Genomic DNA, 288,358 nt, shown 5'->3' on the forward strand with positions numbered 1-288,358 from the left:
CATAACTTTCCGAAAATTATTTCTTTTTTTAAATTAGCGTTTAAACACTTTTGCATCAACCAAAATGGAATGAAAAACTAAATTTGGTTTTAAAAAAATCTAAAAATTCTAAATATTTGAAAAAAGTACTAACTTACAATTCAGAAATTGTTTGGTCATTAGCAAGGTAATTAATAGGAATAATTTATTTTATCAAAATTTCTCATCTTATCACAAAATTTGCCTTTAGGCCGATGGCTTATGACTTTCTGTGCAAATACTATTTTAATTTAACAAATCTTTCAAAAGAACAGATAATGTGGCTCTTAAAAGTAGCATTTGAGTAGCAAAACTTTTAACCGTTATATTGGTCAAAATTTCGCCCACTCCCCTTTTTAGAGGTGATATATCCGAAGTTGTTGAAAATATTGTAGGTTTCTTCAAGCAAAATGTGCTTTTGCAACAAAATAAGCATATACCGTCACGGTTACATTTAGTTGTTGTACTAAATATTTAAAAAATATGCCATTTTTACAAAGTGAAAAATTCGAACAATAGCTCAAAAGTTATAAGAGTTATCTTTTGCCGGCATTTTGGTTACCGAAGACAGCTGGGGCCTAGTCAAAGCAAAGGTGAGAAAGCGAATGAGGCAATAGAGTTTTATAAAATTCAAAGACCACTGAGATTTTGAAACTTTATTAAAAATAGTTTAAATGTATCTGAAGGATGAAATGTAAATATCTAAATACAAGAGGTTTCTCAAAAAATAATTTAGGCACTGAGTAACTTCTATGAATAGTAATGAAGCTTTGAAAGAATAATTTCATCACAGTCCTACTTTCTCTCCTTCTGGCTTTTTATTTCTGGTTTTTCTCTTGTAAAGTAACCTCGAAACAAGAATCACAGTCTGAAAATAGAGCAATAACATAAATGCAATTTTTAAAAGGATATATTTATGGAAAAAAATCCAAGAGTTTTTTGTTTATACCATTTGAAAGTGTTGCAAATCTTTCGTGGGACATTTTAAAAATTTTATAAATAATTTTATAAATTTATTTTTAATGTACCTGAAAATAGTGAACTAATATTTATATTATTAAAAAAAAAATTTCATCAGCCACTTTATTTTGTATTGCTTTTTAAAAATTTATTTCTACAGTTTACTCGTTGTATAATAATAAGAGGTGTGATGGCACACTAGTTAAGACACTAAGCTATATGTTTATGGTACCAAAGTTCTATCCCAGGTGATGGCCTCAAATCGTTGGGTATCACCACATGACGTTGGTATTTAAATTGTTAAAGCTTAACCTCAAAGACTTCTCCCCTGGGGAGCAATTTTAGTTACATAATAAAGGATCTTTTTTGGAATTATGTTTTATTCATTTTTCTTGTAGAGGAAAAATGCCCAAAATATGCTAATTTTTCCCCTGCTAGATCGGTCTTATATTTCAGGTGAATAGCTTTGACAGTGTACCTGTTTATTTAATTGTAACTTACAACTGTGTTCCATAATTTAGAAGACCTTAATGTAAGTATAATTTAGTGAATTACTAAATTATGGCTTCACTCAAAATTTCTTTAATTTTAAAATAAATTAAATACTCATGATATATATATATATATATATATATACAGTGGTGGCCAAAAGTGTGGACACTTTTTGAAAGTTTCATGTTTTTCAACTTTGTGTGCTTGTAGAATATATTAATTTTCACTTTAATACAAAGGTTTAGATATCAAATTGAAGGTAATTTGATGTAGAATTTAATAATAAAGGCAGTATTACAGTATCTATATTACAAAAAAAATTATGCAACTATTAGTAAGATCTATCTTAGATTTGCATTTTTTTAAAGTGATACTTACACAATCAATACTTAGTAGGATAAACCTTATTTTTTAAGACAGCTTCACAGCGTCTTTTCATCGAGTGAACGAGTGTTTGGAGTTCATCTTTCGTAACCACATGGTGCCAAGAATCAATTATAGCTTCAATAAGTTGTCTTTTATTGGATGGACGTTTTTTTCGTACAAGAATTTTCAAACGTCGCCACAAATTTTCAATTGGATTGAGATCAGGGCTGCTTCCTGGCCATGGTAATATATCTATGCCTTTATTTTGAAACCATGTTTTGCATACTTTTGCTGTGTGGCATGGAGCTGAATCCTGCTGAAAAATAAGTGGTGCGTTGTTGGGGAAGTTCTGGTGTACAAAAGTCCTGTTTACGTTATGAAAAAACGAAATCAGTGGAAAATAAAGTCAAATCAGGCCGAAAAAAATGCACAAGTGCTACTGCCGATAGAAAAATTATACGGCTATGCCTACAAGATAGAAAAATTTCATCAGATGCCATAAGATGTGAAATGAATGCAGCGGGTATTGCAGTAAGTTCAAGAACAATAAGAAGAAGGTTATCAGGATTTGGACTACAAGCTAGAATTCCAAGGAAAAAACCATATTTAAATCAAAAGCAACGCGAGAAACGAGTTTAGTGGGCAAAAGAACACATTAAATGGTCAGAAAATCAATGGAAGCAAGTAATCTGGAGCGATGAGAGTAAAATATCGCTCTTTGGTAGTAATGGTAGAAAATACGTGAGACGTAGAATAGGTGAAGCACTTCATCTTGATTGCATTGAAGCAACTACAAAAAACTCAACAAATGTGATGATTTGGGCATGTATGTCTGCAGATGGTGTGGGCCGAATTCATGTGATTGATGGCATCCTGAATGCCAAAAAAATACATCGAAACTGTCCTGAAGCCAAAATTGATACCTTCCATCAGGGATGTCTTCCCAAACAACGCACCATTTATTTTTCAGCAGGATTCAGCTCCATGCCACACAGCAAAATTATGCAAAGCATGGTTTCAAAATAAAGGCATAGATATATTACCATGGCCAGGAAGCAGCCCTGATCTCAATCCAATTGAAAATTTGTGGCGACGTTTGAAAATTCCTGTACGAAAAAAACGTCCATCCAATAAAAGACAACTTATTGAAGCTATAATCGATTCTTGGCACCATGTGGTTACGAAAGATAAACTCCAAACACTCGTTCACTCGATGAAAAGACGCTGTGAAGCTGTCTTAAAAAATAAGGGTTATCCTACTAAGTATTGATTGTGTAAGTATCACTTTAAAAAAATGCAAATCTAAGATAGATCTTACTATTAGTTGCATAACTTTTTTTGTAATATAAATATTGTAATACTGTATTTATTATTAAATTCTACATTAAATTACCTTCAATTTGATATATAAACGTTTGTATTTAAGTGAAAATTAATATATTCTACAAGCACACAAAGTTGAAGAACATGAAACTTTCAAAAAGTGTCCACACTTTTGGCCACCACTGTATATGTAATTTGTGCTAATATGGTTCATAATTGCCGGAATTCCCAACGTTAAATCTCTTCTTCAAATAATATTATCACGTTATAATTAAAATGCTACTACACAAAGTTAAAATACAAAATTTCCATTTTGATGTATTATTTTTCTTATTATTATAAACAGTTAGGATATAATTTTCTTCATTAAGCATTTTCCAGTATTTTTATTGTTTCAGATGAAGTAAGATTCAATAAAAATATACTTTCAAACACATAAAATTTTCATAAAAACTAACGAGTCAATTTGTAACTTCTCAACCCTCATTTATACAGAGAATCACGATACATTTCCTTACAAATCAGGAATTTTGATGCCTGAAAACCATTAGAAAGCTTTAGCTTGCATTCAGAATTCGTATGTATTCTTTATGGTATTTTAAATTATTAATTATTTGAAATTGTTTATTTTTTCTTTTAAGAAAGAGCTCTTTTTTCATTCAGCGTATTCCATTTCCATTTATTAGTTAAACATACACTTACTGCTTCTAAAATTTATAGTTTAATTGAATTTATTATAAAAACAAAGTTACGAGTTAGGCTGTAATTTTCGAACAAGAATTTCTTTTTTTTAACACTCTTATTATTATTTTTTTTTTCAAAAAATTTTATTAATTACTAAATAGAAGTTCCTGGTTTTCTGAGCAAAACTTAGCGATTCATACATTTCCATTTTCTTCTTCTTTATTTGCTTTTCAAATAGATGGTTATTTTCATGTTGCAAAATTGAAAAAAAATTTGTTTTAAATAATTGCTTATTCATTAAAAGTTTCAAATTTATCGATGCATAATTTCAGAATTGAAGCCGATCCATTGTTCCAATAGCTTTCATAAACTTTCGATAGCAAACTTTCATTGAAATTATTTAAACGTTAATTAACTATAATAAATTCATGCAAATGTTTCTACATTTTAAAGTTTTGTTTTGAAATATTATTTCATTCAAAATTAAATGCATGCAACAGTTTAACTTTTCTCATGGTCCACTCATTAATTGCATGGTTCAAGAACTTATATCATGAGAATTTATTTGATGAAAGGCAATTATATAACTTTCTTTAAAAAAGGCTGTTCTATGTTATTTGTATATATATATATATATATATATATATATATATATATATATATATATATATATATATATATATATATATATATATATATATATATATATATATATATATATATATACAGGCAAATTAGAAACATTAACGAGTTAAATTCCAGGTATTAATATTAATCCCCATTATACTACTTCCTTTGAACTCTTATTTCCTCAAGCAATCCACTAGGTTTTAATGTTTTTAATCTTTTTTCCTCGTTAATTATTTGTCAGGCTTTAATAATATTTTTCTGTTTACTTAACTTAAATATTATTTCCTGACCCCTAAAATACATTTTTGATAAGGATTCTAAAAATATGCAGATTGAAGGCGGAGATTACGGAAGTCTTAGACTGGAACTTAACGTATTGTATGGACAGAAAAATGGTTTTTCAACACTTTCCTAATTTTCATTAAGTCCATTTAATATTCCATATAATAAAATAAAAACATACCACTGCAGATTGTCCGATGACAACTACAAAAGTTGCATATTCATAACCGACGCTATCAATTAAAAAGCCACCAATTGAAGGTCCAAAAAAGGCACTGGAAGAAAAAAACAGATGCATTTTTTTATTTATTATAACTTTCAAACAAAATAATAAAATATTGATAAATAACTTCATAACTAAATTTTTCAAACTTTATTTGACTGACAATTATGAGTTTAAGTACTGATATACTGATAGCAAAATCATTTCATTTCTAGCTTGTTTTCGGGAAAGCTAAAATATCCGTGACTTACATAACTTATTAATCAATGCATGATATGTATAACTATAATGTGTCTTGGTATAATAACTGCACCCATAGAAACATGCTTTACTACCTATTTTTTCTCATGTCCGGATAAGGCTTCCAGCGGGAATTTTATTATGTGACGGTAAATCGAAATTGGTACCTTGAACCCGATGATAAAAAAATCTACTGTTTTTGAAAGATGGGAAAACCAAGAGAGTATTGGGTAATATAAAGAAATGGGAATTTTAATAATAAACAAACTCGCCTGTTTGCAAATTCCAATTAAGATATTTAAAAATATAACAGCTGTGATATAAGTAATTAGCTTATAAACTGTTTAATATGCTTAAGAGACCTCTACCCTCGCCATCTTGGGTTTTAGGTAAAAACTTTAATTTGTGTTTTCTTGATATTTTTTGTACCTAACAAACGTTTGATTATATAGTTTTAATAGACAGTATATTACCTTTTAAAAAAGGTAGAAATTAAGAAAGCCGCTTTATAAGATTAGGAGAAATAGATCTTGACAATTTTTTGAATTTCTCTGAATTTTTCCTCAACACTTTAAAGCAATAAAATGATGCATTTTGAGTAATTTAAAACTGCACGCTTTTAGAATTTTTATCATCTAATTTTATTACAGTTTAAACTGAGGAAAACCAATTTGGATGACACTAATAATTATTTTACCGCTAATTGCATAGAAGCAAAGATACTTATCAAAAATTTAAAAACTAGCAATTGTATACTATTTAACTACCCACCTAAAACAGTTGGTTGCAGAATTGTATTAGCATAATTTTGTCACAAAAAATTTATAATGAATCTAAATAGCCGCAATTGTTATGTTTCAAATTGTGATTGGGAGCAGCTTTAAGTTTTAATATATTGGAAGATACTACCAAATAAATTAAATATCCATCATCAGTTTATTTGTGAAAATTAAATGATAAAGATTAAAAGTATATTTAGAATTTTCCCTCCCTTTCGATAGTTGAGCTCGGTCAGGCGGGAGAGGGAGGGCCTCTTAATATACGTAATTTACTAAAATAAATATGCTATATTTTATTAAAAAATTACTTTTTAAATTCAATAATTTTTATTAGCATAAATTTTTAATAAAAATATCAGCTAATGGGAGATTTTAATATTGAGAGAAAAAGATAAGTTACAGTGTCACATTTGTACAAATTTTTATCACAAGATAATTAAATGAATAAATAACCTGGTCATAAAGCATGTTAAAAAATAAGAAGTAAAGAAAACATAGTATCAGAATATAATCTTTTGCTAGTATTTTAGAAGCTGCTTTATTTTTCGATATATAGTAGCACCTCTGTCGGGTCACAAAGTCCTCCAAGTTTCCATAACAAATCAATAACTCTGGGGGTACTGAATCGGAGATTGATTATTTGCTGATTCAAGTCAAAATTGCGATCTGTGGATGAATGGATACGCCCTCTAAACCGGGCTATGACTTATGTATGTGGATAAAGACGTATATTTGGCCATATATGGTTCTACTAAAAAAAGAAAAAAACCCACCCTCTGCCTTAAATTCGCTTGGTTTCACCAAGCGAATTTAAGGCAGACTTATGTATGTGGATAAAGACGTATATTTGGCCATATATGGTTCTACTAAAAAAGAAAAAAACCCACCCTCTGCCTTAAATTAGCTTGGTTTCACCAAGCAGGCTTGCTGATATTAGCAAGTGGCATTAGAAATGGGCCGGGATAGCCTGGTCGGTAAGGCACTGAGCCCATGTCCAAGAGTTCGTGGGTTAGATCTCAGGCCGGCCGAGAACTCCCCGTGTAGTAAAATGGTGACTGGTGCACGTTAAATCTGTTGAGTCACAAAGTTCTCCATGTTCTCATAACAAATCAATACCTCTGGGGGTTGAACATTAGTAGTCATAAACCCAAAATTGGGCCGACTGTTCAACGACGGATATAAAAAAAAATAATAAAACTGGCATTAGAAGCAGCAACATACTTTATAGAGATATTAGTTTCAAGTTAATGCTGTCTCTTCAAGCTTTCTCCATTTGACTCGATCTAATGCAGTAAGATTGCATTGTCGCAAGTTAGATAGATATCAATTTTTGTGTGAAGCTCAGCAAGTATACTTTTTTTCATCATGAAGACTTCCTTTGATGATGATTCTACATCATAATGCTAAGCCTACAGGTAGCACAAGGCAATTGCTAAAGGCTCTGAAGTGGCAAGGGAGGAGTGTTACCGCTGGAGGGTTATCAACAACCACCACTGACTAAAATGTGATGCGAGCTCTGCATTCTGAACTCAGGCACAAACAAAAACATTTACTTTTGAAGTCCCGATCAGACATCGGATAATTGAAAACTTCATCATGACATCGAACATTGCACGCTTCGCCATCTTCATGACCCTGTTCCTGTCCGGTGCAAAGATTCCAATGGTTCCACAACTCGTTTGAGTCCTGGCTTGGATCTCTCAGACTTCTTGCAACAACACTTAAACTCTCAAGACAATTGACGAATTCTAGAAGTTAGCCCGGAGACTTCATAGAACATCCCAGAAAAATGCTCTTGTGACACCTTCGATGCCTGGAAATCTCGATGGAAGTGATTAATGAATGCGAAGGAACATATTTTAAGACTTTTTAATGTATTATACCAGTTAGATCATTGTATGTTTTAAAACGAAATTACTTTACGAACAAACCATGTACACTGCTTGGACAATATCTAATTCAAAAAGCAAAGTTCTTAAATTCATCTAAGTTACTTACCCAAAGCAGGAAACGGAGAATAGAATTCCAGAAACTAAACCATATGTTCCAACATTATCTGGAAAGCCCCGCTCACTAAAATTTTTAAAAAAAATTTAGTTTATGTAAAATCATGTTTTAATCACACAAAAAAAGAATAAAATATTGCTTATAATTAGAAGTTGTGATAAATGTATACTTCATGTTTCAGAAGATGTGCCGTAATGTGTGCCTTCCTCAGTAGTAATATTGGTCTTGAATGTGTAACATTCATGGAAAAACAATGCATGCAAAATGGTATTGAATGATTTTTATTTATTTCTCTTGTACAGTGCACAAAATGAAAAACAGACCACCCTTAATAACTTTTGCTCAAGTGAATTCCTTAAGTTCAAACACATCAGTTTTTTATTTTAATTTATTACATTTACCTAATTACCCTCGTTTATGAATACCATTTTCGATCGAGTGTGCGAATTTTCAATGCCAAATCGATAAAAAATCAATCAGTTATTGTGCAAAATACACGGAGATAGCATTTTGGACTTCTTTAATTTTAAAGTTTTTGCCACGTAATAAATGTTGCTATGATAGGAATAAATGGAAATCCGATGGTGTAATATCGCGTAAGTATGGTATATAGGGCAAGACATCCATTCTGAATCTTTCATAACTATTGTCTTCTTGATTGGTACGAACTGGAAGGATAAAAATAAAACAAATTGAAATTAAGGAAATAACCTTAGCATTTGCAAAACGTCTTATATACAGTGCCTAATAATAACAATAATTATAAATAAATAAAAACGGACTACCCTGAATAACTTTTGATCATCTAATGACAATATCCTCTCGTTCTAACATTCAATTTTAAAAGTTCAAGGGGGTGACCTGAAATGTGCTTATTAATTAGTGCAGACAATATTTGAAACTACGAAACCAAACCCAAATACACACTTTCTCGGAATAAACATACATTTTTTTCGACGGATTCGGATCCCTAAGATAAAGGGGGGAAACTGCGATCTAGGAAATATGGTGCCAATAGTTTGGTCAGGAGTGCGGTCCAAAGTTTGTACCCCTTAATGTTAAATCTACTTCTTATGTATTTCACCATATCTCGAGAAATTTTTAAATGAATTAAAAAGTTTTTACTCCTAATCATAAAATTCGTTTACCCAAACATGCAAGATATATGTTTAAGCATATATTTATAATTTTTCATTATTTTACATAATAATAGTAGGAAAACTTTTGAATTTATGGTATACAAATTTTACATAATTTTAAAGAATGCAATTTTAAAAGGCAAAATACGAAGTTCGAACAAAATCGGTTGAGTAGTTTCTGAAAAATCGAATTTAAAAAGTCGTATTTTTAAAATTCTATTTTTCAGGAACTATTCGACCAAATATTATATTTTTCCAAGTAAAAGTACATTCTTTAAAATGATGTAAAAAATTATGTAAATTACAATTCAAAAAATTTTCGACTATTATTAAATAAAATGAAAAAAAAATCATAAATATTTAATAAAAGTTATTTTTTTCATGAAATTTTCTATGGATGAATGAATTTTATAATAGCGTGCAAAATCTTTCAATTGCTTCCGAGCTTTGGATTGCTCTCCTGACCAAACTATTGGGACCATATTTTACAGATTGCTGCTACTCCTCATATTTTGGGGTCGAAAATCCGAATCCACCGAAAAAAAGGTATGTTTATTCAGAGAGTGTGCGTTTTTGTGTCTGATTTTATAATTTAAAATATCGTCTGCACTAATTAATTATCATATTCGAGGTAACCCTTTTGAACCATTTAGATTGAGTCCTAGAACGTGAAGATCCAATCAAAAGTTATTTAGAGTGGTCTGTTTCTTTCTTTTTCTATTTTTTTATTTTTTATTTTACGCAGTTTTCACTGAGATAGTTTGAAACCTCAATTATTGGTTCCGGATATAGCGTTAGCAAAAACTGTCATTTTTTAACTCATTTTCCAATGGATTTTCTACCTGTAATACCCTGTTATTTTAGCCAAGTTTTTTTTTCGAAACTAGTTTGATATTTAAAAGCAAACTTCTTTCTGTTATTAATATAAATTGAGACTTACACAGTATGTTTCATTCCATGAGTAAAGGAACACACAATTTCACCAGCCATTCCAATACCTATTAAGACTTGGGATACTATCACAAGTGATAATTGTCTGAAATCGAAAATGAGAAATATTTTAGCAAAGTGAATTTTTTATTTCAACATTTAGTCGGTAGTTCGTTTACATGCATCAAAACTAGTTCGAGCCAGTTTTAGAAACTTTTGATTAATAACAAATATAGACATTTGAATTTCGGTAAATTTTTTGTTCACGCAGAGAAAGAATTTCGGATAAAATTACCTTACTTGTATGGTTATGTCATTTCCAGTAAAAAAAAAGTAGTTCTGGTTTTAAAAGTCAAAATATACGGTATTTGAACCATTCATTTGGTAATTTTTAAGTTAATATGGTATTGGTTTACTGAAAATTCTGGTATTACTCATAATACCTTTTTTTATTATTAAAATCGCCTTAGGAAAGTAAAAAATAGACATAGAACTTAAGCAACACAGTTTTAAAAAAGATAGTTTTAAAATTAATCACATCATTCAAGAAAAGCATAAGAAAAGTAAGTAACAGAAGCAAATTTTACTGGCCAGATTATATGTGAAATTCATTTTGAATTTTTTTTATTAATGCGAGTACAATGGAAAATATTATAAATTTACAATGAAAGTAACTTATAATGGATCGGATATTAAAAAAAAATACACACACACACATATACACACACACACACACACACACACATATATATATATATATATATATATATATATATATATATATATATATTCAATTATATATACTCCTCCTAATTAAGTTCATAAGCATGAAATCAGGAAAGTGTGAAATAGGAGGGGAGCATTTTCGATAGTGATAAACAGGAGTGGTGTCGTGACTTTATTTTATGCAATGCGTCAATAACCAGTTAAATATGTAATTTTTGAGCTTGATAAATGAAGTTTTCTGAAAACAAATTTATTAAAAAAAAAGGAAAAAATACGCGGGTATATGAACTATAAAACAGAAAGGTGATAAACTTCATATGCAAGTTATCTAAAAGTTAAAAATTTGGGTCCAGCAAATAAATAAAATTTAAACTATTCTAAAACTGAACTATCAATCATTTCATAGTATTTAATAGTAAAATGAACAGTGATAAAAAGAAAAAAAAATCATGCATGACTTTCTTACACTCCTCACTATAGATTCAGAATTAGTAAACTTTAATATCGGATACTATTTTACTATCTGAGCGGAAATATTTCTTAAACGATATAATTAATTCATGTTAATGTAGAAAGAAAAATTAAACTTACGTATGGATATTGAAAAAAGGTAAAGGACCAATGATGATGAAAGCAACAATAAATGCCAAAGCTCCAAAAATTGTTAGGCACTGGGCATTAGGCTAAAAGAAAATTTTATTTTTATAGTGGTTAATTTTTTTAATTGCATAGTGGAATATTTTCCTCTTTAAGTCAAAATAATAATGCATTTTTTCCATGATGATTAAAACATGAAAAAATTTGATTAAATCACTTAAAAATGTGATTACACAAAATTTCTGAAATTTAAAAAAAAAATAAAAGTTGTTAAAAAACCTTCAGCTGACCATGCTTTCCATCTCTGATAGACGCATTTCTTTTTGGATTCATAAATTCTATAAGTTTAAAATTTCAACATATTTTTTACATTCTATAAATTAAAGAAGCTAATTTGTTGGTCATTCTCAAAATCTCTTTAATGGGGTTCGAGTATTCCTGTTACAATAAAACAGGTAAACATTTCAAAAATTAATAATATTTACGATTAAATTTGCACTGTAATAAAATGAACAAGAAAGTATTTAAAATAAGATCCTCTTAAATGATTTTTACGTTTAATTTACTTCTGTAACAGTTTAATGAACAACTGGAAATGAAAAAAATGGCTAACAGATCTGTAAATATTACATTAAATTTACGTGTTACGTTTTTTATTAAAGATTACCTTAGAGAAAATATTTTAAACTTTAAACTATATTTCTCTTATTAGGTAGGTCGGAACTTTATTTACGTCGCACAAGAGCAGCATAATGGGCTATTGGCGACGGTCTGGGAAACATCCGTGAGGATGATCTGAAGACATGTCATAGCAATATTGATCCTCTGCAGAAGGGATGGCACCTCTCCTTTGGTAGCCCGACGAACTGCTCGCAAAATTAATCGAGTTTAACCAGGACCGATACCGCCCCCCCCCTATGGTCCCTACGCAGACTGATCAAAGTGATTATCCACCCGCTTACTGACCGCAAGCAGTGATACTTGACTTCGGTGGTCTACTGGGAAGCGTGTCTTTACGATCAGTCCACTGCGGAACATTTCTCTAATTAAGAGAATATATATATATAAGCAAAAAAATATGTTATAAAAATTTACCTATTGCCATAAAAAAACAATAATGAGATTGTTTGAAAACTTAAATACATTGATATAGACCTTTTATTCACTTAAATAAATATCAATTTGGAATAGTGTATGAAAATATTTCTCCGGCTTTATGCGAAATCAAAATTTAAAATGTTGGAAATCACATTTTTGAATTTATTGAAAGTAAACAATTTCAAGTTATACAATTTTGGAAATCACGTTTTTAAATTTATTGAAAAATATTCCATTTTATATATTAAAATAAATCTATACCCATACCTGTAAAATAACTCTTTGATTGCCTTTTTAAGAGGGAAGTTAATATCACAGTTCACCGATTAAATAAGTTCTTTATATATCTTGACATTCCATTTTTATTGCATTAAAAACAAACATTTAATAAACACATTTAATAAACACATTTAATAAATTGCAGTATACTTATTGAATACACTATCACAATATTACTGCGATGTAGTGCAAGAAAAACTTATTTCAAGTTTAAAAGGCGAAAAACTAAGTTACTAATTTTTTTTTTATTCAATGCATAATCCCATTATAAAGTACTTCAATAGGTACATTTCTTAGCAATAATTTTCGTCCCGCAGTGGACTGATCATTAAAACACGGTTCCCTACAGATCACGGGTGGGTGACCACTTGGATCAGTCTGCGTAAGGACCGAGGGGGTGCGGTATTGGTCCTCGTTAAATTGTTCTACAGTAAAGTGCTCGACTTCGCGTGCAGGTCGTCGAGTACGGTGCCATTCTCCTCTGTAGAGGATCAAAATTGTGATGGCATGTCTTCGGATCATCCACGGGGATGCTTCCCAGACCTAAGCCAATAGCCCATTGCTCAGCTCTAGTGCGACGTAAAGGAATTACAATTAGTAGTAATTTTCTGTATATTTCTGAAAAATAACACATGGGTTGTTTTTTCGAGCATTTCTACAAAAGTAAATTGTCTTTTGATAAATCTTGACATCGCTTATTATTGCAATGAATTTGCAGAATTGTAAATAAGTTCGATTAAACCCCTACACCCAACAGTGGCCAAGCATCTCACCCTGTTTTTCAGAAATCTATTTTATAAGAGCCGTGATAGGAACGCCACGTAGTTTTGACCCCAGTTAGATGGCGTAGACAGTGTCTGATATGGTATCCCTGTTTCTAAACTTCCATATCACAGCCAACGAGAAAGCTATCAGCCATGTCAGATTAGCGTGCAGCTTGTGCACACGCCGGTTGTTTAGTGGCTGTCAGGATCGAACTCACTGCCTCAATTCTCCACCTTTACCGACTGCGCCGCCGAAGCTCTCAATTCGATTAAACATAAATAAAATAAATTTTATATTTCAGTTAGAACACTGAAAATTTAATTAATATTTTTAATAAGAACATTTCTAATTTGTCAAGGAAAACTTTACTTACCACTCTTTCAGCAAATAAACCCCAAATAGGAGCGATAACTGCATCAACTACTCCTTCGATTAGAAATATGCATCCCACTATAGTTGGACTGAAGTTAAACTGTTAATAAAAGTTTTCGCCAAATTATAACAAAATAAATGACATACTTATTCAGTGCTCAAATAGGCTGATTAAAAAATCCAGCTCTTTTTAAATGTCGCCAGTATTTTGCAATGCTCTAGACTAGTTAGAAAAGTCTTCAGTGCTTTCCAATCTACATGTTATTTTCAGGCTTTTCATAATCAGCCAATATCCATTTAAGCTAGTTAAGAATTGCGCAAAAACTACTCTGAGTGATTTTGCTAAGATTTACTGTACTAAACATTTAATAAAGTTATTTAGAAGTCTTCAATATTGTTAAGAATTATTACAAATTGTCTAATATAAACTAGGCCAATTTAGTAGCGAATGATATTTTTTCTAACTAGCCTAAATGTATGTAGGCACACATACATAAAGCTTAAAAAGTGACAAGCTGATTAAAAAATTCTAGTATGATGTAATTATAGGCATTACATGTTTCCTACCTTTTAAACTTCCATTATTCTATAAATTTATAATAATTTTTAATTATCCCTAATCCTGTTCTAATTAAATGAACCAACTAATTAATTTGTGCCCATTTCATGAAAGCGAATATGAATATTTCTATGACTTTCTTTCAATAATAAATGTAACGTCTAACTTTTTCAATATAACACATTGGTATATAAGTGTATAACTAATTATAATTCAACGTCTCTACAAAACGATTATAAAGATCTTTTCCTTAATAAGTGTATATAATTATTCAACGTCGTGACAAAACGAATATCAAAATCTATTTTTTGATTTTACTTTAAGAAAAAACATTTTGTGCCTTCATCGTATGCAAAGTAACTTACATAGATTTAAAAATGTAGACGTTACATTTATTGTTAAAAGAAAAAATTTATATTCGCTTCTTATGAAATGGGATAAAAATCAATTAATATATCAAATAAAGGAAATTTAAAAGCTTGGAAATATGCAGTGCCTATAATGGCGTCACCTGACGACTGTTTGCCAAGAGCTGGATATTCAATTAGGGTAAGACATATTCAATTTCAATACTCACTTGTCGAATATGAGGCTCTAGAGTTGCTTCGTTAAATCCTAACATGGCAAAGCATAACATAATTACTAGGATATCTATTTGGAAATCGATATCTTTTATTAAATCTCTGGCTCTAATTGATTGTGGAGGAACATCATCTGAAAAGAAATTCAGAATTTAGTTTTTGAATGGTCTCTTTTTAAGATTTGCTGAAAATAAATTAATTAAATTTCCACTTCGTTAACCTAGCAATCAAAACTACTGAATTTGCATGAAAACATACAGGCATTTTTCGTTTCGAAGTTTGACCATTTTTTGTTAGTAAAAAGTACGTTGTTCAAATATTTTTTTTTACTTATTTTACATGCAATATAATTTTTTTCATAATTTAATTATACAACGTGGGAAAAAAGTTCTTGGGTTTCGCAGTTAGATTCCTTTATTTTCTGAGTAATCTTTATATGTAAAAGAAAAGTTACTGCCCCAGCCGTTACCTCCGCTGTTTCAGAAAAATTTCGCCTCATGTGCTTCTCTCCCTTTTAAAGCAAAGAGTAAGTGAAGGAAAAATATAAAATTTCGCACATATTTAGTAAAATATTAATTATTTAAAATAATTCATATTTAGTTCAATTAGAAAAATATTCTAATTATTTAATATAATTAATAATATATATCATCTATAATATTATATATGATAATATTATTAATAAATATAATTATTTATATTAGTAAATATAAATAATTATATTTATTAATAAATATTATAAAATATTTATATAATTATAGTAATATGTATAAGCATTAGTTTTCATAACATTCTGATATGAAAATGTTATCTATGTGAATGTTATTTTATAAGTAATTTTATGTGAAAGTTAAAAAATAAAAAAAATTTGTGAAGCTTAATCCAGTGTCACGAAAACTATAAGCAGAAGCGTAACGATTTCTTACAGTGACGTAATCAATTCGAATCAGTTTTGGAGTGATTAACAGATTTTTCGTTATAAAAAGAAGCAGTAATCTATGTAAAAAATAAAAAAAAAATTTGCATTTACTTGAAAATAAAAAATCTACGCTTTTTATTTTAAATTTCAAATTAATTTTAAAGTTTTTCTGTATTTTGAAAAAAGTCATTTCTACAATCCCAAAAGCTTACAAAAAAACCTTTTTTTTTCGGAATTAATAGAAAGATGACAGAGCCAGTCTGTTTTCAGCGAAAAAATTTATTATTTTAAGTATGTCAGTAAAAAGTAAGTCCATGTTAATATTTATGTAAATAATAACATGGACTTACTTTTAATAAGCAAATATTATGTAAGATTTACGTAAATATTATGTATGTCAGTAAAATTGAGTCCATGATAATATTTATGCAAATAAATTTAGAGAAATTTTTAAAATAGTTCCTTGCATTCTTCTATCTTTCTATTTAGTATGAACTGATTTTCAGTATTTCACAAAATGAAATCTTTTTCTCTGAGCTAAAATACAGCAGTTCAGTAGTTAAAAATGAAAAATTCGTAACACCTACGCGAATATTAAAGGTTAATTACTATAAAATTTATTAATTTTTTTAAGGATTTTTTAAATACAGGCGTTAAATTTGAGCGTGAAGAATGAATATCAATGAACTCCAATATTTCGGTCTTTTTCCACGTAATCGATAATCCTGGTCACTGGGAATCGAAGAGATGACATAAGCAAACGAAACGAGTTCTGATTCGAGTTCACAAATTCCAAAAATTCCAAAAAGAACTGAGCAAGCAATTCCAAGGATTGACGAAGGATAGCGATCGTAGTCTCTATTGTTAAATAAAATAGTGAAGAAATAAAAGTCGAAGTTTTAGTATTAAACAAGACTAAGTGAAATGCGATAGTGAAACGATTTGAAAGAATTGCGCAGTTAGTTTTTATTAGGAGCATAGCCTCTAATAAAAAAACTAGAGTATAAATTCAGATTCATTGAATAAAGCTAAGGAGTAATGAACAAGAGAAATAATCTGAAAAGATATTGAACAGGTGCTCATTGTGAATCCCCTAATACAAAGTGTCAAAACTAGGATATTGAAAAAGACAAAAGGAGAAATGAGCGAGTGATAGTGAGCAAGACGAGAAATCACAACAGCTCAAGATTTAAAAAAAATAAAAATGTCTTTGAGTGTTTGATTGTAGTGTTTTCGGAAATAACAGAAGTCTGTAATTGGTTGAGTTCTGTACCACGAAGCGAGTGAATATGCTCTGATTAACTTTCAAATTGAATTGTGACGTTGCAAATATTGACTAGAAATTGTCAACAAAGTCCCCTTTCTAGTCCACCAATTTAATTTATATTACTTTAAGCGATAAAATATAAAAATTGAAGAGAATTAGTTTCAACCAATTTCTTTAAATTTCTAGCTCTTGCGAAATAAAAATTTAAAAATACGAAATCTTTGAGTGAGCTGAATATGCAAAAAGTGTAGTTAAGATTAAAGGGCATTAGTTTTTGATCACATTCTGTCCTAAACTATTGGATCACTAATTTTCCGATTGTGTATTTTGAGAGTATAATATTCAAAGCCTCCAAAAAATGCATGTTTATTTAAAGAAAGTGCGTTTTATGTCTGATTTCGTAACTTAAAATTTCGCTTGCGCAAATTAATTAACATATGCAGAGATGATTGTTCTCCTGATTTTTCGCTAACCGCGATCCGGAAGTTTTCGGAAATCCAAGTTCCAGATGTTTCAAGAAATCATCGATCACATTTATGTATAAAAATTCATGTATATTATATTTAAAAATATTAGAACTGGAATTTATGCTTGGAAACTTTTTCATTTGCAAATATTTTTTTAATAGAATAATAAATGTGGTTATAGAGATAAAAATGAACTTATACATAATTATTCATTTAAATAATGCTGTATATAACTTATTTAGAATTTCATGTCTTGACGTTAATTTTTTGAAATGGGTCATACTCAAAAAAAATGTTCAGAATTAGGCTCACAAATCACCCCTGCATATTTAAGGTCAGATCATTAAGAGAGAGTCCGTGAAAATCTATTCATTATATTAATAATTATTAATTTGTTTACTTTTTGCGCTTTGTAAAACTATGAGAATGGTAAAAATAAGTTAAACAAATGTCTATCATTTAAGTAAAACGTTGTTCATAATACTACAATTTTAAGTTGTATTAGGTATGAATTTAAAACAGCTATGAACAATTCTCATAACTCTCATATGTTTTAAGAATTTATTAAAATATACTTTACCGACGTCTTTGAAGAGGAAAATATTTACAACTGTTCCTGTTAAAAGTAGACCACCAACAACTAAAAAAGGAAGACTGAAACCTCCAACCTGAAAATACATTTTAATAATTTTTTATAATTTATTTTTAAATTTTATATAAAACTCATTAAGATATATACATTTTTTAAAATTATTTTGGATCCATCAGGTTTTTTTATGTTAAAAGAAATTATACTGCTTAGCCTCTTTATAATTAAAAAAAATTGCGTCGTAATTACAAAGCAAATCCAATTTCCGTATTGAATTTTTGACAGCATTACTTTTTAAGATTCCTCTTCGATGATAATTTTTTTTTAACTATAAAATTATATATCTCAACAAAAGGTACTATTTAATAATCACTACCTAAATTAAAAAAATAACTACATGAAATTGATGTATATTTTAGATATTTATTTTAATTTGTTTCACTCATATAAAAATGTATTTTGAATTTTAATACATATTTTATTTAAGAAAAAGTTATAAAAAATTTACATTTATATTTATAAATTTTAAAAAGTTATACCAAACATTGCTGAAGAAATATTAAAGTATGAATATATTTTTTCAAATTTAAAAATTAATGATTCTAAATTCTAATAATTTCAGTTACTTCAAAACTCGGATAAATCAACTTCATAAAATATCTCATGGAAGGTATGCGAGCATTATTGAATTCTAGTCAAATTTTACAACAGCAAGAAAGATTTGAAAAACATATGCAAATTTTGAAGCATTCCAAAAAGTACTCTCAATTAGACATTGGCAAACACACATCAGAGAGAAGGAAAATACCAATTTTAAATGAATCACATTTAAATAATATAAACTTTTTAACACAACTTAATCCTTTGATGCAGAATTTGTATTAAACATATTTTTCATACTTTTTTCCTTATTTTGTATTAAATTAGGTAAAAATAAGAGAAAAATATTATATGTAGCATTTTAATAATTTGTGGTTAGGAAATACAGCATAAGACTCCGTTCTCTTTTTTCGGCATTTAAGGCAAAATCTTACTAACATGGCTCACTTCCAGGCAATAATTTTTCAAATTCACGCTTATTTATAGTTATTTAGGTTTAATATGAGAGCTGTTTTTAAATTAAGGTTCGTTTTGTTGAGTACGCTAATAGATGACGCTTACGTCACAACGAGTAGTTGCTGCGTGTCTCAGCATTCCTCGGCATTCCTTGTGTACGTACCCTGTACTGTCAGTTCTGTGTCTTTAAAATGCTCAAATTAAAAAAATCACCAGCCGCGTATGAGATACTGTCAGTGATGCGTTTTTTGTCGGCAAAAAGCCTGTCTGCTGCATACATTCACCGACAGATTTCTGAAGCTTACGAAGCTTTCTACTGACATGCTGACAGAAATCTCTATGACAATGACTCTCTCCACAGCTCAGTTTTATTGACTCTTTCGGCTGGGAAGTTTTGGACCACCCCTCATCAGCCCAGACCTTGCGCTAAGTGATTTTCATCTTTTCCGATGTTCTAAGTATCGCTTACTAGTACAACGATTACGAAGACGGGAAAACGGTCGTAACCTCTTGGATATCGCAGCAGGCGGCAAGTTACTATGAAGAGGGTATTCTAAATCTAGTTGAAGGGTATGACAAGTGTTTAAGTAAACTTGGCAACCATTTTGAAAAAAAAAAGAAACGTATGTAGAATCAAAAAATAAATTTGCTTTATGAAAATTTTCTTCCATTTGGTTTTTTTTTTTTTTTTTTCAAACGGCCATTATTTAAAAAAATAGCCTTCGTATAAACAGTTATTCATCATTGAAATTTACAAAATAAATTATTGATAAACAAAAAAAAAATTTTTCAAACTACTTATTTTGGAATTAATGTTTCAGTTTAAATATAATTCCGTCAATCTTACCGATGTTTTAGTTTTAGTAACTATTAGATAACTTATACGTATTAATTCAAACAGTAGAGAATTCGAGGATAACAATGATATGAATTCAAAAATGCATGGTTAGCATTTTAAAGCTACCAGAGCATTCATTATATCATCGGTCATCAAAACATTTGCTAAACAAAGAATTTACTTGAAGGTAGTAATTTAAAAAAAAAATCGAAAATGTGTGAAATTAGATCTGATTCTATTAAAGTTATAACTCCGACTATCCGAAAATATCAGTTTCAGACATGTACAGTTAGTTATAGATTCAAAAGATTAACCTGAAATGTGCTAACTGATTAGGGTTAACTATAAAGGAATTAGAAACATCATTAAGCTAAGGAATCAGATTCATTAAACTAAGGAATCAGACACAGTAAACGTACTTTTCTGAATAAACATACCTTCTTTTCAATGGATTTGTACTTATGACTTTCAAAATATGGGGAGTAGCATCAATCTTAAAAACATTGTCCTAATAGTTTTCCCCAATTTTAGCACAAATTTAATTCCGATAATCTAACAGACTTTTTTTACTAACTATTGGACTGTTTTCTTTTAATTAAATAAAACCAAAATATATTTTTGCTTATAATTAGAGTGTTAAAAGGTATATATAAAGAAAAACGTAGTGTCCTTTCTGCGTCAAAGAATTAATGGGAATATGTGGAATGAAATATATTACCTGAAACAGCATGCCACCAATAACTGGTCCAATAGCAAGTCCAAAGGAAAAAGCTGTTTCTATGATTGCCTATTATGGGGAAAAAGAGAAGAAATTATAAGCTATTTTTAAGGAATTATTTATTTTCTTAAAAATTTTACTTTAATAGCAAATATAGTCAATTTATTTTTGTTCTAAAGTAGCTTGGAGGAAAAAACAAATAATTTTTAACTGTCCTGCTTTCATGTCAATTAAATTAATTCAAAAAATATTAAGGGCATATTAATGGGTTAAAAGCAGTGTTAAAATTTTGACGTCGAAAATAGATTTTTGACTCATAATCCTGGAAACTTTAAAGCTTTGGTTGAAACCATCAAAAACCTAGAATAATAGTCACGACGATTTAAGACGAACTAGATCGAATGTAAGAGATCAACTCGAACACGAACCCGGACTCGTGTTCATTAACTAGAAGAAGCCTTAGAGATCACGCTCATGATAAATAATATCTCATAAAATTTATTCTACTTTCAAACTAAACGAACATAAAAAGAAATTAATTTTGTTTAGTTAATAAGAAATTTAAAACTATAATGTGTATAAATTGAAGAACATTATATGCTTTAAATTTATGCATTTTATTTGGTTTTTCACTCCAAAAAAGTTTTAACTATATCTTTGTGAATTTCGGCCTTCATCTGAAATAAAAATTGGACTTGGCGGGTTTGATAAATATTCTACTGATTTCGAGCTCTGATTAAAAAAAAGCTCGACTACTCAAATAGTGGGCCCGAAATCCTCTCTAATGCTTATTTTATTTTTATTTAATAACCGTCATTGAACAGTCGACCCAATTTTGGAGTTTACGGCTTCTAATGTTCAACTCAACTTGTAATTTCAACACGATCCAGTAGATAAGGGAACTCTTGAATCAAGTATTAGGAGAAATTTTTCCTTCGTGGAGGACTTTTTGATGGAAATAATCCGCATTTGCGTTACACGGAGAGGAAAACCGCAGAAACTTCTTACGGTTAGACTGACGGTAAGGGGTCTCTCACCCTTGACCTGTCTACCATTGAGGATATTTTACGTCAACACTGCAGTCAGTGCAAGCCGGGTGCGTAATACGTATCGACCATCCATCGCTGGGATTCGAACCCGGTTCACTTCATTGAGAGGTGAACGTTTTTTTCCCTGAGCCACCACGGCTCCTCTAATGCTTGATTAAAAAATCTCATTGGCTTCAAAAATCGGCACTAATAAACTAAATAAATAAATTTAAAGTCGACCTATTTCACGAGGTCAAAAATAGGCACTCATTCTCAGGACTCGATAAACGTAAAAGAGGAAAACAAAAGGAATTTGAAAGAATTGCTAAATTCGTAAAGTTATCTACGAAAATTAAGAAATAAAATTGAAAGACAAAATTAGAAAAACCGGATAAGCTGAGAATGAAATAGAATATAAAAAATAAATAAAAGAGAAAATAAAACCCGAAAAACTGCTGAGCGGGGCAAATAATGCAAAATATATTTTCTCGCCCTCTGGTGAGGAAATATTGTCGCTAACATAACACTGCGGCTCTTCTAATTATGTTTTTCCCCTTTATTTATTTTCCATTATTAGTTTCATTTTTGGCTACCGAAGTTTTTCTAGTTATGTTTTTAAATTCTATTTTCCATTTTTCGTTTTCTGTTTTAAATTTCTTTTGTTTTCTTCATTCATGTCTGGTAAGAGTGCTTCAAACATGTCGACTTTTATTACCATCTTTCTATATTTTAAAGTAAATCAAACTTTTATTATTAAATGCTTAATACTTAAAGCGATGATAAAACTATTATATGAATACAAAAAACTTTTTTTAAAAATTGTTTTATTTGGTTTATTTTTAAATTAGTAATCTAAATAGTAAAGGAAAATCCCCGAAACAGAGGGCTATCTTAAAATAGTATGTGTATTCTAAAAAAGCTTCCTTCTCTTCCAAATCTAGTGTGGGGGGGGGAATTCGATGTACAACTGCTCTGGAATTACATGATTAAAACTTATGCAAATGACGCAATTTTTATCAAAACAAAATATTTCTTCACAGTGGTAAGCGGAAAAGGCTTAAAGTTTAATTCTGTTCTGAATAACAGTGCTTTTAAAAATGCTAAAATTTTGAAGTAAAAGCATATTTTTAGGTCAATATTGTATATTTTTCTGATCACTAGAGCTGAACTTAACACTATTTTTCGAAGCTCTGTCGCCAAGGAAAATAAAAAAAATCCATAGTTTAAGTGTTTTGCACTTGAAGCAATGCGATGATTTTATACTATATATATAATCTTGCCGTGAAGAATCTGGGCTTCAAAACTGACAAATAGCTTAAATATTTAAAAAGTTACAAAACTTATTTAAAAATTGCGACATTTTCCCGCTTAGAATATCAAAATCGCTGCCTTATTCTCAGTTTTCGCAAATTTTTATAAGCAAAGGTAATGCAGCTTTGGAGTAGGTTTCTAAATATTAAAAAAATTAAATAACAAGTGCTTTTCATTTTCACAAAACTGTGGCTTTTCTCCATATTGACGTTTTGCGTCATTTTCAAAATATGCGTTGACAGCACTGGGTTTTAGATGGGACCTAACAGTAATGATTATCTGTTGCAAATTCACAGCAGCTGTAAGAATAGCATATTATTCGCAAAGAAGCATCATTTCATAATACGGCGGAGCCTTCGAAAATCAATTTTTTTTTTTCTGTTTGTCAGGGGCGAAGTCAAAGGAGGTATGCGAGAGCTTTACCCTCCTTTTGTTTTATAACATTATTCAGGGTAATTGCATTGCGGGAAAACCCTGATTCTTAAGCGATAACATAGTCGTGAGTAACTGCTTTTTTTTTTTCTCTTTTTTTTTAAGGAATGTAATGAAGAGTGTTGAGCTAGAACGTTTGTACAGATAAATAACGCCTTCTCTTATAAAAGATAAAAAAAATAATAATAAAGCGGGGAGAGGTTGTAGAAAACATTACTTTACATCATTCATGAAATCAGCAAATCTGCTTTATAAAAAACATTTTAATCTGATATTTTTAGAAGTTTTGAAGATCACCAGATCCAGTTTCTGAAAATTGTTTTACGTGAGAAAAATAATGTAGCATTCTTTTAAGAAAGAAGTATTTCAAAGCGAATTAATTTATCTCTAACATTTCTGCATTTGTAGAAGCAATTTGTAAGGCAAATAATTACAGACTTTAATTCTGGAGGAATAATTCCCCCATACAAAAATTCCCAGAATCGTCAAAAATGTTAAGTTTCATTATCAATCATATTATTATAAGCATTCCTAGACTCCAAAAAAACTATGATTTTCTTCCAAGCACTTATAAAAATGTTTTCTTTTATACTTAAAATCTCATCAACGTATCTCTTTATCTTATAAACATAGCTTTTAAACGAAATTCTTAGTTTTTGTACAAATTTTCCGTTAAAAAAATTGTTAAAATTTTTTTTTTTTTCAATTTGGATAGTGTGACGATAAGCATATCACACAGAAAGCCATTGCGTGTCCTTTTTGGCACGCGTGCTGTGAGTTGGCAACCCCAAAACAAATCGATCGAGTCATTCTTAATATACACAGGCGATCAAATAAATAAATGTTTTAAGATAAATGTTTTTAAAAAAGCTTTGTTATTGTAATCAGTATACCTTGTTTATTTTAAACATTAAAAAAGGCATCTATATGCATGCCTTCTTCATCCAAAATATCTATATATTCTCATTACTCAAAATATCTAATATGTTTGTCCGCTGCCATTTAAATTATCTAATATGCTTGTCTTCTGTCATTTGGATTTTCTAGTATGTAATCTTCCTTTATCCAAAATGTGTAATAATTATGAAAGCTAAATTAACATAATAGTAAGCAAATTTCGCATTTCCTCCCACGATATACACCGCTCTGGCGGTTACGTTAAGTTGCAAGCGCTCTTAAATATTTTATTCGTAGAATTTAAAGAAGTTGTAATTCATTGCAATAATTGTAATTTAAGATCGAAATTGAAATCAAAATTATTATGTAACAATTGAATTATCGTCTGCTTAATAATTGGGATTCATGATTCAAATTGAAATTGGAATTTAAACTACAATGTAATAATTAAATTTTTATCTATTTAATATTTGTAGTTAATGATTCAAATTGAAATTATTACATAATAATTGAATTATCATCTACTTAACAATTGTAACTCATGATTGAAAGTGAAATTGTAATTTTAATTATTTAGTAATAATTGAATTATGATTTATGAAATAATAATAATTCATGAATTTATTAATACTTTTTATTTTCTGCAAAGTTTGCTTAGCTGTACAATTTTTTTTCTAGTACTTTTTATTAGTTACTTATTCAATGGGTTCCTACTTAAGCTTTATATATACTCTTTATTTTTCAAAGCAAAATAAATTTATTAGAACTCTTCAAGTATAGAATTTGTGGTAGTGAACTCAAATATGAAGGTTTTTGGGGAAAAAAACATTATAAAGATATCGTATTTGTTAAGAATTTTTATTAAATACATTTGAAGAATTAAGTAGAGGAATGGTTTATGTCCACCAAAGCTGATTCTGAGGGGGAAAAGAATTTGAGCGCAGACAGAAGTGTTTTTTTATTCCATGGTATGGCCCATCTCCACTATTTAATAACTCTCGGGAAGAACCGACTTTTCACGTTATTGATTTGTCAAATGTTAATAATCCTCCAAATGCAACAGATGGTGTTCCAACCGTCATTTTTGTGAAAAATAGACATAAACCATTCTTCTTCCCTTTTAGTCTCCATTTAAAAACCATTTCAAGAGGTTATCAAATGAGGAAATATAATTATACTGCAATGTTTAATAATCTTACCATAGCACGACCAATTATATCAGGTAGTTCGCACCCCAATGTTGTATAGGAAGCTGTCAAAAAGGCTGATGCTCCTAATGCATCAACTGCCCGCACAAGCATAGATAAGGCAATGAAACTGTTCCCTGAAGGGGCGTAATGCATGAAACTAAAACAAAATATATTAAATAAGCATCAAAAAAGTTACTTATGATCCTTTATCCAAAAAATGGACAAGGGTGATAGCGTCAGAAATACAGTCGTGACAGCAGCACCACCCTTTAATGCTGTAAATTAAGGTAAAAAGACTGTACCGCAGCTTGCGTATAACTTATAAACCATGTCATATAACATCATTTAAAGTGAATATAAAATCGAGCTAAGGTAGATGCATCTGAACAGAACAACATGAAGTTTTACAACATGCAGTATAACAATTTTTAGTGGAGGAAAAAGAGCGCAATGCGAACATTTATCCTCGAATTGAAAGCTGTTTATAGCAGACACTGTCAAGTACAAATGAATGTGAACAAATGGAAAATGAATAAGATTTCGTGAAGGATGTACATCAATATCGAATCCGCCTAGATCAAGGAGAAGCCCATGTATAAATTGCTGCTAATTATTATAGGTCATTATTATATATTATTATCATTATAGGTCAAGGAGGTACGGCTAGTGATATCTGTTCGACTATTTGTCTGAATAAAGGAAAAAATTTGAGTAATGACCACACAAAAAAATCATATTTATTCAAGTCTTTCTTAGCTCGGCTTTGCTTTCTTTTGGAATGCTTTCATGCTAAATGCTTAATCAGTTACAAGCAGGTCGTGATGTACATAACTTATCTTTTTAATGTCCAGAATAATATCATTGCTATCACTACTGCTGTCATTTTTATCGGTATCACATAAGTATATTTTTCATTTGAGCATCCTTTGCATAAATACACTTTTATATTTTCACAATGAGCACTTTTATTAACTTTAATGAAAAACTATCTGCCAATAACTTATTAGATAGGAATTTATTTCAAAACAACATCTTCAACCGGCAGTTAACCGCAAAGACTTAAGGGGGAGTTTTTAAACAACTTAGACTAAGTAATTCTGAGTAGTTAGCAATTTTAAGCTTACGACTATCATTGTTTAACTCAGTAGCCTTGTAACTTTGAACCCAACCCGGAAAACAAGGGAACTACTGGATCGGGACGAACTAGCCATCGTTGGGGACTTTTTGATGGAGCTAACCCGCATTTGCATTACATAATGAAATAAACCACAAAAATCTTTCACAGTGTGAGTCGGGAGCAGAATTTCTGCAAACCAGCTACCGCTGGTATTCGAACCCGTGTCACCTAATAGGGAGGCGAAAACTCTATCCCCCGTGAAAACTAATCTGAAAAGTCCATCATATATATCTTCTTTATAACTAGATACATAAAATGTTGAAAATGTAGAAAAATGAGCAAAATTAGCCCAGATATATCAATTTATTGTTTTTTGTTCTCACTCACCTAAAAAGAATGACACAAACACCGGACACAAACATTCCTACTTTCATCATGAAACCAGGTTTTAGGACAACAATCTGAAAATAAAGGGATAAAATTTAGTAACTAATAAAATTTTAAATTTTTTAAAAATAAAATTTAGTATCTAAAAAAATTTAATATTCACAAAAATAAATTTAGTAAGTTAGTAACTAGTGTGACTTAAAAGTATTTAATTAAAAAGAAATGATTTGAAGCATTCATAATTAAATTTCTTTTCGAAAAAAAAGATGTAGATTACTTACAATTTTGCCATAAATAGGAGCTGATATAGACATCATAAGTTGATAAACACCAAACACTAATCCATAAGCACTGGCAGTACAATGCTTCCTTTCTGCCTGGAAATAAGAATAAGTTAGCAACAATACACAACTCAAAATACAATACTCTTATTTTACTAAAACAATTTCCAGCGATCGTCAAAAATTTTACAGGAAAGACAAAAAGGAAAATTACCATGAACAAAGCGTATGAAATTGGGCAAATGCTTTTAAAAAGGGTTCGCTAGCAATATTATCTAGAAAATCTTTGTACTGTTATGTAAAATAAATGAAGCATTTTATTCCTTTGGGGATTAGGGTGGGGTCACTTTGAACCTAACTGGACATTTTATAGTATGCTTAAATTATTTTTAACCGACCGGCCAGTGTAGGGGGCAGGGAACTGTCCTTGCATTAGAAAGGTTCTGGGTTCGAATCCCGGGCAAGGCATGGATGCTTCTTTCTCTCTATCTGTGTTCTATATCCTTTGTGAATGTGATCCGCCCTATAAGCGGGCTGCGGTAGTGTGACGTGGGCGACGCTGTATATATATATATATATATATATATATATATATATATATATATATATATATATATATATATATATATATATATATATATATATATATATATATATATATATATATATATATATATAGCATAATAAATAAGTAGGAAAGGGAGCGAAAAAAAGCAATAAGTTTTATTTACTGCGCATAAGCTACAGGCAAATAGGACTCATAAAGTATGTTCAAAAGTAGAGAAAACATGGAAAAATTACAGAACAATGAAAAAAGGGAAAAAGAAAAAATGATAATTATGAAAATAACAAAAATCCGGAAAAAATATCCGAAAAAAGGAAGAAGAAAAAATTGCAGACTCAGAATTTTTTTTTCAACACTTTTTATATTAATTAGAGCAAATTATGTCATTAATGTCATTTTATACTTTTAACACATCAATATGCTAAAGATAATAATAGTTTATTCAAAACATTTTTCAAACATCAACCATTTTCACACATAACTTAACTTAATAATTACACTGAGAAAAAAGTACGGCCAAAACTACAAGAAGTGGTAAAATTTACCGTGTTTCTGGATCTATGGGACCACTAAAAAGCTGGGTAATTTTCACATAAGTGCTTTGGTAATGATTTTGGTAAAATTAACATTCAAATAAGATTTTATAATATGTGATAAAATTTAGTAAATGTGTAAAAATTTGTAATTTTATCATGATACATTAGATTATCATGATACATTAATTTTATCATGATACATTAATTTTATCATGATACAATTTTGTATTTTTTACGAAATGTGAGGTGATAAAAACTATAATTTAACAAACCAGAATTTAGGATAAACCGTTACTCAATAAATGGAAAAATTGCTAAATGAATAGAGGCATTTAGATTTACTTCCAGAATAATTTTTTTCTTGGCAAAAATGTCATCACCATGCGATATGGTAATTTTACCAGAATATCTTTCTCCTTGTAACATTGATTTAAGTTGGAAAGCAATAAAAAAGTATTTAAAGGAATGTATGTAAAGAATTAAGCAGTGATTTAAAGAAATTTTATTGGTATTTCCAGTATTTTTATTTATTTTATTTAATTAATTTATTTCATAAAGTTTGAACTCGCATTTTTCCTAATATAGTTTGCATACCTTTAATCATTAAAAGATGAACGCAGTATAATAAAAAAATCCAATAAGCAAATATGTATGTCTTATGAATGCTTGACAAAAATTAACTATTAATAGTATGCATATGAGGCATTGCAAATAAGTATTCAAAGGAGGAAGAAAACTATTTAAATCTAACAAATCACTAGTGAAGAGTGCAGGGTTAAAAACAACAAAAAGTGTTTGATAAAATAGAGCCTATTACTTGAGACTTCTCCAAGTTTTTAAAGCTTATCAAACTGGTTTTGATGTTTTTTTCTTACCCCCCTCTCTAACAAGTCATTTGACAGATTTCGACAACTGTTATAGTTCTGCTTTACTTAAATATTGATTTACGACCCTTAATGTATATACATTTTTTGCTTAATTTTCTTACCAACTGCATTGAAAATTAGAAACAACTCTATACACTATTTAAATTTAATTTCAATATTATCATTTAATAAATGAATTTTGCCAGTGGGAATAAAGATATTTCCCTTCAAAATTCACTTCCAATTTTTTTTAATAAATCATTTGCACAAAGTAGCATCTAATTCCAAATTTTTAGCTGATTTCATTGGTTTTCTAAGTTGATTCCATTAAATTATATTCCTTTTCTGCCTTAGTAATGCTTACGCTCTTTTCATTCTCACTAACATGTTGTATTTTTTAATTTTTTTTTTTTTTTTGTAAACGCTTCCTTTAAACAGAAATAGAAGCTATAACGGTCAAACTACCGCAATAACAATAATAATAATAATGAAAATGGATGAAACAATGAAAATTAAACCTTTCAGATTTCTTTAGCAAAACCAAAGCAAACAACTCTGCCAACTTGAGACATTTATTTGTTCTTCATGTAAAATGATCAATTCTAACAAAAAAAGAAACCGAAGTGTCACAAATCAATCGAGTTGAATTTTTTTTTCTTGCAAATAATAATATTTTAGATTAGGAGATAGTATATAAAATTTATTTTGTTAACTTCAAAGTAATAATCAATTCATTAAAAACTGTAATTTTGGCCTTAAATAAGTCGCCAATTTCTATTCTTCCAGAAACGAAGTGCTTTGCTGGCTGTTAAGGGTTGTTTTAAGGCTTCATTTTAATCAGTTACTTTATTCTCAGCATATAAAAAAGCTCAAACTTAAAGATAAATAAATAAAATAAAAACTCTATCTTTTATGTAATAAACTCTTAAAGCACTTCCTTAATTCTGCATTTTGCAAGCAAATTTCAGATAACAATTTAATAGCTGAATTAGAGCTATAACGAGAAATCGTTTAAAATTTTTATCTGAATCTATATTTAATTAATATGGTTTTAGGTATCTTTAAATTGAGTTTTCCAATTTGTTATTCGGTATTACTCACTTGGCGATTTACTATTTTACAAATGTTTTAGTCCAAGCTCATATTTTCAAAAATTTATAGCTCCACTATCAAAACGAAATTTTTAAAAAAAAACATCTATTGTTTCTTTACATAAGAGACTAAGTTTTTGAGAAAAAAAATTCAGCCTAATGTGGGATTGGCACTTTAGGAGATTTCCTTGTATGTAGTCATTTATTATAAAAATTATAAAAAGTGATTTTTACTTTGAGAGCATTACCCATATCTGAATTAAGACAACATAATGTTAAAATTAAGAAAAGACCAAAATAAAAAATAATACAAGCGAGTATTTTAAAAGAGATTTTTTTTAGAATTTATAAGGTTAAGAAATAATATATATATATATATATATATATATATATATATATATATATATATATATATATATATATATATATATATATATATATATATATATATATATATATATATATATATATATATATATATATATATATATATATATATATATATATATAAGAAAAGATTGTGATTGACACTTCAGCTGATTTCTTTATAAGTGGTAATAAATTATAAAAAGTATTTCTTTTAATTTGAAAACATCAGAGATAGCTGCATTACGACAACATGATATTGAAATTAAGAAAATAAATAAAATAAAATCTCTGAGCGAAAGTTGAAAATAAAAGGAATTTTTAGTTAACTTTGTTTAACAGAGATATTTGGATGAAAGAGGATCGGATAATCGATGTTCTACACTATAAAAATCAACTCTTATAAAACATTTCAAAACAGTTTTTTCTAGTTTAGCTGGTAAAAATAATTTTCACGATATCTCACATTTTCTAATATTGATGGCAAATACTTTTTTATGAATAGCTTTTTTTTCGGATAGTTTATTACAAAAAGTTGATGCCCCGTGCTGCCTAACCATAAACATCTTTGAAATATCAAAAGCAGTTATGGATGAAGGTTGTTCAAATACACAAAGAGGGTTTTTTATATATTTTATTATGAAAAACATATTACTCTCTATAAAGTAAGAATTATTATCTTTCCAATAAAATGTCCAAGGAAGAACTTTTTATTTTCAATTTTTATTGCATACTTTTTCTTATTTTGACCTCAAGTCTCGAGAGAATAAACGTGAATCTCAATTTTTATCATAAATAATGTTTGCAATTTTATCAATTTTTAATAATATTGTCAAATTTTCCTTTAACTTAAAAAAATCCAAGAAGCTGCGAAATTTCTCAGACAAAATTAAGAAAAAAAACTTTTTTTAGCAACTTGTAAAATGCTATATTTTGCAATTAAAAAAGCATGAAATTTTCTTCCGTTATTGCATTGAGGAATATTTTATAATCCTTTTATTAAATACTTCAACTGGTTTCATAATAAAATAATGAAACATCAACAAAAGAAATTGTTTCTGTTGTATAACGATTTCATTTTTTTTATTCTTTTAATTCCTCTTTTTGTATCCATTTAGATTTGTATTATTTCGAATTTTAGTTACTTATTTAATATATAAAGCTTTTCTTAATTATGAAATAAATTTTTTTAGTTCCTTTTTATACTCGTAATTTGTAAATACGGCATCCGAAAAATAGGTTTTAAATTTTCAAAATAAAACCGTATCTATGAATCAATAAATGTTGTTACGTATTAATGGGTCAGTAAACAAACTTATGAGTCTTTCCGTTTATTAAATACTTTAAAGGGATTAATGAAAAAAATAATGCTATCATTAACAAAAGAAATTGTGTCTGTTATATAACATGATTTCATTTTTGTTTCCCTTGTAGTCCGTCTTTTTGTATGCATTTAGATTTGTATTATTTAGGACTTAAATTTCTTATTTAATACGCAATAATTTTTTAATGATATAATACATTTTATTAGTTTCTTTTTATGCTAATAATTTGTAAAAACGGCATTCGAAAAATAGGTTTCGAAATGTTCGAAGTAAAACCGTATTTATGAATCAATAAATGCTGTTACACATTCATGGGTCATTAAACGTACTTATGAGTCATACTATCCATTAAGTATGTAAAGAATCAATGGATTATTTGTTATGCTCATGCTATATTAAAATATAATGCTATAAACATGCTATAGCATTATACTATTCTAACGTATTTATTATACGGTTTTTTAACTAGTAGTCATACGTCATATTTAGGAGTAGTTGAACCTGTTAATTTACAAGACTGCAGTCTTGAGTTATTTTGAATTTTTCTTAACACATTTCAACATATTTTTTTTCATGAAACAATTTTTTACTCACATTTTGTTCGCTGAGAACGTTTGATTGATAGCGTCAATAAATTAAACTAGAACCATGAAATTTGCTTTAGACTGTTTTCAAGATTAAAACTTATTAACATATAAATATTTTTAGAATTCTTTTAAGATGATGCGAGGCATGAAGTAATAGTTACATCTCCTTCAATTTGCGACGAAAATATTAGCTTAATCACTGCATAAGATATTCCTTAATGCATGATTTGTCAAAAAGGAAATCAAACAAATACATACAAGAGTCGCAAATTAATGTTTAAGCCAGAAATGAAAACAAAAACGCTATCGAAATCAACTGAATCACTAGAGAGGTAGGCGGTATAAAAATAATATAACACTCAGTTTGATCAGAAACTTGTGTTTCAAAAAAAAAAAAATAAATATATATATATATATATATATATATATATATATATATATATATATATATATATATATATATATATATATATATATATATATATATTCGATAACCTCTGCTCTCAGGGTAAGATTTGGCACTGCCTGATTTTGCCGCCACTTTTTTGATGCTGGGCTCACAGAAACTACAGTGTAGCGAAGGAAGAAGAGAAGCTACGTCCAGCGCTGAGCAATGGTTTTATGGCCTCTGGGGCAAAATTTATTGCAGGTCCCTTTTTCAAAACATAAAAAACTAATTTTGATATTTTGAACTTTTATTTAAAATCGTAGTTTTTATAAAGATATAAGGAAATATACATTACGTAAAGAAGTTTTGGTGGGGCACTCAGAGTGATCCCGGTCCTGGGAAGATTGTCCCTCTCCCCCGGTCCCCCTTGAGCACGTCTTTGACTACATTGCATGTAAATTACATGCATAATTTTCTTAAATTGTCATAAAAAAATGTCTGCTGCTCTGTCACTCGAATTCTGGTATTTTCAAATTTACCATAAAGTTAGCATTTTTAGTCGGACTTCCCTCTAAATGGGGGGGGGGAGTAAGACTGGGTGATATGACTCTTTCAAGAAAAAATTCATTTATAAAAAAGGTAGTTCATCTATGACTTTTAAGGAATGATATATTGTATACAACTAAGCAATAAATATCTTGATTAAATCTCTCAGTTTCTAGATCAAACAGTTTAGCTTCAACAGGACTTCGAATCTTAGCCACCCGGTATTACACCACTTTCCTCAATATGATGAGTCAACATAGCAAGCAACAATACTTAATTTATATTAAATACTTTTACAGTTATAGTACCCAAAGTGTTACACGTAAATCGGGCTAAATTCCTTTTTAAACAGGTAGTTCGCTCATTTGTCAAAGTTTCTGTGGTACTTACAATTTTTTACCCAAGCTTACATTTCCAATAATAAATGTCTCTGTAACTAATTCAAAATAGACAAAATGCTTTGGATATATATATATATATATATATATATATATATATATATATATATATATATATATATATATATATATATATATATATATATATATATATATATATATATATATATATATATATATATATATATATATATATATATATATATATATATATATATATATATATATATATATATATATATATATATATATATATATATATACATTGTTTTTAAACCAAGAAAGCTAACTGTCTTTAAAACAATTCAGCTTGAATTACAAGTGACACTTCGGCACCTTCCTTGTAAGTAGGAATGTTGCGAATCATCTCTGAATTGCGAATGGTGTTACAAATAGTGAAATACTTCCTCTACCATTTTTAAATTTTAAACAAACTCAAAGCTATAAAAAAAGATTCAACTGTGGGTAATTTTGTAGAGAGGGAGAGTTGACGATCCGCTGCTGTAAATTCGAAATTGCCTAAACATTTTCTCACTTTCGAACATTAAATTTAGAATGAGTCATGAGCTTCTGATTGAACACATTGTGTTACTAGATGAAATTGTCTATTTGTTTAGTATTGTTTATTGCATTGGCGCTATTTATGTCGACACAAGTTATGTCAACACGTGACGTGACAAGACGTCATTGAAAAAGATATTTTAGACAGTAATTTATTCTTTTTGGATTCAGGAGAAAAATTTTAGAAGTATGAATAAAAGTAGATAAAGAAATTTGTTTTAACTCTACGTTGTGTTGAAGAATGGAGGTAGAAAATGACTGCTGTCAAGATATAAAATCTCTTTAATTGTAGTGGATGATAATAAGTGGTCTAATTTTCAGTTTTTGAAATGAAATTCAACTGTAGTTGTTTATAGCATTTCAGCTCGTAGTTTATTCAATAGATGAACCAAGAAAGGATTTTTTTTATTGTCATCCACATACTTATTTATCAATCAGACAAGCATGATTAAATGTTGTATGCATACAAGTAAAAATAAAATTAAGAATAAGAAAAGTTTTTAAAGAAATTAAATAAAAAATTTATTGAAGAATCAGTATAAATTGTGCAATATCTAATATCAAATAGTTTCTTTCATTTTAGACACTTAAGTAAGATAATTATTCATCATTGAATGTTCCACCAATTAGTTGGAGATGAAAACGAATATATTTCCTAAGCACTTTAAAAAAGCAAAATGTAGACTTTGAAAGTAGACGTTAACACTTTTGCTGCCGATCCCTAGCCATCTCGAGATGAAATTCTTCCTACCAGTTTGTGTCGATAAAATAGATTAAAATATCAAGATTCATATTATCATCTTACCTTTTTGCAGAAAATAGGATATTTTTACCCGAAAATTATATATTGTTTATTGAAATAATTATTATTGTGGAAAAAAATTATAAAATTATGGGGTTGGTAAAATATAAACATTTAACTATTATCTTTGTCGATTACCACTCTTCAGTGATAAATGCAACATAACTATTTGTACTCAGCTGGCAGTGAACGTGTTAAGAGCAGGTTTGTTTGATTACTAAGGTTGGTGTGGTTGAAAGAATTTCACCTCTCCCAACTTGAGCAGGATTAGGGACTGAGATTAAGATTAAGTATCTCATCTTTCTCCGATCGTGTCTTAGTGGTTCGGAAAACACTCCTGAAACCGAGAAAGTCACGTATGATTAGACGGTTAAAGAGCGCGGTGCGGAGGCCAGTGAGTACCACCATCAGTCTCCGATCTAATGGTAGTGTATTGCGAGCACATCCAGTATTGTTATCATTAAGGGTGAATTCTAGACCGGTTGCCAATATCACAATAGTGTAACTTCAGAGCAGCATTTACAACCAAACCAATTTAATGAGCAGGATGTTAAAATAAAACAATACACGATTTTTTTTTTAAAAAACTGGCTTGAAAAAGTCATTGAAGTATTTAAAGTAAAGTACCACAACTAGACCTAAAAATTTAAATTTTCAGTTGGTAGCCGATGGCTGGAAAAGTCTATTAACTTAGTAGCCACATTTTCTTCAGACCTAATGAGTCTGACTGATATCGATAGATCCTTTTTATTTGAAAGTCCCTTTCTGCAAACTTTTTTCTTTTGTTTGGATTAAATTATATTTTTAAAAAAAATCGTATTCGAAACAATCTGCGGCTATAAAACGTTAATTATTCAATAAAAATTATATAAATATGTGACAAAATGGAGTGAAGCATACTGACTTTAACGAATTTAATTTTAAAATATTTGGGGAGGCAAGACACATTTAAGATATACATTACAACTTTAAAGTGTGTGAATTGTGAAAAAATTTCCCCTTCCATATGAATCTTTATATCACAAATTGAAGGAATCTGAAGGATCAAAATTTTGTAGGGAAACATTGGACGCTTTAATGAAAATTTCATTTTCCCGCATCTTTCTGCATTGATGTTATTTTATCAATAAACGCAATTGCAAAAATGGGGAAAAGTGACCAGTTGTTTACTTAATTTAAATCACCACGTGACGAGTGGTTATTTTCAGGTCTAACCACAGTGTCTATTATTTTTAAAAGCTCTCATTACTGACCATCGATCCATACAGAGGATCTTGAAATTTAATTCTGAATATTTATTTCATTTTATAACCTGCATTAAACAGCCGAGCCATTTTTAGGTTTACGACTACAACTCCGTAGTTTTTTAAATTTGAACACCACACAGAAGACAGGGGAAATTCTGGATCAAACTTTGGGACAAACCAGACTTCCCCGCAGGACTTTTTTGATGGAACCAATGAGCATTTTTATTACATGAGGAGGAAAACCACGAAAACTTCTCACGGTTAACGAATTCTAACCCATGATTACTGACATTACTAACGCCATTGACGATATTTTACGTCTGCATTGTAGTTGATGCTAGCCGGGAGCTAAATTCGTATCGACAAACCTAGATTCGAACCTGAGTTACCTCATTGGGCGGTCCTGATCCTTAGTTCATCTGTTCCCTGAGCTATCACAGCTCCGAACTGTGAAACCTTTTGTTTGTTTTGCTTTTTTTTAAATTTTAGAACCGGCTTTGAACAGCTTGCTTATTTTTCGGTTTACGGCTATCGATGTTCAGTTTCATAGACTTGTAACTTTAACACCAATACAGAAGGCAAGGGAACTCCTGGATCAAGTATTAAGACAAACTAGCCTTCATCGAAAACTTTTTTATTAATTCTAACTCACCCTGAAGACAAGGGAAGTGTTGTTTGAGGTATTCGGGGTAAGTTGCCTATGTAAGTTTGGTGAAATCACCCTTGTTTTCTATAAAGAGAATTACCACTAAATCCTCCCGTTAGAGTTCAACTGTTAGTGTGCTCTAACTTAGATCCTCCTACTAATAGAAATATTTTGCGGCGTGAGTATTTTTAAATTAAATGTTATTTCTCAAAAACTAATAGTGGCGTATTTTTTTCATTTTTACTAGTAAATCTTATATGCAAATATTATTAAAAAGTGGGAAATGCGCAAACGAAAAGGTCTGCGAGCATCGAAAGCATATTGATGCATCGGTATGGACATTTGAAATCAAAAAGTAGTTGCAGAAGCTTAAAGAAATTGTAATTAAAATCATAGACGCACAATAATATTTATCTTATATAATAGCAACGAGTTTAATTAGCGCAAAAACATAGCATATAGAGAGCACAGTGAATTTCTCCAAAAAAAATTTCGCATATATATTAAAATTTAAAAAAGCAAAGCTGCCTCAGCTGCTTTATTTTATAAAATATAATGAGACATAATATTTTTTATTTTACCGTTTAACTTTTGTTCATTTAGTATTTTATTTCCGTTATTTAATTTTATTTTAAAAAAATTTTTGTTAATATTTACACTTAGAATACTTTCCAACCTAACTTTACTAAATAATTTAGATTTGCTTTCCCATTTAATTTGCTCTTTATTTTTTTCCAATATTTTATTTTTATGAAGTTCTTTCCTTATTTTTACTTCCAATTTTTATTAATTGATTTCATTATTTTATTTAACATTTCGTAAGTTTTAATTATTTCATTATTCTGTTTAACCTTTTTTATTTATTATGCTTCTTCTCCATTTAATACTTATATTTTCCTCAGTTATTTATGTTTAACATACGCACTCAAAACAATACCATTTTTTCTGTGTAACAATTGAAATCTGCTTTTAGCTTTTGAATTTTATTCTTTACATACTTTTTCACTAACATTTCATTTTTACTAAGTTTTATTTACTGTTGGTTATTGGAAAAATAACCACTCTTTGCAAATCGATACCCTTTCACTTTCAAACACATTTAAAACAAAAACTTAGAATATTTTTAAAAATAATCACATGTTTAGCCATGGCTGCAAGTCCCCGAGAGCTTAGCTCTCTATTATCCACTAATATGTGGGGGTATCACTCCCACACCAAGGAGCTCTTTGTCGCTTGCTTTTGGCAAGATTTATTATCATGCACATAAAGAAAGTCAGATTGAAAATTATCAAGAAGTACTTTTCGTATTTCCTACTATTTACAGTGTATAAGGTTTCCTAGTAGACATGACAAATATTGGAAAAACTTATAACCAAACCCTGAAAACTTGTAACTAAAATGTTGGTATAAAATATAGTTTTTCGTTTAATTTACTTTGCTTGTTGATGCTTTGAAATATTTATTAATATTTATTTTATTCTATTTTATTTAGTGATGCTTTTATACACTTGGGTGATTAACAAACATTTCTAGAAAATGATATTTCCTAATAGATAAAATAAAATAATACAACATTCAAAGCTCAAATAATAAAACATTCGTATTTTTCATGTTATTTTGAACATTATTTGTAATAAGTCCCTTCTTTATGTATTTAGCATTTACTTAATACTTATATATATGGATTTAATAATTGATAATTATAGAATTCTATTAGAAATAAGTACTAATTTAATTTTAATTTACATATACGGTTTGCCTTATATATTTTAAAATTTAATTCTGACTATATTTTGATTTTCTTTAATGTTTTATTTCTACTTAATTTCACTTTTGCCATATCTTTGTATCCTAATATGTCTTGGTGGGATGATGCTTACAATATCATAAATTCTACAGAAAAATTTAAATTTTATAAAAAAAAATTTAATTTTATAAAAAATTTAAATTTAATATAAAATATTTTTGCTTTGTTAGATAGTTCGGTACGACGCGATGCTATGTCGAAATAAATTAAGTTGAAATTGTGTTGACAAGAAAAATATATTATAATAAGAAACTAATTTAAACATAGAAAACTATAATCTAAAGAAATATTCTAAGTATTACTAAAGAAAAAAAAAGAAGTTTCAGTATTAAAAAGTAAATTAATGAAACTTTTAGGAAAAAATATAATAACTATCTGTGCACATCTAATCGTGTTTTATAAAACAACAAAAATGTATATACACTTCATTATATGTTATTCAGAAAGAAAAAAAGCTTTTTTTTAGGGAGCATAAAAGGGTGTATTTGTTAAGTTTAAAAAATATAGGTGTGTACGGCTAAAGTTGAATGTGTGAGACATATGAAACTACTATTTTAAGATTGTAGTCTCTATAAAACATTCAGTTAGAGTATCATCAAAAATAAAACGAAGATAAGATAATAAGTATTATTATCTTTATAAGTATTTAGCAAACTGCAACTCTCTAATGAAATCACTGCCCTTAATATATGTTTTTCGAATCTTCTAAAAAATGAAATGAAAATGTACACACATTAAAGATCGTAAATGAGTATTTCAGAGAGATTAAAACAAAATAAGGTAAGTAAATCTGTTGGATCAGATAGGCAGTATTGAAAACATAAAAAACAGTTTGATTGCTTCAGAAAACTAAAAATGTTTCTGCTAATCACCTTTTAACTTCTGGCTGTTTGCTCAGGCAATCAAACGGATTTCTATGTTTTTAGTTTCTCTTTCCTCAGTAGTAACTTCCTAGATTTCGATATCGTTTATGTTTTGTTCCTGAATTAAGTAATAATTTAGAATTCTTAGCGTGGGTGATCGTTGCGAGATAGAATGCAGAAAAATAATTTCCTGACTCTTTGCAAAGCTTTGATAGAAATAAAAACGGCCAACTGAAAATTTAAAAATAATTGTCTAGAAAGCTAAGCATAAAAAAATTTGCCAGTTGAACAATATTTTCTTAAGAAAATCTTTAAACTCAGTGTAGAGGAAAGTTCCTACTTACTGTAACATTTTGTAGTGGCATTCATACTATAGTTCAATATATTTTAATATTATGTTGGAAAAAATAATGACTAAAAATTTAGATGGAAAAAAATATTAGTATTATGGTTTTCGAGGAAATTTACAAGTTTTAAAATAATAAATATATGTTTCATTAATATATTCTAAGTTAGGAAATTTATTGCTACATCATAAAAAGTAAGCTAATAAAACATTTTAGGGCATCATCCGTAGACAATAATTTCATCATTGTCAAGTATGTAGCAACTTTTGGAATAGTCAACACCCATTTGCGGTCGATAGCAAGTAGCTTGGGCAATTTTTGTCTCGTTTTAAACTTTAGACATTAGCCAAAATTTCAATTTAATTTCAATTTCAATTTAATTTCAGTTTTAGCAAAGAACACTGTAAAAAAAGGTTTCTCAGAATTGGAATTGTGCAAAAATGTGTCAAAATAGCTCTGAAATAAATAATAATCGATTTTGAAAACCCCATGTATTCAAAATTGAAACAGCATATACTTATTTTTAAGCAAAATGCAGTCTCAAAATGTGTAATAAGTGTGCGAGAGAAAAATGTGTAAGAGATGTTGGTTGGATGCCGGCAGGATTCGAACAAATTACCTCCGGGTTTGTTTTAAGATGCTTTAACTATCATAGTTGTACATCCAAGTCCTGGGTGAGCTAGGAAGCTTTACATAGTGGTCGCTCCAATTATACATCATGGCATACTTGTTTCCAATTTTAATGGTACAAAAGGTTGCAATTTGGAAAATATGATCTCTATAGCTTAGTCAGGAGATCAATAATTTTAATCTTAAAAACTTTTAAGTGAAAAAAATATATAAAGTTTCCTAACTCTCGCTGGACTGGGTTGTACAGTGAGCCGAATAAAAAACGGACCATCTTGAATATCTAATTATCGGATCTGCATGCTTTAGGACTCATTCTTAATAGTTCCAGGGGTGACCTCAAATACACTAATTAGTTAGTGCAGACGATATTTCAACTTACGAATTCAGACATAAAAACGTACTTTCTCTGAATAAACATATCTTTTTTTCAACTGATTTGGATTCCGACCTCAAAAAAATAGGGGAGTAGTCTAGCAATATGGTCCCCGTAGTTTGGTCAGGAGAGCGATCCAAAGTTTGGACCCTTAATGTTATTTTTACTTTTTGCGTATTTCACCATGTCTCGAGATTTTTGAAGGGAAGTTAAAAAATTTTGCACGTTTATTTAAAAATAATTCCGCGCAAAAAATTTATTTCAGTATATATTTATTATATTACTTTTTATTATTTGATTTAATAACAGTCGAAAAATTTTGAACTGTAAGGTATACAATTTCTTACATCATTTCAAAGAATGTAATTTTACATGGCAGAATACAAAATTTGAACGAGAACGGTCGAATAGTTATTGAGAAATCGAATTTTAAATATATGTCTTCTTTAATTTCCTCATCACTTTAGAGACCATACATTTTGCTCAAAAATGAGTTTCCTGATATTTCCATTTAGAATATATGGGGTGGTCAAATTCAACTATTATTTATTTTGGAGCTATTTTGACACATTTTTGTTCAATTTTGAGAAAAAAAATTTATAGTGTAAGTCTAAAAATGTACAGTTTTGTGTAAGTGCTCTCATCACTGGTGAGAAAATTGTGTGTAAATTGTAAAGGGCTTAGAAATTTTCTTTAGAACAAATACGTAAAACCTTTAAGCAAATTATTCAACTTTAAATAATAAGTATATCATTTTTTTAAGTGTTAAAATAATTTCAAATGAAAAAACTACTAAAACTAAAAAAATTCTGAAATTCTAAACAAGAATAAAACATAGAAAAAACAATAATAAAAATAAGAATAGACTATTAAAAGGGAAATTTTCACCAATGTCTAATGGGAATAAAATTTTAATATATAAAATCAGAACTAATTTGCTTGATATAATAAATTAGTAAATGTTTAAATTAGTAAGTTAAATTAGTAAATTAAATTAGCAAGTGTTTTTAAATCCTATAATTCTTAATGCGTAAGTGAATATATAAATTTAACAATCAAATATTTTTTTAACTTTTTTTTGTCACCTATATATTTAAAAGCATCACTTAATGATAAACACAGTAATTTAAACGTTAAATTGCATTTTACAATTTTATTTCAGTTTTTAATTTCTTTTTATCTTTGTATTTATGAATTATTATATAGTATTAAGTATATTTGAAGTTTGATGTGTCGTATGCCTACACGAAAACTTACACACTGTAAATAGCGGGAAATGCAAAACGTATTTTATCTCTTGATATTTTTCAATCTAATTATGATGTAGTTAATGCATATTTTGCCAAAAACAAACTCCTAAGATCTCCTTGATTTGGGAAGGATACATGATAGACATTACAGAGGATAATAGTGAGTAAAAATCTCTGGTACTTGCAGCCAATCCTTTAAAAATGTCTCTACATCGAAAGGTTTCTGATAATTTTTCTGTTGAAAAAATGAAATTGATTTAATGATATAAAACATTTGCGAAAAAATGTATGGAAATAATAAAATTCAAAAAACTAAAACCAGATCAAATATGTTATGCAAAACTATGCTAGTAAATCACTATAGTTACTGATTAAACAAAAAAAATTTAAGTAAAACTGTTGATTAAAAATGAAACATAATAAAATAGAAAAATCAAACAAATTATACATAAAAAGTAAAAAAAGTACACAATTTCGCAAATTATTATTAAAGTGATGTAGAAAAACGCTTTGAAACATTAACTAATAAGTATTGTTTAATTGTTTAATTAATCTGTCATTTATATTAGTTACTAGCATTAACTAATCAGTCAATAAGAGCAAATACGACATTAAATTATTTTAAAGGAGAATTAAGCTTATACATTATTCTTAAGCAAATACTATATTCTTAGACTAAAAGGCAAATACATTTTATTAGCACTTAGATGTCTACTTTCATTTAATTTATACATTTATAAAAAAATTTATGTCAAATATGATTTAATGATTTTAATCTCTTCTTTGCTCTTCTCGTCAGCAGAGTTTAAAACCATTTTCTCATTTTGATATTAACTTAAGCCCCTAATTATTTCACTGTATTTTTGCAAATAAATTCCATATAATTTAAGGGAGGTCATTACGAAACACCCTGCATATGGGAAATTAATATTTGTTTGTATGAATACTGTTATTGTTTTTAAACGAAAAGAAGAGAAATCAATTATTATGAAATGTCTCTAAATCTAAAGTTGTTGTTTTTTTCCTTTACATTTATTATTTTTCATTATTTTTTCATTTACATTTATTGCATATATTATTTTAAGGGAGTATTTAACTTATAATATATGTAAGCCCTTAAAAAATATTAACATAATTAAAGCTTAACTTTAATTTATAAAAGCATCTCCTATCCCTATCTCATGCCCTTAAGGGTGAAAATATATTTTTAAATTAATGTCGTAATATTTATCCTCCAATTTATGTTTTTCTTTTTCTTTAAAGTATGTTAAATTGAATTAAGATATTATTCTGGGATAAGCAGATTTGTATCAGTAGTAATAAAATTGAAAGTAATAATTAAAACAGTAATTAAAAAATCCTCTTCCTTTCCTCCCCTAATGAAAAAAAAAATACCGCACGTTTCACATTGACTCATATGTGAATGGAATAAACCTTTTTATTTGGCCTTTACTTAAAATCAGACTTTTAAAAAAATTATAATCGATACGGTTTTTTTAAAAAAAATCTTTTATTTACTTTTTCACAAAATATATTTTAAGAAATTAATTTAATGTTTGGAACATGAGATTTTGTTGAATCAAAATACGTTACAACTTATCCCACAACTAACACAAAATAATTATACCAATGTAAATGCGCAATATAGTCTATTTTTTGTGATTTGTGAAAAATAAGGGCACAAATTGTCAATAGATAAATTTTAATACTTATGCTGTTTTCAAAGAATGAATAATCAGGATCATAAATAAATAATTCAATAGGCAATAAATAAAAATTGTACTGATAGTATTGAATTTTGCAAATCCTTGTCAATAATACTCATTAGTCATTAAATTTTTTGTTTATATCATATTAAAAATTAATATTAACATCGAAAAATTATAATTAGCTAATTAATTCCATTCCTTAAATCTATAATCATTTTATAAATGTTGTATTCTGGTTTATTATTACAAAAGAGATCAGATGAATTTATCACTATCCATCATATTCATAATTAGCCTCAATACATGGAATTCTGACAAATTATATTTTCGTGTTAATTCATTTATTTGAACTTGTTTTATTTGTTTAAATCAATTTTTTGGCAATTCTTAATATATTTAGGAAATTTTCACAAACAACGCATCTAAAATGACAAACACGTTTTCTTTTCTTGGGTGAGGGGGGGGGGTAGTTAAAGTGGTTCTTTTGCGTGGTTTAAGAAAGCACATATTATTTTGGATATCCGGATCGAGGGTAAATCCTTAATAAATTTCAAAAATTTTTAAGATTAACATCAAAATTATATTTATTAAATAGAGACTTAGAAAAGTATCATTGTAACAATTTTTCACAGTAAATCCATCTTCTATGGAACACATAGAGTAATCATCGTCATCGCACACGTATTTGTCCAAAGCATGTGGCGATCAGTTGCTGTGTTTTAAAAACGTAAATAAATGCATTTTTTGAGCCGCGAACTAAAACAACGCCTTTTTTCGACAATTCTTTAAATTAAAGTGGCTAACAGATATGTAATTTAGTTTACCCAAAAAAATGCTTAGTTTGAAAATCAAATTGTTTTAAGAATTTTTAACCTTGTTCTAGCATCATGGGAAGTTTTTATCCAAGCTGCTACTATTTCAGATGTTTCAATTTTTATTTCTTTATTTATATGGCCATGTTTACAGTTTTCAACTAGACCTCTAAGCATTTGTCATCTATTGTTTTTCATTAAAGAAAAAAATCCCATCTACGAAAATACACATCAAAAGTTCATTCTATTGGCAATAACTTATTATTTTTATTTTGTTTAACAACCACCGCAAACTTTACGACTTTACTTAAAGTTTTGCAAAATAACTCACTGGATTTGTTCTATTATACTAGTTCTATTTTATTTGATATTCGGATAATTGGTAGAATGAGAAGAATTTTTTTTATCTGCAAATCTTATGAATAAAAACACAACATGTTTTATTAAGATTTATCAATAGGATGACTCGAATTTTTTGTAACTGATAAAAGCACTCTTTTTTCAAAAAATCCACATATTTTAGAGCATTTTTTTCATTTCATTTCCATGTAATGTTTAAACTATCTTAAGACTTTCATTTACGTTTATAAAATAATGTTATGTTTATCAAATACACTCTCTGTTTATCAGGGTCTAACTAGTCCGTTGATTGTGATTTTTCACTTATTTTGTCCTAAATTAATAAAAATATTGAAGAAAGAATGAAAAATATGTTTAATAAAAATTCTGCGTCAAAGGATTAAACTCTCCAGACTAAACTATTGATGTCTCATTTTTGGCTACACTCCATATTTTGTGGATCTGAACTCAAAATCCAATAACGTCTAAAAATGTTTAAATAAATACAAGAAAATGTATTTATCTCAAACGATAGTTAATTTTAATTTAATTATCATATTTTTGGTGAACTTAATAAAAACTATGATCGTATTTAGATTTCAACATGTTCTTGTAAAAACGTTTGACCTAGATACTATCATTCCGATCATTCTATAATTCAATTCGTAATTTTCCAAAGCATTTTTGAAAATAGAATGGCTCATTTCATAAATGACTGAATATTATTACATAATCTAAACATTCAATGAACTCATTCATTTCCTTTCTTCGTATTCTATTAATTTATGTGGGTTTTAATTCATTTATTTTTGTATTGTTCTTGATGTATTTATTATCTTTCTTAATAAAACAATATTGATATCATTTGCATTTTTTTAGTTAGGGTTTAACTAGTGCTAGTGAAACAAGAATCTAATCGAGAATCCCAAACATAATTTTTATTTTAAATTTTACCAGCACTTTATATATATATATATATATATATATATATATATATATATATATATATATATATATATATATATATATATATATATATATATATATATATATATATATATATATATATATATATATATATATATATATATATATATATATATATATATATATATATATATATATATATATATATATATATATATATATATATATATATATATATATATATATATATATATATATATATATATATATATATATATATATATATATATATATATATATATATATATTCTATATATATATATAGAAATATTCTATATATATATATAGAAATATCGGCACTCGGGGTATCGATATATTTTACAGTAAAATGCATTTTTATCGGAACATTTTGGGGAACAAACTATCTTATATACTGTAATTTTTACAGTAATAATTACCCTAAAATGAATATTATTAACTAAATAAATATTATTGTAAATGCCACGATATAATATTTTACCGCAAAAATGGATTTTACGGTAAAATGGATCTTGTGGATTTACCGGCACCCAAAGTGCCTTTACTTCATACCGTAATTTGATTCAAAATTATTACAGTGTATCTATATACATATATATAATACTTAAAATTAATAATTTATTTTTGTATAATGAATGTCTTTTAATGAAATTTATTATATTAAAAAAGGAATGTCAAAGCAAAAATCTTCCGGGAAGAGCTGACAGATATGCAACATATTTAAAATCATTTTAATACATTTATTGTCAGAAAAGCTAAAACAAAATAATAATTTCTAAAAATTGAAAATCCTGGTTAAAAAAAAATGTTTGTTAATTAATACGGATCATTAGATAGAAATAATTAGGTTTTAATATCAAAATATCAACACTAAAAATTTCAATAGCGAAGATTATTTTTATATACGTGCTTCGACTGTTACTTTCACAATATAAAAAGATATGTAAACAAAATTTTATTAAAAGTTACTAGATGATAGGGGAATTTCTGATATCAATAAAAGAAACAAAGGTTTTTTTATTTAGAAAAACGACTTCACTATGACGTGCTACAAAGTTAATATTTAATTATAAGTTAAAATATATATTTTTTAAGTGATTTTATATGTATTTCGATCAATTTTCTAAAACAAAACGCTGAAAATATGCATTTTTTTCAATATTAAATGAGGAGGATATGCTGAATCAGAATGATTATAAACCAAATAATACCTATTTTAAACTTCGTTCGACTTCAGTAATAACTCATAAAAAATTTCCTCTTGAAAATCTCATCTTTCTTCTTTTAAGTTTGATACAGAGTAAAATATTCATATGATATACAATTCTAAAAATTAATGTCTTTAAGTTTGTTTTGTGAATTTTTTTTTAAATAAACTGTAAAAATTGCATTCTTTACAAATTTTCAGAAATCATTATTTCAAACAAAGATTTCCTATATTTGAAGTAGTTATTTCACGTATTCTTCAACGTTGTATCTACTTTATATGATTTTGCTTTCACTGATTTGAAAATATACACACAAAAAATATTTGGTGGCAAAGTTAGAAAAAAAAATTTTAAGCTGAAACTAACCAAACTTTGCATGGCATAGTCATTAAACTATCCTCTAATTTTTTAATATTAGATGCAATTTAATGTTTCACTTAAGGAATCAAAATTCGATACATCAATGGAATCAAAATTTGAATAGAATTGTTACAGAAGTATGCTCTTGTTTTTAAAAATAAATGCACATTAGTATTTCTCATAAAATATAAATCAATGGTATTGCGCCAAACTTTGCATAAGATAGTCATAGGACTATCATTTTGCTTTTGAATTTCAGATTGAATTTAATCTTTCTCTTAACATATAAATCGATGAAATATGTCAAAATTTGCATACGCTAGTCATAGAACTTTCCTCTTGCTCTGAATATTAGATACAATTTAATATTTCTCCGAAAATATAAATCAATAGAATGTTCCAAAATTTGCATAGAATAGTCATGGAACAATCAACTTGTTTTTGAATATTAGATACAATCTATTATTTCTCTTTAGATAGCAGCAGATAAAACATTAATCAATGCAAAGCATCAAAATTTGCGTAGTCATAGAACTTTCCTCTTGTTGAATACAATTACAATATACATTTAATACGTCGTGTATACAATTTACCTCTTTTAAGATATAAATCCATAGCATGTGCTGAGTTTAATCAACGTTAGTTCATGTATGATCGGCTGTAATTGGATAAAATGGTTTCCAGTCATGAAAAATTAGATACATTTAAAGATAATAATATATTCTAGTCACTGATTCTCTTAAAGTTAAAAAGAATTGTTTCACATATTTTGATTACTCAAAAGAAAATGTGATTAAAAATATAAATAAGTAAATATGCTTACCTCTGCTGGATATATAGGAGCCATTAAGGAATAACAACTTCCAAGAAATAAATTTCCATAAAAAATAGCCGCTAAAATTTTAAATTTTTTTAGAGTCATCCCACTTTTATTTTGTTTCTCGTGCGGTGAAATATTGTTTCCATTGGCAGTCACTTCATTGGATAACACAGAAAGTTGAGTTTGTTCCACAATACTGTCACTGCTTTGAGCCATCATAAGAAATAAAAGAAGAAGAAAAAGTAGTTAGAGAAACAAAATTAGTTACATCAGTCTTAAATAAGAAATGCCATGTGACTGCCGCACTCAATCGATCTCTTATTCCTCCTTCCTCTTGTACATTCGTGTAAAACCCTTGGCGAGATGCGCTTTATAATGGCTGACTTTGTTGGCGAATTTAAATGCTCATTTGGCGTAAGTTAAGCCCCTGAAATTATTGGTGTCTAGCAGCTTGCATCATAAATTGGAAGCTAGACAATTAGAGGAAACGTTTTTTCTTCCTCTCATCCCTTAAACAAGGAAATTTCTTGTTCATGCAAAATTAAATCGCTTTACTTTTGAATGAAACAAAATAAATGTAAATTGTAAATAACATTTTATTTAAATATTTACCTCTCAGAATATTCTTAAATTTTTATTTCTTTACGGACTAAATTTAGATATTTTTAATCAAATATAGGAATTGAGTTATCATTGTAAAATATTTTGAAAAATTTTATTAAATGCTGATTACAACTAAAAGTAAAGTTTTCCTTTTTGATAAAATATTAAATTTTAAGAAGCGGGGTTTTTTTTTTCTTTCAAGAAGAGGTTTTTTTTGAGGTACTTATATTCTGTAATAACGCAATCGAGATATTAATATTTTGTTATTACAAATTTGAGGTATTAATATTCTATTATAACGCATTCTAGATATTCAAGTTTTATCATAATACATTCGATCATTTACGCACATTCCAAAATTTTTGGCAAACACCTATGCATTGTGCAGGATACTCTACCCTTAAATAGTTTTCGTTAAACCGAGCTTTATTGAATTAAAATGCTTAATACTTTCAGGGATGCTAATATACATATTAATCCAGGGGCGTGCTTACGGGTTGTTTAAAAGACCTGGGCGAAACATTGGGGCATTTTATCTTGGTTAATAAAAGTCGTTCTTTGTTTGACTAAGTAAATATTAAACTACTTTTAATTTCAGTTAGGTTTTCTTTAAAATTGTTTTCACTTTCAACGATAAAAACTCCAACAAAATGTAACAACGACATTAATACTACAACTAAATGATTTTAAAAAAATCATGCCAACCCTCTTTTCATTTTTCTTGACATTTCCCGCTGCAATTTTAGAGATTACCCTCTACACGCAAACACTCACAAAGCGGCAATGATTGAAATTTTTAATACAATTAATTTAGATGACATAAAAGTTGACAAAATATTTTAAACTATTATTTTAAAAGTTACACTCCTTTCATAAAGGTACATTAACTGAAATGAAATTAGATACATTTGAAAATACATGTTACGATAACTTGTGTAAATATCCAAGGAATAGTGAGAATATATTCAAGATATAGCGAATGTAAAGAAACCCTTGTCAGTCCTGAATTTGTGGCGGCCCTAAATTTGGGCGGTCGCCCAATTCGCCCACCCCTATGAACGGCACTGTATTAATTAATCAAACGATAATTTTAGTTGCAAGATCAGCAGCAAAAGATACATTTTTATGGAAGAACCCTCAAATTATTAAGCTACAACTCCGTCTAATCACTTGATCTGTCCATTACTTCAATGTTATTCGATTCCTTTGCGCTTCTTCAGTAACGTCTTACAGCGCAAAAAACTTTTTGCAATTTAATTACAAGGAGATATTCTCCAGCAAAAAAAATTAAAACCTATATATTATTATTATTTTTATTTTTTAAAAAAAGTATTTAAGCATTCTAAATTGTTGTGCACAAAAAGAAATATTAAATATAAATATACTCTCTTAAACAATATAATTTCAAGTGACAAAATTATTTAAATTTGATCAGAATTGATTACACAGTTTTTAAGAAATGAAAATCTAAAAACGCCATTTTTTGAAATAACATTACTCAGATACTATTTGATAGAATGCATTTAAATCTGATCGTTTTCTCTATCGGGATCTTCCAGCTTTGATGCTCCTCTAACGTGTTACTCCAATGGCATTCAAAATTTAGTCTACATCCATCTAAAACATGGTCTGCTAGCTAACCTTTATTTTTCTGTTTTTTTTATATTTTTTTTAATTCTTTTTCATTTTTTTTTCCTTCTTTTAAGAATGAAAGTTACTTTGTTTGCGATCATTATTAAATGAAATAATTATGAAAAGAATGTCTTTTTTTGTAACTGTATGCGAAGTTTTTTTTTAATTCGCTAAAAATGTTTCAGTACTTTAAGAAATTGATTAAAAAAGGGGGGAGTAACATTAAAAAGTTCAAACTTTCTGCGGCTCTCCTCTAGTCACTGTGTTAGAACTATAGCGACTATATTTTCGACATTGTGGCTACTTCACCTCCCTCTCCCCGATATTTTGAAAGAAAATATCTGAATCCAAGAAAAAAATATATTAATCCAGACAAGTACATTATGTCCTATTTCCTACTTTAATTTATCTTCTGCATTCATAAACTAGCTCACTAAAGTTCTATTCTTGAACCATGAAAATTGCATCTGAATAAGTATAAATCCATAAATAAGATCAAAAATTACTCAGGTGGTAAAATTTTTTTCCGCACTATAGAGTGCGCAAAAAAATTAACGGACCACATTGAATTACTTTTAATCTAATGATTGGATATTCAGGTTCTAGGAAACAATCGTAATAGTTCAAGAGTTTGATCTCAAATTAGTGCAATCTATACCTTAAGTTACGAAATCAGACACAAAAACGCACTTTCTCAGAATAAACATGCTTGTTTTTAGACGAACACGGATTTCTGATCCCCAAAATATAGAGGGTATTAGCAATCTGGGAAATATGTCAATTGGCTTAAAACGTTCTTGAGATATGGCGAAAAACGCAAAAAGTAAAATTAACATTAAGGGGTAAAAATTTTGGACCACTCTCCTGTCCAAACTATTGGGACCATATTTCCAGATTGCGGCTACACCCTATATTTTGGGGATCAAACATCCGAAAGAGTCAAAAAAAAGTATGTTTATTCAGAGAAAGTGCGTTTTATCTGATTTCGTAACTTGAAATATTGTCTGCACTTTTTATTTAGCACATTGAGCATATTTGACTCCCTCGAACCATTAATATTGAGCTCTAGAACATGAATATCCGACCATTAGATCGAAAGATATTCAGGGTGGAACGTTTTTTCTTTCCTTTTTTTGCACACTGTACATATAGTAATAAAATATAAATGCAAGTATATTTTATCAATAGATTATAATAATACTATAGATTTTAAATTATGGTAGTTTTGTGTTATTAAATATGTGTAATCTATTTTCTATTTAGTTATTTTCTATATTTTGTACTACATGATCGTATTTAACAATAACAATCTATTTAATAAGTGTCGGATTTTGTATTTTTCAAACCGATATACTTTTTTATACTTTCAGAATTGTTTGAATAAAATTCTTGCAGCAGTTTTATCTAAAAGGATCTTGTATTCTTAAGATTACCCTGTGCATGAAGTAATGAAATAATATAAATAATCATTTAGTTTCAAGTAATATAAAATTTTGCAGATAAAGTTTATACTGATTTTGGCTTTTAAGCGAAATCCATTTTTATCCAAATTTTAATCCAAAAAAAAAACAAATTTAATTATCTTTATTTTCACAATGTATTTCGAAGAGGAAAATTTAATTTCGGTTCAATAAATAATTTTTTGATTTTGAATTTTAATCAAGATTCGTTCGACCCTTTAAATATATTAAAAAGTGGTATCGATTTTGCAAATTAAAATAATCAATTTTCTTTTCAAAGATTTCCCTTTTAAATATTCATAAACCTCAGTTATCACAATTAGATTTTTTTTTTAGTTATTAAAACGTTGTAGTAATTATTAACTCTATAGACTATATCTTATGTTCTTGGCTTTCGTTACCTTATTTTAAATTTCTAAAGATTGTACGAATCTTGATAGTATTTTGCCAATTCTTTTAGCATTGTTCACGAATTTTACATTTTTATCGTTTCTCATTGTTTAGTGAAAAGTTTCCAAATAAATTGAATAAAAGGGACATATTTTTGTATTATACCACACCAACTCAAATTTATTGACAGTTTTCAAAAGATGGGAGCATAACACAGATGATAAACTTCAAGCTCTGACATCAATTAAGTTTAAATTTAATTCAGAGTAAAAATGTTTGAAAAAATTTGCAATTCTATCTAATAACAGGAAGTAACTTAATTTATTACAAAATTTTTCCATAAATAACTTTGAAAATATTTTTTCTAACCTAAGGGGGGATTTCAGACATTCATGATGTTAGCCGAGACAATGCAATACCATTTTTTTTAATATATAGTCTGGATGTTCAGAAACGAAAATATGTCTGTAAAGTTTAAGTAGGGTGGTTACCTGGTAATATCATTAGAAAATGACAACAATAAATAAATTATACTTTCCTGTATGAAAGATTTAGAAAATATAAATTAGTGTTTTAGTGCATACCCCAAAAAAATAAGTACAAACCACGCTTTTACTTTAACAGAAAAACTATCAAATAAATAAGAATGGATAAACAAAATGAAGTACTTTTCATTTAATTATTCAATTTAACGCATACCCAAAAAAGCAACGTAGGAACCGCTCTATTACTTAACAGAAAAATGTTTAAATAAATAAGGATATATAAATAAAATGAAGTACTTTAAACTTATTTATTAATTCATTCTTAAAATAATTATTCAATTTAATGCATGTACAAAAAAGTAACTTAGAAACCGTGCTTTTACTTTATCAGAAAAAACATTAGATAAATAAGGATGGATAAATAAAATTAAATATTTTAAAACTTATTCATTTTTAAAGCAATTATTCTAGTATTTAAGTATTTTCTTATGTTTTCATGAAAAATTTCAGCTATAAGAGGATATTTTTTATTCGTGATCTTTAGCATTGTCTAAGTCATGTAACGAATGCAACGCCGTTAATTTTTCCATAAATTTAAAGATAATTTGATGACAGAGGAGCAGCTATAGTTTACAGCGCCTGGAGGCAAGCTCAGTATTTACGTCCCCTTGCATAATGATAAGAGACTTATAAGAGTCTTTCGGGACTTTAAAATGATTGTATAAAACCCATCACACCTGCCAAGATTTTTCAACTTTAAGTAAAATACTTTTTTGAAACAATGCAACTCGATAGTTTAATTAATTTTTGAGTCAGTTTAAAAAGTTAACAGTGTACGTTGCTAATCTAGTTTCTATTTCTCTTAGATATTTTTGATCGCGTTTACTGAGTTTTATTGATTAATAAACGTTGATTCTAAGGGCATATTTAATTCAATATAATAGGTGGAAGGGAAAGTATTGTCGTTTCGCCGCATTAAATATTCGTCTCAATAACCAATTCATTTTTTTTTTTTCGATTCGTGTTCAATCCGGCATTGAAAATTTGTTGCAACGGGGGTGAATATATTATTGATTGAAAATAAAATCTTAATAACAAATATCAAATGCACCGAAACGACATTACTTTCCGGTCCCCCAAATATTACCAATTTGTTATAAATATTTTTTTGAAGAAAAATCGTTAAGTAAAGCAAACTACAATGATAGTAATGGACATCTTCTCCAATTTCTCTGTAAATCTGATAAAAATTTGAAAAAGTTATAATGCTCTTAGCCCTTTGACGCAAGCATATTTTTCCAGCTTTTTTCCCTATTTTGTATTAACTTACGTCAAAATAAATGAAAAATATTATAGCTAACATTTTAATAATTTATGGTTATGAAAAACAGCATGAAAAATCACTGTCTTTTTCTGCGTTAAAAGTTAAAGCTTCCAAAGATGGCTCACTTCCAAACAATAATTTTTAAAATGTATGCTTATTTGCAGTTATTTAGATCTAAGAGAACCAGTTATTTATCATTAGAATTTCTTTAATTGACATCCGCAATTATTGATAAATTTTTGAATATGAATGAATAGGAAAAAACTTTCCAACTACGTTTTTTGAATTTATACTTTAATACAAATATAATACAGATAATTTAACAGATTATTTTAGTAACTATTAAACTATTTTTTATAATAAAAAAGTACCAAAATATATGTTTGCTTGTAATTAGATCTTCAGAAAATATATATGTAAAAGAGACACTGGTATACCATCTGCGTAAAAGGGTTAATTTGCAAACCAAACTGATAATTTAAAAAAAAGATAGTTTAAAAAAAAAGCAGTTTATTCTGGAATTTCAATTATTTTTCCTAAATTGTATGCTTCTCTAAGGATGAGCCCGTGGACAGATGTTCCCCTTGTCCCCCCCCCCACTAGCTACGCCACTGTTTGATCTAAATTTTTACGAAAAAGTCATTAGAGTTTATTTTATTTACATGGAAAAGTACATTGCATATGTAGGAAATATTTAGTGCATATGACATCAATATCAATCGAATTCCAAATTAGCTGCTCTTAACATTATTGGTCCCGCCTTTAGAAGTACCCATGTCAGTATGAGCATGTACGAAATAAAATTCTAATGCTTCATCCACTAAACATTTCATATAGGGCACTAAAACACATTATACTTGAAATTTATCCTAATCAAGGAAGTATGATAAAATTACTTTATCTTATTGCTAATCTCCGTGTTGATATTGAAATTACAACTGGGGCGTTGAGATAAAATATTTTATTGGCGTCCGTAATAAACTTAAAGTCATATCATACGTACGTATTACAAATATTTTATAGCAGTTTGCTGAGATCTTGATTCTTACGTCTCTTCTTGATTTATAGTTATAACATCTAAATGCCTTATCATATCATGAAATATATTTTTGATAAAGATAATTTTTCTCTTACAAATGTTTTGATTTATGTTGTATTGCAGTTTTTGACCTCGACTCTTAAAATTAGGAAACTCTCGTTGTATATTTCAATTAATGTTTTTTCGTAATTATCGTGAAAATTAAAGTATAAGAAAAATGTGATTAATATCGATATAATATGAATCACTAATGCATATACTTTGAAAATAAAACAATGAAATTTCTTCTTTACGTCGACAACGTAGTACTGAATATTGAAATATCAAGAGAGTGAGCATTTATAAGCATGAATGCTAGCATGCATATGAAGCATGAAGGTGCACGACTACAGTTTTAAAAAAAAAAAGAGTTTCTCAAAATTGAGCAAAACTGTGTCAAAATAGCTGCAGAACAAATAATAATCTAATGTGAAATCCCTATGTATTTAAAATTGAAACAGTATATACCCACTTTTGAGCAAAATATATAGAGAAGGAGAAATGTGTGAGAATTGTTTGCATCCAGCAGGATTCAATTCAAGGACCTCCGGAATCGTGGTTAGGAACCAACAGAGTAATTTCCAATTTCAATGGGGAAAAGGTTTACAATTTTGAATATTATCGGAAATTTTAATTTCTTTATTTCGCTATATCTTAAAAACTTTAAAGTGAATCGAGTGCACGTCATGATGCGTCATTGCGGTGGCCACTATATACCGCTCCTCCCTGGACTGGACTGCACAATTATAATGGTTAGAGCATCCCACTAAATACGAACCTGGATGTTCTTGGTTCGAATCCTTCGGGCAGCCAAGGAGCTCCTCTCTCACACATTTCTACCTCCTCATGCATTTTTCTCATAAATGAATAAATGCTGTTTTAATTTTGAAAACCTGAGTTTTTTTTTTCAAATTCGACTATTATTTGTTTTGAAGCTATTTTGAAACATTTTTGAAAAACCCTTTTTTACAGCGTACCTCTTTACGCTAATTTTGACTAAGTAAAAAGTATATATTTCTTTATCTCTCTGAAACCATTTAATCTTATATCTATCATAAATAAAATTGAGTTTATAATATTTTGAAAAAATATATACTCTTGGCTACAACACCATGGCTAGTCTGTTTAACCAAAAACAGTGAGCCCCTCGTAATAAAGCCATCTTGGCTTGTTGTTGAACGCAAAGCAGCGTGCATATTAAGTAAGTTGATATCCAAGTACATATTTACAATGAATAACTCACTCCCTGCCCCACCTAGACAAGAAAAAACCGTGGAATAGGTAAAAAAGGAGAAAAAAAAGTTTCCCATCGAAATAAAGTTACTTCTGATTATAACCAAAATACCCACCACATTTAAATATGAATTGAAAAATGCTATGTTGCTTACCATTTACCTATGTCTAAAGGACAGTAGCATAAATATTATACTATTTTACACGATGGTAGCCTTGAAATGTGGACAGACTGAAACTGCCCTTTTGTGGCATATACAACTCTACTGATGATAAACCACACGTTTTTGGGGGATTGCAGTTATTAGAAAGAACGGGCCATTTAGGACAAGCACACTGTTATCGAAAAACCATTCGGTTGCCATCATTGAATAAAAGACGTGAATCACGGGACTCGCATTTCACTTGCTTCGTATTCACAATTCTCAGTAAGAATTTTTATCTTATTTTATTTTATGGCCGTCGTTGAACAGCCGACACAATTTTCGGATTTACGACTACTAATGTTCAACTTCGTAGCCTTGTAATTTTGAACCCAATCCAGAAGACAAGGGAACTCCTGAATCAAGTATTGAGAGAAATTTGCCTTCGTGGACGACTTTTAGATGGAACTAACCCGCATTTGCGTAACATTGAGAGGAAGACCAGGCGAACCTTCCACGGTTAGCCTGATCCACGATCCGTCTACCACTGAGGATATTTCACGTCATCACTGTGGTCGGTAAAAGCCGGATGTGGGATTCGTATCGATTGGGGTCCGAACCCGGTTTGCCTCGTTGGAAGGCGAACGCTCTATCCCCTGAGCCATCGCGGATCGCTATATTCGTATTGACTTTTCTATTATGTTATTTCGTTCTTAATTTTGATTAAGTTCAAAGAAAAAACTCACCATTTATCATTCAGCTCAGAAAATTGCTCTCTGTTAAATGAATTTGTAAATTTTTCTATAAATTTTGTTGACTTACTGTAATTGATGCTCAAATAAATTAAAAATTCGTTACCTAAGTGGATTCTCTCTAAAACTTAAACTTTTATTGAATTAATTAAATTTAAGAATTCGCTAGAAATGATTCAATTTACAAAAAAAATCATTTGATTCTTTTGAATTTACCACTTAAAAGGATGTCTTTCGAAATTTATTTCTGAAATAAAATAGTCAAATTTTATAAATTGTTAGAAAGCATGTAAATAAAAAAAAATTAGCTTTCTCAATACTTTATGCTTAACGCCGAAATAAATAAACAATTTAATTGATCCCCTAAGGGAAGATTTTTTAAAATGATTCTTAGATTGAATTAAACAATTTTAATTAGTCGTTGAAATTCCTTCAATCACAAAACAAACTCAGTCTACTTTGGGCTTGATACCTAAATAATTAAACAGTTTCATTTCCTACCTAAGAGAATGAGTTTCAATTGCTACCTTTTTAAAAAATTCGTACTATAAATTATTAAAGTTTGATGATTAGTTAGAAATCATATGATTATAACACAAATGATAGCTTAATGAATCCTATTTGTTTAATACCCATAAAAATGAATAATTTAATTTGTTGCATGAACTATTTAAATTTAATTATTCATTCGAAATCATTCAATTACAAAACAAACTCAGTCAATGATTTGTGCTTAGTGCCGAAAAAAAATAAACAATATATTTGCTACCTAAGTCTATGCTTTAAAAACTGTTTTTTAAAAGCAATTAGTTACATTCAATAATTCGATAGAAATCATATAACTAAAAAATAATAACTAAAATTATACTTTGTGCTTAATGTCCATATAAAAGAACGATTTAATTTGCTACCTAAGAGAATGCTTTTCAAATAATTCTTAGATTAAATTAATTTAATTACTCGCTAAAAACCATTCAATTACAAAACAAACTCATTCAATACTTGTTGCTTGATTCCCAAATAAGTAAACAATTTCATTATTTATTTATTTGGCATCAAGCACAATTAAAGCAATTAGGTAGTATAATTATTTATTTGGGCTGGGATAGCCTGTTTGGTAGGGTACTAGACTCACGTTCGGGAGAACGAGAGTTCGAAACCAGTCGACCGAAGACTCTCCGTGTAGTAAATGGTGAATGGTGAAAAGTTAAATCTGTCGGGTCCCAAAGTCCTCCATGTTCCCATAACAAAGTATACCTCTGGGGGTACTGGGTTGGAGATATATCGTTCTCGGGTTCAGGTCAAAATTACGACCTGTGGATGAATAAATGGTGACATGTGGGTGGGGCAGAAGTCGAATTCTTGGCCATAGATGACGCTACTAGAAAACAAGAACACCGCCACTGCCTTAATGGCCTACGACAATAACAACAATTATTTATTTGACATCAATTGTAATTAGATAGCAAGTTTAATTTTCTGCTTCAGCGAATACTTTTTGAAACAATCTTTAGATTAAATTAATTTAATTTAAAAATTCGTAAGAAATTATATAATTAAAAACATTTATATCTTAGACATTACTTTGGTGTATAGTTGCCACCATTTTTGGCGTTGATGTAGACTAAATAAATTTTTAAGTATAGAACTGTAGTTATCGTGCAAAATATTACGTAAGATAGACAAAATAACAATTGTTTGAAGGAATTAGTGCAAATATATTACTAAAAATCTGCTTGTTTTTTAAATGAAATGCTTTTGCAATGATGCCATAAATTGATTTTAATGCACATGAAAATACAGAACTGTAGTTATCATGCAAAACATTATATAAAATTCACACAAAATAACAATTGTTTGAAGGCATTAGTGCAGATATATTACTTAAAATCTGCTTGTTTTTTAAATGATTTGTTTTGCAATGATACCATAAATTGTTTCTAATGGGCATGAAAATATGTATTGTCAGTAAATAAATAAATAAAAAATGAATAAATGAAGAATAAATAAATAAAAAATGAATAAATAAAAAGTAAATAAATAAAAATGAATGAATAAAAAATAGATAAATAAAATGAATAAACAAAAAAAATAAAATTAAAAAAAATTTATTAATTAATTAAAATATAACAGTGAAAAAGTAAATTAAAATTTGTGACTGCATTCACTGTAAAACATTTTAGTTTACCTCAACACCAAAAACGGTGGCAACTATACGTAAAAATTTTTTACAGTGAGGATAAAGTGGGTCTTAGTAATCCGGATATGATACTTAAAATAAATAACAAATAAAGATATTAAGTTAATAAATATAAACCTAAATACAAAATATTAGTTAATACTTAATTATAATAATTAAGACCCAAAATCCAATGCACCTAATTCTGAGCAATCTAATACATATTTTTTTTTCTTTTATGAATTATAAATAGTATTTTAAATGATAGAAATCTTAAACTTACTTTCTATCAAGACTGAAAATGTTTTACTTTAAAAAAAAAAGAAAATTAAATTTTAAAACGCTTAAAAAATATTAACTTTTCATTGAAACAGTAACAAAAGTTACTTTCACAGTAAAATTTAACAATGCGAACGGAAAATAAATTTTTGAACTCTCAAGCTCTATAATTACAACATAAGTTATCGAGAAAATCAATTCTTGCCTAAATCAGCAAAAAAATGCTATGTTGCAACAAAAACATGAAATGAAACAAACAAGTTACTTTGTTATTTACCAAACTTCAAGGAAGTGAAAGACCACTAAAACAAATATACCTAAACATTTTTATTAAAGCCCTTAAAAGAGATTTTGTCATTCACATCTGAAAAATATTAGGCAATAACGACTAATTTTATGACATTGATATTTTCACACAGTAGGCCCTAAAATGATGCATAATAAAAGAAATCTAAAAAATTATTTTATATTTTATATTTTTTAATTTGATATTTTATATGGCGTGTCCCAAAACAATGGATATTCAAAGGAATCTAAGAAAAACTATATCGACATTTTACACAGTGTGTCCCAAAATGATGAATGACAGAAGGAATCTAAAATATTATATTGATATTTTATATAAAGTGTCCAAAAATGAGAAATAAAAAAATTAAACAAAAAAGTTTTTTGATGTATTTATATATAGAGTGTGCTAAACTGAGAGATAACTGAAGGAATCTAAAAAAAGTGGATTGATTTTTATACACTGTGTCCCAAAATGATAAATAATAAAATAAATCTAAAATAATATATCATACAAATATATTTAAACTGTCAAATGTTTTTCAAATGATTACTTTATGCAAATATATACATTTTCAAAATGTATTTGTTGTATGAATATATACGATTATTCATAAGAGATAAGATATACTTGGAAGAGAGGTAAAGCATCCCATGACCGAAAATGCCCTACGCCATAATGGCTGCGTCCTTATTTTGAACTCAGCACGATTAGTTAGTCTCCAAATCATTAAATTACGATAAAATAGCTACCTCTGGGCCTATATGAATGCAATTTTTGTCAATAATTATTAGAAAACGTAAAATTAACATAAAATTAAGATATTTTTAATGCGCAGATAGTTTCAAATGCGCACGAACAGCCAATTCCTACTAAAGAGGTGGTTCTATCAGCATAGGATGACATAACCGGTCTTGAGTTCCTATGCAATTCATTGTCCTTATGGTGTGGCATATATTCCTTTTAAGTTTTGCTCATTACAACAGAACGTTTATTTACTTATTTTATTAATACAAAAGCATACAAATTTAATAAACGCGAAAAAATTTAAGAAGTAACAACAATTCTTACGAATTTTTGGACATTCCGAATTTTATGATTCAAAGTTTTAAAAATTAAATGTTTATATGTTACAATTGTTGTATCTTTGAGATGATAGAACATGGTGGTGAAGATGTAAAAATTGTTAGCTGCGCTCCATTTTCTTCAACAATGGGTTTTATTGGAATATGTTTTTTTTGGGAGGGGGGGGGAGTTGTAGAACAGTACCTCTAAAATATCATGCAAGTAGTCGTACAGGTTGATTTTGCCACCAGAATTTTACATTAGTAAACTTACTGGTTATTTTTTGCTTTTAAAAAAATCTTGTTTATAGATACACTGATTCTTTTTTCAAAAAAATTTAAACAATTGCTTATGTCTGTGCAAATAAAGAAATTTTAAGAAATAAATAAATAAAAAAAATTTTAAAAAATGTTTCGGCAAAAATTCACGTTTTTGAGAATAAATAACTTTATTTTCTACCGAACAAGATCTTCCTTCAACTGCGTTTAATAATGAGAGACGTTATTTTTGAATACGCTGAAAATTTTATCAAAATTTATATTTAAAAAATTTGAAAATTTCTCGTAGTAAAGTTTCCGTTCATTGCAAAAAATTTTGTTAGTTAAATTTTTGTACATTATATCTCTGTTGAAAGAATTATTTCATTAAATTTAGTTTTTAGACATGTTTTTTTTCATATAAAAGGTATGATAATAGTGATACAAATTTTTAAAAAGAATAAAAAAATAAAACTTTTTTTTTCAAACCCATGATTACCTTTTAAATATCAGAGGAGTTTTTTGACCTGCACCTTTCACACTAGTTTTGGTTGTTAGAGAAAATCTTCTAACAGCTTCCTCAACAGAATTTAAAGCAGAAGCAGCTTCCATTTCTTCCTTTTATGTATGCTATGACGTGCTCATATGGACTTTATTATCTGATTAGCTTCAACAGATGTTATGATGATCCTAATGAAAAGAAAACTTAAATTATAAATTCTATGAAATAAAAAAAATGATTAACTTTGAATTATAATGACTAAAATTTCAAGTATTATGAAATTATCAAATAGGATTGACTCGTGTAACTTATTTTCTTTTTGTTTTATTCTGAATTAAAGCTATCTTACTTTAAGCACTTATAAACATGTGGTTCATTCTCACTAAATACTTTAAAATTTATATTTTGAATTTTATCTTATTCATCCTTTTAATATTTATTTCTCACAATGTATCATTCTTAATGTTTAATTTCATATAAATATTTACAGTGTGTTACAAAATTATAAGACCACCCCGAATGTCCCTCATTTTTATAATACACTGCATAAATGGATAATTTTAAAACAGTGAAGTAACTGAAATTAGTTATATTTTCTCAAATTAACCAAAAAGTGAAAAAATTGATTCAATTTCACACAGCTAACGATTTCTTTAAATCTGAGTGTTACGTAAATCTAAGACCACCTATTTCTTTTTTCAAAATCGTTTGAGTTTTCAAAATATTTTTATTTTTTCTTTGAAACCCATATATAATCTGTAACTTTGGTTATTTTCTCAAATTAGCCAAAAAGTGAAAAAATTGATTCAATTTCACACAGCTAACGATTTCTTTAAATCTGAGTGTTACGTAAATCTAAGACCACCTATTTCTTTTTTCAAAATCGTTTGAGTTTTCAAAATATTTTTATTTTTTCTTTGAAACCCATATATAATCTGTAACTTTGGTTATTTTCTCAAATTAACCAAAAAGTGAAAAAATTGATTCAATTTCACACAGCTAACGATTTCTTTAAATCTGAGTGTTACGTAAATCTAAGACCACCTATTTCTTTTTTCAAAATCGTTTGAGTTTTCAAAATATTTTTATTTTTTCTTTGAAACCCATATATAATCTGTAACTTTGCATCTCCCAAAACACAAACGATAAAGAAAATAAGAATTTAATTTAATTGTTTTCATCAGAAAATTCACAATTCCACACGGAAAAGAATTGTCTGAGCTAGAAGTTCAAAAAATGTGGTTTTTAAAGGCTCTGGAAAATCGGAACGTGAAATACGTAAGTTAAATAAACGTTCTAAAACTACGGTGCATAATATTTTAAGCATAAAAGAGTATTATGAAAGATCCGGTACGAAGCGTGAATTATCTACTCGGGATAATGGGTGCATTTTCAAACTTGCAAGGAAACAGAACTTGTCTGCTCGCTAAATAACTCAGCAGGCAAGTAAAATGATCTTCCATACAATGATCTGGGGCACTTTCATATCAAATTCGAATGTTTTCTTCGAAAATTAAGAACAAAGCCAAGACCGTTAAAGCATCATAAAGAAAAGAGGCTAAAGTGGACAAAAGAGGTCATGTCCTGGGATGCTATTCGAAAAAATATTATTTTTCTGTCAAAAAGAAGTTCAATTTGGGTGTCCCAGATTGTAAGAATTAATACTGGCATGATTTGCGAACAAAACATAGTGATTTCTTCGGTGGACAAATCGGTGGTGGCTTTGTGATGGTGTAGTGAACATTGCTTATGAGGATAAGTGTGACTTGCAGCGAATTTCTGGAAAAATGTACTCTAGTTGTTAACAACAACTACTTTTCCAACACCTTATACTCTTTGATCCTTGGTCAGACTGGAAATTTCAGCAGGACAATTGACCAAATCATGTGTTCCAATCAACTAGATATTAGTTTCATTAAGAAAGAATGGATGTTCTAAGATAGCCAAGCCGTAGTTTCGATTTTTGTAGCGCAGGAAACTTGTAGGCTACTTGGCAAGAGTATTGTATGCAAATAGCCATCAATATGTTTCTGTATACGACCTGTAAATAGCCATCATAGATGAATGGGGCACAATTCGTGAAACTTTGCTCGAAAATTTGATTGAGTCGGGGGAAAATCGAGTTTTTGAGGTTATTTGGAAAAATCGTGGATCAGCATTTTTTAGTTTTGTAATGAAAGTTCATTTTGGATTCAAGTATGCAAGAAAAAACATTTTAAGTTTTCCCCTTCACTCACTATGAGTACCATATTATTCCCTCGACCTATTTAATGAACCAATTGTAATTACTAACGTTTCCCTTTTGCATGTGATATAAAAGGTCATCAGGATTTGTTTGTAAATTTTCTTCCCCAGGCTTCTGAAAGTGAAGCACTTCGATTTTGGATTATTCGATCTCTTGCTCTCCATGCTATATATATATATATATATATATATATATATATATATATATATATATATATATATATATATATATATATATATATATATATATATATATATATATATATATATATATATATATATATATATATATATATATATATATATATATATATATATATATATATATTTATATATATGTATATATATATATCATGAATCAAAGATAAATCCTTTATCTCGGAAAGAAAAGTCTGTCTAACATAGAGAGTGACCACCGTTCCTTGTCATACAAGTATTACAACAAGCCCTCATACTATTTAGGAGGGTGTCAAGAAATTCTTATGACATCAAAGCCAATTTTTCTAAAAGCGTGGCTTTAAACTTCTAGATGGTCTTCAAAGAGGGTCACGCTACGAAACTGCTCTTCCTAGGACATTCCAAACATGTTCAAAATGATTGAGACTCGAAGACCATTCATACGGCGAATATCCTCGACATTTAGAAAATCCCCAACAAAGTGAGCTCTGTGTGGTCGCGCTTTATAGTCCTTAAAAAGGAGTCTAGGCCAATAGCACGCAGGAAACCAAATTGCTGACAAGCAGTAGTGTATAATGCGCAAAAAAGAATTTAAAAATAATACTGACCAATCCGAATAACGTTTGGTCAAATGATCGGATCTGATCTTCATGTTTTAGGACTCACTTGTAATGTTTCCAGGGAATGACCTCAAATATGTTATTTCATTGGAGCAGACGATATTTTAAGTTACGAAATCAGACACAAAGACGTACTTTCTCTGAATGAACATACCTTTTTTTCAACGGATTCGGATATCTGACCACCAAAATATCGGGGTTGGCCTCAATCTGGAAATATGGTTCGAATAGTTTTATCAGGAGAGCGATCCAAAGTTTGGACCACTAAATGTTAATTTAACATTTTGCGTATCTGGACATATCTCGAGAACTTTTTAAGCAAATTGAAAAACTTTTGCACACAATTATAAAATCACTTCGTTTATCCAAAGGCAATTCCATGCAAAGAAAAAAATTTGTAAATGATGTAAAAAATTTTAAAGTATACAAATTTTTTGCATCATTTTAATGTATGTAATTGTATATGATAAAATACAAAATTCGAGTGAAATCGGTTGAAAGAATCTTGAGAAATCGAATTTTAAATATACGACTTCTTTAAAATTTGATTTCTTCGGAACTATTCAACTGCTTTCGCTCAAATTCTGTATTTTGTAGAAAATTATGTAGAAAATTTTATACCTTACAATTTAATATTTTTTTAACTATTATTTAATAAAATAACAAAAAATTAAAAATATTTCCAAAAAATATTCTCTGCATGGAACTATCTTTGGATAAACGAATTCTATAATTGTGTGAAAAAATATTCGCTTAAAAGTTCTCAAGTTATGACAAAATACCCAAAAAGTAAAATTAACATTAAAAAGTTCAAACTTTGGATCGCTCTCATGACCAAACTATGGGAACCATATTTTCCATATTTCTGCTACCCCCTATATTTTGGGGGTTTAGAAATCCGAGTAAGTTGAAAAAAAGAGATATTTATTCAGAGAAAGTACGTTTTTGTGTATGATTTCGCCTAAACCTATTAATTAGCATATTCGAGCTTTCACCCTCGAACTATTAAGAATGGGTCCTACTAGTATCATTTAATCAAAAATTATTCAAGTTAGTCCTTTTTTTTTTCTTCTTCTTTTTTTTTTTTTTTTTGCGAACTGCCCGACTGCCCAACATTATGTCATCCTAGACAAAGAAATCCATCGATTTCTTTTGCGTAATAAAGATGATTGCGAGCTCTGCGTTTTCTCAAGATGCAGATTCGACGAAAATGACTCTTTGAGATGAATCTCGAATTATCACTGAAAAGAACACGCCCCCATTCTTGCTAAATGCAAGACAGTTGTGATTTGATCCACAATAGCCGACCCTTCTTTTCAATACAGTCAAAGGGTCAGCGCGATAGGTAACAGTCTGACTGAAGAGTAAAGGCGGCCTGTGCGAATTTTGTAATAAGTTTTAAATTGTTCCAAACATTTTGTTTAATTTTATTGAATATTTTTAACGTTATAGCAAAAAAAAAATGTGAAACAAAAAAATTTGTTTTCATAAAAATGTCCATATCTTCATAAATATCAAAGCTAGGTTTACGAAATTTTGTGCAATTATTGCATATAATTACCAAAATAATTGTTGCAAGTTACAAATTTATTCCTACGTTTTTTGGCATAGGGTGTTCAAAAACACTATTTTCCGTTTGTAATTTATAGTCGGTCACTCAAACCTCTAAAAGCTTTAAACAAACTTCATTGAGAAATCCCATGATATAAAATTTTCTGAAGTAATAAAATGATTCTTTAATTATTACTTAGGAAATATTAAAAAATGTAAGAAATGTTTCCACTATTTTGTCCAACCCCTGCCCATATATATATCAACTTTTTCAATAATATTCAAAGAAAAATTGAAACATTTTGCTAATAAAATACTTTTGAAAAATTTAATAAATAAAAGTTACAAAACAAAATTTTTAAAGCAATCTGTTCGTAATATTATTCAATTTTTTAATAAATATGTCGTATTAATTCTTATATCGCTTCATAAAATTGACAAAAAAATATATAGTTGAATACTTTGTTGTTTAAACAATATTCTCATGGTAGTTACGTCTGTCAATAAATAATTATCCCCAAGTCACAATACTTCTTCCAATCTAGCTATCAATCTATGAACATCTTGGCTGTAGCTAAGGACTTAACCCAGGAAGTAAAGTGGGGTGATATTCGGCGACTAATCGTCAGAGACACTGTTCTGTTACGTTTCGATAACCTCTGTGGTAGACCGATCATGGGTTAGAGTCCCTCTGCCGTCAAGCTAACCGTGGAAGGTTCTCTTGGTCTTCCTCTCCTTGTAACGCAAATGCGGGTTAGTTCCACCAAAAAAGTCCTGCATGAACTCAAATTTCTCCCAATACTTGATCCAGGAGTTAACTTGTCTTCAGGATTGGGTTCAAAATAACAGGGCTATGGAGTTGAACATTAGTAGTCGTAAACCCAAAAATATTGGGTCAGCTGTTCAACGACGGTTATAAAATAAAACCTCTGCTCTCAGATTAAGGTAGAACAGGCGAACATAACAGCAGAACCGGCTCAACATCCGGCTTGTTCTATTCAATCCTCAATTCAAATCAATTGAAATAAAGCATAATAATTATAAAGAACTAAAATAATTTAATAAAGAAATCTCGTTATATTGTTTCCTACGATGCAACGTAAACAGAATATTGTGAAATAATTATCTTCACGACAAATGAAATAATTTTTAAAAAAATCACCACCCTGAGGACTTAAGCAAAATATTCAAATGGAATAAATTAACGTATAATAGTTTTATTTACAGAATCAAATTTAAGTAAAATTAATGTTTTTGAAATGAGTTACTAATCGGAATTCAATTACTAATCGGAAATGAGTTATTACTCTACAAACCAGTAATTATTAAAATCTTAAAATTGCATCAAAAATAACTGAAACAATTATTAATCGCCATTTATAGGAAATAAATGTTACACTTACATAGTCAAGACTCTAGAGTTGATTATTTTTTTATCGCGTACTTCTTAACTACACATCATTTTTGTTTACATTCAAAACCGGTTAATTCTTTTAAAAACCGAAACTCTACTCTTAATTAATTCCTCGATACCTTGAGGTTTTTTACGTCAATCGAAATAATTCAATCTTCTTTGTCGAATCCTAGGAACGAAAGTTAATGTTTTGTTTTTCTGTTCTTTCTTTGTTTTTATATGATAAGAAAACACTGCAAATCGGCGCCAATAGTTTTTTAACATTAAATATATTGCTTAACACTTATTTATCCAATAAAAATAAACGTGTGTTGTGTTTCAAACAGGTGGCAGTTTACCTAGGTAATTTTGCAAATTTTGTTTTGTCCGTTATCAATGATCTATAAATATGAATTACTCGTGGCTCTTTCGACTTATTTAAGAAGACATTCTAAGAAAGTTTTAAATAAATAGAAGAAAAATGAAATATTTAATTTTAATATTTCTTCGCTCTTAAAGAAGTTAGGAGACTTTAATATTGAATTTAGAATGGAAAAAAAATTACTTTTGTGTGCTATTTGATTTCTATAAATGCAAGTACACTACCCTAATTGACAAGAAGTGACACTTTCAATTTTTGACATTTTTTTAAATTTCTAAAGAAATACTGACAGGTTTATTTTGTAACTTAAGAGGTGCTTAGTTCATGCAATTTTTCATACATAGCAATAATATTTGAAGCTTTCGGAGGTTTGGAAGACCTACAATAAATTACGAAGGGAAACAAGTATTTTTGAACACCCTATGCCAGAAAATCAAGCAAAAAACTAATTGTTATTTTTAATAGTTGCGTAAATTTAATGCTAATAGAATCAACACAATAACAACACGTAGAATATGTTTTATCATTTGTAAAAACCTTACTCAAGTTTTTTTTATTTTATTCTTTATTTTTTTAATTATTTATTTATTTATTTATTTTTATTTTTTTATTTTTTTTGAAAACATATTACCGATTGTACTGTGAGTGAAAACCGTTTTTAAAAAGTTCAAATTTCGTTAATAAACACTAAAATTAGTTTTCATCAGTTAGAAAAACTTTATTATCATGTTCATTTGTAATGTTCTTCGTAAAAAATAATTCAAATAATTTTCACTTTCTCTTAAGGAAAGCAAATTTTAGACAATACTATTTTTAATTTCTACGAGACATTTCCAGTAAATTTTTATAAGTTACTTACACATTTTCGAATTTTGATTTCCGATGTCTATTGAAGCTTTTTTTTTTAAAAAAAAGGGGTTTTTTTTCAAAAACTTGAAGCAATTATCAAAAATAAATTTTCAAATAACATGAAAAAGTAATTTTACAACTTGTTTTAAAAAAAAGAGTTTCAAGATTTAAAATGTTTAAATTTAAATGAACTTAATTTTGAATTTATGGATTATGGATTGATCCATTAATTAAAAATCAGGCATTAATTGAAAAATGTTTTCGAACAATTACTAAAATAAAGTACACAAACGAATATATAAAAAAAATAGAAATATTTTAAAATTTGGCCAAAAATTAGTTTGAGTTCATTGTTTTCTAAATAAATATAAGCCTAATCTTTTTCAAAAAGTGGATAGAGGAAAGTGGTAAAATTACCGTACGGCTAATACCATTTCTGGTTTAAAAAAAAAACATAATTCTTGAAATAAATACCAAACAGACGGTATTTAAAGCCTTTATATGGTAGCGGCTTACCAGAAATTCGGTCTTCAAAATTATAGTTCTTATTACCACACATTTAGTAAATAATACAAAACTGAAAAGCAAATTTAACCAAATAAATGGTTTTTATTCCGTGCTGTAAGGTATCATGATAAAGTTGCCAAACTTTCCTACATTTACCAAATTTTATCAGATATTATAAAACCATATTTTATTGTTAATTGTACCGAAATCATTACTAAAGAGCTTCCGTAAAAATTACCGAGATTTTTAATGTTCTATAGAGACAGAAACACTTTAAATTTTACCACATTCTGATAGTCTTTATCATACTTTTTTTCTAAATGAGCAATCAATATCGTTGCATTTTCAAATATTGTTTTTTTTGTTTAGGCAACCTATTAAATATTAAATTATGTCGAGAAAAGCAATTTCATCTTTGACATTTTAAATAAAACAGTCGTTATATAACCACTGCATTCAGAACGAGGTCTTTTGCGTAATAGAATGTATAAAAAAGTAACTAATTAATTTTCAGAATGTAAATTGAAACTTAAGTAACAACAAACTAAAAAAAAATTATATCCACTCTCAAGTTATTAAGAAAACACTTATCTGGCATCTCATTAAATCAAGCGTATCCTAAGCCCAAGATTACTCTGATAAAAATAACGTTAATGTCACGTTTTTTTTTATTCTTTTTTTTTAACAAAATGATATAAAAATAAAATTAATACACATTTTAGCTAAATGCAATGGAATTTTAAAGTAATCATAATGATTAATTTTATTTCTCGAGAACTATTTGACCGATTCCATTCCAATTTTGAATTTTACCATTTGAAATTATATAGTTTATTAATATGATATAAAAATTCGAGAAGCTCACAATTCAAACAATTTGTAATCAACGTTGAAATAAAATAGTATAAAATTATAAAACCTTGCTTTTTTAAGGAATTAATTTCGGATAAACAAGTTCTACAACTAAACTTTTTATCATTCGTTTAAATAGTTCTTGAGATATGGTTACTTTTTTGGCACTTTTTTGGATATCATTATTTGGACCATTTTTCCATATTTAAGGATCAAAACTCGGAATCCATCTGAAAGGTAAATTTATTCGGTATTTTTTTATCTGACATTCTTCTGACGCATGCATTATTTTCTATCAGACGACAAACGTATTCAGTAATCCTAGTAAGTTGCTAATGTGGTGCTATAAACTAATTCTAACGAGAAAAAAAACTAAAAAATAAATTTCTTTATGAATTAAGTGAAATTATGAAGAAAACATTTATCCTTCTAGCGATGAGTTTTTTTCACATTTTGCATGTTGATTAGGCCCCAGTTTTCAGACTGTGTTGTATACTAAATCTGAGGGGAAAAAAATAAAAATAAATGAATAATCACTGAGACTCACTATTGAAACTATTCTCAATATTGGAAATATTCTCACTATTGAAAATGCTTAGGGCAATAAAATGGTAATTTTCAAATTATTCTGGAAAGCGTTTTTTGGTACATAACAAGCGTTTTTTGGTGCATAACAAGAGTTTTTTTTATTATATTCTAAGTAGACTACAAAATGTTTCAGTTTATTGTGTTTTTGTCGAGTGGAAATTCGGAGAGCTTGCAAAATACTTATTTGTTAATAATATTAAGGAACAGTTTAATGTAAAAACCTTTTCCGTTTGTTAATTAACTTTTGCACTCAAGGTTCTTTCAACTGCTCAAAAACGGATGCAACAACTTAAAGTTTTCAAGAAATAATTTAATATTTACACACTTTTAAAGAGAAAAAAAACATGGTCAAAACTACCAGAATATGGTTATATTGATTGGAGCACCAAAAAACTCGGTAAATTTTACTGAAGTGCTTGGGTAATGAATTTGGAAAAATTAACAATAAAATATGTTATATAATATACGATTAAATTTGATAAAGGTAGTATAATTTGGTAATTTTATCATGATACCTTACAGCATGGCATAAGAAGCACTTATTCTTTTAAATTTACTTTTCTGTTTTACATTTTTTACTAAATATGTGGTAATAAGAACTTTAATTTTGAAAACCAGAATTCTGATAAACCATTGTAATAATGAACGAAGAATCAAATGAATGGCCTAAATATTTTATTTAAACCATTTATATATTTTGTATATTTTTCTTTTATTGACCAGAATTACGTTTTTTTTTTTAACCAGAAATATCATTACCATACAAAGCGGTAATTTTGCAAGAAATTTTTCTCTGCGTACTCTTATTGGACTTGTGTGTCTTCCTATGCAAGAAAAATCTCCTAAAAAGCGAAGGGGTCTGAAAATATTATTTTTCCACAGTTTAAAAAAAATTATGTCTAAGACAGAATCCATATTTAAATCTGGCCATCTTCCCACCCCAATGAGGTACTGTACGATCTGGCCCATACCATCTGATTTATGATGGACAAAGAAATCTTTACAAACACTATTTTCTAGAAAAAATACTTTGACTGACCTCATATTTGAATCTTGCACCTTTCCTGTCATAATGCGACATTTTCTACTGCGTTCAAAATATAAGTGTTATTAAATAATCTATTTAAGTTAATAATATGATGCTAAGATATATCAAATAGCTGGGATAGCCTTTTTGGAAGGGCACTGGACTCAAATTTGTGAGAACGGGAGTTCGAATTCCGCGAGCTGTGTAGTAAATGGTTTCTGGTGCAAGTTAAATCTGTCGGGTCACAGAGTCCTCCTTGTTCTCACAAAAAATCAATACCTCTGGGGGTACTGATTTGGAGATTGATTGTTCTCTAGTTAAGGTCAAAATTACGATCTGTGGCCGAATGAATGGATGTATGAATGGGGGCGCCCTATAAACAGGAACGACATGTGGGTGCGGTAGAAGTCGAATTTTTAGACATAGATGGCGCCACTGGAAAACAAGAACAATGGCACCCTCTCTGCCTTAATGACCGCCGACAACAGCAACAACAAACGATATCTAATGGTAAAAAAAAATACTAAATAAATTTCTGTGCAACTTTTGTTATAGTCAAACAAAATGGCCACGTAGATGAGAGTTACTACATACTAGAAAAGCAATAAAATTTTCTTTAAATGTTGGAATTTATATTTGAACAGTAAAATGTTTGTGATGAAAAAATATGAGTTTAAATGTACCACTGGTCACAAAAAAATATTACTCTGAATAACTTTCATTCTAATGATCAGAGTTTCTTGATGGCTCTAAGAGTTGACCTCAAATATGTAGTCTAAATATTAACTGAACTATGAAATCAAATGCAAAGACATACTTTCTGTAAATAAACATATCTTCTCTTAGGTGAATTTAGGTTTCTGACCTTCAAAATAAGTGGGGTAACTGTAATATGGTCCTAATAATTTAATTAAGACAGCAGTTGAATGATCGGCTCCCTTAATGTTGCTTGAGGGGAGTCGGTAAGGCATATATCAGTAATGCTAAAACTGATCTTTTTTGATATACCGTTTCTGAGAAACTACTTATGAAATCGCTTTGAAAATTTTGAGGGATATTTGAGATTATAACAGTTGCATGCTGTGATAATGCTTGAGTGTTAACAGGAATACTTTTTTAGTTATGAAAAGAAAAATTTCTCAAAAATTTCTCTATTAATAATTTTTTTAAAAACATTTCTGCTAACGATATGTATTTAGAAAAAAAAACTGAAGCAATATCTTGTTTAGAGACTGAGAAAAGGTAGGCTGAAAAGGGTCAGTTTTAGCATTATTGGTATATGCCCTACCGAATCCCCTTAACTTTTTGCTTGCTTTGCCAAATTTCGGGAACTTTTTAAGGAAATGATTAAGATTTTCACTCACAATTTTGAAACTTGTTTATCAAAAAAATAATTCCATGCAAATAAGAAAATTTTAATAATTATTCATGATTATTTTATGATCAAAAAAATCATCATAAACAAAAAGAATTTGAATTGTAATATTTACTAATATTTTCATTATTTTAAAATATATAATTATAAATGACAAAATGCAGTAATTAAACAAAATCAATGAAATAGTTCTTGAGAAATAAAATGCTAAAAATACAACTATTTGAAAAATTTTATAACTCTGAAACTATTCCACATATTTCGTTCAAAATTTCTATTTTTAATGCACTCTTATTCCTTAAAAATTATTTGATTCAATAATATGTTGAGTACTTTCAACATATTACAATATACACTTACAATATATACTTTCACTCATGGCAATTTTCAAGCCGAAACTGACCATTGTACTGAAAACCAACAAATAGAAATCACCAAATACAATAAGCACTTATCATTTGCATATTAAGTTTGATAAAAGTTCCTTAAATCGTTTATTTTCAAGTTGCATAACATTTTGTTTCTGAATACAAACAATCGAGAATCGAAATCTAAAATTATAACTACCAGAACAAAATAACGATATAACGACTCTAAACAACAAGAAGAAAAAAGTTTAACTATTCAAATACTCGCCTTTTTACTTTAAGTTGATTACACCCTAAGCTTCTGATTACCCAACCCTTAATTCTTTCAGATTTTTAAGATAAGGTCCTATTTCTAATCAGATTTTTCAATTATTCCTCAGACTATCTTTAAAAGTTCTTTCGTGAAAAATAAAAAAAAATCCACAATTTTCTTAAGTTACTGCAATTAAGTATTACACCTTAAATTAACCTTAATTAACCACCAAAACTTACATTTTGTATCTAAACTGTCTTAATTTAAAAAATGGCACTTTTAAAAACAAATAAATATTTACAAAATTAAAAAAAAATTATTTGGCTTTTTAAGAAAGATCTAATTTTTGAATCATTAACTTCTTGCTAGCGAAGCAGAAAATCTTTTTAAAAACGAAAGCAATCCAGAGAATATTGGAGAAAAAACCCAGAATTTCCGAAAGCAATCTAAAACCAACCTGGCCATTTTTCAAATTTTAATTAAGTCATTAATATTAATAATAAAATAAATACCATACAAATAATTAGCCTACAAACAGCTTAATTTTAATAACAATGATTTTCAATGTATTCTTTTTTTTAAAATATTTTACTAATATAAGCATTAAAAGCCTCTTTCAAATTCACTATTTTCTTAATTTCATAAATTTGTTTTAAAAATAGCACTAAATATTGTATTTTTAAAAATAAATTCTTTTTTAAAATATCAGCTAAAAATAGATTTTAATATTAAAAATTAGAAAGGTATGATATTCTTTCAATTTTCACATTTATTTCATCAATTTTTTTCCCTCAATGCCCACCCATGCATTCGCAATTAAGATATCATAATAGCAGATGTGTTAATCACTCTTTCAGGGTGCACCAAATAAGGTGGGCCACAGTAAGACAGATGGTGCAGAGAAACAGCATTCATGCCTCTGACTCGGATTCGAGTCAGGGACCTTTCTGACTTTTTTTTAAACTGTCATCATAATTTTATTGAAAAATAAATTTTTAAAAAAACCTGACACAATGCTTGGTTTTATTTTCCATACATACTATCAAAGTTTTAGCTTATAAAATTACAAAATTTTACTACATTTATCAAATTTTATCTAATTTTATAAAACCATATTTTATTGTTATTTTTTTCTAAAATCATAACCATAGAATTTCGTTAAAAATTACCGAGCTTTTGGTGTTCCCATAGAACAGTCAGAAAAACGGTAAAATTTACCATATTCCGGTAGATTTGACCACACTTTTTTCTCATTAAAAATGTTTAAATATTAAATTATGTCTTGAAAAATTAAGTTGTTATATTTGTTTTTGAACAGTTGAAAGAACCTTGAGTGCAAAAGTTAATTGACAAAAGGAAAACGTTTTTACACTAAACTATTCCTTAATATTGTTTACAAATAAGTATTCTTGCTAGTTTCCCGAATTTCTATTAGACAAAAACATAATAAACAGAAACATTTTGTTGTCTACTTGGAAATCGTTGTTATATACCAAAAAAAAAGGCTCACCAGAATAATTTGAAAATTATCATTTCATTGGCCCTAGGCATTTTCAATAGTGGTAAATTAATTTTTAATATATAACATATTAAATTCAATTATTTTATAGTACGTTATGTTTCTCATTTTTCAACAATTATTATTATAAATTTTATAGTTTAATGCATTTTTTTAGAAGAAATATTTAGAGAAAATTAGTTTTGATTTTATTTTTGGTATTTCCTCTTAAAAAGTTATTTTTTTATAAAACTTTTATTTATTCTATTACTAACGAAAAAGAAAGAGATAGGAAATCAAACCACAGAAAAAAGAATATTTAATATCTCTATATTGGCGAAGCAATAAAGAAATATCAATACTAAAAAGTAATTTCATGGTAAGAACCTCAAGGGATTTATTTTATTTCGCTATAAGGAATAGTTTATCGTCGATACACTATTTTCTTTTCCCAATGCAGCAAAACACATTTAACCTTGTAAATTAAAGATTCTTACTTTTCGTCATGTTTGATATTCGATAACTGGCAAAATTGGCTTAAGCTATAACCGTTTATTAAAACATGGAGACACAAAATGCAGTGATTTTTTTTATCGAAGTTGTCAGTAAAGACCAAACTCAATTTATATATTTAAAATCCTTGCCATAGTTGAAGAAAAAAGTACACAGATTAGAGGTCACAAATTAATGTTGAAAAATAAAAACGCTAACAAAACTAACAAATCGCTATAGGTAAAAAGAGGGGGACAAAACTTCTGAACCTGTTTGGTTGCCGGTTGAAACTCGTTTCTTATAATAGTCTTTCCACTCCTACATGTTTCAATCGGCAATCAAACCTCTTTCCGCCTTTCTTGATTGTTTTGTTAGACTTCAGTAGCTTTTTTTTCCCCTGAATTAAATTTTAATTTGTGATCAACAATTTGTATTCTCTCTTGCATTTAATTCTGATAAGAATTCAAAAAATATATATCAAGGGTGAACCTTGCGGAAAACCTTGATATTAAAAATAAAAATAAAAAATAAAAAATAAAAGAATGAATTGCATTTGGTCTGCTGTGTTGAGAATTAAAACGGAAAAAATCTGAAACCATTGTAATTTATTGTAGTCCTGATGCTACTAGAAAATCGATAATACGCGAAAAAAATTCTTGTAAAATTACCGTACTATATGGTAATAACTTTTCGGGTTATTGAGATCAAAATATTCGATATTAAAACTATTCATTTGGGAATTTTTCAGTTCATATAGTAAAGATTTACGTAAAACTTTGGTTTTCAAAGTTATAGTTCTTATTACCACACATTTAGTAAAAAACACAAAACTGAAAAGTAAATTTAACCGATAAAAGGTTTTTATGCCTTGCTCAAAGGTATCATGGTGAATTGCTAAATTTTACCCCATGTTATGAAACCGAATATTGTTATTAATTTTATCTAAATCATTATCAAAGCACTTCGATAAAAAATATCGAGCTTTTAGGTTTTCCTATAGAGCCAGAATCAGGAAAATTTTACTATGTTCTGGCAATTAAAACCATACTTTATTTCTCAACGTAGTAAAAGAAAAAAATGGCCTTTGACAATGGTATATTCTAAATTTATAGCATTTTCAAAGGTCTGTTATTTTCTAATTTAAATTTAATGCATTTGATCTGAAACCTTTCTGATAATTTTAACATTTACATTTCAATACTCAACGTAGTTTTACTTGCAGCAGTCGTTTTGTTTTAATTAATGCAGTATACAAAAAATATTTAAATTGTTTAATTTTGTGATAGGCTGTTTCTCATACCAATATAAGCATATATAACAGGAATCTGGTCTCCAAAATCATTGAATCCTCCAAAAATTAAGAAGAGAGAAAAAGAAGAAGAAAAGGAAAGGAAAAGAAAAAAAAAATTTATAGTATAAATTTCAATTGTAGGGATGTAATTTGACTTCTGAATTTGTGACAAAAAACGCAAACTTTTTATCAAGAAAATTTATTTGAAATAAATAAAAATTAAGAAAATACGAAATGAATGACGATTCAATATTCTTTGAGAAAGTAGTTACATCAAAGGGTTTTCTACTTAAGATAAGACACGATTATATCCGCAAAACTCACACTTCACTCACTTAAGACTCACTCGATTATATCCGCAAAAAAAAAGAGTACTTATTTTATAATTCGGCTGGAATAAGTGTAAAATGATCATCCAATCAAAAAGCAACGATAGTCCATTGGTTCAGAAATACAACATAAAATGAAAAGGGTACAAGTGAAAGAGTGCTCGGTCATAGCCAGGTTTATCGTCTTAAATAAGCAAGCGCACTAGCACCTTTACCATCCTTTCAGACACCAAGAAAAAAAGTATCGTCAGAACTGCTAGAATCTTGTAAAATTTACCATGTTTCTGGCTCTATGTGAATATGAAGAAACGCGGTAATTTTTACCAAAGCTCTTTGTTAATGACTTAGAGTAAAATTAACAATAAAATATGATTTTATTACCATGCTGCTTGATAGTAATCTGATAAAATTTGGTAATTTTGTCATGATACCTTAGAGTATGACATAAAAGCCATGTATACAGTAAAATTTACATTTCAGTTCTGTATTTTTAATAAATGTGAGGTAACAAGAACTGTGTGGTGTGGCTAAATCAAAAAGGGGGGTGACTAACATTAAGTCAAATTAAGATTGAATGCAATTTAGAAAGTAATATTGAGGCTTAAAACTTAAATATTACATGAAATATATTGCAAAGAATTATTGAATACTGATAAATAAATAACATTAATTACAAGTGTAAAAAGAAGAAATTAAAAAACATACAATTAAAAGTTTATCACAAGTTTAACAGTTACAATTATTTAAGCGTTTAATACATTATTAACAAATTAACAATTAACAAATGATTATTAAATTAGATGAATGATGACGATTAAATAAATTAAGATGATTAGATAATGAAATTAGATAATTAAATTAGAAGTAACAAATGATTTTACTTAATATGTAGTATACCATACTACAAACTGTAATTTTGAAAATCAGTATTTTCTGTAAACCGTTACCATACGAGCGGAAAAATGCCAAATTAAAGACCGTAATTATTGGTTTTAATATAGAATTATGGAATTTTCTTTTTTTTTTTTTTTTTTACAACAAAAGTCATTTTCATACAAGTACGGTAATTTTTCCAATTTTTTTACTCCGTCAACGTAACAAATAAATTTGAAATAAATTTTTTTTAAAAAATGCTAGAGGACTCCTTAACGCTGTTTTTCGAAGTTCTGTTGCCAAGGAAAATAAAAAAGTAATAGTTTAAGTGCCTTAGTTTTGAAGTAATGCGATGATTTTAAACTATATATATAATCTTGCAGTGAAAAATTATCTGGACTTCAGAGTAGACAAATAACTTAAATATTTTAAAAGTTCTTAAACTTTTTTAAAAATTAACAATTTCGACAGTTTTCTATTTAAATTAAAATTATCAAAATCCCTACCTTATTCTCAGTGTTGTGCCATTTTCAAAATCAGCGTAGACAATGCTGCCTCTAAACTTGACCTAACAGTAATGAGTAACAGTTGCAAACTCACAACAGTTTTAAAAATAGCATATTATTGACGAAAAAGCGTAATTTCTTATTACGACGGAGCCTTCAAAAACAGCCTGTAACTCAATTAGAAAAATTGTTTAAATTCAAACCTTCTATGGAATTTCTTTTAAATAGAATTACAAGCATTTAATAAAAATCATTGTTATTTTTCATGATATTTTAAAATGATTCTTAAAAAACTTATCATAATAACAAAAGAAATCTTAACAAATCAATTTGATAAACACGGTGAAAATTTTCCAAAATTAGTTAGATTCATAAACTTTTCAAAACCTAAAAATTTTGTTAAATAGCACTTAAGTTAGAAACAATATTAAAATTTTACAAAATTTTGATTCAAAAACATTTTCATTGTTGTTGTTTTTCTGGGGCAAGCAAAATTTATATGAAGAAAAAGAAACTGAATATTTTATATTTCTATCTACAAATTATATATCGCGTGAGTCATAACAATAATAACAATAAATATACATTTAAAGTTAAATACATTAAAATATACATTTATTATGATTACAATATAATATACATAATACAACATAATACAATATAATAATTATAATATAATATACATGTTAATATACATTTAAAGTTAAAGTTAAAATTACAGTTCTCAATAAACAATTTCAGTAAATTTTGACATTTGATGTTAAAACAACTGATGTCAAAACCATCTAAAAAAATTAAAAGCAAAGATTTTTTTTAAATTTGATTAGAATAAGAGTGTAATGATTTACCGTTTAGTGCCACGACCCCAAGTGATTTCTTAGAGAAATTAAACGAATAGACATTATTGCTGAAATTTATAGTTTAATCCTCATATCAATTCATCAAAGAAGAAAGTAGTCTAAATGTATCTAAAATATTAAAAAAAAAAAAAAAGGAAGGATGGTCTGTCATTAATTGTTGACATTTAAACAGCAGTTCTTCTTTAAACAAAAGCTAAAATGATCTTTCGGTTTAAGCCTATTATTTTAATTAGTTAAAGGGACTTTTCACGTTATTTTTAGCTTCTATACGAGGAGATTAATGCTTCCAACAACTATTGACCACAATATTTTTCATTTGATGCGTCTTTTCCATGGGTTTTTGTTTTTACTTTAAAAAAAATTTTAATTATTTTACGACAATGCGTAACGTTACGGTTCAAAAAAGTTTTTTTTTTAAAAATAGCGTTAAAATTGTACTATCAAAATAATTAAAACTACTAATGCAAAATTTTAGTTAGTTATATAAAATAAAACTAAAAAAATTCCACCAAAATCGGATCGGAACTTTCGTGAATATTTGAGCCAGAAATTCATTTCCTTTTTTAAGGTGTTCTGTAAGGACAGCTCTTAATGTAATTTTAGCATCCTTACCAAGCATGAAAACAAAAAAATTTACAGATGAGGGATCACAAATTAAAACTGGAAAAAACAGAAACGCTACCGAAATCTTACCAATTAGAGTAGAGAAATGTTGTTGTAATAACATCAAAACAGGTTTAATTTGTGGTAGGATTTTGAGGGTGTTTCTAATAATTGCCTTTTGTTTCGTCCCGCAATTAAACCTGCCTTGTTCATTGTTCACTACGACAACTTACATGCGCTGCGATTTGTTAGATATTGATAATATTTCTGTGTTTTCGTCAATTAAATATCAATTTCCGACCCTCTAAAGGTATACACTTTTGTTTTCCCTTCTGATAAGAAATCAAAAAAAAAAATATTACGATAATATATACTATCTAAAAATAAATAATTGACAACCTGTTCATAGAGTTAGCGTAAATGTTGAAAAATATTTAAATCGTCACCAAAAATTTATATTTTTTTAACATTTCTTTACATAAAAGTTAGAATTAGCATTGAGAAATATTTTAATTGTATGCAAGAAACTACCCTAAAAACTTGATTTTTTAGAATTTGATTTAGAATTACAAGGAAAGGAAAGAGAAAATCAAAAGCGGCACAATAAATGAAATGACTATTCAATGCCAGTAACACTGAGAAAAATAGTATGGTCCGACTACCAAAATATGGTAAATTTCACAGTGTTTTTGGCTTTATGGGGACACCAAGAAGTCCGGTTAATTTTCACCGAGACGCTTTGGTAAAGATTTTGAATAACAAAATATGGTTTTATAATATGTGGTAAAATTTGGTAGTTTTATCATAATACGTTAGCATGGCACAAAGACTATTTATTCGGTTACATTTACTTTCCCATCTTGTATTTTTTACTAAATGCGTGGTAATAAGAACTGCAATAAATAATATATAGTTTATTATAAATTTATATAATATATTAATTAATATTTTTTCAATTAGTTGTAACAGATTTCAAAATTCATTTTATTTTGAAAACCTGAATTTCCAGTAAACTAAATGAACTGAAAAATTACCAAATGAATGGTTTAAATACCATACATTTTGGGCTTTATAACCAGGATTATGTTATTGTTTTTATAACTATAAATCTCATTGCCCTACAGTAAGATAATTTCAATCATATTACATCATACATGTTCGTTCGAAAAATCGAGCCTTTTTTCTAATTTATCTGGATGCAAAGCCCTTAATATCAGGGGAAAAGAACATATGTGGAAAATGTTATAAGAAAAAGTTAGTCAAGAAAAAATTTGAAAGTTAGAATTTTTAATGACACTTTTATAGTTTTGACACAATGCCTTTAATACCTGGAAAATTGATCAAATGTGGCATTTTCTCCCTAGAATTTCAATCAAGAGGCAGTTTGAAAATTCGACCTTTTAATGATGTTTTTTTATATTTTGGACGCAAAGCGCTTATTAATGTCTGTGGAGAAGAAAAATAGTAGAAAATCTTGCCCGAAAATGCAGTTAAGAAAGCGTTTGTAAGTTCAAATTTTTAATATTTTTATATTTTGAACTCATAGTTCTTAATATCAGAAAAGTACGCCAATCGTTAAAAATTTCTCCCTAAAATTTCAATCAAAAGACAGTTTGAAAGTTCGTCCATTTAATTGCGTTTTTATATTTCGGACGCAACGCCTTTAATGTTTACACGAAGAAAAAGTTCTGGTAAAATTACGTACTGTGTGGTAGCAAGATTTCTGGTGAAGAAAAAAAAAACATAATTTTGGCTAATAAAACCAAAATATACGGTATTTAAACCATTCATTTGATAATTTTTCCGTTCGTATGGTAACGGTTTGCCGAAAATTCTGGTTCTCAGAATTATAGTTCTTATTCAATTACTTTCTTTTCTGTAATTTTTATTTATTTCATGTAAATTATAGTTCGTATCATAACTTTCGTCCGCAGAGTTTGTATTCTAAACCACACATTTCAGAACAAAACCCTGTATGGAGGAAGAAAAAAAAACTAGTGAAATTAACTTACTGTAAGGTAAAACAAACTTACTGTAAGGTAAAAAGAAAACTAATTCTGATTATAAAAACTAAAACATACAGAATTTAAACCATCCATCTGGCAATCTTCACATTTATATGGTTTATTGAAAATTCTGGTTTTCAGAATTATAGTTAGTTCTTATTACCACACCTTTAGTAAAAGATACAAGACGGAAAATCAAATTTAACCGAATAAATGCTTTTTATGCCATGCTCTAAGGCAGTGTTTCCCAAACTTACGACTTTTGTGTACCCTTTCTAAATTTTTCGTAACGCTGTGTACCACTAATAAAAAAAATGATTGAATTTTTTTCTGTCAAAAATTTTTACAAAAGTTAAAAATCACAAATGGCTGTTCACACCACTAATTATTAACTGTTAACTCTGCAAAAAGTAGCCAATAGAAAAATACGTAATAGTACATTTTCATGGTTTACTTTGTTTTTAAATAAAAATTTTTGAAATTTTCGTTTTTTATCGCATAAAAACGCGTACCCCCGCTAAACTATTCCCGTTCCCTTGATGGGGGTACGCGTACCACACTTTGGGAAACGCTGCTCTAAGGTATCATGATGAAATTACCAAATTTTACTATATTTAACGAATTTCGTTACATATTACAAATCATATTTTATTATTAATTTTACCAAAATAATTACCAAAGCACTTCGGCAAAAAATACCAGAAATAACTACCATTCGTTGGAAATACCTACCATATTCTGATAATTTTTACCATACTTTTTTTTTCTCAGTGTGAGAAAAAGAACAAACGTAAAACATAAACGTCTTTCCGAAAAATTAAGTTAAGAAATAATTTTAAAATTTGACTTTTAATAATATTTCACGCAAGTCACTTAATATCTGAAAAATAGACCAATGTGGAAAACATCTCTCTAAAATTTCAATCTTTAGACCAGGGATATAAAATTTCACAACTAATATGGAAAAATTAATTTTATGTTTTCCAAAAGTAAGAGTAAAAATATAAGGCACTTAAACTGTTTCATTTATATTTTCATTTATATTTTCATAAAATTATGAATTTCATTTATTGTTTTAATTCTTTTAAACTCGTTTAAGCAGTTTATAAAAAAAAAACTATGAGTGAAATCGACGTTAATATTTCGAGGCATTTTAATTAATCACATTTATTATCATATAAAAGTAAAATGAAAAAGCATTTGCTTATAATATATTATGATACTTTTACGTTGAATGGTTTATCTTTATAATGTGCGCATTGATGTGCCGAAGCATTTGAAAAAATCGCATTTATCATTAAATGTATGTGTGATGTTAAAGAATTTTCTTATAACATAATATGATATTTTTACGTTGAATATTTTATTATTATAATGTGCGCATTAATGTGTAGACTCATTTTAAATAATCGCATTCATCATCAAATGTATGAGTAATGAGCATTTGCTTATAACATAATATAATACTTTTAAGTTGAATATTTTATTATTATATTATGCGCAAAACAATATACTTTTTATTACATTTTTAAGAATCCATAAATCAATAATGCACAGTGTATTCTGAAACTTCTCAATAAAGGAAGAAATCAAAAACAAAGTTATTAAAAATACATTAAACTAACATGATCTATTGAATTGTATTACAAGAAATGAATAAATAACTCACTAAAAATAATAAATTACTTTCTCTATTTTATAAATTCAAGCGTCTTTTCTACCATTCATTTATTTTTTCCTAGCTACTATAATGTTAGTCAGCAAAAATATTTTTGACCCCAAACAGAATTTGTAGAGCATCAAAAAAAGTTGTCTATCACAACCCCATCTGTTTCTTATTCAAAAATTCTGTTTTTAAATTCAAGTTTTAATTTTAAAAGTAATCAAAAATGCATTATAATAGAACATCTCTTCAAATGAACATTCTTAAATTAATAAAAAAACAAATTACGATTCTCAAGGGCTTAGTGTGAGATAGTAATAAGCAACAAAAATATCTAGAGATAAGCACATAAATTATGTTATTCTCTTGAACAGCCATTTTTAAAATTAACGTTGAATTTACAAGAGAATATACATTTCCGTTTTTAGAATATACTGCCATTTTTTTAATTGTTGCTTTTTTCTTATTATGGCTAAGACAGACCACACACTGAGAAAGCAAACAATAAAAAAGAAGCATATATGTGGCAAATTCTAATACTTTTGCAAAGGAAGCGCAAAGTTGATATGCGCATGCTAATGCAAAAGTATTGGAATCTGCAATTGTATTACCGCTCGCTCCCTCATTGTGAGGAGATAAAAAAGTATCTAATTGTACAGCAGGTTACATTACTGTTGTTCAACTCAGTTTTCAAATTGAAAAAATAAAATATTAAATCAATACTTTAAAAAAAAATTGGAAGTAAATTGCTTGTTCCGTTTTGTTGTACTCAGGTATGTTTGATGAAGAATCAGAGAAGTCAAGGTAAAAGCAATAAGGAAAAATAAAAAGTGGTAACACGTTTGTGATTTCAAAATTAAATATTTTTTTTTTGGGGGGGGAAGGAACATTTGATTTTAAAAAAATGAGATCTGTGAATTCCAAATCAAAATATGTTTGGACCAATCAAGTTTAAAAAGGATATCTCAAAATTCATACACGATTTGAATTAGAGATGAAAAATACGAAATGTTCCGTTATGACTACCCTTGATTTGTAAGTTTAAATTTCTTTAAAAAAATAATAAATAATAAAAAAAAAGACATCAACACTGGGATTTGCAAATTAATATTTAAACAGCGAAAAAAAATAAAAAAGCTATATCAATTTGATCATATTGAGAGGGACAATTGTACTGAACATATTCTGTGTAATTGTTGATTGAAACTTTAAGGTGTTTCTTATAATCGTTTCGTAATTTTTCTACGTTTTTCCAGCATTGAAACAGGTTTTGATGTTACGTAGATCCATCCTTCTCAATAGTGATTGGTTATTGTATATTGATAGCGCTTTCGATTTCCTTTTACTTAAAAGATTAATTTGTGCTTCCCACTGTGTATACTTTTATCTTCTTCTTTAACAATGATGCTAAAAATATACATTAAAGGTGGTCATTACATAACACTCTGTACGTAGTAAGAGCCATTATATTTGGTTGTAGCATTGGTTAATAATATTAATACAAAATAATCTTGCTACTGCTAAAAAACTGATATAAAGAAATGATATGAGATGTGTTTGGGATAGTGTAAATCGAATAAAGTTATTTTCAATTATTTGATTTCAAATATTTAATAATGTATTCGTATGATAATTTTAACAATCTGTTCACGTGATATCTTTAAGATTGCATTCATATGACATTTTTAAGATTGTATTCATATGATATTTTTAATATAGTAATCGTAAATTCTTCTATGATAACTTATAAGTTTTATAAATGTTGTTTTTTTTTGCAAGATGTTTTTTTTTATCCTGGGTTTTTTTTATTATTTAAATTACAATTCTTTAATTTTTTCGTGTTTAAAAGCACTATGAAACAATGATGCTTGGCTAGTACATAATCCTTTTTGCTCAGTGTCTGTTTGTGCTTATCATAACACTTGTTTGTGATCTCAGCGAATAGTAGTGTGATGGTTTTTTGTGCTATTTAACGGTGCTGTTAAAGTTTCATGCGTATCATATTTTTATTAGAAATTTGAAGTTGTGATTAATGAAATAATGATATATTTCTCTCATTATTGAGTTATATCATCTACTGGATCGCAATGTTAGTCTACATCGATTTTTTATTTTATTTTTAACTATGCAGCTCATCAACATTGTTCGTTAAAATGTGGCTAACCAAGTATTATTAAATTTCGATTGATTCATACACAAATGCTCGTTTGTTCATTGTTTTCGAGTCCTAGTTATAGAAAAAACAGAATTTTTACTTTTTTTTTTTTTCTTTTTGCTGAAACGTGATTGGGTTTATTAAAGTTTTTAATTAAAAAAAATTTCACCAATTTTAAATAAATCAAAACTAATTTCTAGCATATTGTAGAAAATATGACATTAAAATTTTAACTATTACTTTCTTTTAAACCAATTACAATCATAATACATACAAAACATAAAATTTTATGAATCTATGGGAAAACAATACTTGTGAACATTGTATATTTCCTTCGTTATCCATAAAACACTTCTTTCAAATCATGAAAAAATTTAAATACTAAATTATGCTATAAAATGAATGAATATACAATTTCTAGATAAATAAAAGATACATACGCTCCATAACATGTAAAGAAAGTTAACCAGCATCAATGAAACATAAAAGAGAGTATAGTTTAATAAATATACCACTTTGGTGACGAGTGACGTATAAATACGTCATTTAAGTTCTTTACTTGGAAGCAGATGACCTGAATTTATGTCATTTTCATACATTTAATAGCTCAATTTGTCGGATGAAAAGTTATTTTAGATTTAGTTGAATGTATTCAATCACTTTCTGTTATATTTCGTAATGATTATCACCAAGATAAATTTTAAAATCTTATGTCGCAATCAAAATATGAACATAGATTCAAATGCAATGAACTCCCATAATATTTGTTTTTAGAATACGAGTTATAAATGAAGACAAAAAAAGTATACAAATTGGAAATTACCAATTAATAAAGGGAGAGAAAAATGCTACAAATCACAATTGAGGAAAGTGCTCTTCCCAGAACACCTTGAGTGAAAAAATTACACCGTGTTCAGTAACGACTACTCTTAAATATTATTTTTTATTTTTTTTGTGAAACGTAAAAGCAGTTGTTATTTATAGTTTAAAAGGGTCGGGATAGCCTGACTGGTAGGGCACTGGGCCCATGTCCAAGAGTTCGTGGGTTAGATCCCCGCCGGCCGAAGACTCCCCGTGTAGTAAATAGTGACTGATGCACGTTAAATCATTCGAGTCGCAAAGTCCTCCATGTTCCTATAACAAATCAATATCTCTGGGGGTACTGATCCAGGAGTTTCCTTGTCTTCTGGATTGGTTCAAATTGACAAGGCTACGGAGTTGAGCATTAGTAGTCGTAAACCCAAAATTGGGTCGGCTGTTCAACGACGGATATAAAATATAGTTTAAAATTAATCTCTCTCGCGTTAGCCTTGTCTATCTTTCAACACATGAAAGACGGATGGGGATAATTTAGGGGTAGAATAATATGAAAAGTCGAGTATAAAACTTCAATTGTTAAGGAGAGGAAACACATATTGTGTTAAATATATAACACTTCTAACGCAAAAGTGTCATGTTCTTCATGTTTTGTATATCCAGATGTGTTGTTTTTAATTTTGTTGCAGGTTGACTTTCTCGTCATCGGTTTAAGGAATGTATCCTCTAAAGGCACTTTCGTCAGCTTCTGTGTGTCTATATGTGTACTTTATTTTTCACGTCTCTGACCTGAAAATTGTCATGATTGCCAGGTCAGTGCTATAAAGATTTTTCTAGTTATTCTAGGTTTGTTTATTTTTTACCCTGAATGCTCGATTGGTATGTATTTCAATTACTTGTATGTAATGTTTAAATGTAATTATGCTTAAAACAATGAAATTTGTTTGGATCATATCGATAATAATACTTAGGTTAATTACAGAGTTAATATATTGCATGGCAGTGTTTGTTTTTTTATTATTTTTATTGATTTGCCCTAATGCGCTTCGCATCATTTTTATTAGCTGGAGAAAATTGGTTCAGACTTATCTTTCTAAATTTGCTGCTTTTAATTTTGTTACAGATCATTACAATTTTCATATACCTTTTCAAAAGATGAAATTCAGAATTTCTGGAGTATCTTTTTTTTTTAAGCCGTAAGGTTCTTGGCATTATTGTGATAAATGTTTCATAGCTTTGAAATAAATTTAAATGACTGTTCTTTTATCTTTTCTTTAGATAAAGCTGTATTGTTAGTTTTAATATATCTATATAAGATGCCTTTTATGGATAAAATAAAACATTGAATTCATGAGAAAGTACATACATTTTTATTTTCTCCTAATTAGATGAGTATGTTTGGTTTACTCTTTATAAAAGCATATGATAGGCTGTAATTAAGAAAGAAAACTTCAGAATTAATGTTTCATAAAAATCGTCAATTTAACTGCAATTCCATAAGCATTTTTATGTGTAATTAAATGGATGCTTTTCATTCGGTACAATTTATATAATTTGATTTTTTTTTCTTTTTTTTTTTGTATACCAATAGAGTAGTGCTTGTTTCGGTCATCAATCCCCATGATTGTTTCTCTTTCGCCATTGTAGACATTTTTTTAAAAGACTTCATTTATAATCTATATAATTATTATAATTTTATGAAAGTATGGTTTACTAATGAGAATAGCTTTTTTTTAATTTTATTTCCCTTATGGTTTGTAATTAATATATATAGATATAGATATATAGATATATATAGATATAAACTTTTTTTGAATGGTTTAAATGTATATGAATATAGATTTTTAGAACTCTCTACCTGATTGTTCTCTTTTAGATGTGCTTTTAAAGTGATCTTCAATGTTTGGCAAAATGCTAATTTCTTCATTTGAGTGAAGAGATGGTCGACCCCATTCTCATAATCCACCTATTCTCTTTGTTTTCAAATTAGTTGAAATGTCGTCAGTTGTTAACCACGTCAGTTGATACAAATTTCTCTGCATAAAAGGCTTAAAGCTAAGTCAAGCTTGTACAAAATATTAGATTTCATAGCGTCATGCTTGAGAATTGGTATTATCAATGGTAAATAGAAAAAAATGCGAAGGGTAAAAATACTATAAAAAACGGCTCAAAAATAAAGTATCGGAAAAAAAGCTCTGCAAAATAAGCGAAAAAGGAAAAAAAAAAATTTTTAAAGTTTACGGAAAGAAACTTTGCACAAAGATTTTAAATAAATTATTAGGAGTCTTTAGGAGTTCTAAAAGCGTTCTTAATTCCAATAATTCACCTACCGTACTGCGATATAATAATCGTGTACAAATAAAAAAAAATTTCAGAAGTGATTTTTAAAATAATTGTCTCAAAAGAAAACACTTCATCAGTTTTGGTAATAATCTTAATAACAAGATGAACTCTCTGAAAAAATACTGTTTATTGTTACATTAAATATGATAATATACTATCATAGAAGATATATTATGTAATTTTTAAAAAAAATTTGTTTACATAAAAGTTTATGTTTGTTTAAATAAAAAACTTTGTACCTATATTTTGTGTTTGCTGGAATAGGGAGGGACTTTTCTGAGTTTTTGAGGGGATGTCCCCATTAGCCTTGAAGGGTGGACATCCCTGGTTTGACTTACTATATCAACTCTCTAATGCTCTTTTGTTTTTAAACTAGACATATTTATAGGTTATTACAATTATTAAAACCTGTTTTTTTGTCCAGCTTATTATGCCTTTAACAAACACTAGCAAACAATATGGATTTATCCCACTAGTCGGATTATTTTGTTTCTTTTCGATAATCTCAGATCCGGGTACTACCCGGTTTTTCGTATAAAATTTGTATAAAAAATGCAGTAATCGTATAAAACATTCCAATAAATATGATAATTTATTATATAATTTAACATAATTTAATGTTATGATTTAATATTATAATTCATTATTTCTTTTTTTTTTACCTTTTTTACTTTTTTTTGTTAATCGCCATACTATCGTAATGATTTTTGGATAATATATGCATAATAGTTACATATCAACATTAAATGTATAGATTAACAATGCAATAAGATATAACTTTTTCGAAGTAATAAAAATTAATTAGATTTTTTTTTAACATTTAAACACAATTTTTAAAATTTAAAATCTAACCTTAGACTCATAACAAGCCCCTTCCCCCCCCCCTAAAACTTTTATATTTATGATTTTTAGAGAATATTATCGAAGTATATAAGTTTTTGCCAGCTTTTTCAGAGTTCCGACCACTGATTATTCGATTTCATACCATTTCATTATTATATAGAGATATAAAAAATTCGTTGTACCTATAAATACCTAACATAACTATACTACTCCATAAAGAACCAATGCCACAATTCATCTTCATCCTCTCTTTTACCCTATTATTAGTAAAATAAAATACGCAATACATACTAAAAATAGAATGAAAATACAATTCCAATTGTTTCCTAATTTCTAATTAAATTCAACAAATTATTAATAACAAATCATTTTTTGAATTCTATGACAGAGCCTTCTTAAATGAGTTGCTTTTAAGTGCTCTAAAATCCCTCATTCCACTTCATATTGCATCCTTTTTTAATTTAATTTGAATGCATCTATGGTGTGATGTTGGAATGATTGGTTAAGAAATGTTCGATTAAGAAATGTTATTGTAAACAGTTAAAAATTAGGTGACTAATTCTAATAAATCCTTATTTAATGTTAATCAATTTAGTTAAATTTTAGCGAGTAGTTACACTTTATAGATATTTTTTATTAACTAAGGGATGCAGTGATTGGATGTCACGGGAGATTTCTGGGGCCCCCAAAGATTTTCACTATTCGGCAAATTTTGTTTGGCCATTCAGCATATTTATAAAAATTCATTTTGTTTCTTTTTATTTAAAAAGCAGCAATGAAATTATGAACAGTACTTCGTACCATTTTTAATTTATTTGGAGTAATTAAATAGTAAACACCGAGGATTGGTGAGAAATAAAAAGCAGCCTGTCGTAGCCTTTAACGTAATTAAAATGAACAATCAAAAATTACGAAGTATAAAAATTGGAATAATAAATAAAACATAGTAGTGAGAAACATACTCGTAAGTAACTGAGGTAACATTTCCGGGGTTAGCCACTGATAACGAGCAGGGTGAGGTGCAAAAACCCTCTTGAAATTATAAAAGAGAATCTTAAGAGCTTTACACCGATAAAAACTACGTGTCTATTAAATTGGTAGGAGGCTCTTTCAATGCTATGAGGAAAAAGATAAAGATTAATTCAAGTATCAAATTATCAAAAATTTTAAAATAATCATTTTTATTTCATTACTTTATATGTTGGTTTTATTTTATTTATTGACTGGAAAAATTAGATGTAAAGTCACGTTTACTATATTTGAATCTACTTTGTTATTTTCGGCTTTTCAAATTCAACAAATAAATTAATTTTAAATAGTTCTAGAAATTTTTTTATTTATAATTATTTTTTTAACCACTGAAACCGTAATTTTCATTTTAAAGTACGATTGAATATATTATTCCTATTCAGTATTCGACGAGATTGGACGATTACCAAATTATATTTTTATTCGATTCGGGGGATATTGCTAAGTTACGTCTTTGCTTAAAATTAATTTTTCTTTTTTTTAATTTAATATTCATTTTTCAAATGATTGATTATTTATTTTATTTATTCCATGATATAAAAGTAAAACATTCCCGCAACAATCCATTGTGGGCCAGGGGTTTATAAAAGTTAAGGGTTCACTATTTCGTGATCAACAGTCAGAGTGGGGCAATGTGGTCAATGTTGCACTCGGGCCCGCCTTCACTTCCCAGGCAAGCTGGGTGGGCTTTAAGCTGCTACTGCAGTTCGGACCTCAATGCTTCACAGCAATCCAATGCCATAACTATAATAACTCCATAATTAAATTTTCTCCAGAAATAAATATTACAAATACTCGTAAATCAATATGAATAATTGAATGCATAAACAAATTTAACATAAGAAAAAGAAGAGAAGATTAGGCAGAAAATTTCTCGTAATAATTTTTTTTAACAAAAATTACACTAAAATAAAAAAAAAATACTTCCAAACAAGCTAAACTCTCTAATCCATTTACACTCGCAGAAAATGCTCAAGTGGACAAAGAAACAACAAATTCCTGAAATATTTCCCCCAGCAATTATTTCCCTCATTATCACCCCCATCCCCTCTTCCATTGTCAAACAAAATATTCAAGGGGATAAGTCAAACAATTTATTCAATAAATTTTCGGATTTTTCTTGATCTCTAGTCAAGGCCGGATTTACGTATAACCTAAATAAGCTGTAGCTTGGGGACCTGAGATGATAAGGGCCCCAGATCCTACTTTCCCCCCTCTTTTTTTAAAGTTTTATTCGGAGCTGCGGCCCTCAGAAGCCCAAAATGCATTTTTTTTCTTTTTTGCATTGTCGGACATAATAAATAGAAATATATGACTGAATAAAACAAAAAACTTCGTTGTCCTTAGTAGGGAACCTATCATCTTTCAAGCAATTTGAGTGTTAATAAATTATTTATAAATAAGCAATTTTTAGTTTAAAAGGTAAAAAAGTTTTTTTTTTTGCCCCATCATTCGATCATCAGACTATTTAATATCTGCTTCTAAGGCATATACAATGACAATTTGTTTTTGTTTTTTTTGCTGTACTAAAATTTAACAAATATTTTCAATATAAACATCAATTAAATAATATCAGCTTACGAAATGCTCTTTTTACTTTTACAAACAGTATTAATATAACGGCCCTCACCTGCTCCAGGGACTGCTGGATTGGGTTCAAAATGACAAGGCTACGGAGTTGAATGTTAGTAGTCGTAAACTCGAAATTGGGTCAGTTGTGCAATGACTGTTTTAAAATAAACTAATAAATTTGGCCGGGATAGCCTGGTTGGTAGGGCGTTGGACTCGTGTTCGTGAGAATGGGAGTTTGAATCCAGCCGGCAGAAGAATACCCAAGTATAAAATGGTGACTAGTGCAATGTTAAATCTGTCGGGGTCACAAAGTCCTCAAAGTTCTCGTAACAAATAAATACATCTGTTTACTAATCTAGCAGTTCCCTTGTCTTCTGGATTGGGTTGAAAATTACAAGGCTACGGAGTTAAACATTGGTTGCCGTAAACTCAAAATTGAGTCGGTTGTTCAACGGCGGTTATAAAAAAAATAAAACTAATAATCAAATTGTATTTTCTTGCTTTCTTTCTAACTCTTTGCATATTTTCTACGCACATTCAAAATTTCATGTTTCTAAGTCTTATAGATTTTGTAACGTAAAGAAAAAACAATTGAGAAAAAAATTCGCGAAAAAATCATTAGAAATTGCAAATAAAATATATTCAAAATGAATCCAGAAAAAAAAAACTCTGTTAAATATATAGTGGCCCAGCACCCCTAATTTTTACTCTGTGCTTAAAATGTCTTTTTTTCGTAACTTTTTTCCCTCGTTCAAAAAATATGTGCAATAAAAGAAAGGTTCTACATAATAGTCTTATCACAATTAATATATTTAACAATAAAGTAATATTATCAAATTTTTTAATAATATAATGTTAATACTCAACAATAAAAAATAATGACAGTTTACTTTAGGTGTATATAAATGGAATTGAACTTATGAGGGCCCCATCATTTTCAGTAGCTTAGGGCCCCACCAAGCTTAAATCCGGCCCTGTCTCTAGTTAGGGATAGTAATGCCAAATGTTACAAACCAGAAACAACGATTAAGCAATAACGATGAAAACGATAGTAGTAACAGCCAATCAAGATGGTGTATTTGATTAAAAAGTCTGGTAGCCAAGCAAAAGTCGTCGATAAAAATAGGTTCTGTATGGAATTTTTGTCTCTCTGTCATAACGTCGAAAAATTGTAATTTCTTTTTCTGGCAACAATGTCAATCATAATAATAAAAACATTGCTGTACATGGATAACTCCTCTTGTGTCAAAAAAAGTATTGTTTATTTGAGTAAATATTGTTTTACCGGTTCTGATTAATCATAATAATTTGTCAATAGTTTCGCTGAAAAATTTGACATGGAACTACTTGTAAATTGTTCTATTCAGAGAATTCATAGCGCTAATTTAAAAATTAAAGGTGAGTGCCCTTACTGGAATGAACCTCGTTACGCACTAAAGACTTCTGGTGTTTGTTGTTCGTTTAATATTTTAATTTAATTTTATGTTTATTTTGGTCAGTGACAAAATAGCATTAAGAAGTGGTCTTTGAGAATCAATCTTAAAACTCTTCAAATAGCGAGCAGCTTCAAATATTGGTGTAGAAAGTGTAAATAATTTTTGAATTTCACTAGCTTTTAATTTTTTCTTATTTTATTTTTACAGTTAAATTACAAATTGTCTCCAACTTTTATTCAATGCTTTTCATGAGGGGGAGGCCAAATTTTTATCTCCCACAGTAAGTAGGCAAACAATATTTCAATAAGTCCTGAAAACAAGGAAATGGCTTAGAATTTGAAAGTAGAATGGAAAAGTTAATCAAGGTTGGCAAGTTTCTGACATGTGGCAGTTTTTGACGGTTTTTAACCAAAAATCCGTGCGTCAAACACTTAGAAAATTACATTCATATATTGGTATAAGCATTATTAATATTGTAACTCATTGAGGATATTGTTTAATGGCAAATATTTATAAAGTATACGTTATCTTATGCAATATAACATATGTTGGAAAGAAAATGTCTTGGCTCTTGTTACCTGAATATACCTAACTTCTATAATGTAACAAGAAATTTGTTGATTACTCAACAGTTGTAAAGTTGTTTTAAGGAAGATATTCTACTAATAAAAATTTTAAACATGCTATTAATTATTTATGGTATCCATTGCCTTACAATGAAAAGAAAAGTGATATGAATTTTAAAAGTTAATTTATACAAAGCGCAGATTATTCAGAATCCTTTCTTAATTTTTATTGTATTAAAATTTGTTTCTTTTTTTAAACTAATTTTTTCTTTAACGAATAATGTTTTTAACTTAATTCATTTTATTAATTTGAATTTTATGTAGTGTAAGACAAATATATACAAAAAAAAATTATAATAACTTGGAAATTATAACAAATCTAATGTTAAAACTAATTCAATAATATGAGATCTGAAATAAAAATTGCTGTATATTTTGATTAAATTGCACATTCTTTGAGAATATTAGAACTCTAAACTAAAACAACAAAAGAAAATATGAGTATAGATAAAATAACTTTTTTTATTTGCTTTAAACTATAATTTGAACTTTAAGTATTGCTAGTTACATATTTCCATATATTTGTTTATATTATCAACTGTTTTGAATGTTGATTCAGCAATCTAGGTTTTTGATGTTTTAAAACACGTTTTGACACTTGACTTATCAAAAACCAGTTTTTGATTTAATCCATAAAATTAAGAATTAAAATGCTATTATTGAATATTTGCTAATATTTCAGAACTAAAATTTCTGAAACTGTTCAATGAACTTAATTTTAAATTATTTCAATATTATGTTTTAATTTATCAAGCTGTGCTTTCTAGTTGATAAAAAGTGATGAAAATTTGTGTACATATAATATTGTGTTCCATTATTAAAAGTGCCAGGGTTGGCAGGTTTTTGACATGTGACAGTTTTTGACGGTTTAAACCGTCACGTCAAAAACCTATATTCATATGTGAAATTTAATTAATACATAAAATTTATATATTTTTTATAAAGGATAGTGTTTCTAAATATGTTCTAAAAAAAATAAATTTAAAATTTTGAAGAAACACTTATATTTTGAATAGTAACCAAAATCTTGTACTTTTGAAAGCTCGCATCTTTTGTAATATTATGTATTCATTTTCATGTGTTATTGAAAATCTGCAGTGATATTAAGAAATTTATTTATAACCAAATTTAGTGTATAGTATAGATTATACTAAAAATTAGACATTTTTAAAGATAAACATTAGCAGTTTTGTACATTAGACATCTTTTAAATAAAAATCTTTTTAATATTCTTTTAAATCTTCTTAACAATCTTTTTAACATAAGACAATACAAATTTAAGTGCTTTCTGTTAAATGCACAGAGTAGTTAGTGTCGATTTACAGTATATTCAGCCTATTAATTTACTATGCTGAAAATTTAGTTTATCCAAATACTTGTGAATTTCATTTTGCTGAATACTATATAGTTTTGTTGAATATCTAAATATTCAGCTGTTGAATAATTACTTCTTGCTTTCAAGATATGCATTATTTGTATTCTTAATACAAGTGGAGAAAAAAAAATTAAGAGGTAAAAATTGTTTTAAAATGATAAGTGTAATAATTATAAATAAATATAATAAACAATATGAATTATCTTTATCATTATTCACAAATATAACTACTTTTAAATTCAAATTAACATACTGGATAATAAAGATATTCGGTATAACATTAAAAAAAAATTTTATACACTTGTATCAAGTTTGTATTTATACAACATAACTTGTAAGTTCCTTATAAATATTAGTTATATGTTCCTTATATGTCAAAAATGCATAGTAATAAACTTTTAATTTTCTTAAGTATCAAAAAAAAAATTTTTTTTTTTTCAAAATATAAATATTTCAAAAAATTTTGTGCAAAATTTTTCTGCACATGCATTTGAATATAAATTTCTGAGATTCTAAATCTGTTATTTTACCTTAATTTTAATTAAAAAATATTTTAAAACCTGCTGATTACCTATAGTATAATTAAATTTCAATATAATGCATGGCAACTGTTGGTAGTTTTGAAGTTTATATATTTTCTTGGCAAACTTCAGTTTTTGACGGTTTAAACCAGTATTATACCCTTGTCATGTCAAAAACCACTTTTTGACGTCAAAAACCCAACCCTGAAAAGTGCCTATGTAATGTTAATGTAAAGTAATGCTGCATCTTTTGTGTCTCAGATATATCTTTTTTTTTTCCTATAACTTTAGTGATTATAGTTATTAAAAAAAGGTTCTGAGGACCTATGACCATTTAGACATAACTTTTATACAACATCTGGTTAGTTTTGGAAATTATTTCATTGTCTTTATTTATAAATGTCAACTTTTCAAAAGTATGAAATTTTAAAAATCTTATTTAAATTAAAATTTGTTTCTTACTTACTAAAAGAAAATTGAAGTTTTAAAATACAGTTTTAAAGTTTTCTTATTCTGCTACTAGGATTTATGATAGAGATGCACATTTTTTATGAAAAGATGTATGTAAAAATAAATTTTACTAGGAGGCCACATTAAAATCTGGTATATAAACTGTAATAGACTTTTAACTTTCTCTGATTAAAGCCTACTTTTATAATGTTTTTTTACTATTTATAAATTACTTACGTCATTAGTTTTTATATGATTTTTTAAACTAAATTGGTTTTTAAATATTTTTGTTGATAATTTTTTTAAAATAAAAAATCAAAACAAAGGATTTAAATATACTGAGATTTTAATAAGTAACTCTACTTTTTTTAATTTAAATGTAAATCTTATGATGTGCAGCAGCTGTATTGTTTTCTTAAAGAGTTCAACGGGTAAAATCTAGAATTGTCAGAGAATTTTATTTTTGCAACCAAAATCAGGGAAAGTTGCAATTTTTTACAAAAATCTAGAAAATCACCAGTCTTTAAATTGTCAATAACAGTAATCAGTTATTGATATTGGAGTTAATAATTCTAACATTTATTACAATTTGTTGTAAAAATTTCACATTTTCGAGTGACATGTTCCCATCCTCATTCAATGATATTGTTTTTGCTCACAAAATCTAATTATTGGCATTACAAATTTAAAAAAAAATAATAAAAGTCTTCAAAAAAAAAATTACATGGTATAGATAAAATAGTCTGAATTTTCATTGAAATTTACCTGATATACCTAAGAAAGACAGGAAATTTTTTTTCCTGAAATTGAGTGAGAACCCTGGTTTAAGGTTTACATTTAATAACTAAAGTTTTATTAAAAAATTATTAATTTTGTGCTTATAACATTTATGCATAATCTTGTATCTTTTAATTTTTGTATGAAAAAACTACTATAAAAGCTCTAATTTATACTTAAGTATAGAATTGAATGTAGTAATATTAATTAATGGGTATCTTTAATATGAATTTTTTTAAAATAATATATTTCTATTGAATTTTTTGCTTACACCTTAAATTTTTTTAGCTTTTAAATTAATTATAAATTCAAATTGGTAAAAGTGGGAACAGATCAAGGAATTCTTTGGAATAATGATACAAATATTTTTATTTATTTATTTGGAGGGGGTTCATCTTCAGGTTACTAGAATTTTATGGAATTTAAATTTCAGCTCTAAATATCATCAAAAGGATATAATTATTAGATTATTTTTTGATACACACTTTAGTGGTATGACTGAATTAGCTGCAATTAAAATGCTAATCAGAAACTGTTTTTAATCAGTTTTAGTATGAGTCTTGATTGTATTAATTTATGGTTAAATTGTAGAACAAATAATACCTGAGTTATGTTTAAAAATTTGTTTAAAATAATCTTGCAATTATAAACTGTTTCATGTCTTATGACTCTCTTTTTAGGTCTCATGTTAGTTTCCTTTTACTCAGGCTTCAAAAAAATGTGAAATTATAAACTTGAAAAAAAAGGTATTGTGTGGAATACATTGAAGAGAATTAACCAACATGTTAAATGTTCAGGGCCTGCGTCGAAATGTGAAAAATGTTGTTAAAAACTACACTGATGCTCAAGTTAAAGTTAGAGAGGCAACATCAAATGATCCATGGGGGCCATCCAGTACTTTAATGAGTGAAATTGCAGATTTGACTTATAATGTAGTAGCTTTCTCAGAAATAATGCAAATGATATGGAAACGTTTAAATGATCATGGCAAGAACTGGAGGCATGTTTATAAGGCATTAGTTCTTCTAGAATATTTAATCAAAACTGGATCAGAAAAGGTACATTAAATAAGTTCATTATGCTTTATTTTCTATTACACTTTAAACTGTTGATTATTATAACTTTGCTTGTTCTAATTTTGTAAATATTATTTTTTAAAAATTTGCAAGGCTTTTTTGGTAAACATATTAGAGACACATTCTACACTTCCATAATCTTAGAAGTGTGTATTTTATCAAAGTAAAAACTGATGTTTTGCTTAAAAACACTTAATAGTAATAATAAATAATAATAAGACAATAGTTCATAATGAGACAATATTAAGTCCTATTTTTTTTTTTTTTCAAACTAATTTTTTATTCTACTTACAGAAAAAATAGTTCAATTATTTATTCTCTATTCATTTACTCAATAACTAGCCACAGCATGTAAAACTAACTAAATCACACTGATTTAGAGTAATCGTGATAAACCTTTCAAATAAGTTATTTTATCAATATTTTTTATTATATTCCAATAATAGGTGGCTCAGCAATGCAAAGAAAATATTTTTGCAATTCAAACCCTGAAAGATTTTCAATATGTTGAAGAAAATAAGGACCAGGGTATGAATGTGAGAGAAAAGTCTCGACAATTAGTTGGACTTTTAAAAGATGATGAACGACTTAAAAGTGAAAGATCTAGAGCCTTAAAGGCTAAGGAACGTTTTGCGCAGTCTATATCTCATTCTGGCAGTGAAGCAGCCGGTGGGGTAAGAATTTGATATAAATTGATATTTTTGTAATCTTCTTACTTTAATTAGTTAATATCTAATTTTTAAATAGTTTAAGATTAAAATAAGTTTTAATGTCTCTTGCCATTATATCAATATCTTTTTATTGTTCAATGCATGAGGCATAAGTCTTTTAAGTTTAATTCTTGGGAGAGGACTTAAAATGATTTTGTATTAGAACGTTTTTTGTACTTTTAATTTTAAAGTTCCAAAAAATCTGGGCAAAAACACAGAACATGCCAGGTATTTTTTCCCCTTTTTTTTAAAAAAAAAGTACTTGTTTTTTGGAGGGGAGGGGGTTATTTAAAAAAAGATCACATTATTTACTACCAATCACATTATCTACTGATTAGCTTTTATGTTCACACTAGTATTAGAGAGCTTATATTCATAATAATAAAATATAATAATTAAATTAACTGCATATAAGGGAACGTGGGAAAAGTGCTGAATTTTGTAAAGCTTTATCAATAAAATTAAAGTTACTAAGCATCTTGTTTATATCATTCTAAATTATAATTTTTTGTAAGAACTAGTTTAACCTTTTTTTTGTTTTGTCTTTTATTAGTTTAACCTTGTTTGTCATTAGAAAAGACATAAAATCTATTGATTATTTTCATTATTGCAAGTTTTAACAGTTGGATTTTTAAGTGATTCATTAAAATTTATTCAAAAAATATAGCAAAACATATTTAAAATCTCAAATTTTTTGGGAGAATGAAGTAAGTGAATTTTTTATGTGGGTCACATATTTAAAAAAAAAAAACTTTCCAGGTTCTTTTGGTACCCAAAAAGGTGAATCTTGTTTGATATTCTATTAATTAGATTTTTTTTTTAATTTGTGCCTTTTTCAAATTTGTATTTATTTTCTATTTTATGGAAGGCAAAAATTATACGCAATCAAACCTCGTAAACTGATTTTCAAATGCTGGTTTTCAGTGAAATTCTTCCAATTGTTGTCAATTGAACTTAGTCTATGCAATAATTGGAAATTATTTACTAGAAATCTATTTGATTAATATTTTGATCCTGTTCATGATTTAAAGAATTTTAAAATTTTCTTCCTAGCATTTTTTTTCTTCCAAGAAGTCTGTTCTGTGTCAATAAAAATAGTCTGCAAAACTTCCAAATTATCTGCAGTGTCCATTAACATACTGTATGAATTCTGCTTCTCAGTTAATTAATGTAAAAGTGAGCATCAAGCCGACTAAAACCTTTCAAATAAGCATACATTATTGATCAAAAAGAAAATGGTATAGTTATTAATCACTCATAAATAAGCCATTTACATTCCAACATCTAGGAAGACAATTCTGAAAGTTGCTAAACATCTGCCTCTGCAAGATGTTAATAGATGTAACTTGGTCAATGAGGGCATGTTTAAATTTTGAAATAAGCCTTAAACACACAGTCTTTCAAGAATCGAACCCAACGCTGTATTGACCAACAAATTGTTATCTTATAAAACATTGCCTTTCTGTCACAACAGAGTTTGTAGTTGTCCTGAAATTTTTTATCTTCTTGATAAAAGTATTTGGTCTTGATATTGTGTTTGTGTGTTTGTTTAGAACATCCCATTTTTTATAAATACCAATGACAATTTCAAAATAATTAATTTGAAGCATCAAATTATTTGGATTTTTTATTCCAACAAGTTTTCATTTTAATTAATTATGCTACTAAAATTGCAGAATTCAAATCGTTTATAATATAGTTATATACATGGTTCAGGCATATAGCCTTGTTTCATTGTTGAATCGAAATTTGTTGTTTCAAGCTTCTGGGAATTCAATCAGTTTTTAACTAAGAAACTCAATTAACAATTTCACAATATCAATTTTTTATGATAAATTCAGGGGTTATATGTTTGTTATTTTCAGCAAATGCAGTAACAAATCTTGTACCCTGGAATCATAGCTTCATAATTTTTAATTAATCTCTTTAGCCAAAAAAATTAAACAATACAGTAATCTTATCATATAAAATTTTTAAAGGAATTGAAGGATCATACACGAAATTTCTTTTGTACAAAAATTTTAAGTGACGTGTTCAGAGTATTTTATATTGAAATTTGAAAGTAATCTGGTATATGTACATTGAAAAGTAGTCTGGTGTATGTAGATTGTTCCAAAAAATGTTCTGAATTTTTTTAAAAACATCATGACATTTTCTCTGGCACACTACAAATCTTAGTCCCAGACTTAGTTTCATATTAAGTATAAATTTAGGTAACAGAATGTACTGTGCTCTGTTGGAACTGGTCATATAACATGGGATTTTTTCAGTTACATTTCCCACCATGCCAACTAATATAAATAATTATATCTGTACAATATTAAAATATGAAATGTGTCAGTCGACCTGGTGCTACCCTGTATATATTTATTATTATATTTTGACAGTTATGTGATTGTTACTTAGTTATATATATATTTTTTTTTTGCAGTGTTCCCCAACTGGAAAAGATTCTACTGATGTATCTCCTGATGGTTTACCATCTGCTAAAGGTAATATGTAAGAAATGTTAGCACTTCCTTTTCATTCTTATAATCATAAAACTGTATACTTTAATTTTTCCAATTAAGTTTTTAGTACCCGAGGTAATAATGTGATAGCGATGATGATTGTGAGGCAAAAGTGAACACTAGAGTTAGAACTTAAAGAATTTGTTATTGGTTACTTTCATTTCTGTCTTATTTTCATACTACAAGCTATTTCTTCTAATAAATTGGTTAAGAATTCCTTTGCCCTGCGATGCAGGAATTTGCTCAAGAATTTCCATAATAGTGTTCATTCAGTAGATTTCCTCCCACTGTAGCATTACAGGAAATAAGGCTGACTACCTTGCCAAGAAGAAATCTTTAGTTCCCTAAACACCTTCTGGGAACTTGGGATTCCGTTCAGCTAAATTGGAATAAGCTAGGATTCCCATTTTTCTTTTTTTTTTGTATTCATTAAATGATAAAAGTACATTGGTGCAGAAAAATTCTGAAAAACAAATCAATTTGTGATGGAAAATTCATGTGGAAGGAGGATTCTTTAACAATTCACATATTTCACAGTTATAATGTATACATTAAATGTATTTCGTCTACCCAAATATTTCAGTATGATTGACTAAGTATGTTTTGCTAATTTTTTTTCCTATATATATATATATATATTATTTTTATTATTTAATTAGCTTTTTATAGCCATGTTTTATTTCTAATATGAATTTTTTTTAAAAATATAATTTAATCAAAGCAACAAAAAAAGTTTGCAAAAGTGACTATTAAATTAAAAATACCTATCGATATCGATCAGTAACTCATTTGATTTGAGATAAAATGGCTACTAAGCTATTAGTGTCTACTTGCCACTTCATGAAAATTTGAATTTTCGGATCTAGATTCCCGAGTGCTTTCCCTGTAAAATAACTTCGCATCTTTCGAGGGGAAGACCTTGGAATGTACTCTTCTCTAAACCACAGCTTATTCCTGTTTCATATTGTGTGGCTACAATTACAACTCTTAGACACTTAAAAGACATGATTGTCCTCATGCCCATCTTTTACATTTAAACATTGCTGACTTTCCTATATGTTCTCTTTGTATGATTGACAAGGATATAATTGCTTTTCATTTGGATGAGTGTCTTACACTATCTTTTTTCTCTAGTCAAGTAAAAAAACATGGGAAAGTCTGTGGTTTAATGGCCTAGCAGCCAAGCGACTGGCATTTGATTATTATAATTTATTACTTTGGAGAATTTTGTTCGTAATGCCGCCAGTTGTCTAAATTTGTTGCTAATCATCATTTCCATAAAAAAAAAATTTTGTCTGTTTAATAAACAATGAATATTTTGTTCTTAAATTTGTTGCATTAATTTTGTCATCCTTAATACATTGCTGTACTTTATTTCAAATTTATTTCATTAATAAGTCAACTAATTTTTTTATCATTTGCATTAAACTTTCTGCATGTAGTTTTAATAGTTAATGCGTGAGATTCATTTCTTCATATTCGATTTTATTCTTCAAGAATTGCGTTTTGCTCATCATGCCACACACTGGGATGTCTAATCTACGTGATCTGTGAAATCTACATTGACTGAATATTATATACAATTAACACATTGAGAGTCATATTCCTATGATTTAAATATCGCAATTCGTATTCACATGATTTTAAAATCAAGCATTAGGATTTGTTTTCCTGTCATTTAAAAATCAAACAAAGGAATTTTTATTCAATCAATTTTAAAAACAAACTTTATTTAGAAATTAAATGTTATTGTTTGTATTCACACAACTTCAAAATAGGAATTCATGGTTCATATTTATGTGTGTTAAAAATCAAGTATCATATCGCTATTTGTTTTCACGTATTATAAAAATCAAACATCACTATTTATATTCACTTGTGTAAAAATTAAAATAACATGCTTCGTATTCAAGCATTTTTAAAATCAAATATCGTAATTCAAAGTTCCGCTATTTAAAAATTAAGCATCATGCTTCGTATTGACGCAATTTGAAAATCAAACATTATGATTCACAGTTCGGGTTCTTGGTTTACATTCATGTGTTTGAAAAATCAAATATCAACCAGTTTAATAAATAATCCCTAGAAAAAGAAATAAGATATGCTCCATCTTTACATTTTCTTAAACCTAGGAAGTTTTTAACCAAGTATGGCTATATGTATTTACCAGATTTCAAAACATAACATGAGCAAAAAGAATGTTCTATCTCTGGTGAACTTATAATTCTATGAATTATTAAAAAATATTTTTTGTGTGGAATTATCTTTAGATAAATGAATTTTATGATTGTGTGCCAAATTTAAGTTCTCTTAAAAAACTCTCGAGATAAGTCGAAATACACCAAAAGTGTAATTAACATTAAGAGGTTTAAACTTCGACAACTCATCTCACCAAACTATTCCGAACCATATTTTCCGGATTGTAGCAACACATTTTGAAAGACAGGAATCTAAATCCGTTTAAAAAAAGGTATGTTTGTTCAGAGAAAGTGTTTGTTTTTTTTGTCCAATTTTGTAACTTAAAGTATTGTCTTCAACGATTAATTTGTGGTTACTCCTGAGAACCATTAGGCTTAATTCTTAGTACGTAAAAATTCAATCATTTGAAAACTTATTCAAGATGTTAAATTTTTTGTGTACTGGTTTTTCTTTTTTTTTTTCTTTCAATTTTATAACTTTTAAGTGGTATTTTTATTTTCTACTGAACTATGATTAAATAAATCTATTTAAATTGCGCAAAACTCCAAATTATTTTGTATTAAAAATCTTAAACTGAATTCCTTTTTGTATACATTGTAAAAGAAAAATTTCAAACTTTTTAAGATATTTTGCTTTGTAAATTTATATACTAATCATGAAAAAAAAACATTGCTCATTCAGTTATCGGCATGTAATATAATTTATGTTAATTTAAATTATTGATGTAGCTACAAGATTGTCCTAATTTTTTTCTTTACTTTATTATTTTGCTTGATATCCAACACTAAATCTTTTTTTAAAAAATGGATAATTAAAGCGATTCCTTACAGATTCAGTTTAATTTCATTTAATATTTCAAACAAAAAATTATGAGGCATTTTGTCCCTAACATATAAAAGTCTAGCAAACAGAAATGTGCTTTCTGTTTTACTGGTTTTAAAATGTTTGTGTAATAGGAGCTGTTTGTACAGAATTAGAAAATGCTCGCCCACAAACTGCTGGAGAGGAAGAGTTGCAGCTTCAGTTAGCTTTGGCAATGAGTAAAGAAGAAGCTGAACAAGAGGAACGACTTCGTCGCAATGATGATCTACGTCTTCAAATGGCTCTTAATGAAAGTCAAGAGAATTATGAAAAGACTGATTCAAAGGAAACTAATTCTATTTCTGACCTACTGGCACTCAATGCATCGCAAGCTAATCATACAACTTCAAAACAAAGTACAGACCCTTGGGGAATGCCAGTGTCTACAGTATGTATCTTATCACCTTACTAAGTACTTTCCTAAATGAATAGTTTTAAAATTCTCTATTTCTTTAATGTAGGATCCTTGGCAATCTAAAGGTCCTGTTCAAGCAGCAGAAAGTGATGTTTGGGGTTCTGGTATTTATCTTTATTGATTATGTCTTTAATTTGAGTTTGATTGTCACACGCATTTTCTGCAATATACTGACTTTATTTGTCATAAATATTGTTGTAGTATCCAGGGGTTCTAATACTTGAACGTGGTTTTTTTAGCAATCTAAACAATACTGCAACATCAAATAAATATTTTTAAGTTCAGCAGCTTCCCAGATAATAAATGTATCCCAAATGTATGTTATGACATGAATAAATTTCAGTGTTTTAATTTCTAATGTAAAATAAAGGGTATAATATATTAATAAATTAAAATTTTGTTTGAAAAAAAGAAAATTAAAGTACCTAGAGAGACAATCTCTAATGATACATTTGTAAGTATACATATTGTTTTTATTCAATTTTCACAATTTTCTCCAAGGATGAAATAACAGTTTAAAAAACATTCAGTAAATATGTTAAAAATTTAAAAAAATAAGCATATTTTTAAAAATTGTTATGTAAAAATGCTGAGAATTTTTTTTTTTGGGGGGGGGGTTATAATTTAATGTCAAAACTTATTTTAAAAAAATTTTAATTCTTAGGACTGGATAGTGTTTACAGAGGTAAACTAAAAAATTGTACTAATAATTTTAATCCATTTAACATTAGATTTAAAACAGTTTTTACTGTAGCACATTCGTTCTTGTAGAAGATTTTACAATCTTTCAAAATAGTTCTTTAAAAGTTGATAAGCTGGAAGTCAATCAAGCTTAAAACACTTTCCTTACCATTGTCTAATAATGTTTGGCTCTGCTCTAATAAAAAATACATTGCCACAACATTAATTTATTTCTGTGTATTTTTTACTTATAGATAGAATTACCAACATATTTCAAAGCAAAATTCATTAAATTAATTAATTATATTTTAAATACTCAATTTAAAGAGAATATTGTTCTGTCCAAAATATTAAACTTTTTAAAATCTATTTAATGCACAATAATATTTAGATCCATTCTAAATTGAAAAAAAAGGTAAAGCATTTTTGTGTATTCCTATTCATTTTTACTTATCTGCCTAATTTCATTTTTACTTATCTACCTGAAATACCTGAATAGTGATGAAAAACTAATAAGGTATGGAGGGACATGTTTATTAAAAAATTGCAGCCCGAGGCAGCAAACCAAAAAGGCCTCCTTTTAACGATGAAATACATATAAATAAAAATTTTCAAAATAATATTTTAAAAAAATCAGAAAATTTCATATTGTAGTAGCAATGGCCCTTTGTTGTATTGAACATTTGGGTTTTTTACGTGCCTCTCCAAAAAGGAAGAACAATTATTTAAAAAAAAGTTTTCCTTTAAGGGAAAAAAATTCCTTTGCTTTACCTCAAGATCTTCTCCACCTGCCGTTATTATGGACTATAGCTATCCATCTACTCTTTAATATCACGCTTTTTCAAAACTGTCCAACCATTCAGTCGGTAACCTTACTCTTTGCCGTTCTTCTTCTAGAGCTATAAAACTGTTTCTTAAATTTATTTTTTTACATAATGTATTGTTTCTCTATGAACCAGAAAAGTGTCCAGAAAAGCTCTCAATTAAAAAGAAAATTTCCATTGATGAACTTATCATTAAGAAATTCTGTGTATGGAGGAGAATCTCTCTGGTCTGCTCGCAAAGGCATATAGCATGGCTTGCTTCCAAACTAAAACTTAATTAAATTCAATAAAAGAAATTCAGTTTACTAATTCCAAAACTAAAGAAGTAGTATTTACAAACAAAGTAATTTACTGACAAGAGTTTAAAAAATAAGTTGACAATTAGTAAATATTCTGACTAAAAATTTAATTTGCATTATTTATGAATCCAGGAACAAATTGAAGACAAGTTATTTCATCTCATGAGTCTCTGGTGTCTGTTTTTGAAAATTTCAATCGATCTAAAAGTTTGGTATGTAAGAAATAACAAATGAAGTACAACATGAGTTTAAAAATATTTCAGATGTAACATCTTAGTTATTGTAATGAATTGATTTAGGTATTAAGTTTTTGCATTTATAAAATGGGAGAATTTTTAAATGCACTATGAATTAAATGTTGTAAACCTGATGAATTGTACAAATGGCAGGAATAAAACTTGAGCTGTGGAACTTAATAAGCATAAAATGTTAAATTAGAAATTTTAAAGACTGTGTAGTCCCACCTAAGTCAAATTGTGCATTTGATATTCGAAGGAAGGTGAATATTCAGCTGATGGGTCAAATATGAAGTTGAGAATCACTTCATATTTGGCAATTCATTTTGTGTTCCATAAAGAGTTTCTTTTCTTTTTTTGTATTTCTGACAATGTCATTTGAAGGAAGTAACATTGAAAGTAAATATAATGTATTGATGCTGTTATTTTGAAATTGCTCTAATATTCTTTATTATTATTGTTTTTTTTTAATTGCTACCTTTGTTTTATTGCACATTTAGATCTTTTACACTTTTCTCTGATCTACTGACAAGCACAATATAATATGATGTGCAGTCACTAAAAATAGTTTAACTCACAGTGAGCAAAGCTTATAGAACAAACTGAGCATTCAAAGAAAGAATTGGTTCTTCAAACCTTTAGAGAAATATGGTTTTCTTTTCTATTTTGCCTGTTGTTTTTCTACAGCCAGATTTCAGATTCATGGTAACAGTAATTTTGGGTGACGTCAGCTCCTTTCAGTTTTTAAGACCAATCAATGCACTAAGTTTTAAAATTACTGTCTTGATTTGTCCGCTGCATCCTTCTTCTGCCTTTACATTCTGATTCAGCCTTGTCATACTCAGGCAGGGTTTCCGTGAGTCAGGGAGAACAGGAAAAACCTGGAATTGTCCGGGAATTATATTTCAACTCCAAAAATCAGGGAAAGTTGCAATTTTTTTACAAAAAGCTGGAAAATTCCTTCATTATACCTGGAAAAAAACCAGTCTTAAAATTGTCAGTAACAGTACTCAGTTGTTGAGATTCAAGTTAAATAATTCTAACATCTATTACAATTATTTATTGTAAAAAATTTCACATTTTAGACAAACTGAAATGTTTCCTTCCTCACATAATGATATTTATTTCACATAGAAAATCTAATATTTGTCATTACAAATAAGAGTCAAAATTTTCTGATGAAATATTTCGTAGTATAGAAAAAAATATGGTATTGATTTTCATTGAAATTTACCTGATATACCTGGAAGAGTCAAGGAATTTTTTTTCTGAAATTGAGTGAGAACCCTGTCATGTGTTTGATTTGATAAGATCTGAATGATTTAATCTTTGCAAAGTTGTTCAAAACACGCATCGTCCTTATCAGTTTAATCAATCTAGAAATTTATCAGAAGGAACTTTTTTTTCTCTTTTGATTAAAGTAAAATCTGCATAGGATTTTTGTTATCTGTGAAATAAAATCTGACAAACCGCTATTAGTTGTCTCACGTACCTTTTCAATGGTTATGTCATTCCATGTCAGCTCGTCCAGCCATATTACCCAAGATCTCAAATTTTGGTAAAAATTTGTACACTTATAGAATTTTTGATGCTGATTTAAAAATATCGATAATATTGGAATTGATAAAAGGGTTCAAAAGTTCTAAGCATTTATATTTTTGTCAGAATGACTCATTTCCAGCCATTTTGACTCGCACTTTAAAGGCTTGTTAGTTTCATGCTTTCTTGAAGTATAGAGGAAATTATCATTTTAAATCAAAGAATATCATTTTGATATACTTCATTCTGATCTAAGAAGTACTCCTTATATGTGAGGCATATTGTTGAATTTTAATTATAATCTAAAATGCTTTTGAATGAAACAAGTTTTATATTCTCCAAAGAAGTTTTAAATCTTTTTAAAGTTTAAACTGCACTTCTTTCAAAGTTAATCCAATGCTGCATAATACTTGGGTTTCCAGAGTGAAAAAACATTTAAAGAAAAAACTCCTTTAGAGTACCAAATTATTATTTTTCAAATTTTAGAAAACTGTGTTGCTTAAAAAAAATGTGATTGAATTCTGTTGTTCTGAAGGAAAAGAAATTTTACTTGCACTCTATTGTCTTCTGGTGAGGTAATCTGATTAATAAACTTTTTGGGGGGTAAGGAATTCAGAAGTTTAATAATAACAAAGTTTGATGTATGTTATTATAAAAAGACATACGAAAAAGTCTGTAGATTATACGATAAAATAAAAACAAATTAAATACAAAAGACAGTTGGTAGTAAAATATATTTCGATTGAGTTTTAGTGTTTTAAGTGTGTTTCTCCACACGCAATCATCGAAAGTAATAAAAGGGTAACATTAAGTATAAATGTTCATAATTTGGTCTGCAGTTACATTCTGAGAATCAAACAATATGTATGAAATTGAAACAAAGGATGCAGTGACTTTCTCTTTTTGATTTATTTCAACATTATAAATTCTGACTTACGTCACCCTCTTCTTTTTTTTAAGATCAGAGTAGACACTGATTGAAAATTTTTAATGGGCACTTTTTAATTATTCAGTATTCGGAAAAAAGGCATTTTATTTCTTATTTTTGTCAAACTGTGACTTAAATCCCTTCACTAATAACTCAGAGTTATGAAGACAGTGACTCAGACAAAACAATGACTAGTCTCATTTTAGATAGTTTAAAATTTGTTTAAAAATTGATCTGTGGTTAAAAGACTTCTTGTGAAAAATCTTTGATAGAAATTAAACATAAAATGTTTTGCAAAGTAACTAAAATTACAAATATTATTTAGAGTACATTAGATAGCAGCTATTATCGAGACGAGCAGGGATGCTACGCCTGCGCCATTTGCGACAAACTGAGACAAAACGGCTAACTGCACCATTTTGTGACATTCAGCTCTGTTTCTGCCAAAGCTGTGTCATTCTGCGACAAAACGTCCGAAATTTGACAAACCTGAATTTAGTTTCAAATATTAATCCGCATCGCCGTGAGTCATTGGAGAGCATTTTGCCGTTCACGTCTCCTAAATACGTCATTTAAATGTCAGAAATTCTGTTTGGCAAATCAGCTATTGGAATGCATATAGAATATGTGTTTCGTATCTACAATTGGATTATGTACAGCAGTGAGTAGCAATCAGTATCGTATGCACGTGATCTTGTAAAAAAAGAGGGTATTCTTCCCTTATACTATTGGTTATTATCTTGCTTTTTTTTCTTAGGAAACTGTACAGTGCACATAATTTCAGGGATGAAAGACTTCCGCGAAAAAGCAGAAATCCGCTTTTTTCTCCCAATTTTTAAAATTTCCGACCATGTTCCAAAAACTGAAATTTTTAGGGAATCCAATTAGAGAAACCCAAGCCGCCAGAACGATAGTCGGATTACCGCGACTTCCGCTATAGAGTGGAAAGGAGTCTAAGCGTTTCGTTTCGACCGCCGATAGTTGATTTTCTTTTGTTTGGCTGATCTTCGGAATTTTAAATATTAGGAACTGCGCTGGAATATGCTAAAATCGCGATTTTTAATCAGACAATTTTAATATCAATCATCGATTGTCGTATTTAACTGATTTAAAACTTACGTGTTGCGATTTTTTTTGCGCTATTTAAAAATCATACTAGTAATTCCTATTTACTCCATCTAAAAATTCAATATCGAGATCTGTATTCTCGCGAGTTTAAAATCCAACTTCGCGATTCGTATTCACGCATTTTTAAATCCAATATTGCGATTCGTTATCACGCAGTTGTAATATCTGATCTCGTTTTTCGTATTTGTACGCTATTTAAAAATTACTCATTGCGATTTGTATTCACGTGATCTAAAAATTATGCATCGTGATTCTTATTTACGCGATTTAAAAATTCAATATCGCACATACAAATATCGCGAAAATACAAATATTTGTATTTTCGCGTTTTTAAAATCCAACAGCGCGGTTCTTATTCACGTGATTTTAAGATTCAAAATCGTGATTCATATTCACGCGATTTTAAAATCCAACCGCACGATTCATATTCACGTGATTTTAAAATCTAAGATAGTGATTCGTATTCACGTGATTTTAATATCCAATATCGGGATTTGTGTTTTTAAAATCCAGCAGCGCGATTGATATTCATGTGATTTTATAATCCAAAATCGTGATTCATATTCACGCGATTTTAAAATACAATATCGTGATTTGTTTTTTCGTGTTTTTAAAATCCAACAGGCGCGATTCATATTCACATGATTTTATAATCCAAAATCGCAATTCATATTCACGCGATTTTAAAATCCAACCGCACGATTCATATTCACGTGATTTTAAAATCCGATATCGTGATTCATATTCACACGATTTTGAAAACCAATATCGCGATTCATATTTACGCGATTTTAAAATCCAATATTGTGATTCATATTCACACGATTTTGAAATCCAATATCGCGATTCATATTCACGCGAATTTAAAATCCAATATCGCGATTCATATTCACGCGATTTTAAAACCCAATATTGCAATTAATATTCTCGCTATTTTAAAATCCAGTATCACGATTCTAGAAAGTAGAATTAAGTTTTTTCTTGAATTAGTTACTGTAAAGATGTGATATATTTTTCTACAGTTGTTGCATTTAAACAATTACTAAGTGCATTCATAATTACATTTTAAGATTGTATATTTAGCTATATAAATTAAAAGAACACAGTCAACTAACTGATCTTGTAAATGCAAGAAAGTACAATCTACTAGTCAATGCCAATTAACTAAAAGGTTTACTTTTATACTTAATAAAGGATACAAGTCATTTTAGAAAGAAAAGTATATTTATATGTGTCTTTTTAAATTGTTTATAATAGTTTTTATATATTTCTGTTTTGATATAAAAATGTATATATGCTAATTTTTGGCTATTAAGTGCTCCCTAAAATTTTCTTGAAAAATTCCTACCTAAAATATTTTAAAATTTCACTGCACCTCCTGAATTCTATCAAAGAGTGTTTTTTTTTGTGTTATTTACATTTTCTTAAACTCTCATTATTTAATTACTGAATTTCTCATTAATTATTGAAATCTGTAGACCTTCCATTGTAACTGAATAGTTATATATTTTGAGATGAAATTTGAGCTCAAAATAAAATGGGTATTTTCCCTTTTGAATTACCAAAACTAAATAGATATTTCTTTTTAGAAAGGTTACACCATTATATTTTAAAAAATAAGAAAGTTAAAATTTACTTTGTAAAATTCTGGAACAGATACTATTCATTGGCATAAATGATAAATGCAATATATATGAAAACAACAGACTCCACAAAGCAATTTTGTGGACCCTTATAATCAATCATATGCAGGTTTTTTAAAATCCTAGAAATAGTGAATGTATGTATAATTGTAGTACTCCTATTATGCTATTAATGATTTTATGGATCCTGAAAATTATCTTTATATTGTTATCAAACTGATTAATAGTCATTTTAGCTGAGATAAACTGAGTCAAAAAATAATTTTAGCTGAGACAAACTGAGCCAACAAGAGATTTTAACTGAGTCGAAATGCAATTTCTGGTGAGACAATTTTATATTTTGCGAGTAGCACCCCTGGACAAGTAATTTTAATTATTTAAAACTTAGTATTAAACATAAACTTTGACTTAATAATTCAAATTTATTGACCAAAGCTATACGATTCTAACTCAATCTAATAAGAATGAGGAACGAAGCTCATTTTTTTTTCTCCTTCTTCCCTCCCTCAAAAAAGGAAATAAAAATGGATTTTACTTCGTAGTTTATTGCTTTATTTTACTTGTTTCTTATTTTAGGCTACTTTAATAATAATTAATCCATAAAAATCACCAACTTGCAAGTACTTCTAATGTATAGGAATTCTTAAAAAAAAAATTTTTTTTTTAAATATGTGCACAACGCCTATCAATTTTTTTTTAATCAGATGTTAGCACTTTTAACTATCTTTGACTAAATATTTTTGAAAGGGGTAAGTCACGCAACTCCACTGACTTTGCTCAGCTCCACTGAACAAAAAACTGCAAATAAACCTATTAACTAAACAAACAGAACACTTATTTTTATTTGCATTTTTGAAATTATATTTGAATGATAGATTACTTTATTCTGAACAAAGCTTTGTTTTTTGTCTAATATAAGATGAGTAACCTTCGATGTGTTAATTCCAATATTATTGCCATTTTTGAAATCAGCATCAAAAATTCTATATGTGTACTTAGGTTCATCAAAATCTTGGTGGGTGCCATTATTGAAAAATTCGGTATAGGTGTCTTATCAAATCGCTCCACAGTTGGGCATTATCTGGGCAGATAATCAAGGTTCTACTGTACTGTAAAATTAGTGAAGCTCTTTTTCATTAAAATGGAATAGATTGAAGAAAAGTCTGAATTTTCTTAATTTCATGAGGTGTTTAACTGGAACAAATTCACTGACAGTTAATGAAAGTTAGTGTCAATTGACATTCAAAATTCAGTATTACTTTGCTCATATATTTTTCCTTAGGTCAATATATAAAGAAAATATTTTTATTTTATTCAGTAACCTTTTGGTTGGCTTTTTGTTAAATATCGTTTTGTCTCAGAAGCTATCTCTTATTTCAAAAATATTTTATTGAGTATCCTAATGTTGTATATTAAATCAACATTCATATTTGGTAATTATATTCAAACTATTTTGTGTCTAAATCATAACATCTGATAAATGTCTGCATTTTTTATTTGAAGCAAATATCCATGCTCCTTTTTTAGAAAAAGTTTTCAAGGTGCTGGATATTTTTGGTAATTATTGCTGCAGTATTAAAATTAGGATATGAGTTTTCTCTATCTTTTGAATTTAAAAACTGATTGTATTTTTATATTTAGAATTTTGTGTTTCAAAATTAAGCTAAATAAAGTTGTTAGTTTTTTTTTCTCCATAATTTTTCTAGTGTTTTTAAGATCCTAGTTATTATTAGCAATTATATAATGAACTTTTTTAATTAATCATGCATTTATTTCTTCAAACGAACTTGTATCTCTTTTGTAGCAACTGGAGGCAATTGGGTACCTCGTATGTCAACCTCTGCCAGTGTTTCATTTGAAGCTCTCGGCAGTAGATCGGATGCTGATATGGGCGAATTTGATTTACTAAATAAACGTTCTGCCATGAGCTCTCCAGGTGATAATATTAACTTTCATCTTCATTTATTGGGTTTTTTATTAATTAATAATAAGTTTGACTTATTCTAAAATTTATTTTATTTTTTACCAAATAATCAATATCCATGCTGATGGATGCCAACTTGTACAACCTTTGGGGAAATAAAAAATTTCTAAGTGGTAGTTTAATAATTATAAAGGTATAAGAATTTTCCTGAATTTAAGCTATTTTCCAAAACTTAAAAGCATAGTTTGTTGTTCAACTAATATAGTGCATAGATTTGAATTATTGATTTCTCATGATAGGTAAGACAATTTAAGGTTTAAGATTAATATTTAAACATTAACACTTAAATGTTACTAATACTAAAAAAAATTCTTGACGACCTTACAAGAACCGCTAATTTTCTCTTATGATGTCGTTAAATTGTATTTCCCTGCTTTGACAATCAGCACTTTCCCCTCCCAATGGTGAACAATGTTGTTTTTTTTTGTCTCAGCACTCTTTACCATTGTGTATAACTGCTCACGGCACTTAACCTGTGCAGCTAGAACTAGTTGAGTGACGTCACCTTTCTAGCTACGGTGAGAGTGAGAAATGTTTCTTCCTAGAATAGTTTCTGCCAAGCATGCAAGGTTTACTTTTTTGTTTGCCCAACGCTAGGCCTAGTTGCCTATTATCAGGATCATGTCTTCCAGAAAGCATTCACAGATGTTTCAGAAAGAATATTCAGTGGAATAGTCTATATTTACTCGTTCCACTAAGCCCATCCACTTGTATCATATGTTAGCAAATGCGATTTTTCAATTGTGCATAGAGCTCGAAATTACTGTTTCAGCATATGGAAGGATCACGCCATAGAACAAATGGTGCTAACTCCAGTAGAAGCATTAAAGAAATGTTTACGGGATCTATGAATGAAAGCCAGTATGTAATAGGAGCGGAACCTCTCTTTGTGAATTTTTTACTTCAAAGTAATTTGTTATCTGTTGCAGACCATGGAGATCTGTTGTTTAAGTGCATGTTCTGAGATTTGATCATTGCCGACATGGGTGCAAGTCTTCCGTCCCCAGGACGGATTTCCGTCTTTCAAAAATGTCCGCAGGCGGAAGTAAGACGGAAACAAGACTGACTCGAAGACGGAAATCGGAAGAAAAAAAATTTCTGTCCTTAAAAATATTTTTTAGGTCTACGTTATTGGTCTACTTTCTTATGTCCTGTTGTTATTTTATCAAAAGACAGATGAATAAATATTTTTTGTGCAGTATTTAAACTTGATGTATTATGGTAAAGCTTTCTTAGATAGTTTGCATATGTCGAGGGGGTATTGTGTATGTTAGGTATTTCAGTCAAAAAAATTTCAGTCTTGGCCTTTTTTCCAACTTGCACCCATGATTACCGACAAATTTAAATGTGCTTGAAAAAAAGGCGCAGAAATTTGCAAAAGTTCAGCTGAAACAACGCAGAACAACTTATATGCTGCTAGCACTGCCTCATAGCAACCTATTTCATTATCTTTACACTACTCAATTAGAAGTGCCTACAAGGTTCGCAAAGCCAAACCTATTGTCTGTTACATTTTTCATAGCTATGGAAAATAATCGTTCACAAGCACATTGCTGTGAGGGAATAAAAGTATAGTCTGTATTTTTGATAGAAGGCTTTGTACTTCTTAGCGCCATTAATATCTACTAAACCAGGTATAAGAGTTCAAGCTGCATCCTGCTAATAGGACCTCTTCACTGAGTAGATCTATTTGATGCAAAGCAAACTCCTATTCAATTTGACTTCTTTGCTCCTCTGAAATAGAAAATAGAAAGAAAATTTTCCATTGGAGCAAATTTATGATTCTTGTGAAATTGTTATATGGACAATTTCACAATGTTAGTTTGTTAATCTCAGTGGTAAGAGGAATTTTTTTTTTAAATGTAAGGAAGTGCTTCAAGTATAAAATTTTTTAATTGATAAATAAAATTGCCTTACTTCTGCAAAAAGGTTTGAATCTTTACTGTATTGCCTTATCACCTGTTACGAGTTCAGAGTCCTCATTTTGATATTTTGCTTTATTGAAACTTACTTCAAAAATTGAACTTGTGTCTCTTATAGATGCTGGTTTCATTAATCTTGATAAAATATTGCTAAATAAGTTCATAAGTTCTCTCTGATACCAGACTGTAGTTCAGTTTTCTTTATACTGACTGTCAAAGATAATTTAACCATGATTTAATAATCAAAAATAGTCGAAATATTATATTTTTGAGCTTATGCATAGAATTAGAATTATATTTGATTTTGCATTGTACTTCTGAAATTATTACCAAAACTCCTGATATTTTTAATCATTGCTTCTGAAAATTTTTCTACAATGTTATCAGGTCTGTGCTGAATGAAAAAAAAGCACTAGCTCTATTTTTGTTGAAACTTATGCAAGATGAACCCTATTATGATCCCTTAATCCAAATATGATCCCTGTTATTTTTTTCTTTCATTTTCTAGTAACGTATTCTCTTTATAACTTCTCAATAATTTTATAGCCATTAATTTTATATGGATAGGAGGAATTATAATTTTAACTTTTAAATTTCTTATGAATGACTGAAGTTTCACTATTTTCTAACTTATTTTCTACATATTCCAGTTTTAAGCCCCTTTCCTTCCCACAAAAAAAAAAATTTGTTTGCAGGTCAGTGTTATCTGCTTTGCAATTTGTCAGTAATATGTCTAAGATAATATTTTTCTTGAACAAAATGCTACCACAAATATAGTTTTTAAAATTGCTAGTATTTTTGTCTAGTAAAAATTCGTAATGATACATAGCTTGGTTTGCATGATGTTTTGACCTTGGGAGATTTCCAACAAAGCACTTATTAACATGAGATTTTGTTACATGATGATTTGTGGGCATGAGATTCTGTCCCATAATACTTTTTCAGTGTAAAACTTTGTCTCGCAATGTTTTCTCTACTTGAGATTCTTTCTCATGATATAACATTATCAAGATAATTCAGCGTAAACATCTAAACTCTGATGCTTCGCTATTCTAAGCAAAAGTGAAATGTTTATGTTTGATAACACATTGAATTTTACTATTTTTAAAAAACATTATCTATTTTTATGGCTGTTATGTTAAATACAAATCAGAAAACAGTGATGTCTGCATAATTAGTATCTAATCTAGCTTTTTTAAAAATGAAAAAAATTGCATCCTTATATTTGCTCTATCAAGTATAATAAGTCTTGCTGTCCAATACAAAAAAAAGAGGTATCTCCAGAGGTGGACAGCATCATGAAATACAAAGAAATGTCAGACTCTTGCAGGGCAGAACAGTTCCAGAGATGCTTGCTTTTCCTGTCAACATTTTCTTCACACAAAGTACAATTAGGAGAGTCAGCAATCTGAGGATGTGCCTGTAAAAAGTTGTGTCCAGTCAGTAGTCTTAAAAACAGAACCTGGATAGCCTTAGAGAGGTTACTGGATACACATGATGTGTAGAGGTTCTTCCAAGAAGCACCAAGAGTGCACTTCCCATAAAAAGTTTATTGTTTTATCAGTTCTTGGTGTTTTATTAGCATTTTATTTCTCAGGTTAGCCTGAGAATCATGAGGGCTTAAGAGAGATGCCTCTCTTTTATGGTTATCTGTATTTTCATTTCGCCACGAGCCCCAATGGCTAGGAATCTATTACAGGACTATTTCCTTCTCGGTAGATTGTCAAATGTTAATACTTTTACAATTAATTTCTATGGCTTTTAATGAAGAGTGACATTTTTTGTAATTGTGAATTGCAACTTGACAATCAATGAGGAGGACAAATTTCTTTTAAGGCCTCTCCAAAATACTTTGGAGAGCAAGGTAAACTGCATACATTTCTCCATCAAAATCATCTAAATTTAGACTTAAAAGCTCTTTGAGTTTGAAAACTTAGAGAAAACACAGTTCCCACTCTCCCAGAAGTTAGTAGTATAGATCTATATTTAATTGTTAACAGGGTATCTTTCATTGATGGTGGCAAGAGCAGCCACCTTAAGTTCTGCCTGAGGGGAGACTCCCTTTTGAACAGAAAGGACAATGTCAAAGATTGGGTATGCATATTTCATCATACCCAGAAAGACAGAGTATTGTGAAATTAGTATTGTTTTGAATTTCTTATTTTTATTTTTAGATACTACTGCTCACAGATCAACTCCAAATCCATTTGATATGGCTGATTTAAGAGATTCCTTTGCTGTTAATTCCTTCTCAAACAATGAAAATAGTAGCAGTTTAAATAATATTAAGAAAACACCTGAAACATTTTTAGGACCAAATTCAAACTTGGTAAATTTAGATGCTCTTGTGAGCTCTCAAGGTTCAGAGCGAGGTAATCATTTTTCATTATATTCTAACTATGAATAAGTGTGTACATTGATTAAGCATTTATGTTTAAATTTATACACTTAAATCTCAATTATGAAAAAAATTAGTATTTTTTTTCTTCTAAGAAATAACTTGTTATATGTCTATGTAAACCAGGTTGACACTCCATTTTATTGTATATTGAATAACTGAAAAGCAGAACACATGCTGGCAATTATTGCACATCCTGTATGGCATTTAAATTAGCACTGCCTTTATCATGACACCTTATCTCTTTAAAATAATTATTTCAGCTTCTAAAATCAATAAACTTAATTTCATGGGTTTGCAATAAAATTGTCATGAATTGAATGTATTCATAAGCATCTCACTAACATCTGAGAAACGATTCCTCAGATGCAAGATTTGAAATCTGTGTATTAATATTGTATTAAAATATTGGGAGTTTGAAAAACGTGAAAACTCAGAGTTTCTGCGCTGAGGTTCAAATCTTCTGCTTTTTAAAAATTTTCATTAAAATTTTATACCTTCTTAAAACTAATCTATGCACATGTGTATGAAGATTTTCCCTCCTACTTTTCTTAGACAATGACACTAAAATTTTTGCTAGTTTTTAACTTAATCCATGTTGTACAACATTAACAGTGTTTTCATCATAGAAAAAAAAATGGGTGAGAATTTCTCACCCTTTCTCAAAAACAGGGTGAGATTTCAAAAAGTTAAGTGAGATTTCTAAAAAGTAGAAAAACACAAGAACTCTTGAAAAAAAAATCATTTCTTTAATTATAATACATTTTTAACGTCTTCTATTTTTTAAAGCATTGAATACTTTTAGTGCATCACCGTAGAAGATTTTGCCTTTACAAGGTACTTGTCCATCTTACATAAGTGCATAAAAAATTTGAATGTCTTACATGAAGAAACGTTACCTACGGTAAACACGTGGTTGCTGAGAAATGTGTTCTGAAAGGGGTTCCGTGGTTTTGTTATGTTGTTCGAAAAGGTTCTGAACAATACTGGTAAATAGGGAAGCTAGATAATGGGGCAGATGTTGAAAGTAATGAAATATCCAGGAAGAAAAGTGAAACGGATTTTATTCTAAATGGCGTAATTCGAAACTTTTCCCAAAATGCGATAAATTCGCGAATTTTGAAATTGATTTATAGAATGCACGAATTTCTCATTTTTTAAATCATTTTTTCTCATTTTTTAATTCCTTTGTAATCATTTTTTAAAGCGAGAGAAGAAAAAAATATGCGAGATTCTCGTGCTGTAGTGAAAACACTGATTAATTAATGCAAAATATAAGATTTGAAGCATCAGATTGTTTTTAAAAAGGTATATTTTTTCTGTTTGGAATTTATTTGAGCTGATTGTGTTAAAACACTATATTCCACTTATGAAACACTACATTTAAATAACTACTGCTGATGATTTTACGAAATTCTTTTAAAAAGCAATTAAAGATTCCAAAATATCTCAGAAACCTAGCTGTGAATAAACAAAAACTCTGTTTCTAATAATGTGCTAAATAATAACTACTTTAAACTAGTTGTATTATTTATCAATTATCTATGTTTAAACTTAAATTAGTTATAAATTCAGTAAAAAAAAAATTTTTTTAAACATTTTAACTGTAGTGTTGATACTTGAATAAAAAATAAAAATGAAAAACACATAAAATCTCTCATGTTGACCTCTCAACAATTTAGCTACATTTTGGGTAAAACAATTTTTAAAAAAAATTTACCATTGTGTGTCTGAAAATTCAATTCATTTAACTTATATTCATAGAGGATTCTTCTGTACCGATACTAATTTTTACACAAACTCGCAAATAAGATATATCCAGGCATTTTTTTAATAATAAATTGTTATACAGAATCAGCTTTAAAAATTTTTATTTAATTTCTGATTAAAAGAGACTTAGTGTTATCAAGTAACTCTGTAATATGGCTTTACAATATTTTTCATGAATAGTTTGGAAAGTTGCTTAATACTTTTTCTACATTATTGTGTAAAGTTATAAAAGATCAAAGCTGTAAAATTATTCTGTGTGCTAAAGATGTTCATTAACTTATTTATTTTTAAAGTATAGAAATATTGCCAAACATGTATAGATATAATTAACTCTTGAAGTAATGAAAAAAAAAGTTAAGATATAATAGTCCCTTGATAGTTTGGGAATTATTATTCCTGGTATCTTCCTTTTCTGGTCTTAAAAACCAAACATGAGTTTCATCACAAAATAATTTTTTTAACTTGATTATTTCATTGTACATTTTCATTTTTAGACTTCTAATGACTGTTTACTATTCCTCTATGAGTTGTAATATTTAACTAAATATGACAGTAAATAAATGACGGTTTGTAGAAAAATAATAAAATGGCCTCTAAAATTTTTTAAAATCTGACTTGTTATTTGATGTTTTTGTATGTTGAAAAGTCTCTTTTAAAAATAGTTTTGCATTAGTAAAAGAATCTTATAAATAAGTCTAAAATTCACTTCTTCATGGATTTATGAGTTACTTATCCAGCAGTATTGCATATTATTTACAAATATTGGCTGCCTTGGCAAAAGAAATTGAGTTTTATGTTCTAATTTTTTTTTAATTTTAAAACTTGTAATTTTCAATCATATTTTGGATTTCAATGAAAAGAAATTTTGTTTCAGCTATAAAAAAAGTATGTGTTTAATAGATTGGAAAACAATGAGTTTCCACTTGTTCTTTTGTTGCTGGGTTACTCTATATTAGTGTATTAAATTTATTATTTCCATATCACTTGAATTATTTTGTTTATTTGATCATACTTATTTTAACTCAATGTTATTTGAAGTTAAAAAATAATTGTCCAACTTAAATTTTAAAAAAGTTCAGTTTGTAGTTCCCATTTTTGTAATACTACAAAATTAAACTATAATTTTTGTGACTGAAAAACTAAAAAAAAATAACACTAGTTTTTGAAAAAGAACTTTTACCAACCTTAAAATTTTTTTATATACAGATTAAGTATTAAGCCAATGATGTATAATGCAAATTCATTTTTATTTATTTAGATCTAGCATCTGGTAATCCTTTTGGTGTTCCGCCTCCTGTTAGTAATCCTTTTCAAGCTATGAGACCTCCTCCTCCCACTATAAATCAACTTAGAGCTCAAATGCAGATTCCACCTCTCCCTTCTGGAATTGTTGTACCTCCCGTTATGCCTACTTCTGGCATTCCAGTTGTTATGCCAAGTGTTGCTACGTTTTCATCAAGTCCTCAAACAAACAACCCATTTCTTTAAAAGTGTCGTCTTAGGCTAGATTTGCTGCTTCCATATTACAGTTGTGTGCCTCATCCTTCTGTAACTGCTTATTGTAAATTTGTTTTTAACAAAATTTTTGGTTTTCTGCTGGAAACCAATTTATTTGCATGACAAGAAAGAATTATTGATGTCGTATTTTTTTACTCAGTTGTCCTTTTCAGAAATAAGTTTTTAGCTTTTGAAATTAATTTTTTATGACAAAGGAATATATATATATTTTTTTGTTTCATTTTAAAGTAATGGTGATAACTGCTTTCCTTTCCCTATTGTGCTGCTGAATGAAATAAAATATTAAATGTGTTTATAAGTTTTTAAATATTCTTAACATTGTGTGTTATGAGCTTCTGGTATGAATATTAGTTGCATAAATATGTGAGAAACATTTGTCCAAGAAATGATATGTATTTTCCCAATAAATTAATACCTGCAGTTTCACTGATAAATTATTATATCATTTGAAGCTATCTTTTGAATGATGTGTAAAGGTATTGTAAACTACTTTATTGTGATATAAAATAAGTATATTTGGCTTTATTTCTAAAAAAACAAAAAAAAACATTTATTGTAGTAGTGTTCTTTTTTATATTCTCATTTCATCATTTTTTAGATGTACCATTATTCTTTTTTATTTTACAAGTCCAGTATTATAGCTATACCGGTTAATTTTAGTGGATGGATTAGTTCATGATTTTTAACATCTTTATCTGAAATTTTAGTGGTACAACTTTACTATGTTAAATCTGATTTTATGTGCAACATTAAGAAATATGACTAATTTATTGTTCAGGACTAAATATTGTACTAATTTATTATATTGACTAATTTATTGTATTTCATGCATTTTATACTATTTTATGAATAGTTTATTAATATCCAGTTTTTGTGAACTAGCCTGGTTATTAATTTTTTCTTATCCAATATCATTCACAATATCATTTCACTGTAAAGTGGCTAGCTTGAATATTTTTCCTTGACAATGATGTGTTTAATTTATATTTTTAAAAACCTTTCTTTTTTAAACTTGATGTTTTATCATAAAAGTGTTGCATTGGTAATTATGTGATATTTTTTAGCTTTAAATGATATTTTTATTGATTTTAACCAAACTTGTCTTTTAATTAAATTTTTCCTGTCATCTTTTTATATACTATGTTATATACTTAAGAGGTCACACTACCCATTCTTATCTATAGTGTAGTTTTTGTTTGCGGTCAATAACTACATGTTTGCCTGATTAATAATTTCAGGGGCTGTCTTATTGTTTTACATTAGGTATAGGTTTCCTTAAAAAGTTCTTGATTTCCTAACCAAGAATTATTTCCTTTTGTAAAAATGTAAATAATGGCAAGGTTAAAAGTAATTTTTTTCCGTTCTTCATTTAAGGGCAGACCCTATTTCAGTTTGCATTATATTATTCAATTTTTAAATATTGAGTCAAAACACCAGTTTAAATGAGTTATTTTTCATATGTCTTAAAAATATCTTTTTAGTCCTCTTTTAAACTTCGAAAAATTTTAAATAAAAAATGCTTTTATTGTTTTCTGTTTGCAGTGACTAAGTTGTAAAAAAGTCTTTTTTTTTATTGAATAATATTACCATTAAGAATTAATTCTTAAAAGTTTACTGATAAAGATTTTATTTGAAAATGACTAAATAGAAACAAGAATCGTTATTTAACATAGAGTATAGAAAATATTAGGTTTGTGAAAAAGTTTTTATTTAAACTCAAATTCTTATTTTATAATTATTGCACATTAATGCTTAATCAAAGTTATGTAAATAATAGACTCCATTCAGTTCTGCAATTTTTTGCCAACATTTTAGCAGCATTCAACTTTAGGAAAAACGGTAGTTTCACAAATTCAATTTTAGGAAAAACGGTAGTTTCACAAAATACTTTTTCTTAAAATTTTATTTTTGCATCCCTTAACAAACGATAAGTCCATATTTTTGTGTTGAGTTTTTAACATAATTTTTATTTTTTCACAAATGATATCTAAATTTTCACAAAATAGGTACCTCTCAGAAAACCCTAGACAGACCCCTGCTATCAAATCCTTCCTGTCACAACTTCAATGGTCATGATTCCAAAACTGCATCAAAAATTGTTTCTTTTGCTAAATTAAAGATACATCTGTTAAATATAATCTAAAGGGGCCATTTGTGGGCTGTAAGGTGAATTTGTCATAAGTTGGTACAACTGGTGATCATACTCGCATGCCGTCTTACATTGCCTTGTTGAAAGATGACTATCTTTTCTTTTATCTTAATGTTGCATGGCTTTTATCAAGCCCCTTGATGTGTGTCACAATTAATAGGATATTATAAGTACATCAATGAAAATTATAAGTACTCAGTATGTAATATAAATCTTTGTAGATGTTTCTATCAAATTCTCTCCCTAACAAAACCTTCTTGGTGAGTTTAATGTTGCTAACATGCTGTCAAACTATGTCCTTTTTCTAATAACGTTATTAAAACAAACCCATTTTTTTATCACCATCCAACTGAAAATTGCCATTATGGATATATTTTCAGAAATTTCTCTCAAATCTTACCAGAGTAATGCTTTGTCAAATTGTTATGTAGCATATCACAATTAAACTTTGACCAGATTTATGTGTTTTCAAATCTTACACAACTGTTTTAGGGTAAACATTGAGGTATGCACCAAGCTCTTGAGTTGTATTACTGTTATCTTTTGGAAAACCTTGGGTATCTCCTCATCATTTTTAATATGTCTACCACAGTGAAGATTATTTTCTTACCTAAAATTTCATATCCAGAATTAGTGATAACACTCTTCCCTGACTTTAATCTAAGCAATCATATAATCTTTTTAATGTGATTGCTATTCATCTTATCTTACCTTTTTGTTCACTAAAGATAAACCATGAATCAGTTGGCAAAACACTTCTAATTTCTCAACTTCAATAACATGCAGTTGAACTTTCCTCTGTCCATAGATACTACAGAAACCTATTAGTTGAGTTAAAATTTTATTGGTCATCTACTAATCCTTTTTGCGCACTTCTAATTTTTATAAAAATTATCAGCATAATATATCTTTAAAACAAATAGTAGATTTTAAGGCTCTAATCTAATATTTTTCCTTATCCTAAAAATTGTATTAATAATTTTTTGTTAACTCTAACCTTAATTTAATGTCTGAAAAGTAAATTCCAGCAGTTTTTCATTTTAAAAAAAATCTCCAACAGGAAAGCATTAGTTACATTTTTATTGACTTGATCTTAATGTTGTAACTAAAAAGAAATTTAAATTGCTGTAAACAATTTTATTTAAACTTTTAAATTAAAATTTATTTATGATAATTTCATGTGTTTTTCTCTCTTTGGTATAAAGCAATTAAGGGGTTTGTATTCTTTATGCAGGGTATCCGCGCACCTGGAAAGCCATGAAATGTCATGATTTTAACTATTTTTTTAAAAAAATCATGGAAAAGTCATGGATTTAGGTCACCAAAAAATCATGGAAATAGGTCACCGAATTTTCAAAGTGGATTTTACCCCTCCCCCTAATTTCATGGTGTTCCGAATATCTGAATTTGTGACAAAATCCCCACTCACAGTCATGTTTTATTAAAATATAAATATTTTTATCATGTTCTTTAAAAATTACGGTGTTCTTTCAAAAAATGAAAGAAAAAGCATCATTTCTAGAGTGAATTATCTTTTAAACTTCTGTGATTTCAGAATTTTTATTATTATTTATTTTTTTTTTTTTTTCAATTTAAAATTCTAGCTGAAGCAAGCCAGGCATTGGCGAAATTTTTTTAATTCCAAAGTGAGAATAGGAAAATCAGAAGTATTTCTTTACTTTCTGATGAACAAGAAAAGTATCTTTTAGATTATAATTCTGCAGAAAAGAAAAAAATAATTTTTATTATTTGCTTCTGTATTTTTTCAGCTATTTTATTGTTTCAACTCTTTTTTTTTTCTGTTTTTTAAATTTAAAATCTATAAATATAAATATGAAGATGCAGAGTATAACTGTTTTGGTTATACCTATCATTTCAATTAATGTTTTTATAATGATTTTTAAATTTATTGTTCTGTTTTTGTCAGAAGAAAATAATAACTTCGTTAAGTCATGAAAAGTACTTAGAATTAGTCATGAATTTGAAAATCCAGTCTCAATCAGAAAATCTAAAATGTTCCAGATACCTTGTTCATGTTAAGAAATAGGGTCTCTTTCTCTGTAGAATTCAAATAAAATTTACAATTTGTGTTTTGGCATGAAAGTTAGAAAGAAAGCGTTTTTTTGTTCAAAAAAGAGATCATATTAAATATTTTGTTTTATTTGGCAAAATCAAAACTAATTTTGAAGCTTTTAACTGTAAAATAACGTGCAAATATTCATGTAGACAGTATGGAAATAAGTCTAACAATTAAGTAAACTTTTTTGCTATAGCGCTAAACCTTTTATTTATAGTTCAGTTGAAAATCAACTTGAAAATAAAACTATTAAGTGGGGAGGGGAAATTTCTTGCTCTCTTTGTAGCTTACTATCAAGGTTTAGGAAAACTTTCCAAACTATAATGTACAACCTGAATAAGCTCAAAGCAGTTTTTACTTTGGTCAAAAATTTATTTTGATAAAAATCTCATATTTTTTTAAAGCTTATTTGTTTAAAATGAGTTATACAAAATTTTAATGAAGAAATATCTTATTAAATCATTATTTTAATTGTACTGCTCATCCATTTAAAAAAAAATTATCAAACTTAATGTTTTGTTCCTTTTAAAATAAACTTTGCTCTTGATCATCTTGAAAACTTGATTTGCTCTGGATAATTTTTTCCCTCAAAATGAGAGACCCTCATATTTTCGGATAAAAATTAAGTATTTGATTTAATATAATATACATCTTTGTGGTGTTTTTCTTTTAGTTTATTTGTTTTAAGTGGAAAAGGCTTTTTCGTCAACCTTTTTTTAGCAATTGTAGTTAACCCTGCATTTAATTGCGAGCTTTGTTTTATATTTAGTGATTGCTCGCAAAATAGTTCCTACAAAAAAAAATTATAATAAATAAATTTACTGCATCTAGGTATTGGGTAATGTGTTCTCTTAAATGAACTCTCATCTGTCAAGAAGTAACTTTTCTGTTATGCACCTATAAATATTTTTTTTCAATCTACTTTGGTGCTCTTTCTGTTCAAAATAATAGTAGTTGAAATCTTATATTTGTAGTACTCATATGAAGTTGATATTTCATTAATAAAAAGATTTAATATTTTAGTCATTTCATTAATTTAGGCTATTGCACTCTAGTATTTTTAGAAAACCCTTTCTTATTTATGAAAGTTCGAAATACATCTTTCCTGAATATAAGTATAAAAATAGCTGCATTTAAATTAGAAACAATATTATGTCAGGACATTTCCTTAATTGTTTTGTAAGTGGTGATTATCAAACTTTCTCAAAGTGAAATTGTCCAAAATTTGTTAAAACTATTACGTTTTAGTTTAATCTTTTAATGTAAAACAAAATACTAATAACTTTATTTTTTAATTGATTATTTAATATTAGTTTATACATAAAGAGTTATTCTTTAACATGTTATTTTGTCTACTTAATTTATTTTGTGAAACAGTTTTCATTTTGATTTTTAATTACAGCTTAAAGTAATATTGGCCTTTATCCTGAAAGATTTTTCTTCGTAAATTTAAACCACCATTAATTTTTTTTAAGTTGAAAGGAATTTTTTCTTTAAAATATCTAGAAAATCTTAAAATAAGGTGCCAGACAATAAAAAAAATAATAAAATACAATAAATAAATTTTTTATTTCTTTTTCAAAAGAAAAATTTCAGTTGTAAACATGATAAAAATAATTTTTTCTTAGGCATTTTGTTTCTCACACCGGTTTTACTAAACCTGTAATTATCTATACACACTCATATATATATATTTAATTTAAATAATCTATTTGATCATGGTTTTTTTATTTTGATCACAAGACTCAAGATTATTTTATATATATTGACTTTATTATCCTTAAATAGTTTCTATTTATGTAACATAGATCGCAATCTGGAAAATTTAGTGGCCAAAATAAGCTTGGACAAGTAAGGTATCTGCCCAGAATTCTGTGCATATATTAAAAGCAAATTTAATTCTTATAAACATTGGATATACCTGAAATTAGACTTTTCCTAGAATGCTTCAAAAATTAAATATTTAAAGCCATAAAGCCCAGGCAAAGTGTTGTCAAGTATTTTTTAATTTTCCCCTTCTAAAACATTTTATGTTAAAATATTGAAATCTTATTCTTATAAGATTCTATAAATTTCACTAAAAACCACAAAATTACCTAATTAAAAGTAAAATTTATGTACCCTATCCCCAGTTTTTTTTTCTAGAAATGCTCAACTCAAATCCTTTATTAAATTGTATTTTATATGACATATTGTAAATAAGTTTTGATATCCTATATTTTATATGTATAAATTTAATCTAGCTATTTTGTCACAAAATTAATAAGTATTTTTTATTAAAAAAAACTAGATTTTTTTCCTAATTTTTTGAAAAAACTGTCAAACATCTAAAATGCAATTTTAAATAGTTGAGTCATTTTATATGTGTTCAAAAACTTGTGCTTAGATTAAAATTATCTTATAAGCTATATTTTCCATTTTTTGATGATATATATAACATGGAATGTATTTAGTTTATACTAAGGCATTGATAAACCTTTGGAGTAGGGTGTTTAATATGCAAATACATAAAATAGCAGTCAATTTTTTAAAATTCTGATCCTGGTGTTTCTCCTAAATCACTTAATGTTGAACTCTTAACTATTTAATGTTTATCTATTAAAGCTGTGTATTCAAATGTTTAAAATTTGTTTAATACCGGTTAAAATTAAGAAGATACTGTAAGGATATAATATTTGGAAAAAAATGCTAAAATTTTACATCTCTTCAAATCAGTGGCGTAGCTAGGTAACCAAGGGCCCTGGGGCAAATTAAAAAATGGGGCCCCACTGCTATGTAAACTGATTAGGTTTTATCAAATAAAAATATGAAATATACAAATACTTAAAAAATGCTAAGCTACTTAAGCTCTTTTTTGTGCACTGCAGGGCAGGTAATAAAAATATTAAACAGTAACAACATAAATTACAATTAATACTTGGTGTAGGTTTGGCTAATAACACGAAATAGAGAAGATTCAAGGGTTTATTATATAAAGGTCGGGCCTACCAACTGACTAAATAATTATATTTTTAAAAAATTTTCCTAGCTTTAGTTTTCGCAAAAGTATCAATGACTTCGTTTAAATCCAGGCTTGACGCGGTTTTGTTTTCAATTGCTATTAGCGATAAATGTCGGAGTCGAGCTTGGCCCATATTATTTCTTAAATAATTTTTTATTATTTTTAATTTGCTAAATGACCTTTCAGCTGCTGCAGAAGTGACAGGAATTGTAAAGAATAATAACATTGCTGTAAATACTTCCGTTAGGTCGCATTCTAGCACTCCATATTTGCTCATTATTTCCTTACATAATTGGTGAACAGTCTATGCTTGAGTTAGTTGAGGTAAAACTAGGTGGTAAATATTAATAAATTGAAGTGAAAAACTAGGGCCTATTATATCTGAATATTTTCTTTGGAATGCGTCACACTTTTGTAGTAAAGTTGCTTCATCAACAGTAATAAAAATGTTGGTATTAGAAAATCGAATATATGACAGACTGCACTCATACCAATAAAACGTGTATCTAATTGAGATATTACTGTGTCTAGTACATTATTGAAAATTTCAATTTTAAATATTTTTTCTCGGTTTGGAAATCGGTGATCAGCAGCTAATTCATCAAAATATTTTTTCACTTTTCTTTGCCTTTTTTCTTGAAAATGGGTATCAATACCATATTTTCTTGCAGTTTCACTGACTTTGCACTTGAATAATTCGAAATCATTTCTATAAATTTGCAACTTTGCTTTGGTCTCTGCTAAAACTTTACTCGCCTAGCCCAAATTGATGTCGCATTTTTGTAAAGTTTTGGATGCATAATTGACGTCGTTCAATACACTGTGCATGAATTCGCAAAGCAACACGAACTCGAAATTTAGCATTTTTGTTTTAATACTCTCTGCTTCACTACGCTCATCTTTATTAGGACTCTTTAGAACTATTTCTGATAATGATTTGATAATATCAAAATAACGAAGTTTTATTGCAGATATCGTATTGACCCTACTGGACCATCTAGTCGGATTTAGTTTTTTTAGAGTGGTGTCCGATTCGCCAGTGAATTTTGACAGAAGATCCCAACGTTTGATGCTGTTTCCGAAAAAGTTATACAAATCTTACAACGTTGCGAAAAAAATCTGTATTTCCACACAACTGCTAACGGCATCATTTATCACCAAATTTAAATTATGAGTGGCACAATGTACGTACTCTGCGTTAGGCTGGATATCCTTAATATGTTTTTGTACACCATTATACACACCACTCATCACATTTTTTTAAATCAATATTTTTGTCGATAAATAATGTCGTCACTTTGTTGACTAAATCTACTGCGCCATGTTTGATGGCTGCATAAAAACCCTGAAACACTTCTTTTACTTCTATATCAATTGCTGGGCCGTAACTACGCCGGGGCAGTCGGGGCCCCGACGGTCAAGGGGGCCCCATATGAAGGGACCACGCGATATTTTTTCTATTTAGTTTATATATATATATAGGAAAGAGATTGTGTGAAGATTTGCTAAAATCTTCTTTTTCGTAGTTACAATCGACTTTAACATAGGGTGAAAGACTCTTTCCCAGAATTATTTCCCTTCCTCAAAAGAGCAAAAACGCTTCACAGAAAAAAGAGGAACGGAAAGGCATTTTTGAAGCTATACCCCTAATAAGAAACTTTATGTTGTTCTGAAATTAACTTGAATGGGCAAATAAGGTGCCTTTTGAAATTTGGGAAAGTAAAGTGAAAGTGGAAAAATATCTTTATTTTCACTCTATTTTTTGCGGGTAGAAAACTTTATTTTGTTTCAAAAGTGTAAAGAAGTGCTTCACCCCTTCTGAAATTTAGACATTCTCAAAAGTAAGTTCTAGTAGAATTAGTACATTCAGAAAGAGAAAAAAGCTATTTTTTTCAACATTTAAGTTATTTTCCAAATAGAAAACTTAATTTTCCTCCAAATAAAAAAGAGAAATCTGCTTAAATTTTTTTTTAAGGAAAAGCAAATTTAAAGATATTTTCCAAGTAGAAAATTTTATTTTCCTCTTAAATAAAAACGAGGGAGCTAAGAAAGTACTTTGCTTCACAAAAATAAAGTAAAATTACTATTTAACTCATTTTTTTTCTACTTATAAGCTTTTTTTCAAGTAGCAAACTTTATTTTCCTCCTAAATTTAATTGATGAGCGTCATTCCTTCTGAAACATTGACATTCACTACAATAAAGTAATTTTTGTTTATAAAATAGAATTAAAAATTTCAGAAAAAGAAACTACTATTTGTTTCACCTTTTGAAGCTATTTTTTAAATAAAAAAATAAAATAAAACTCCCCCTCCCCAACCGAGACAAATACGTCTGTTTTGTTTGAATTTTCTTCCACATATGACAATTTCTAATTTATTAAGAAAAAATTTTAAAATTAAAATTTAACCAAAAGAAGGGCTCAGCATGAAAAAATAAAACAAGTGTTTAGGAAACTAAAATAGTTGCCTCTCTTTTACCCTTCCCTGGTGTAATAAAATGCATCCTTCACTGACATATATTTTAAAGCATTCCTTGACTCTCAACACCTGCAGATCAACAACCGAGACAGTTATCTGACCCCTCAAAATATAGGCATCTCCTTTTACACCATGGGAAAATGTCCTTCCTTTGACTTCTTAAAATTGCCCTGGGCTTTACGACCCTAGGCTTTTTGTCCTTTTATAAAATATCATATATTTCCAGAACCATGCATTTGTCGGTTAGTCACAGTTGTCTTAAACAAGCAATTATCTAGATGTTCTAGGAAAACAGAAGCAAGCTTTTAAGGGATCGAAGGGGATTACTTTTGTTGACATATTTTTTCTGAAAGAAACGCGGGAATCAGTCTCTGTTAAACTTCAATTTTTAGCTACTTTAATTGCTTCATTAAAATTGACAATTTTTTATGCAAATATAGATTTTTTGTTAACTTTTATTTTGTTCCATCTTTCAAATTAAAATTTAACTTTAATTGATACTAATTAAAATTATTTGCAACTTTTTTTTAAAAATATAAATGTCATTACTTTGGATTACAACAAAACGAAAAGGAAATTGATTTCTAAGGAGGTAAGCAATTGTTTACATTAAATTATTTAATACATTCAAAACTGCGTATTAATGTACTGTTGGAATTGTTTTTTTTTATATTCCTATATCAAATTGCTTTTATGTAATACATTTTGTTCTTATTTTATATTTTTAAAATTAAGACCATTAAATTTTTAAAATTGGAAATTCGATTTTTTATGCTTTTTAACAATTTTGCTTTAATTCAAAATTAAAAAGCAAACTTTGATTTTGTTTAAAAAAATCATATTTAATTTAATTAAAAAATCGCATTTAATTTAATAAAACGCTATAAACATTGTTTCGTTGAGAATAACTGAAAATATGTCATCATTTAAAGTATTTTGGTTTAAATAAACCATTGTTTTTCAATCAATAAAAGAAAGTTCTTCGAAGAAAATATTTTATTAGGTTGTTTTGATAATTTTTTCTACTTTTATGAGAGACTTTAGTAGATTCTTTGAGATCAGTATTATCTACATTGCATTAAAATTAAACTAATTTCAAATTCCTTGGTTTCACTGACAAAAATGGTACATGTTGTAGTTTTATATACTTAAGAGAGAAAAAAACAGAAAATATGTTAATTCAAAAAGCAAGGAAATATCACGATTGGGTTGAGAATGCAATTAATCTTCTTTTAAATTTACTATTTCATTCTTATCTTATATGATAACCACATTATATTGAGCGGAACTAAGACATCAAACCCATTGCACATTTATTCTGTCTTATTTATTTGACTATCTCTGTTGTTTTTGCAACCCTAATTTATATAAACAAAAGTAATCCTTATTCTAATACAAAAAATTAACCTTAACTGATACTTCAAATATTAAGATAACGAATAAATATATTTGATGCAAACGTTTAACTAAAATATTATTATTAAAAACAGCTTTAATTAGAAAAAAAATCATATTTTCAAAAATGGCACAATTTGTTTCCATAACAATTGAGGAAGGAGGTAGTGTTGAGCGCACTTAATATAGTGTTTTTTAAATAAAACTGTTATAGTTTCATCAAAGTAATTATCTTGTGATAACTTTCTGAGAACTTTTTTCATGCATTATTTTTCTCAGTTTATAGTATACATTTTTGAAAATTTTAATACTGAAACTATAAATATTGCTGATGTAGGAAAGGAATTTATCCGACCATCAGAATTACATTTAATCATTTCTTTAAAATGTGTGAACATTTCTGTTTATCAATGAATTACTTTATTTTCCGTTTTCAATATTGGAACAAGATGTGTAAAACATTCACTTAAGATTCTAGTTTTGAGACTTATTATTTTTTTTTTTCCATTGTGAATATGATTTTCCCTGCAACCAATGTTTAAGATATTCATTGAAATATTTTCAAAGCTATTTTATTTTTCAATATAGAAATCCAAATCACATAAAATTCATTGTCATTACAAACCATTAAAAAGGTTTACTTCTTATTTTTTGTTTTGGAAAAATAAGAAAAAAACTTTTTGAAATATTAAAAAATATTAGTTTCTTATCATAATTTTTTTATCATATATAATTACATGCCATCATAAATACATATATTTATTTGCCATTTTGTCTGTTCAGAAGTTTCGATAGGCAAAATATTCATGAATGAATTCTGCTCTAAATATTACTATATTTTTAGGACCCTGTACAACAAGTACAATTTTTACTTGAACTTATTTATCTTACATTGCTATGCTATACAGACAAATGAGGCAGTATTTCGTCTGTATTTTAAATCACTGAACCAAACAGTGGCGTGCCAACTTTTTTTTGACTGGGGGGGCGAGCCAATGCAAAGTCATAAGCTTTGCTTGATTTAATATTTTAAAGTTAGTTGTATTATTTTAATGTTGTAATTTGTCTAATTGTAATTATCTAAACTATTTCCGTTGTTTATGACAACGATGATTTAACTATTACATCCACACCAACTTAGTTAACAAAAAATGATTTATCAATCCAAAACTAATTAAAAAGAAAAAAAGTGCATTAAAATGTAAAAAATTTAATTAATGAATTTTGTAATTTTACTCCTTTAAACTTGTTAATGCTGAGCAATACATTTTGTCGATACATTTTAATCATAATGACATAGAATGGTTTTTCGCTCCTCAAAAACATATTGAATTAAAAATAACTTGTTATTTAAATTTTGATTCTAGCATAGATTTGAATTTAATCATGAATATAAATTTTCAGTTTACAAAAAAAATGGAAAATTAACTTTATCATAATTTTAATGATAAGCACATGGTATAAAAACATTAAAATAAATGAAGGAGTAAAAGAGATTGATTTCTAAAATTAAATCTTATTTTAAAATGACTTTGAATTTTAACAAGTCTTCTGATTTTTCTGGTTAATTCCAAGGTAAAGCTTAAAATGTATACAAAGAAAAAACAATACAATTTTAAACATATAATTATGCAGTAATTTAATGAAGTAGAATTAACTTTATCATATTAAGTTTTCATGATAAAGGACTAGGGATGAAAAAACTAAAACAAATGAAGGAATTAATTTCCAGCTTGCCATATTTAAATATGTTTCTTATTTACAGAAGTATAATCTAAACACATTATAAAATTATAACCGAAAATTTTATTGTATATTAGAGGCTACGTGCTTTTTTAACTTAACAATGCAATATTATTTTTTGAATTATAGCTATTCGAAACAAAATTGTAGAGCGAAAAAGACTAATGGAAATTTAAAAGAATCTTTCGAAAAACCAAATGATATTGGGAAAGTATGTTATATACTTTTAAAATATTTAAAAATTTTCAAGTATAAATTGAATGAAATATATGTAAAGAATTTAAAATGTTGTAACAAAATATAGAGAAAACAATTAACAAAAATATCATTAACATAAGCGTAAAAGCAAAAATTCGATAAAAATGAAATCTAAAAAAATTATTACAACTAAACAAAGACTAAATCTGAAAAATTTGCTGTACTTATTAAAAATTTGTTGTATTATAACATAGTTTTTATTAAGACTTATTATTTTATTAATGAGAATAAAGAGTTACTGGTCACAAAATTAATCACAAAAATTCCCATTTAGCTTAAAAATGTTTGAAAAATAACAAGGACAGAGGAATAGAAATTATTATAGAGAAAATAAAAATCCGAAAAAAAATTATTTTTAAAAATAACTGACAAATAATCAAAGTAAACTACGAAGTTTGAAAATTAAAATGTTCGGAAAAAGCATTTCAATAATACATGACTAAATATAGAAAGTAAATAATGTCAGAAAAAAATCGTAATTACTGAGCCAGGTATACCTGCAAAAAATGCATTAAACTATGTCTGACGCACAAAAAAAAAAAAGGAATAAATTAAAAGATTACTGATCATCACTGAACAACCTTAGAATCGTCGGCCCTGTGTATAACAAAAATATTCAAATCGCAAACATAAAAAGGCTCTAACTGCTCTGACTAAATTGTCGAACTGTTTTTTTTCCTTCCAGATTACAGCTATCCCATTATTTTAAGGGTCAAGAATCTGCATACGTTGATTGAAAAAGTTTATTCAAAGCAAGTACGTTTTCGTGGGTGAAATTTCCTGACTCTTAAAATCGTCTACCCTTACACTAATTATTTCGCATATTTAAAGTCAGGTTCCCGAACTACCCGAATTGAGTCCTATGAAAATGCGATTGTTTGATCTAAGAGTGCTCGCTTTGTTTATTTATTTATTTACGCTCAATACATTGTTTGATTTTGCTACAAAATAGAAAACTTTAGCCTCTTGCTAGTTCACGTACATAAATAATTATTACCTGCACTGCATAGCCTCTTGCTAGTTCACGTACATAAATAATTATTACCTGCACTGCACAGAATCAAAAATTAAAAGTGCGTGAGCATGCGAGATATTACAAGAAAGTGCTAAACCTCACCACTCAAGTAACGAAATAACTTTTAATTTTGAACAAAATAATAATTTGTGTTTGCACGGTTTAGCCGTTTCTGTACATGTTCCGTAAATTTTCACATTTAACTGACCAATAAGAATATAAAAAGACAATTGCTTTCTTTTATCTTTGTTTTTATCGCTTTTCTAGTAAAAATAATGTGATGCAAAAAAAACTAAATATAATTTACTACTAAATGGATATTCAATTATTTTAATAATTCTTTATAAAATTGAGCAATGTTTTAAACTTTTTTTTAAGATTTGGGTGTCAATGTCGACGATGAATATGTGTTTGCTTCTTCTAAATGCTACAATTAATAATTTTAGTTGAGATTCCTCAAAATTGTCAGGAAATCGCATGAACAATTGGAACTTAAGCGAAGATTTTCGTTTTAAGAGATCCTGAAAATTTATTAGTAGAAGAGAAATTGACATTGAATGTATTAACTATAAAATCGGTGATGGCTCCCGATTTCTACTTTGCCCAGGGACTTCTTTTTTCTTTTTCAGACGAAATCCTAAAATGAATTATCCCATTTTTTTATTTGGTGCATACTTCTATATTCATTTTTGCATAATTTTAGCTTTCTGAAATTATTTTATAAGAAATAACTTTTTTTTTGTACATAAATTTCAAAATTCTAAAAAAATTTCTGAAGTTAATTTTTAATTCGGATTATTATTATTATTCGGTATACAGAAAGACAGGTATGATGGAATTAACAGGTCAGACACTCAAAATTTTATTTCGAAGGTTTTATAAAATCAAAAAATGGATTTAATATAAAATGTAAACTTTGAAGAAAGTATAGCTCTGTCTATATATAATATGGTTACCATATGACGTATTAGATTAAATGATACTGTAAAATTAAAAAAAGAATAATAACAGTTGGAGCTAATTTAATTAACTAAGTTATTACTTTATTATTATTTTTAAACTTAATTTTTCAGACAATTTTAGTAAATATCTGTATTGTTGTATAAATTAAGTTTATAAAACTGGCGCATATATCACTTATGGGCAATGGAAGCTCATAACTTAAAATTAAATAAATAAAGTAATCATAAAAAGTCTTAAATAAATTATCCCTAGTCAACAAGCTAATTATAATGCAAGTCATGAAGTGTCAATTTCATAAAACTTCTTGAATCTGTTTAATATATAGTTATAAAAAATGAAATTACTTATTGATTTCAAATTAAAAATTTTCAACACTTTTTATAGAAATTGGATGGAATTTTACGGTTTTATGTATCACATATGCTCTCCTTTTAAAAAGCCACTATAAAAAAATATTCAGCTGTTATATAATTAACATCGAGCTAAAAATAAAGTTACGTTACTCCAGTGTGTACAGGGACCTAAAAATATGGCTATATTTTAAAGAAGATTCTTTTTTGAATAATTTGCCTATTAAAACTTCTGATCAGAAAGGCATGTAAATATATATATTCGCGACGACATATATGAGTAAACAATCATGACAGGGAACTATTTATTTATTTGAAATTCCAAAGCAAATATAATACCAAAGAAAAAGGTTATACAGCTTTTTTCCTAAATAAAAAATTCTTTTTAATGGCTTGTCTTGACAATGAATTTTATTTGCTTCGGATTTTTAAAGAGAAAAATAAAATAAACAAAAATATAACACAATAACATATATATAACACATAATACATACATATATAACATATAATATAACATAAAATGCGGAAAAATAAATGAAATTTAAGTAGTTTTATGTGTAGTATTTTTCTCATATTGTTCCAGTTTAATTTATCTGGATTTAAGACGTAATTGTCATGTTTAAAACGGAAAATAAAAATATTCAATTGATAAAGAGAAATATTCACATTTTTAAGAAATGATGAATTACAATAGTATTGATCGCATTAATTTTTTAATCTCCATCAACAGCATTTATAATTTCAGCATTAAAATTTTTGAAAATTAATACTTTAAATTCAGAAGAAATATTCATGAAAAAAGTTTTCACAAAGTTAATTAACACAATTTTACCATCCTATGAAATTATGATTAAAAAAAGAAAAAAGACTGCAAAAATTACGTGGATAATTTTTTCCCCTCCAATGTTACGGAATGTGTTTTACCCTCCAATATTGCCCCATTCTTAAAAATAAGTTTTTTGTTTAATTAAAGTTTTTATTACTGAGAATAATAAAATATTATGAAAATTTTTAATGAACTTTTTATAAAGAATAATTTTTTAAAATTTTTATTGTTTAAAATAAAAATAGTAGTTAATTTGTTTGTATTAAAATAAAAATTATCATTATTTAAACGAATTATCCTTATTTATACAAATTATTGTTGGTGTATAATGTTTTTTTTTTTAATTGGTTTATTTCACATGAGAGAGAGAGTAAATGTATAACAGATTTGGTGTTAGAGTTCTGCTCTACATAATCATATGATATACATAATATAATAATAGTTATCATATAAGATAAAAATAAAATAGTAAATTTAAAAAATTAGGAAAAGGAAAAAAGAAAAACACCTTTCAGAGCTGATATGATGCATTCTCAATCGTGTTATTTTCCTGTTTTTAGAATCAATAGTTTTTCGGTCATTTTTATTTATTTATTTTTAGTATATTAATCTGCAATGAATATCACTTTTGTGCCAAAAGAGCAGAAGAAAATTAATTTCAATAAAATAAAGACATTGATGATCTTAAGGAACCGATATTAAAATGTACCTCCTAAAAGTTGAAAGAATAATCGAAAATACGAAAACAAATTTTTTATTTCAAGGTACTTTATTTATTATTTTTTTATTGACTAGGATTTTCTTAAAAAATTAAAGGTTGAATTTCATTTTCGAATAAAAACAAAGTTTTTAAAAGTTAAAAGAATTCAAAATATTATTTAACAATTAAAAAAAATTAAATTCGTAACATAAACTAATCCATACACCAACAACAAACAGTAAAATCATGAACTAATGTACTATTTAAATGTATTTGATATACGAACAACTATCTAAAACAATTCAAATAGTACATAAATGCATAATTATTAAAGCATTAAATAATTTAATGAAATGAAAACATTTGCTTACCTCCTTCGATATCTATTTTACGTTTCCTTGATATTTAATTTATCAAATTGATGTAAAAAAAATAACGACAACAACAACAACAACAAAAAACAACCAAATAATTTAAAACAATTAAACAAAATAAAAAAATATGCTTTCTTTTGAAATTGATAACTTAAATTATGTAATTAAAAGAGCTAAAAAAAATTTTTAACAGAGAGCGTTTATTTACGTTAGTCTATAAGAAATGTCTCATCACAAAAAGACCAGACCAGAGAAAATGTCAACAAGTCCTCCCCAGTTTAGATCCCTTAAAAGCTTAAAACACCTGTTTTCTCAGAAAATCTAGATAATTGCTTGTTTGAGACGATTTACGAAGAGATATCCAAATAAGATATGTTTCTGTGAATATCTGACATTTTAAAAAGAGGACAAAGGAGCAAAAGGCCATAAAAATGAAAATTTAAGAAGGGAAGTACTTTTACCCACAGTGTGTAACATGAGGTGGCTGTTTTTGAGGAGTCAAATAACTGTCTTTGTGGGGGGTTTGGCCACCAGAATTATATGCCAAAGTGGGTGGAAAGGAAATTGTTGAAAGTCAGCAATTTTTATCAGTGAAGGTTGCATTTTATTACTCTTTCCGCCAGGGAAGGGCAAAAGAGATGAAGTTGGGATGAGATTTTCTTTTAATTATATAGAAAGTTATACGTGAAAAAAAAGTCTTTGTCTTCAGAAAGTTTTTTAGACAGTTTTTTTTTTCTGAAATTACCAATTTAACTTAATTTTATTTTCACGAATGTTTAAATTTCAATAAGGGCAAAGCAAATTATTCGCCTTTCAATTAAATTTCAGAGGAAAATAAAAGTTTTAATTTCAAAAATAGCTTTAAAGTAGAAAAAAAAAACAGTACTTTTTTTCAAGAGTTACCAATTTAACTTGACTTCATTCTCACGAAATTCTGAATTTCAGAAGTAGCTAAGAACACTATTCGCCCCCTCAATTAAATTTCAGAGGAAAAAAATGTTTAAAAAAAAAACTTTAAAGTTGAAAATTTTTTTTTCTAAAATTACCAATTTAACTTTATTTTCACGAAAGGCTAAATTTCAGAAGGGGCGAAGCACATTTTTCGCTCCCTTAATTTAAATTCCCAGTAAAATAAAGTTTTTGATTTCGAAAATAACTTTAAAGTAGAAAAAAAAATAGGGCTTTTTTTCTAAAGTTATCAATTTAACTTGACATTATCTTCACGAATGGCTAAATTTCAGAAGGGGCGAAGCACATTTTTCACCCTTCAATTAAATTTCAGAGGTAAATAAAGTTTTTTACTTAGAAAATAGCTTAAAAGGGGAAAAAATAGTGCTTTTTTCCTAAAGTTATCAATTTAACTTGACTTCATTCTCATGAATGTCTAAATATTAAAAGGGGTCTAATGTCTAAATGTCTAAATATCACTCAATTAAACTTCAGAAGAAAATAGTGCTTTAAAAAAAAAAAAAAAAAAACAACAACTAAAGTTGAAAAAGGGTTCTTTTTTTTTCTTTCTAAAATTGCCAATTTAACTTAACTTTATTTTCACGAATGGCAAAATTTCAGAAGGGGTGAAGCACATTATTCGCCCCCTCAATTTCAATTCACCGTAAAATAAAGTTTTTAATTTCGAAAATAGCTTTAAAGTAGAAAAAGAAATGGATCTTTTTTTCTAAAGTTACCAATTGAACTTGACTTCATTCTCACGAATATCTAAATTTTATAAAGGGCTAAGTACACTATTCGCCTCTTCAATTAAATTTAAGACAAAAAAAAATGTTTTTTTTTTTTTTAAAAAAGTTCTTTTTTCTTCTTCCAAATTACCAACTTAATTTTATTTTCACGAATGGCTTAATTTTAGAAGGGGCGAAGCACACTATTCGCCCCCTCAATTGAATTTCAAAAGAAAATAGTGTTTTTTTTTCTTACATTTTTTTATAAAAACTTCAAAGTTGAGAAAAAGTTCTTTTTCGTCTTCTAAAATTACGAATTGAACTTAACTATGTTTTCAAGAATGGCTAAATTTCAGAAGGGGCGAAGCACGTTATTCGGTCCCTCAATTTAAATTCACAGTAAAATAAGTAATTTTTTATTTCGAAAATAACCTTAAAGTTGAAAAAGAAATGGTTATTTTTTTCTAAAGTTATTAATTTAACTTGACATTATTATCACGAATGGCAAAATTCCAAGAGGGGCGAAGTACATTACTCACCCTTCATTTAAATTTCAGAATTAAATAAAGTTTTTTTCTTAGAAAATCGCTTCAAAGTTGAATAAAGTTTTTTTCTTCCTTTAAGTTTACTAATTTAAATTGACTTTATTTTTGTGAATGTCTAAATTTCAGAAGGGGCGAAACGCAATATAGGCCCTTTTATTAAATTTCAGAAGACAATAAGGTTTTCTTTTTGAAAAATAGCTTCAAAATTGAAAAAAAAAATTGTTTTTTCCTAAAATTACCAATTTTATCTAAATTTATTTCTTGCCTTCATATTTATTATAACCTCTTACTTTAATTTCAGAGGAAAATTAGGTTTTTTACTTGGAAAATAGCTACAAAGTTCAACTAAAAAGTTACTTTTTTCTAAAATTTTACTTTTTGACTATTTTTTACTCGGAATTTTATTTTCTCGAATGTTTAAATTTCAGGAGGGGCGAAATATATTGTTTGCCCCCTCACTAAAATTTCAGAGGGGGCGATTGCCCCCTCTGCCCCCCCGGCTGGCACGCCACTGGAACCAAATAAGACAAAATACGAAACACAGTGTTTATATTTGAAAAGTTGAAATGTTTCTTTTTTTCATGTGTGTGTACAAAAAGTACTGTCTTCGAAATGCACTCATTATGAAGAAGACCATCATAACTTCAAAACTATTTATCCTATCAGCTTGAATTACATCTCATTTAATTATGTATTAAAACTTTGATCGAAAATCTTTCCTTACGTGATCTACTATTTAATTCTAGAAATATCTACAAGCTTTTCTTGAAACATTTGATGAAATGTAAATTAATTTGCATTGCATCACAAAAGTTTATTTTTTAATTCGATAAAACAAATGTTATCAAGCAATTTTGCATAAATATATCAATAAATAATCGTCAAAATGAAACTATCCATTTAAAACTATCTAGCTTGTTATGTATGAAGGAATGCATGTGAACTTAAATTATGTAATGAAAAAATATTTTAACTTATTAATTAAAGATGATAGAAATTCATGATACGGTATTGAAATAACCAAAAATAAATTATAAAAATTTTATTTCCTTGTAATCATATGTTTAAAATCTTGGTTACAATAAATTAGATGACAAGAATATGTAAAAAGCGAAAATACGTAAAAATGTCTTAATATGCAGACAAAACGTTAAAATTCAAACTTAGGATCTTTTTCTAAAAGCACTGTTTGTTCGTTTCTCAAAATGTAAGAAATCTTAGTCAAATCGAGATATTTTGTTTCTTCTTTCTTTTCCTCATTTTAATAATGTCTTAAAATTAATATATCCTACCCTTTAACATTTGAAAGAAAATTCTAACATAACTGTACTATACTATATCATAAAAATGTCTTGTTATGCTTATTCCTAGTATTCTAATGTAACACTTGAAAAAAAATGACTTTTACACTTGGAAGTTCTGAAACTTTATTTTATATCTAAAATGATTGACCTATATGATGATAAACGACTGGTTTAGGAGGAAAGGAAAGTCTAAAATATAAATAGTTGTTAAACATCTCCTTTAAATGTAATTGCTTATCTATAAAATGTGTATGAGATTATTAATTGTTCGCCCATTTGAACTAAAATTGAAAGAAATTTTTGTATGAAAATCTCACTGAATTAAGAAATTAACAGAGAAGTTAATGATTTTGAGTATTTACATTTAGATTACGACAATAAAATTTGAAATAAGAAAAGAAAAAACATTAAAAATTGTCAGTTACTAACAAAAATCACTATAATGGATTAAGCATGTATGTGTGACAGTGTGTAGAGATTATACTTGTTGTTATACTTTCTCAAAATTGAAACTTATAAAAAATTATTTGAGAAGTTCGATAAGACAGGATCGATTGAATGGACTTGCTCTACTGTCTATTGAAAACGAAAGAGCACGAAATATTGATTTCGGCGATATAATTGATGAATTTGAGGCAACAAAGGCCAGGAGAAATTAATTTTAAGTTTTGAAATTTTTTATTTCTGATTTTAGAAAGATTTATGTTCAGCAATTTTAAAATTGTTATAATTTATTATTTAATTTTTATTAATTAATAATAGATTAGCAAATTTAGTGGACTGTGTTTCAAATTATGGATGGATTTATATTTTGTACTAATAATTATAAATATTAATTTTATGACGTTTTTCTTTATTTTACATAAAAAAAAAATTTCTTTTCACCTTTTTAAAAAAATTTTTTTACTATGAAATCTATTTTACAATTTACTTTAAATATTTTTCAAAAACTGAAAATAATCTAAAATTTTAAATATGAAATCTTTATTCTAGACATTTATTTTAATGCAAACTGATGTATTATAATCTTTCTCAACTAACTTAAGTGTATAAATCTATCTACCAAACTAGAACCATTAAATACATTTAAAATCTGTATTTAGTATGCGTTTTTTAATTATTTTTAGATGTCTTGAAGTCTTAAACACTTATTTGTGTTTTGTAATTAAAAATTAATTTTTTTAAATATAATATTTTACATTCTAGTGTTAAATTTACAACTTACAATATTTTGTAATCCCATTTCTATGTGAACAAGTGGGTTATTTTCGTAAATATATTAATCAACATGATACATAAATAGCTAAAATGACGATTAGAGATGGAGTACACAAAGTTTTAGAAAGGGCCCCGGCAAAAATTTGAGCCCCAGGGCCCCGAAGGGCGAAGTTACGGCACTGATCAATTGGCTGTCCATTTTCCGATCTGGTTATTACTGCAGACCTCACAACAATGCTTAGCTGATCTACCTTCGATATGTCATGTGCCGTATCCATTATGATGGCAAGAAACGGCGACGCTGTAATTTGTTCTAGTAGAAGGGTTTCTAGTTTGGTCCCCAAGCTCTCAATCATTTCATTTTGAATTGTTGCACTCAGATATCTTGTAGATCCTAAAAACATAAAAAAACACAATTTCAAAAAAGTCCTGATATTAAACAGTTAATAATTATAAACAAAATAAAACGATGAAAAAACTTGGAAATAATTATTATTACCTTTGGGCATATCCAAAACTTGCTGCAAAATGTGATCATATCGGGCGACAAGCTCTACAAAGGACAGAAAATTTCCGTGGTATCCTTTCTGACTTAAGTTTTCTTGATGTCCTCTCAAAGCCAAACAACTCTTTGCTAGGCTAAGTATGATAACGAATAACCTTTGAAGAACCATTTTCCAAAATGATGCTTCTTTGCGAATTTCATTTTCAAGTTCCTTGTCGATAGTATTAGTATCTTTTTTTTTCTTTCCAAAATTCATACACAGCACATGCTTCCGAATGGCCACTCGAACAACTGTGTTGTTTAGTTCTTTCTGATAAATGCTTCCAATCTCGAATTCCCGTACACCAAACATTATTCCTTTGTGAAGCAAATAACCAGCAGGGTTGACAATAGGCAGCGTCTAGTATTTCGGAATAACACAACCAAAAACGATTAACTGGCCCATATTTAGAACACGAAACGTAGTACGATTTTGAAAAACACCTATTGTTCTGGTTGATGTCTGTTGGAAAAAGTCCTGAAGGCTGTAAAGGCCCCATATCAAGAATTTGACGTTTTTCGTTATCACTAAATATCTTGTTCATGAAGTTTCCCAAGTCATAAGAAGATTTGTCGTACACATTTTCGAAAAATGTAGAGGCCTGTGGTTCCTCCAAACCCTCCGCTCTTATGTGTGTCATGCAAACATCATCCACGTTCACATGATCGGCGGCGAAGGTGTCTCCAACTGCAATAATTGTCGAATCTTCTTCAGTAGGCTTCTCAACCAACACTGCAGTTACCACATTATTTGAGTCACTATCAATAGAAATATTTTGGCCAGATGTACTTGCAGAAGGCTGACTAAAAAACTTGTCAATTTTGAGCAATTTTTGTTTACTATCTTCTTTTTCTTGGCGTTGTTTGCGTTTAAATGCACCACTGGGTTTCTTCTTTTTATCCATAATTTTAGTTTTCTAATTTATTTAAACAATACAATATTAGATTGTGCTCGAGTAGGAAGGTACTCACTGTTCACTGACGACGTTAAAAGTAAAATAAAAGGAGAGAGAAACACAATGATACGCTACAAGTGTCGTTGGAGAATCCCCGGAAAAAAAATTGTCACCTTTAGTGTTACCACATTTAACGGTGGAGACTGTAATGGTTGGCAACTATTTGGCGATCTTTTAAGGCGCACTTGGCGCATTTTGTCATCCCGTCGGAGGGATGCGAGAGGGAGAAAGGTAGATGTATGTTTGATATAATCGGGAGAGGGTCTCCCTTGGTATTCTAAGAGCTGGAAACTCTTACTGGAAAACAATGCATATTTCTTTTGTTTTTAAATAAAGTTAAGTTTTATTGTTTTAAAAATCTGGTCTGCTTATTTATTGGAAAGGAAAGGCATTACAGAGACCATGAACGATCTCCTGCCCACGGACCTGAATTAATGTACCTACTGCAGGTGACTTGCATTTTTTCACGACATTTCGCGTTATACAATGAGCTGTAGCCGAAATCTATAGATTTGACACGATTTATTGACTTAACGGACATCAAAATGAGTGGTAAAATCAAATAAAATTGAATCACTATATTGACCAGTACAAAAAAGTTTATTGACATTAGCTTACTTACTCCTGATACAGCATTAATTTTTTAACCGTTCTCGAAAAAAAATTCTTAACTCGAATTCACAATAAAACGAACATATCACTATCCGTCAAATTGACAACACTACCAACCAACAGAAAGAATTTAGGGGAATTCGATCCCTAGACATAACTTTTGAATTTCTCTCAACTGAGTTGTCATGATTAAAGTGGGGTTGCAACCTGTCATATTTATTTTGAAAATGGGAGAAATTTCCAAACATTCAGTTCGATCGAGATTTCTGGTAAGGATTCGAGGGCCCCCTGAGCTTGAGGGCCCCGGGGCACTGCCCCGCCTAGCCCCTAGGTAGCTAAGCCACTGCTACTCTTCTTTTTATATTTATGAAAAGCCACCCTCTTATAAAAAACAGGCCTGCTCCATGAAATTTCAATCTCACTGTGAATTTAGAGCATAGATTTCTCACACAAGTACTGAGGACTTGATAGAAAATGGCATTGGAACTTTCTAGAAGATCAGTTACAAGTTGCAAAAAAAAAAAATTATTAAATATTGAGTACACTTTGATTTAAACTGATTTTCTTTTCTTATCAAAAAATCATTAACATTTTTATTTCTGGTAATACAGTGCTGTAGATGGGGGGAGGGACTCCGTTTCCCAAAATATTTGATTTGCTGTAATTAAAAAAAAATTGAAATATTTGAAAAAAATTTCAAACCAGTTTTTCTCTCTTTTTTCTAGATTTAACTATTTCTTTTTATTATTATGTTGTTGTTTTTTTTTTTTTTTTTTTGACAAATTAAAAAAAATACCTCACCTAACAAAAGTGCTATCAATCAGACTCAAAAGCGCAAGCAAGCTTTCAAATCTGATTTGTGCAATTTTTGGGCTCATCTGTATACAAATGCAATGAGGATAGTCCTGTTAAAAAATATAATTTCGGAAATGCTTATAGTGCTTAAAATTTTTAATGTAGCTGAGAGCTAATTAATCAAAGTAAATATTTAAATTGCATTTACCAGTATTTAATGAGAACAAAATCTTTGCATAAAGTTGCTTTTAATTAATTTCATGAGGTTTGTAAAATTCTGAATATTAAATAAGATTTTTCTTTATAACACTGTTTTACATATTTTAAAATTTGGTTTGCAAGGAAACCAATCAAAATGCAAATAATTATGTTCACACAATGAAAAAGAGGGGCTCGTGGAGTTCGCTCACTCCTTATTTAAATAAAGACACTTTTCAAGTAATATAAGTTATTACAAATGTGCACTTCTCTTACCGTTAAACTCTAACAAAAACAAATTCATATTGTCGCACTGCTGGGTAAAAGTAAAAAAAGTAACTATTTTTAAAAAAAAAATTTTTTTAATTAGCTAGTTAATCGTATATTAGTACACATAGTTGTGCCACAATAACCCACTAAAGGGTCATAAAAATCTAGAAGAAAAGAATGAAAACACCTAGAGTTTGATGAAAGTATAGGCCAGTAACATTTTTGATGATGTCAGAAAATTCATTTATTGGTGTCCAAAAAGCATATGAAGCACAACACGAAAATTACGTTCAGGATTCACAGAAAAACAAAGCTAAGTGTAAAAATACAAAATTCCTTACTCAGTAATATTTAATAGAAATTTATATAGTTTATCATATTATGTAATTATTTTATCAATAGTTTTTATGATGAGTGCACCAAAGATAAAAATAATGCAAATCTGCTACACACACCCTCTTTTTAATATAAATGTCTGCTTTTTTTTTATAATTAAAGCAGGCCAAGTAATTTGAACTGGTCGTTTTTTGGCCCAACAAAAATCAGTCAACTTTGACGCATGCCCTATGAAAAGATGACTTCTCAAATATTTTTTTCCAACTACAGCACTGTGCACGTATCTCATGTTATTAAAGCAGTTACTAATGTTAAAATTGAGCAAAAAAATTTTAACTGATTTTATAGAAAACTTATTTTGCTTGCAGTTGGGCAAGATAAAAGGCTAGCTTAAGGAGATCTGAGCTATTTTTCTTTTGCTTTTTATAATACTTTATTTTTGATATTAGACATTCATTTAAAATTATTTGCTTTTTATTCATCATTAATATAGTGTTACGAGGAATTACCTGATTTTTATAATTGTTTAAAGGTTATTTTACAAACTACCCTACTTAATTCATAGCAATTTGCAAAGATACACCCTTTTTAAAGGGTTGTATATTTTTCTAATCAAAATACTATAATAATGATTCTCATTCATTGTCTTGATCTTTAAGAAAGTGTTTCAAACAAAAAACTTAAGTCTTCATTTTTTTAGTTACTTTTATTTATTATATATCATGTATATGTATAGATATATTACCAGCGATGTTTTAAAGAAGTTATGACTAGTTTAAAAATTACAAGCCTTCTTGTATGTCATGGACAGAAAAATATAAGGATAAGTGGTAAGTTTCAACACACACTGTATCTAAATGAGATAACTTAGCTTTTAGTTCTTAACATCTAAAAAAAAATTTATTTGGATATTTATATATGGGTAGTTTAAACTTCCATACGAAATTACTAATAATCTGCACTGCACTATATTTTTACGGTGTTAATACATTAAAACTCTTATTTCTATGATTACATTGATTATAAGTATGATGATACACATATGATTACATAGGCTTGTAAATATTTTTTTATAAATTAAGAACATGATTTAAAGTGCATCTTAACGAAAATGTTAAACAACTTACATCAAAGTAAGGTTTTTTTTTTCTTTTTCTTTTTGAAGGGGCATTGAAACATTTTTGTAACACTAGGCGAGCGACGATCAAAAAAAAAAAAAAAAAAAAAAAAAAAAAAAACTAGGAACAAATGGTTTTTTATAATGCAAATAAAATAATTTTTCAACAATTGACAGTCTCGTGATCGTGCGTAATACTCATAATAGCTGGAAGGTATAAAATAATGTGCCAGAGAATTAAATAAATTTAATAAAGAACGGGTAAATAACGAATATGAGCTCTCTTACAGATATAGTATTACAACTTAATTTCTTACTGGTATTACGGCAGTTAAAAATTTGCCGTTGCAATTGTTTCAACTCTGTCATCAACTCTCCGTTGCCCTCCCCTGAGCGTTTAAGACCTGCGCTATATAAGATTGAGATCTGGAGAGATAGCTGACTAATCCATGAGGGGAATATTTTCTTGTTATTTAAAATCATTAACTAGGTGAATTTTATGTAGCTCTCTGTTGTCCTTTAAAATTGCTATTCGGAAATGCAAACATAAGGCTCCAAAACCTTTATCCCTATACTTTAAACCAGATTGTCTCTCGCGAAGATATAGAGAATGTTCAACTATTCAACTTAAAAAAAACTTTAATGTCTTATATAATATTTCATATTCGATGGCAAATAGGTCCCTGATTCAAATATAGCTGAATATATTTACACTATCATAGCTTCATATAATAAGAACCAATAATCCACTACTTGCTCCAAATATATATGAAATGCTTCATTATGGTAGCTAAAGCAATAACGTAGTCAAGGAGACAGCTGAAGTGAAATCTCCGCGGGCAGCGAAATTACTGCTAGTTTAAATTACTTCTTCAGTATTTCTAACCCTTTAAATTTTTCTTCAGCAAATATAAATTAAAAAATGCCAAAATTGTTATGATTAATCTAGTTCTCCATGCATTTATTTAATAATGACTAATTACTTATGTATATATGTGTGTATAAGAAAAGAAATGCAGTATTAAAATGAATCAATATGAAATAAAATAAAAAGTTGCAACTCATCAGCAGACAACAAATTCTGATTAACACGAGCTCATCAGCTCGTGTTTATCAGAATTTATTAGCTTTATTTACTTTAAATTATTTCTAAATAATATATATGTATACAAAAAAAGATATCTGCCTAAATAATTTTTGTTCTTTTGATCGGAGTGCCCATCAATGGTTCAAAGGGGTAACTCAAATATGTTAAGATACGGAATCAGACACAAAAATATGCCTAGTATGACTAAACATACCTTTTTTTTTTAAACGGATTTGGATTTTTTAGCTATCAAAATGTGGGGGTAACCGCAATCTGAAACTATGGTCGCAATAATTTAGTCAGGAGAATTGTTGAAAGTTTGGGTCCCTTAATATTAATTTCACTTTCTGTGTATTTCGCCATATTTTGGAAAGCGATTCGAAAAACTTAATAATCGAAAAAATTATAAAATTCGAAAAAATATTATATTCGAAAAAATTATAAAATTAGTTTAATGTAAAAATAATTACTCTTATAGAAAATATTTTTTATTAACTATTTAGTATTATAAATTTTATAACATAGGAATCGATTTGCTAGGTATAAAAATGTTTACGCCACTTTTAAACTATGTAATTTTAATAGACATAACCCTAACTTTGAGCTTTTCAGAGTTATAAAATTCCAAAATAGCTGTTTTTTCTTAAATCTTCATTTCTCAAGAACTTTACGGCCGATTTCGTTAAAGTTTTGTATTTTATGATTTCTTAAAATAGTGTAAAAAATTTCATATTTTACAATTAATGTTTTTTAGATCTTTATTAAATAAAGTAAGAATGAAACATTTAAAACTATTTTTTTCCTGAATCTTTGGATAAACGAATTTTGTAATTGTGTGGAAAAGTTTTTCAATTCACTCTAAAAATTCCGAATTTTTGGCAGCTCCACTGCCGAAACAATTGGCATAAGTGATTTCCAGATTGCGGCTGTTTAGATTGTTGAAAATTCAAATCCGTCGAAAAAAAGATTTGCTTATTCAGAGAAAGTATGTTTTGTGACTGTTCGTAATTAATATTTAACACTGAGTAATTTCATTTTATATCCGGCTCAAGGGTGGCTCCAGGCATTGCCCGATAGGAGGTCAAGTTCGCTCGACAGGAGGGCTCAAGCAAATGAATTCAAAATATATAAATTAAGACGCATTTTACTCTTCATACTTTTCTCACATAATTTTTTTCAGAAGTGTATTTCTAAGAAATAATCAATAAATTTTGATACCATAATCTGCAGATTCATTTTAATGTAAATCGAATGTAAATAAAAAAAAAGCTTTTGTTATCTGTAATTTTGTTATACAACAAATTCTAAAAATACAACTTTTTCAAAATTTGATTCCCGGGAACTATTCGACCGATTTCGTTCAAGTTTTCTATTTTGCCATTTAAAATTGCATTGTTTAAAATGATCTAGAAATTGTATATCTTACATTTCAGAAATTTTTCGACTATTTTTCAGTAAAATAATAAGAAATAATCTATATTTATTAAGAGTTATATTTTGCATGAAATTATCTTTTAATATATGAATTTTAACATTGTATGAAAAAAATTCTCAATTCAGTTAAAAAGACATGGTGAAATATGCAAAAAGTGAAATTAACAAAAAGGGGACCAAACTTTGAACCGCGCTCCTAACCAAACTATTGGGACCATATTCCCAAGACTTCATATATATACTACGTATATAGACTCCCAAAATATACTTCGTATATTTTGGGAGTCAGAAATCCGAATCTGTCAAAAAAGATCCGTTTAATCAGAAAAAGTATGTTCTTTTGTCTTATTTTCAAACTTAAAATATCATTTGCATTAATTATTTAGCATATTTGAGATCACCTTCTCAAACCATTGCGATTGAGTCCTAGAATATGAAGATCCGATCATTAAATCAAAAGTTATTCACGTTTGTTTTTTTGCACACTGTACATCCATTTGAAGTGCATGACTACATTGCTGATAATAGCAAAAGATTCTTATAGGAAGATAATTTAACTGGTAATCATAACTTAAAGGAGTAGATGAAGAAAATAAGGTAAAATAATGTTCTATTTCTATATTAATATCAGGCATAGATACGAACGCTTTCCATTTTGACTTCTTTCGTGTAACTTATTTGATTTAAGTAACGGAAAAATGCATTTTCCTCAAAATAACTTTTGCGGGAAGCTAATAATTTTTAACCCGTTATAAGCAAAGATAACATCAGCCTTCTCGCAATATAACTCTCAATATATCAAGCCTTTACTGTATTTAAAATTTGTAAAACAAAGAAATGGAATTTTGATTTAAAGAAAAAATATTTGAGCCTATGGAAAATGTATTCAAATTAGACTAAACTAATTGAATTGTATATGTTTCAAAAATTTAATGGAAAAAATTACAATATTTAATTTTTAATTGAGCATCTTTATTTAAATCCCTTTTTAAGTTAAAAAACACATTAATTAGAATAAGTATTAATCATTGTTTGCTAATAAAAACGAAAGAGAATAAATCTTACAATGTTCATTTACAATTCTTAAGGAGTATTTGTGAATATTTTTTTCATTTCATACGAAATTCTACCCAAATAAATAAATAAAATTTACTTTATACCAAAAATCAGTAGATAAATAATAACAGAAAGTGAAAAAAATTCAATTTATTGTAAGACTTTAAATGTTTATTTTACTACTGGAAGTATTTATACAGATGATTTGTTGCTTTCAATGCTAAAACCCTTAGTTTTGCAATTTTGAACCGAACTTAGAGTACAAAAAGAAATTAAGAGTATAATTATATTTTTTGCAGACCGTAGCTTTTTCCCGACGATTTTTTAAGTTCGTCCCGAAGGGGAAGGAGGGCAAATGATGCCCGACAGGGGTTCAATTGACCCCCTGCCTGAGCCGCCTTTGATCCGGCTTTTAACAGCCGACTAAATTCTGGGTTTACAACTATCAGTGTTCAACTTTGTAGTCTTGTGTTTTTAAGCCCAACCCAGAAGACCAGGGAACCCTTAGCTTAAGCATAGGGACAAACTAGCCTCTATAGAGAAAGGATGGAACTGACCCGCATATGCGCTACGTAGAGAGGAAAACCTCATACGGCTAGCCCAACGACAAGGGGATTCTAACCCATGATCCATCTGCCAGTGAGGATATTTTACTGTGGTAGGTATGAGCCGGAGCAGAATTCGTACCAACCCGCCACCGCTGGTATTTGAACCTAGGTTCACTCATTGGGAGGCGAACGCTCTATCCACCACGGCTCGCACTAAATAATTTTACATCCATCATTCAACAGCCGACAAAATTTTTTGAGTTTACGGCTACCAATGTTCAACTCCATAGCCTTGAAATTTTGAACCCAATCCAGAAGACAAGGAAATCCTGAGTCAAGTATTGGGTGAAATTTGCCTTTGTGGATGATTGTTTGATGGAACTAACCCGCATTTGCGTTACATGGAGAGGAAAACCAAGAAAACATCCCGCGGTTATCCTGACAGCAAGGGGACTCTAACCCGTGATCCGTCTACCAATGAGGATATTTTACGTCAGCACTATGGTTGATGCAAGCCGGATGCGGATTCGTATCGACCACCCATCGCTGGGATTCGAACCCGGTTCACCTGATTGGAAGGCGAACGCACTAAACCCTAAGCCATCGCGGCTCGCACTAATTAATTGGCATATTTGAGGTCACCTTGTTGAAATTAAAAATCCCATCATAGTAAAAGTTATTTAAGGTGATATCTTTTTCATTTTGTGCACTGTACAACCTGCATATTAGTAATATATATATATGGGTGATTCTCACGAAATATAACAATTTACAGTCTCTTGCTTCAAGATCTAATACTATACTGCTAAAAGAAATTTTTTTTCAAAATTTTAATAAATAGCATTGCTGTTAGTATTTTAAAATGACCTTGTACTAGCATTGGCTGTTTTGTATATTTAAAAAATTTAATTGAATTTCAAAATTCTTAGTATGTCACAAACAATATTTCCAATAATAATTAGCTTCAAAACATCCCATAAATTTTTCAATGTCTAATTTTTTTTATCTCAACCGTTGTAAGCATTTCTAGAATATATGCGGAGGTTATTGTTTACAAAAACTTCGTTGAAAATAATTTTTTCTGTCAATAATTTGTTTGTAACAAGAAAATCTGTCATTTTCCTGGCTACTTTTATTTAGTGATTTATAACCAAAATAGATAGCTCTAGCAATCAATATCTTATGTTAATAGATTGCTTAGAATACCATCCTATCTGAACCTGTCTTATTGCATGAATAAAGTACCAACTTTCTGATTCAAAACCTATTGCAAAAATCTTTTCAACGTGAGTAGGTTCTTATGCTGTCATTTTCCTGTCTTCTTGAAATCATCAATAACATAAATTACATAGATTTACCTGAGTTATTTCAAGAAATCCTGTTGTTTTCTGCGGAATGTAAACATCTTAGGCCGAAATGCTAAATTAAAGTTAAATGCTATATAATGGCAAATTGTCATTATCCTGGCTATCATTTTCCTGGCTTATGAATGCCAGGACATTGAAACAGTTACCAGAATTTTTTTTAAACAGTTGAATGTAAAGAGAGAAAGCAATTATTAACCTAATACCAAGTTTATGTAAGATTGTAATATGCTTGAATGTAATCAAAGTTATTTTTCTTTACATTATAACAAAAAATTTTTTGTTTCTTTCTACAGTGGATAAAAGAATTAATTTAAGAAATTCATGGTCCATCTAATGCAAAGGCTTAAGTTGAGTTACTTACTATTAGCTTAAAATTACTGTTCTTTTAACTTCTAAGCTAATATGTCATTTTCCTGGCATTCAAAATTTGGTGCATTTCTATTTTATTTTTTTTCTTGCGCGAATGTCAATAAACTACACTGCGGTCTGTAAGATATCAATAAATGTAACTATATAAAAAATATACGAAAAAAAATTTCGATTATTTTGAAAACTTTAAATTTGAAGAAATTTTTTGTTCCGAATTGTCATGTTTCCAAAGAATCACCCATATATATATATATATATATATATATATATATATATATATATATATATATATATATATATATATATATATATATATATATATATATATATATATATATATATATATATATATATATATATATATATATATATATATATATATATATATATATATATTATGAATTTACATGGCTCTTGCCTAGCAGAGATCATAGTGCTGATGAAAAATTTACACTGATTGAGTTGAAACAGGTCAGAGTACCATTGCCATCGGGCATAAAATTAAAGATTTTCGGAGTTTCAATATCCATTTAACACGAATGGTGGTTCACTTTAAAGTCTTCTTCTCAAAGATGAATTCATTCCGATTCCTGTCACATCAAAAAACAAAAATTGTTTTTGTTACAGAATCTCTATTGAAGATTTCTATTCTGGCAATTTAAAATTGGAATGGTAAAGTTGTGAATTTTCGGGTATCCTTTTTCAAAATTTATGTACCACTTTTTAGTTTTCTTAAGACGTTGGAAAAGTTATAATTTAAATTATAAGGAGAGAAAGAATAAGGAAAGAAATCATAAGAAAAAAAGAGGGTTTGTGTAATCTCACAGTTTCTTACGAAATAAATAAATACCTAAAATAGTTTTTAAGATGAAAAACTTTACCTGTGAAACTAATGCGTATTTGTGTTAGACTGAGCTTAAAACCACGATAACCTCTAATAGTTAACTCGGCGGAAAGAGAAATTTTACCAGAGTGGTTGGAAATTGAATTTATTGAACTATGACAAGTAAAGAAACACGCTTTCGATTAAAAATTTAATTTTGAAGTTTCCCATAATCAATGATCTTCCTACATGTTTCTTTTTAATATTAAATTTAATTTCAATCTTAAAATTAAAAACTTTTTTTTAATAAAAACTACTTTTAAAAAATTTATCAATTAAAACAGTTTTTTTAGTTAAAACATGTGCCTTTATTTACCATTAAATAATTTTCAATGATGTTTAAATTAACAATAGCATTGGAATAATAAATGTGTCATTTGTAAGAAAATATCTGTTTTGTTTGCAATTGTTGTCCATTACTTTTTTTTTCTAAAATGCTTAAGCCTACAAAAATAAAAGCATATTATTAAAGCATTTCTGAAGGCAAATTTACTATGAGAGTAATGCACATATATTACATTTTTCCAAATTTTTTTAAAATTTTATTCACTGTGATTTATTATGAAACTTTAAATGGATTTGATACATTTTCCGACACTCAGTCTACCAATAAAGAATCTTATACTCCTTTCCCTTACATACCAACCCTGTAGGGCAAAGGTACCAGTCGGGAAAACAATTGGTCAGGTAAATGTTATTGTTGCTGTTGTTTCTAATGCTACTTGCCAATACCAGCAAGCCTGATTGAAGAAACCAAGCAAATTTAAGGTAAAGAGTGCGTTTCTTGTTTTTCCAGTGGCGCCATCTATAGCCAATAATACGATTTCAGCCACACACACGTCACAGCCCGTTTATAGGGCGGATCCATTCATACATCGCTTCGCTCATCCACAGATCGTAATTTTGACCTCAACCAGAAAACGACCAATCTCGTATTCAGTACCCCCAGAAGTTAGATTTGTTATGGGAACATGGAGGACTTGTGACCAAACAGGCTTAACGTGCACCAGTCACAATTTACTATAAGGGGAATCTTTGACCTTCGGGGATCAAACTCACGAGCTCTTGAACATGGGCCCAACTCTCTACCAACCAAGCTATCCCGGCCCTTTCAGACTAATGTACATGTTAGGAAATGAAGCGTCGGGCAACCAAATGCCGGACAAATGACCGGATCTGCTTTAAACAAATATCAATATAGTTCTTAATTTTGCACTTATTTATTCCTAATTTTATTCATATCGAATATCCGGTACCAGATAATTTTTTTTTTTTTTTTGCCCGGACCGGGTAATGAAAATCTGGCCAGGTACCGGGTAGTACAAAGCACAAAAGAAAGCCGTGTTTCTATTATTCGATTTCTCAGAAAGTATTCGACCAATTTCCTTGAATCTTTTATTTTGCGATATTTTACAGCCACTTTTCAACCAATCGGCCCTGTATAGAATTGTTATTGCCCAATATTAAAAGCCATCCTACGACAAATATCAAAAAATCTGGACATCCCAATATAGGATATATATATATATATATATATATAGATAGATAGATAGATAGATAGATAGATAGATAGATAATTTTTTATCCATCTTATCTTTGAAAAATTACGTTAGTTGCATGTCAGTCAAATAGATTTTTAATTTTTACAATAATATCCTCTGTTAGACTGCATTGGGATCGCACACAAATTTGAATATAGATATATATATATATAAAAGAGTTCTGCGAATTGATTCAAGAATTTCTGATACCATAGTCTCACTTAAATTATACATTCTGAATTTTCTTTGTAGATATATTTTGCGCTAATGAGGATTGTACTGGATTTTGTTTTATTTTTACCTAGTCAACTGAGTTTAAATATTAAAACGAAATATAATTCTAATAAAAGATAATTTCGTTATTCACTTAGAAGTTTCGAAATGGCTGAACTAGTATTTAAAAATTCACTTAGAAATCGATGAAAATTACATTCCTATTCATATTCTTTCTTTGAAATTAGAATTGTTTTTTACTGAAGCTCATTACCTTCAAACATTTTTACCTTTTCCTAAAATTGAAAACATTTTGCCACCACTTTTTATTTTAATGAATATGAAAATATAAAAATTATCATAATTTAACAACATGCCCTTCGAGTAAACACGTTACAAAACGTGTCATGTCTACAGTAAGAAATTATTGCTTATAACTAAGGGCCGGATTTTGATGACATTTGCATGTTTTTGCATTTTTGGACATTTTTTGTCTTTTAGAGCATTTTTTTAGATTTATAGGGCATTTTTCTTGAAATTTTGGGGCGTATTTTGCATTTTAATGCATTTTTTAAAGTTTTCTGTTAATTTCTTACAATTTTTATTATTTTTTATCAATTTTCATTATTACACTGGCTTCCAAACAATAAAGAAAATCTATAGGATATTAACAGGTGAAGCAACATCTTTTCAAATTGAAGAAGAATTGTCAGTTAGTAAGACCGTCTTTTTCAAGTACGCACCTATAACCAAAGAATATATAACCTATAACATCAGTAGACGTTGAAAGAAGCTTTTGCGGGAATGAAAATTTACTTTCAGACAAGAGACGCTCGTTTACATTTCAAAATATCAAAGAACATTCAATAATCCAATGTAATTCTGATATTTAGTAATATTATTAGATGGAAGTTGTTATATCCATTAAAGTTTCTATACAAAATAAAAATATTTTGGTGTCAATATATTTTCCTTTTTTTGTTATTTTAGGATATAAAACATACTTTTCAAACTTTAATGAGCGTAGAACAAGTATTGCATTGCTTTATATCTTTTAAATGACTCATAATAATTTTAAAGAGCAAAAAAATTTTTTAATTCAATATTTTTACTTTATTTAAGGCATTTTTTGCGCAATTTTTGTATTTTTAAGGGCATTTTTTGCCCTTTTTAAGGGCATTTTTTGCACTTTTTAAGGGCATTAGTTGAGATTTTTTAGGTCATCAAAATCCGGGCTCTACTTATAACTCTTTGCTAAGAAATGATAAAAAAAAAAAAAAAAAAATACTTATATGTAATTTTAATATTATTATTTTTTTTTGTTTATCTTCTCCAAAATCGTGTTTTGATTAATAAAAATATTAATGCAGTAGAAATTACATAATATATTGTTAAAACTAAAATAATAATAAAAAAAGATTTCTTGAACGAAAAAAAATTGTGTGTTTCCCCTCGAAAAAATTGTTTGTGCTACGTCTATTCATTAAATGTTATTTTCGGAGAGCTACAATTTTCTAATTATAATTGATTGTTCCTCTGGAGATTTAGAATTAAACAAAGGGGAGGTTTAATTAACGTTAATTTCCTTTCATTTGCATTGAGTAACCTACCTTTTAAAATGATTATAAAACCTCTATGTTTAATCCGCAACGCAACGGAGGCAACACTATTGGCATTAATTATATTTCAGACTCATAAAAAAGAACAATAGAATCTTATCGTGACGCTGCCTCAGGCTCTCCGTGATTAAAAATATCTTAATACTTTAATTATAATTTTTCTTATTTATTTAAACTTTTTTCTTGATTTATAAAATTTTACTCTGAGATTAGTAACTTAATAACTTTTGTTTCACAACGAAATTCTTGTTTCACAGTTATCTAAATTAAATCAGATTTAGCACTGACAGAGTGAAGGCTAAAAACAAATAAATATTAAGTTAACAGAGGCATATTGTAATGAATTATTAGCATAGTGTGCAAAGATCCCTATTGAGGTATAAATTTTGGATCCAAAAATAAAAGAGCCACGGCATAAAACTATCAAGTAATGTATCCAAGCCTTCAGTTGACATCCCGTGAAGAGTTATAAAAGAACGAATGTTTAATACACATGATGGGAATGGGGCCTCTTTATGTTGGGAGGGGGAACACTTCCGGTAGCTGGGTCAAAATACCCGACGGGGAAAGGAAGCAAGTGAAAAATCCCTACCTAATTCCCTAGACGCTAACTGGTGTGGCCGGATGTTGTTATTTGCTTTTGTAGTCATTCTCGTCACTGTGGGATGTATGGTACGTTTATTTTATTTTATATTATATTTCTCTTATAAAACTTCATATATTTAATATCTATTAAACTTTTATCGATTTTCTGTCTTGTGACCTATTATTATAATAAGCAATTGATTATTTTATACAAACTTTGAGTTCCCAAAATCTACCGGATGAACTTTTTACGAAGAACTGAATCCTTTTCTCAGCTGTTAATTAAATAATTCTGCTATTTTTGTTCTCCTCTATTTTATATTTCTTAAGCAACGTTTTAAGCTGATTATGTTACTGATCAAATTAATAACCATAGTAAGCCAGTTAATCTCTAAATGTAATTCATACTCAGTAACAATAGTAGGCAGTGTAGGATGGGAAACAAAAAAAGTTTTTGTTCCTTCATCCTATTTATATGAGAAATGAAATGAAGTATTATTGAGTCCGATTCTTTATACTCAAATTTCTAAAATATACTTGATTAATAGCATGCTTATATTTAGTAAACAATAATTGATCCAATAATAGAAAAATTTACAAAGAAGCTCCTTAGGTTTTTTTTTTCTTCCTTTCAAAGAATACAATCCTTTTATTTGATGAATAGAATCGAAAAAATATCCATATCAGCTTTTTTTGCTACAAATGATGTATAATTTCTTTGGATATGGCACTTTTTATTTCTTAAGGTTCACCTGTTGTACCACCAGCTGTATGTATTAAGAAAGCATATTGAAAATGATATCTTTTTGTATTTATTATTAATCAAATTTTATAAATAAAGTGAAACTTACTATAAACCAAATAGAACTTTTAGTGGTAACAATTTTTTAAAAAATTATCTTGTTATCTAACTATATTCATGTATGTTATGAAAGTTTGCTAATAAGTAAAGATTGATATTTTGCCAAACATTTTATCATTGATTTTATTAATTTTACTTTGAAGAAATAAGTTCATTAGAATTAAATTTTTTGATAGCCAATTCAAATAATTAGATTATACATTAAAATTATTAATTTGTAATAAATAAATATTTATATAAAATAAAAGTTTTGACAACTTTTGGGCAACAACCCATGAACTCGTACTAACTTTAATTGAAATAACAAATATTTATTTGACCAAACACTCAATATTGAGTAATTTCATCATCAAATAATATGCTAAAAATAATACACTATATGAAGTCCTTTTCAAAGTTCTTTTATGTCTTATAATTAAAATATATTGTTTCCTTAAAAAAAATGTTTTTTATTATTTGAATTTTTAAAATTAATTATAAATTAAAAATTTTTAATTTATTTAAAAATCCAACAATTCCAAAGAAACCAAACTAAAAATTAAATTGCTTTAATTTAATACAATGTTTTAGCTATTTCTATCTTATTACATACTAAAAGGTAAAACATAAATTGTTTTTGGAAAAGTCACTGAATGAAATAGTAATATGTCCTAGGGTCCAATGAAACATTCTCAAAGGTTTTGCAGGTTAGACTATAGAAAAGAAAACAATTTCAAGAAAGAAAAAGATATAAATAAAATGTAAAGATATAATATGTCTATAATTATATTCAACTATTAGCTTCTGTGAGTGAATAATTTTCTTGTTTTATAAGGTTAAAAATATTCTTGCTGACAGATTACAAGAAAATATTTGTAACTTGGTCAGATGTTTTGCGAAAATAATTTCTGAGAAATTTGATTTGAATTATCCAGATAATATTAATGCATACACATGTTTTTTACTATGATTCAAATGTAATGAACAAGTGACAAAGTAATAAAAAGATTATTTTAACTAATGCATTGCTTCGTTTCTTCGTATTTGAGTTTTAATTTAAATTATTGATCATTTATTTCAATACTATTAGGATGAGAATTAGTGAATAACATATAGTGAGAGATTTAAAAAGTGGTCATATTACAGTGAAACCTCGATTTTACGTTTTCCGTTGATCTAGCATTAATAAAACACATGAAGTGGGATAACGTAAAATTGGGGCTTAAAAATTTACACTAATGAGATGAACTACTGGAAAAAGAGTGTAATCTTAAACAGTTTTTGTTCTTTGATACAATTGTTACAATATCACTTTCAATATTTTTGCAAACTTGTTTTATGGCATACATTCGCAAATGTTTCAGAGTTTTCATGCTTTCAAACTTTTGATCAGTTGTGGCTATATCCTCTGATATTTTTTACTTATCTTCATCGTCTTCATCTCTATAATTCGAAGCAAGCTTTAAATCAGATGTTGAAGAAATCTAAAAGTAATGGGATATCTGCAATCGATATGCACGCCATCGACTTTAAAAGATCTTCTGACATTCAATTTTGTATTGTAGGGCCAATGTTCCCATTAAATACTAAGAAGCTTTATGAAACCCATTTGTAAATCATTTTAGTCAATACTGCCAATGCTATAAAAATCAAATTTAGAGCTTCCAGAATATTTAATTTTGCTTTAGAAGCATCTTGCAGATCACTCAAATCACGAAAATAAATGATTACCTAACCAATTGTTTAGTGTAACATTCTTTAAATGATTGGATAATTCTAAGATTCAAAGATTGAAGTTTGCTGGAAAAAATTCCACTTGCAAATTTTACAATTTAAGCTCTTATACTTCCTTTAACTACTCTTCCCGTGCTTTGCCCATCCCACCACCCTACTGATTTTAAATAAAAGGGAAAGTCCTTCTCACAGACAAAAGGATTTAAGGATAAAATAGAAAGAATGTTTTACAAGTTAAATTAATAGCTAATAATCAAGTCTCTTTTTTTAAAAAAGGGAAGCAAAAGAAAACGAAAAAAAAGTTTGTGCAAGCTTTTTAGAAAAAAATTATTTTTAACATTTAGAAAAACAAATAAAACAGGATTTTCTTATAAAGGGTAACGTAAAATCCGGGTAAATATGACCTTATTGGTATAAGCAATTTTCACGAACCAGCAGAAAATGACGTAAGAAGTAGGATAACATACAAAATGGACAGCATAAAGCCGGGATTTCACCGTATATGGACACCCTGAAACAAAAGCATTAATATATTTTTTGCAATAGTAATTTGAAATTATCAGTGATATGCTTAAATGCATTTTAATCAGTTATGCTTAAAACTGCAGTTGATAAGATTGATAATGAAGTTTGCTCATATGATCATGTATAATAGATGGATCATATATCTGTTTCACTGGTACACGTAATTTTAATCTGCAGTTGAACCTTGATCCTTTGTCCCTATACCTTTTGTTGTCATAATTTTATAATGTTAATAACACTCGTTAAAATCGTTTTTGGAAGTTAATGACACACATTTGAAATAAAAAGTTATTTTGCTTAAAGAAGAAAAACAGAAATTTTTGATGTTAATGATGAAGAAAATTTTGATTTGTAACAGTTTATGCAAAATGCCCCAAACATCACATTTGATGTTTCTGCATCGGTTGTTGGAAATAGTGAAACCTGTGGTATAATGTTGATTGAAAAACTGATTGCAGAAACTGAAGAAGTGCTAATGATGTTAGTGAAGATGAGTGTAACAAAATCATAGTCAGTGGCAATTTTTAAGGGAGACCTCAAAGCCTTTAAACACTGAGAAACTTTCTTTATTCTCACTAATTTGTAGAAGAAAAACAGTAATCTGCAGGGTATCCGCACACCTGGAAAGTCCTGAAAAATCATGGAAAGTCATGAATTTTGGTATTAAACAAAATTTGTCATGAAATGTCATGATTTTAACTATATTTTTAAAAAAATCATGAAAAGTCATGGATTTAGGTTGCCGAAAAATTAAATTTTTAAAGTGGAATTTACACCCCCCTCCCAATTTCATAGTGTTCGGAATATCTGAATTTGTAACAAAATCCCCACCCACAGTCATATTTGATTTGATTTGATTTTGTTCTTTAAAAATTATGGTGTTCTGTCTAAAAATAAAATAAAAAAACATCATTTCTAGAGCGAATTATCTTTTAAACTTCTGTTATTTCAGAATTTTTGTTATTATTTATTATTTTATCAATTTAAAATTTTAGCTAAAGGCAAGCCAGTCATTGGCGAATTTTTTTACTCCGAAATTAGAACAGAAAAATCAGGAGTATTTTTTTCCTTTTCCATGAACAAGAAAAGTATCTTTAGAATGTAATTCTGCAGGAAAAAGAATATTCGCTTTTGTATTTTATTGCTTCAACTCTTTCTTTAGTCTGTTTTTTAAATTTAAAACCTATAAATATGAAGATGCAGAGTATAACAGTTTTGGTTTTACCTATCATTTCAATGAATGTTTTTTTAAATTTATTGTTGTGTTTTTGTCGGAGAAAATAGTAACTTCGTTAAGTCATAAAAAATTCTTGGAATTAGTCATGGAAAGTCATGAATTTGAAAATCTAAAATGTAGCAGATACCCTGAATCTGTTACAAATGACAAAAATTTATTATTTGGGATAAGAAGAAAAGAGTGTGTTCAAACTAAAATTTATGTATGTTATAAATAATTCATTTATCTTTCTTTTGCATCATAAATATTTTTTTTTTAAATTTTTGTTAATTTATTTCTTCTTTTTTAATTTTTATACTTTTTCAAGTTGCATTATTTGACGTATTCGAAATAAATGGTCCTGTGAGAAATTAAAATCGATTCAGCAATGTTTTATTTTAAAACTCTTAGCCCTAGAACTCCTTAATTCCTACTTACTCAAACATTATCTGCTGAATTAAAATTCAGTGGCTCGACAACCCATGGAGGGGCAAAGCCAACTGTGCCCATTTCAGTTTTCTTGACCTTTGGGCTCTGGAGTGCAAGAGCAGATGTTCTGGTTGCCTGGTCAGCCCAATGCGGAGCCCCAAGTGTTTAGTTCTCAAGCACAGGGGTGCCACTCTTCAGTCCTGTGAACTGAAATCAGTCTTGAGAAAAGATCAGTGGGATGAAATCCAATCTTCAATTAATATTTATTTCCATTTAGTTATGTAAATTAAGTTTTAAAAGTAAAAATTAAATTTTCTTTTTCCTTAAAAAAAGAAAAAAATTACTAAGTATAAGATTATTTTTTTTAAGAAAAATGGAATTTATGGAAATAGGACAAAATTTGATGATGAAGTGAAAGATAAATACAGATATGAATTGTGATTGGTGTAAAAAGATGAGGTTAGCTGTTATTTTTATTTCGTTTGCTGTAAAAAAAGTAAAATAAAGAAAAGAAAATATTTTTTTTTTTAAATGTTATTCTTATAAGGGATCATTCTCATGTAAATTGATCTATAATAAATTTCTGAAAAATTTTGCTAAATAACGCTAGGTCGTGTTAATTGATCAAAAAATGAGTTCAGTCTTGAATTTTTTTTTTTTTTTTGAGTGGCATCTATGCAAACATGCTTGGTACTCATTTTATCAGCTCACTGAAGGAATGAAAGGCTGCTGAACTACTGTTATCTGCTTAACTACCATAAGTTTAATAATTATTCCAAGAACAATGTCTTTGCTAACTTATTTTTCTTATTCTTCCTTGGTTCTTTTTCTTCTTCCTCCAGTCAAAATTATGATTTGCATAAATATTTATCAAGAGGAATTAGAAAGGATTGTAAATTTGCCTAATCAAACAGGTCTTAACTCACTAGTTATTAGTTGTATTTCACATTGAAAGACAGACTTAGATAAAATAAAAAACTTTCTGCAAACACAAAACCTCAATTTAAAAACTTTTTCAAAGCAATTTATTGACTCTTGTAACTAGTTTCAACCCTTTTGTCCTGAATAACCTTTTCACTACTGAAGTATACAGAAATATTGCAGAAAAAATATTTTACTGTTCCGAATTTCTATTTGACTCCCATAAGTCATAATAAGATAATCAAAATATGAATTATGCTGCCAAAAGGCTAGTAGTTTTTAGTATGCACATGTGGACCTTCAGTTTTAACCAGGGTTGGCTTGTTGAAACCAAGTAATTTTAAAAAAAACAAAAACAAAAAAAACAAGCTTGTTTTTTTTTAAGTATTTAATGTAATTAAATTTTTTATTATTTATATAAATTCTTTCAGTTTGATAGTAACAAATTAAAAAAGTGGAAAAAGTCTTCCAATTTTAAGCAGGGTTTGTTGATTTAAATCAAATTATTTTTTAAAAAAAATCATTGATTTAAATCAACTGATTTTTTTTAAATATATATTGATTTTAAAAGTTAAAAAACAGTATTTCAATTATTGATACTTTTATTTATTTCTTTTCTTAGTTTTAAAATTTTTTTTAAATAAATTGCTACATTAATTAATTTTAGTTAACGAAATTACTTTCTTTCTCGATGTGTGTTAAATTCCAACACATTTGAAATTACATTTTTGAAAATCTATTGATTCTTGAGATTGAAAGTACAGATTAAAGTAAACATTTAATGCTGTCATAATATAGACTTGCATAGCTGTAGAAAGTAATTAATAAACATGAATTCTTGTTTAAAAAAAATGCAAATAATGTTAATTAAAATTCTACCTTTTGATTGAAAAAGCATGGAATTAAAATCTACATTATATTTTATTGATGTAGAATTAAAAATGAATATTTTAATATAAAAATATATAGATTAAATATTTATTTATTTTTTGATGAATTACTACATTTATAAACACAATCTGTTACATTTATTTTGTCATTTTAAAAATCAAGAGGAAAAAAAAAGAAATCACAATTTTAAATTAAAATTATGGTTTGCTAATTGAAACTTTGCTTTAATAGTTAAAGTACAGGGGTCTGTTCAAGCCAAATTTACTACGGTTTAGCGGTACCTTCAAAATTTCAACATTAGGAAAAACTGTAGAATAATTTCACAAAATATTTTTACTTAAAATGTTATTTTTGTATCTTGTAAGAAACGATAAATCCATATTTTTACAATATTTTTGTGTTGATTTTTTAATATAATTTTTTATTTTCACAAATTATGCCGAAATTTTCACAAAATAAATCTCTCAGAAAAACCTAAACAGACCCCTGAAGTACTCTTTAAATTCTCTATTTCAGCTAGTCTTTAAATTTCAATCATGCATTTGTTTCAAACCCTGCATTCAAAGCTATGTATTATAACGAAGTTTAGTAAGTTAGAGCTACTAAAATATTGTTTTAATGTTAATTTAATTTTGACTAAACATTTATAAAGTATTTTTAATCATAAATTAAATTTCTTACCTTGTATTTGAATAAAAATAAAAAAAAAAATCGGATTTTTTTTATTTTTTTAAAAAAAATCACGAATCCTGATTTTAAGCTTAATTCTTGCTGGAAATCTATATTATTTGAAAGAAGCATAAATCTGCAATTTTTAAATGTTAGGCCGAAATGATTTTCCACAAAAATATTTATATTGAACAGGGTTGGCACTTCGTCCAGAGGAAATCTATTTTAATTAATTGTTAATTGTTAAATTGTAAGAATAACTCAAATTTGAACAAATTTAATCTAGTAACAGTAAGTTTAAAGTTTTTCTTTTACTTTTTTTAAAATATTTATTTCTAATTGGTTTCTTGAAGAATTTAAAATTCTTCAAAAAACCAATTATAAATGCAGTAAATTATATTCATTATTGTAATTTTTAAATGAAATTTTTCATATATTTAAAGAAAATCTATCAAAGACAAAAATTAAATTTATTCAAATTCTTTTTTCTCTTTCTTATTTAATGCTGCAATACATCAATAAGAATATTGTTAAATTTAAAGCTTCATCATGTTAAAATAAATGACAAAAAGTAGTTTATTCTTTATTTTCCAAGCCGTTAGTACTAAAACATACCTTTACATTTTTGTATGTTTATATTTATGCAGTCCATTTGTCTTTTTCATATTTTTTTTTATCATTCTATGACTTTTAATTATTTTTTAATTGAAAAAATATTTTGATTTGAATACCTCACACTCATTTAAATCAAAATTTATATTGATTCAATAAATAAAAAAACAAGAAATGTTTATTTTAGAACAATTAATTGTTATTACTGCTACTAAGTGTAATCTGCTAAATAATGACAATGTTGAATTACGAAATTTTTATATACACTAACAATTAGAAGGTAAGCTAACTTTTACGTGTATGCACTTCTAAAAAATTTTTTTAGATATAAAGTTGCTTGTTAAGTGGAGTTGTAAAATAAAAAGTATGCTTATTCAAAATCTTAAGTTTTAGTTTTTACTTTATTCATGGTCACTTATTTTTGAAAAGTGAATTTTATTTGGTATTTTTTATAAAAATAATCAATAGTTAAGAAAATCTCTGGGAAAACTTTTTAATGGTTAAATTATTATTAATTTGAGACTTAGTATGTTATTCAACCTTTAAATAGAAAAAAAAAACTTTTTTCTAACCCTGGTTTTAACTAAGTTAAAGAATATGAACATTTCAAATATTAAATTGCACTTAGAGTAGTAACAAACGTGCCTATTGTTATGTTATGGTCAATTTAAATAAAATGATGAATAGATTTAATGATTACTATTTAGGAAATTTAAAAAAAAAAAATTAGTTTTATCAAAGTACAATGCAATACTACATTAAACCTCACTTTCAAAAATATTTTTAACTGTGCAAACCACACAAAATAACTAACTATTGAAAAGAATCTAATATTAATTATAAAAATAAATGGTTGAAGGTTTTACAGAATGGAAGACAAAGATTTTGGAAAAAGTTAAATATTATTTAAATAATTCCAAATTGAGTTTTTATCCTAGTGTTACCGTTATTGATAATGATTTGTTTGAGAAAATTAAAATACTTAAGAATAAGTTTATTATTACAGTTGTTAATAATATTTTTTTACATTTTTTTGAAGCTAAGTATCTTGAGTTTAATGATTTTAAAGCTTTTAGATATATTGATGATTTAATTTTATTTGATTGTGATAATTATGATTTTATTTTTAATATATACCCTAAAGATTTGGTTTTGAAGAGGACTAATGATAATTGCTTAAATGTTGAATATTTAGATTTTAAAATTGATATTGCTAATAACCAAATTAAAATTGGTGTTTATGATAAAAGGAAAGCTTTTTAGTTTAAAATTATTTTTTTCCGTAATTTTGATACCGATTTCTGCAGTAAAATTTTCAAAAATTTAGTCTTTTATCACTTGTCTGGAATTAATAAAATTTGCAATAATGTTGAATGCTTTCAAGAAATCTGAAAAATCAGAAAAAAAATCTGAAAATCTTTTAAAAAATCTGAAAAGTAATGGTTTTCCTTTTAATTTCTGTAATTTTGAATTTAAAATTAAAGAAATGATTAAATATTGTTAGTTCTGTTTTTCTTTTAATAGGGCATGATCGAGTCTTAGCTGAGTTGCCCCAGTTAAGCATTTCTACTAATGATGGCACAGCTTTCTTGCTCTTTTCTTTTTTCTTCCTTCTGTGCATTAAATTAGGGGACATTTTTTCGTTAATTTCATTTTAGTTGAAGATCTGTAATGTGTTGTGTTTTTTTGGTTAGGATTTATTATTTTTAAGTAAGTTTTTGAACATTGTTTTCCTTTGTGTTAGTTTAAGAATTATACTTTTGTATTTGGTTTTTGTAATTTGTATTTTATCTTCTCTCTACCTGGACTTCTGGCAAAACCTTTGGGGTACAGAGAGAGCAACTTAGATATTTGTCATGCTCTGGATAGAAAGGATTTTGCTTTTATGACTTCTAGGGTTGGTACCCCCTGATGACATCAGCTTAGGTTGTCATATTTTTCATTGTTTTCTTCTTTATATATTTTATTGGTTTCAATTTTCTGATGGAATTTCTGCTGCATAGCACGTTTTTCCACTCGAAATATAGTTTCTAATTGCTTTTTTAATTATTTTGATTTCTCTTCTTATAATTATCAAAATAAATCTAATTCTTGGGGGTAACATTTCAAAATTAAAGAAAAAAACACAAAGTTAAAGTTATTAAATATATTTGTATAAACATAAAACAATTAATTAAAGTAGACATAAAAATATTACTAAATAGATATGAAATTAAATACTCATAATACTATGAGATTTCACTTGACTACTATGCTGTCATTAATTTCGCCATGCATACAAAGGTGCACATACATGGACCTACCTGCATGTTCTCGATTGTATTATTTTTAAATATTGAGTAAAAATAAATTTAAAGCTTCATTTAGATCACACAACTACTAAGTCAAAATTAAAAAAATATTATTTTCAGAATAACTAAGCTATAAAATATTTAAAATTACTTATGTTTTCATGCACATGGATTTGGCGTCATTTTTCGAAAATTAATTCTGTTTGTGTAGAACTCTAACCAAATAACTTACATGTTCTACATCAATTGGAATCCCCAAATACCTTAAACATCTAAAAATATTTCAATAAAGGTAAAACTATAAATTTTATTTTAATGTGTTAGCGAAGAAGCGAAGGTCCGCATATGTACACCGAGGTAATGAAGAGGTTAATTTTAACGAAATTTGCGATAAAAATCTTTCTTCATATACAAAATCTCAATTAAAAAACTCTCTGCAAGCAATTCATTAACTCTTGTAACTAGTTTCAACCCTTTCGCTTTACCAAATTTTGAGGATATTTGTTCTAAAAATTGTCAATTTTTTTAAAAAGTGATTTTAATTCTTATAAAACTCTATATATAGAGTTTTATAAGAATTAAAATGTATAGAATGTTATGCATAGATAGAATTTTATACTTATCAGTACATTTTTCTTTAAATTTAGCAGTTTTTGGAAGATACAAAACTAGTTTTTGACTTACCAAATTTTCTGTCTTTGTATCCAAATTTTTTAAAATTGACTGTGTGGTAGAATATAGAATTTTTTATCATTTATTTATATAGATATATATTGTGTATTTTTTGTTACACATTGTATACATATACAATGTGTAAGCAAAATACATATACATTGCATATTTTTTGTCTACTCTATAATTTAGTATATTGTAATAATCAGAACTTACCTTTTATAATACTGAGTAATTTTAAAAAAGTTTCTGCATTGGATATCTGTTGAAGCAGTAGAAAATGTTCAAAGGACTTTTGTCTTATATAAACCATTTCAGACTTAATTATGTGAAATTGTTAGTGCAAATGAGGTAATTGATTTGAAAAACTGAATTTTTTTACCAAACATTATGTAAGGTGCTAAAATGAGATTATTGATAGTGAGGTATTAAATGTGGATGCAAAAAAATAAAATCAGAATCTACTTGTAAATTTATTAACCTAAATAAGCCATTTATTATTTGAAACAAATACCGTCTAATATTATGATATTTTGTTTTAAATCTTTATATTTTGGTAAACTTAAAAATTTTATTTAAATCTGATTTAGAATATTTTTAACCATTTACTGCATTATACTTGTAAATAAAGCTGTATTTTGTAATTAAAGATTCACGAGTAAATAAAAATTATTATTAGTGAGTGTTGTTTCTCAGTATTAAGAAGCATTTATATTATAGGACTATGAGTATAGCTAAAATGTAGCATTGAAGATGATTTGTAGAGAAGATGCTGAAATACATGTCTTCTTCAAATTTATTAGCTTATAAAGTGCAGTTTTAAGGAAAAGCAGTAAGTCTAACTATTTCTGGGATACAATAATATATCAGTTTCTGAAGAAATAGCAGCTTCATGATATTTTCTCTTCCAAGGTAATAAATAAAAATGTTCTGACAGTTACTCAACATATTTTTCTTGTATATTTAGTATTAATGTTTTAAATTTTATTAACTAAGTAGAAATAACCTAATAAAAGTGTTTTAAAACATTCCGATTAAATTAATTTTCTTTGATTTATATTAAATCATTTGTGCTTTGAATATATTAATTATATATATTATTCTGACCTTAATAAATTTTCAGGCATGTGCATCATATATATAAATGTGTATAAACTCATGAGAAATAACTGCATTTTGTAGTCGTTTTGCCCAGATCCAAAACTTGCTGTTTTTCAGGCAAGACATTAATGTAGAAAGCAAGGAAAATGTGAAATATTTAGCTTAAGAATTCTGAGACAAAAGTGTGTTCTCGTTTCCCCTCTCCACAAAATTTCAGTTATCAAGTTTTACAGTTCACAAACTCAATTGTGAGCTAAGTCGGGAAAAATCATACAGATGGGGTAAAATGAGTACACGGGGTAAAATGTGTATATGTTAAAAAAACATCTATTTCCTCGTTTTTATATTGAGAAAGTTTGTTTAATATTTGCATAGACATTTACTGGGATTGCAGCAAGCATTTTTGTTCCAGTTTTTATGCTTACAAACTATCTGTTTATGAACAACTTATTCAATATGTTAGTTTAACCTGTTCATGAACTTTCTTCTAATAACATTAAAAACTGGTAAAAACTATTAATATTAGTTCAAACTGGAGGGGCATCTAAAGAACAGATCTACATAAAAATGCAAGAATAAATTTCAAAATTCTATTTATTATGAATTGTTTTTTGAGGTGGGGTAAAATAGGTATATGGTTAGGTTTAGCTAAGTATTGTATGATAGATTTTTTTATTTATTTCTGTGTTAGCTTTAATATGTATCTAATGCTCTCTATTTTATAATGAATTAGCTAAAATGTAATTTATTTGTTTGATTACAGCCTTACATAGTAATTTTAACACTAAAAACAAAGTTTCTTTTAAATTTTATTTTTTAAAGAGAAGAATGATGGGAGAAATAGCAATATGACAGACTTATTATACAATTAAGAAAGTTACCAAAATAGCATGATGGTACAACTTAGTGAGCATATCTAAAGGTACAAATGAGTTTTAATGCAAGTTTCTACCTTAATATTGCAATTTTTTCATGGAAAACAAAACAATTTCCTTAAAATAATTAAATTGAATAAAAAATACATGTCTGCTATAAAAACTATTACAGTTTTTTTTGATGAAATTGCTTAGAGTTTAGCAAAATATACTGCATCCAAAGTGTGAAACCTAATTTTAATAGCCACAAACATTAACTCTGTAATTTAATAATACAAAAAAAAAAATTTTTTAACATTTAATTTTAAGATATAATTATGATATATTTATTTAAGAGTATTTTTATTTCTAAAATAATAATTATGTATATATTTTCTTGAACTGAAATATACACTAATTTTAGAACTATACCCACTTTACCCCTTTTCTGGGATATAGTAGGGTTTGTTTATTTTTTTCTCCTTGAAAGTGTGTATTTTTGCTAAATTATAATTATTGCGTTAATTTTTTCATTGGTTTTTTTTTCCACATATTTTCATCAGCTCTAGAGTAGATTAATTTATTCATTAAATACAACCTAAATTATTATAAGTCACTCTCATCTTGCAATGTTTTGTCTTCATTATTTAAAGACATTAATTGTACATTGAATAACTTTTAGGAACATTACAATTTCCCCAAAGATTAAACATTAAAATTTGTCATTGGTTTCCTCACATATTTTCATCGACATTCTCAAATTTGTGAAATCTCGATATACTGTTGAGTTAACCTTAAAAGAATTCTTTTCCACTTTTGCTTTTGTATAATTGTTATTGAAATGTTTTACAGCAAAAATTATCTATTCTTTTTCATTTATTAGTAAACAAATTTCAAATATATGCTGACCATCCTTTGGACTACAGCTTTGCTTTTTTTTCTTTCTTTTTTGTAGTATAGGAGTCACTAAAATTTAGTGAAATTCCATATGAAAAGTATTTTTACATAGATATTTAATTAATAACTAGAAATTTAACTCTTCCTCATTGCAACTCCCCTACTCTTTATAATAATTGATTCACAATTATATTTACTTGCTTCTCAAACAATATATTACAACCTGCAAACAAAAGATGTTTTATGTTTACTTCATTAATTCCAATTAGATTTATTAAAACAACACTAAAAGCTCGAATTTCGCCGTGTTAAGTATATTGTTTAACTTTTTATTTTGACTAATGCCTGGTTTATAATATTTTAATTTTATTTTAAACTTTATTTATAGCATTCATATAGAAATCTTAAAATTATTTTTCAACTTAGAAAAGTTTATTTTATTTTAAATATTTTAGGATTAATTGTGTAGTTGCTAAAAGTTGTCGTTGAAAATGATATGTAGAGGGAATGCTGAAACACGTGTCTTCTTCAAATTTGTCACCGTATAAAGTACAGTTCTCAAGGGACACAGTTAGTTTGTCCAGTTTTGGCAGTTCAGGGATTCAAGAATCAAGTAGATCTTCAAGTACTAGCAGCTTACATGACTCACGTCCTTCCAAGGTATTATTTGTGTTTTTATCTTAGCCTTTCATAGTTTATTTATTAGTACATAGCTGCCATTACTACTGGATTTTCCAGTAGACTACTGGATTTTGCTAGTTTCTCCTGGTTTAATAAAAATTCTCCTGATTTTTATACATTTTGAAAATTCCCTTGAATTGAGTAAGTTTTCTAAAAAAGCATCCCTTATTGAAATAGAATTTTTGCTCAAATTATTTCTTGTTTGAATGTTCAATAAATATTATTAATATAGGATGAAGTGAGCCTCGTTTATAGAAATCAGTTTAAAACTTTTTCATTCTTAAATTTTCAGTTTATTTTTATTCTTAATTCCTTTTTTAAATTAATTAAAAAAATTTGTTAACTATCTTTGATGAGTTAAATGCCTATTACTGTTCAAAATTATGAGTAAACATAATGCATAACATTTTAAGTTCATTTATTGCTAATCATAACTGTATAATATTCCAGTTTTCCTATTTTGATAATGCTAAAATTCCCTATGTGTAAAATATTTAGTACATATTTAGTATTATTATCATGAAGTTTATTTTATTTTACAAAGTCTACTGGATTTCTTCCTATCCATGTTGGCAGCTATGTTAGTATATATTTTTCATACAATTTACAGTTCAAGATGACAAATTTATGAAAAAGTGTATTTTTGTTGTTTGTGGAAGAAAGTTATATTTTTAATCTTTTACAGATAACCATTAAAGTGTACACAAAAGTCTTATGTGCAGATATGGAATACAAAACCCTGTGTATCACTCCACAGACCACTAGCAAAGATGTTGTGAGGATGTTGCTGTCTAAGTTCAAAGTGAAGCATAGAGACCCTAATTTATTTTATCTTACAATGGAAGTTTGGGTTCGGAAAACAGGTATGACATTCATTGGATAGGTTTATTTTTCATTTTTCTGATATCTATAAATACTACATTTCTAAATAAATGCATGCAAATTCCCTAAAAATATTTAGTAGCTTTTGTAGAAATAGTAAGAAAAAAAATCTCAAAAGTACTTTTGAAACATTTTTGTTCATGATAGGGATTTCGATTCTGTTGCACCACTTTAATAGAATGTTTTGAGTTTCTCTCAAAATATATGCTGCAGTATTGTTTATAAATTATATTTAGTTATAAGGTGGCTTAGTTATATTTTTTTAAATTTTATAAGCTTTATTTTTAAAATTTATCATGAAAAAAAAACTTAAAATTGAAGGATGCTGGGACAGGGCTCTCACATTTGTCAGGGAATTTGACTTAGGCTCCAAAAAATCAGGGAAAATAGTTTACAAAATCCTTTCTTATACCTGGAATATAATAATAATAATTTTATTTTTGAACTAACCAGCTTCACTAACAGTAATCAATTACTGAGATTTTAGTTAAATAATCATATCTATTACAATCATCCCTTGTAAAAAAAATCAGCATTTCAGTAAAACTTTTCATGGTATCCTTATGTAGAGATATTTTGTTGTTTACAAAATCTAATGTTAGACATTAGAATTAAAAAAAAAATTATTTTTTCTGTTGAAGAAAATAAAATGTTTGGACTTTTTTTGAAATTTTCTTTAAATACCTGGAAAAGTTAAGGAAATTAATTTTTGAAATTATATGAAAACTTTTCTCTGAGCATTTGAGAGTTTATTGCATATTAATATAAATACATAAATATTGGTTATGGCTTGAGTTTTTGAGAAAACAGTTCAAATATGTTTGTAGCCTTGCTACCTGATGCAAAAATTTATTTGCAAAGATCTAAAAACCTGTAAACATATTGATTCTCAAGCATTGTCTCTGACTTGTTTGAATGTGAAATGGCAAAATGAAAACAGAGTAAAGATATTGACTTAATACTTAAATCCTTGGGAATCAGTCTTTTATTTATACATTATATATTTAAAAACATTAACTTCAAAAACTGAAATGTGTCTTAAAAATTATTTTTATTTAGCCTCTTAATAAATATTATCAGATAGTTTACGAGAAAAAAATTAATATTGTTTCTGTAACAAAATTTTTTAGACCAAAATTGGTTAAATGTACCGGGAAAAATAGTACCAAAATAACTAGTTAATATTTAGTATGTGCATTGTAAATAAAATATTTGAATTTTGTTAGGTATTCCAATCAGATCTGTTGTTAGCTTGGAAGATGATGCTCATCCAGCTGAGCTTCAAGTTTGTCATCCAAGAGGAGAATCTAAGTAAGCTAATTTTGGTTGTTTCTAGAATATAGTCTGAAAGAATGCAGATGTACACCAATAGAGTAGGAAAAAATGCCAAATACAATGAATAGTTCCTATTATTCATTGAAAAGGGGAAGAAATTTTTTTTTAAATATGGGGATTTTTTTAGACCAAATGTTTCACCTTGTTTCTGCGAGTAAAGGTGGTTTTTTATGTCTCTTTGGGTTCTTGTATTAATAACTTGCCTAACCATAAAAAAGGAACATATTGTCTTAAATTCATACCCAAAAGATTGTTTTCACCTGATAATTGCATGTTACAAACAAATCATAAGTTATTCAAAACATTTTGCATAGCAGCTGCATAATGTCATAACTTTCATTTTGTTAGTTTTTATTAAATGACACTGAATACTGTCAGTAGTAAGATTGTGTGATATATATATATATATTAATTATTCATGTATATTATTCACATTTATATTTACAGATTTTCCTTAAAAATGAGAAGAGGTGGCTTAGTGAAAGTGTTTGGAGGCAGTTGTTTGATGGCCGGGGTGAGGAATCTGTTAAATTATATATTTTTTCAATTTTGTTTTGTTTTTCTTTTGTTTGGTATTGTTACAATCATTTTTATTTTAATGTAATTTAATTTATATATTTATTTCTTTGATTTGCAATGTTTTGATCCTTTTTTCCATGTTGCACTTTTATAAGTAAACTTAGTTACTTTTATTTTCTTGTTTAATAAATTTTAGCTAGTCTCTCTCTGCTCTGGTGTAAAAACCAAATTGTATGCCAGTCTGAAAGAGTTAATTGTTAAAATGTTCAAAACTTAAGAGAAAACATAATGTAGCCCCTTTTTGGGTCATAATTAGCCATATTATTTTATATCTACTATCATCAGTTTTTAATATATTGCAACCTAAATTGAAATCAATTTCTGTGGAGGAGAATAAAATTTGCTAATAATTTTATTCTCCTCCATTGAAACAATAACTTGTTTGAAAATTTAAAATTTAAGGTATTCCTTGTAATTAATTTAATTTAACCTCTCAATTGGTATTATCTTTTAGTTAAATGAATGTATATATTTGAGTATTTATTCTGGTCCTTTTTAATATTGTATTTTTACTTTTACAGTCATTATATAAAAGTCTTCTGGTATCTGATAAAACAACCACTAGTGATTTAATTCAACTAGTTTTAAACTGCTACAATTCACGGGAAGCAATTGAAAACTTTTCAATTTATGAAATTTCTTGCAATAAAGACTGTAAGTAAAGTTTTTTTGTTTTTTACTAAAATATATACACTACAAAAACTAAAAGTATATTTTTTATTCGAACTTAGTACATAGGTTTTTTTTTAAAAATTTCCGAGCTTGAATTATGTCCATAATGGAAATTTTGCTGCATGCATATAATGTAACCTTCAGAAATATTATCCTTCTGAATTGATGCAACAAGAACAGATTTTTTAAACTTAAATTGCTGAACCTATTTTAAGAGTTTTGTTTAAGGAATTTTGCTCCCCTTTTTAAAAAACTTTTCTCTAATTCCTTTAATGCAAAAGTATAATAGTTTTCTTGATGATTATTATATTGTTTAAAACTTTAATTTGGCTACACATATTATTATATTTTTTTAACAACACCTCTCTGCACCAGTGAAACCTCATGTTTTGATGATTTCTGTAAATAGCATCATTTTTTACTGTTTTATTTCCAAATTTTTTTTAAAATTTTCTATTATATAAACTGTTTCATAAGAAAAATAATTTGAAAAGAATATTATTCGGAAATGCTAACTGGTGTATAAAAACATTTGACATGTTTATTACAAAAGCTATGAAAATTTATTGCTAAAGTTTTAAATTTATTTACAAATGGTGCTGATGGATTGAATCATTCTCTAATATGTTTATTTTAACACTATATATATGTATATGTGAATGAATAAATATGGTGCTGGCTAATTGGAATATCCTGTTCTTTGCAAACTGCCAATGGTATTTACTAAGCTTATTGCATGGAGCATAGTAGTTTCATTGTGATTTCTGCAACTTGTCTAGAGTTGGATAGTTTGATTAGCCTATAATATATATATATTGTACATTATATTGCACTTTTACTGAGTTGCGATATCATTCATAATTACAGTAATATAATATTATAATTTTGAATTAAATTGCACTCCTTTATTAATGTCTGGAGCATGAATTAGATTTTGTTCTATCTACTCAGGTTAATTTTGAAGGTTATTAAGTACAAAATAAATAAATAATTTAACTTCCATCTAGTAAAGGTGCATATTCTACTAATTAATCTTTCTAAACTGTTTTAGTTAAGATTTCACAATGTAAGTGGATTTTCATTTTGCTTTCTCGTAAAATGTGGCTTTTTTAAGATTCCATATCATTCTTTCTGGGATGCAATGTACAATGTGGTATTTTTTGTTGTAGATGAAAGACAACTATTAAGTAATGAATATCCTCTTCAAATTCAACAACTATGGCCTACTAAAGAACAGTTTGCATTTCAACTACGGCGAAATGTGGAAGGATTTCAAAAGCAAATCAATTTAAAGGTAATTCTTTACTAATTTTATACATTTTTAGCATTATTATATTGCTATTTTATATCCAAAAAACAGTTATGGTGTGTAAAGTTCTACCAAAATATAAAAATTTACTGATACTAATGTTTTCAAGAATTACTGCTGCATATACACCTCATTTTAATTATTCATTTTCAATTACTTATCATTAATTTGTTATGTAATTGGGTGAAGGAAAATAATCCATAACTTTTATTGTTCAGAGCAACCATTAGTAAGAAAAAAAGCTTGATTGAAACATAAAATCAGTAGTTTTTAATGTCTTACTTTATCCATTTTTAAAAAAATCCCATCATAATGGTTTTTATTAGTAATATGCTTAAAGATGCTTCAAAAGTTGGGTATTGTTTTAAAATGTTTTTCTTTGGAGATAAAAAGATGAAATAGAATTTTACATGAAGCATAATAAGTAAAGAAATAAGCAAAAATAAATTATTTATATGGAGGATAAGCATACCAAAGGAAATTGTCGCTGTTAAAATATTTTCATTCCAAAAAAAGAAATTATTGGCCTTGTAATTTACATTTTATTTTGTATCTCCTTAAAAGTTTCCTAAATAATAGTCATTTCTACACAATCATTGTTAATTTGTAGTGGATGTAAAACAATAATAGAAATACTGAATATTAAGTAGATTGGATTGAATGCTGGGCTCAATGACAAGATTAAAAAACTATAAGGCAAATATGACGTCAGAACAAATTATAGATATACCTAACATACAGTAAAAACAACTGCTCTGCACCACTGTGAAATTTCATTCAAGAATTAAAAAAGATAATTATTAAATAAGGGTTACGAATTTAGAAGTGAGATGATTCAATATATGCATATATACAGGTTCAGCCCAAGTGTTCAAAAGTTTAAGATATTAAAGCCAAAATTGAATAACTTTAAAAAGTTATCTTATTAATGCTATGAATAGATAGATATCCATGAATGAAAAGGAAAGAGAAATAGAAAATGTCCTCAAACAACATAAATCTAAAAATTCACTGTCAAAAATAAGAAATTTCTGAGCTTTTTTGCAGGTAGAACCAGATCTTCTAAATGGTCAAGTAGTATAAAAATAAAAAGCATACTGTGGTTAGAAAAAATAAGAGCAGACACATAGTTTCTTGATCTCTTTGTCTTGGAAAAGCTAAAACTGTCTTTCATGAAGTGTATGAACAGTGATAAAATGAAACATTAATAAATATACTATAAAGATCTGATAAAAATGTCTTCCAAACAAAACAATGATGTTTAGGGATGAGAACTGCTCAGTAGGCAAAGTAAACTAGGTTTATTTGACTATCCTAATTAGAGGAAATGTATCTGGGCAAAAGAAGAAAAAAAGACTGCTTGCTTGTTATTAAAATTTTAACAATCCATAATGTTTCAAGATTGTAAAAATGCATTTTTTGGATTACATGAATATTAAAAAAACGTATATAGGACATTTTATTTAATGTGTATTGTTTAAAATATCTGGCAATTTTTATTATTTTATAATCAAAAACATTGAAATTAATAGTGATTTTATAGGTTGAAGTTTTCTTTGATCCTATTCGTTTGCGTGTTACTTGTTTAATTAAATTGGTTGTGTAAATAATTTTTATTTTATAATGATCTTTTATTTTAACATTTTGCAGGTGCCTTGGTTTAAAAGCCATGAGAAATCTAATCGGACAAATGTACAGTGGATTTATGAAAAAAATAATTTGAGATTGCAAGCACTTTCAGAAAATGAAGATGCTTTTAATACTTATGAAAACTGTTTTTATATATGAAGTTTACTAGTCTGTTTGAGATGTATTTTATATTGTTAAAATATTCTTCATTTACATAATTTATATTCTTGTCATTGTATTGTTTTACACCATAAAGTATTGTAAATTTTTTGTGCAAATAATTTTACATATTTTTTTTGTAAATTTTTATGTAGATTGATATCTATGTATTGCACCAGTCACTTCTTTTTTATTATTTGAGTCATTCTTTAGAAATGAACAAATGTCTACTTGATATCATTCTACTAATGATTCTTCGATTTGTTAGTATTTTACTCAACCTTATAAGGATGTTTTAATGTCTAGGATATGAATTTATTTTTTTTTAAAAAAAATTATCTTCTAAAAAAAGTATATGGACAGCTACAATGCCTCCCATCAAGTATAATTTTATGTTATTACAGGAATGTTAAAGACATTGACTGTCCTGCAATTTATATGAGTTTGTTTTTCCTTAGCTATCAAATTATGATAAGTCTAAAACAATTAGCTATTTTTTTTAAACAAGCCATTTATCTTTTTTATTTTGCAATTTTCTAACTTTTTAAGTGTATACTTGTTAAAACAATAGTTCTTATAGAGCTTAACTTCTTCCCTGTAGTTGTTGTTGAACTTTTATGTACCTGATCATGATTTATTTATTATTGCTGTTTCCAGTCATGTAAATTTACTGTCAACTATAAAATGTACATAATTTCATTTATGTTTAGAAAATCACTTATAAAGGTATGTCACCATGACTGTACAATTTACTCATTACTGTAATAACACAGTATGATGCATTCAAAATTAAGTTAACTAAATCTTTTTAATGTTGGAAAAATAAATAATGGTAATTAAGTTCGCTTTTTTAATTTAAGTTCATTACCATTTTATTTAAGCTTGTTACAATAAAAATTTGCAATATATTAGAGATTATGCAGCATTTCCAATTAATTTAAATTGGGAAATAAAAGTAAACAACTTAATGTTGGATTTTCTGGTAATTGTAGAAGCTAATTTTTCTGTTCTAATAAGTGCCTTACCTCCAGTGCAATTTTTAATTAAGAAATACTCATTGTTATATGAATTCTTCATTAATAACTTTATCCTTTAATGTGCCTTAAGATATTGTGCCTATTTTTCTACTTCATTTCTACATTTCTCTACTTCATTGTCCCTATTATTCTACTTTAATGCTGTCTTTGTGGGGGAATACATTTAGGATGAAAATAAAATATCTCAGAAAGTTGTGATCCGATTTTAATGTGGCTTATTTTATATGATAAAGCTTATTAATATCTTGTATGGTGTAATTGCTCTGTGAAATTTGATATTTTATTGGACTTTTTGCAGTTACATAAAAATATTTTTAAAATAAAACAACTATTACAATACTTTTGGTTGATAATATTTAATAACAAAGTCACATCAAAATGATATAAAAATTTTCTGAGACATTTGCAATAGAAATATATAATTTCCCCTAGGATAACTACTACTCACTAACGGTGAAAAACAAGATGAAATCTATTGAATCTCTCATTATTTGTAACTTATTTACTGACTATAAACTTAACAGGCAGTTAGTTATATTCATTGTCATATTTTTAGTCCATCTTAGTTTTATAGGGTATTAGCATAAGTCATTAATTTTTTATTTTGTTTCATTTAGACTGTTTTTACGAACTTTTCCATTCATCAATTGTTTTTACTCATTTTCAGATAACTGTTTGCTCTTTTTATTTGTATGTTTTCAGAGCATTAATGTATAATAAATAATAAAGTAAAAATGTTGTATAGTATCGACCATTTTTAGAAGAAGTATTTTAAGACTGTTCATTCTACTTTTTGTAATTGTAAAACATGTGAAAGCGTTCGCAAACTATTTGATAATTTGTGAAAAATTATTATTTATGTGATTTTTAAACAAAGATTTATAAAGGTTTTGTGTGATTGTTAACCAGTTTTTATCATAAATGTTTCATTACTTAGAGCTAAATGTGATATTAAGCCAAAGTGAACATATATATACAGATCTCAAATTATCATTTATATTGCACTATGTTCTATCATGTCATTGAATTTTTATATACAAACACCTACTTTAAGGTGATGGTTTCATATTGCATTATTTTGTTTATCCATTTGCACAATTGAATGTACTCATGTGTAAGCCTTTATATAATTAGATAAAATATTGCTTTAAACACAAAAATATTAAAACCTTTGAGCTTAAATCAATTTTCAAATAATATATATATTTTTTGTGTATTTGTATGAAAATTTTATAAAATCATTGTTTAGCAAAATTTGCCGTCTCAAAATTTCACTTTCTGTTGTTTAATTTTAATCCCAACTATAACTAAAATGTAAGCTCAATTTTTTTTCTATATTTTGTATTTACTCATGATTTAATGCTCTAAATTATAAAATCACATTTAAATTGAGCTTTTTTTTTTCTTTTTTTTTTTAAGTTGTTATAAAATGAGTAAAGTCTGTTAAGAATCTGAAAACATCTAGTTATTTTATATGCCTTGTGATGAACTTAAAAAGCTACTTAGATTAAAAAATTTTATTTGTTTCAAATACACCTTATTTTAGTTATTTGTTTCAAAAACTTAATAAGCATCAAGCATCTGATTTTCAGGAAACTAAACTAATAATAAATTTGGATAGTATCTCTTGCTATTATCTCTTAATGATTTGCTTATTACTTACTGGCTATACTGGCAGATACTTGGTATTTCTTGGTAAAAATCTATGTCTGTTGGTTTTATACATAAAAATACATGTTTTACATAATTTCCTTTTTACTCAATTCCGAAAAAAAATTGTTAGTTACCTTGTTTCTTTTTCAAAAACCTTTGATGAAACCAATCATTTTGAACAACCACCACAGTATCTTTAAAAGATGGTAAAAAGGTTTGTAGAAAATTGCCTCAATCACATTTTAAATGTTTGTCAATACAGCAATTTGTTTCTGCAATATTTGTCAATAAAGGGACAAAATGAAAATAATCTTGTCTCAATATTTTGAACTCTTATGATGATGCATTGTATATTATATATCTGAAATAATAAAACTTTTGCTATAAAACACTAGTTCCAATCTAAATTTATTTTTATCAATATGAATTGTTTTGTTATTTTTTTAATTCTGTGGAAAACGTATATGAAATATTAGATATAAAAGTATTTTATTTTTATGTATAGTTTCATACCAAAATCTACATATGTATATCTTTGTAGAATGTTATAGCAAATAGAAATGAATGTTATTTTTTTTAAAAATAATTAAGTCTTGTAATCCAAAGTCTATTGACTAGCTTGTAAATTATTAGTGTAAATAATGTATCTGCAAAACACAGTTTTTCTATCTACAAATCTATTAGTGATATAGGCAGTAGTAAATTATAGATAGGTGATAATATTATAACTCAAGTTTCATGACCTACCTTTTTTAGAATATGGAATAGCCCTATCTCCCATTGCTCGATTAGCCTAAGAAATATACTTTTCTACTATCAAACTTGATTGAATTGCAGTAATCCTCTTGAAATGTTGAGAGTTAACCATATTTTGTTTTCTATTTCATATCCGTAAAAGGTGACATTTTTGGAGGACAGTAAGTTCTGGTGTCAATTTATTTGCAGTGATTTATCTCAAGATTTTAATAGAGTTATGAAGTAAAAGAACAAAAATTGCAGTGAGATTATTTGCTACTTTGGCTTCAAAGTATCATTGGGAAAAATGTAGTTAGCTGTAATTTTAATTATTTTTGAACAATTTGGGAAGAATAATAGACTAATGTGCATCATGAAATAGGAAAAAATTAATACCTGTTATTGATTATTATAATGCAAGTTATCCAATAAAATTTGCATTCGACTATTTAAATTAATTAAAGCTGATGTTATTCTAAAAGTAAAACATTCTCACATATTAAGATTGAAATAAGGTTTTTATTTCAACGTAATTTTTATGTTCTGGTGCATTTCTTTCAGTAAAATTTTTGGGGAAAAAATGTCATATTTATTATTTCAGAATAAACGTGCCCAACTCAGTCACATGATTCATATTCGATATACTTCCTTAGATTTAAATATTTTTTGAAAATCAAAGAAACATTCAGGATTTGAAACAGATACAATAATGGAGTTAAACATTTACCAAGTTAACTTAAATATTATAAGTTAACTTGGTTAACAGTGTGAGCAATGTTATGCTTGAAAAACTTTTTGTCTTGCATCTGCAAGGAATCAAATTGTAAAAGAATGAATTTTTCCATCTGCAATATTCACAAAATACCTCTCTAAGTTCAAAGTAAACTCTATTGAAGAGTAGCAGTCTTCTCGTTTTTGTTTCATGCATAAAATATGCAGTTGCAGATAATAAAATTAAAGCAGTATTCAGGGGCATCCGTTCACCTCTGTAATCATTGTTTTCGAAACATACGATATTGAAGCAGATAGTAACTGGTATGGAAAATTATAGCTATATTTAATGTTCACTGTCTCATTTATTAGTTAGTTACAAGCAACGACATCACAGTTTTTTTCAACATAGTATTTTCAGTATTTTGAAAAGTAAACTGGATGGATTAAACAGGCTTTTCAACAGCAACAGATGCAGTGCTCCAAAGAGAATCATTGCCACTGTAGTTAATGATGAATATGAATTAACTTTAGTTAAATTCTTTTCTTGGATATTTATGTCTCGGGCTTCAACTGCTCTTAAAGTATCTTGATAGTGTTTGATGTTTTCAAAGTTAGTTCGAACTTTTTGTGCCGTCCTCTGTAATATTTAATTATTAAATTGGTAAATCTGTCAAATTTAAAAATTATTTATTTTAAATCTTTAATAACTCAGTATTTTATTTATTAATCTACTTACCTTCAAACGACTGATTGTATCATTGCTTTTTGTGTCTTCCTCGAGCATTTCGTTAATCGTATCCCAGTTAGTTTCTGTGTCAATCGATATTTCAAAATATACAGTTTTTTCATATGACTGACTAAAGCCATTATCCAAGCAGACTTTATAATCCCCTGGACTTGTCACCTTATATCTATGCGAATTAAAATAAAACATAGTAAATATTGGTTTTATTGTTACTTATATCAAAATTAAAACCTTATTTTTAATCCAAAATTAGCAAAAGTTTTTTTTTTCTAGAGTATCAAGTTTCTGGCAACTTGGCTCCCAAACCACAAATTCGACTTCAATCGTGAAATTTCCCGTAAAAGTGCAAAAATTAGAAGGCACCGACATTTTTTCTCTCCACTACTTAAAATAAAAACCAAGGCTAACTGTTGTCATTTATTTAAATTTATTTCTAAGTAATGTATTATTTTAATTTATTTCTTATTATATATCAATCCATTTATTTTTTTCCCTTTAAATATTCAAAATTCCCAATTTTTTTTTCGTAAAAATATATACATATTTTTTTTTTAACTTCTTAAAATTTTTCAAATATTATTTTTAAATCGGGAAAAAGTTATTAACCATTGTTTGAAATAAATGTAAGCATTTGGCGCGATGATGGTCCAGTAGTTTTCAGGTAATCCAAACAAACACTCCTTGTTAATATCGGATCCTATTCAAAAATGGCACATAGTATTCACTGTTATTGACACCAATACATCACTGTTTTATTTCCTTTAAAAAATATTGGCCTTGAAGAATGTTTTATGTTTTCCTGTTTAAAATATTACTTTATCCATCATAGCTAAAAATAAAATTAAATTTTCGTACTCATGTACAGAAACTTCATATTTTATTTTCGCAATCCTAAAACAAAAATAATTACATTATATTTTAATTTAAAAATATCACTATTGGTGTAGAAAATGATTCGCTTTTAAATATGTAACACTTGACAAAATATTTCTTCTTATCAGCTGTGGTTTCGACTGTTGACTCATTAAGTGGATATATATTTTTGGTTCTGTGTTATTTTAAAAGTAAAAAGGGGTTTCTACTAATAATGATAATCAAAACTTATATTTTGAAAAGAAATCTTATATTTATAAACATATTTTTTTTATTGGAAGTGTATAATTTAAAGAAGAAATTACCCTTCATTTTATGCAATTAATGAGTAATTTCATAGGTGAATAATTACTCACAAAACAAATCTTATAAAAAAGAGTCAAGTGCTCTTGTCACAAATGCTGGTAATTTATACATATATCCACTATATGCATCAAAATTGTATTAATGACAGTTACATAAAATAAGGCTTTCAGACCTTAAATAATACTAAAACCACCTGTTCCATAAAAGTGGCTACGATTGATATTTAAACCTATTTCTAATAATCCTCTTTTTCTAATGATTATTCTCCTAGATTACGACCAATTAAGTTATTCCCCTTTGGGATTTCCTGACATAAAAGATGTTATGCAGTTATTGCCGTTAATTATTACTTTACAATTTCTTGTAGAAATTGAAGTAAAAAAACTATGGACTTTATAGATCACAAATGAAAATGTGAGTGAGAAAGGATAATAAGGTTTCAAACTCTTTCCAATCACTATTGAGGAAAATAAGCAAAAATGTAATTAAAAATGATCTAAAACCAGTTTATTTAAGATAAGGATGAAGCTTATGGGTGACTAGTAAAGCTCATTCTAGTATCACTGAATAAATTTAAAAAAATTTTAACGCTTTTAATCTTCCCGATATCAACAACAAATTTGTCCGAGTCACTTAAACATGAATTCTGAGGAAACTTAATAGATATAAATGTTTTTTATCCCATTAATGTTCCTGTGCCACGGATCGTGGTTCGATCCTCGGACCAGGTTGATTCAGCCTTTCATTCCTTTAGTGGGTCGATAAAATGAACGTCAACCATGCTTGGAACTGAACAGTGTTCAGTTCCAAGCATGTTCTGTTTTCGAATTACCACTCAACAGGAACATCTGCTCCTGCACCCCAAAGCCTAAGATATATATATATATATATAAATATATATATATATATATATATATATATATATATATATATATATATATATATATATAGACCCCTCTTTTTAATACATTTACACCCCGAGTATTCACACTCCTCTGATTTAAAGGCTAATATAAAAATTTAGTAAACTTAAGTTTCTTTTAACTTTTTTTCTGCCTCATGTCTTGAGAAAAATGAGAATCTGTACAAATAAATGCTTAAAAAATAATGTCTCAAGTTGTTTTCTAATACATGCTTTACATTATAGAAATTCAATTTTTAATGATACTGAAAGAAAATCTTACTTTAGTATTGCCATATCTTTTTTATTCTCTTGTAAAACAGTTTTCTTTTGGGGAGAAATTACGTAAAAAGTAATTTTTAAATCACTATTCACATCAAATTTACTGTAACCAGCATCAACAACCTTAATGAATAGAAAATATAAGAGTTAGAATTTTTAAAATAATACAAGTCACAGTTGTAGTTCCACAAAATAAATATTGAATTACTCATAATAAATATTAATCTTATGATAATTGGATAGCTAATCGTGCAAATATTCTAAAATTTGTTAGCTTTTAGCAAATTTTCTTAGTTCTCAATATGAATGTATGATTTGTCGGGAATGTTACTTTTTTTTTTAATAAAAGAATTTAAGATCGAAGAAATAAAATTAATAATATTCGAATTAAGGTTCTGGGTGCGCCTCTCCGAATAAACGTATCTGTAATCCAAACCCACGACAATTCTAAATACATACTAACGCAGATCAATTGAAATTATAATAAAAGTCTTTAAATGAGTTTATTTACTCTACTTCTTTTTATAATTTGAAACACTTCAAATATTACAACAAATAATGCTATTTTTTGATCGAGTCTATAGATATGACAACAGTTACCAAATTTAAAAAAAAGAAAAACTTTTCCCAAACCTGATTAAAAATGAAAGAGAGGCAGACCACGTACTAGATGGTTAGATGGGCTTGGAAAGTGGGGTAAACAGATGGATAGTATTGTGAAATGAGCTGCTTAGGAAAGCCTGGGCTAGCAATGAGATATAGTGCTGGTAGATAAAGAATGATTGCTATTTAGTTTTAAATTCTTAATTAAAATGTTGAATTATATAATGCTTTTATGATCCGAATTACCGGATCACATATAGTTCCATAACGTCGTATTCCAAATCCACAACATCTACATAATTCCATGAACACAAGTAATCATGACGATGAGCAGAAATCTCCATAATAACCTTCAAATGAGTTGTATATTTTCTAATATTTCTTTTTATTCTTTGAAGCATTTCACACTTTCAGAAATAAAATTCTCACTTTTGACGCTTAGCAATCTTTGAGTTGTATTTCGTTAATTTTGAGAATCCTTTTGTCACGAAATCACGTGATTTGTGACGAAACACGAACTCTCAAATATAGGATAAGAATGTTTCCTACTAGAATGAAGACTGGACGAACGGAAATAAAGTGACGAAATAAGCCGACCACCTATATAGTAGGCAAGGAGTTGGCCTCGTACCAGGAAGGTCCAAGATTCGAACCCGCTTCGGGCATAGATGTAATTACTCTCTCTGTTTTATCTGTCCTTTGTGTGTTGTTAGGGCAGCATTGATTCACCTATATGGTGCTCATGATGAAGTGATTATTAGAAAAGTTAGATGCATTAGGCACTACAAGTTTCTTTCTTTTATTTATTTGTTTATTATTTTTATTATTTTATTTATTTACTTAAAAAAAATAGAGTGACGAAATATTTCTTTACTATTAACGAAATTCGTTTCCTCGAAGAAAAGACGATAGTTATTTCATCAGTTTGATGAAATGTTCGCTCGGACCTTATACCAGGAAACGGTTTCGTCAAAAACGAAGACAGTTTCATGCCATTTGAGTATCCATTTTTTACAGTGTAGTTATTGCAACAAATGATGCTTTCGTTTTATTGTTGTATTCTTATTTAAAATATTAAATGATAAAAGGAATTTCGATCGAAATAATTTGTTTACTTTGCCATAAAACTACTGTAAATACCAATAAATGAATGAAACGTCAAAATGGAGAAAAAAAAATTCTTACCCTGAATTCAAATCTTAACGTCTGAGGAGGCTTTGCAAATTGATAAAAGCATTCTCTTGACTTTGCTTTCAAAACTGTAGAGAATTCGATATCAGCAGCATCAAAATTAAACTTATAAGCTGTTAATTTATCATTTAAAATAAATATCAAAATTAAAATACAGTGAGATCGGTACATATTTCTTCCAAAGCAAAACAGCATTTAAGCGAAACGGCATCGAACGAGGAAAAAACGACTTTTCCATGGAAACGCATTCTAAAACTTTCAGTTTATATGCGCATAAAAACAAAATCCAATAAATAACTTTTTTGTAGAAATTGATTGCAGGTTCTCGTCAAAAATCATTTCTCTCATTTTTCGGTGAAAAGCAGCGAATATTTAAAGATTCTTAGAATGATTACCGTCGTTTCAGCATTTAAACTTTGAACTTCTTAGTTGAAAAAAAGCATGTTGACTTACACCTGACAGAGATTGATGGAAATTTATACCCAGATGCTATTAAAACATTTTAATTTTCATTTCTAATTTTAATTTTTATTTTAATTTTTTATTTTTATTTTTTTTAGAATTTTAAAATCAAATAAAAAACAATAAATGCAGTTTTTATTTGTAGAAGAGAGAGGGGGAGGGGGGACTAGTGTGGACATGGGTTGAAAGTGGACATCTTGAATAACTTTTTTATTTATTGATTAAATTTCATCGTAAATTAGCAACTCTGGTGTTTCACTCTTCCATGTACAATTGCATAATTACACTTCGAATACTTTTGTAAAAGAAGTTTTTTAAGGTGCGAAAGTAATTATCAAATTTTATTGTTATTTTTTTACTAATAAACCTTATTTTCAGAATTTCAACTTAAGGTAATAATATGTTATAAATGATACAGTTTTTCACCTATTTTGATATTGACTTTTGCTCTGTATACTTTCAACAAATCAGCATTAAGCAAAAACAATCAGATGTCTTCGTGGGGATAATGCAAACATGCTTTAAGTGGATTTTTTCATTATAGTAACTTCAGTTTTTTCTTCCTTTTTAAATCGCAATGTCAGATCGATATAAAAAAAATTAAAACTCCTTGACAACAGTAACATTGACATTCTGTAATAGTTAATATCTAGAGACAGAATTTTTATTAAACATTTTTATCATACTTTTTTCACACTATTTTGTATTAACTTAGATCAAAATAAGTGAAAAATATTATATTTAGCATTTTAATAATTTATGGTTTTGAATACAGTATGAAACACCAGTGTCTTTTTCGCGTTAAAAGGCAAAAATCTTACGAATACGGCTCACTTCCAAACAATAATTTTTTCAATTCGCACTAATTTGCAAGTATTTAGATCGAAAAAAAATTTACAAAATTAATTGTTGATAAATTTTTGAACATGAATTAAAAATGTTTTTTCAAGCTACATTTCTGGATTTTATATCTTAGTACGAATATAATTCAGATAATCTAACAGATTTATTAGTATATATTAGACTGTTTTTTATTATTAAAAAATGTCAAAATATATTTTTACTTGTAATTAAAGCGTCAGAAAAAAGATATATAAGAAAAAAACCGGTGTCCCATAAAAAAATTTTGTGCATTATACTGGTAGCGTGGATATTGTTTATAGATTTGGAGATTATAGTGTTCAATTCTTAAGAAAAGATGTACATAGTTTTTTTTTTAATATGGAATCTTTTTTTTTTCTTCATCCATCGTACTTCAGAATAAAGGCATAATCTAGAAAAGTTTTCATTATTTTCTGAACTCAACTGTGAAATTTTTCACAAATCTCCAAATTTTGTTTATCCTTCTTAGCCTTAAAATATTGCAGAAAATGCGTTTTTTACTTTAAAAGATGTAGCTTAAAAGAGAGTAAACTCATAAAAGCGATAAAATAATTTTAAAAAATTCTATTAATTAAAATTAATTATTATTTTTTAGTTCTTTTTAATTATTGCATATAAATAATACATTTTAATATTTAACATTTTTTACATATTATAAGATACTTTAATTGAGTATTTCTTCACGTTTTACTCTTGAAGCTAAATCCACAAGAGACACATATGATATTATATTTATATACCACGATACTTTCCAAAAGATTACTGTTTAACACGTTCATGCTGGGAAAAGTGAAAATACTGGTACGGGAAAAGAGAAAATACTGGTAGAAGAACTATTTCAACATTAGATAATATTCGGGAGGAGTTAATCTATTCTCAACAATAACAATTCACTGTAAGGAAATTTATCACGGCAAAGAAGCAATTCAATATAGAAATTGCATGCGTTAAAAACAATTGGTAGTTATGGATTTTTATTATTCCCGGAAAAAAACTAAAAAATGAAATTTATTGTTACCAGTTTTTACTGTGGTGCGCTGTCAAGATGAGACAATCTAGCGTGACCCATCGGTGGGTCACCCCGGCGTGAACGTATTAAAGATACTCAAATTGTAATTTTTTTCGTTTTATTTTTTAAATTTTATTTTTATTTTTCTATGCAATAGAGCTTCAAAAAACATTTTTAAAATCACTGAATTATTCTCGAACTTCTCAAATAATAAAAAATTAGATCACAATTCACAAACGTTTCTTTTTTCTTTATTTTTTCGAAAACTGTGGCTATGTCTGATTTATAGTGAGAGCTAAATCATTTTCAAATTTAGCTTAGGGAGGTTCTGGATTAAGATGGACAAAATTTAACCTAAAAGACATGAATAATTATTATAAAAATCGTAAAAACGTTATTCTTAAGAGACTTGGAAGAAAAGTCTTTCTATTGAGAGGTATTTGTAAAATATCCACCGAGAACAATTCCTTTGTATGTGAGAATAAAATCCTCTTACTCATATGAAGAGACAATTTCCCATTCCTAATGGAGTTTTATGACTCTTATTTCCACTTTTTTCCCAGCCAATCACAAAAGGATTACCTGTGTTTTCACCATTTTTTGGTTCGTTTAATTTTTGTACCGAAAGACAAATACAATACAATTTTGCGATCTCAATTTACCAAAATTCGTGTTTTAACGAATTTTCATTTTCAACCCAATTAAAATGAAGACAAAAGCCATAAAACTGAATTCAGATAAAAAAAAAACACAAATTGAACAAATTCTAATTCAGATATTTTGACGTTTTATAAACATTCCTGAAGATAAAAATAAGAAAAATTATTATGTTTATTTATTAATGTCACACCTATCTAGACGTGAAAATAAACACTGACCACGTGACGAGTCAACAAAAAAGTGGCGACTTAAATCAAATTAACTACCGATCACTTTTTTCCATCACTTTTTTTAAAAATCAGTTTATGATAAAAGTACATCAATGAAGTCGTAGTTGCCCAGGAGATAGAGTGTTCGGCTTCCAATAATGTGAAGGTTCAAATCCCAGCGATGGCGGGTAGATACGAATTCTGCCTCCGGCTAGTACCGCCCACAGTTCAGACGTAAAATATCCTGAGGTGGTATGCGGATCATAGATTAGAGTCTCCTTGCCGTCTGGCTTACTGTGGGAGGTTTCCGTGGTTTTCCTCTCCATGTAATGCAAGTGAGGGTAAGTTCCATCAAAAAGTCCTCCACGACGGCAAAATTCTCCCGATACTTGATCCAGGAGTTCCCTTGTATTCTGAATTGGGTTCAAGATTTCAAGGCTACGGAGTTGAAAATTAGTAGTTGTAAACCCAAAATTGGGTCAGCTGTTCAGCAATTGTTATAAAATAAAGTAAAATAAAAAGGACATCAATGTAGAAAAATACTCTGGAAAACAGAATTTTCATTAAAATATCTAAATATCCGTTCAAAATTTTGATCTTTCGGAATCCATCAATTTTAGGTGGAAAGATTCATACGTTAAGAGAGTTTTTTCTTTTTTTTTTCTTTTTAACAATTCACATATTGCAGTTGCAATGTATACAAAAATGTATTTTGCCACCCCAAATATTTTTACACAAAGTTCTTTGAAAGTCAGTATGTTTAACTAAATTTTGTCATATATTTATAATATTTGTATTGTTGAGTTAACTTTTTATAGCCGTAGATTACCTATAATCTGAATTATTTTTTCAAAAATAAAATTTAGTCCACGTGCAGAAAAATTTTACAAAGTGGCTATTAACTTACTATCGATATTGGTCACCGACTCATTAGCTTTGAGGAAAAAGTGGCTGCTAAGTTATTAGAGTCTACCGGTCACTGGCTGCTAACTGAAAATTTAAATTTTCAGGTCTACACCCACCTCCAATTTTCAATTTAAAAAAAAAAATCAAACTCTAGTTGTTTTTCTGCAAATTGCACAAGTGTGCAGTGTGCTTTATTAATTAGACCTTGGTAATATTTGTTCGGTAAAAATTAAAAACAGAAAGTTGTTTATGAGAAAAATTATAGCATTGTTAGACGAAGATGCGGAGTAAATAATACAAAGCCAGCTTTTTGGATGTTCTTTATATTGTGAGGGAGTCTTAAGACTAAGTTTCTGAAAGTACTATTGAAATATGTAACGTGTAGTTAACGCACACAAGTAAACTGAACTAGAGCCTTCAATATTCACTGGATTTTTAGCTGCTAACTCAGAAGTAGGCAATTTACAGTTTTGGAAATTTTTTTGTAGGTGCTTATTACTGTTTTTCTGTAAGGTAAATGCAGGTTTTTTTAAATTTTGTATTTTAGACTCCAGTAGTACGCATAACCCAAATTTAACGAATACAGATTTCGATCCCAATGCATATCTGAAATAGGTGCTATGCTGTATATCAAGATTTTTAACGATGGTTATAAAATAATCACGTCATTATCAAAGAATTGAACTCAAAAGTATTTTGTGAGTAAGTAGTCCAAGTATCTTTATTTTGTGAGGGAATTTTGAGACCAAGTTTCGGAAAGTACTATTGAAAAATGAATAGGGTATTTAACGCGCACAAGTAAAATGAACTAGTGCCTTCAAAATTCACTGTATTTTTAGCTCCTGATTCAGAAGTGGGCAATTTACAGTTTTCGAAATTTTTGTGTAGTTGAATATTACGGTTGTTCCGTAAGATACAAGCAGAATTTTTTATTTTTGTTTTAGACTCCAATAGTACGCATAACCCAAATTTAACGAGTAAAATGTTCGGTCGAAATGCATATCTGAAATTGGGGTTATGCTGTATAGCAAGATTTTTAACTATGGCTATAAAATAATCATGGCATTATCGAAGAATTCAACTAAAAAATAATTTGTTCACAATATATTGAAGAAAAGTGTTACATTTGTTTGATTATAAATAATTTTATTAATTTGCATTCGGAAATATTTTGGTAACTATAGTTATAATAAGAATATTTTTTTCTCTTAATTTTAAATCTTAATAAATTTTTAGGAATTCTGCAATGCGTCTTTAAGTTTTACGAATTTTTAACTTTTTCATAGAATAACAAACAAAAAAAACAAAAAATTCAAGGAGAATTTTTATTAAAAATAATTTTACTGTTGTCTTCTCGTTATCGCATATAATATTAATGTAATAATTATTCTTTAAAAATTGGAGCATTAATGATTTAAAGTACCCAAGGAAATTATTAAATTATCGTGATTTTTATTATCAGTAACTGCCATTTAATGGAATCACATTAATACCTGATATTTGTGATTCCTAATAAAGGCTGAGTTCACTAACAGAATATTTATTTTCATACGAAATTCTTCTAATTTTTTCCCAAAACTAATATTTTCTTAGTTTTGCAAGGCATAGCGTGTCTAAATATACAAAAGGATTCAATACAGTAAAATTTATGTAAATGTTTGGAAGTTTAATGTTCAAATAAAAATCTTTATCGAGTCATAGAACCTATTTCAATTGAAGGTTAATATTAGAAAGGTTAAAGCTAGAAAAATAAAAGTATCTTTTCATTATATGTTTATGTTAGAAAACTAGAAAGAAAACCTCTGCTATTTACCTGTTTAGACAGAGAACTAAATAAAACCCTTTTCATATTCGTTAGAAAGAATTACCCTTTCTTTCACCAAAGAATATAGAAAGAATATATGTATATTCTATGTTCATTCTCCCCTTTATATATTCTCCCTATGTATATTCCTTGCCTGCATTTTCCGCATTTTAACAAATCTCAACTTCTTTCTCCATAACAACGAATAATATACTGCATTTATAACTATTGCGAGTTTGTAACAGTTAGTCTTGACTCAATTTAGACATCCTCTATGCTAATTTTAGAAATGGCACAAAATGCCAACAGGAAGAAAAATTATGGTTTTGTAAATATAAAGGACTTGTGATCTAATTTTTTAATATTTTAAAAGTTATTCTACTTCTGCATCGTCTGGGCTCATAAAAATCTTCCAAAAATTCTGAATTTTCAATTGATTTTAATGGTTTTCATCAACGAAGAACGCTTTTTAAAAACGTCTATTGTGGCTACCTAAAAACGGACAATTAGAAAAAAAAATAATTGAGAAAAAATGTTTAGCCAAATTATATTGTGTATTTGTATATGAATTGGACATATATTTTTCTGCTCTGAAGTGACCGTACATAGTTCTGCTCCAAACATAAATTACTCTGGGACGTACAGTGCGCAAAATAAAAAACGGACCATCCTGAATAACTTTTGATCTAATGATCGGATCCTCACTTTCTAGGACTCAATCTTGGTTTGAAAGGGTGATCTCAAATATGCTAATTAATTGGTACAGAAATCAGACACAAAAACGAATTTTCTCTGAATAAGTATACCTTTTTTTCGACGGAATTGGATTTTTGACTCCCAAAACACAGGGGCTAGCCGCAATCTGGGAAATATGGTCCCCGTAGTTTGATCAGGAGAGCGATCCAAAGCTTGGACCCCCTAATTATTTATTACCCCCTTAATTTATTTTTTGCGTATTTCGCCATATTTCGAGAACTTTTTAAGCGAAATAAAAAATCTTTGAACACAATGATAAAAGTCGTTTATCCAAAGATAAATCTATGCAAGAAATAAATTTTAGTAAATATTTACTATTTGTTATTATTTTATTTAGCAATAGTCGAAAATTTTTGAATTGTAAGGCAAACAATTATTTTAACATTATTTTAAAGAATCTAATTTTACATGGCGAAATGCAAAATTTGAGCGATATCGGTTGAATAGTTCCTGAGAAATCAAATTTAAAAAACGTCGTATATATAATTAAAAAAAAACTGATCATCCGGGGAATTCTCCCTTTGCTGCCAATAATGGCGTTTATTGGTTTAATGTAAAGAATTGAACGTACGTAAAAAACTGAAACAATACATCGATTGAAATGTTTGTCACATTTATATTCATCATGAAATCAGCCGATATTTTACAAATGATTTCTGAAATATTTTATGGTGTTGTTAAAAAATTAATTAAATAAATAAATATTCCTAGAAACCTATAGTTTTATTATAGACAGACGATTTTATGTTGTTGATTTTACTAAAAATTAATATATATATATATATATATAATATATACATACATATATATATATATATATATATATATATATATATATATATATATATATATATATATACACTGGTTATCATAAATTAAGGAAAAATCACAAAAATAGCGATAACTCTTTCAAAAGTAAGCCAAACCGTGCAAAATTTGCATATGTTGTCCACTAAGAGTAGCTGAGTAAAATTGCAATATGCAAATTAGTGGCGCTGCACTCGGCTTACGTCATCTGCCTGGAGCATAAAAGTCCAAGTTTGAGAGAAAGCACACAAATTTTACTGTGATTGCGACATTGAAAATCTGAGATAGCCAATTCGTAATAATGACCTCTAGGCATCATTTGCCTGAAGAACTACGATGGAGAGCCATCGGGAGACTAGAGGCAGGGCAGAGTCAATCAGAAGTGGCCAGATGGATAAATGTGAGTCCATCTGTGGTTCATAGACTTTGGAGGCAATTTCAAACCACAGATTCGGCATCTAGGAGGTTCAGTCAAGGACGGCCAACTGTTACGACCAGTGCCGATGACCGATATTTGACATTAAGTGCACGCAGGAATAGAACCGCTACTCCGACACATCTTAGATCCTCTCTTGCTGCAGCCACCGGAAGGTTGGTGTCAACGTCAACTGTGCGCAGAAGGCTCCACGAAGGTGGTCTGTATGCGAGACGACCAGCCATTTGCGTGCCGCTCACATCACGCCATAGGAGAGACCGTTTGCAGTGGGCCCGACAACATGTCCACTGGACGTCAGATCAATGGAGGCCTGTTCTCTTTACGGATGAGTCCAGGTTTAGTCTAGAAAGTGACAGTAGACGTTATTTGATATGGAGAGAACCTGGGACCCGTTATCATCCATCAAACATCCGTGAAAGAGATGCATACGGAAGAGGCAGTGTCTGTGTTTGGGGAGGCATATCCTTAGGAGGGCGCACATACCTCCATGTCTTTCCAAGGGGAACCGTGAATGCTCAGGTTTATCGAGACAACATCCTTGATGCTTATGTGCGCCCATATGCCGGGGCAATTGGTGATTGCTTCCTGTTACAGGACGATAATGCAAGACCACACAGAGCTCGCATTGTTGATGATTATCTTCAACAGGAAACAATTACTCGCATGGAGTGGCCAGCTCGATCCCCGGACTTGAATCCTATCGAGCACGTTTGGGATGCTCTAGGGAGGCGTGTATCTGCCATCAATCCGCCCCCTCAGACCCTTGCCACGCTTGCAACTGCTTTACAAGAGCAATGGCTCTCACTTCCTATTGAACTGATAGACCGCATAATTGAAAGCATCACACATCGCTGTTTGTGCTGTATTGCTTCTAGAGGCAATCATATTCCATATTAAAGGTACTTTTTCTATTGCAAACCGATACTTCCAATTTGTTTATTTTATACATGTGCTAATTTCTATACTACTATTAATGTCTGATAATTTCTTTTTATGTTGTTTAATACCTTACTATGTGTTGTATATTGTGGGTAAGTTTCATAAAATTCCATGTGTAATTTCTTGAGTTATCGCGATTTTTGTGAATTTTCCTTAATTTATGATAACCAGTGTATATATATATGCTGAGGTTGGACAAAATTAAGTAAACACTTCAATACTAATTACTCTATAACTACAGCTCTATGGTTTCCTTCCACCTTCCTCACTATAACTCTACTTATTTTAGTAGCACTTTATTTCTTTCTCGCTTAATTATTAATTGACGATAACTAATGTGTTATTTTTTTGTTGCTTCATTTATGACGAAGATTCCAAAAAATATATATTAAGGGCATAAGTTATAAAATAATATATGTATAAATACTTTTTCCCCCTTCTGTTTTACTGTTCTCTATTCTATTTTTTTTTTCTTTTGCCCCAGATATTACCTTTTTATCTGTTTTTCTGTACTATTTGTGTTTTATATAACAGTATTTTTTTTTTTTTTTAATAATCGCATAGTGTGAATTGCGAAAGGCTTTCCTATTGGTGGAGGGACCCAGTATGTACTCAGACATAATTTCAACTTAAATCAGAAATACTTAATCTAACCCTTCATATAATCGAAAGATTTCGTGTACTGAAATCTTTTTTATTTAAAACATAAACAATACGAACATAATCAAAAACTTGTATGAACGTAAAAATAAGTACTTTTACCTTTGAAGTAAGAAAAAATGTTTTCATAATAGAAAACATACGTGTCCTTAAAAATTAGTTTGTAGCGAAATTTAAATTTTTTATGGTCCCTCAAGTTAAGTGACAATTAAAACGAGGAAAACTTTTACTAAACTGATAAAATTGGGAACTAATTGAGGTTTCATAAATGCTTCATAAAACATAAAAATCCTCCAACCAATCAATTTTTCATTTAACAGACTCACGGTCCAAAATTCTTTTTTTTACCACTTTCTTATATTCGATTACCGGGAAATGACTTTTAATAGATCGTTCAGAGGGAAAGCGGGGGTCATCCCTAGGGGGAAATTTCCCTGCAGGGTAATCCTTTTCAGGATGTTTCATTTCCCCCATGATATTGACCCTCTATTCCTAACTGTAAGGATTCACAGATAATTTTTTTCTTTTTGTTTGTTTATTTAACATGTTGTCTGTGAGCTTTTTATTCTGACATGGCTGAAAATGCGTGCTTAAGAAAATAGACGTAGCTTAAAATGCGGTTTTAAAAAAATGGACATAGCTTAAACTGCGTGTTTAAGAAAATGGATATAACTTAAAGTTCATGTTTAAGAAAATGAACATAGCTGAAAATGCGTAACTAATAAATCCAAAAAAAATTCGTAATGTCATATCATTCACTTGCATAAAGCCTTGCATTGCATTGGGTTATTTTTTTAGACTTTTAAAAGTTAACAGTTCCTTTTATAGAACTGACAAGCATTCTATAAACGTATAATACTAGTGGTAGTTAAATAACATTTCATTGTTTAGAGTCGAAGAAATCGTCTGAAAGGTTACATCTGTAATTTACTCAACCAGCCCGATCCCGAAGTCCAGAATTTAGTTACGCAGTGCTCATGCTTAATACTTAAGAAAAGTAAGTAAAATTTTTGGTTTTGTATTTAAAATTTTAGTTGAACATTGAAAAGAGACATTTTATTTGTGTCCATTTTCTTAAATACGCATTTTGCGTAAATGTGCTTTTTAAGCTGTGTTAATTTTCTTAAAAAAGCATTTCGAGCTGGGTCTATTTTATTAAATACAGTTTTCGAGTTATGATCATTTTCTTAAACACGCTGAAGCTTTTCCCATTTTCTTAAACACGCTGAAGCTTTTCCCATTTTCTAAAACAGCTAAGATCAATTTCTTAAATATCCATTTTAAGCTATGTCCAATTTCTTCAACAGACATTTTGAGCAGGCTCAGAATAAAAAGAACTTCGTCATATGATATAATGCCTCACGAAATTATAATCACAAACAAATTTTCTTCAAGTTTTGTATAAATAGTATAATTATAAATTATTTAATTTTGAATACGAAATAATTTTGAATAATTCTTCCTTTATCACTAAAATTAACAATATTTGTTCTTCTATTAGGTAAATATGCCGAAAATAATTTAGTGTGTGAAATGTCAAAAATTCCTTAACCGAAATTAAAACGTTTCAATAGATAATTTTGTTTATTTTATTTTAAAACGGTAAAAAGCTTACATAACTTCTAAATATTGGTTTTGATTATACATTAAAATTCAATTTGTCATGCAATTAACGAAATTAATTGTTTTTTCTTTTTACTTTCTGTAAGGTGGAGTTATAGTGATGGTTTAACTAAAAAACTTGACGAATTAAAGTATTTTCTACAGCTTTAAGATTAGGTGAAGGGGCTGAGTAATCCATATCAATAATTTAATGGGCATTTAACCAGGTTTTGGTGCTACCAGGTTTTTAGTTATACTGATTACTGATGCATATTCATTATTATCAAAGGACTTTTCAGATTACTGATTCAGAGACGATACTGACAACTGACCATTTTGATGTCTGGATTTTGAACCCGCCATTTTGTTTTTTCAAGTCATGCCGTATCATAAAACAGCTCGTGGTGGAAAGGTCTCACTCTCTGGTCGCAATTCACCGTCGCATTGCAAAGAATCCACGTCATTAGAAGAAATCATTGCTACCTGTGGGATTTCAAAACGATATTTTCCATCAGTTGAACAGAAACATATTAACGATTTTGTAGAGTTTTGCACTCAGTTTGATACAGAGGAGCTGATTCGTTTAGACAAATTACTTAGCAAACTGCTCATTCGAATAAGATCAAGTAACCCTGGAGACTTTGAATACTCATACTTCCTAAAACTGACAAATGCATCTTATCACTTCAGATGGAATAGGAAAAACGTCCAAGCAGAAGAAAACAAGGAGATGAATAAAAAATTCATTCAAGTCGAATCAATAATGACAGAAACCAATTCAAGCATTGAAGACATAACCATGGAAAATAAAGATGAAAACCTGACCACAACACCGAATACAGAAACTAACACGGACATCAATAATAACAATAATACAGAACCACCAGCAAAGAAAAGAAAAAAAGAAGAAGAAAAGGCAAAATGCAGTCGAAATAATTGAAGATAATTCTACACTCATGTCTACAAACAGCTATCCTTCCTCTAGCCAACATAACTCAACAGATGACGCCACTATCTTGCCGACAACAGAACCTAAGGAGGATACCGACAAAGTACGGGATCCGCACAGCAAACCTGAAATAACACCGCAAGCCAGATTTATTAAGGTTTTGGTCCGGGGCCTGCCTGTTGACTTTGATACAGATGCCATCAATACAGAATTACAGAAAAACAATATTGAAACCTTTAAAATAGTGCAGTTTAAGAAGAGAATGGAAGAAGCCTATCGGCTCCTCCCATTTTTTCTCATAATCTTAACATCAACGGCGAATCACCATAGAGTATTCGAAGTCAACAACATACAGCAGATCCCGATCAAAATCGAACGATTTCGAGGAGGTCGAGGACCTATACAATGTTACAACTGCCAAAATTATGGACATACGCAAAGCCACTGTAACGCACCTGCAAGGTGTGTAAAATGTGCTGAAAACCACAGGTCACATGAATGCAACAAAGACAGAACAACACCTCCAAAATGCTGTAATTGTTACAAAAGCCACACAGCCAGCTATACTGGGTGCGAGACCCGCCCCAGCAGAAGGAGCCCTCGAGCAAATTCAACGCCTAAACTTGCTCATCGATTAGTGTCATTAATCAAAGAATTACAGGAATTGCTCAAAAATGAAGAAGTATTCCGCCTTCTGCGGGGGATCATCGGGGAAACATCTCAACCCAGTGAGTTCTATTTTATTTTCAAGACTCTCAAGTTAAATTCACTGAACTTTTCACAGCAGACTTCAGATTTTACTTAAGTTAAATTAAATTACATTAAGATTTATTTTCTGATAATATAGCCAATTTATGCCTACCTATTTATCAACTTATGCACGTTAAATTCTTTTGCAAATTCTATTGTATTTAATGAGCAATATTTCTCTGATAAAATATATTTACTGCATTTTCTCCAAATATGTTATTTTATCATGTATCAAGATAGGATTTATCTATATTCATCAATTATGTCTTTCATTTTTCGAAAATCAATTATTGTACATATCAAATCATGTTTTATCTTTATTTTTAATTTAAGTCTACAATCAATATTTCTATTGTTATGTAAACACGTCAATTTGTCATATTGAATTTTTTCATTGTTTTATTATTTCACAAGCAAACAAACGGCTTTTGTATGGCTACCACAATGTTTGCCAAATCAATGTATTTTACCTTACTGTATGTAATTTAATGATGAATGGGTGCCCAGTTTATTTAAATAAAAAAATAATTTCAAAAAATCCACGTCATAAAACTTAAAATGCTGATGTGTTATGGGAAAAACTTCTCTAGTTTTTTTTCTTCCTATTTTCATAAATTAAAAAAAAAAAATTTTTTTAAAGTATTAAATATTTATGCATCTTCTATACCTAACGTAAAACGCAAATTAGGTTGGGATCTCGGAGTCTTTGTTGCTGATTCGATAGGGGTTAATAGTCGTCCTAAAATTTCCGGGTTTCCGATTTATTTTCATATTTAAGTTTGAAAAAACCCTCCATTCAATATTAATATACTTGAAATGTTTACAAAATAACGGTTTTTTAAAAATTTTAACTTTAGTTTAATCTGTTTAGTTTTAGCTCAAAACGAACTTGGACAACCGTAAACGTAACATAAGCGGACACATACTCCTGACGTTTTCTATATTTCTTCCGGTTTTAGTAAACTTGTTATTGTTTACATTCAGTTCCCCATCAGTCTATCAACTCTACAGGACGCTTTTAATTTATCATAAAAAGCTGCAGATTTCATACCAAATACGTAATTAAGTAGGTAAATATGGTAAAATGATTTATTTATTATTATTTTTTTTTTGAAGAAGAAAAATCCAATGTTTTTAGTTTCAGAAAGAAAATATTCATCTCGTATCTCAGTTGAGCTTCAAAAGTAATTAGTTTCAATTTTTCTTTTTAAGAAATCCGATTTTGTCATTGTTTTGTATAAAATCGTAATTTTTAAGGACTTCGCTTTTCTCATAAAAGTTGATTTAATACAGGCCTTATCCCCTCTGCAGAGGATCAAAATGGTGATGGTATGTCTTCGAATCATCCTCAGGGATGTTTCCCTAACCGTCGCCAATAGCCCATTGTGCAGATCTAGTGCGACGTTAATAAAGTGCCTACCTACATAATACAGGCTTTTGCCTTTTTTTTCTTCCAAAAAGCTAAGTAGAATAGACCATTTTACATATAAGTCCTACAAATTTTAATTTAATGAATTAATTATTACATTTTTTCATTTATATAAAAGCATAAGAAGTATTAAATTCATATTTTCTATGAAATAAAAAGATTGGCTCTGCAATTTAAATTTTTATCCAAAATATGTCATTTTATGCTATTTTATATATATATATATAAAAAAAAAAAACAACTTTCAACTTTTTAATTTTAGACTTTTCAATTAGTCATGGATTAATTTCTCTGTTTTTTTGGCCTTCTTTTTATAAACTGAAGAATCTACATGTAGATAAAAATATAAAAACAGTTTTATTCAATGCGGAAAAGCATGATACGAAGGTTGTGTGCTAAAAGTAATAAAGCAAAGAGAAAGTCCTTTACTTAGGAAAGCAATATTTTGCTTGCTACACAAAACCAGCTTCCAATTCTAACTATTTGTTATTATGTAATTGCTTTGCCGTTTTATTGACCAATGACAGCCATAAAACTTGAATTTGAATACATTTGCGTGCAAGATGGCAGTCCCTAAATTTCTTGTTTTTGTATTGTTTTGTGCTCCGAGTTTGACTATGTGTTATGCATGTTTTTGTTTATTTATAATTATTCTGTCAGAGATTTGACTAAAGAGTTCATATTGGAATTTTAAAATCGTATTACGAAAGTTTTAAAACGCATATCATTGCTTTTTTTTTCTTTCTTCTGTATGTAAATCTCTGAAAATCGTCGGTAAGCTATTAATTTTGAAATGTTAGTTTAAGAAGACGAACACAGCAAAAAATGCGCCTTTTCAATGTTCAACAAAAATTCAACAACTAAACGAAGAATTTCGCATTTACTTTCTCATACTTTTTTTTTTTAAACACAAAGCATAATCATTTCAGAGCAAAGTTCTCTGGAATGGCTGGGTTTTGTTACGGATGTAACTTTTCAGACTATCTTTTCGTATTTAGAAAGCAGAGCGTTTAAATGGTTTTAAAAAATCAAAATTCGTAGAACGTCAATTTAATACCATTTTTATAAATGTATGGAACCAGTGACAACCTTCTAAAAAAATCTGTTCTCTTTTAAAAGCTTTTTTATAATTTTTTTTTAAAGAAATTGAAACAAAAATGTATTGAGTGATTTTGGCTAATAGACGAGATCATCACACTAAGAATTCATTTGGATCCATTAGTTTATTATTTAAAAAAATAAAAAATTAAAAAAAGAGATCAACTTCCGTAAGATAAGTTTGAAAAATGGAATCAAATGCTATGTTCATTTTCTTAAACACGTATTTCGAGCTGTGTCCATTTTCTTAAACGCGCAATGCGAGCTTTGTCCATTATCTAAAACAGGCATTTCGAGCTGAGTCCCTTTTATTAAACACGCATTTTGAGCTCTGTTATGAAAAAGTAACTTTTGTAACATTGACTTGTAACTTTTTCTCTCCAGAAGTAAAAATATTCTCGAAAAAAGATTTATTATCTCTCAGAATATATTGTAGATTGGTAAGACCCTATAAGAAGTTATATATTAAATTCAAGGTCACAAAATTCATTTTTTTGAATGTACAAGAATGTACACAAAAGAGGGATTTTCAAAAAATATTTCAAGGAAGTGATTTTGAGACCATCAACAGTATTATCACGGTTTAAACCGTGATAATATTGAACTTAAATAAAAATATTTGATAATAAAATTGAATCCTAAACAAAAAGACAGTTTGAGTTGATAAAAGCTAATAGAAAACTTTTCTTTAGAATTTTTAAACGATAATAAAATTAGTTACTTTTATATTTCATCCTTAAGTTCTTATGAGATAAATTTTTATTCTTTCTTTCTTGCGCTTTGCCATGAAAAAGTACTTTTTACTTAATATTCACAATAACTAGAAGTTTTTGCACGCACTTAATTCAGATTAAAATTATGTAAAGCGCAACTATTTAAAACATGATATTTTGTAATGAATTTAGTGAAAGACAATAAATAATTAAAAAAAAAGGGAGAAAGATTGAATATCAAATTTTGATGTTGGTCATTAAAGCATATAGTAGAAAGCGTATCTTTTTCTAGTGTCCCTTTTGTAACATGAAAAAGCCGTACAATTATTTTTTAGTGTCCAACTAACTTTTTCCCAAAGTTTTTATCTTGGGAGGAAAATGTTTTAAAAGTGCTACCTGTGACGTCACCAAGTGACGAGTGGAATAATAATTATCACGTCACGGGAGCCATAAAAAAGCTGAGTCTCTTATCAGTCTCCCACTTATCTGTATTAATGGCTTATTTTATAATACATCATCTCCCATTCCAAGTTAATTACTACGGACAAATGGTTTCTAAAGTCCTTAATGACTTATTTAACTAAGTATTTAAGTCGATAATTTGTCGCTGTTTTTGCGACGGGAGTTTTGGGAACAAAAAGATTTTCCCGTACTCCAATCAAAGCGCCTTCATCTAAAAGAGAGGGAATAATAATTATTAGAAGCGATTACTGGGGCCCGGAGAAATTTATTGCTCTTCATTAACGCTCTTCCAATGTATCTGCTAATGGCACAAATTGATTGGTGTAAAAAGCCACACACTCTTTTGTTTGCTCTGATTACCAGAGCTGCAAATTGAAAAACCTCTTCGAACAAATTAAATATCTACGTTTAATTATCTGATCCCTTCCTAGGCTACGTTTTTATTCTTCATTAAGATAACTAAAGAATAATATGTTTTGTTTTTACGTTGACATCTAATTCACAGTTTATTTATTTAAACATCTCATCGATAATTCAGCTAACAATAATTTTAGTTTTTGTCCTTCTCAGCTATATACATGTTTTTTTTTTTAATTAATCGGATAACTAAAAACTCTGTTTATTTTTTTTATGAATTTGCATAAAATCAAATACAAAGGAAATGCTTTAGTAAAAACAAACTATAACTACTTGTGTTTAAAGCACATATCTTTTGAAATTTATGCAAAAATTTTTTAAGCCTATTAGGTTTGGTTAGTTTTACCGAATCTTTATTTCAACAGTTACAATTGAAATACTGAATGTTTTGTATCACGATTTGAGATGATGGATATTGTATTGTTATCTAGACAAAAATTGACTATTGATTACACAGTATGTTTTTATTCTGAATTTAATGAGTTTTAAACCATATAGATATCACGAATAGTTTAGAAGTTTATAGTATATAACAGTTACTTTAGATTCATAACCGTTTGATACTGTTATCTAGGCAAGCGTTATTATAGATCCGATGTTGATACGACAAATAGTTCAGAAGTTACAAAGTCTTTATGGTAAAAAATTGCAACTTAAGATTTATAACGCATTTAAAAGTGCTATTTGGACAGTTTGTTATTGAGTCCTATGTATTTACGATGAATGCAATAAAACTAAAACCATGTTGATACGACAGATAGTTTAGAAGTCATATGAAGTTCATTGCGATCTCCCAAAATTTTCCATTATTTGGAAAATCGGGAAATTTTGTCTAAAATTCAGACGATTGTCAAAATTTCCAAAAATGTTGCATGAAATCAGGGCTAAAGAGAATAGAAGGGCTAGTTCACTCCGCTCTTAGAGCTGAAGCTACGATTTCCCTCCTCATGACGTCACTGTGTTCACAGATCTCGGAAGATCGCAAGCAAAGATATTATGATAACTTTGCATCTTTCTCTTTGTAAAAATAAGTTAAACTTTTTCTGGTTATTAGCCTTAAAACTTTACGTAACACATTATTTCCGTTCATAAACATAGTTCAAAAAAAACTTTCTTGGTTATTATATTAAAAAAAATACCATTTTAAACTTATAAAAATGTTTTGCTAGTTGGTGAAAATGACACGATAAATACTTTATTTTAAAAAGTTCAGTTTTAACTTTAACTATTAAGAAAAATGAAGGCATATATCGACACTTTTTTTATCTACATATTCTTTTATAACGATAAGTTAAGTTAAATTTAGAATCCCTGATTTTAAAATATGTCGTTAATAGCAATTTGTTCATACTTAATCATTAGGAAATTTCAACCTTAAACGCTAATTACTGAAACAAAATAATAATTTAGGTTCATAATGACATTAGAAATTTTACAATTGTTTATAGACATTTAAATTTACGATGATATAATTTATAGATATTTAAATTGAAGAGAATATAATTTTAAAAAAAAATCATAAATATTTAGAATAACTACATTAAAAAATATGTTATGAAATTAGGAGAATTTAAACTATATACTATATATTTTATTTATACTTTTTATTTACATTTTAATTTTCTTTGACTTTATCCATTTTTTAATTCTTTTCACCTGTTATGAAGTAACGAGGCGGTTTCTATTTAGATAATGAATTTTTATAAAAGTTCTTTACGACAGAATAAACGTATTGCTGTTTTATATTAACTGTGTCATTTCGGAATCCATTCTTTACATAGTTGTTCACTTACTTTAGGGAACACGCGAAAAATTATACTTTTTCCTTTTGTTTTTGTATCAGAATTTTTGCAAGTTGCAATCGCGCAAACTGGCATTTCGATAATAGTTTTAAATTCTTGTAAATTCACTGCAAAAACTGAGGAAAGTCATTATAGAAAATAACAAATGTCTTAGAATATGTCGCAAAAAGAAATGATCCAATATTAGTTACAGCTAGTAAGGCCAAACGCTCCGTTCCTGAAGTAAAAGTGCGAGTTTTGCGCCAAAGTGACGTCACTAGAGTGACGTCGGAGGATCGGCGCGGCGAGAGATACTTCAAAGGAGTGAACCAGCCCTTCTATTCTCTTTAGCCCTGGCATGAAATAGGATACCTTTCGCGATTTAAGTTCCAAAAAAGGAATAAGCATAAGTAGAAGCATCAAAAAATGTATGAAAATTCGCTGTTTGCAAATCAATTTCCCTTTATCAAAAACTATTATTTTCCCACTGCTGTCAAAGACGAGCATTTATTCGGCAAATTTTAAATTGTCAATAAATAAACAAAATATTTAGTATGGGGACGTTAAAGAATATACTAATTTAGTGCAAAAAATGTATTATGATTCCGTAAAATTGGAATTTCGATCATTCGGTACATTAAGAATTCCCCTCCCCCCTTACCAAACATATAAAAAGCTTTTGGCGTTTCTGGTTTTATGTTAAAAAATCGTAACTTTTAACGCATACTTATAAGTGCTTTTGATATTGTTTTTTAAAGCAGAGTTTCCCAAAAGGTGTTTCATGGAACCCTAGGCTTCCGTGGAAAATCAGAGACTATTTTTCTTAACTAGCAATAAGAGAAAGTTTGTATCTAACCATTAGTCGGCTATTAGTTATTTTATATTTCAGTTACATTTATGAAATTATATTTAAGTAAAATGCAAGTAAAGGAAAGAAATAGCGAAATATAAAAAAAAAATATTTTTTTCTCCAATTACAATACATTGAATAAATTACGAAAATAATATGCATTCACAAAATGGCCAAATTCAAGAATAAAGAATTATTTTTCGCTGAAAACCATTCTCACTGTTTATAACAGTTTTTTTTTTTCGCAATCCATAGTTCAACTTATGTTACTCAATTTGACTTATACTCAAGCCAAAAACTACTAAATTTTAAGTTATTATAATTATTATACTGTGCCTAACATAAAACTTAATTTTAAGGTTTTTATTGATGAAACAATAAAAAAATTTCATTTCTTTCTTCACATTAAATGCTTCCAAATAATTTTTTTCCTTCCTTTTTAGTTAGCATATTCATAGCTACTAATGACTTTTTTTTTAAAGCGGGTTTCCGCTAAAAAAAAGTGGAGTTATTACGGGTTCCATACTGGAAAAAAAAACTTGGGAACCGCTGATCTAAATTCTCGTTTGAATGTGAAGCTATAGTTTCTTATGTGTTGTTTTTTCCATTTTCCTTATTCTTTTTGCGCACTGAACTGAATAAGGCGAATATTATTTTAAAGTTTTAAGTTATAAGAATTCTAGTCTTAAGAGCCAGTTTTTTTTAAAGACAAATAAATGTGGGCAAATCGGGCAGGTTTGTATGCATGACATTAATTTTCTTGAAATTTTCAGGATTTTTTTTTTTTTTTGAGGAAAAAAAATCTTTCGGAATTTTGAGAAAAACACTTCAACTTTCAAGTGAATCACGGCACTGGCCGTTATTTTATGTTTCTAAACGCTCACACTAATTATTAAGACATAAATACTTTCAGTAGACCTTTGCATCGGTCAAAGGTCATTCAAAAACCTTCACACAAAAACCAAGAAAAAAAAAACAATATTTTTTTAGACTTTGACCGTCGAAAATCAACTAGTGTCAACAGTGAACGATAAAGATATATATACATATTAATGAGTAGTACCTAAAAAATAAACCTGTGTGGTGAATATTTTTCGTGACCTTAAAATAACAATAAAAAAAATCTAAAAATTTGTAGAATTTTTAAGGTCATTAATTGCATTCTCCAAAACTAGAGAATTATGAAATCGGCAGGAAAAAAAAGCCTTAAGAATAGCAGAAACAAAGTCAATCAGCAAACTTATGGTTACTGATTCAACTTTTTTATAACATTGCCCTAAAATTTGAGACCTGTACTTGAGTGATTGAATACAGAAATAGTTATAGGAATGCTGTAAATTGTTTTTTTTTTTTAAAAAAAAGTATAATATTTAGGCCCAATATGAGTATCTGAAGTTAAAACCTTTTCCCGAGGTTAGCTGTAGTCTAAAACTTACTGAGCGGAGGAACAAAAGAGAGAATTACACTTTGCTATCTAGACATGTTGTTGTTTCTGTGTATTCTTTTACATGAAAATTTGAGACCTGTACTTGAGTGATTGAATACAGAAATAGTTATAGGAATGCTGTAAATTGTTTTTTTTTAAAAAAAAAGTATAATATTTAGGACCAATATGAGTATCTGAAGTTAAAACCTTTTCCCGAGGTTAGCTGTAGTCTAAAACTTACTGAGCGGAGGAACAAAAGAGAGAATTACACTTTGCTATCTAGACATGTTGTTGTTTCTGTGTATTCTTTTACATGAAAATTTGAGACCTGTACTTGAGTGATTGAAAACAGAAATAGTTATAGGAATGCTGTAAATTGTTTTTTTTTTAAAAAAAAGTATAATATTTAGGCCTAATATGAGTATCTGAAGTTAAAACCTTTTCCCGAGGTTAGCTGTAGTCTAAAACTTACTGAGTGGAGGAACAAAAGAGAGAATTACACTTTGCTATCTAGACATGTTGTTGCTTCTGTGTATTCTTTTACATGACAGTGACATGCTTCGGCGTATTTTTTACATGACAGTAACATGTTTTGGCGTATTTTTTTACATGACAGTGATATGTTTCGGCCTATTTTTTACATGACAGGCACATGTTTCGGCTTATTTTTTTTACGCTATATCAAATAAAACGCTCTTATGTCGATACAAGTAATAGATCAGAAGTTACAAAAGTTTTTATGGATAAATAGTGTAGTACATTGCTGCACAGACATACAAAATTTTAGATCCTATGGATTATTTAAGATTAATCAAATGAGATAAAATCAAATCAATTGAAATTATAAGCAATTTATTTTTCGCGGTTATTTTTCAGAAATATTTAATTCCTTATTTTGATCTTACCAACTTTCCGATTTATTATTTTTCGCTGTATCGGATTAAGATCTAGGCCGATACAACGAACAGCTTAGATGTAAGTTAAAGTTTATTTTAAAAAAACAGGGATTTTGACTTACAGCTGTTTACATTTTTGACATTGCATTATAAGCAATAAAAGTATCGGATTCCATGTGCAGTTTTTGTTGCGAAGATCGAAATGTAGATGCGTAAATAGGTGCAGGTCAAAAATTGTATAATTTTTAAAAATTAAACAATTTGAACTCTTTTAACTTCAAAATTATTAATTCTATTAATTTAATTTCTATCTCATTTGATTTAGAGTAAATATGATCAAGTACATTGCTCGTCTGTATAGCAATTTGAGACGCATTAATAAGCATTAGTACAAAACAGTAGGTACTCTTTATCTATAAAATCTTTATAACATTTGAATTACTATCAACTTGATTAAAGTTTTATTTAATTCAGTATAAAAAACACATCGGAAGCAATTTGTCTTTACCCTTGAGTCGACATATCAAGTTAAACACCATTTAGTTGCATGAATACAAGAGAAAAATAAAAAAGGGACAAGTAGTAAAATTCTCTGTCCCATTACACAAAAAAAGATAAAAACTACATGTGATAAACATAGCTACGACGAGCAACTAATTTCTATTTTGTCTTGTCTTACTATTAGCTTTGGTCTGAGTCTAGTAAATGTAGTTGTTATTTTAAAACAATTACTATGTTCAAAATAAGGCATTAAAAATATCTGAAACTGTTAATAAATTGATTTGAATTTTAGTTGATTTGGTTTTATCTCATTTGATCAATCTGAAAAAATTTAGAGCATCAGAAACTTTGTCTGCACAGCAATGTATTGTCCTATTTATCCATAAAAGCTTTTATAATTTCTGATGTATTATATATATATATATATATATATATATATATATATATATATATATATTAATCGAACAAATATGTATAACAAATTTGAATTTGGAAAATATACTTTTAGAAAAATATACCCCTGATAAAAACGTTACGCACTAGACTGATTGCAGCTCATCTCGGGGAAAGTGTTAACTTCAGATATTGGGCCTAAATCACATTTTTTAAAACAATTTTCAGTATTCCCGTTGCTAATTCTGAACTCAATTACTTAGTTTCGGTCTCAACCCTTAGAGTCATATTATAAATAAAGTTGAATTAGTAATCATAGGTATGTTGATTGATCTACTTTCTGCTATACTTAAGGTTTCTTTTCAAACAGATGCCACACTTGTCTAGTCTTGGGGAAGGCAGTTAATGACCTTGAAATTTGTGCGAAATTTCAATATCTTTACTTACTTTCTCTGTACTTCAAATTTAAGCTCACGTTTATAGCAATCGTTGGGTATATAGAAATGATATCTATGAATGCAAACATTATTTATTTCAGACTTAAGGTGTTAAAAGGGGTTGGGGTAGTGCTGTGTTCAGAATAAATATCAAATTTCATGTCAAAAATATAAAAAAATCCAAATTTCAAAATGAGTGGGAGGTTTTTAAAAATTGTCCGAATGAATAATACTACATTTTGCTGCTTGTTCTGGGATCTTAAACCAAGTTCTTAGACGTCAGGTGTTATAAAATTTTTTTAAAAAAAAGGGGGGGGGAAACATTTTTTTTAAAATTTAATTTTGTTATCGGCAGCGTGATAATGTTTAAATAGCGAATATATTAAGGAAGATAGGACACGTGAATAAAGCATAAATATCCTTTTCTGTACCTTTATTTTTGCTTTATTTACGTTGTTTTACTTTATTTATTGAATACCCTCAATATTCGGATGTTTTGAGCCATTTAAATGAGTAAATTAATAATTAAATCAATTTTTAAAATTATTTTTTTTTAAAATAGAACTTTCATACAATAAATGAATTTTTTTCAAAAACATGCTTGCTATCTCTGCAAACGATAATTAAAATTTTTTTTTTAAATAATTCAGTTTTTTAAGAGTTTTGAATCGTTGGTGTATGCTTTCCTTTCTTTATTGACGTTCATTTCATGTTTAAATACTGCAGTCTATATTATAATGTATCTTCATAAAAGTGTCAACAACTTCCTTTAAAAAAAGAAAAAATGAAGCGGGGGAGATCTAAATATCATCATCACAATCTTTGTTCGGAGTCATTTAGAAACACGTCATTTTATACGATCAATAGATTTGCTATGGATTTTACTCGATCTCGGTTGACAATTTTAAACTCTTTCTTTGTCAATAAAAAAAAAAAAATTTTTTTCTTCTTGTTATTCTAAGTTCTAAATTATGTGAGTATATAAATTAGTTACTGTTATTGATACATTTTAGTGGGTTTAGTGAGTTTTATTTCATGCCGATTGACAATTTTAAACTCTTCCTTTTATAGAAAAAAGTTTTTTTTTCCTTTTACTTTCCTGAATTGTTTAAATATATAAATTAGTTATTTTTATTAATACATTTTCAGTGGATTTAATTTCATGGTGGTTGACTATTTTTAACTTTGTTTTTTGTCAATAAAAGTGTTCTTCCTCCCCTTTTTTTTCTAAATTGTGTCAATATTAGTTATTAATTATTGTTATTTATACATTTTCAGCCGCTTTTATTGAATGGCGGTTGGTTGAAGCTTTTTCTTTGTCAGAAAAAAGTACTTTTTCTTTTTTTCCCTAAATTTTCAAGTATATAAATTTAAAATGCAATTTTTTTATAAAATTTTAATAGCTTTTAATCCATGGCGGTTGGTAATTTTCAAATATTTATCCCTAAAGAGGTGAGGTTTTTTTCTTTTAAGTTGATCAAATATCTAAACTAAATCTAGTTACTTTATCTAGTTATTTTATTTACTAGTCTAGCTATTATTATTTTATTACGTATACAGTTAGCTGCATAAAAATAAATAAATAAATAAAACGGAGAAAGCTAAGAAAATGAGATTTACTTTTTCTGAAAATATTAGTTGCATTTTGAAACCATCAAAATTAATTATGGAAATAAATAAATTTATAAGAATTTTGAAAACTAACAACAACAAAAATCGAATGCGTAAAACCATTCCTGTTTTTTTTTATTGATATTTTAAGCCCATTAAAATTAGTTTTCTTAAAATTAAGAAAGGGAATTACGTTTTAAATCTGTAAGAATGAGCTTTATTAATAATCTACTAATAGATTTATAAATAATCTACCTGGAAGTAGACTATTCAGCTAGATGCAATTAATATCAGTAATATACGGTGATTGATTTGACACTGAGTGCAGAAATAAAAAGTTGTTGTTGACACACGAATTGTGAAAATAATTATAAATTTAATACATGATCCGTACTTTTTGACGAGTTCACATCATTTAACCGAAGATTCCATTCTTACACTAGCTAAATTCAAACTTCGTCTCTCATCTCCGATCGCGGGCTGTTCAAAATTCATTCCTTCCTTGCTTCTAATATATATTTTTTCAGCTCTTTTCTGTTATCGGTTACCTTTCATATTCCCTCTCTTCAAACTCTAACATCCGATTTTTCCAAATCCTTAGAAAAACCATCAATAATGAAAGATGGAGTATATTTAGTAATTTGCTGCTGATAGTGATTAATACATAATGAATAGATACTACAGGAATAAAATTTGGACTAAAATGTAAACATTTTCAAAATTCATTCAACATTTTTATTAAGTAACAGTGCATTAAATTTTTTCCGGTCACTCATCACAGTTGTCACACATTTTGCTTAAATAGAGTTTCTGAATTTATGAAATTTGCTGTAATTTACAGTTTGTTATTATTTCCCTTTATATGTAAATTCCTTGAATTTTTTTTAACTCAGTTTGTTTCGTTAAAACCGTTAAAGGAAGCATTTCAAATAATCGATTTCGACTCCTCATTTTTTCTTGTGGCAAATAAAACAGGTTCTCAAGTTTTTTTTTTTTTTTTTTTTTTTTTGTCCTGTCCTCACTAGAAATTCGTTAGAGTTCGGTAGCACTTGTGCTTTTTCCTCGTTTAAAAATTTATTTGCCACTCCTTATGTGCATGCTTTTTTGATTTAATATTTGACAAATATTATAAAAATTTAAGTTAAGAGCAGCAATTACGGAACACCCTGTCTATATATATTACTTGTGGTGGAATAAGAGGACACGGCAAGAGAGTCACAGAAAAAAAACTTTTTTTTTTACAGGAAGATTTTTTGCCGTGACGACGCATAAAGTTTTCTTCCGCCAAGAAACATATCTGAAACTTTTTGTTTGTTAATTATTTGCATAAATACTTTACTGAAAAATTTGTGAAATATTTTAACTATACAATGCGCTGCGTCAAAAATTATTTGTTTGCGCGGTGTACGCAAATATTCCTTCCTTTCCTCGGTTTATAAGCAGCGCAATTGACAACAAAAAGCACTGTTGAGCTGATCCCTGTTTATTTTCCCTTCCGTTCATTCGTGGATCTACAGCGCGGAATTGCAATGACAGCATTGAGAAGAGGGATCTTTCCATAAGTTCGCATTTTAATCGTTTTTTATCGCATTTTAATCGATATTGTCTGTTTTTATCGGAATGATAATGCAAATCATTTATCGTTTTAAAAAGCAAGAAAAAAAGATTACAAATAACTACTATTAAATATTCTTTTCTTTTTGTTGAGAGGAAAACAGACTCTCATATCAGTTTTTGTTTTCGTTAGCATATTGTAAACGCAGACGATTTTTATCCTTAATGAAATAATTCACGTGGCAGGTGCTATTTCTATTTTATTAGCATTTGTACTTTCATTGTAAATTCTCAGTTTGCAAGTTGTTACCGCCATTTTTTCCATTTTACATAAGTCAGTAAAATCTTTTAGAATATTATGCCCATACAACTGCAGTGCTAAAATTTTACCATATTCGAAACGGTAAACTCCACTTTTCTACTGCAGTATTCAAACAAGATATTGACATAAAAGACATGATAATTCGGAAATTTGAGTACAGAAGGTAACTTTTTAAGTTTTGTAAAACCTTGTTTAGAACTCTTTAATTCTTTTAAAGTTTATTTTTTATTTTATGAAACTAGTCAACATCATGGAGTAAGATAGCTCTGTTTAAATCGTTTTTCTTTTTTCTATTTCTAGCATTTTAAAGTATAGATATTATTGCTAAGAATGTTTTTAAAATGATTAAATATTCTTTTATATCAATAATTGCTTTATTATTGAACATAAAAATGACTGTATTTTCGAATTTAATGTGAGCTTCCTAATTGAAATACGTAATTTTGCAGCATTTTATCGTACTTACATATTTACATTGGGTACTACACTTTGCTTACACATTACATATTCCGCGACACGAAGCTTTTGGAGCCCGCTTCAGATTTCTTCAACTTTTGAGAAGTTTATCGTTTAAAGGCTGTGTGATGCCACAATAGGCATTACATATTTACTAGATTTTAAAATTTCTTTAATTTCTTCGAATTAAATCGAATTTTTAATTAAATTAAACCAATTATTTAATTTTTATTACGTTTCATAAAAAGCGAATATAAAAAATTTTATTCTTTTCTTAACGACCATTAAAATAATTTTAACAGAAATTCTCGATATGAATTCTTTTCCTTATTTTTAAAGTTTTGAATGTGGTCATATTCAATTTAATATTTGCTTAATAAATCAATTTTTCCTTAACGATTTTATTCATTTCTCTGAGACAAGTATCCCTACTTGATATTCAAACTGAAGTGAATCTCACACGGCCAAAAATATGCTTAATACTACAATGATACTACCTAAACAGACCAATAAAATTGGTCTGATCACCGCCTTCATAGGCTGTTAATCACTTTTAACAGTTGAGTTTTGGAACGATTCAATTTATAGCTTTCACGTGAAGTCGTTATTCTTTATTTAATAATACCTTTTATCAATATTTTAATAAATGCAATAGTCTTTTATCAATATTTTAATAAATACAGTAACCTTTTATAAATATTTTAAAAATTTCTATCAAAAAAGAAACTACTATGAAAAAGTTAAAATTTTAAGGAATTATAAATTACAAATCACGATTTTTACTAACTTAGGGAACATTCCTACTGAATGTTGTTTGATCGTTTTACTTAAAATTTTACCAATCAAATTTTCAATTTCGAAATATATATTTCAAATGAATTTTTTTATTTTGATGAAAAAGTGATTTAAAAAAATATTGTCGGTGCTTCATTGGAAAATACATTGTATTAAAATGAAAATTTTATTTTCAAAACATTTGAATCCTTCACAAAATCGTTAATTACAACGAAAATTGAAGATCAGAATATCTCCACTCTTCTCTTAAGATAAAAACCGATTAAACATTTCAGTCTGTTTTCGACTGGCATCGTCACAACAGCTTGTAGTGGGTTCCAAAAGTTCCATGTCGCGGGACTGTCCCCTCATTTTGCTGTAAGATTAATGGACATTAAGTATGAGTCGCTTCCTAAATAATAATGAAATAAAACATCTATTAAAGGTTAACGTGGATTTTCGATAGTTAAATAAAATAAAATACATAATAACATTGTTTCCGAGTATTTAAAGCAAAGTATAATTTGATTTAAAAATTTTAACTACTGTCTATATCTCTCCTGTTTTGTAATTTATTTTTAAACCGAGTACAAATTTATATGTTTGGCATTACTCCTTTTTAACTTATGAATAACAAATTCGAAAAAGTGTTGTCATTTTCTATAGTTAGAACTAAAGTTTTATAGTAAATTACCAGTTTAGATTTTCGTCAATATACAGCATAAAATTCCGATTCTTATTAAAAATTACTTATTAAAAATGTTTTTGTATGAGACTACTTTTGGGTAAAAGAGTTCTTTAAATGGGTTCAAAAAGTTTTTGATGAACGCATATAATTTTAGAGATAGAATTCTCTTTTGACTTGACTATTGGATCTATATTTTTTCATGTTTTTATGTATTATTTCCTTACTCAATATTTAATGCTTCTCCAATTATATTACCAATATATTTAATTCCACATTTGCATTCTTCAGAAATATGTGTTATTTTTTCAAAACATCAATATATTTTCATGACAGTTTCATCAAACTCTGAATACTTTTTCAGGATTCAAATAACTACCCCCCAAAAAATTTCTTTGTTGTCTTAAAATGGTTTGCTGCAGAATAATATTTATACATTATACATTTTACAGGATTTGAAAAAAAAATCATTTATAATATTCCTTCCCCTTCCACATATTTATGTGATATTCCAGTTTAAATTTTACATTATTTTAATTTTTTTTCAAAAGAGGTCAAAGTTATTCCATTTTCTTTTCACTGTGATATTTGCCTCCTCTCAAAACCTCTAAGCTAATAAAAAGCATAAAGAATATAGAAATTTACGTCCTAAAAACTTACGTGAAAGAAATGAATGACATTTATTCTTTTTTTCCTGAATTTTTCTTGCGAGTAAAGAATCACAATTATTTTTGTAAATTTTGCAGTTTGGTTTTGAAAACGTTTCGTATTTTTTCGCATGAAAGTATTGTCACAGAAATCAGTGTAAATTTTATATTATATTATTCTTTCCATGAGAAAAATTCTTCAAATAGTTTTATCCTTTTCATACAGAGTAGTTAACTATGTAAATGCAATAGTATTGTCATTCTTTTTAAATAACACGTTAGACGATGCATTTTTCAGTAAGTAGATGCAAAAAAGTAGTCTATGCAAAACAGATTTTCCCTCTGAGTCACCCCACAGATCATCATTTATTATGTTTTTCAAATCCCATGACGACAGATGCTCCTTTAACGTATCATTAAGAAATCTCTTTCCGTTTCTTATAAAAATCAATAACCGTCCAAGATTTTTTTTTAAAGGTAAAAATTCGAAGCATAGTTTTTTTAAAAATACTCTTTAAAAATCTATTGAAAAACTTGGGAGTTTTTGATTTTATATCAAATTGAAGAAAATCATAAAAGCAATTAAATAAAAAATATTTATTAAAAAATTAAATAAAGAATATAACCGGAAAGTGACCACTTCATCCCTCTGTTCAGGGTGTTCCTAAATAATCACCTTTAATATATACGTATTTTAGAACTCTTGACGTCTGTGTGATTTAAGATTCATGACATGACGTCTACTTCATATTTTAGAATCCATGACATCGGTGGGATTTACTGTTGGTGAGTTTATGAAGTGACGTCAAGTATAAATTTTAGGATCTTTGACGTCTAATGTGATTTACAATTCATAACGTGATGTCCTTGAGATTTATAGTTAGAATATTGTCAGTATTGTCCTCCTTCCTGAGTAGCGTGACAGCACAGGATATTCTCTGGCCTTCTTCAGAATTCGATACCACGTGAATCTATCTTTTGCCTTGTGCCTCTATTTATGCCGTTTAAAATCTTTCTTGGGCCATAGTAACTACGCATCATTTTCGAAAGACGCAGCGTCCCATTAAAAAATTAAATAGCTATCGACAATTAATGTCATAAATTGAATTTGGCAGCTTAAATATTATAGGTTTTAATCATCATTTGGTTGCCATTATTATTCGCTAACAAAATATTTAATTTTTAGTTTTCAAACATCATTTCTAGTCTTGTTGTGTCATTTCATTTTATTTTCAATACATTATATTAAACAGTTTCAAAACCAAATTTACGCATTGCTCCGTAACTAGCTTTCTTAATGTATGGTTTTAGAAATATTGTGAAAAATGAAATTAAAAAAAATACATTTTAGGAGTTTTATACATATAGTTAAGCGAAAAAAAATCGCATTATAAAAATATGATAAATCACTATTGATAAAGATGTAATTAAAAACATCAAAACCAGTCTCAATTTCCTGCAACAGTTAGATAGCTTTAATTGTCTTTTTCCACCATAGTGATTCATCAGATTTAGGTAACGATTTGTTTTTTCCTTTTAAAATTGTTTATGACCCCTAAATGTGTATATTTCTTATTTCCTTCTTGACAAGGCTACATTAAGAGGGTAATTACGGAACACCAAGAACATCCCTTAAATTATTAACGTGAAATGGTGTTTGAAATATCAACCATGATGTTTGATTCTTTTCTAGTTTTTTTTCTCAACCCTGCTGGCGTGGTTGGTTAAGTTAGCCTAGGTAGAGGTTTGATTATTAAAGGTGAGGTGACTGACTGGACTGCACTTTCTCTTATCGTAGTGTATAGTTCAGATTCTATTCTAATGTAATGAACACGATGGTTTTCGAGCCGAAAAAGTCTACGCTAGGTTGGGCTATTGGGGAGCATGGTGAGAAGATTGCTACCATCATCTGCTTCCCCATATAAACAAACTTTGAGAAATTGCAGTTTATTAAAGCATACATTTCTGAAGAGGAATGTTTGGTTGTGACATAAAAAATGAGAAAAAATAAAAAAAACTTTGTTTATTTACATCATCGCATACTGATTCGTCGTAGTAAAATTACTATAAATGTTCTACGTTGCGTTCACCAATAATAATGCAACAAACTAGGCAGCTGTTTGCAATGCTATGGGTAAAGGACTGTAGTGAGTCTGGTCAATCGTGATCTAAAACATCTGCAAGTAGGAGAAAATGTCATTTGCAATTGTGCTTAAGTGGAGACATGGGACATGCATACAATATACGACAAAATTTTGGTTTCAGAATGATTTTTCACCCGTCCACGATGATGCAAGGAAAACCACGAAAACCTCCCACGGTTAGACTGACGTCGAGGGGACTCAAATACATGATCCGTCTACTACTGAGGGTATTTTACGTCAGAACTGTGGTCGGTGCTAGCCGGAATTCGAATCGATTGGCCAACGCTGGGATTCGAACCAGGTTCATCTCATTGGAAGACGAAAGCTTTATCCCCTGACCCACATGGTTCATATGTATTTATTTGCGAAAAATTTCTGATAGCCTTCATAACATATAATTCCAAGAACAATTTCAAACAATTCATATTTATTTGGAAACGCGCTGAGGTGCCTTCTTTTTACAACAAACCCTTCGTTTAAAAATCAAATTAAAAAATTTTTGAGAATGATTTTATTTATTTATTTTACTAATGAATTACCTGTGGAAATAAGCTTTTTAATTTTTTTAAACCGAATGTCGGTCTCTAAGAAAACATTTTTTTTAAAAGTACAGTTCTGAAATATACTTTTTTAAATGACTACATTCAAGATTAATTCTCAAATAATTTAATTAAAAGTAAAATGCCCTGGTTATAATTATTAAACGGAACAATCATTAACTTTTATTAAGACGTTGTCCTCTTTTTTAAGGCGTGACTTTTATTTAATGAGTATAGCAATTTAACAAAAAATGAAAACTAGGTAATAAACGTTTTACATGTTTCAAACCATGTAGGTTGGTTGCAAAAATTATTAATTTATCATATCATGTCCTTCCTTACATGAAATGGCTTACATTTTTCTCGTAACGGATATTTTATTGAATAGCTGGGATAAAATGATTCATCGAGAGTGTTATTTTCAATATCAACTTCTCCTAATTTACAAAGTTATTAAATTTTCACGTCATGTTTAATCACCTTTTACGGAAATTAATTACATCAATAAAAAAGCTCTTATCCAAGTATATCGTCCTCTTAGAAGCGCCGTTCTTTCATTAGTTTGTTATTTAAGCAGCAATTATGTTTTTTTTAACGCATACTGACCATCTTGAATTTCGCAGCTAAATGCCAAATAAAATCTTTCAATCCCGGTAAATGGTATTTATTTTTTATTTATTAAAAAATCTGTGTATTTCCTTCAAAAGCTCGACTTCAAAAATTTATGTTAAATTTAGAATATTGTTATCGAAATAAGACTAAGTTTATACAAACGTTTATAGACTAAGTTTATACAAACGTTTATGCTTGTTTTGAGTAAAACTTCCATTTTAACTTCGCCGCTAAGGGCCAAATAAAATCTTTAAAGTCAAGTAATTGGAACTTATTTATAAAAAAATCTATGTATTTCATTCCAAATGTTAACTTTAAAAATGCGTGATATTAAAAATCAAAGTTAAATTAAGAATATTGTTATGAAAATTATATGTCCTTTCTTACATTTCATGTCCTTCCTTACATGAAATGGCTCACATTCTTCTTGTAACTGATATTTTATTGAAAAGCTGGGATAAAATGATTCATCTAAAGTGTAATTTTTAACATTAACTTCTCCGAATTTACTAAGTAATTAAATTTCCACGTCATATTTAATCACCTTTTACGGAAATTAATTACATCAATAAAAAAGCGCTTATCCAAGTATATCGTCCTCTTAAACGACGTTTCTTCATTAGTGTGTCTTTTAAGCAGCAATTACGTTTTTTTTTCTTTTTCTTAAAGCATACTGTCCATCTTGAATTTTGCCACTAAATGCTAAATAAGATCTTTCAAGCTCGGTAATTGGAACTTATTTATTAAAAAATTCTATTTTTTCAGTCCAAACTTTAACTTTAAAAATTAATATGAAATTGGAAATATTGTTATCAAAATAATAGTTCCTTACGAAAAGTTAATTGTATGCTTCATTTTATTTATTTATTGCTTATTAACTTTTAGAAATGTAGTTCTTTTTTTAATTAAAAGCTAGTTCTTACGTTCGTTATATTGTTAGCACTAATTTTTAATTAAAAGAATAAACTAATAGAAGTTGTTAAGTAAGCGTAAGCAAAAGTATAAATGGAGTAAGCGTAAGTATAAATGACAGCAAGAATTATTTTATTCAAAAGATATTTAGATTGCTTGATTTTTTCTGTGTTGTGTGCATTTACAGTCAATAAATATAACATTCATAAATAGTGAAATTGCCCGTAAAAATCCGTAGAACTCAAAATTAGTTGAAGTTAGCATTATTGTTCACACCTCTTCAGAATTTTCCATAAATTTTTAAATCACATTTCCATTTTTGCACAAAAAAATGAATGAAACACTCTGAATAACTTTTGATTTAATAATCGGATTTTCACGTACTACTAATCAATCTTAATGGTTCGAGGGGATGACCCCAAGTATGCTAATTAATTAGTACAGTTATACCCTTATTTAAGATATGAAATTCGACTTAAAAAAGTATTTTTTCTAAATAAACATTTATGATGGACTATGATTTCGGGCCCTCAAATTACAGGGGGTAGCCGCAATCTCAAAAATATGATCCAAATAATTTGGTGAGGAAAGAGGTCATATTATCATAATAAAATATGGAAAATAATCTACTTCTTTATTTTGTTATGGAAAAGATGATGATGAGAAGTTTACGCAATAAAATAACTTTTAATTTAAAACCAATCTTCAAATTTAGAAATTGTTTAGCTTAAATCACGTTCCCAAACCAGAAATCAAGCGAGAATCGCAGAATGACATATTTTTCTCAAAAGATGAAAAATATGAATTTTGAAATGACGCTCTGCTTAAAAAAGTATTAAACTATTTTTTGTCCCGACTCTATTAAAGTAGCACAATTTCTTTTTAAAATGCCACGAGTTTTCGAAGAATTCAAGATTAGATTTTATCGTATCCAAATCGAGACTAAATGAACAATGTAAAAAGTTAAAATCCTTTGATATTCACAACAAATTGCGTTACGATACGTTTTAGAGTAAAATTTCGATTTAATAATAACCGTGGAAGAACATTTATTCAAACGTTCGTCTCTCCCTTATCTGTCCCGTTTGGAACTACGACCAATTTGAAGCTATTTATTACGCAAATCATTGCTCATAATCGAACATTCCCCTATCATCAAAGCCCCACATGATGTTTAATTGCCCCATCTTGAACAATTTAATCGCTTCCTTTTAATTAGAGATTTGTCGAATATTTTTGTTTGGTTTTCCTTTTGAAAGTATGATAAAGGTTCTCTTTCTCTGTATAACATCATTGAAATTCTATTTAAAACATTAGACATATGAAAATAACTACGAACAGGAAATACGCTTATACGTGTATTCTAGATAGACATAGAATTTAACTTTAACTGTTTGAAGTCAAAGCCAACTAGGGCTCATTTTCTAAGCATTAATTACTCATTCTCATATTAAGGCCATTGTAGCCCTAACATTATAAGCTATCATAGGTGCTATTATTGAACAGATAAGAACAGAATGCCAATGGAAGTTTTCTATTGTTTTATAGTCCTCAAACGTTAAAGGAGCATTTCAATGTGGCTATAATAGATAAATTTTAAAATTCAACTTTAACTGTTACAATTTGGAATCAAAACATGCTAGGTTTTATTTATTAAACATTAATTAGTCATGTTTTATATGAAAACAAAATGAGCCTAAAGATTATAAGGACTACATACAGATGCAGGTAAAAACGAAATACCAATAGAAGTTTTCTATCATTTTATAGTTCTTAAATAATTAAAGAAACATTAGATCGTAGTTTTGAAACAAATTTTAAAATAATTATAAAATTTGTTTCAAAATAAATAAAATTAATAATTTGTTAAGTATTAATTACTTATTTTCCTATAAAAACAAATGTCATTGTAGCTCTAAAATTACAAAACTATCATAGATGTAATTATAATGTAGATAAGAACAGATTGTTTATAAAAGTTTTCAATTGTTTTTATGCTTTTATATGTTAAATTAACCATTTAAAACATTAGACATGTGAAAAAAAGGAACTACGAACAGGAAATACGCTTTTACGTGTATTCTAGATAGACAAAGAATTTCACTGTCAAAGGGCAACTAGAGCTCATTTTCTAGGCATTTATTACTTTTTTTCATGCTTAAACCATTGATACCCTGACATTATAAGCTATTGTAGGTGCTATTATTGAATAAATAAGAACATATTACCAATAAGAAGTTTTCTATAGTTGTTTAGTCCTCAAATGATAAAGGAGCATTTGAATGTTGCTATATTAAATACATTTTAAATTTCAACTTTAATTGTTATAGTTCTGAATCAAAACATGCTTGGTTTGGTTTATTAAGCATTAATTACTCATGTTTTATTTGAAAACAAAACGAGCCTTAAGATTATAAAGACAACATACATAACAAAAGAAGTTTCCTATCATTTTATAGTTCTTAAATAATTAAAGAAACATTAAAATGTTTCTTTAGTTATTTATGAATAAAGGTTAGGTGTTGGTTAAGTATATATTAAATAAGTTTAATTATTAAGTAGCTATAAAAACAAAACGAGGTTTGAGAGTATAAAGACAACAATTAGAGAATTAGAGTTTAGGTCCTCTTAATTTTTTAAGAATAAAGGTTAGGTATTTATTGAGTATATATTAAGTTTAAATATTAAGTAGCTATAAAAAGAAAACGAGCCTTAAGATTATCAACATAACATACAGATGCAAATAAAAATAGAATAAAGAAAATTAAATTAGAATAGGACAAATGTCATTGTAGCTCTAAAATTACAAAGCTATCATAGATGCAATTATAATGTAGATAAGAACAGAATATTTATAAAAGTTTTCCATTGTTTTTATACTTTTTATGCGTTTAAAAAGCGTTAAAATGCAATTTTGAAAATTTTGAAAGTAGCTGAAATAAATAAATTTTTAAATGCAACTTCAATTACTACAGTTTTATATCTAAACCTACTATGTTTCATTTACTTAGCATTTCACATTACTGTGAATATTACAATACGAAACAAAACAAATTGCGATATTTTGATTATTATTTTAGTCTCCTAATTTTAAGAGTACAACACTGTTTTATTCAAATTTGTTTAGTATTTTTGTAAAAGTATTTAAGTAAATATTATGATATTTTTCAGCACTCACAATATATCGGCTTCACATATCGGTTCCTTTTCCTTTAAATGACCGGGATCATTCTAACGAGCTTCAACTGTAGTATTAAAACTTGAAAGGGATATAAAAGGAATAAGAATAGATATTTATAGGATTTTTTGCTTTATTTTGATGCATGAAAAATTTAGAAAAAATGTTATTTCGAAATTTATAAAAACAGAAAATAACACATCTATGTGTCTCAGAGATAATCTCATACAAATTGTATTTATCATATTTCATAAAACACTCGTCTAAAAAATTTCAAAGCTCTGAATCAATCGTAAGCCTTAGTTTTTTAAATGTTTTACTATGTAGCAAAAAAATTGAGACAAAGGCGATTAAAGCTTCGCTAAGAGAAATAAAGCTTTGTTTATGGACTATGTTTATGGAATAAAGCTTTTTTTTTGTTAATATTTATTGACCATATATTTTTGAAAATTCACAAAAAAATATGTTGTTATTTCCTCTCTAATGGTACGGAAACTAATATTTCAAATAAACAATTAAATACTTTTAAGCACCTTAGTGTTTCAAATGCCTTATCATAAAACAAAAAGGTAAGAAAAATTTAATTAAAGTTTTGCTATGAGAAATGAAATTGCTTAGACTATTTATAAATGTAATTATTATTTCTTAATTTTTATTTACCATGCATTTTGTAAGCAGATATGTAGCTATTCACTTGAAATTGTTATTTCCTCTGTAATGGTACGGAAACTAATATTTCAAATAAACAATAAAATACTTTTAAGCACCTTAGTGTTTCAAATGCCTTATCATAAAACAAAAAGGTAAGAAAAATTTAATTAAAGTTTTGCTATGAGAAATGAAATTGCTTAGACTATTTATAAATGTAATTATTATTTCTTAATTTTTATTTACCATGCATTTTGTAGGCAGATATGTAGCTATTCACTTGAAATTGTTATTTCCTCTGTAATGGTACGGAAACTAATATTTCAAATAAACAATAAAATACTTTTAAGCACCTTAGTGTTTCAAATGCCTTATCATAAAACAAAAAGGTAAGAAAAATTTAATTAAAGTTTTGCTATGAGAAATGAAATTGCTTAGACTATTTATAAATGTAATTATTATTTCTTAATTTTTATTTACCATGCATTTTGTAGGCAGATATGTAGCTATTCACTTGAAATTGTTATTTCCTCTGTAATGGTACGGAAACTAATATTTCAAATAAACAATAAAATACTTTTAAGCACCTTAGTGTTTCAAATGCCTTATCATAAAACAAAAAGGTAAGAAAAATTTAATTAAAGTTTTGCTATGAGAAATGAAATTGCTTAGACTATTTATAAATGTAATTATTATTTCTTAATTTTTATTTACCATGCATTTTGTAGGCAGATATGTAGCTATTTACTTGAAATGGATTAGAAACTATTTTAAATTAACAATAACATGTTTTTTTCAACAATTTTTAAGTGCGAGATGAAAACAATTATTTGAAACATGAGCAATCACAAGTAGTAAATTTTTTCATTTGAAAATTACATCAGAAGATGTTTTTCTTACGAAGTAAAAAATATGTAACTTGATAACAAATGGAGTTAAAGAGAAGTAAGAAAATAAATGAATGATTTTATGTCAAAAATTAATCAATTAAAAAGCAACGTTATTAATGGTTGCATAAAATACGATAAAGCGTTGTTGTATGAAAAAGAGTAAAAATAAATTAGCATAATATCTGCAGTTTTTTGGAATGCTATTTGCCAGAAAATGAATCTCGGGGGTCGCGGGGCAACTATTTGAAATTTCTTTACTGATTCTCTGAGATTAGTCAGAATTAAAATTTAATATACTAATTGACACATTTTATTATTTTAAAAAAGTTACCTTTTCACTGTTTCTACTGCTGGAAACGTGGTTGCTTTCTTTGATCACAAGCTTAAAATGTTTCAAATTTACTTGACGAAGAGTAATTTTAGTGTAAAATGTACTTATACGATTATTCAATCCGAATTAAAGTTTAATATACTATTTGACACATTTTATTATTTTAAAAAAGTTACCTTTCCACTGTTTCTACTGTTGGGTACATAGTTGCTTTCGTTGATCACAAGCCTAAAATCTTTCAAATTTACTTGATGAAGAATAATTTCAGTGTAAAATGTACTAAGCGATTATTCAATCCGAATAAAAATTTAATATACTAATTGACACATTTTATTATTTAAAAAAGTTACCTTTCCACTGTTTCTACTTTTGGGAACGTAGTTGCTCTCTTTGATCACAAGCCTAAAATCTTTCAAATTTACTTGATGAAGAATAATTTTAATGTAAAATGTACTAATACGGTTATTCAAATCTTATTCACTTTCACTCCTTTATTTCAAATGTAGTATAAGGTAAATTATTTTCCTTTTGTGTACCAATCTTAAACTTCAGTTATAAATTAAAAGTACAGCAGAAAATTTTATAACATTATTTGTTCGATAATAATTTATTACATTAAATTGAAAAACAACAAGTTAAAGTTAAAAAAAGGAAAGTATCAGCAGTTTCACCTGTTAAAATAAATGAATAATTATTAAATTAATGCATATTAAAAAATTTTGACACTATATTACTTCATTACTTTATTACTTATATAAAAATGCTGAACGTTTTACAAGAGCTCGTTATAAAATATTTACAATAATTGCTGCATCTTCACAATTACACAAAACGCTATTCAACTTAAAAGTTTATTTATACAACATAAGCAGGGTAAAGAATTTTCTTAAAATTTTTTTTTCATCAATAGAAATAACACAGCCACATTTTGAGAATTTTGAACTCCAAGTTCTATCTTAATCTTATAAATGTTGTTGAGAATTGGCTGAACTAACGAAAAATATTTTAATAAGAAATATTTTTACAAAGTTATTAAATTGTTTTAACTATCGCTAATTTGGGGAGATATTTGCACCCAGAGGAATATCACTGAAATCAAAGCATATTTAACAATTTTTTCATACTTTTTGAGTTCAAGCAATGCAGTGATGGAGGAATTTTTCAAATATTAAAATGCTTTTCATTTTTATAAACTTTGGTTTTGCTTATACTGAAATTTTGCCCCCTTATCTTCATCAGCTTAGAGGTTCTGGTTAGAGATAGATAATCATAGCCTTACATAACTTAATGACTTCCGAACAGTTATAAAAATAGTTTATTATTCGATAACACTCGCTATTTCATAAGATGAAAGAGCCTTTTAGAAATAATCTTAACGCTGGTTTTCGAAGCTCTGTCACCAAGGAAAATAAAAAAGCCATAGTAAAAGTGCCTTACAATTGAAGCAATGCGATGATTTTAAGCTGGAAGGATGAAGCCCTGTTAATATATATATATATATATATATATATATATATATATATATATATATATATATATATATATATATATATATATATATATATATATATATATATATATATATATATATATATATATATATATATATATATAGTGGTGGCCAAAAGTGTGGACACTTTTTGAAAGTTTCAAGTTTTTCAACTTTGTGTGCTTGTGGAACATATTAATTTTCACTTAAATACAAACGTTTATATATCAAATTGAAGGTAATTTAATGTAGAATTTAATAACAAAAACAAAATTAAAATAACTGTATTAGAAAATAAGTTATGCTCATTTTAGTAGAACAAACAAGCACAAATCGTTTTGAATAGGGACGTATTTTGTAATAAAAGCGTACTAGCCAATCACAAACACTGTTCTTAGTACCAATCAAATGTCTGTAACTATAGTTTAGGTTATATGCATGGTAAAAGAGTTATTGTAGTGGAAATATTTTGTGGAATGATGAATACTAGTACAATTAAATAGAGTATTGCTGTTTTTGAATATTGTATTTAAACAATGTCATCAACAAGAAGAACTAATTGGACATCTACAAAAAGAAGCCGAATTAACGTTTTGAGAGAAAATGGCCTCTCTTATGCTGAAATTGCAAGACAAGTTAGTGGTTCAGTGACTCGTTCTGGTGTACGAAAGTTCTGTTTACGTTATGAAAAAACGAAATCAGTGGAAAATAAAGCCAAATCAGGCCGAAAAAAATGCACAAGTGCTACTGCCGATAGAAAAATTAAACGGCTATGCCTTCAAGATAGAAAAATTTCATCAGATACTATTAGATGTGAAATGAATGCAGCGGGTATTGCAGTAAGTTCAAGAACAATAAGAAGAAGGTTATCAGGATTTGGACTACAAGCTAGAACTCCAAGGAAAAAAACACATTTAAATCAAAAGCAACGCAAAAAACGAGTTAAGTGGGCAAAAGAACAAATTAAATGGCCAGAAAATCAATGGAAGCAAGTAATCTGGAGCGATGAGAGTAAAATATCGCTCTTTGGTAGTGATGGTAGATAATACGTGAGACGTAGAGTAGGTGAAGCACTTCATCCTGATTGCATTGAAGCAACTACAAAAAACCCAACAAATGTTATGATTTGGGCATGTATGTCTGCAGATGGTGTGGGCCGAATTCAAGTGATTGATGGCATCCTGAGTGCCAAAAAATACATCGAAACTGTCCTGAAACCAAAATTGATACCTTCCATCAGGGATCTCTTCCCCAACAACGCACCATTTATTTTTCAGCAGGATTCAGCTCCATGCCACACAGCAAAAGTATGCAAAACATGCTTTCAAAATAAAGGCATAGGTATGTTACCATGGCCAGGAAACAGCCCTGATCTCAATCCAATTGAAAATTTGCGGCGACGCTTGTAAATTCTTGTACGCAAAAAACGTCCATCCAATAAAAGACAACTTTTTGAAGCTATAATTGATTCTTGGCACCATGTGATTACGAAAGATGAACTCCAAACACTCCTTCACTCGATGAAAAGACTCTGTGAAGCTGTCTTAAAAAATAAGGGTTATCTTACTAAGTATTGATTGTGTAAGCATCACTTTAAAAAAATGCAAATCTAAGATAGATCTTACTATTAGTTGCATAATTTTTTTTGTATTACAGATATTGTAATACTGTATTTATTATTAAATTACCTTCAATTTGATATATAAACGTTTGTATTTAAGTGAAAATTAGACCACAAAGTTTTTTTTATTTTCGCATAACTGTGGCTTTTCTCCTTACTGACGTTTTGCGCCATTTTCAAAATAAGCGTAAATAGCGCTGAGTTTAGATAGGCTAAACTTGACCTTACTGTCATGAGTAACAGTTTCAAACTAACAAATATAGCATGTTCTTCGCAACAAAGCATCATTTCATATTACAACGGAGCTTTCGAGAAAGAGCCTTAAGGTACTGATTCATTGATTTTTGTTACATTCTTTATCACAATTAATATGCTAAAGAATGTCAGAAAATTTTCTAAAGTCTGTTCTCTAATTGTGAACAAAACTTTAAAGTGTTACATTGAAGTGGCTGGTAAAATTGAATAGTTGGCATATTCAAGAATGTATATATTCTTGAACACTCATGATAAACCCCAGGAAAACAGCAAGAAAGGAAAAGATACGTAAAAAACTTTCTCTTTCTCTGCACCAATGAAATAAATTGATCTAAAACCTCACCACTGTCATACTACATTTGAGATGCATGTGTTTTTATGTACAGTGAGCTAAAAAATCGATAACTTTAGATAACTCCTGTTTAAATGATCGGATTTTCGCGTACTAATTGCCAATCTTTATGGTTCAAAGAGCTGACCTCAAATGAACGAATTAATTAGAATTGATTATTAATTGAGTTTTGAAATCAGACACAAATAAAAGTAATTTTGTTGAATCATATTTTCATTGGAATTTTGCAGTTCACTATTTTAAGGGGGCAGTCACAATCTGAAAAATATGGTCTCAGTAGTTTAGTCCAAAAAGTTATCGAAACTTTAGATCCCTTAATGTTATTTCACTTTTTGATTAATTCACTGTATATCTAGAACCATTTAAGCGAATCCGAAATCTTTTGCGCTAAGTTATAGAACTAATATCTTAAAGGTTAAATCAATGTTAAAAATTACAGTTATTTACTAATTTCTTATTATTTAATATAATAATGCACGAAAAAAGTTTGAATTGTAAAGTCTATAAAATTTTACGTTATTTCAAACTAAGTAATTTTAAATGACAGAATGCAAAATTTGGGTGAAATCATTTAAATAGTTTATGAGTAATGAAATCTTTATTTCTTAATTCTGATTTACTCAGGCATTTAGCCATTAGAATTTATTGAAAATTCTGTTACGATGAATTGACTATTGTTTTACTTTTAACTGGATAAATGATGATTTTTTTAAGCTAACGACGTTTGTGTTAGTCCAATAGTACATTTGAAAGAAGCTAATTATAATTTAACTTCTTAATTATCATGCTACGAAAACTTGATATCTAAACATTTTCGCATTCAATTTTATTTATATGCATGATTAATTTGATGGGTATGTATTACGTAAAGGACACCATACTTATTTATGATACTAGTTTATTTTTAGATCATTCAGGCCGATTTTAGTACATTATGGGAAAGAAGTCATTTTATTATTTTGTTACAAATGTAATGATTCAAACAGTGATTTAGTTAAATGATGATAAACTTTAACTAACCTTGAAAAAGCTAACAGAGCAAATTTATTTGTTTTTTAAGTTAAATTTTTTAGTGGTTCATCACATGATATTTTCACGTGACATCACATGACCCATTTTAAAGTTAACCCCGTTTCTCTCACATAGAGAAGATAGTTCAGTAGTTTTTTATTTTATAAAAATATTAATAAAATTTTGTTTGGGTTTTTTGATCGGAAGTAAATTACTTGTTTCTTTCCAAAAAATACTCGGACTTTTCTTGTTATTTGTGGCTAATTTATATCCTTGTGTGTCAGGTTTTGAGAGTGCTAAATTTGATCAGGACTTAATTTCGAAGTCCTTGTTTTTTCTAAATACCACAAATATGAAATTTTCATGATGACACAATGTTTTTGGTGGCAAAGCTTTTGAACAAATATTTACGAATTTTCTCTACGAAAATTTTGGTAGCAACCAACCAAATTTATGATACATATACACAAGGTGTCAAAAGATTGCACAAAATTTTCAAGCCCGTTACGCATTGTAGCAATATTTTATGTACAATCACATATGAGTGTTGATCCATCAAACAAATGACAACTTTTTATAAAACGAGAAAAATATCTTTTTTATTTTTCACACTACGATGACACTTTTAATAACGATAATGAAAAGATTGTTTTGAAGTAAGCTTCTAAAAACTACTTATATAATTTTCTGCTGCATAATCCTCTTTAGCCACATTCAAAATGTTAGAAAGTATTAAAACAGTTTTAAATTAGATGATGTTCCTAAAAAAATGTCCCACTTTCAATGTTATATTTTAGAAATTTATTATAGAATATATACCACAGCAATTTATCTTACTAGATTCTTACTGGTTTCCTCGTTTGATGAATGAGTTTTCTTTATAAATAAACTGTTAGAATATACCATTTAAACTGTGATATTCTATACCAGCACTCTGTATAACTGCTTTATTTGAAAAATATAGTTTCACTGCAATTATAATTGTTGGTGTAATCTTTTAAAAATGTTTAACTATGGCACACAATCCAATTAAAAATTATTAATTTCTTTTCTTGGAGAATAATATTTTTTTTCACAATGAAAGAAAACTTTTAAACTAAATGAGCAATAATTAAAACAAAATTAAGAAGCCAAATAATTTGATAATATTGGCCAGTAATGTTAAGTGCATTTAAATCTCCGAGCGTGGAGTTGCTACAAATATCACAATTGAATGTCCACTCTAAAGTCTCATCAAGACACATGTTACTGCGGGCACACAGTTGAAGATGAAGAGTATATAGGATAAGGTGCCATCAGAGGTCCTAATATTGGTCTATTGAAATGACTTTGCAAGAAATGCATACCAAATCCAAAGGACGGCAATATAGGGCGCGTTGCCATACGCAATTTTTCCATTTCAGCTTCTTTCAATCGTTTCTCTTTTGCTCGACGATTCTGAAACCAAATTTTTACTTGTGTTTCTGTTAGATTTAAAGAAGATGAGAACTCTGCTCTCTCAGCGATGGACAAATATTGTTTCGAGCGGAATTTTCTTTCTAGTGCCAACAGCTGTTGAGTTGTAAAAGGAGTTCGAGGCTTTCTGTTACTTTTATGTTTCCTCAACTGGCATTTCATGGCTGGCAGCTTTGCTCCTTCCACGGGTTCTGTTAAAAAAATATAATTAATATATTAGAACACTAATATAAATATATATATATATACAAAATATGAAACATTTTTAGAATTTTTTTTTTATTTCACACCAACAACTCCACAACAAATTGTGATGCATACACATTAAAATAATTATTTTCCTAGATCAATAATACCTGTGTTTTGAAGTAAAATCTTTAAAAATTTCAAATATACAATGAAATATAACTACACTGGTTATCATAAATTAAGGAAAATTCACAAAAATCGCGATAACTCAAGAAATTACACATGGAATTTTATGAAACTTACCCACAATATACAACACATAGTAAGGTATTAAACAACATAAAAAGAAATTATCAGACATTAATAGTAGTATAGAAATTAGCACATGTATAAAATAAACAAATTGGAAGTATCGGTTTGCAATAGAAAAAGTACCTTTAATATGGAATATGATTGCCTCTAGAAGCAATACAGCACAAACAGCGATGTGTGATGCTTTCAATTATGCGGTCTATCAGTTCAATAGGAAGTGAGAGCCATTGCTCTTGTAAAGCAGTTGCAAGCGTGGCAAGGGTCTGAGGGGGCGGATTGATGGCAGATACACGCCTCCCTAGAGCATCCCAAACGTGCTCGATAGGATTCAAGTCCGGGGATCGAGCTGGCCACTCCATGCGAGTAATTGTTTCCTGTTGAAGATAATCATCAACAATGCGAGCTCTGTGTGGTCTTGCATTATCGTCCTGTAACAGGAAGCAATCACCAATTGCCCCGGCATATGGGCGCACATAAGCATCAAGGATGTTGTCTCGATAAACCTGAGCATTCACGGTTCCCCTTGGAAAGACATGGAGGTATGTGCGCCCTCCTAAGGATATGCCTCCCCAAACACAGACACTGCCTCTTCCGTATGCATCTCTTTCACGGATGTTTGATGGATGATAACGGGTCCCAGGTTCTCTCCATATCAAATAACGTCTACTGTCACTTTCTAGACTAAACCTGGACTCATCCGTAAAGAGAACAGGCCTCCATTGATCTGACGTCCAGTGGACATGTTGTCGGGCCCACTGCAAACGGTCTCTCCTATGGCGTGATGTGAGCGGCACGCAAATGGCTGGTCGTCTCACATACAGACCACCTTCGTGGAGCCTTCTGCGCACAGTTGACGTTGACACCAACCTTCCGGTGGCTGCAGCAAGAGAGGATCTAAGATGTGTCGGAGTAGCGGTTCTATTCCTGCGTGCACTTAATGTCAAATATCGGTCATCGGCACTGGTCGTAACAGTTGGCCGTCCTTGACTGAACCTCCTAGATGCCGAATCTGTGGTTTGAAATTGCCTCCAAAGTCTATGAACCACAGATGGACTCACATTTAGCCATCTGGCCACTTCTGATTGACTCTGCCCTGCCTCTAGTCTCCCGATGGCTCTCCATCGTAGTTCTTCAGGCAAATGATGCCTAGAGGTCATTATTACGAATTGGCTATCTCAGATTTTCAATGTCGCAATCACAGTAAAATTTGTGTGCTTTCTCTCAAACTTGGACTTTTATGCTCCAGGCAGATGACGTAAGCCGAGTGCAGCGCCACTAATTTGCATATTGCAATTTTACTCAGCTACTCTTAGTGGACAACATATGCAAATTTTGCACGGTTTGGCTTACTTTTGAAAGAGTTATCGCTATTTTTGTGATTTTTCCTTAATTTATGATAACCAGTGTAAATATATTGTTCAAGTGTTGATTTTTTAACTGAAAATTCTAAACATTCTTAGGTAAAGCACGGTAAAAATAATAAATTCTCACTTAGACTCTCTTAGTTAAAAAAACATAGCTAACATTATACAAAATATCAAAGAATTCTATATTAATCTTTTTTTGCAATGAGTGTTAAGAGTAAAGAGATTTTCTCAAAATCAACCTGAAAATGAATTTAAAGAATGTAATTGCTGTTGTGTTTTATTTATCAGCCAGTGAGAAAAAAGAAGCTACTATAACTTTAATTCTAAAGATTGGAGAACAAAAATTAAAAGAAACATTTAGAAACGTAATAAGCGTATTGCAATAGTTTAATTTTAATCAATCATATAATTTTAATCAATATTTGAGTCGTGGTGGTTCAGGGATAGAGCTTTTGTGCTTCAATGAGGTGAACCGGATTCGAATCCCAGTGATGGCTGATCGATACGAATTCCGCACTTTGCTCGCATCGACTACAGTGCTGGCGTAAATTATCCTCAGTGGTAGACGGATCATGGGTTAGAGTCCTAGAGTACGAAAACCACCCACTAACCGTGGGTGGTCTTCGTGGTTTTCCTCTCCATGTAACGCAAATGCTGGTTAGTTCCTTCAAAAAGTCCTCCACGAAGGTAAATTTCCCCCAATACTTTATTCAGGAGTTCCCTTGTCTACTGAAATGGGTTCAAAATTACAAGGCTATGGAGTTGAGCATTGGTAGTCGTAAATCGAAAATTGGGTCGGCTGTTCAACAACGGTTAAAAAATATAAAATATAGACAGACAATGGAAAGAAATTCGAAATTTTCATCGAAATTGCCAATTTTCATCCAGATGGATACCTTAATATCTCTTAACCTCAATAAAAAAGTGATTTTTTTTAAAAGATACAATGGGATACAAAAGTCTCCTTTCATTATGTTTTTATTTTTTTTTTTTTATTTTTTAAATTTCCTGCTTTTTGGCTGTTTAAATGGATAAAACATAAATAACTTTTATATTATTTATCATTATAATCAAATTAGAACAGTATCACATTCTTGTTTATTTAATATTATATGAAACAATATTTTCAAACTTGCAAAAACTTTTACCATGCCGTCATACTAGCTTGAATCTTAAATTATTTCTGTCATAAACATTCTGTTTCCATTAACAAAATTATCAAGATGGGTAGACACGTACAGTGCGCAAAATGAAAAACGGACCACCCTTAATAACTTTCGATCTAATTATGAGATCTTCACGTTCTAGGACTCATTCTTAATGCTTCCCATTGGTCAGTGGAGCTATCCAAAGTTTGGACCCCTTACTGTTAATTTTACTTTTTGCGTATTTCACCATATCTCGAAAACTTTTTAAGTGAATCTAAAAATTTTTGCACAAAATTATAAATTTCTCTTATCCAGGAATAATGGATAATTCCACAAAAAAAAAAAATATTACAGAATTTTTTTTCTTATTATTATTTTATTTAGTAATAAATGAAAAAATTTTTAATTGTAAAGTACACAATTTTTTACATCATTTTAAAGTATGTAATTTTACATGGCAAAATACAAAATTTGAATGAAATCGGTTGTATAGTTCCTGATAAATGGAATTTTAAAGTTCAATTTCTCAGAGACTGTTCAACTAATTTTGCTCAAACTTTGTATTTTGCCATCTGAAATTACATACTTTAAAATGGTGTGAAAAGTTTTATACTTTACGATTCAAACACTTTCGTCTAATATTAAATGAAATAATAGAAATGATAAATATTTACTAAAAGTTATTTTTTGCGCGGAATTATCTTTGGATAAATGAATTTTATAATTCAGTGCAAAATATTTTAAATTCGCTTAGAAAGTTCTCGAGATATGGCGAAATGCGTAGAAAGTAAAATTAGCATTAGGGGGCCCAAACCTTGGATCGCTCTCCTGAGCAAACTATTAGGACCATATTTCACAGATTGCAGCTACCCCATATATTTTAGGGGTCCAAAATCCGAATCCATTCTTAAAAAGGTATGTTTATCAGAGAAAGTACGTTTTTGTGTCTGATTTCGTAATTTAAAATATCGTCTGCAGTAATTAATTAGTATATTTGAAATCACCCCCTCGAATCATTAAAATTGAGTCCTATAACGTGAAGATCCGATCATTAGATAAAAAGTTATTTTGGGTGGTCCGTTTTTAATTTTTCTCACTGAACATCTGAAGTTGGATGAAAGAGTAACAAAATTAGTAAACAAAGGCAGATCCTCTCGTCGAATTACGTCCTCATTATCAATAGGAAGATCAACTGTTAATGGTCTGATTGCAAATTATCGAGCTGGATGTGATTTAAATTGAAATCTTTAAAGTGGCAGACCACGAAAAACAATAGAAAGAGAAAACTGTAACATAAAACTTAAGTTAACATCGGATGAAGAAGAAAAAACGCCACAGCCTAAATTGCTCACTTATTACGTGATGAAATTGCTGCTAATATTAGTCACAGTAGGGGAGAGTGGTGTCAATTGTAACATTTTTTACTTAACTATTTTTAACTAACAAAAAATCCAATATATTATTAGTATTAATTGACAGACGAGTAAAGTAGACTATCCTCTACTAGAAAAAAAATTAAATACCTGATTTTAAATATTATTATATTAGTTATTAACAATTTTTGACAGTCGTGCACTTGTTACAATTGTCCCCACTTACGGGGTCAATTGTAACAGTTCATAAATTCAACTAAAACATAGTTAATTATGCACATTATCATAGTTGTGATATATTTTTTTATTGATCAAAATAGTAGTGATACTTTAGGAGTAAAAATAATAATGAGCATTGACCAAAAGGGTTAAACTTTTAACTTTAAGGGGTTAAAAATTTTAATTTATGCTGTGAAAGGTGACAAATAAAATAATGCACATGCAACATAATATAAATGCTATAGGAAACTATTGGTGGTTCTTAAAGAGTTAAGTAATGGTTTGTAAACATAAGATTATTTATTTTCAGCTGTTACAATCGTCCCTTTACTTATTGTTACAATTGTCCCCAAGACGCCATTTCAGCTTCATTTGTTAAAAACAATGCTAGTTAATTAGCAAAACTAATCTTTTTTTTATTGAAATGTTAATTAAGGTGTCCACTTACATATTCGGTTACTAATTTTTATTTGTTTAAACAAAATTACTTTGTTACAATAAAATATTCTAATACCGAAAAAAAGTACTTGCGTGACGTGAAAATATCTTTTGTGATGTAACTCTTTCAAAAGTACATAAAAATGGTTGCCATCAGGGGTGTACATGTAGATTTGTTAAATACACCTTGTGCACCACCTAGGAACCAAATCTAGAACCCGACACTCGAAATTTTTGCTTTGTTACAATCGTACCCTGTTACAATTGACCCCACTCTCCCCTCCTATTACAAGACGTTTGCATTATACTACATAACCGAATAATGGTACGAAGTCATTTATCAATTTCAGTAAATGAAAATCAGAAGGATAATAGTAATTTGCGAAAAAAGAACTAGATTTTTGAGAATTAAAGAAAGTATGTTTTTCTAATTATTCGGGATCGACATCCGAAAAGAATCCCTATAATCAAAAATAGTTTTTAAAACTGTCGCTGAACAGCCTACCTAATTTTCTAAGGGTTCAATAAGTTATGAATGATTGAAAATAAATTCGTGGAGGATATGATTTCAAAGAATGATGAGCTACAATTTTGCTGTTTTACTTATCCTAAGAAAATTTTTGTTCAAAAGTTATACTATATTTGGCTTCCCAAATCATATGATCCCTGAAAATTATCTTTTTTCTCCAGTTATTTCCCAAATACTGAAATAAAATACCTGACTATGGTCACTATCAGAAATAAGCTTCGGGTCAAGGTTTATACCTATAAGTATTTTCCCATTTTGACATCCTGTTTTCATATCTTTCGCTTTATACCTTGTGGGTGTACCAGAATCGGATGGCCTATCAGTAAAACAGATCTCCTCTCTCCTTTATTACTTCAGGGTACCTACATTAATAGAGGGGAGGGAGCATTGGATTTTCTCAGGAGTGAAACCACACATTTTATCAGGTGAGTATAATTGAAATGTATCTAACTGGCAAAATGTTAAGAAAAAATATTATTTCTATTAAGATGATTTAGTAAATGTTTTTAAAATTACTAATCATATTGAATTATTTACAGAGATTAATTAAATTATTATTAATTGTAATATTATCTATTATATTATTATGATTAAAATATTATTTTGTATTATTATTTTTTGTATTATTTACTAAAATTACATTATTATTACATTTTATATTGAATTATTTCAGGAAACAAATTTAAAAATGCGTAATTATGTAACTAACGATACTTGTAGCAGAAAAAGCCAAAATTGATTTATTTTTTTAATACCGTTTCTACATCAATTATCTAAAAATTTTCAAATTGCGTAAAAGGAGTTTTAAGATCTTAATTAGTAATGTAAGACAGAAAATATCTTTTAAGTACATATCATTGATAACTTTTAAAAGCATTATTTTAGTACGTGCCTCATAAAGACCACCTTGCCCTTTTTATGATCCTGGTCAAATAAAGTTTAAAAAAGAGTATACTTATCACGGATCGCTTATTAATAATTAACACTTAAAAAACTACTATCAAAATATGTAGAGTCACTATTGAGGAAAGAGGGATCACTAATGAAGACAAAAACTATCTTGCTAATGAATAGTATATGTTTATAAAACATACAAAAATACTCTAGAATTCGTATCAATTATTAAGAAATCATTGTTTACATTAAATTCTAAGTTCCTATTCTTTTCTGCATTACCGCATGCACTGTAAAAACAGTGGTGTAAGATCTATTCAAATGTAATGTTAAACAACTCAAAAAATTGAGTGAAAGGACACTTAATTCCGAGTTAACACCAAATCGAGCTTTCATATACGATTTGACGGGTGTAATTTTAATCTAAACTCTTAAAATTGAATAATCTCACACCAAAATCTCGCACTACGTGAATTATTTCAACTTCTGAAAACACCAACTTTGGCGCGCTATGAATATGAGGAAATGCAAAGTAGAATATCGCGAATAATTTGTTTACAATCTTGAATGAGCTGGCGAGAGTTTGATGTCATTTTCAATGCTGATATTCATCAACAGAAACAAAAATTTACCGTAGAATAAGTATGAATATTTGTAGTTTGCATAAAAATAAATTCAATACGTCACTATGCAGTTTAAGTTAAAGATATAAATATTATTTTTTTATACACTATAAAAAATATTTTTTAATATAATACATGAAATAAGTAACGTGGTCATGCAGCTAATACTAAGTGAAACATGTTTCAAAAGCAAGTCCAGATCGTTATATTTTATAACTTAATAATATGAAATACAAAGCTAATTATACTTTGAAATTATGAAACGCACCATAAATTTTATAATAAATTAACTAGAAAATATATTCAATTTTTTTTTTTAAATTTTATAAAACGAGTTAAAAGTGAGGGAAAAGTGAACAAAAGTTGAAATACTTTAATGTTATCAGAAAGTAAATTTCTGACATTTTTTTCTTAAAAAAGAATGCATATTTAATTAATTTAATTAATAATTAAAAATGCACTTTATAAACATTTTAAACGAAGTTTAAGGATGCCGCTGCTACACAAAAGTTGAAAATCCATTCGAAGATGATGTCACCGTTAAATGTTTGACTCCTAAAGTAAGAATTTTTGTTAAAGATCACTTAGAAATCCCAAACATCCTTTAACTGCTCATTAATTTTTTAGGCGGTGTAGTTACACAACAGAAAGGGGTTTTCAAAGTTGAGCAAAAACATGTATAAATAGCTCCTAAACAAATATGGTAAAATTTGAAAGCCCCCTCTATTCAGAATTGAAACAGAATATACTCATTTTTGAGCAAAATGTATGTAGAGGGAGAAATGTATGAATAAAGATGTTCATTTGCAGCCAGTAGTTTTTTGGCTGCCATCAGGTTTCGAACCAAGGACTTCCAAGGTCGCACAGTAGGATGCTCCAACTGCAACTCAAGGGTGAGTTAGGAAGCTTTATATAGTGGCCGCCTCAATCACACATCATGACGCACTAATTTTAATTCCAATGCTACAATGGGTTGCGACCTGTAAAATATGATCTCTATAGCTTAGTCAGGAGATCGGCAATTTCAATTTCTGCTTATTTCGCTCAATCTTAAAAACTTTTAAATGAATGGAATGTTTGTCATGATGTGTCCTTGCGGCGACCCCTATATAAAGCTTTCTAAGTCTCTCTGGATTGGGGTGTACAGCTCTGGTGATTTGAGCATCCTACTATAATCCCGAAAGTCCGTATCTTTCCGACAGCCTATCAACATCTCTCTCACGCATTTCACCCTCCACAATGCTTTTGATACAATGCATTTTGCTCAAAATTGAGTAGATACTGCTTCAATTTCGGGGTACATGAGTTTTTAAATTTGACTATTATTTGCTTTGGAGCAATTTTGACGCACAGGGAAGTAACGAAAATGTAAAGTGTGTACTTTTACTTGCATCTCATTACTTTTGAAAGTTAGTACTTTTGCTTGTACTTAGAAAATACTTGTACTGAGAGAAATTACAGTACTAACGAAAAAATTCTTATTCCTTTAAATAAAACTATAACAACGAGCAAAGAACAAGGATAATGTTACATAAATCGACATACTCTAACATCAAATAATAAACATGAAATTCATCCAGAACTAAATTAATGGAAGAACTATACTAATATTAAATGTAGTCATCTAAATTGAATTCTTTTATTTCTCAAGTCTAATGCAGTATAGTAACACTGATGCTTATGATGTAAACTATTTGTACTAAAGAAAATTAGTTGACTCATTTTCCGCGAGTGTCATCTATTTAACATGTTCTGGTTGGTTGAATCTTTTATGCATAGTCAGCAAGTAAAAATATAAGAATGTTTTTTTTTTTAATTTATTTATTATTATTCAACAATAAAAGCTGTGTAATTTTAATAAATAAATTGTCTTGAATGGAATAAAAATTTAGTGATCGAAAATAATTAGCATGAAATTAAAGTTAAAAGGCTTGGGCTTCATAAAAAACCTAATTATCGTACAGCAAGTTATAAAGAAAGGACTGTATTTAATTTTAAAAGCTTTATTTTTATTTGTAAAAAAATTCAAATTAACTCTAAAGCTTTTTAGAAAGGGGTTAAAAATTTTCACTGCAATTTCTTAGAAAAATTTCCGGAATTTTAGAAATTCTTCCATAATAAAGTACAAAATTTGTTAAAAATAACCCCTTGGATTTTTACTTAAAAAACAGTAATTTATTATGTAATAAAATTATAATTAGATCATCGAAAAATCCGATACAGATCTTATAAAATATAAACTTTTTTTCTCTGAAATATGCAAATGTAGAATTGAACAACTTAATCAAGTTTTTGCACTAAAAATTTTATACCATCACACTCCTACACATAGTGGCCTATGAATTAAGAACTTGGGACTTTTTCTCTTACCTTGTTCGCACTGTACAAGGTTCTGGTGGGAGTATCATGTGGTCTGCTGGTATGGTTGAGGTTCTTTAATGTTTCTCAAGGATAAAAAAAAGAAAAAAAAAACCATGCATCACCTGAACATATTGAGGAATAAACTTAGAACTTTATATTTTTACTTCGAAGATGACGAATACATCTTGACGATACAGTAATTGTACAGTGAGTAAAGTAAAAAACGGAACACCCTGAGTAACTTTTGATCTACTAGTAATCTTCACAATAGGACTCAATCTTAATGGTTCGAAGGGGTTTCTTCAAATATGCTAATTATTTAGTACAAACGATTTTTTAAGTTACGAAAACAAACGCAAAAAAGTATTTTCTTCAAATAAATATGCCTTTTTGTTTTCTTTTTTTCTTTTTTTTGACGGATTCAATTTTTTGACCCTAAAATATAGAGGGTAGCCGCAATCTGGAAAATATGATCCTAATAGTCTGGGCAGTAGAGTGGTCCCAAGTCTTGACCCCTTCATGTTAATTTTACTTTTTGCGTATTTCTCCATACCTCAAGAACTTATTGGGCGAATTGAAATTTTTTTGCATACAATTATAAAATTCGCTTATCAAAAAAAAAAAAAAAAATTTCATGCAAAAAATAAATTTGTCTTAATATTTATTATTTTTTATAATTTTTTTTAATAATAGTTGAAATTTTTGAATTGTAAGGTATGCAATTTTTACGTCTTTTTAAAGTATGTAATTTTACATGCTTCTTAATGCTTTTACTGCTATTTAATAAATCAACAAAATATAATTAATGTAGACAAAAAAAATTTTGCTTTTTTTTTTTAAAAAAGTCGTATATTTAAAAAAGTTGTAAACTTAAAACTTAATTTCTCAGGAACTATTCAACTTATTTAGTTCAAATTTTGTATTTTGTCATATAAAATTACATACTTTAAAATGATTGACATACTTGAATGTAAAATTTGTATACCTTACAGTTCAAAATGTTTTCAACTATTATTAAATAAAATAATAAATATTTGCTGAAATTAATTCCTTTCATTGAATTATCTTTGGATAAGCTAATTTTAAAATTGTGTGCAAAAATTTTTCAATTTGCTTATAAGGTTCTTATAAGGTTGCTTATAAGGTTGTAAATTAACATTACAAGGTCCAAACGTTGGATCGCTCTCCTGACCAAACTATTTGGACCACATTTCACAGATTACGACTACTCCCTATTTTTCAGGGGGCAGTGTCTGATTTCGTAACTACAAATATCATCTGCAGTACTTAATTAACATATTTGAGGTTACCAACTCAAACCTTTAAGATGGGACTTGAAGATCCAATCATTAGATTAAAAGTTATTCAAAGTGGAACGTTTTTTTTTTTCTCCTTTTTTTCTTCTTCTTTTTTGGCGTACATCGTGCCAGAAGCGTACAAAATTGGTTCAGTGAATATCAATCTGACTTCCAAACGTCTTCTTTGGCCGCAGCAAAAATAGGAACCTTAAAAAAAATGCTTGGGACATATTGGAAAGTCACATCCTACACTGAAAAAAATTTTGGTTTATAGTTGTCACCATTTTTGATGTTGAGGTAAACTAAATATATTTTTAAGTACAGAATTGTAGTTATGGTGCAAAAAATTAGATAAAACAGACAAAATAGCAATTGTTTGTAAGAACTGGTGCAAATTTAATACTAATTATGTGCTTGTTTCTTAAACGTGTATGTGCTAGATTTTGCGAGGAAACCATAAATTGGCTTAAATGCGCATGAAAATATGTGTTGTCAGTAAATTAAAAAAAACGTAAATTGAATAAATAAATAAATAAAATTATAACAGTGAAAAATAAAGTAAAGAAAACGTGATTTCCTGGTCTCTGAAAAATATCTCTAGAAAAATATTACTTCAGCACTGAAAATGGTACCAAAGCTTATACATCAAATGTTTTTACAGTGTACAGCAAGCTCCCCTTTCATCTCATTAACAGGATCTTTAAGTCTAGAAGCCAATGTATGGTATTCACTGGATATAAATACATTCCAGAAAAAAAATTTCTCTTCCAGAAACGATGCCGTCACTTATATGGGCTGTCATCCTTGCAAAAGGAGAACCAAAAAAGTATTAATCTATGTTTCTTATTCATTGGCCTGTGTGTGCAACCGGATTTACCCATATTCATCACTCTTAAAAATATAGTTGCATTTTTTCCATATCATGAAACTTTTAGTGTTTGCCTTCGAGATCATAACATTAAAGCTTGACTGTAATTTGGTAATTTTTTATTTCACTATTGAATCGTAGCATTATTTTTACTAATAAATAATATAATTACAACGCATGACAGAATTGGACTGTTTTTGGCATTACTTTAAAGTTGCATTATTAAAAAAAAAAAAAAAAAAAGAGAGAGAGAGAGAGAGAGAGAAAGGGGGAAAAAAAAGAAAATTTACACTAATTCTAAAAATATATAAAAATTTTAAAACAAGGAAAACTTTCTCTTTTTTAATTTAAAATTATTAATAAAATGATTTAAGTAAAAAATTTCAAGCAAAGCTGATTTAACACTAAATTAATGGAGCCATAAATCGCTTGCATTACATCATATATAGTTTCACTAACTAAACAATTAATATTTATGTTTTCATATGTCTTGTTTATGTTATAAACAATTAATATTTATGTTTTTAGTATGTTTGGGAAGGCATAATTAACAAAATTTTTAGGGGTCTATTTATTTGATTCTAATTCTTTTATAATGGAAGATTTTAATGATATTTTTGTTTTTAGGCTTGCGTCATTTGCTTGTTTTTAGGGACGATTTTTAATGTTTTTCATCGAATATAATTTTGTTTGAAAAGATAAAATAACTATACATACATTTGCGCTTATATTCATACGAGAATACAACGAATTCATCGTAGAATACAATTTTAGCAACCTTAATTTGGAACAAAATGGTATCAAATTTTTATCTAGCCTCGTTAGTCCGAAAACCGTTCAAAAGCGATTCTGAGGCAACGTGAGCTCAACTTTCGTGGAGTAGATGTTTCACCGGTATGTATCGCTTTAATGGGCAAGAATTCAGTATTTCTTGATTTTAAAAAAAAGTGTTCTCTTAAGTAGCGCTGATTCTGGTCAAAATGCTATGTCATTTTGTTACATCTAGAGATATTTTTGAAATTCGATACAAGTATTTTTATTAGTTTTAATACAAAAAATTTCTAGGTATAGTTGTTGAAATACAAATTATTTTCAATTTCATTAAAAATAGTGTAGTTTCACGTAAAAATGACACATTTTAATTTGTAAAAATGTTTATAAAACAGTTATAATTTCAAGAACGGAGTGATCTCTGTAAACTTTTTTGGGATGCCAGAGATCACATGAACTCGCTGTAAAGACTACTCCTCATTCTTCACTGTATATAGTTTTTTTTTTTTTTACTTTAATTTTATCTTTGTGTTCTTTTTGTGTTAATATGCGTTTGTCATGTGTTTTCTTTGTTTGTTAATGTAATTTTGTTCCTTTTTACTCCTTGTTTATGTCCACTTAAAACTGAACATTGTATATGGATTAATATTTCCAATAAAGCGATATGTAACAACATAAAACAGTTACGGTTTTTTTTCTATTCTGGCAAACTACGCGTTCATGACTAGTTACGTGATTCTCATTTTTTTTTTTTTTTTTTTTTTTTTTTTTTTAATAATTCAGGTTACCACTTTACAAATTTGTCATGTAGTAACATCTAAAGCTATTTCTGAAATTAATTCAACTATTTTTATTAGTTTTAATACAAAAAATATCTAGGTATAGTTGTTGAAATACAAATTATTTTCAATTTTATTAAAAATAATAGAGTTTCAAACAAAAATGAACCATTTTAATTTATAAAAATGTTTATACGGGTTTCAGTTACGGGTTTTTTTCCTATTGTGGCAAACTACGCGTTCATGATTAGTTACGTGATTCTCATTTTTAATATAATTTAGGTTACCACTTTATAAATTTCCGCCGTAGAACACAAATCCACTTAGTGAATATGCAGCTTTTTATTTTTATTTTCAACTTCATAACTTTGAATCAAGAAGACAAGAGAACACCTGTTAAAATAACAAAGACACATTCAACTTGAAGAAGAACTCTTTTAAGTGAAACTAATCAGCATTTGCGCAAAATCGAGGTAAGAACTACGAAAACCTCTCGTGGTTAGCCCGATGCTAATGGAGCTACCAAAGAATAATTTGCATATTCTAGGCAATCTCTGCTAACGGGAAGTAAAATAAAGTTTGACTATCTAAACATGTGTTTCATTAAATGTAGACTTAATTTTCATGAAAAAGTTGCTATTTGTATTATCAAGCATATAAGTTCGCTTATCATTTCGGATTGAACACTTAATATTTTAAGCGAGTGCCCACAATCTTAAAGATTGGTGATGAAACTCTTCCTATTTACAATTTAAAACTAGTAATCCAAAAAATCGAACACTTTTTGGTAATTGGTATTACTGATATTAGCTAATTGGTGATGTTTTAATATGTACTATACATACTCATATACGTATCACGATACCTACTATGAGTACTATGGAAATAGGCGTTTTACAGCCTACTGAATGGGATAAGTACCGGAGAAAATTGTTGATTGTGGCAATCTTTGACTATCAGGAGTTGGTCTCGAGCAATAGAATTATGTTGAATGATTGTGTTAGCCCGTATAGCAATAAAGAAAACGAAGGAAATAAAAAAAAAAATATGACCACCAAAGCCGACGTCTTCAGGGGGTACCGGCCTCGGAAGCCATAAAACAAAACCTTTTCTATTGAGAGAGAGGCAAAACTCAATGCCAAAAACTCTCTCAGTACCCCGAAGGTTTTGTATAAGTCCGGGGAAAAATACATGAAATACATAAAACCAATTCAGAAAAGAAATTCAAACAAATATTTGAGAAAATCACATTAAACCAGTCAAACAGCGATTTCACAAGCAAACTAAATGCAAAAGGAAACACTTAAAACAAAAGAAAACAAACTAATGTGAACCAGAAAGGAAAAATTGTATGATGAAGCTGAGCTGCTTAAGAGTTATTTTTTCTTGTCTTTTTTTAATTATTGATTCGTAAAAAAAAACATTAATTCCTCCTTAATGCATGGAAGCTACAGTTTCAAGTTTTTCATTTTCACCAATTTTTTCACCTCGCCTTTGCGTTCGATGACAAGCAAGAGATTTTCTAGCGCTGCTTATTTGTCACGATGTCACATAGCCACTTCTTCCATAAACTGAATACTTATATTATATCACTTAGCCGTTTCTACCACTCAGTATCTTTGGAATGAATGGATTTAGGAACATAAATGAATGTTATATATTTAAATAAAGCTAAAATAAGAGCTTTCCCCAAGAAATCTCAATTTTTTTAACAATGTCAATTAACCGGTTCTTCCACTAAGCTCTTCCTTTAGTTCCCGTACTTATGTAGTTCATACTTCATATTTTTCAGGACGCTGGGTACCATAATGCATAAACTATTTTTTTAATTACTTTCCATGTTGTAAACTCGTTTCGTCAATAATTTAGTGAGCAGTTTTATATTTGCTGCAAACATTTAATAAATTTCACATTTTGGTGATAGGTGCATACACTCCCAGAAATAAAACTCTCAATTTTGGTGATTCAGCAATCCTTGAGCTGTATTTTATTAAATTTGAGAATCAATTCGTCACGAAGTCACGTAATTTGTGACGAAAAGCGAACTCTCAAATACATGACGAAAATGCTTCTTCTATTCGGAACCTCATCATAGTGAAATGTGGGAGATTGTTAAGTAGAATGAAGACTAAACGATCGAAACTAGAATAATAAAATTAGCCGATTGGCTTGTATGGGGGTGAAGGAGTTGTCGTCATATCAAGAAGATTCCTGGTCCGAATCCCGCTTTGGACATAGATGCAATTTGTCACTCTGTTCTATCTGTCCTTATGTTGCTGGGGATACGTTGATCTATGTGCATGGTGCCTACGCTAAAATAACAACACCGCTCGTTGGATACTATGGGGTAACCAATAACTAATACTACTTTTTCCCCATAAAATATTTCATTATTTTTGACGAAATTCATTTCCATCGAAGAAATGACGATTTTTATTTCGTCACTTTGACGAAATGTAAGCTCGGAGCTTAACCAAGAAATGGTTTCTTCAAAAACGAGGAAAGTTTCGTAAAATTTGAGTATCCATTTTTTACAGTGTAAACATATGTCATACATTTCATGACGCTTCCTATTTTTGAGAAAATCTGCCGAACTTTTTAATTTTAAGTACATTGTCTCCCATTCTAAAAAGGTGAATTTTTAATTTTCTCTTTTCTTAAAAGTGATAGAGTGTTGTCAATTCACTCTATCGTTAAAAATGTGGTAAAAATAAGAAACACAAAGAAAGCGAAAATGAAACATTTGACTGAAAACTTTTAAGTCGAGATCTCATAATCAATTATTCTGAAATTTAATTAAAAAATGTAGATATATACTATAATTAATTAAATCTTCTAATCTAATAGAGAATCTGATTAATCTCCTCAATATTTAAGTCTTTAGAAACTTATTGTAACCTTAGCTCTTTTAGTGACTAAACACCAAAATAAAAATTTACAAAACCTTTTGATATTTTTAATTTAAAAGGTATAATATTTAACATTATGGGAAAAAAAGGAGTTCGAAAAACTTTGCTATTTCACTCTAAACAAAGCTTAAAATATTTTGGCAAAAAGCCACTGTTTATTTTTTTAAGAATATATATATAGAATATATATATATATATATATATATATATATATATATATATATATATATATATATATATATATTATACTTACATATGTATTCTATATACATACATATATATACAGGTATGTCAGTATGTCACTTTGGAGTACGAGGTTTATGTTTTGATCTATTATGCGATCTTAAAATTCAATAAAACTAGCATATTTTTTGAAACAATCACAGCGTGGTTCTCCGCTAATAGAAGAAAAAATTCTTTAAATAGACGATTCTAAAAAAAAAATTTTCTTCCAGTTTCCTTTTGAATGAAAAAAAAAAAATAACAGACACTTTTTGCTTACAATCTAACTTTCGCATTATCTATCTAATTGTCATTTGTTAAATTGCTCTTAGTAATATGAGTTCTAAAAACTGAAGTAAATGATATAATTTACGATCATCCTGCACTTAAAACATTTTTTTTTTTTCAAAGTTAGTTCCTTAGTAAGTAGTTTCTTAACAGCGCGATATCACATTCCGTTACTCACCACTATTTCATTTTATGGAACTGATAGCAGTGTTCTCCCTAAACGTTTTTAGAAGGGGGGGCCCGCCCTGCCTGCCCTTTGATCTCTATAAATGCGCCCTCTTTACACTTTTTGTAAAAATAAACTGTCATCCCTTAAAAGCACTGCCTTTATATATTAATATTTCAGGAAAAAGTTGTTTTTTCAGTCATCTGTTTTAATGAAAATTAATTAATAATGATAACTTAAATTCGCAATTTCATTCCTTTATTTTTATATGATTTTTCTTATGTTGTCTAGTTATATAGTTGAATTCGCATGATATTCAACCCTATTGATATTTACATCAATTTTTTTTTCTTTCAAAAATTTGGATTAATTTTTTCGCTCTGTTAGATTAGATTGTTAGCCGGAGATGAGATTTCCTTAAGAAAAAGTACAAAATTGAAATTTTTCCCTTATTTACTCTTTCAAAAAAATACTGTTTTCGTATTTTACTTTTATAAAAAATATTAAAATCCATTTAACCTATTATAATGTTTTATTTAAAATTTATTATGTCTTATTTTCAATAAATAAATACAAATATATACTCGTACATCAAGATAAATTATGTGCATTTATTATTTTTAGTTTACATATTCCATTTTATAAAAAAATTAATTCTTTGTTAGATAATAATCGTACTTTAGAAAAATTAATTTAATTAAACTTAGAATTCGAAATAAATCAAGTATTTGATTCTGGTTACTGTTACAAACATTTACTTTGTTAGAATTATTTTCAACTAAATAAATTTTGTTTAAATTCTTTTTTTTTTCCGGAAGTTTATATTAATGACTTCTTTAGCGATTTCAAATTTTACCATTTTTTTAATTAATACCCTTTATTTAAAAATGCTGTTTTAAATGTATACTTAATGATAATTTTCAGTTTGAAATATAAAAAAAGCTTCTAAGTTGTTTATTAATCAATCTTTTTTCTTTTTAAAATTTACTTTTTTTTGATAGGCAAAGATTGTCTTTTAGCTTGTCTTTAATTGTTTTTCAAAAACTTCAAATTTTTCTGTTATTTCGCTAATGAGTGAGAATTACTTTTTGAAATATACATGTAAAATAAGATAAGAAAGCAATTTAAAAATGTTTAAGGATCAAATGCAGTTATTGTATAATAAAAATTTTGATGAATTTTCATGAACGTGAACTCCCTTGTACAATTCAAATGCCCTCTTATGTGAGAAAGCTCCCTGTTCTTTTCTAACCCTAAGGGGAAATCTCTGGTTGATGGCACATTTCATAATTTAATAATTAAGGCACACTAAAAAAGGGTTTATTTATATCCGTGCCAAATTTTTTCCAACAGTGGTAATAAGTAAAAGTTTTAACGTTTTTATCCCTTTTTTTCTCTTTTTTTTCATTTAACAGTGATTTAATGTTGCGTTTATAAGCATCTTTTTATGTAAGTATGCACTTTTTACGAATAATTGAACTTTTCGACGAATTTAAACTGTTTCTGGAGAGGATAAAATACTTTCAAAATTGAAACTAAAGTAATTGAACTGAAAATACACTTTCCTTAAAAATTGAAAATAATTGAAATTTTGAAAAGGAAACTTTTAACTTTTTTTCGTTTTAAACTTTTTTTCGCTCACTATAGTTGATACAAATTTTATAATAATTTAAAATAACTTAAGCTTAAGAGCTTCAAAAATGAAATGTTTAAGTACTGTTAACTTTAATTGTTAATTTTAAAAATAAATATCAAAATACGTGGTATAACAAGAGGAATAAAGCAGAACAGAAATTTTTTTCGAAAATTGATTCCATAATTTTAGGGAATACAACATTCATTTCGCATTGGACGGAATTGAATCGACTCGTAAGTAATTAAAATATTTTTATTATTTTTTTAAAATTTAAGTCTTGTCAATAATTTTTAAATTTGTGGGGGATAATAATTTATTTATAACGTTGTTTAAAGAAATTTTTAAGGTACTTTTTGACTTATTTCTTTTTCATAGGTTTTATATTTATGTTTCTTTTTTAAAAAAATATAATTGTTAATGTTGACTCTAAAACGAGTCAACAAGACAATGACACGCAACTGTGTTTAAGCGTTTTTATTTAAAAAGTAATTTCTCCTATCTTTCAAATCATTCCCAAAATATTCAGCCAATGCAAATAAATTTTGTCGTTTAACCGAACAGCGGTGTACACAATGACATATCTATTGCTACAGTTGGGTTAACGTAATTCTTTTAATGGACATTTACCATTTCTGCTGTTAACGGGTCATTAATTCGTCCACACGCAATCTACACTCAAACTTTAACTTCGTTTCGCGGAATTAAATGAGTATGGTAGATAGCAATTATTGCAACTAACGCATGGCAACAATATGAACAACTCTTAAAAGTGCAAACATGAATATCCAAAATTATATCTTATTACATATTGTATTTAGGGTAATATGAGAGTATCGCTGAATCAAAATCAGTTTCCGTTAGTTTCATGTCGTAAATCGGATGAAAATCGTCTAAAACGACTATCTTCTTTAATAATTTTAAATAACTTGATATTTTGTATAGGTAATTATTTTAAATATATTATCATGTTATATTCCTGCACTGTCGGAAATTTCTCGGAAAATTTTTTAAATATCAATTTATTTAATTGTTATTGTTTCACCTAGTATGGTTAAACAATTTTTATCGCACCAACTAGGCCCACCTAATGAAACCACTTTGTTCATTGCAGATGGGTACATAGGGGGATAATCTGTCAATTTCAAGGCCGACAGAACGGGGGTTCGAGTCCTAGCTATGACACCACTGAAACAAAAGTTTGCCGTGAAACTATGCACGATTTTAGATGTGTAATATGGATAATTATATTTTAATTTTTAAATCCCTGCAAACTATATTGAATAATTTTATATTGAACAATTTCTATTCGCTTCTGCTCTATTATTGCTCTATTAAGCCTAATTCGAATTCGTCTTAATATTCACTCTTCGGTGCGCGTATGATTGATTTACGAATTAATTTTATTTTAAGCATTAGTATATATGTATGCATCCTAAATTTATGATTCTTTTTTGTATATTCAATCGCAAAAATAACTTAACTGATTCTTGTGTGTTTTATATTTTACTGTAATTATAAATTTTAATGTTACTGAATAACATACATGGTAGCGACTACTTAACACCAAGCTATGTAAAAGAATATTCTAAGTGTTTCACGACACTATGTCTCATTAGTTCTTGTTGTAACGGAACACCATTTTGGTATAAAGTAGTCAGGTAGTAGGTGGGTGACAATATTTATGGGATGTCCAAATAATTTTTAAAAAAAAATTATTTTTATAAATTAAATTGATTTATATCGGGGGCGTGCCTGGGGGCGTACGGAGGGATCCGTACGCCCCCAGGCGACACCTCAGCTATGTACCTGAAAATAGTTGCTACCATTTTTGGTGTTAAGAAAATTTTTTAGTGTAATAAAAGTAGGTAGTTCCCTAAATATCTACAGAATATCTACGCCTTACAGAAATAACATTAAAATAAATTTATATTTTCTTTGACGCTATTCCTTTTCGTCAGAGCCTTTTTAAATCTTCCACCGTTTTCTCTATGGATATCATGAAATTAGATTCTGTTAATTAAGGGGCTCTGTTAATTAGTAGGGCATATACCAATAATGCTACCAATAATACCTTTTTCGATTAACCATTTCGCAGCATCTCTCTGCCTTTCATTCATCATTTTTGAACAAAAGACTTTCATAAATCAAAAAGTATACCCGTTAACGCTAAAACATACAACTGATATAATCTCAAATATCCCCAAAAAGTTTCAAAGTGATATCATAAGTAGTTTCTTAGAAAAAGTACATCGAAAAAGATCAGTTTTAGCATTATTGATATATGCCCTACCTACAAAATAACTACAAAATTTACAAAATAATTAGTTTGCTTTATCTACAAAATAATTAGTTTGCTTTAAGGAATATTGATTAGGCCCTTTATGTAGTATTTATATCAACCTATAAAATATTTTGTCCGCTTTAAAGAATATCAGTTAGGCTTAATGTGATGTATAGCCATTGTAATAGTTATCTTCGAGTGAAAATTATCTACGATATACAGTTATCTACAAAATAATTAGTCTATTTTAAAGAATGCTGATTTGGCCTAAAACTTATTATAATTGTTATTTTGTTTCTTAAGTAATTCTCTTAACTTCATTTTTCAGTGGAGTTTTACATGCTTATAAATGAGACATTTTAGAGAAATTATCGTTTGGAGGTTGGTCATTAAAAAGGTTAATTTTTCAATTTTCGCAGCATATTTATGAAACATAGAGAATGCAATAAAAGAAATATAATTTGCACAGTTATTTTGGAAACTTGTAAACATACAACTATCGAAACTTATGACAGTAGGGGAGATACTCAAAATAATGTCAGACGTGTTTCCAAATTTGACTCTAATATAAAAGGCTTTATTACAGTCAAATTGTTATTTTCGTTTTAGTTATTTTGTTACCCTTGAAAATATGAACGTTACTATATGAACGGTAAAATTACCAAATGAATGGTTAAAATACCATATATTGTTTTTCCCGAATTATGGCTCTTTTTTTTTAAACCAGAAACTTCATTATCAGATAAGTGCAGAAATTTCATCAGAATTTTTCCTTTCCCTGTAGTAAAACAAAAATTCTCGTGAAATAATCAAAAGTATAACTTTCAGATTTCTTTTAGCAAAGCTAATACAATCAATTTCATCAATTAACAAAACGCTTATTTGTTACACATTAAGTAATAAAACAATTTTATATAGCCAGGCAATAAAAAGAGCGCTGTTTACTTCGAATGTCTCATATGCAACTGAGTTCTAATAATATACCTATTATTAAAATCACGTAAAAAATGAAGAAAAAAAATGTTCTATTTTAGAATACGTAGTTTTCTTTTAGAATATTCCATAAACTTTTTTTCATAATTTGAAACCAAAACACGAGTTATAGCAATTTTACTTTGACCAATTTTCAATAGTTTTCATTCTACTTTCTATGATTATAATTATATATTTATGCCAACCTGGTGGCCGAGCGGAAAGCGTGCCTGACTGCGGAACCGCTGGTCACGGGTTCGAATCCTGCTCAGGTCATGGGTGTTTCTTTCTCTCTGCGTTCTATGTCCTTTCTCCTTTGTGTGTGATAGTGAACGTGGCCGTATTTATTATTATTAAACTCTCAAAATTTACCTTTTAATCAATTATGCATATTTAATAGTATTTACTATTTCTCAAAATACCTGAAATTTCTTGTAGATTTACTTTTAAAATAATTAAGTGTAAAAAAATCCAATTCCTTATGAATTACTGTAATTTAGTCTTTTTTACGTTGGAGGAGGGGGTATTTTAACCAATGATTAAACAAATAAAAGCCTAATTAAGTGAGGCTCATAGTTTCATAAAATAAAACTAGGTTTTGATTTTTTGAATTTCTGCTGATATATCAGTTCTTATATATATATATATATATATATATATATATATATATATATATATATATATATATATATATATATATATATATATATATATATATATATATATATATATATATATATATATATATATATATATATATATATATATTCACACCTTTACAACTTACTATGGAAATCATTAATCTGTGTTGTCGATGACGTCAAAGGCTGTTTCACTTCATTTATGTAGTGTGAACAGCAGACCAGGTGGCCGAGTGGTTAGCGTGTCTGACTGCGGAGCCATTGGCTGCGGGTTCGAATCCTGCTCAGGGCATGGATGTTTCTTTCTCTCTCTCTGTATTCTATATCCTTTCCTCCTTGCGTGAATGTGAATAATAATCTTTTGACTTTTAAAACGGGTTTCTGATTGTGTGACGTGGGTGACGCTGCTCCACCTCCGTGGCTTCGCCACAGGTGCCCACTGGGTAACGAGAAAAGAGTAGCAGTTCTGGCATTTCTGTCGCCAATGGGACAACCCTCAAGTGCCCGCCATTAAAAAAGAAAAAATTATATATTTATGATCGAAGACTAAATTAAAACAAATCTACTTATGGGTTTAACTATGATGTTGAGGTTAAAATGAAAAGGTTTTAAAAAGTTTCAAATCGGCATACGAGTGTTATAAATAAGTGATAAAATGAGTTATATTTAACAAAAATATTGGTTTGATACTGTTCCAACGGCATGTTCTAAATCTGAAGGTAAGAATTCAGACTTAGAGTATACCCTCGGAAAGAAGCAATTTTTGAAATTTATTTTCTCTTATTTGCACTTAGACATTTTGTTCAGTTTTTATTAATTTAACACTCAATATATGTCTTTCATTTGAATTGAGTTTTCCAGATTTCTATAAAAAAATAATTTTTCAAACGATTGTGTTGATGTACAGAGCGTCCAAGAAATGTTTTATTTTAGACGGTTCATTATGCACAAAAAATATAATTAAAATTTTTAACTTGATCCGTATTTTCATTATTTATTTATTTTCATTATTTATTTTTCTGAGACAAAGCGTCCATGACATTGGACTACATTTCGTATATTTTTATTACTTAAAAAATATTTTATGATTTTTTTCTCTGTTTTTATATCTTAACAAAGCGAATGAAAAAATTATAACTGATTTCACTTTCGTTGGTCAGAATTTTTATTAACAGTAAAAAATTATAAGAAATATTAGAAGATTGATTCAAGTAACCCTTTGGACAGTTTTAGGGTAAGTAAATATGTTATTATTTGAGTTCGTCACAATACTAACTAATAACTAATTCTGTAATGCATTTTCGCAAAAAAATAATGAGCCTTTAATTAGAAGATCTACGCAATATTTGATTGATCATTGTAAACTAATAACAAATTACTATCGAGGATTATCACACAAATAAGAAATGGGAATAATAATAGAGCATTAGCCGGAGATTATTATCTGTTTCCAAAGTGCGCATTTCAGTTGGCATTCATTGTAAATATGATAAGAGGCCCAATGCTTCCTATAATGCTTTAAACTTCCCTCCCTCCAACGAATTCAAATAATGTATCTACAAACAATATTAGAAATGAAATATAAATTTTATTTCATTTAGACAAAAAGCAAGTGAACGGCATGCACAGTAAAACGTATTAACATTACATAAGAAATTTATTTGATAACAAATGAAACAACAAAAATAATCAAAACAATATATTTATTGATTGATTTTTTTACAGCACTCACCAAACCACTTTGTAAATAAAGCTTCATTTTTTTATCATTCCTATATCATAAAAATCATATAGTACATCGTAAGTAAAATAAACAATACCATAAAATAATTTATGCAAATTCCTTGCTTCCAAATAACGCTTTTGTCTATATACCAGAATCTCCTGTTGTCATCATGCTATTTATTTTTAATTTCTACATTCAAAATATTTAATTCCAAAATTTATTTTAGGGTATTAGCTGTAGAAAAATAATCCCGGCTTCTAAGGCATACGTGAGAGTGTTTGAATTTGATAAGAAAGTGGGACACGTCTGCACCCATATTGTTAATACCAATTACAATATATAAATATTTAAAGAGAGAATGTATTAAATAGTGTAAAAAATACTCAAATACTATGATGAAGTATATAGTGACTCACGAAATCATGATCTTACCCAAATTCTCTTTTTTTAAATAAATTTAGTACCTTCATCATTTTTTCCTTCTGTACTTTAAATTATACTATTATGCACTTGATACAATAATATTCGTTTCTCATTTATGTATATTTCATAGCAAAAGTAATTAAAGTATAAAAAAAATAACTAAAATAAATCGATGCCTTGAAATTGCAATTTCGAAGTAAATATTTTGACTTAAAATTAAAATTTAACTGGTGTCTAAACTCGTGATACCCTTGTTTTCATCAAATAATAAAATATGTTTCGGTGTACAACTAGCAAAATTATTTCTCTTTTTCTTTTTGTAAAATTGTTTCAATAATCCTGACTCTGCCTTCAACATTTCGAACCTATTCATAAATATAAAACATATTCAATCCAATAGATATTGAAGAGCCGCGATGGTTCAGGGGATAGAGCGTTCGCCTTCCAATGCGATGAACCGGGTTCGAATCCCAGCGATGGCAGTTCGATAGGAATTCCGGCTCGCACCGACCACAGTGCTGACGTGAAATATTCACAGTGCTGACGTGAAATATTCACAGTGGTAGACGGATCATGGGTTAGAGTCCCTTTGCCGTCAGGCTAATTGTGGGAGGTTTTCGTGGTTTTCCTCTCCATGCAAAGCAAATACGGGTTAGTTTCATCAAAAAGTCCTCCACGAAGGCAAATTTCTCCCAATACTTGATCAAGGAGTTCCTTTGTCTTCTGGATTAGGTTCAAAATTACAAGGCTATGGAGCTGAACATTAGTAGGAGTAAACCCAAAAAGATTGGGTTGGCTGTTCAACGACGGTTATAATATAAAATACAAATTGAAAATGGTAATAATAGGCAGCCTACTTCCGAAGGTTTGTGCTTTTTCTCGAATATTTTGAGTAACGCAAAAAGGATTGATGTGAGATCACAATTCGAGAGTTTTTACAGTACTACCTACTACCAGCACGTTTAATAAAAGGTAAATTTTTAGCTATTAAACAGAGTTCATTTGTTGTAAATTCATTACATTTCTTTCCATTTGTAAAGGAGGAAGTCCAAAATCAGATAATGTCTCGGAATCCAAGCCTAATAAGAAGAATGCTGATCAATATCCTGTAAATGCATCCCTTGCATGTATCTATGAGCAGCGCTTATCATGTCAATAAAATATCTGTAAAAATATTCGGCATCACTTTGGCATCATGCAATGACAAACATCATCCAACATTTTAATTTTATTAATACTTTCTCCAGAAAAATTAGCATCTCCTCAGAAAATCACTACTATTTTCATTATTACAGTTCTAGGATCAGAAAAACACGTTTGGAAAATATGACACAGCAAAATCTTAAGTAAACAAACTCATCCTCTCTGATAGAAACTGTAAACGGCAATTTTATGCAAATTGTCGAAACAAGTAGAACTTGTGGTTTTACTATTTTATTTTATTTTATAACCGTCGCTGAACAGTCGACCCGATTTTTGGGTTCACGACTACTAATGTTCAACTCCGTAACCTTGTGATTTTGAACCCAATCCAGAAGACAAAGGAATTCCTGGATCAAGTGTTGGGAGAAATTTTGCCTTCGTGGAGGACTTTTTGATGGAACCAACCTGCATTTGCGTTACATTGAGAGGAAGAACGCGAGAACCTCCCAGGGTTAGTCTGACGGCAAGGGGACTCGAACCCCTGATCCGTCTACCGCTGAGGACGTCAGGTGATCGGTGCAAGCCGGATGCGGAATTCGTATCGACCAGTCATCGCCGGGATCGAACCCCGGTTCACCTCATTGGAAGGCGACCGCTCTATCCCCTGAGCCCTCGCGGCTCTGGTTTTACTATAGTTATTTTTGTCGAGGAGTACAAAGTTCTACTGTAATGGTACCTTTCCAGAATTGTAGTACCTTAGTCGACAAATTGTATTTTCGGCCATCTGATGGAGTAAAATGTAAAAACACCAAACAACAACTGTTACGAAATGTTTGTCATTTTGAAAAAAGCTTTTTTTTTATCGTTGAGCTGGTGTTTTCAAAAACAGTAGTATCGTAGCTTTCAAAAGCAATACCAATGTTTAAAATGCTACTAGTTAGAGTTGCGTTGCAAAGGGTGGAAAATACAAGGTTTATTTGGAAATAGATCAGGCATTTTTTTTTTCGGAAGAAAAGTTTAAAAATTCCTACTGTATTTAGGACACTCTAAAATTGAAATTGAATGTCTTCTCATTTTTGAAGGGAAGTAGCAAAAGACCTTTGAGAGAAGCATTTATGCAACTGTTATTAGTCGAAAAATACAAGAATACCATACAGAATATGTTGAAAGAGTGAATCGTAACTTGTAGATATAGTGATCTAAAACACTGGCAAAGAGCTTAAACTTATATGATGTGTTTTGAAAAAAAAAAAATTATTCGGTTTTTCTCTTTATTTATTTATTTAATACCTTGCGATAGCAATTCATAAAAATGTGAAATTTTAAAAAAATTCTTTATATCTCCCATTTGTTAACATCAAAATCTACTTTTAGTTTATATTTTTTTTAAAATATGTTTATTTTCAAAGAAATCTTGCGATTAAAAAAAGCGGCAATAGAAATCTGACGAATCACAGTACAGAAAGGTGAATTTTTTAGCATTCCCATGCATTTTTCCGTCTTTGAAAAAGTTGGGAAACAGTCTCAATCTGTCCCAATAGTTTAGGTACCGTATCTGTCGCAATCTGTCCCAATAAAGTCCCAATAGTTTAGTCCGGAGAGCGGTTGTAAGTTTGAATTCCTAAATGTTAATTTCACCTACAGCGTATCTTGCCATATCAGTTTTAAGCTCAGCACTAATCGAAAAATTTCTGCAATTATAAAATTAGCTTTTTCAAAGATAATTCCATGTAAAAAAAATTCTTTTTAATAATTATTCATTACTTTATTTATTAATGGAAACGAATTTTATTGAATTGTAAGGCATATACATATTTATTTAGTTTTAAACTGTTTAATTTGAAATAAAAATACAGTATTTGAACGAAATTGATCAAATAGTTCATGAAAAATGGAAATTTTAACAAGTAGCTGTTTGAAATTTTGAAACTCAGATACTATTTGATAGATTTTGTTAAAATTTTAAATCTTATCATTTAAAATTACATAATTATGTAAAAAAATTTATAGCTTACAATTCAAAATGTTTAGGTCCTTAATAATAATAGCCATAAGAAATAAATAATCATTATTAAAAATTATTTTTTACGCGAAATTATCTTTTGATAAACATATTTTATAATTGTGTTCAAAAATTTTTCGATTCACCTTAAAAGTCCACGAATTAAATGCAAAATGAACAAAAAGTGAAAATAACATTAAGAGGCTCCAACTTACAACCGCTCATATTATATCACATCACATTATATTTAGCATATTAGAGAAAAATATAGCTTTAGTTACTTGAAAAAATTACAATTCTCGCCTTCCCTGTAGACAAAAGATCAGGATTGAGTCCTTCGGCTTTCAAACGGTAGCAATAATTATAGGTTTTTAGTTGTGGGGAAACAAGACTGTAAAGTCTTAACTGACACTTCCACTACTTAACTGACAGCTGTATTATAGTATTTTCTGCAGTCTCTTCCTTCGGTTGAGCCTCTCGTTTCGTTTGCTTCACACATGGTTTAATGTTTAGAGCAGTTTGAATTTCCTTCAATACAGAAGAAAATATTTATCTGAACATTAATATGAAGATGCTATATTATTTTCATAAATGTTTTGGTTTTTAGCATTTTTTTTTTTTTTTTTTTTTTTTTTTGTAAGAAGGATAGTTGCTGTAAAGGCATTACCTCTTACATCACATAACTGACCTCTTCAAAAATAACTAATTTAGAAAGTTTAACCCTTTCAAGGCGGGTTTTTTCTTTTCCAATGAAAAGATAAATTACGACTTTAACAGATCAAATAAAGTAAAAATAACTACCGAAATAAAATACTAAATTAACTATTATATATTAACTATTTAAATAAATAATTAATTAACTTAAATATTACTTAATGGAAGCGAATCTGGGACATATGTGTTTGTCCGAATTTTTTGAGAGGGCACAAATGTCCCAGTGGAGATTTCATATGCGGGACATATATGTCCCGGTGAAGCCAAAATGGTTAAATGATGCCATTGCATATGCAGCTCTCTATGAACGTATATTTTGATTCCTAACTAGCCTCCTATCAGTATTAGTGAATATCTCAAAATTTTTGAGATACATCAGATGTGACAAATGAGATAGATAAAGAAAAAAGCGAACAAACGTTTGGTACATACGTGAAAGGAAACATACGTTTACTCTTGTTTGAGTTGAGGTAAAAATTTGCTTTTTAAATCAATTAAAAGAGAGTTACAAACAGTATTTTTTTTAAAAATAGTAAAAGGGACGTAAATTTCCAATATTATTGTGTCCAAGCACCCACATACTAAAACACAACATGTTTTGCATCAGTACGTTAGTTCCGCAATAAATATATTAGTTAAGTAAACACAGTATCCGTCCTTAACTAACAATTTTAGAATCAGAGTAATAAATGAAGTAAAAAAATATGTCCGGCCTAAAATTGAAATTTAAATGAGAAAGGAGAAAAACCGTTTTCAAATGAATGTTTACATTTTCCCCATTAACTATTTTGGTCGATAAAAACAAAAGAAGAATAAAAATAATTAAAAAAAATTAAAGCGAGTTTTTTTAGGGAGAAAATTTTCCCCTCTTGCTGCGTATCAATTAGCAAAGTTCACGATTTTTGTGAGAATGCATCTTTTCCATCTATTTAACTGTGCAACCCGCTCTTTTCCCGTAAAGGTTTCATTTTCGCTTTTCTGTGTTGTTCAGATCTGGGTTAACAGATGGTGTTAATTGTCCACATTTCCTTGGAATATGCAAGCAAGTTTTGCAGCATTTTGCGTGCTCTTTACAAAATGCGCTGTAAAATAAAAAAAAAATAAAAAAAATCGCGAATAAACGCGTACGAAGATTGCAAGGTAGGGCTATACCTCGAGCCTTGTTTTGAAGTTTATGACACTAAACTTCATTTATAATAAATGTTTTACTAAGTTTTTTGCATACTTTCATTAGTTTATAGGTTTACCTATGTTTTTTATGAAATAAATAATAATTTACCCAAGATATATTGTGAAAATTTTACACTTATATGATTATTCTTCAATTTGAGTTTTCCGACAGCCTTTTTTTATAATCTAATTCTTCACTGAAAAAAAAAATTTTTTTTGAATTTTTTTTTGTACATTTGAACTTTAAAATATTTGCAGATTTGAAAGACGTAATTAATAAAAATAAATAAATAAATAAACGCAATTGTTGAACCTATTTTGAAAGCGAAAAAATTGCTCAGCTAGAGGGTTAAAGACTTTTTCTAACGAACAGATAAATTATTGTTTATCTGGCCTTCTACTCCTTCAAACCTCAATAGTGGTTAATCAAGTTTTTTTTTTTTTTTTTTTTTTTTTTTTTTTTTTTTTTTAATTTATTAATGACTCCTAATAAGCATAGTTTTTACTTCTTTTTTTTGCGAGGAATCTTCGAATATATATTACGGGTGATCATCATGTGACACCTTGTATATTTGAATTGTTTTCAACTTTAAAGAGCTTGTAAAGCTTATACATTGCTGCTGTAAAATATTTAACTCATTTTTAGAAAAGTCAACTTGGTTTGTTTTTGTAAAAAGAGAAACATTTTTAAATGCTTTTTCAAATTATAAATGTTTGCACCTATACGGTCTATTTACTTCTCGTAAATATAATTTGCGACCCCTAATGTGCATAGTATTTTTTATTTCATTTTTAAGAAGGATTCTAAAAATACATAATAAGTGTGATCATTAGTTTCACTTAATGTATCAAAGAGAGAGAACAAGGCTTACAAAAACCGAAGTTGAAAATTTTCAAACAAAAAGAAAGTTCAAAACTTTAAAAAAAAGAGAGAGAGAGAGTGAGCGAATTATCTCATGATGTTCTTGAATAAATCCTAGCCACAAAATAACTTAAGCCCTCATTGGAATAATATTCCCGAATCATGACTCTTCCGATATTGGCTCTATAAAGAATTGTCTAATTCACCCGAAGAATTGTTCAATTCACCCGATATTTTACAATCACTTCACAGCCAAAATCGGCACTATATAGAATTGTCCGATTCACCCGATATTTTACAGCCACTTTAGAGCCAATATCGGTCTTATATAGAATTGTCAGATTCACCCGATATTTTAAGTTCATCATTCAGCCACTATAAGCTCTATATTAGCCCTATATAGAACATTCTAAGACCAATATTAAAAAATCTCGACATCCTATATTGATCCCTTGGTACATGTTCTTATAGGACCCACATTGAGCTAATTTTGAGCCTAACTGGAGCCAAAGTAAAATTGTTGATAATTATTAATATGGTATTTTTCGTCATAATTTTTCATATAACGGAAGATCAATAGTCAGCCTTGTTGAAAAAATTAAATCTTCTAACATTAATGTAAAATATTTGCAAAAAGAGAATCTAGTTCACGTTTGAAAAAATTAATTTTTTTTTTATCATTTATTCAGCAACTAAATTCATTTCGATTATTGATACATCTTTACTTGATAAAGAAGGAATTTCTAAAAAGATCTATCTGATGACTTTTAATCAAAATCATTCAGTGCATTCTGCTATGGCTTTATTTAACGTTCCAAAGTGTTCTACGCATTTTAATAATAGTTTCGTGAGATTCGTGCTTAAAAAATGCCATCGAGTTACAAAAGACTTCAAAGGGCGAGATACTTTATTACAAGAGAAAAATGTAAAAAAAAAAAATTGAAAAAAATATCAACAATTTACTTGGAATCAGTTTGCTTGAAATTAATTACTCGAAATCAGAATCGTAACCAGGAATTAAAGCAAAAAGTCACCAAGGAAATAATTCTCTGTAGTCGGTAGCTCAAAGAAGGTAAAACTAAAAATCAAAAGATTTTATTTAATTTTTATTTATTTATTTATTTTCCTTTGCATTTCTTATAAATAAAAAGCACGCGGTGAAACATCGCCTCAAATCCAAATGGTAGCACTAGTTCAATTTTATGAATATTTCTTTCTTGAAATTTGTTCATTAACTAATCAAAAAATAATTTTTTTCGGAAAAATTCTTTGGTATCAAAAAGCTGAAATGGAGTAAAAAATCTTTGTTTTATGAAACTTTAGAATAGGTAAGTAAAGAAATATATGAAAAACGCGTTTTATGTGTTTCATTATCTTCTAAATATTGGCTTTTTATTAACCCCTCCAGAAATTTAGGTATTTTTGAATAACTTTTTTAAAGTTTACTTTTATCATTAGGTTGAGGAAAAAAAATTTTCCTGGATAAAAAATAAACTAAAATAAAACCAACAAGACATGTAGCTGAATTGAAAACCTGATATCCATATAAAATTATAGAGAGTCTCCTAACAGTTGGAAAAATTTATTTGATGATCTAGTGCTAAAAAAATTATTTCGTAAAGAGCACAGAAATTTCCGTATCCTTCAAGTAAATAAAATATCCAACCGGAATAATTATTTCATATATTTAACTTATGTATTAGGAGGACGCTATAGCTCGGGAGAAACTTTTTATGACAAATTCTTTCACCTCCATAAGTAATTCAAAATTTAAAGTATAGGAAAAGTGAGATCAAGCAAACCCAGAGTAAGCAATGAAGTTTCAAACACTGAAAAGAAATTTTCAAAATATCAAAATGAAGACAAATTTTGAAAGGATAACTTAGGATTACGTAAATAGGGAAGTTTTCCTCCGATAATTTGTTCGCATTTTGACTTGTTGAAATTTGTTTTCAGGAACTTCACGGCTTAATCTAGGTTTGCATGAACTCACTCTTTTTCTATATTTCAAATTAGGTGAAACAGAATTCGATATGAAAAAATTCTCCCGTTGTACGTCCTCTAAATAGAAAGCTTTTGGAAATTTCGGAACCCATAATAAAGTTTTGCTACAACCTTAATACGATGCCAAATTGAAGCATATTATTGTGCGTCTTGAACTTGATTTCATGATACTAAGGTTCAATATGAACTATATTCAGTTTAACATGCTATTAAAGTTGCAAAAAATTTACTCCATATTATGGCTCAAACATTCAACTGATTTTTCTGAGAAACTGACTTTTTAACGAACTTTCAAAATTATTACTTATTAAAATATTATTCTCTCTTTATAAATTACAGCTTATTTAAGTTGTAATATAAAAAGAGAGCAGAATATTTCAATAAGTCTTATTTAAACCGGTGTTACAAGAGATGCCAGATAAAACTTTTTTCTTATCCACAAACTAAATAATTAAGATATATAATTATTTATGGATGAAAAAAGACAAAAAGACTTTGTTTACTCTTTCAATTACTTTTTGGTTGAATGTCTCGAATTATTGTCTGGAGCAACATTTTATAACGAATTATTTCAATTAAAACTTAATTTTATTCATTAGGTTAAACTTAAAAATGTTTACTCACCATTGACATTTAACTTCTTTTAATAATAATTTTAAATTAATGCTAATCCAAATCAGTTTTTTTTTTTCTCTTTTTTTTGTCATACTTATTGCTATACTTTTTCGGAACAAAGATTGAGGGTCCAGGACTCAGGAATATCCAGAAAAACAAGCAAAGCTGCAACACAGACTTCATGTCAAGGAATTATTATCTCAATTTTCCTTTGGTGCTTACCAATATTTTTTAAATCATTTTATAACTCAGTAATTATTGCGTAATTTACTATTCCTGTTTGCCATGTTTTTTTTTTTTTTTTTTTTTTTTTTTTTTTTTTAATTATTTCATAGTTCCCTGTTGTCATTTTGTTGCTAACTAATATTTTTTAAATGATTTTAAAACTCTCAAATTATTATCTCGACTCCCTTTTGTTGACTTAATATTTTAAAATCATTTTATAACCCTCTAATTATTAAGCTATGTCTTCTTGCTGCTTAAATTATCTTAAAGCTCTTTACTTACGTAATTTCTTTTTTTTTTTTTTTTTTGTTCTCAAATAATTTTTAAATCATTTTATAACTCCCTAATTGTCTTCCCCTTTGTTACTTTAATATTTTGAGATCATTATTTGCTAATACAGTGGAGTATCGTTTATACGACGATCACTTATGCGACGTTTACATTTCTACGACGTTTTAGTGTGGTCCCAAATCATTCCTATTCATTTTAATGTAAAAATATATCGTTTATACGACGCACAGAATCGGTTATACGTCGGTTTTTAGATTTTGTTCACGTTTATTTAATTTTTTTCTTGTGTATTTTAAAAAAGGGCGTAATTTGCCAACATGAATGATACAGAACAGGGTGCCAACAAGAATGCTTGGATGACGACCGTAATTTTTACTAGATGGCTGAAAAAACTAAACAATGTTATGAAGAGGCAAAAACGAAAAATTTTGCTATTCATCAACCAATGTCCAGCGCATCCATCGATACTAATTATTTTGGAAAATGTTAAAGATCTCTTTTTTCCTGCAAATTGCACAAGTGCACTTCAGCCATTAGATTTGGCCGTGATTAGAAATCTAAAATTGCATCATAGAAAGCAATAAGTTCAACTCGCTATTCAAAGCATTGTAGAGACTAATAGCAAGAAAATATAATTAAAGCTAACATACATTCAAATTGCTCACTGCAATTTTTCTTCTTTGGTTATTTGTTTGTTTTGCTTTGTCTAATTTAGAAATTTATGTAAATCAACACGTTAGACATTAAAATTAACTGAAAACAGAGTAAGTTTCAGTTTTAGAAGTAAAAATCGATTATACGACGTTATCGTTTATACGACGTTTTTCGGTGGTCCCTTCGGCGTCGTATAAACGATGTCCTTTTGCCGCTTACCAATATTTTTTAAATCATTTTTATAACTCTTTAATAAATACACTATGTATTTTTGCTACTTGCCAATTTTTAAACTATTTTATAACTCTTTAATAATTAAGCAAGGCTCTTAATAATCTTTAAAGCCTCTAATTATTAACTAAATTCTCTTTTGCTGCTTTAATATTTTTCAAATCAATTCATAACTCTCTAAATATTACGCAATGTTCTTTGGTTGTTTACCCATATTTTTGAAATCATTTTTACTACTCTCTAATTATTACATTGTGTTCTTTTGCTGCTGGCGAATACTTATAAACGATCAACCAGATTCTTCAATTACTACGTAACTCCCCAATAATTTTTAAATCATTTTATAAGTCTCTAATTATTAACTGAATTTCCTTTTGCTCTTTAATATTCCTTAAATTACTCTCTCAATATTAAGCTATGTGTCTTGGCTGCTTACCAATACTTTTTAAATCATTTGTATAACTCTTTAATTATTACGCAATGCTCTCTAATAATTTTTAAATCCTTCTATAAGTCTCTAATTATTTACTCAATTCTCTATTGCTGCATTAATATTTTTTAAATCAATTTATAACTCAGTCAATATTACGCTATGTCTTATGACTGTTTACCATAGCTTTTAAAATCGTTTTATAAATCTCTATTTATAGCACAATATCTTGGATTAATTGAAAGAACTTTTTAAGTTTACACAACACGGAGACATACAGGACAGAATCCAATTATTTAGAATAACTTACTGGGAGATCTAGGAATCCAAGAAAATGTTGATTCAAGAGGATGTGACCAACAAGGAGTATCAATTGAGGGTCCCGGCAATCGTTCTTCTAAAATTCTGTCCACTGAGAATTGTTTTGGAATATGTGTTTTTCTAGTATCTGCTAATAAATAGTCCACAGAAAAAGATATACACGATTTCGACTCTTCCATATCCACGCTACAACTTAGCTGCATATTCCTTGGATTTGAACACACATTTTTTCCATGAAAAATATTTGCCGAACTGTTTGGAATCTTTCTTCACGGTGTTTTCTTTGAGGGCGGTAGAAAGTTCTCTTATTGGATGGGAGTGTTGACGCCTTCGTTGTGGGAGGAGCACGTCAATGGAGCAATCAAAAAGGGGGAATGCATGTCACTCTTAATTAAGATATCGTTCCAAAGGAACCGGTGATTATTTCTAAGAGTGGCAGGTGAACTGACACCTTACCACTCATTACGATTTTCGTTTCGAACCCTATGTAATTAGTTGTTTCTCCCAAACAATAATAGAATATTATTGTAATTTTTTTCGAGCCTAATTAAAAACGACTAATTATACTGTGTGGATTGTTGTTAATTATATACAGTGTTGTTGAGCTAAACATTTTTATTTCTTTATCGAGGTGTCTCCAAGGCGAGGGAGGGGGGAATGCAAAGGACAATTTTAAATCAACCCATCAAATGAAGGATTATATGCCTCTCTCTTTCTTAGATACTATATATTTAAAAATACAAAAAAAACGAGGGAAAAAAAAACTTTTTTTTAAAGAGAGGAAGAAAAATTATTAATAAATAAAATATTTTTGAACAATATATATTTTACATTTTGTATTTTATTCTGTATTTTTCTTGAATTTTTATTTCCTATTTTTTGCTTGATATGTTTTATTTTCGTTTCAATATTTTTGGTGCTCCTCACAGTATTGTATTGATAAATTTTGCTTTGACTATTTTAGTACAATATTAGTAAGCACTCTTTTTTGCAGTTATAATCATATGAGCCGACGCGGAGATTACATTCCATATTTTGTTCATATCTTTTCCATATTTTGTTTCTCGGCTTTCTAAATTTTATTTATTTTTTATTTCATATTTTTTTAATATTTAAATATTTTTAAAAGCATTTTATTTATTAAAGTTTTTTCTTCTTCTCTTTAAAAATATAATTTCCCCCTTGATTTATTTTTATTTTTAACTTATTCTATAGCTACTATGTAACTTGCAACTTATGCGCAGTAAATAAAACTTATTGTTTTTCTTAATATTTTTTGTCAATCTCTCTTTACTTTTATTCTTTTTCGTCTCTTTATGCATGCATGCATACATGCATACACACGCGCACACACACACACACATATATATATGTATATATATACACACGCACAGATATATATATATATATATATATATATATATATATATATATATATATATATATATATATATATATATATATATATATATATATATATATATATATATATATACATATATATATACATACAGGAGTTGGGCAAATTAATTATGGAAAAACTTCTATACGAGGGTTGCTATTTATATTTCTGGCCTTGGCAACAGTAAGTGTTGCTAGGCGACCGCAGACGATTTTAATCGAAAGTTTGATATTTTTAAACATTAATTCAGCAGACGATTTACCATTATAGCTTCATTTGTGTTGTTGACAGTAAATTGAAAAGTTCTTCTCTTTCAAAAAATGGAATTGAATCGTGAACATTTTCGTGCCATTATTTTTCATAACTTTTGACGTGGATTGTCAAGACAAGAGTGCTTCGATGAACTTAATTCTTTATTCAGCGATAAAGCGCCATCCTACAGCACTGTAAAAAATTGGTATAACGAATTTAATCGTGGTCGATGTTCGATCCAGGACGAATCCCGTGCAGGTCGTCCAAAATCCGTTGCTGTGCCAGAAAAGATCGATGCTGTGCGTGAACTGATAAAGCAAGATCGTCATGTGACATACCGTGAGATAGAGGCGTCTTTGGACATTAGTATGACTAGCATCAATAAAATATTGCATGAACATTTGAGCGTAAAAAAAATTTGTTCGCGTTGGATCCCGCATAATCTGACAAACGCTCAAAAAAAGGCTCGTGTCGATTGGTGCAAGGAAATGTTGGAAAAATACGTTCAAGGTACATCAAAGGCTGTGTATAACATCTACACAGGTGACGAATCATGGATCTATGCATATGAGCCGGAAACAAAACAGCAATCAACTGTATGGGTCTTCCAAGACGAGGCAAAACCAACAAAAGTTGTTCGAGGAAGAAGCACATCGAAACAAATGATTGCCTGTTTCTTCGGCATTAGCGGTCATGTGGCAACAGTGGCGTTAGAGCAACTCAGGACGATCAATTCTGAATGGTACACGACCATTTGTTTGCCAGAAGTCATCGGAGAAATTCGAAAAAAGCAGAAGAGCAGGCGAATCATTCTTCATCATGACAATACGAGCTCTCACACATCGACTCAAACAAAGGTATTTCTGACGGAGTGAAAGATCGAACTGATGGGTCATCCGCCGTACAGCCCTGATTTGGCACCCAATGACTTCTTCTTATTCCCACACATCAAAACTAAATTACGTGGACAACGATTTTCGACCCCCGAAGAAGCGGTTGATGCATTCAAAACGCATGTTTTGGAGTTACCTCAACCGGACTGGAAAGAGTGCTTTGAAAATTGGTTCAAAACGCATGCAAAAGTGTATTGATCATCATGGAGAATATTTTGAAAAACTATGAAACCAATTTCGATCCTACATATTTGTTTTTTCATTATTAGGCCAGAAATATAAATAGCAACCCTCGTACTAACACATTTTTTCGTATTTCTCAAAAACTACTTAAAGTATCATTTTAGAAGTTCTTAGGTAATGCGATTTCTCATCTCATACTAAAACTTTTAGAGGTTTGAGGGATCAACAGTAAACTACGAATGAAAAAGAGTGTTTTTGAACAACCTGTGGCAAAAAATATAGCAATAAACTTGTACCTTGTAACAATCATTTTGATTATTATATGCAATAATTGTACATGATTTCATATACCAAGCTTAAATATTCATAGAAATATGAATTTAGAAAAAAAAATGTTTTTTCATTTATTTATCTATTTATTTATTTGCCTAACGTTTTTTTACCATAACTGTAGAAGTATTCAAAAAAATGAAACAAAATATTTCGAGTAGTTTTTAACGGAAATGAAAATATTATTTTAAAATTATAATGAAATCCGTAAAAAATTGCGCAAGATATGAGCATTTAAAGTAATCCTTTCCTACTGCGCATGCGTGGGAAACACTCTCTTTCGTTCATTATTTATTGAAGGTCCCTCAAACTTTTAAAAGCCTCAGACTTAATTGATATGTATGATTTAAAAGACATAAAAGTATTTCTTAATATGAGAAAGTATGGTTTTGCCCAAATATATATATATATATATATATATATATATATATATATATATATACACACGAGGAGAAAATTTTTGATGTTCCTTTACTTTATAATGGAAATCGTGACAAATTGAGAAACATATTGCATAACATATTTATTCCACTAAGCTTTTCAGAAACCATAGTTATTATCCGACATCGCCACAATTGCTTCTTCTTAAATACTCCTTATTTATATAACCGTTTCAAATAACCATAATACTTCAAACATACATCTTATAAAGTGATTGCTAATTGTAATAGAGATAGATATTACTGTGAACCCGAAATCTTGATTTTTCGAGGAGTTTCTCTATATTAAAGAGAAGTTTTTGCTGCCAGAACTTTAACATTTTGGTATTATTTTTTTTCCTCCTCCTATACAACTCCGAAAAGCTCCCTAAAAATGCCTATTTCTCCCCCCCCCCTTTTTCGGATAGAAACAAAGCCAATTGTCTCCTTTTATTTAAAAAAATTATTCTCTCTAGCAATTGCGAGCAAGGTATTAGTTGTAATATTCGCAAGATTGAGGCAGAAGTGTTTTTATTTAATGATAGTTTACTAATGCAAAAATAATTTTTTTGTAAAAAGGGTTGTTGAGCAGGTGTTACATATAATAATTATTAAAAAGATTTTATTGTGGAATTTTTGATTACTTACACTTGCGTAACATTTTAGTTGAACTAAATAACCCCATGCTCCACAGGAAAATTAGGAAAATAGAGATTACCTTGTCTGGTAACTGGTGCACGTTAAATCTTTCGAGGTCACAATGTCCTCCAAGTTCCCATAATAAATCAATACCTCTAATGGAGCTATGGTGGCACAGTAAATGAGCTCTCGTCTTCCAATGAGGTGAACTGGGTTCGAATCCCAGCGATGGTTAGTCGATTCGAATGCCGCACCTGGTTTACACTGACCACAGTGCCTACGTAAAATATGTTCCGTGATAGACAGATCATGAGTTAGAGTCCCCTTGCCATCAGACTAACCATAGGAGGTTTTCTTGGTTTCCCTCTCCATGTAATGCAAATGCGGGTTAGTTCAATCAAAAATTCCTCCACGAACGCAATTTCTCCCCATACTTGATCCAGGAGTTCTCTTATCTTCTGGATTGAGTTTAAAATTCCAAGGCTACGGAGTTGAACATACGAATCGTAAACTCAAAAAATGGGTTGGCTGTTCAACGACGGTTATAAAATAAAATAAAATACTTCTGGAGATACTGAATTGCGGATTGATCGCTTTCTGGTTCAGGTCAAAATCACGATCTGTGGATGAATGAATGGAGTATGAATGGTTCCTGTGTATAAGATGGGCTATGATATGTGTGGTTGAAGTGGTATTATTGGCCATAGATGGCGCCACTGAAAAACAAGAAACGCACCCTCTGCCTTAAAATCACATGGATTCCCAAATCAGGCTTGCTGGCGTTGGCAAGTAGCATTAGGAACAAAAACATATCCATCTAATATTAGGGATATAATAGCGCTGCGTCGGGACGAACCGGTGGATGCATGCAGTTTGAAAGTAATCGTTAGTACATATTATGCGCGTTATATATTATTTCTGTTTGAACGATTCTTTTGAACAAAAACTCATTTAGAATTCTTTCTTAATAAAGAAAACTGCTAAGCAGAAGTTTAGTAAACGAACTGGATTATCTATAGGCACGCCTATTTTATTTTATTTTTACCGTCAACTGATCTTGCTTTGAATAAAAGTTTGGGCAGGATGCAAATAATCAGGGTTGTTAGTTGTAGTGTTGGCAAGAGTGAAGCAGGTCTTTGTTTCATTTTATCATTATCAACGTGAAACTGATCAGTGTGAGGTAACTATTTAAGTACCTTAGCAACTTACACCCATAAAACCCATAAGGATAACTGATACGCTTTTTCCCATTATTTCCATTTTATGTTGCACATAATAACCATGTGAAGAATATGATTGTGGAATTTCTACGGCCTTTTTTAATTTTGTTGGACCCCGTTAACCTATAGGAAAAATTGAAGTTCACTTTGCTTACCTGTCACAACCTGTCAGTGAGTGTCAAAACGATTAGTATGTAATACTGACTAAAGCAGTGAGGGAGTTTTTGACATTTCACTCATTGACTCACTAATGTAAAAAAAGTGCCTTATGTAATGTCCGAAATTTGTGTTGAAAAGCTACAAATATTGTGTGAACCGTATAATATATGAATATATAAGAGGTATTATTTTTAAATTATTATTTCATTAAACTTCATTTAATAAATAATATTTTTGAGCTATGCTTAGTCGCGACAATTCTGGCTTATTCTTACACGATTTGCAAGTTTCGAAAAAAATTAAAAGTGAAAATAAGAAATTCGCTTTCTGCTAAAATGACAACCTTTAAAGAAATCTTCAAATCGTATCACCACTTTAGGTCTTTTTTTCTTTTAAAGCGAAAGCTTATGAAGTTTTAAAAAAAAATTCAAAATGTTTTATGAATCACATTAAAAAATATTTTAGAAATTGAAAGTAGATGTGTTTTGCTTTGATAATCATGTCTGAGCCCTCTAGAGTCTGAGCCCTCTTAGACCCTTTGTCCCTTGTCTTAACTCCAAGAACCTTATTCAGTCACAGGAGTAAGTCAAAAAGAACAATATAATGGCGATATCACAATGGTTACACTGCCTTAACAGGGTCCTTAAAAATAAGACAAATGTACTCAAAAATAAATTTAGCGTATGCTTGCAATAGCACCAAGTAGCATGTATTTTTAAGAGAAACGTGTTTCTATTTTTAAACACATATATATTTTCTATAATAATAACGTAGTAAAAATCAAAAATAAAAGACATTTCAAAAAGCGAAAGAAGAAATTTTACAATAAGTTAATTAAATACTTTTTTATTTTTTTCTCAACAATATTAAAATAATAAAAACCTATTCATTTTTAAACGATTTGTGGATAAAAATGAGGAGCTCGGTCTAAAATGCATGGTGCCCTGTAATCCTATATTAGACCCTGCAAGAGGTTATATTCAATCTTTCCCTTCCTATAAATTATAGTTAAATTTTAAGCATAAATCTCAAAGATGTAAAATCAGTAAATATAAAAACCAAAGAAACATTTCTTAGCAATGCACAGTGCCTCCCTCTCTCAAAAATAAATAAAATGAAAAAAACAGATTATCCTGAATAACTTTTGATCTAATGATCGGATTTTTACGTACTAGGACTCAATATTAATAGTTCGAGGGGGTGACCTCAAATATGGCAATTAGTTTGAGCAAATGATATTTTAAGTTGCGTTATTTTAAGGTATGTTGCGATATTTAAAGGTATATTTATTCAGAGAAAGTGCATTTTTGCGCCTGATTTCTTAACTTAAAATATCGTTTGCTTAATCGAATTAGCATATTTGAGGTCATCCCCTCAAACCATTAACATTGAGCTCTTGTACGTGAAAATCCGATCACTAGATCAAAAGTTATTCAGATGATTCAGCTCTCTCTCTACAAGGAAACTTACACTTTTATTAGTGGATCTTAATATCACTCGATATTTTCAGTTTCTTTTTCTTTTCTCATTACAATTAAACTTGAATGGGACTTGTTAATCAAGATTACTCTAGTTCCTCATTCGTTAACCGAACTGTCAATCACTCGCGTCTGGATAATAATAAACTCTGTTAGATTCTCTTTTTATATTCGCTATACTCATCTCAGAATTTCACTCATTAAAGTATCGATATATGTAAGAAATATAACTATTGAATATTTCATAGTTAGAAAAGGTATCTAACAAGTATAGTCAATGTGGGCAGCAAAAATTCTGATGATTTTCTTTTCTTTCTTCAAAACTTTTTTCTCTCACTTATTTTGTATTTTGCGTACTCATTTTATTCCAACTAAATTAAAAAAAAATCTTTTTAATTTAAATATTTCAATATTGATTATTAATCAACGTAAATCAAGTGTTTAGGAGAAAATTCTATTAGTCACAACTTAGATTCTGTCTATTAGTTACGAAGCTGATGAATAGAATTTAATTATATTTTGTACTATTATATATTGATATGTTTGGAAAAAAAACTCAGCAAATATTGTACATTTAAATCTGACATAAAAAATAAATTTCTCGTTAGAGATAAAATTTGAGTTATTCCTTTTACATACGCGAAGATTTTTTGAACCGTCTAAAATTTTCATAATTTGAAATTAAACAAGTAATTTTTTCATTTAGCTAAAGAGAATTGATTGTCCAAATTTTCGAAATGATTCTCTTCAACTGAAACTTAATAAAAAAAATTAAAAAATATATTTTTTTAACTAGGTTTCAGGCTGTTTTGGGATTTATTCATTATTTTTTCCAAAGTATTTGTGGATAATATTTCTCATAGATGGCGCTCTCCGCAGAGTTGTATTAAGTAGTTCAGAGTGAATTAAGTGTTTTTTAAACTTTATTGTAACTAACTGTAAACTATTCAGGACTATTCAGAAATTCATTCAGATAGGCGCAGATTTGGATATTTTATCATTGTTCATTGATTAGCCAACTGAATTGCAGAGTTCGACAGTTTGTTCTCCAAATGTGTAATTTTGTTTTTCAAACAGCTACTTTTGGCCCTCTTTAAATGCAGTTTTTGCCCATAATTATTAAAAAAATTTCTTAAAAATGTAAAATTAAGATGATTTTGATAAATAGAGCGACCGATTCAAACATTCTCGAACAACCAGTCCATTAAAAAGAAGCGCTCTCAGCTGTATACTATGACACTACCATTTCACCCATTTGTTACTTCGCAATTCTTATGATATGCCTTCCCCCCCCCACCTCATAGTTTGTACACAAAGTTCTGGAGAACCCTGTATGTTTACAAAAAATAATAAACATTTACTAAAATTAATTTTTTGCCTGGAATTTTCTTTCGATAAACAAATTTTATATTTGTATGCAAAAATTTTTCAATTCGCTCAAAAAGTTCTCGAGATATGGTGAAATACGCAAAAAATAAAATTAACATTATGGGGTTCAAACTTTGAATTGCTCTCCTGATAAAAAAAATTATAAATCGATGCTTTCTGGTACATGTCTCACAATTCAACAATAATATCTGCACTGGCTTCAGTTAAATTTGTCATCAAACGGCAAAACGTTGTTACCATAAATGATAGTTATTTTGAAAGCATTATTTTATACTTAGCAGCGCCATTTGTTAAAAAACTTTTGAAGAAAATTTGAAACTTGATGAGAATATTAGTTGCCTCACCAGAACGTAACAAACAGTACGTTTATCCCTACTTCCTTTTCGCTCGTTTTTCCCTTATCTTTCATTGATCTTTCAAATTGTCGGTCAATTTCGAGACACCCTGTGTGTGGTGGAAATTATTCAAATCCTTATTAGAGCTACAAAACTATTAGTGATTAACTAATTAGTTTAAGCATTTCATCACGTTATCTTTCACAATAATATAAATACATATTTGACAATGATGAAACATATTGAAATGAAAAAATATTTGACACGATGCATTTCTTTTATTTTATTTAAATCAGAAAACTTTCTCATCGATCTATTTTTCTTTGACCTCAGTAGTCAAAACTCAACCTCAAGCAACTAAATATCCAGAATTTCACAATGCGCAAAATAAATAATAGACCATCCTGAATAACTTTTGATCGAATGATCGGATCTTTACGTATAAGGACTCAATCTTAATAGTTCGAAGATGTGGCCTCAAATATGCTAATTAATTAATGCCGACGATATTTTAAGTTGCGAAATCAGACACAATAGCGTACTTTCCCTGAATAAACATACTTTTTTCAATGGATTTGGATTTTTGATCTACAAATTATAGGGGGTAGCCGCAATCTGGGAAATATGGTCCCCATAGTTTGGTCAGGAGAATGGTCTAAAGTTTCGACCTATTATTGTTAATTTTACTTTCTGCATATTTCACAATATCATTTTTAGCATATTACATCATTTTTAAGAATGCAGCTTTACATGGCAAAATATAAAATTTGTTCGTAATCGGTCGAATAGTTCATAAGAAATTGAATTTCGAAAAAGTTGTGTATTTAAAATTCGATTTCTCAGGAACTATTCTACCGATATGGCTCAAATTTTGTATTTTGCCATGCAAAATTGCATTTTTTAAAATGATGTAAAAAATTGTATACTTTATTATATTCAAAACTTTTACGACTATTATTAAATAAAATAATTAAAATAATAATTAGTAAACAAAATAATGAAAAATAATAATTATTAAATAAAATAATTATTCTTAAATAAAATAATAAAAAATAAGAAATATTTTTCTTATAAGTTACTTTTCGCAGATAAGTGTGAGCAAAAATTTTCAAAATCGTTTTTTAAGTTCCTGAATTATGGCGAAATACGCAAAAAATAAAATTAGCTTTTAAATTAAATTGAAATAAAAATGATTAAAATTGAAATAAAATTGAACATTACAGGGTCCAAACTTTGGACCGCTCTCTCGTCCAAACTATTAGGACCATATTTCCCTGTTTGTGGCTATCCCCTATTTTATGGGAATCAAAAATTTGAATCTGACAAAAAACGGTATGTTTATTCAGAAAAAGTACGTTTTTGTGACTTATTTCATAACTTAAAGTATTGTCTACGCTCATTATTTAACACATAAAAAGTACCATCCAAACTATTATAATTGAAAATCTGATCATGAAATAAATTTTTTAATTTTATTTTGAAAACAATTAATATAGAAATATAAAGTAATGTTTATAATTAAGTATAAATAAAAAATGGAAGAATATTTAATAGTACAAAATTACTGAGTTTGAATGGTATGATTCTCCCCATATCTCATTTCTTCCCACGTCATTGTTATTGTAATTTAAAATCAATGAACGTATTTTCCGTTTTTCCTTTATTATATAGAAATAGAAATTCGGTTAAACAAAAGTAAATGTTATCAAACGTAAAGGCGTTATTTTTAAGTTACAAAATAAGACATGAATTAATGTATGATGTATTAATGTCTCTAAATAAACATCTTTTTAATATGGATTTTTTTAATCCTCATAGTAAGTGAATGAGTCTCGGTGGCTCAGGGAAAAAGGCATTCGCCTCCCAATGAGGTTGACCAGTTTCGAATCCCAGCGGTGACTGGCTGAAACGATTACTGTTACTGGCTCGAGCCGACACATACTAACGCAAAATATCCTCAGTGGTCAGTAGATTATCGTTTAGCATACCCTTGCGGTCGGGCTAACCATGGGAGGCTTTCGTGGTTTTCCTCTCCATGTAACTCAAATGCTAGTTAGTTCTATCCAAAAGCCCTCTACGAGGACATTGTTTCTCCGAATACTTGATCTAGGAGTTCTTTTGTCTTCTGAGTTGGGTTCAAAGCTACGAGGCTACGGAATTGAACATTGATAGTCGTAAAATCACAATTGTGTTGACTGTTCAACACCAGTTATAAAATAAAAAATATGAAATAAAGTAATATATGGGGGGGAGGCAATATTCAATCAGGAAAATAAAGTTTAGTCAGACGAGCGGTTGGAAGTTTTAGTACCATAAAGTTAATTTTAATTTTCACATATTTCACCTTATCTCTGATAACTGAAAATTTGTGAATTCATTTATATGCTTTATTTATTCAAATATATTTTTCTGCCAAAAATATTTATTTATAATTGTCTATTATTTTTATTTATTTTATTTAAACTGATCGAAACACTTTCACAATGTAAGCTAAGCAAATATTCTAATTTAAACCAATTTCAAGTGACAAAATCTATAATTTAAACATAATCGATCGAATAGGTTCTGAATAATAAAACTTCAAAAATGTCGTATTTTGAAATTTTGAAATTAAAAAGTTTAAAAACAAGTAAAATTTGCATATCTTACATTTCAAAAATCGTTTTATCATAGTTAAATTAAATAATAAAAATAATAAATTGCTATAAAAATTATTATTGCATGAAACTATCTTAGGATAAATGAATTTCTTAATTGTGTTTAAAAAAAATAATTGATACGCTATTATAATTTCAGACGTAAGACGAAATACGTAAAAAGTAAAACTTCTAACAGCTGACTTAACTATTAAAACCATATTTTCTGAATGATACTTTGCATACCATATTTCGAGGGTTAAAAATCCGAATCAATCAAAATAAAAATTTCTGTTTATACAAAGAAAGTACGTTTTTGTCTGATTTCGCAACTTAAAATATCGTCTACAATCATTATTTATTACATAAAAAGTACCATTCAAACAATTATGAATGAAAATCTTATCATGAAATCAAGATTTTTTTCTGATGTTCCGTTTTTTTATTTTGAAAACTGTTAATATAGCAGTAGAAAATAATGTTTACAATTTTTAAGTATAAATAAAAAATGGAAGAAGTTTAAACAGTACAAAATTACTGAGTATGATTGGTATGATTCTCCCCATGATTTTGTTGTAGTAACTTAAAATCAATGAGCATATCTCCCGTTTTGCGTTTTTCATTTGTTTTATCGAAGGTGAAATTCGATTTAACAAAAGTAAATGTTATCAAAACATTTTCAATGTTTCAACATACATAATTTTTACTTTAACATACTTGCATCTTTTTTCATCTCCTGTTTCAGTAGAAAGATTTTTTTTCCTGATTTTTTTTAAACGATACTACCTTGCGCCTCTATACTAATATTTTCAAATAAAATTTAATTCAAAATTTAAATATTTTTTTTTAAATAAATACCTAGAGTAGATGGAGATTGTGTCACAATTGGGAGTGGGTCACTAAAAGTATCTGCTCTTTATTTTTTCCGCATTATTTTTTGGTATATTTTTTAGAGCAGTATAATATTCAAGAAATTCTAAAGAATGGAATGTGGAACTGTGAATTTTTCTATAGGCATAACATGTAATTTAATTAAACGTATCACTCTTATGACGATATATATATATATTTCTTTTTTTGAAAAATAATTGAATTAACAACAAACTCAGAGAGCAAGACTCGAAACAACTAACCCAAAACTCAGACCAATTACATGAGATATTAGTTTCAGAGAACAAAAATAATATTAAAAAAGAAAGTTTAAAATGTGGTGCCTTATGAAAACTGATTGGTACAGAGCATAAAATACAGGGTGTTCTAAATTCGACTGACCTTTTTCAAAAATTTCTACGACATTTTAAGTTTTAAAGTTAAAATAAAATTCTTGCAGCTAATTAATGTGTGACAGGGCATAAATTTTTCAGCACATGGAACCTAGTTTTAGTTAAGAAGAATTCCGTCAGATTGTGCTTTAAGTCCTCTTTACCGCTTTCTCCGTTGTGTTTATTGTATGCAACTTTTGCCCACCGATTATTATATATGATTGTATTTGATGTTGGGCATTTTGAAAATATGGTAGAGACACTGAAAAGATCGCGATGAGAATTCTAATTGTTTTTCTTTGATTTAAAGGTTTCCTTGATTAAAAGTTACAGCGCCATCTATCGAAAATTGTTGAACTAAGATTTTATGCCTTTTCAGATAAATTTGCTACAAGAATTTTTTTTTTTTCATGTTGCATAATTTTTATAAATTTTGAAATCCCGATCTTCTAAATGGTTAGGGCATTCTGTATCTATAAATTGAATCAAAAACCAAGTAGTACTGCAAGAGTGAATAGTTAGTGGTCCCAAACAATTGGCAAAAAAAAATATTTCACAAAAAAATAATAAAAAAAATAAATAAATAATAACATGTATGAAATACAGAAAAGTAAATGTAGCATTCGCCATTTGTTATAAAATCAACCATCTATTACTTGTTTAAATTGTCACCATTAAAATGAAATATTTATAAGAAATTTAACCCCCTGCTGTGAATTTTTTGTGCTACAAAGTAATAATAACGCATCATTTCAATTAAAAACAAAACGAATAAAAAAATTAATCTTGAAATAGTTACATTTTATTGGCATTACGAAATTGATTATTTATCGTAAAAACGCATTTTTAAAGCAAATTAATCCAGTTAAACGGGTTATTAAAAACACTCGTATGAAACTGCAGAAGTCGTTATCTGAGCAAACGGTTATTTTTCTCAAAAATGATTTCTTAAACTTTCCAAAACCAATTTTAAAGCTCAAGGGTGTAACAAAAGTTTCCGACTAAAATATCTGAAAAAGAAGAATTCATGGGTGCCATTTAAACACCAGTTAGAGTTCTGGCTTTCTTTTTATATATAGCAACATATGGGTGCTTTTTTTTCTACAAGGATAAACCTTCCGCTTGAAGATTAGAGAAAGCCCAGGGCAAATCGAAACTACTGTGGATACGACCTCTTGGAAGTGGGCCAATGACGTTCTTGACCTAAAAGGGCGCCCGGGGCGAGTCAAAAGTGTGCGCCTTCATTCGGAAAAGTGATCCAATGTTTTATCAGGCGACCAGCGGCTATTAAGTGGTGGACCCACTTCATCTGATATTTGCCCACATTATGACAGTTCGCTTTCAATGCCTGTTTCTGTCGCTATCGTTAGTTGCAATACCTCTAGGCTTACAATAACAGCATCATATTTGTCAGGACTTCGCTTACACAAATTGCCGAAATTTCCGACCGTTAAATAAAATAGCTCTATTTGTTACATACTTAATTTGAGTATCTTTCTTTTTTTTGTTTTCATTTTATTAAAAGAATTTAGAACAATACGATGATTTTTTTTTCCTTTATGTATTCAAAAAATTTTTAGTTGCTTATTTCGCTTGTTTCCCCGGGAGTCAACGTTACAAAAGAACAATCAACCTCATAATTTTTTTTATAATCTACTTAAGCATTTTTTATGTTAAAACAAAACCTCTGCCAATTTGTCATACTTTTAGTCTCACAGTAACAACTTTTTTTCCAGAACTTCAGGACAAAAGCTGCCGAGAATTCCGACCTTTAAATAAAACAACTTCATTTATTGCGTAAATTAATTCTTTCATTTTTATATTTCAAGTATTTAGAACAATACGATTAATTTTTTTCACTTCGTAATTAAAAATATTTTTAATTTTTCAACATATAAATATTTTAATATATCGAGAGGCAGTGCCACAAAATAGCAATCAACTTACTTTATAATTTGTTAATGCAATTTTTAGGTTAAAACAAAAGCGTTCACAAAATAGCAGCTCTTATTTATTATTTCATATCAGTTTCATATTTGCCAATCACTGCTAATATGAAATATTAAATACGAGAAATTATTTATTAAAAAATAAAAAGAGTTATCGAGATTAATTTAACTGTTCCTATGTGCAAATCCAGTTCGAGCTAATTCTAAAACAACAACCAAAAAATAAAATTAATTCTTAACTTAAGTATTAATACTTTGAAATTTTATAACTAGCAAACTCCTCCATTATTTAATTGGCATAACAAATATTATTCAATCAATGATATAAAACTCGATAAAAAATTATTTAATAAAAATGTATTTCAAATAATATACTTTTATAGGTTGAATGCATAAAAAAATATTAATTGATAATAGAAAAAAAAGAGAAGACAACTTATTATTGCTAGGTTAATAATTCTCTTCTGAAAATCTGTAATTTCTTTATGTAATTTAGTACTTCTCAAATTATTTATCAGTTCCATATTCAAAAAGGCAATTATAGGTTCCACAATAAAATCCGAAGTCCCATGCGAACATATTTTTATAACTAACTGAGACTTGATACCTTTAAAAACTAGAATAAAAGAAAACGATTTAATATTAGTTATAAACAATTTAATTGCCATTTAGAAGAATTTGTGTTTCTAGCATATTTTTGTCTGAATATAACGATTATATTGTTTTTTCACGCACCATTTTTTCCAAATCCAGATTTTAGCCTTGCGACTTAATGTTAATAGCGCACAATCTGCCGAATGGTCCCTTATTCTTTTATATTTAAGGTCTACAATTGCAAACCAATGGGAACTAGAGTTAGAGGTAGGCCTAAGATCAGATGACTTGACTGTGTGGAGGAGGATTTCAAAATCCTAAGAATTATTAACTGGAGAACAATCGCAAAGAAAAGAGCAGAATGGAGGAAAGTTCTAGGGAAGGCTGTGAACCACAAAGGGCTGTCATGCCAATAGTTGAAGAAGAATGGCACACAATAAAAAATTACAGACAAAGAAAGGCGCGCTCATTGACAGTGGGGCCGTCACACACTTGATAATCATTTAGGAGACATTTTTAGGGACAAAAGCCATATCCACCTTTCCGAAGTTTTGAGACTCTAGATGCATTAGGAGCAAGATATTTGCAAATTTATTATAAGTTTGGAAACTTTTCTCCTTTAAAAACGGTACTTGATGGACCACATTGGTTTTGATCTAGGAATCAAGGAACTTTTCTTAATAAGGAATCGTGTAGTTTTATTTAAAGGACGTTCAAATTTAATGCTCAATGTTAGTTTAAAAATTTAATTTTTAAGGAATAAAATTAAATTGTTTTGCCAAATAGAAATCAATAATTTAAAAACAAATGAATTTCTTTATTTAACTAAAACATCTCCTAACAAGTCAGGAACTTCATTATTTTTAACATTTAAAAGAAATACTGTACTTTATAACACGCTTTTAATACTACTGGAAGATACATTGCGTAAAAATATAATAAAGGTAAGGAAAAATATATTTAACGATAAATTTTCATGTGAGGCCTACACCATAAAAACTAGACAGAATGTTTAAATATTTATTTTTTAAAGATTTTTCTTGTTTCTTGTATTATCATCTAACACAGAACTCCAGTTAAAATTTAAACGCACTAGCGAGTTAAAAAGTGGTCAAAATATTCAATAACGATAAATTGTAGAAACGATAACAGAGACAAATTCTACTTGTGGTGACCAGGAAAAGATTGAAACTTATATTGTTCTCAGACACAAAGCTGCAGTTGAAATTAGAGCACTTAAGTGATCGAAAATTTGGATAAAAGAAAAATCCGATTTGGTGACATAAATTTTCTTGTAGTTATAATGATATCATTGAAACCTTCATTGACCCCAGACATACTGCTTCAAAAAGAGATTTAAATGCTCTGGTTAGTTAGAAAGTGGCCAATTTCAGAATTGATTAGTTCAAAAAGGATTTTTTAAATTATTTTACATACGTCATGCAAATATCAGTAGCACGAGAGCTGTTAAGTAAGTCACAGCATACAACTGACATAATCTTAAATATTCCCAAAAAATTTCAAAGCGATATCAAAAATAGTTTCTTAGAAAAGGTACATAGAAAAAGGTCAGTCTTAACATTATTGACATATGCCCTCCTACCGATTCCCCTTAAGAGTGCAAAATGATATCTGATTTAGATAGGTGCTTCCTCTGGTCATATGTTTCCCTGTGCATTTGACCTGGTTGAATGAAGCCTAGCTTACTCTTAAAGATTATTAATTTCCCTCTAAAATGAAGCTACTTAACATAAATTATATTTAATTTTTTGACAACAGTTTTCTCTTATTTATATTGAAATTTATAGAAATTTTATTCGCGAAGCTGCTGAGGAAAAAAAACAGAGAAAACTTTCGGTCTAGTATTTGTGATAACAGATAAAAATAAATAAATAAATAAGAGATAAAATTATGATAAGCTTATATTGTTTGTATGCGTAATGGTTCCTTAGTGAAATGATCGTAAGATACAGATCCCAGTTGATCACCGAATTCAAGTATCACTTCACTGACTGCGCTCGAAGAACGGGTGGGTGACAACTTCGATCAGACTGCAAAGGGACCAAGGCTGTGTGCAGGGGCGGACCCAGAAATTCTTCCAGGGGGGGGGGGGTCGATTCCCCCACACAACTAATTTTTTTGATACAAAAAATTTTTTTAAAATATTTTTTTGAAAAAGAAAAACTGGGGTTCTTAATGCTAGTTTTCCCATTTATTTTCTTCATAATGAACAATGCATACATAATTCAAGTATTCAACATCTTTAAATAATAAATGTAATGCGTTTTTTAGAAACTTTGGCAAATCTGTCAATGAATGACGCTTGGAGCTCTCCGCGTGCTTCAAT

At 28.4% G+C, this 288,358-nt stretch overlaps 5 protein-coding genes across 12 annotated transcripts; 2 read left to right on the forward strand and 3 right to left on the reverse strand.

Annotated features, from left to right (window-relative positions):
* Positions 1-659: 659 nt before the first annotated feature.
* On the reverse strand, positions 660-87,616 carry LOC107452122 (MFS-type transporter SLC18B1). 5 transcript variants are annotated; one of them, XM_087155469.1, is made up of 17 exons: positions 87,526-87,616; positions 62,621-62,811; positions 58,162-58,176; positions 58,050-58,079; positions 48,959-49,160; positions 27,548-27,643; positions 27,267-27,340; positions 25,772-25,919; positions 20,905-20,973; positions 18,284-18,371; positions 15,047-15,183; positions 13,912-14,010; positions 11,391-11,482; positions 10,084-10,179; positions 7,996-8,070; positions 4,937-5,030; positions 660-886 (listed from the first exon to the last, which is right to left on the reverse strand). In XM_087155469.1, exons 2-17 carry the CDS (start codon positions 62,731-62,733, stop codon positions 806-808), a joined length of 1,509 nt encoding a protein of 502 aa, XP_087011595.1. In that variant the 5' UTR covers positions 62,734-62,811; positions 87,526-87,616; the 3' UTR covers positions 660-805. The 5 variants fall into 5 exon arrangements, with proteins under 5 accessions (XP_087011595.1, XP_087011596.1, XP_087011597.1 ...); XM_087155470.1 differs by lacking the exon at positions 87,526-87,616 and adding an exon at positions 80,647-80,770; XM_087155471.1 differs by lacking the exon at positions 87,526-87,616 and adding an exon at positions 68,619-68,758.
* A 7,180-nt stretch (positions 87,617-94,796) lies between these two features.
* On the forward strand, positions 94,797-128,763 carry LOC107452119 (epsin-2). 3 transcript variants are annotated; one of them, XM_016068432.4, is made up of 9 exons: positions 94,797-95,086; positions 99,554-99,931; positions 100,396-100,623; positions 103,091-103,151; positions 106,340-106,617; positions 106,691-106,748; positions 115,727-115,858; positions 120,003-120,200; positions 123,255-128,763. In XM_016068432.4, exons 2-9 carry the CDS (start codon positions 99,656-99,658, stop codon positions 123,482-123,484), a joined length of 1,461 nt encoding a protein of 486 aa, XP_015923918.2. In that variant the 5' UTR covers positions 94,797-95,086; positions 99,554-99,655; the 3' UTR covers positions 123,485-128,763. The 3 variants fall into 3 exon arrangements, with proteins under 3 accessions (XP_015923918.2, XP_015923917.2, XP_042898561.1); XM_016068431.4 differs by having other exon boundaries at positions 94,801-95,086; positions 106,325-106,617; XM_043042627.3 differs by lacking the exon at positions 94,797-95,086 and adding an exon at positions 95,144-95,275 and having other exon boundaries at positions 106,325-106,617.
* Positions 128,764-160,978: 32,215 nt separating this feature from the next.
* On the forward strand, positions 160,979-185,095 carry rau (RA domain-containing protein rau). Of its 2 annotated transcripts, none has more exons than XM_016068436.4 (9): positions 160,979-161,204; positions 172,639-172,830; positions 175,226-175,430; positions 176,137-176,314; positions 177,560-177,644; positions 178,116-178,182; positions 178,769-178,901; positions 180,089-180,213; positions 181,879-185,095. In XM_016068436.4, exons 3-9 carry the CDS (start codon positions 175,278-175,280, stop codon positions 182,014-182,016), a joined length of 879 nt encoding a protein of 292 aa, XP_015923922.1. In that variant the 5' UTR covers positions 160,979-161,204; positions 172,639-172,830; positions 175,226-175,277; the 3' UTR covers positions 182,017-185,095. The 2 variants fall into 2 exon arrangements, with proteins under 2 accessions (XP_015923922.1, XP_015923923.1); XM_016068437.4 differs by having other exon boundaries at positions 161,072-161,204; positions 172,639-172,750.
* A 912-nt stretch (positions 185,096-186,007) lies between these two features.
* Positions 186,008-191,297, reverse strand: LOC107452115 (transmembrane emp24 domain-containing protein 1). The gene is made up of 4 exons (XM_016068426.4): positions 191,051-191,297; positions 189,264-189,385; positions 186,892-187,066; positions 186,008-186,792 (listed from the first exon to the last, which is right to left on the reverse strand). Exons 1-4 carry the CDS (start codon positions 191,249-191,251, stop codon positions 186,556-186,558), a joined length of 735 nt encoding a protein of 244 aa, XP_015923912.2. The 5' UTR covers positions 191,252-191,297; the 3' UTR covers positions 186,008-186,555.
* Positions 191,298-234,892: 43,595 nt separating this feature from the next.
* LOC107452113 (homeobox protein MSX-2) lies at positions 234,893-271,147 on the reverse strand. Its single transcript, XM_016068424.4, has 2 exons — positions 270,861-271,147; positions 234,893-235,967 (listed from the first exon to the last, which is right to left on the reverse strand). The coding sequence occupies exons 1-2, from the start codon at positions 271,072-271,074 to the stop codon at positions 235,567-235,569; spliced, it is 615 nt and encodes a 204-aa protein (XP_015923910.1). The 5' UTR covers positions 271,075-271,147; the 3' UTR covers positions 234,893-235,566.
* Between the last annotated feature and the right edge of the window lie 17,211 nt (positions 271,148-288,358).

The sequence above is a fragment of the Parasteatoda tepidariorum genome, chromosome 11 (assembly GCF_982258835.1).
Source record: "Parasteatoda tepidariorum strain Cologne lab strain chromosome 11, Ptep-v5.0, whole genome shotgun sequence".
In the NCBI taxonomy this organism is placed as follows: domain Eukaryota; kingdom Metazoa; phylum Arthropoda; class Arachnida; order Araneae; family Theridiidae; genus Parasteatoda; species Parasteatoda tepidariorum.

What these genes read in the sequence shown, in the direction of transcription:
- LOC107452122 (XM_087155469.1), bottom strand. Translation starts at nt 62,733, where the DNA reads ATGGAAGCTGCTTCTGCTTTAAATTCTGTTGAGGAAGCTGTTAGAAGA. An exon ending in ATATAATTGGTCGTGCTATG is followed by an intron (nt 20,974 to 25,771) that starts GTAAGATTATTA and finishes TCCCCATAATAG; the next exon opens with GCAATCATAGAAACAGCTTT. An exon ending in GTTTATTTGCTGAAAGAGTG is followed by an intron (nt 11,483 to 13,911) that starts GTAAGTAAAGTT and finishes ATTTTCTTTTAG; the next exon opens with CCTAATGCCCAGTGCCTAAC.
- LOC107452119 (XM_016068431.4), top strand. Translation starts at nt 99,656, where the DNA reads ATGTTAAATGTTCAGGGCCTGCGTCGAAATGTGAAAAATGTTGTTAAA. An exon ending in TCAAAACTGGATCAGAAAAG is followed by an intron (nt 99,932 to 100,395) that starts GTACATTAAATA and finishes TTCCAATAATAG; the next exon opens with GTGGCTCAGCAATGCAAAGA. An exon ending in TGGTTTACCATCTGCTAAAG is followed by an intron (nt 103,152 to 106,324) that starts GTAATATGTAAG and finishes TTTGTGTAATAG; the next exon opens with GAGCTGTTTGTACAGAATTA.
- rau (XM_016068436.4), top strand. Translation starts at nt 175,278, where the DNA reads ATGCTGAAACACGTGTCTTCTTCAAATTTGTCACCGTATAAAGTACAG. An exon ending in ATGACTCACGTCCTTCCAAG is followed by an intron (nt 175,431 to 176,136) that starts GTATTATTTGTG and finishes AATCTTTTACAG; the next exon opens with ATAACCATTAAAGTGTACAC. An exon ending in CATCCAAGAGGAGAATCTAA is followed by an intron (nt 177,645 to 178,115) that starts GTAAGCTAATTT and finishes TTATATTTACAG; the next exon opens with ATTTTCCTTAAAAATGAGAA.
- LOC107452115 (XM_016068426.4), bottom strand. Translation starts at nt 191,251, where the DNA reads ATGCTGTTTTGCTTTGGAAGAAATATGTACCGATCTCACTGTATTTTA. An exon ending in CGTTAAGATTTGAATTCAGG is followed by an intron (nt 189,386 to 191,050) that starts GTAAGAATTTTT and finishes CTATTCATTAAG; the next exon opens with GTTGTTGATGCTGGTTACAG. An exon ending in AAAGATATGGCAATACTAAA is followed by an intron (nt 187,067 to 189,263) that starts GTAAGATTTTCT and finishes TAATTCGCATAG; the next exon opens with ATATAAGGTGACAAGTCCAG.
- LOC107452113 (XM_016068424.4), bottom strand. Translation starts at nt 271,074, where the DNA reads ATGCAGCTAAGTTGTAGCGTGGATATGGAAGAGTCGAAATCGTGTATA. An exon ending in TTGGATTCCTAGATCTCCCA is followed by an intron (nt 235,968 to 270,860) that starts GTAAGTTATTCT and finishes TTTTTTTAACAG; the next exon opens with AACCCGTGGAAGGAGCAAAG.